The following is a 288358-nucleotide window of genomic DNA, read 5'->3' as shown; positions in this document are numbered from 1 at the left end:
GGAATCTTATGAATTCTCACAGCACTGTGGTGAGGAAGGTTTTCTTTTTCCCTTTTCCCCACTTAACTAACAGGGCACTCAATCAGAGAGCACACAAATGATTTGCCTCAGGGCCTCCGAGAGGAATAATGATAGGTTTGTGGGGTCTCTTATGCAATTATAAGTAAGCTGATGGAAAGAGATTAAGGCTGCAATTTGGAAATGTAAAAGGTTAATACAGGCTAGATGTTTTTGTCCCAAATTTGATTTCTGGGACAGCTGACCAATGCTAGATTCACATTACCTCCAGTTTAGAAATGTCCTTTTTGTCAGGACTGCCTGGAGCTGCTGTCAGACTTTCTCAGCTGCTCTCACCCATCCCAGCTGTTCCTCTGGAGCATCCAGTGAGATGTAGATGATTCTAGTTCTTTCTGGATCTAGACAGGCCACTGTTTGGTTTCAGGAACTGGTGGGATTAAGCTCCTTGTTGCACTATTTCTGAGGGGCTGGCTGTGGGGTTCAGGCCAAATAGCCACAGCAAAAGGTACTGGCCCCCAAATTGGGGAAGGGGGTACTTCTGTTAGCCCCTTTCTGCTGGACTGCATAGGTCCTTGGGAATTGACCATTTACCTCTTCCCAACGAACTGGTTCTCATGGCCTCTGGAGCCAGACTTCCTGGTTTGTGCTCTAGCTCCATTCCTATTAGTTGTGTGACTTTTGACAGCGACTTAACCTGAGTCTCCATTTTCTCATCCGTTACATGGGGATAAAGATCCTTCTTGAGTATAATGGCTAGGTTGGAACTTGATTGCATTTACCCTGTTGCTCAGGGATGTGGTCTCCAACCAGGTGCCGTCTCCTGCTGCTGCAACTGTGGCCATAAGCTTCATTTCAGCAAATTTTCTCCCATTTTCACCCATTCCCCCTTTACTCCTAATGCTTTATCAACAGCAGTGCTTTGAAGAATTGCTTGTTAGTGTTTGTCTTCATGGTGACACTATAAGCTCCCTGAGGTCTGGGCCCATGCCCATCTTCTCAGCTCTGTATTTCCTATGCCAAGCTCAGTGCCTGGCATATGAAAGATCTCACTCAATTCATATTTAGTAAATTGTCCTAATTCTTTGATGGGTGTTGTGGTCAATCCTGACTACTCACATTGTCATCTGTGCATTGGGTACAAATAATACTGTCAGAAGGAGGAAAAAACAACAGTAGTTAAAATTAGAACAATTCAAACTCATATCTAATTGTTACTGAAGTTCATGCAATCACTGAAATTGTATCTCATGGATCCCTCTTGAGGTGGGTACCTAAAGAAAGTGGTAATGACTCCGTGAATTTGTTCTTACTCACCTGAGGGTCCTCAACATCCAAAGATTTAACAATCTAAATAGCAAAGCTTAATCGAGACTTGAAAACCTTGCTCTCTGATCCAGATTCATGGGGCCTCAGTTCAGATCTCTAGGTTTTTTAGAGCAACTGTCTAGAATGGGAACTCTATACTGAGATTGAAAATGACTCTCTCACAGAGTTAGGAAAGACTAATAAAAATGCTGTGTTTAAGGAACAGAGCATAATTTCTGGCACTCGATGAATACTCCACTTCTTCACATTGATGAACGTGCCTTTCACTTAGTGTCATTCCTCATGTTGTATTTATTTGCTTATTCTTTCATTTTGGCTCTGTTATCCAAATTCTACCACTATCTGTGTAAGTTTGGGCAAGTTACTTGATTTCTTTGCCCAATTTCCATATCTGTGACATAGAAATGGTAATGATATCCCCTTTGAGAGTTGTGGAGAGAATTCAATAAGATAACACACATGGCTGAAACATCATAAGCACTTTATAAGAGTTATTAATTAGTAATTGTTATTTTATTGGTTAGGTACTAAGTATAGAGTGTTAAATGTCTCAGAGCACAAGTGTGGACTAAGACTTGAGAGCAGAATTAAGTGGTTTTATGAGTGAGAGTTGACACTCTTTGAGCATTTCCAGTATTCTCAAAAGTTTTACTTGAAGCCTAAAAGAATGCTAGTCCTTAGATAATTTCACATTCAAGTGGATAAAAAAGTGGGGTTGATCTTTGTGGGATGTGGCAAGAGAGATGAAAGCGTGGATGTGTAGGCTGAACCTGGATCATAAAGTTAGGGTTGATGAGAGACGGGGTCAGAACCACGGAGAACTTTAAGAAGGGGTGCGGAGGGGCTCCACACACTGGGAGAAAAGAGTCTTGTGGGATTAGAGGCTGTTGCCCCACTCTTTTCTTCACATTGACATCTGTATTTCCAATAGAGAGTCCTCAATGGAAACAATCTTTTCCTTGAAGGAAATATCTGCTTTTCCTTTGTTCTGGAGATGCTGTAGAACATTGTTCTTCCATCACATAAAACCTTTTATTGGAAGTTTCTCATGATAATTTTTATTTAGAGGTATGTTCAAGGAAAACACCTATCTCTTTTTGCCCTATGGATATTAAAAGATGTACCTTCTGTCTGTATTTTCTATTAATTTCTGGCCCACAGGGAGCTCAGAACACAAATCTCAGCTCAACTGCAGCTAATGGTAAAAACCTCATGATTGTTTTGTTTGCAGTCTCTTTCTCTCCCAAATCTATTAATTCTTTTACCTTTCTTTTATATTCTCTAACTATACTAATTTATATTTTTCTCTAGTCCTGGTTTTAGAATTTATATTTAACAATTTTATTTTGTATTTTTTTTTTTCTGTTAGCATCTTCAGATCTGTCATGGGAAAAGTTGGGCTCTAAAAAATTAGCTAACTGAATAAGCAAACATGTTCCTTCTACAGGAGGAGTTGATGAGAAAAAGAAGCGAGGCAAGGACTCATGGAGAGTATGGCTAGATAAACAACCTCAGCAGGCACGTTATCACGTGCACCAGAACTGTACATGTGATTATTTACAGCAGCTCTCCAAATTACTCTTATCTCTGACTACAGAGTTCTCTTTCACATAACTTGCACCTGTGACTTTTACCAGATGTGACAATTTGCTTGGTTATTCTGATAAAACTTTTGGATTCTTCCTTTGTCTTTTCATTTATTTCCAGTTACTGACCCATTTCCAGCTCCTGGTCCTCATCTTTATAGTCTATATTGAATATATGTTCATTCATCCATCTTCATTTAATTTCCATCATTGATTCCTGGGTTGTTTCCACTTCTGACCCTCATCTGTACCTGCTAATACCACTCTGTCCAACGTTCTAAGGTTGAGCTTCACTCTTGGCCATAATTCTCCGGGCTACATGTTCAAATCCATACCCCCATGGCAGCTTGATGCCTGCTTTAAAGAGGAAACTAGGAAAGGATAGTTATTTAGCTCAAGGGGATGTGCCTGGTCCTTGGGAGTCCTTAAGATCCACTCCAATTCTGAGGTTCTATATTAGAATAGCAAAGAACAGGCAACACGCATTGCCTCAGTGCATCACCCACAGCAAGCACTCAGTGAACATTCATTCTAAAAATAATAAAAGAACACTCCGGGGACTGTTGTGGGTTGGGGGGAGGGGGGAGGGACAGCATTAGGAGATATACCTAATGCTAAATGACGAGTTAATGGGTGCAGCAAACCAATATGGCACATGGATACATATGTAACAAACCTGCACATTGTGCACATGTACCCTAAAACCTAAAGTATAATAATAAAAAAATAAAAAAACAAAAAAATAAAAATAATAAAAGAACTTACAGTTTTAGAATATTTACATTTAAAAAAATGGATCCACATATGTAGTATTTGAAGTTCCAGGTCATGCATGAGAAAGACTGAGTCTCAGATACCTTAACTGATTTACTCAAAGTCAACAGTAGTAGGAAGTGAAGATTCCTTTGCACATGAGCACAGATATTCTGTTTCCAAAGTTCATTCTCCTCACATTGATTACACAGACACATTTGAAGAGAAGTAAGAAAAGAGATATTTTGGAAGGCAGGAGGGTAAACCACTTAGTGTATTCCCTAAAATGTAAGAGAATCTTTAAAATACTGTATAGTTTCTCAAGAATGTGTACTGCATAAATACACCACTTGAAAGGGGGAAAATGTGCATAGTCTGAGGATGAGAAGCCTTGCTTACAGAAAAACATTCTTGCTCTTCTTTAATTATGCCATTACCAAAAAAAGGATAAGTATATATTATTACACTTTTACCAATCCTGACAATTAAGATTTTAATCTGGATGACTACTAGAGCTTGTAATGAGATTGTATCCCCTATTAAAAGAATGATCCAGTAGTGTAATAAAAAACATTTCAGTTCTACTTAGTATGCTACTGGTCTTAGAGGGAAGTGCTAAAGGCATTAACATGCATCCTAAGTGAGGAAGAGCCACAACAGAATGTTTATGGTGCTTGTAAGGTCTAAAGTACTTAGAATTAAAACCTTGTGGGGTTTATTTTGTATATTTTTCTCCAATCCAGTTGTTCCAGATTTGGAAATTTTAATTGTCCTTTTTTCTTTGTTAGTATATTTCTGAAAGAAAGTACTGTAATTTAAAAAAAAAATGAGCAGAACCAGTAGAGAAATGTGCCAGCTTTTGATACATTGAAGGCTATTGGTAAATTCTCTAAGTAACATTACAATGAAAGACATTTTTATTATTACCTTGTATGTTTATTTTAACCCCTTACAGTAAGTGAGATATCTTTTTTGATTTCTTCTGAATCTAAAGATTTTCAGTTGTTTTCAAAATACATTGGTCTAAAAACTTTGCTGATAGTGACCTATTGTCTGCGAGTCGCTTCTCATTTTATGCCTGAATTTTCTTCCTGTACAAGTAGCCACAGGAGGAATTCTTGGGGGGTTGGGGAGCAGATAACAATAGGCCTACTTCAAACTGACTGGCTAAAGAAAAATAGATCAAAAGATCACAGGTGATAATGAAATCTTGGAGTGTAACTACTCTGAGGGACAGCTGTATCTAAAGGCTCTCTTGATCATATCCTTGAGTCTTTCTCTCTTACTCTTACTTTCTACCATCTTAGCTACACCACACACAGAGAGCGCAAGCCTTCCCTAATTGTTTCTGCAAAAATTCTGATGAGGAGCCTCTTTCCATAGTTTAGGTCACATGCTCATCTTGGGGCCATTCTCTGAGACTTTTTCCTGTGCAGGCTGAAGCCACAGGACTACCCTTGGTGCAGGAGAGAAGAGCCTTGATTCTATCTGAATCAAGTAATTGACAGAAGGAGGCTTTGGTTCCCTGAAGAACAATCAGGATGGGGTAACAATCAGGACATTACTAGAAGAAGCAAGCTGAGAGGAGAGCAGTGAAAATCTCTAGACGAGGTTCATGGTAGCTGTCCATTATCTCCCTCGGCGCTGTCTTGATGAGCTTCCACCTCCTGCAGAATGTTAATTTTTGGATAACAATGAGTCTCAGAAAATTATTTCCGCCATTCAGGCAAAATCATTCTGAACTTCTATCTCTTTGTTCCAGTTTAAAGCTTTGGGACCATACAGAACACACCCAGTACTTTTTTTCACATGATAATGTCCTTGATACGTGGAAACAACAGCCTTGCCTCCCTGTAGTCTTTTTTTGTTTGTTCGTTTAATGCCAAACTTCCCTTGTTCCTCAATCCTTTCTCTTATTTGAAGCTAGAGTCATCTTGGATGTCTTTTCCTCTACATTCCCCATCATACTTATCCAGTCACTGAGTTCTCATGATTCTACCTTCTCAACTAGCTCTCAGAACATCTTTTCTTCTCGATTTTCATCACCACTACTTTAGTTTGTGATGTTATCATTTTTCACGGGAACTACTGCAAGGGTTCCCAGTGGCTTTCTTTTACTTTTAGTCTCACTCTCTTATTTCCATTATTTATTCTGCCATTAGAGTTATTTTTTCTAAAACATACCTCTGTAAAGGCACAAAACAGCACTATCAACTCAGAAGCTGCTTCTTTATACTTGGTGCTTGCATAACTCTTAGCTATGCAACAGTCCCACTATTCAATATAGCCGTGTGTCTATTGCCATGCTATTCTATTGCACACTGGCTCCCTCTACTAGAATGTAAGTTTCTAGAGGGAAGTGTCAATGTGGCATCCAACTCCATCTCCACAGCTCCTGGAACATAGGAGTCAACATGTTTACTAACGTTTCTTGAATCACTGTGGAATAGAGTGGACCTGGTCTGTCGGCCTCTCTTCATTCTGGCTGCTCTCCTTTGCACCATTACTCTTGAAATGAGGTTCCCAGAACTGGATCTAGTATACCTGGTGTGTTGTGATGCATACAGCATAAGGTATAAGGATTCTTCCACCTTTTTGGTTTCTTTGCTTTAATGAAAGCAACATGTAGTCAAATTGATGTTTATGTCAGATTCATTATGCAGTTACCTTAACTGAGATAATTCTGTGTTAAACCTAAGGGTTCCTTCCCCCCTCATGTACTGTAACTTTCAGACTTTTTTTGCATAATTGACGTGTAGTTGTTTTAGAGTAGTTTCTAGAGTGCAACAGCCTATTTATTTTATTTTATTTTATTTTATTTTAATTTTTAGGGAAAAGAACTGAGACTGAGAAAGAAAGTATATGTTAATTTTGGAAGTATATTATTTTCCATAGAGGGGTCTTTTGTAATTTTATTTAAGTCTACACTGTGGTTTTCAACTGTGTGTGTTTGAGAGGGGGCAGGGCACTGTTACCCACCTAGGGGACGTTTGGAAATGTCTGGAGACAGTTTTGGTTGTCACAGTCTATGTTTATGGGTGGGTGCTACTGGCATTTAGTGGGCAGAGACCAGGAACGCTGCTAAATATCCTACAGTGCACAAGACACTCCTGAGTAGTTGGGACCACATGTGCATACCACCATGCCTGGCTAACATATATAATATTATATATTTGTGGAGACAGAGTCTCACTGTGTTGCCCAGGCTGGTCTCAATTTCTGGACTCAAGCAATCTTTCTGTCTTGGCCTCCCAAAATGTTAGGATTATATTAGGCATGAGCCACTGCACCTAGCCTCATCCTTCTCTCTTTAACCAAGAGCACATAAATACAGAGTGCTTTACCTTTCCTAAACCTGTCACTATTCACTCTGGATGATTGGCTTCTCAATAAATATTAACCTTCAATTATTGTGTTGAACAAGTTGTATTATTGTGTTGAACAAGCATTGACCAAGGACCCCATTAATATGTGCCATATGCTGCCCATAGATACTCAGTGAGTCAACAAAGAGAACCATATATTTATTCTATTCCCAAGTCGTGCACAAAATGTTATATTATCATTTTGCCAACTATGTCCTGTAATGTTCATCAAACATTCTAGTTCCCTGCACAGAAATAAGGGATTGAGATCTAATATTTTGAAAAATTTGGGGAATATGATGATGTCTAAGGCTTTATATTTTTCCTCAAGGAGTTCACACTTCAGTGGTGGAGACGTGTAAACAGACTAATTTCAACACAGCAAGAATTTCTGTGAAAGCAGTATGCACCAACTCTTACAATAATTCAGCAAAAGGGCATCTAACCCAGCCTGGGGGGTCAGGAAGGATTCTTTTAAGAAGCAATATTTGAACTGAGTCTTGGCAAGGCGAAAAATGGGCAAGAAGATTTGGAGAGAGAAAACTGTATAATCAAAGATGAGGAGAAATGAGATGCTTGTCTTGGCTCCTTACATTAGAACAGAAACTTGGTTCAGAGAAAAGCCATTCCCTGTCTCATCTCTGCCCTGGGGAATTTAATCCTGCTGTAGATGCAGGTACTAAGAGAGCCTACTCCCGTTATTCTCTAAAGGGTCAAAGTTCTCAGGAAAACCTTATTCTATTTTTTTGTCTATCTGATTCAGACAGAAGTTATTAAACACTTCTGGCTTTTTTTTTTTTTTATCAGCCAGACACTCTGCTAGCTATTTCATATCCATGCTCTCCGTGTACTCGCCTAACAAAGCTTTGAGCTGTATCTTGGATTAGAGACAGCTAGGCGTTTTCTGATTTCCACTTCCCACTTCTTTTTTTTTTTTTTTCCTTTGAGACGGAGTCTCACTCTGTCACCCAGGCTGGAGTGCAGTGGTGCAATCTCTGCTCACTGCAAGCTCTGCCTCCCAGGTTCATGCTATTCTCCTGCCTCAGCCTCCTGAGTAGCTGGAACTACAGGCACCTGCCACCAGTCCTGGCTAATTTTTTTGTATTTTTTTTAGTAGAGACGGGGTTTCACTGTGTTAGCCCGGATGGTCTTGATCTCCTGACCTCGTGATCCGCCCTCCTCGGCCTCCCAAAATGCTGGATTACAGGCATGAGCCACTGCGCCCAGCATCCACTCACCACTTCTTATTAGTGATAAAATCCCTTGTGCTGGACACATGGCAGTCCAGAATAACACTACATTTTCCCACCTCCCTTGCAGCTAGATGTGGCCGTATGACTAGCTTCTCCAGTGGGATGTAAGATGAAGTGTTGTGTGGAAACTTCCAGATACTTTCCTTAACAGAGATCTGGTGTAGATGCTTTGCCCCTTTTTCTTTATACATTCGTTCCTGCTGGTTTGAAAGTGGGCATGAAGGCTAGGATTTGAGAAGTCTTTTTAGACTATAGCATGGAGGAAAAACAAGATAGAAGGAACCTAGGCTCTGAAATTTCTGTGGCGCAGAGCTGCTGTGAGTTCTTGACTGTCTACCTTTGGATCTTTTGCAAGTTAGAAAAATAAACGCCTGTCTTGCTTAGTCCTCTGTTACTTTTGGGCTTCTTTTACTTGCAGCTGAATTGATCATATCCATTTTATAGATGAGAAAAATGAAGCTCAGAAAAATTAGATTATCTTTCACTAGTTTCCACAGTAGTAAATGTTTAGAGCATAGGTATTCTGATTTTAAGACAAAGGCTTTTGTCACTCTTCCAGGCTGTTTCACTTGGTGTGATTTTTTTTTTCCTCTCTTGCTTTAATTAAATTATGATTGCCTGTAGCTGGCCCTCAACATAGTTTGACCCAGAAGTCCTTTAATGTTGATCTGATTTAACTCTAATTTTCAGGAAATGGCTCTTGGGGATCTTTACTTCAGAAATTAAGGAGCTGAAAGATTGGTAGGGCAATAGGTAAAGAATGTTCATTAGACACCATGACAGTAAATTTTCCTATCTTCATTTTGTAGTACAATCCATTGTTTATCCAATCATCTTTTAATTAATTAGCAATTAAGCTTTCTAAGGATATGAAGATGCCCATTAATAAAGCTTGGCAAATTGCTCTCATGGTCTGAGGAAAAATGAGTTTTAGTCATCTATTATTTTAAAGTCAAAATAAGTTACCTTTCTTATTATAATTTATTTATTTTAGTCAGGAGTCCTCAATGTGTCAAATACTCTGAACAAAGAACATGTTGTCATCCCAGCTATGTCTTTGTGAGCTTGAGTAACATGCTAATCCTAATTGCTAGTTAAGATGACACCCCAAATAACTGGAGAGTAAAATGAGATATGATTATTTCATCTTGTCTTAGGACAAAATCATATATGCACAGAATAACAAGGACCTAACAGTTAGTTATCCCCAATATCCTCATTTTGGAAAATGCAAAATGAAACAAGCAAAACATACAAAGAAAGAAAACCAAAATGAGTGCCAAATAACTCAACTGGCTATTTGACAACCCAAATTGACCTATATTTTGGTTAAACTGCATAGACATAACTCCATTTTCCACTTTATTGAAACAGGCTTTAAAATGCATCTGTCACAGGCTAACAAAAGCAATGCACTATAACGAATGAGATTAAAGTGTGTTCCTTAAGATGTCGGCAGGTGTCCTTATGCAAATTATGTTGATCATAGTACAGATGTTTCATCCCTTCAACTATCTTTGCTCAGCAATATGGACCCTAATATCACCAATTAGTTTGTGCCAGTTATGATCCAATTCTGGATCATAACTAGATAAGCTAGAGTCTTTGCCACCCTCTTCTCTATCTTCCTGTCCCACAAGCTTTTCTCAGGAACTTGGCTTGTGTGGTTTTCTCCAAATGGAAAAGCTTCCAGCCTCTCCTGATCCCAATCTTACTCTTGTTCTAAGGGTCACTAGTCTCATCTCTGCACAAATATTTGCTCTTTTTGTCAAAACCTTTTGAGAATCCAGAAGGTACTGGATTAATACTTACTGATGAAACAAATGGAAAGTAGGTGGCTGTGTTATTCTAAGCTCATGTTCACTTTCTTGGCTCTAGATATGGCCAAAATGTGTCTATTTTATTGGGCAGAGATTCTGTGTTGGTTTATAATGCCATCGAAACAAACTGAGTAGAAAGTGTGATAAATACCAGCTGATAATATATTAAACAATGGACCGGGCATGGTGGCTCATGCCTGTAATCCTAGCACTTTGGGAGGCCAAGGCGGGTGGACCACGAGGTCAGGAGTTCAAGACGAGCCTGGCCAATATGGTGAAACTCCATCTCTACTAAAGATACAAAAATTAGCCAGGTGTGGTGGCACGCACCTGTAGTCCCAGCAACTAGGGAGGCTGAGGAAGAAGAATCGCTTGAACAGGGGAGGCAGAGATTGCAGCGAGCCGAGATCGCACCATTGCACTCTAGCCTGGGCCACAGAGTGAGACTCCATCTCAAAAAAAAATATATATATACATATATACACATCATATACACATATATACATATATATACATATATACATATGTACATATACATATATACACATATATACACACACACATATATATATACACACATATATATATAACACACATATATATATATAACAGTGGAAAGAAATACTGTGCAAAATGTAGTGGTTAGGGTCTTATTACTATTACTTATTACTTATGTAGTGGTTAGGGTCTTATTATTATTACTTATTATTATTTGGGATTACTGCTGCTCTCTAGGTGACTGCTTAATGCCAAGTCATAGCTGAGATTTCCCAGGTTGATCTTCAAATCCTTGGGATTCCTAAAAACAGAAGGTACTCACCTTCTCTTAGAATGGCAAAATCCAAAGCACCAACAACAGCAAATGCTGATGGAGATGTGGAGCAATACAAACTCTCATGCATTGCCGATGGGGATGCAAAATGGTACAGCCACTTGAAAAGACAATTTGGCAGTTTCTTACGAAACTAAACTGATTCTTACCATGCAATCTAGCTGTTGCACTCCCTGTTATTTACCCAATGAGTTGAAAATTTATGTCTACACAAAAACTTGCACACATATGTGTATAGCGGCTTTATTAAAAATGCCAAACCTTGAAAATAACCAAGATGTTTTTCAACTGGTGAACAGATAAGTCAACTGTGGTATATCCAGACAGTGGACTGTTATTCTACTCTAAAAAGAAATGAGCTATCATGCTATGCAAACACGTGGAAGAATCTTAAATGCATATTACTAGGTGAAAGAAACCAGTCTGAAAAGGCTACATGATGCATAATTTCAACTGTATTACATTCTGGGAAAGGCAAAATATAGAGACAGTAAAAAGTTCAGGGGTTTCCAGGAATTGGGGTAGAGGGATGGATAAATAGCGCACAGAGTTTTCGAGGTAATAAAACGACTCTATTTGATACTATAACGGTGGATATACGCCATTATATGTTTGTTCAAACCCATATAATGTGCAATGCCAAGAATGAACCTTGATGGCAACTATGAAAATGACGTGCCAAGATAGGCCCAACTGTATCAAATGCACCACTCTAGTGGGAAATGTTGGTAATGAGGGAGGCTGTGAATGTGTGGGGGCAGGGGATATGCAGGAGCTCTTTGTACTTTCTGCTCAATTTTCCTGTGAAGATAAACTTTCCCTAAAAAATAAGGTCTATTTTTAAAAAGAGAAAGAATGGACATTTTTGCACCTACAATGTGTCAGGCATTCTGGTGGGCACTTTGATTAAACGATCACATCTATCCATTCAAAAGCTGTGGGCTGGGCGTGGTGGCTCAAGCCTGTAATCCCAGCACTTTGGGAACTTCAGGCAGATGGATCACTTGAGCTCAGGAGTTTGAGATCTGCTTGAGCTCAGGAGTTTGAGATCAGCTTGAGCTCAGGAGTTTGAGATCTGCTTGAGCTCAGGAGTTTGAGATCTGCTTGAGCTCAGGAGTTTGAGATCAGCTTGAGCTCAGGAGTTTGAGATCTGCTTGAGCTCAGGAGTTTGAGATCAGCTTGAGCTCAGGAGTTTGAGATCAGCTTGAGCTCAGGAGTTTGAGATCAGCTTGAGCTCAGGAGTTTGAGATCAGCTTGAGCTCAGGAGTTTGAGATCAGCCTGAGCAATATGGCGAAACCCCATTTCTACCCAAAATACAAAGTCAGCGGGGCGTGGTAGCGCACACCTGTGGTTCCAACTACTCAGGAGACTGACGTAGGAGGATCACTTGAGTCTGGGATGTGGTGGTTGCAGTGAGCCGAGATTTCACCCCTGCACTCCAACCTGGGCAGTGACAGAGCAAGACCCCATCTCAACAACCACAACAACAACGAGCAGCCGATTAGAGAACTCAGGCTCAGAAAGCTTAAGCAGCTTTTCCAAGATCACAGAAGAAATAAGCAACAGGAAAGAGATAAGAATTCACACCTGTCAGGTTCTGAAGTCCTGTTTGTCTTTATTCAACCATGGCACCCCTCAAGCCTACGAAGTTTGGAAAAACATCCCCCAGCCCTCCACTCTTCTCCCTGGCAGCTCCACTCTATGAGCAAGCTGGGCCCATTGTCCATATGACTCATGGACAAAAGCCGGAAACTCTACCTGAGAAGTCCTATAAAAAACAGTCTGGCTTTCTGCCTTCCTCATTACTGCACCTGGGATAATTATACCAGCCCTTTGTCTGTGGAAACCGACATCAAAGGTCCTGATGAAGAGTATCTCTGGTGGGAACTATGATTATCCTTATTTTATGGCTGGAGAAACTGAGGAATGGATTCGTTAAGTGGCTTGCCCAAGGTCAGCTGGTGAGTCAGGGAATTGACTCTGTATCTGTTGGACTCCCATGCTACATGCAAACTCTTGCACCATAATTCTGCTCTTAGCCCCAAATGCCTGCCGTGTTCATTAGACTATTACCATTCCCTGGGTAAAACATCAAGGGATTAAATCCAGCAAACCATAGCATCTGTATCATTCTGAGGTCTGCAGGAAAGACACCTCTATTTCTGGGAACTAGGTCAGCAGTCTTAGTGTTTTGACTGAGTAGGGATCTTGGGAATGAAATTGCACCAGCTGAAGAAACCCTCAGCCACATAATCAGTGGCCACATTCATCCCCCAGCGAAGTTCACTCTGCTGGTCATTGAGGAGCCTCAGTTCATTTTGCCTTTGGCTCACACTTGGGTTTTAAAGTACAGTGGCACATGATGATTCTGTGATTGAGGAGAGTTTGGGATGTAGAGAAGCCACAAGGGATAATGCAGTTTTCTGACCTAGGACAGTGGGGCCGTATTACCCCCTTGCCTGAATGAGTGAAGTGCTGCCAGATTGGTTTCAGGACACTGGAGAAAGAGCCTCCTTGAGATGGAAGCTCAGACCTTGAGTTGAGGGACACAGCCAGCTCTAAACCAAAAACCTTGACTTTTCTGTCTTCCTGCTTCCAATCTGTGGCCACCTGGCAATGAGGGAGCTGTGGAGAGACCACTGATGTAGCCCACACTGGTTAGTCTCTTCGGCTGAGAACAGGAGGAGAAGGAGCAAGAATGGAGGTGGATGAGCACACAGAAGGTACCCAGTACATTACCTAATTTCCTGTGGTCCCACCTATAAGCCCTCCCCAATGTCTACACTCTAAGGAATAATGACAAGAATTCATAGTGGAGTGAATTAGATAGATTTAGACTATGCATGTATCCTTAGACAAATTACTGAGAGTTACTATCTCTGAACCTCAGTCTCCTCCTCTGCAAAATGGGGATAGAAATAAACATCTCATAGGATAGGTGTGAAGTCCATATGAGAAAATATACGTGAAGTGTCCAAGGTGGTGGCTGGCCCATAATAGGTGTTCACAGTTCATTTATTACTTTGCATTTGGCTTACTTACCCACCCCACCCCCTTTTTGCATTATAAGCCATGCTTCAGTGAACGTTTCTGTGCATGGACTTCCCTCTTGTATTGTAGATTTTATTGTATTGTGTACTGGGTTTTATTCTTAAGACAGTTGTAGAATTGGACTCACTAGAAATATAGATTGGCATCTGCCTCATTGTACTGTCCCTCCATTATCCTCTTCCATTTTGTAAGATAAGGATATGGCCTCATCAGAATTAAACATTTTGGTCAGCCTAAGTACAAATCTGACCTTGCTTTGGAAAAGGGTAGATTACAAAAATCTTAGTCTTTGCTCCTTGGATATTGGTTGGTTTTCCATAGGATAAAGGACCCCAACCTGGAATTTTGTTTGGTGGCTCCAGATTTAAGTATATGTGATTGCCCATTTAAATTGGTCTGAGCTTTTATGCTACCTGTTCATTTTTTTCATATAATAAACTATTTGACACTTCCACAGACCCATGGGTCTGTAGGTAGGCATTTTATATGATTATACTTGGAAAGAGCTAAGTTCAATGGTTTGCCCAAAGTAGCACAGTTGCTGAATTATAGTACTTAGTGTAGCACCCATTTCTTCTATTTCCCATGCACTGTGCTATGGCCATCATGTAAAACCGTCAGAAATTATTAACCTATGCTTAATAAATATAGGATTAAATGAGTTTACCCAGTACTAAAAATTCTGGCATAGACCTAACTTCAGGGTGCACATAAATCATCCTATAAACTGGCAATTTTTCCCTCTGAGGACCTGTTGTGTATGGAAGGTACATTTCATTAGGCTCTCTAAAGCCCCATTTATTTAACAGCTTTCTTCCAATTTAATATCTTGCATCTAATGGCCCTGGTGGCATGATGATAGACATCATGGAAATGCAAAGCGATGGGAAGAGGCGGATAAATACACTGGTTTATATGGGATGAATTATGTGTTAGAATTGCCCTTTTCCTATCTGCTTGTGAGTTCATTTCCTCACCTGATTCACCTCTTAAGCGTTATTTCATTTTAAGACCACCTTTTAAGGGGCAGGATGTTTGGATGGCTTGGTGCAGAATGGATTTTGGTAACAGGCTGATTTCTCCAAAATAGCATTTTCCTTTTAGAACACTGTGCTTTGAGGAATCATTATCAACATATAAATTGAAATTCCTAGAGCCTAGGGCAAAGGTGATTAGAGCTTATGTAGAACTCAGTAAAGAAGACATTAAGGTATTAATTCTCAAATAATTGACTCCAATGTGCATAATTATCTGTTCTACTCTCTCCCTTTCCTTGTTCCCAATCAGCCACCCCTCCCCCACTTTCCTCTACCCTTTGCCCCCTACCTTTTTTTTTTTTTTTGAGACGGAGTTTTGCTCTTGTTGCCCAGGCTGTGGTGAAATGGTGTGATCTCAACTCACTGCAACTTCCGCCTCCCAGGTTCAAACTATTCTCCTGCCTCAGGCTCCCGAGTAGCTGGGATTACAGGTGCACGCCACCACGCCTGGCTAATTTTTTGTATTTTTAATAGAGATGGAGTTTCACTATGTTGTCCAGGCTGGTCTCGAACTCCTGACCTCAGGTGATCCACCCGCCTCAGCCTCCCAAAGTGCTGAGATTACAGGCGTGAGCCACCGCGCCTGGCCCCTATTTTTTAAAAAAATATTTATTTATTTATTTATTTGAGATGGAGTCTTGCTCTGTCGCCCAGGCTGGAGTGCAGTGGCGCGATCTAGGCTCACTGCAAGCTCCGCCTCCTGGGTTCGTGCCGTTTTTCTGCCTCAGCCTTCTGAGTAGCTGGGACTACAGGCGCCCGCCACCACACCTCGCTACTTTTTTTTAAAAAAATTTTTATTTTTACTGGAGATGGGGTTTCACTGCGTTAGCCAGGATGGTCTCGATTTCCTGACCTTGTGATCCACCCGCCTTGGCCTCCCAAAGTGCTGGGATTACAGGCATGAGCCACCGCACCTGGCCTGGCCTCCATTTTTATTTGACCAAATTGTAAGCAAATGTAAAACTCTCTATTTTTATTTTATTATTTCTTTATAAGTTTGTCACCTATGTACAATTCCCTAAATGATATAAGGCTTAGTTCTGTCTGGGCTCTATGTGAACAGAATCATACCACATATGTTTTTCTGTGACTTGCTTCTTTCTCCTGCCATTGTGTTTTGAACTTTATCCATATTAATGTGCATAGCTGTATTCATTCCTTTTGACGAGTGAAGCAGTGGTCACCAGAAGTTGTTCATCTGTTCTTGTGCTTGTCTGTAGGGGTTCACCTGCAGGACCTGGATGACACTGTTTGTGGGGGTGTTGGGGTAGAAAAGTCTATGGCAGCTCCAGACCTTGCCTGTTTGCCCCAAGAACTCAGATATTATAATTTTGTGGTATATTCACTGTACATGTTCACGTTTATTGCTCGGTGCCAAAACATTCCACAAATGGCTGTGCCAATGTACTTTCGCACCAGCCACGTGTTATAGTTCTCAATGATCCACAATTTAACTGACACTTGGTGTTGTACACCTTTAAAATTTTTGCCAGTCTGTCATGCATGAAATGGTAACTGTTTGTGGGTTCAATATATATTTCCCTGGTTATCAAAGAGGCTAAGCATTATATGTTTTTGGACCATTTGTGTGTCCTTTTCTGTGCAATGCTTGTTTATAACTTTTTCCCATTCTATTGGGTTGTCTTTTTAAAAACATTTGGTTTGTAGGAAATACTTATAGATGCCAGATACAAAGCCTTTATTGATTATGTTTGAAAAAGTCTTCACTCAGCTCGAGGCTTTTTGCTTCTTTATTGTGTCTTTTGATGAAGAAAATTCTTAACTTCAATATAGTGAAATTTGTCTGTTTTTTCTTTTAAGGTTTGTGTTTTTTTAAAAACATACTTCTACACCCCAAAACCACAAACATATTCTCTCATGTTGCTTGTAATAGCTTTATAATTTGCTCTTTAACCTTCAAATCATTCCACTTGAAATAGATCTTTGGCTGGGATCAAATATCAATGTAATACTTATAAATAATCATTTTTCCAGTGCAATTTATTAAAAAGTTATTTTTCCTGTGATCTGCAATGACTATTTTGTAAATAACAGTTTCCATTTTGGGTATATGTTTGTTCATAGGCACTCTATTTTTTTCCATTTGTCTTTTTGTTAATTTCTGCACCAGCAGAATGGCTTAATCCCTAAATCTCTATAACAGTTATTGATATCCTACTGGGGAAGTCCCATAACTTTGATTTACATCCTCAGGAGCATCTTGGCTATTCTTGAACTTTCGTTCTTTTGTACAAATTTTAGAATCAGTTAAGATATATGAAAACATGCTGTTAAGATTTTTGGTAAATAACATTAAATTTATAGATCAATTTGGGGAAAATTAGCATCTTTAAGATACTGTCTCACTTAGAATATTATATAGCTTACCATTTATTTAGATTTCCTTTAATGTCTTTCCATTAAGTTTTACCATATTATCCATAAATGGCTTACATTTTTTAAATTATCGTGTGTATTATATTTAATAATGCCACCATAAATATATCTCTTTAGAATTATATTTTCTGTCTCCTTTTTACTGAGAAAAATTGATTTATATTTTCTGTCTTTCTGACTCTTTTTGTTTATAAATTCTGACCCAAATTTTAACATTTCCACAATAAAAAAATTTAATTTTAGTATATCATACGTAAACACCAATTACATTTTTTGAGGATGTACAAGTTTTTTGATAAGCCAAGATTTCCATTTTAAAGTCATAAGAATCAATTGAGTCTGATTCTTAAAGATCCATTAAAAATTCTTTCTGGGAAAACTGCAAGAGGTATCTTGTGTAATATTAGGATACCTCATTAAAATATTTGCACAAGTATTGCTTTTTTAAATTAAACTTTTCTTTTGAAATAATTGTAGATTTACATGGGGTTGAGAAATAATACAGAGAGATCCCACGTATTCTCTACTAACTTTCTGCTAATCCTAACATCTCTCAAAACTATAGCACATTATCACAGCCAGGATATCGATACTGATACAATCAAGATAAGAAAATTTTCACCACGGAAGTTTCCCTTATGTTGCTATTGCTGAATAGTATTCCATGGTGTGGATGTACCACAGTTGATTTAACCATTTACCTATTGAAGGACATGTTTTTGGTTATTGTGAATAAAGCTGCTATGAACATTTATGTACAAATTCTTGTAGAACATAAATTTGTATTTCTTTGTGATAAATGACTTTAGTGTTGTATTTTTTATTTTAGCTCTTCTGATGGATGTGTAGTGATATGTCAATGTGGTTTTAATTTGGATTTCTTTGACAGCTAATTATATTGAATATTTTTATGTGTTTATTTGCCATATACAGTACATACACACACACACACACACACACAAACACACACCCTGTTTGGTGAAACATCTCTTCATGTACTTTGTCTATTTTCTAATTGTATTATTTGCATTTAATATTGAGTTTTGAGAGTTCTTTATATATTCTAGATATTGGTTGTTGCTTGGATAGGTGGCTTGTAAATATTTCCTACAACTGTAACTTATCTTTTTAACCCCTTAACAGGGTCTTTCAGAGAGCAAAATTCTTAATTTTAATAAGATCCATTTTTATGAGTGTTTCCTTATATGCACTGTGCTTTGGTATTAATTAAAAAATTTTTTTTCTACCTCTAGATCTTTAAAGTTTTCTCTCTTTTTAAAAAAATTTTATACTTTTACATTCTACATTTAAGTAAATCATCTATATTGTGTTCATCTTTATCAACTGTGAGATTTAAGTCAGGGTTCATGGGATTTATTTTTTTTCATATGGATATTCAATTGCTTTAGCACCATTTCTAGAAAAGGCTATCAGGCCTGGCGTGGTGGCTCACGCCTGTAAACCCAGCACTTTGGGAGGCCGAGGCAGGTGGATCACCAGGTTAGGAGATTGAGACCATCCTGGCTAACATGGTGAAACCCCGTCTCTACTAAAAATACAAAAAATTAGCCGGGCATGGTGGCGAGCGCCTGTAGTCCCAGCTACTCGGGAGGCTGAGGCAGAAGAATGGGGTGAACCCGGGAGGCGGAGCTTGCAGTGAGCTGAGATCATGCCACTGCACTCCAGCCTGGGCGACAGAGCGAGACTCCGTCTCAAAAAAAAAAAAAAAAAAAAAGAAAAGGAAAGGTTCTCCTTTCACCATTGAATTGCCTTTGCACCTTTGTCAAAAATCACTTGGGTGTATTTGCGTGGATCTTTCTGCTTTCTCTATTCTGTTTAATTCATTTATATGTATATACCTGAAACGGTTTGGCTTTGTGTCCCCACCCAAATCTCATCTCGAATTATAATCTCCACATGTTGAGGGAGGAACCTGGTGGTTTCCCCCATGCTGTTCTTGTGATAGTGTGGGAGTTCTCATGAGATCTGATGGTTTGAAAGTGGCAGTTTTCCCTGCACCTCTCTCTCTCCTGCCGCCTTGTGAAGAAGGTGCTTGCTTCTCCTTGCTTTCTGCCATGATGTAAGTTTCCTAAGGCTTCCCCAGCCATGCAGAACTGTGAGTCAATTAATCGTCTTTTATTTATAAATTACCCAGTCTCAGGTAGCATCTCTATAGCAGTGTGAAAATGGACTAATACAATGCCTCTGCCAATATCACAGTCTGGAGTACTCTGGCCATATAGTAAGCCTTGAAATACCACTTCACTATTTTTTTTCCAATATTGTTTTAGCTATATTTCCAAAAAAATCTTGCAGAGATTTTTATAAGAATTGCATTAAAGCTGTGTATCAATCTGAAGAGAATTGACTGAGTCTTTCAATCCATGGACATGCTGTTATTCCATTTATTTAGATGATTTTTAATTTTTAGTCAATATTTTATAGTTTTCACCTACAAGTACTGTGGGGGTTTTGTTAGATTTATGCCTAAGCATTTTATATTTTTAATGAACATAAATTATATTGTATTGTGAATTTTAATGTCCATATGTTTATTGTTGATACATTCAAATACAATTGATTTTCCTTTATCTTATAGCTTACAACCTTACTGAACTAACTTATTAGTTCTAAAAATCTTTTTATATATTTCTCGAGATTATCTGTGCTGATAATCATGTCACTTGCAAATAAAGACAGTTTAATTTCTTCCTTTCAACACATATGCCTTTTTATTTAATTTTCTCCTCTTATTGCACTGGCTAGAACTTCCCTTAACGTTGAATGAAGCTTACGATTGTGTTCTCTGTTTTTTTTTTTTTCTCTCAGATTTTCATGTATCTGTTTTCTTTTTCTGTTCTTCCTGTGGGTTACTTAAACATGGTTTATAATTTCATGTTGACTTACCTATAATATTTTTGATGGTATCTTTTTGTATAGCTTTTTAAAGTAGTTGCTATATATGTTAAATTGTATTTACATAGCTTATAATAGTCTACTGGTATTGAAATTTTACTAGTTCAAGTGAAGTGTAAAAACATTCCTTCCTTTGTATCTTCATTTATAATATGTTGTCTTAAGTATTTTCTCTACATACATTCAGAACCACGTAAGACAATATTTAAAATGCTGCTTCGACTATCAAACATAAATTAGAAAACTCAAAAGGGGAAGCAAAATATATGTACCTGTAATTTTCCTCTTTCTGTTGTTCTTTCTTCCAGATATCCTTGCTGTTTGGAGAAATTCCTTTAGTCACTTTTTTAGGGTAGTTCTGTTGACAAAAATTCTTCTTATTTTTCGTCTGAGAATGTCTTGATTTCCCCCTCATTGCAGGAAAATATTTTTTTTTTTGGTTATATAATTTTGAGTTGACTTTTATTTTCAGCACTTTAAATGTGTTATGTCACTTCTTTCTGGCTTTCATGGTTTCTGATGAGAAATCAGTCATTCATACATTTTTTCTCTATAAAAAGTCATTTTTTCCCACTGTTTTCAATTTTTTTATTTGTCCTTAATTTTCAGAAGTTTGTCTATAATGAACCTTGCCATAGATTTCTTTGGGTTTGTCCAGCTTGTGGTTCGCTGAGCTTTTTGAATCTATAAGCATATATCACGTTCTTTGCAGGGATATGGATGTTGATTTATAATGTAATTGCTTTCTGATTTTGTCATTTTTCTCTTTTTCATGTGTACATTCTTTGTCATTTTTCTAATCCATTAACTGTTGGTTGTTATTCTTTCAACATGAAGATTGAAGTTTATAAATATTACTTTATATCACTTAGCTGTTACCCAATACACTTGGTGACTTACTCTCAGTCATATATTTATAGGTCTTTCTGGGGCTGGCTGATACAAGTTTATACATATAGCTCTGTATCAGTTAGCTATTGCCACAAAATATGCTGTGTAAGGAACTACTACAAAACTCAGTGTCTCATTCTGATTCACACTGATTCACATGTGTGAATTGGCTGGGTTTGGCTGATCTAGGTGGGATTCTGCTATTTGCTTTTTTCCAAATTATAGGTTAAGTTCAGGTCTGTTCCATGTGTCTCTCACCCTTTTTAGACCATAGACTAAGGCATGTTTTTCTAATCATTATGACAGAAGTATAAAAGGCCAAACCCCATTTTATATATATAAACATATTTAAGCCTTTGATCCAATTATATCTGCTCTTATACTGTGTTAGTCTGTTTTTGTATTGCTGTAAAGGAATACCTGAGACGGGGTAAGGTATAAAGAAAAGAGGTTTTATTTTGGCTCACAGTTCTGCTGGCTGTACATGAAACAGGGCCTGCTATGCTTCCGGTGAGGGACTCAGGAAGCTTCCACCCATGGCAGAAGGCAAAGGAGGAGCCAGGGTATCACACAGCAAGAATAGAAGCAAGAGAGAAAGGGGGAAGGTGCCACACTTTTTTAAACAACTGGCTCTTGCGTGCAACACAGAGTGAGAACATGAAGCCATCAAGCCATTCCTGAGGGATTCACCTGAATGACCCAAACACCTCCCACCAGGCTCTGCCTCCAAAATAGAGATCACATTTCCACATGAGACTTGGCAGGGACAAACATCCAAATCATATCATATACTGTTGGTTAAAACAAGTCATCTCAGTGGGTGGGGCACTTATCACACCCATGGTAGAACTGGAAAAAGGGTGAATATTTCTGAACAATAAACCAAACTGTCATAAAATCCAGGCACTGATTTGTTTGCCATCCTATTTTGTTGTTCAGTACCATTTATTTTGCTGTTTCTCTCTCTCTGTCTCTCTTTCACCCCGTGCACACACGGAGGTAAGGCCAGGTGAGCACACAGTGAGAAGGTGGCCCTCTGCAAACCAGGAAGAGTCCCTTCACCAAAGCTTGGTCATACTGGAACCCTGATATCAAATTTCAAGCCTCCAGAATTGCGAGAAATAAACTTCTGTTTTTTAAGTCACTTAGTCTATGATATTCTGCTGTGGCAGCTGGAGCAGACTAGGCACTGATATATTTGGATTTATTTGAAAAATTTGATTATGTGCTTTCCACTTCTCCTGTCTTTTATGTTTCTTTTCTTTTTTTTTTTCTTTCTTGCCTTCATTGTGATTGATTTAGTTTTTTTTCCCATTTTTTTCCGCTCTACTTATTTGGCAATTATATGCTGTGTGACTATCATTTTAGTAGTTACCTACCTATTTTAACACACATATCATATTAACAAAGTTTAAATGTATTCTTTTCTATACCCTTGAACAATATAAAAATACATAATATTTTAACTGATTATTTTTCATCCAAACTCCCTTGCTATTGCTGCCCTATATTTTAATTCTATTGCATCATCCTCTAGTTCCCACAAGTTACCCCTCTTTGTGCATACAATTGCAGATTGAGTATGGTTTTCTCTTAGTTGGTTGATGATATTACTTCACTATCCTAATTCACAATGGTTTGACTTAGGTTTTTGGACTTCATGACGGTGTATAAGTGATATTCATTCCACAGAAAGTGTACTTTCAGCATTCAATAAATTACATAAGACATTCAATACTTTATTATACAATAAGCTTTGTGGTAGATTTTCCTCAACGGTAGACAAATATAAGTGCTCTGAGCATGTTTAAAGTAGGCTATGCTAAGCCGTGGTCTTCAGCAAGTGAGGTGTATTAAATGTTTTTTAACTTAAGATAGAGTTATTGGAACATACTCTCATTATAAGCTAAGAACCATCTGAATGTCCTGGGTTCCCATTTTTTGCTATTTAGAAGTTAGGTAAGAATACAATTTTTATTCTCTCTTAAGCAGCCTTTTTTTATTTACACAAATAACTATGCAAAATTACTACATAATATTTTGTTGAATTTATGTTCTGTCTTTAATCTATTTTTTGATTTGTCCTTGTATCTATCTACATCTATCTAATATTCACTAAATTATGATCATACTGATATTTAATATGATTTATTCACTACTTTTATTTAAAATTATATCAAGAGCAAGCTTCATGTTATTAAATATTTTTCTCTTGCTAAACATTTAGTCTTCTTTCCTCTTCTTCTTTTTCCTTCTTCCTCTCCTCTTTCATCTTCCTTCTTCTCCTTTTATTCTTCTTTTGATACTATATAAATAATAGTGTGACAAACATTTCTATAGATAAATCCTTGTCTATGGCTCTCCTATTTCTATATTGAAGGCTTTTAGGGGTAGAATTATTGAGTCAAAATGCACAGATCATTCAAGGCTTGTAATAGTGCTGAAAAGTGGCTTTCCAGAAAGGCTAGTAAACGTCCATTCTGACTAACTGTGCCTGAATTGCTTCACCTCATGACACCCAAACCATCATAGGATGTTATTAGTTTAAAAATCTTTTACAACTCGATAGTGAATAATGCATTAGTCTGCATTTGTGTTTATACAACTATGTATTGTTTGAACATTGGTTTGCTCAAAGGCTTATTGGTAATTTCAAATTCCTCTTCTCTGAGTTGTTCTTTCAATCATTTGGCAATTGTACTTTTTCAGTTTTGTCAGTCTATGTAAGCTTTCTTTATATTAATACTGCTTTGTCTTATGCAGGTTTATAGACTTAAAATCTGCCTATATCATGTATTAAATTAATTAGCTCAATAATTTAAACATTCAACAAAATTTCCTGAATATCTACTATATGCTAATAAAGGAATCTGTCGAAAATCTTAAATAGTAATTATTTTATTTTATGGATGCCATTTCTTCAAACATTTCTTTTAGTGTATTATGACTTTCATGTTGTAGGATTATTATTTTTGTTTTTAAAGCACATCATACTTTACTAAATAAATGGCCTGGGAACTCATCTTGAGCATTAAGCTATGCATAATTTTAATAATAGGGTATATTGAGTACGCATTAAATACTGTGCTTAGCATTTGGGATATATTACCTATTCATTAGAATATATTACCCATCTTATAGATGAGAAAATGAGGCTTAGGAAAGTTTAGCATGTGCCTAAGGTCACACAGGAGGTATGGCTTGGGACCCAGTTTTAGACCCCCATTTATCTGCCTACGAGACCCATACTTTCCTTTTTGATGACACTACCTCTCAGCAACAGTGAGTCCTTTTTGGGCTTCTGTGCATGTCAAACTGCAACCGGGTCCTGTTCTCTCTTCCATGACACGCTGAAGTTTTAGGAACAAAAATAAAAATTTGTCCTTCTTGGTCAAGTGGTTCCATTAGCAGAGGGTCCCATCAAGAGAGAGAGCTTTGGCACTGTCCCATGTGGGCATCTTTCCCATGGCAATTCTTTTTATATCAATCACTTCCTAGTCCTCTTTTCCTCTAAGGTGGAGAAGGTATCAATGAGGTTTTTGGAGGTGAGAGAACAACACAAACCCTGATCCACTGTGTAAACCCAAATCAAGAAATTATCTTGCTCTTTCCATCCTCTCCTGAATATCTTGATTGTCTGCTCTCTTGCTTGATAAATATTGGCTGTCCAGATTGCATTTGGAGAAGATACAGGCCTGGGAAATGTGAAACATGGCACAGATGCAGGCACGGTTTCTTTTGTAGGCAGATGTCCCAGGGCCAGGGGTCAATTTAGGGGGATTATTCAAGGGTGTTTCATGTGCCATCATTCTTTTCTCTTGTCCAGCTGCTTTTCCCCAATGACTGCTAGGATGATGACTATGAGTGGTAACCTTGACTTGCCTGAAATGGAAAGGTCATTGAAAGCTCTGTCATGACCAGTCTTATGCTCTGCCCCCTCATTCATGCAGGGGAGGAAAAGCTGGAATCTCAACTAACAGTCTGATCAATGGAGACATTTGTGACCCAGTTCTGACCATGTCTTTCCTGGATGCCAAATCCTTCAAAGGCTCACTACTTCCAATGGATAAAGTCCAAGTTCCTTAGCATAGCATAGAAAACCTTTCATTTCCTCCCTCCATCTTTTGCTTCATTTCTGTTTGCATCCACAGTTGGCTTCTAGGTGCCACTCACTTTGCACTACATTAGGCCTTTGCACTACATTAGGCCTTTGCACTACATTAGGCCTTTGCACTTGCTGTACATAGAAAGCAGCTTCATCTCCTTCCTCAGCATCATGATCTTTTCTTCCTTGCTGGGAACCATTCCTATGGACCCTTTTCCTGACAGCCTACTTCTTCCCAAGCTGAGTGGTTTTCTCCCTACTTTGCTTTATGTGTGAACTTGGCACTGACGTTTGCATCCCACCTTTCTTTCTAGTCTATGGGCCTTAATCTCACTCATCTCTGGATTCCCCTGCACACAATAGGCACTAAATACATTTTTTTAATTGAGTAAGTGAATGAATGATGTCAGACCTTTGTAAAATATTTTATTTATTTAATATATTTTTTCTCTATTATCTAACTTTTATGTTCATAATAAGCCCACAGGTGGGATTATTTCCCCCATTTTGGACATTAGAAATTTAAAGACCGCAGTGGCATTGTGACTCTCTAATTTGGCAGACTGGTGACCAGCATACATTTCTTAAGTCTTAGGGAATTGAAGCCAGAACAGAGCTTGGTTGATTAAACATGCCAGTAGTGTTCTTATTGTTCATGTACCACATTGATTAACACTGTTGAGTTCTTTGGTTGGTTTTGAATTGTGCTTATGTAGAGAAAAATTTTAGGCTATTTGCATGGATCCTTATTGCCTGCAGAAAAAGTTCAGACACTTTAGCAAGGCATTCAAAATTCTGGCCCTAATATCTGGCCCAGCTTTATCTTTAGCCACTTAGCAGCCATATTGCAATACTCTTTTACTGTACACTAGGGTGGCAGACCTTTTCTGTTAAGGGCTAGATAGTTAATATTTTGGGTTTTGTGAGCTAGATAATCTTTCTTACAACAACCCTGCAACTATAGTTTGAAAGCAGGCATAGATATTACTTAAATGAATGGGTGTGGCTGTGATTTAACAAAGCTTTATTTATAAAAACAGTATACTGAATTTGGCTCAGGGTCATAGTTTACCAATCTCTGTTATAAATCATTTCTGAAAATATCATGGATTATTTCCTTTTTCCCTTTCCTCAGTTCCCTGTCCTTATCTGTGATTCTCACATCTATCTCCTTTCCTTCCTACCTTTCTTTCATCTTTTTAATGTGTGTTCAACAGGTATCCATCCCTGTGAGTCATCCTTAAATCACTGCACCTCCCCTGTTGCTGGTTCTAGGCATCATACAAAGGGAAACTCCATCAAGGAATCTCATTGTTCGTGGTTTTAGTTTCAAATCTTTTGCCCCGAATCAATCTTCACGCTGTATTCCACCTTGTTTTTAATTTTCTTTCTGATGTCCTGGCTCATTTTTCTTCTATCAGTTTAGCCTCCTTCATCCTTTAGAATTGATGGCTCTTCTCACCTTCACAGTGATGATTCTGAGTTCCCCTTTGTAGGATCAGAGTCAGGCCCCTCTGGCTCTGCTGCCTTGGGCCACCTCAGGTGAATCTCTGCCTAGTTTTATCTGGTGCTGTGATGCCCTAATTTGGTGCCATTTTTTCACCATATTCTAAGTAACCTGTCTGCCTGATTGCCATGGCCTTGCCAGTTGAAATCAAACACTGTGTGCCTGATCCAGTGCCAAATTCCAAGAGGATGGAGGGGTTGACATAATCTGTGTTCTTATTCTGTAGCCCAGTCTAGCAAATAAGTAATACAACTAATTCTAATATCATACAAGAAGGGAGTATCTCTGGGGAGTCCGATTTGAGAGTGATGACTCCAAGATGAAAGGGTATGGTAAAAGATGGTTTCAGTTCCAACATCTGAGTTTTACTTTCTTGTTGAAAAAATTGCTACAGTTCCTGTTGTCTCCTATGCCAATTCCAGCTTCCACCACCTCTCCTTCAATGTCTTCAGTTGCCTCTCATTGGTTTGCTAACCCATTGAATTATACTTCTCAATAGTCTCCAATATAAATTTCTTCCTCAGGTACCTGAGCCATTTTAGTGTTCCCTGAATATAGCATGCCAGTTCCTACCTACATACCCAACACCCAGCATCTTTTGTCACCTCAAAAGGTCGTATAACCAGCCTGAATTTAAAAAACTTTAAATATTTGGCTGGGCGCGGTGGCTCACGCCTGTAATCCCAGCACTTTGGGAGGCCGAGGCTGGTGGATCACGAGGTCAGGAGATTGAGACCATCCTGGCCAACACAGTGAAATCCCGTCTCTACTAAAAAATACAAAAAATTAGCTGGACGTGGTGGTGGCTGCCTGTAGTCCTAGCTACTCGGGTGGCTGAGGCAGGAGAATGGTGTGAACCTGGGAGGCAGAGCTGGCAGTGAGCAGAGATTGTGCCACTGCACTCCAGCCTGGGCGACAGAGCGAGACTCTGTCTCAAAAAAAAAAACGAAAACAAAAACAAAAAATAACTTTACATATTTACTAAACACCATATCTAAAACTTTTTGTCTTGCTCTTGCCACTTACTAAGTCCTCGATAAATACCCATTTCTTCCTGCTCACAACTCTTTTCTTTCTTTCTATCTTTCTAAATCCTAACCACACTCCAAGACGAGCTTAACTTTTTCTTCCTTTGTGAAGATTTCTAGCCAATGTAGCCAACACTGACTTTTCTTCCTAGTCTTAAGAAGCTACTAAACAAAGGCTTAAAGCATAATACATCTAATTCTTGACTATATTCTGTTGCGGATGCTATTTTATTGCTTCCTATTTAGACAGACTTGCTCTGTCCGTGGGTAGCTATGTGATCTTGGAGAAGTTACTTAATTTCTCTGAGCCTCTATGCCTCATTGGTAAAATGAGACTAATAAGTTTTCTCCTACCTAACATAGAGTTCACCTTTCAGTCACTTTTTGTCACATGTTAGAAAATGTGTTATCATGTTCTCACTCATAGGTGGGAATTGAACAATGAGAACACTTGGACACAGGAAGGGAAACATCACACACCGGGGCCTGTTGTGGGATGGGGGGAGGGGGAGGGATCACATTAGGAGATATACCTAATGTAAATGACCAGTTAATGGGTACAGCACACCAACATGGCACATGTATACATATGTAACAAACCTGCACATTGTGCACATGTACCCTAGAACTTAAAGTATAATAAAAAAAAAAAGAAAAGAAAAAGAAAATGTGTTATCTAGTGTGGTTACCTTTTTATTTTTGTCTGTTATCTTTCTTTTTTTTTATTATTATACTTTAGGTTTTAGGGTACATGTGCACAATGTGCAGGTTTGTTACATATGTATCCATGTGCCGTGTTGGTTTGCTGCACCCATTAACTCGTCATTTAGCATTAGGTATATCTCCTAATGCTGTCCCTGCCCCCTCCCCACAACCCACAACAGTCCCCAGAGTGTGATGTTCCCCTTCCTGTGTCCATGAGTTCTCATTGTTCAATTCCCACCTATGAGTGAGAACATGTGGTGTTTGGTTTTTTGTCCTTGTGATAGTTTACTGAGAATGATGTTTTCCAGTTTCATCCATGTCCCTACAAAGGACATGAACTCATCATTTTTTATGGCTGCATAGTATTCCATGGTGTATATGTGCCACATTTTCTTAATCCAGTCTATTGTTGTTGGACATTTGGGTTGGTTCCAAGTCTTTGCTATTGTGAATAGTGCCGCAACAAACATATGTGTGCATGTGTCTTTATAGCAGCATGATTTACAGTCCTTTGGGTATATACCCAGTAATGGGATGGCTGGGTCAAATGGTATTTCTAGTTCTAGATCCCTGAGGAATCGCCACACTGACTTCCAAAATAGTTTACAGTCCCACCAACAGTGTAAAAGTGTTCCTATTTCTCCACATCCTCTCCAGCACCCGTTGTTTCCTGACTTTTTAATGATGGCCATTCTAACTGGTGTGAAATGGTATCTCATGGTGGTTTTCATTTGCATTTCTCTGATGGCCAGTGATGATGAGCATTTTTTCATGTGTTTTTTGGCTGCATAAATGTCTTCTTTTGAAAAGTGTCTGTTCATGTCCTTTGCTCACTTTTTGATGGGGTTGTTTGTTTTTTTCTTGTAAATTTGTTTGAGTTCATTGTAGATTCTGGATATTAGCCCTTTGTCAGATGAGTAGGTTGCAAAAATTTTCTCCCATTCTATAGGTTGCCTGTTCACTCTGATGGTAGTTTCTTTTGCTGTGCAGAAGCTCTTTAGTTTAATTAGATCCCATTTGTCAATTTTGGCTTTTGTTGCCATTGCTTTTGGTGTTTTAGACATGAAGTCCTTGCCCACGCCTATGTCCTGAATGGTATTGCCTAGGCTTTCTTCTAGGGTTTTTATGGTTTTAGGTCTAACCTGTAAGTCTTTAATCCATCTTGAATTAATTTTTGTATAAGGTGTAAGGAAGGGATCCAGTTTCAGCTTTCTACATATGGCTAGCCAGTTTTCCCAGCACCATTTATTAAATAGGGAATCCTTTCGCCATTGCTTGTTTTTGTCAGGTTTGTCAAAGATCAGATAGTTGTAGATATGCGGCATTATTTCTGAGGGCTCTGTTCTGTTCCATTGATCTATGTCTCTGTTGTGGTACCAATACCATGCTGTTTTGGTTACTGTAGCCTTGTAGTATAGTTTGAAGTCAGGTAGCATGATGCCTCCAGCTTTGTTCTTTTGGCTTAGGATTGACTTGGCGATGAGGGCTCTCTTTTGCTTCCATATGAACTTTAAAGTAGTTTTTTCCAATTCTGTGAAGAAAGTCATTGGTAGCTTAATGGGGATGGCATTGAATCTATAAATTACCTTGGGCAGTATGGCCATTTTCACGATATTGATTCTTCCAACCCATGTGCATGGAATGTTCTTCCATTTGTTTGTATCCTCTTTTATTTCATTGAGCAGTGGTTTGTAGTTCTCCTTGAAGAGGTCCTTCACATCCCTTGTAAGTTGGATTCCTAGGTATTTTATTCTCTTTGAAGCAATTGTGAATGGGAGTTCACTCATGATTTGGCTCTCTGTTTGTCTGCGATTGGTGTACAAGAATGCTTGTGATTTTTGTACATTGATTTTGTATCCTGAGACTTTGCTGAAGTTGCTAATCAGCTTAAGGAGATTTTGGGCTGAGACAATGGGGTTTTCTAGATATACAATCATGTCATCTGTAAACAGGGACAATTTGACTTCCTCTTTTCCTAATTGAATACCCTTTATTTCCTTCTCCTGCCTGATTGCCCTGGCCTGAACTTCCAGCACTATGTTGAATAGGAGTGGTGAGAGAGGGCATCCCTGTCTTGTGCCAGTTTTCAGAGGGAATGCTTCCAGTTTTTGCCCATTCAGTATGATATTGGCTGTGGGTTTGTCATAGATAGCTCTTATTATTTCGAGATACGTCCCATCAATACCTAATTTTTGAGAGTTTTTAGCATGAAGCATTGTTGAATTTTGTCAAAGGCCTTTTCTGCATCTATTGAGATAATCATATGGTTTTTGTCTTTGGTTCTGTTTATATGCTGGATTACATTTATTGATTTGCATATGTTGAACCAGCCTTGCATCCCAGGGATGAAGCCCACTTGATCATGGTGTATAAGCTTTTTGATGTGCTGCTGGATTCGGTTTGCCAGTATTTTATTGAGGATTTTTGCATCAATGTTCATCAAGGATATTGGTCTGAAATTCTCTTTTTTGGTTATGTCTCTGCCAGGCTTTGGTATCAGGACGAGGCTGGCCTCATAAAATGTGTTAGGGAGGATTCCCTCTTTTTCTATCAATTGGAATAGTTTCAGAAGAAATGGTACCAGTTCCTCCTTGTACGTCTGGTAGAATTCGGCTGTGAATCCATCAGGTCCTGGACTCTTTTTGGTTGGTAAGCTATCGATTATTGCCACAATTTCAGAACCTGTTATTGGTCTATTCAGAGATTCAACTTCTTCCTGGTTTAGTCTTGGGAGGGTGTATTTGTCGAGGAATTTATCCATTTCTTCTAGATTTTCTAGTTTATTTGCATAGAGGTGTTTGTAGTATTCTCTGATGGTAGATTGTATTTCTGTGGGATCGGTGGTGATAACCCCTTTTTCATTTTTTATTGCATCTATTTGATTCTTCTCTGTTGTCTTCTTTATTAGTCTTGCTAGCAGTCTATCAATTTTGTTGATCTTTTCAAAAAACCAGCTTCTGGATTCATTAATTTTTTGAAGGGTTTTTTGTGTCTCTGTTTCCTTCAGTTCTGCTCTGATTTTAGTTATTTCTTGCCTTCTGCTAGCTTTTGAATGTGTTTGCTCTTGCTTTTCTAGTTCTTTTAATTGTGATGTTAGGGTGTCAATTTTGGATCTTTCCTGCTTTCTCTTGTGGGCATTTAGTGCTATAAATTTCCCTCTACACACTGCTTTGAATGTGTCCCAGAGATTCTGGTATGCTGTGTCTTTGTTCTTGTTGGTTTCAAAGAACATCTTTATTTCTGCCTTCATTTCATTATGTACCCGGTAGTCATTCAGGAGCAGGTTGTTCAGTTTCCATGTAGTTGAGCAGTTTTGAGTGAGTTTCTTAATCCTGAGTTCTAGTTTGATTGCACTGTGGTCTGAGAGACAGTTTGTTATAATTTCTGTTCTTTTACATTTGCTGAGGAGAGCTTTACTTCCAACTATGTGGTCAATTTTGGAATAGGTGTGGTGTGGTGCTGAAAAAAATGTATATTCTGTTGATTTGGGGTGGAGAGTTCTGTAGATGTCTATTAGGTCCACTTTGTGCAGAGCTGAGTTCAATTCCTGGGTATCCTTGTTAACTTTCTGTCTCGTTGATCTGTCTAATGTTGACAGTGGGGTGTTAAAATCTCCCATTATTATTGTGTGGGAGTCTAAGTCTCATTGTAGGTCACTCAGGACTTGCTTTATGAATCTGGGTGCTCCCGTGTTGGGTGCATATATATTTGGGATAGTTAGCTCTTCTTGTTGAATTGATCCCTTTACCATTATGTAATGGCCTTCTTTGTCTCTTTTGATCTTTGTTGTTTTAAAGTCTATTTTATCAGACACTAGGATTGCAAGCCCTGCCTTTTTTTGTTTTCCATTTGCTTGGTAGATCTTCCTCCATCCCTTTATTTTGAGTCTATGTGTGTCTCTGCATGTGAGATGGGTTGCCTGAATACAGCACACGGATGGGTCTTGACTCCTTATCCAGTTTGCCAGTCTGTGTCTTTTAATTGGAGCATTTAGCCCATTTACATTTAAAGTTAATATTGTTATGTGTGAATTTGATCCTGTCATTATGATGTTAGTTGGTTATTCTGCTCATTAGTTGATGCAGTTTCTTCCTAGCCTCTATGGTCTTTACAATTTGGCATGTTTTTGCAGGGGCTGGTACCGGTTTTTCCTTTCCATGTTTAGTGCTTCCTTCAAGAGCTCTTTTAGGGCAGGCCTGGTGGTGACAAAATCACTCAGCACTTGCTTGTCTGTAAAGTATTTTATTTCTCCTTCACTTATGAAGCTTAGTTTGGCTGGGTATGAAATTCTGGTTTGAAAATTCTTTTCTTTAAGAATGTTGAATATCGGCCCCCACTCTCTTCTGGCTTGTAGAGTTTCTGTCGAGAGATCAGCTGTTAGTCTGATGGGCTTCCCTTTGTGGGTAACCCGACCTTTCTCTCTGGCCGCCCTTACCATTTTTTCCTTCATTTCAACTTTGGTGAATCTGACAATTATGGGTCTTGGAGTTGCTTTTCTCGAGGAGTATCTTTGTGGTGTTCTCTGTATTTACTGAATCTGAATGTTGGCCTGCCTTGCTAGATTGGGGAAGTTCTCCTGGATAATATCTTGCAGAGTGTTTTCCAACTTGGTTCCATTCTCCCCGTCATTTTCAGGTACACCAATCAGACGCAGATTTGGTCTTTTCACATAGTCCCAAATTTCTTGGAGGCTTTGTTCGTTTCTTTTTATTCTTTTTTCTCTAAACTTCCCTTCTTGCTTCATTTCATTCATTTCATCTTCCATCACTGATACCCTTTCTTCCAGTTGATCGTATCAGCTCCCGAGGCTTCTGCAATCTTCGTGTAGTTCTCGATACTTGGCTTTCAGCTCCATCAGCTCCTTTAAGCCCTTCTCTCCATTGGTTATTCTAGTTATCCATTCTTCTAATTTTTTTTCAAAGTTTTTAACTTCTTTGCTATTGTTTTGAATTTCCTCCTGTAGCTCAGTGTCGTTTGATCACCTGAAGCCTTCTTCTCTCAACTCATCAAAGTCATCCTCCATCCAGCTTTGTTCCGTTGCTGGTGAGGAACTGCATTCCTTTGGAGGAGGAGAGGTGCTCTGTTTTTTAGAGTTTCCAGGTTTCTGCTCTGTTTTCTCCCTATCTTTGTGGTTTTATCTACTTTTGGTCCTTGATGATGGTGATGTACAGATGGGTTTTTGGTGTGGATGTCCTTCCTGTTTGTTAGTTTTCCTTCTACCAGACAGGACCCTCAGCTGCAGGTCTGTTGGAGTTTGTTAGAGGTCCACTCCAGACCCTGTTTGGCTGAGTGTCAGCAGCGGTGGCTGCAGAACAGTGGATTTTTGTGAGACCACAAATTCAGCTGTCTGATAGTTCCTCTGGAAGTTTTGTCTCAGAGGAGTACCTGGCTGAGTGAGGTGTCAGTCTGTCCCTACTGGGGGGTGCCTCCCATTTAGGCTGTTTGGGGGTCAGGGATCCACTTTGGGAGGCAGTCTGTCCATTCTCAGATTTCCAGCTGCATGCCAGGAGAACCACTACTCTCTTCAAAGCTGTCAGTCAGACAGGGACATTTAAGTCTGCAGAGGTTCCTGCTGAATTTTTGTTTGTCTGTGCCCTGCCCCCAGAGGTGGAGCCTACAGAGGCAGGCAGGCCTCCTTGAGCTGTGGTGTGCTCCACCCAGTTGGAGCTTCCTGGCTGCTTTGTTTACCTAAGCAAGTCTGGGCAATGGCCGGCCCCCTCCCCCAGCCTCGCTGCTGCCTTGCAGTTTGATCTCAGACTGCTGTGCTAGCAATCAGGGAGATTCCGTGGGCATAGGACCCTCCGAGCCAGGTGCGGGATGCAATCTCCTGGTGTGCCGTTTTCCAAGCCCGTTGGAAAAGCGCAGTATTAGGGTGGAACTGACCTGATTTTCCAGGTGCCGTCTGTTACCCCTTTCTTTGACTAGGAAAGGGAACTCCCTGACCCCTTGTGCTTCCCGAGTGAGGCAATGCCTCGCCCTGCTTCGGCTCATGCACAGTGCGCTGCACCCACTGTCCTGCACCCACTGTTTGGCACTCCCTAGTGAGATGAACCCGGTACCTCAAAGGGAAATGCAGAAATCACCCATCTTCTATGCCACTCACACTGGGAGCTGTAGATCGGAGCTGTTCCTATTCGGCCATCTTGGCTCCACCCCCTGTCTGTTATCTTTCTTCTCCCACCAGCATGCAATAATTGACATGAGACTGAAGATCTTGTCTGGTCAGTTCAGTGCTATATCCCTAGTGCCTAGAAGGTGTTATTAAATATTAGTTGAATAAAAGATGGTAAGTCACTTGCAGGTGAGTTTTGGAGATTAACTGAGATGTAGTTAAATGATTGGCCAGTACATGGTCATTGATGAGATTTCAATAAATGTGAATTTCCGTAACACAACCATTGCTGCTTATTTCTGTCACCACCATTGCTACTACTATTGCTACTATTGACTAAGGCAGATGGAACACTCTCCCCTTCTAAGGCAATGATGCTGATAAGAGCAAATCTACCTACAGTGGAAGTAATCTCCTTGGAGCTGCCAGACTCTGAGAGTGAGCTGTGTGGGCCTCTCAGTGAATACAAATATTAATAAACAAATGCAAACACCAATAAATGATGTGATTAAACATCATCTGGAAGGATAAGGAGAGTTAGAGTAGTCATGATTTCATTCAGTTAGTTTCTACCTTCTTACTTCTCTGTTCTTCATTATTCTGAGACCAAATGACCATTTGGATGTAAATTCGAATTGATTGCTCAGCAAATTGGCCAAAAGGTTAGACCCTCCTCTTATCCTACCAGTTGATACCATCTTCTGTTTTTTCCTTCTTGACTTATCACTCTGTAGCAATGAATCAGTGTTGCTAAAAGTACATGTTGCAAATTCCTTTCATGTCCTTATTAATTCATTGTTGACACAATTAATCAACTATTTCCTCCTAGCTTTTTATTGCCTAATCTTGACTTTGTTATTAATATGTAAGGTAGACAAAATACTCCCACTTTCTAAATGAAGAAATAGATACTTGCTGAAGTGTCCATGATTCCAAGGGCACAGAGTGGTGGGGCCAGAATACTTTAAGCTTCAATTCTTGCCTCCTTCCACTTCCTCACAGTTTCCTTCCAACCAGATTTTCCCCTGAGATTTACCATCTCCAGCAAACACTTGTCGAATGCCTACTACATGTCAGACACTCTGATAGGTGCCTGGAGAAAACAAAAAAGAATTAGACATCATGCCTGTCCATTCAACTATCCAGACTGGTTGGAGAGACAGAGAAGAACATAGAGTATGTCAACAGAATGTAACGTGTGCTATATTAATAATGCATACAAAGTGTTACAGTTGCAAAGCAAAAAAGAGTGGCTTCCTGACACTAAAAAACACCTTGGAGAAATTGTCACATATGAACTGACATTAATAGCTAAGTATGGCACATGGATAGAGGTTTTCCAGGTGGAGAAAGTGGGAGTGGCACACCAGGAAGCAGGAAGTGGAATTATAAGCAAGCCCAGGTATATGGTGAGTAATGTACTGAGCGTCTCATATTGGTGGGACATTGAAAAGCAGGAGTTGACACAGAAAGATTGCCCCAGTGAATGGGGACTAGGGCACAGATATGTCACACTAAGGATGTGAACTTTATTTCTAAGGGCCAAGGCAAATGACTTCATTTTGTCTCCCATTTCCATGGTGACTTCCTCATCAAAGGGAAGTCCTCTTGCCAAACTTGTCATGGTGACTGCTACAGTTCACCCTATGGACATGCTTGACACAAGTGGGCCATAATAGCAGGTGTCTACTCTACCACAACATGGAGACCTCCTGCATATGTAGGCAGAATACTGTGTACATACATGTGCCACACACCCAGATATCCTCTGTCACTCAGGAGCTTACCGTCCCAGCGACCTGTGAGTGTAGATGACAAATGGTATGGGCCACGGGGACCTGGGAGCATGACCCCAGAGAGGAGCCAGAATTCTTCAGAACTGCCAACAAAGGGCTGCATATTCTTGATCAATTGTTCTTTGTCTAGTTCATTTACTGAACTTGATAAAATTGACAACCCTCACAGTGCTACTTCCTTCCCCTATCAGGATAGCTGTGTTTTAATCTCAAAGCTGCCTTTGACCTGAGCTCCTGGAAGGAGCACTCTTTGGGGACAGCATTCAACCTGTGTCCTCATTTCCTTTACCCTTGGCTGCACCGTCCTTGAGCTAAGGAGAAATGTTACTGTCTGTGCATGGAAAGGATTTCCTGGCTGCTGTTTGCTTTGGAGCAGATCTGGAGCTTTCTGTGGTTATCTCAGTTTAAGTCTGTCAAATGACATTATTTTATTTTTAATGACAATGTGGTAGTAGAAAGAGCCCTGGAGTAAAAATCAGAAAGAGGGGGCAAGGGGAGAAAATAGAAAAGAAAAAAATCCCGCCCTTGTTTCAGGCCTGCTGCTCTCCTCGCAGGCTGTGTGTTCCAGGTCTCAGGTGACTTGACATCCCTTGCTGGAATTCACTGAAACTGAGCTAGTCCTGATGACACTGGAAATTACAGAATTTTGATGAATGTTAAAGAAGATCAAATAGTGAGAATGACTTCTAAGTTTTAAAGTGTTTTTTACATTTGATCAACTTTCACTGTTTTTAATTTTTATTGAACACAGTTATAAATTATAATGGCTTTTTTCCCCCCTCCAGGAAGTGACTCTCAACTATCCCAGTCTTCATGATATATTCTTTCTCTGAGCTGATGAGAAGATAAAACTTCATATTTTTGAACTTAGACATAATACTTCTTTTGTTATTTCTATATTTATGTATTTCACGCATAGGATGAGGTCCTGGCAGCTATCCGGTATGTCTTTATTTTTCTTTCTGCTTGGCACAGTGCTGAGCACAAAGTAGACACTCTGTATTATCCAGTTAAACTGAATTTCCATTTATATGCTTACTCGAACTAATAGAGAGTATACAGCTCTGAGAAAATTTATTAATTGAGGTCATGTTTATTCTAAGATTATCAACTAACATAATACATTTGTTTAAACTCAGGGATCAGTAGTTTATGTTGGTCATTAATGCATCTCAGTGAGATATGGTTGTTTATAGCACTTTGCAAGAATATGTGAGTTTTCCATTCTAAGGAAACCAAAGGATGATAATCAGCAAAAGGAAGTTCCTCCAGAGCCATGGATGGATGTGTGGCGTAGACTGTGAGTTCTCAGCCTTATCCACCATTGCCTGCGTGCTTCCCAGCTTTCCTGCAGTGAGCAGGGCCATGAGTCTGAGTCTTGACCAGTGAACAGTGTGTGGCCACAGGAAGGGCATGCATCAGGTCCAGCTGGTGATAAACCTCTCGTGTGAGCCCTCTTACATTCTCTTTTTTCTCATTGGCCAATAGAAGCATGAAATCCAGTGAGAGACTCCAAGGAGAACTAAGGGCAAGGGTCAGCAAACTGTTCCAGCACACAGCCAGATAGTAAATGTTGTAGACCTTATGGATGATACAGTCTCTGCATCTGTTGCAATTATTCAACTCTGCTGTTGTAATGTGAAACACGCGTAGATAATACGTAAACAAATGAGCATGACTGTGTCCCAATAAAAAATGTGTTTACAAAGACAGGCAGTGGCTGGATTTGGCCCACAAGCAATGCTGGATTTGGTCCACAGGCAGTAGTTTGCTGACCCCTGACCTAGAGTAGGCCGATGCCACAAGATGCAGGGATTTTGAATCCCTGAGTCACTTCTTTGAAGGCTGCTGGCCAAACACGCAATTGGACCAACATGGGTGAGAAATAAAACTTATTGTTAAGCTGCTGTGATAGTTAGTTGGTTTGTGAAACCAGCTGATATTAAGCATTATGACTAATTGTGGAATATTCTAGAATTTTTTAAAACTCCCTAGTTCAATCAATCATGAATCCTGTCAATTTTGTCTTTAATTTTTTTTTTTTTTTTTTTTTTTTTTTTAAAGACAGAGTCTCACTCTGTTGCCCAAGCTGGAGCATGATGGCATGATCTCGGTCTTGGCTCACTGCAACCTCCGCCTCCCAGGTTCCAGAGATTCTCGTGCCTCAGTCTTTTGAGTAGCTGGGACTACAGGCGCCTGCTACCACGCCCAGCTAATTTTTGTATTTTTAGTAGAGATGGGGTTTCACCATACGGGCCAGGCTGGTTTCGAACTCCTGGCCTCAAATGATCTGCCTGCCTCGGCCTCTCAAAGGGCTGGGATTACAGGTGTGAGTCATTGCACCCAGCCTAAATAGTTTTAATATCTTCTATATCCCTACTCCCACTGCTCAAGTGCAGACCCTTGTCATTTATCATCAATACAACTGCAGCAGCCTCCGGACATCTGTGGCCTCTCGCCAGCCCATCTTCTACACCGTGGACAGGGAAATCGCTGGAGGGATGCTCCACACACAGAGGTGAAGGCTGACTGTCTCTTGAGCCTCAGCTCCATCATCCTGTCCTTTGAAAGATCCCCTGCTTGAGGCCTGATGTCAGGCTGTTTAAAACGCAGCCTCAGAGTCAGAATGTCTGGATTTAAATAGTAACTCTGGCAGGGCGGAGTGCACTTTGGGAGGCTAAGGTGAGAGGATTGCTTGAAGCCAGACATTTGAGACCAGCCTGGGCAACACAGTGAGACCCAATCTCTCTAAAAAAAAAAAAAAAAAAAAAAAGAGAGAAAAATTAAAATATAAATAAATTAAATAAATAAACAGTAACTGCCACATTTAATGGCAATTTGGCTTTGCTTGCATTTGTTCATTTCATTGAGGGTCATGAATCCTTCCTCATCTGCGTGTTGTGGAGATAGCAGGTGACTGTGTTTGTAAAGCAGCTTCTAGCATGGGACTGTCATCTTCCATTGCCCTCTGCTATTGTGATATCCTGCACTTCTTTCTCAGGAGGTGAGAATAGGAGATGATTTTGCTCCCCTGGATACATTTGGCAACGTCTGGGGACACAGTTAATTGTCACCACTATGGGGGTGCTAATCGTATCTAGTGTGCAGAATCCAGAGATCTTGCTAAACATCCTACAATGAACATATCAGTGCCCACTTCCCAACCTCAAAATAATTATCTGACTCCAAACGTCAATATTGCTGAAGATGAGAAACTCTGCTCTAAGTAGACCTATGTGAGATTTTAAAAATTCACTACCCCAGAGGTATTTATTTGCTAGTCATGAAATGTAAAATGTTTCTGAAATTGAGGGTATTTCAGGTGGCCCTGGACTCTCTGGTTTTTCACAGGCCACCCACCTCCTTGGTCATGATAGGTATTGATGGTATCTGCTGGACCCAGAAGGCATTCAAATTTGTTATTTGTTACCCCTAGTGGACTTTCACTTCCCCTAACAGACAGTAATTTACTCAAGGCAGGAACTTTTTCTTTCCAGATTAAAGTGTGTGTAATTGAATGGATAATGACCCCTTGAGAGGCAATTTCCCACCTATGTATGCCAAGATCTATGCTCAGGGTCTACTTCTTTCTCAGTGTTCTTTACTGAACTCGTCCTCCTCTGATGTCCTTTGAATTTAATGTCTGAGCAGCTCAACTGTGATCAATTATGTGCAGGAAACCGCAGAGTTACATATGCCTTATTTACGAACGTCTGCATAGAGGGATGGTGTCAAGCTCTGTTGAGGATCCTAGAGAGGGAAGCGGAGTTTTTAAGGTATCTGGGACCTTCTTTTTGCATCATAAGCCTTCACTGATCCCCTAAGGGCCCATGATGGTCTTCCCATTGTGTTCCTAGGTTCTCTGTGTTTCTTTTTCACCAACTGCCTGATGCTTGATGGGCCTGTGGGAAGATAACTAGAGGGACAAAAAGTTCCCTGGGTTACCTCTTTTTCTTTATGACAGAGGGAAACATCTTTTTGTATTTTCTCAACAGAAAGCATGTGGGCTTACTACTTAATATAGCCCAAATATGGAAAAATGGAAGAATTCCTGGGTCCAGGGGCAGGGGTGTGTAGGAGGAACATACAAGGTCTTCTTGATGGCTGGTCAGGGAAAAAGGTGGAACAAGTACTGGACGTTGCCTGAAATCAGAAGCTAGTGAAGGGGCGGGTGGGTTAATTAGAGGTGGGGGATTGGGAAGTTGCAGGGGAGAGCACAGGAATGGAAAAGAGAATTGTCTTTTTAGAATCTGATTCTTGTCTGTAGTTTTTGTGTCCTCACCAATGCTTTTGGGTATGTTGTAAGGGGTGCAATAAAAAAGTTGCAGGCTGTCACTTTTTCTGTGATGCCTATCCAAATCTCCTATACTTGAAGAAATGGTATCCCATTCTGTGACCACATTGTCCTCTGTTCGTACCTGCAGGGTGACCCTCATCACTTATTTTTTTGTTTTGTTTTGTCTCTGCTTGTTTCCCTCTTTGCACCCACGTCCTCAAGGCAGGCTCCAGGTTGTATGTGATTTGTGCCTTGAGCATCTCCTGGGTTGGCTTATGAGTGGATGTGAGTAGACAGCTGCTCATCCCTATCGCGGGTGGCCAGATCTGCATCCTCAGCTTCCTGCTCTTGACTCCTCCCTCCAATAGCTCCAACAATAGATGAATCCTATTAATTCTACTTCGGCATTGCTCTGCTAATTTATCAGCTCATCTCTACTTGCACTGCCTCTCCCCTGGCCCAGCCTCATTACGAGTCAGCTGCGGGGGGATCAATCTCCTTACAGGGTCTCCCTGCTTTCGGACTTGCTCCCTGCTGGGCCCCCTCCTGCCTATTTCCAGCGGCAGAGCTAAGAGCTTTTTTATTACACAATGCTGTCAACATGGGGAGAATATCCTCATGGTGATGCGTGTGTCAGATACAGTTCGAAGTGCCCAACATACATTCACTCATTGAATAGGCATCACAATTCTAGGTACAGCTGTTTTTATTTCTCTTTCATCTTCTATTTTAGAAGAGAAAACTGAGTTGCAGAGAATTTAAGAGACTTGTCTAGAATCATGGAGTAAATGGTGAAACTAGGATGCAGAATCACTTCTTGAAGGTTTTCTTTATGCTTTGATGATTTAGGGTAGACGGGTCAAGGAGGCACTGCACTTAGTAATGTACTGAAGAACAGCATTTCTGTGATTTTGGGTTCCATTTAAGCTTGAATTTGTTTTATTCATTCATTCAAGAATGCATTAAAAACATATGAATTGATATTGCCAATGTCCTAGGTAATGGGGATAGAGCTTTATACTGTCAAGATCCTTAGTCTTTTATGGGCTTTGCTTTCTTATAGAGGGAAACAGACTGTAAAGAACGATGTACTTCAAAGTTAGGAATAAATATCTTAAGCAATATTTTTTAAAATTTAAATTTAAATTTTTATTTTGGGTTTGGGTGTATATGTGCAAGTTTGTTATATTGGTATATTGCGTGATGCTGAGGTTTTGGGTATGATTGACCCTGTCACCCAGTTACTAAGCATAGTAACCAGTAGGTAGTTTTTCAGCCCTTTCCCCCTCCCTTCCTCCTTCTTAGGAATAAATCTTAAACAGAGAATTGAACTAGATGGACCCTGAAGACTCTATTTGTGGCCAAGAGCTGAAAGCTTATCAAGAACAAACTAAAAGAAGATTGTAAATGAGAATGGGGAGCCTTTTTTAAAAAAAATTATTATACTTTAAGTTCTGGGATACATGTGCAGAGTGTGTAGGTTTGCTACATAGGTATATGTGTGACATGGTGGTTTGCTGCACCCATCAACTCGTCATCTACATTAGGTATTTCTCCTAATGCTATTCCTTCCCTAACCCCCCACCCCCCAACAGGCCCCGGTGTGTGATGTCCCCCTCCCTGTGTCCGTGTGTTCTCATTGCTCAGCTCCCACTTATGAGTAAGAACATGTGGTGTTTGATTTTCTGTTCCTGCGTTAGTTTGCTGAGAATGATGGTTTCCAGCTTCATCCATGTCCCTGCAAAGGACATGAACTCATCCTTTTTTATGGCTGCATAGTATTCCATGATGTATATGTGTCACATTTTCTTTATCCAGTCCATCATGGATGGGCACTTGGGCTGGTTCCAAGTCTTTGTTATAGTGAACAGTGCTGCAAGTTTCATACGTGTGCAAGTGTCTTTACAGTAGAATGATTTATAATCATTTGGGTATATACCCAGTAATGGGATTGCTGGGTCAAATGATATTTCTGGTTCTAGATCCTTGAGGAGTTGCCACACTGTCTTCCACAATGGTTGAACTAATTTACACTCAGGTGGGGAGGCTTTTTGGTGGACAGAGTTGTCAGTGCAAGGGTCCCAAGGTAGGAACAAGCTAGGTAGGTTTGCAAACAGCATGGCTGGAACATAGAAAAGGAGACAAGTAGCTCAAGGGAGTGTCAGGAAGGAAGCTCAAGTCAAACAGCCCTTTGCACGCCAATGTGGAGAGTTCTAAGTTATTTTAAGCAGAGGAGTGATGTGATGGTCTCAATTCTGTTTCTGTAAGCTCACTCTGGCTACCAGTGGAGAATGGAAGAGAGGGCCAAGGGTAGAAGCCAGCAGTGCAGGAGAGAGGTGAGGGAGACTAGGCCTTTGAACAGGAGTAGTGAGAATAGAGATAGAGAGAGGCAGATCTGTATTTTAAAGCCTTGCTGAAAAGAAGTATTGTGCTTAGAAGACTGTAGTTGTACATTAGGGCAAGGAGACAGAAAGTAAGAGTCCAGGGAAATGATGCTCCTCGTTCCATACATTGTTACTCTTGCTGGGCTCACTGAGCTCAAAGAATGGCTGTTTTCTGTTGCAAAGGTTTAGACTATAAAGTACTGGCACTAACTCATGTTAATAGACAACCAGAGACAGAGCCATAAACCAGAGCAGGCCACGTGGAGCAGGAGGGTCCAGATCTTCACTTCAAAATGAGCATCCCCTGATGGACTGATGGGGGCCTGCAACCTTCCGTCACTCAGTAAAATCTCTGCAAGCCATACGAAATGCCTGGCCTGAGCATATCTGTATTCTCCACTCATCCACACTTGGCCCCATCTCTTTATCTTCTTTGGTCCCATAGGAAATGTGTTGGAGATTTCAGAAACATGCTTATTTATAAGTTGCAACAAATTGAGAAGGCTGGCTATGGAGACACAGACAAAGTGACCGCACAAGGAGCTTCTAGGTCTGTTCATCCCTTTAGATTCCAGCTTCACTTGATGAATAACCATGGCTGTGGGTTTCTGCTGCTGTGCACCTGCAAGTCTTGTCTGTCTTGCGATATTCCTGACAATGCCATTTCTCCCAGCCTGTGTTTCTTGAATAATCTGCACTAAAGAAGCATATGGGACTTTGAGCATGTCTGCTGTGCAGCTGTAGGGTTGGGGAAGGCAAGTTCAAGTGTATAATATGGCTTTGGAATATGACTCAGGGCTAAACGTCTGCTCTAATGGTGTGCAGTGGGGTAGCTCACGGCCAAGATCCCCACACCCAAGCTGCTCAGACTCAGTGACCTCCTTATATTAGGACTTGGGTTTTTAAGCTGGACTTTGTGAGTAATTTTATTTTTCATTTTTTCCTGATTATCCATTAACAATTGATCATTGTGGAAAATTTAAAGAATTCAGAAAAAACTGAATGGGGCAGAAAAATGATTTCCTCATTACTCTATTATCCAGAGGCAAACCACTCTGTGTTTTGTATATTTCCTTCTGGGCTTAAATTCTTTTTCTCCCCTATGCGTTTCTTGCTTTTTTATGGAGCTGGGTTTATACCATATGTGCAAATTTGTATCCTACATTTTCCCACCTACCTTTTTCTCAAAATTCCTTTTGCATTGTATTAAACATTCTTGGTGATGCATTTCTTTATTCTCCAAATGTATACAAACAGTAATAACTACTTGGCATTACAGGTACAGTGGTGACCAATCCAAACACCGTCCTTATTCTAAGGGAGTTTTCAGTCTGGCAACAATATGAAAATTCATTTTTATTTATTCTTTCTTTCTTGTTTTTATTTTCAATAAGTCTTTCTTTTATCAGCCATCAGAATGCCACTAAGGATGTATAAATGTGCATTGTAGGAATGTGCCTCAGTGGGTTTATGTAAACTTTTATCTTGGTGTCTTAAAGTTAAGCAGAAACCACTATGCCCTTTTTACAGATGAAGAAATGGCCACAGAAAAGGAATCAGTTTTCATGGTGAAGTATGAGTCGAGATCTCATTTTGAGTCAAACTGTCATTCTTTCTTCAAATAATATTACTTGAGCAACAATCGTGTACAAAATGTTCTGCTAGAGTATATGGACCTAGCCATCAGAATTGCAAAGAACTTGGGCAACTCGTTCTTGCCAAGTGTTGGCTCATAACAATTTAAGCCTTAAGGAGCTTCCAATTTCAAAAACTTCCCCACCTGCAACATCAAAACATTGGCGAGGAGCTCCTCAAGCTTCCTTTAATTTGGAATATCTCTGATTCATACATTCTCCAATTTTCTTCTTACCCCAACCCAGAGTATTGGCTAAGAGCCTGGACTTTGAATTTAGGCCACTTGGATTCAAACCCAGGCACCACTATTTAACTAGCCATGGGGATTTGGGCCATATCACTTTATCTCTGAGCCTGTGTCCTCACCTCTAAAATGGAGATGATAATAATACCTGTCTCCTAGGTTTGTTGTGAAAATTAGAAGCAATAAGACTTGTAAAGTGCTTAGCACACTCTAGCGCATGATAAGCATGCACAAACATGTAAACTCACAAGGGTGTCTGCATTATTCCACCACTGGAGAGTTTAAGAGTCTCCACTTAATGGTTGATGCCACTGAGACTTTACATACTCAAAAGAAGCTGATCCTTCTTCTTTTTAACTTTAAAAAGAAGTATGTATTCTTACTTTAATATATGAGGGAAGTGGAATACAGAGAGATGGCCTAACTGTCTCTGATAGAAACCAGACCTGTTTTAGGCATTATACCGTTTTTGAGGGGTGGAGCAGATTGAGAGTATAAACGTTTGTTTTTTCTTCCCTAATGCATGCATGTCTGGGTAATGTGGAGAACAGAAAGATCCTGTGGTTTACCACATGTTCCCACCAGAAATCCTTGGCTCCAGTGGGCTGAGGAACCAGTGCTGGAAAGGTTGCTGCAGACCAATGCCATCCCAACAAAGCCAGGTTTCAGTGACAGCAATGGACTTGTGATGTCTTGCAGTGGATGGTCTGATCCTATGGTCACCCAGAGACTTCTGCAATCCACTTAGGGATATATTTTAGAAGAGTAACTCAAGGATGTGTCAGCAAGTTAATAGCTGCTGTGATTGTGTGCTTTTACAATTATGAGGGCCATCAGGTACCATTATGGGGGAGAAAGTAAGGGTAAAATTGGCCCCTTTTCCCCATGACCAAAATTACCATCAGGAAAGAGCAGCCTGAGGGCAGTGCTATCAAGAGGGGAGAGCCCCAAGTTGTATGACTGGTGATGATGGCAGGTTGGTGATGCTTCTTACCACATTGCTATCCTAAGCAGCAAGTGGTCCCGCCTCAGATTTGCCTCTACCATCCCTGCCAGGAAACCAGGTGGCAGGAAGAGCCCATGAATTACCTCCCTGGGATGAGCAGAACAGTACTTGTGTATTCTTGCCTTTGTGGTTGCTTACTCTTTCGCAGTTCCAATAAACAGGCCAGTGTCAATGGCCTGCTGGAGAATGCACTTGATTCCTCTGTGTACAGTATCAGAATATGATTTTTAGTTTTAATGGTAAGAAATACGAATAGTCCTATATTCACTCTTTTCCTCATTCCCACAGCTGTGACTGGACTTTTGGCCTCTGATGATCAACATACATCCCACCTCCACCCCACTGATGCTTTTTAACTTTAAGAAGCTCTTCAGTACCACCGGAGTTTTCAGGGGGTAGAGTGGGTCCCTAGAAACTGATCGAGGGCCAATCTGCAGTGAGTTACCCAAGAGTTTAGACTTTCCCTTCGTTTAGGTCTGTTGAGTTTAATCAATATTTATTGTCTGCGCACATCCTTTGTGAACATCCCTCTGCTAGAGTCAGGAAATTAGAGATGAAACACTCATAGTCTATGCCTTAGAGGAGCTCTCCATTGAGCAGTGGAGACGGGAGAAAATGGAGAAGGAGAATGTGCTCTGCTGGACCCAGAGGAGAGACTTGGGGAGCCCTCAGCAGAGGCCCTTAACTCCTTTTTAGAAATAGGGAAAACTTCCTGGAAAAGGAGACGTTTTCATCTAATCATTCATCATGTCATATATTCATTCAATAAACATTTATTGAGCCCTTGCTATATGCCAAGCTCAGCACTACGTTCAAGGGACTCAGGAGCCAATGAGTCAGACGGTGTCCTGCCTTCATGGAGCTTCTATATAATCTTCAGGAAATTCAGAAGGAATTCCAAGGACAAAATAAGTGATGGGATGGAGAAGAGGGAATGACATTTAGATAGAGCAACAAGGACAAAATAATAAAATGCTCTGCTTCACATGTGCATGGAACTAGAGTGACTTTCAGTTAATACTTATGGATTTAAATACCAGTAGTCTCTGACTATAGAAGGTAGGCAAAGGCAGAACCTTCAAACCCTCTAGATGAGGTTAGAGAATTTACTGTTTTACCACAGATATCCCTGTGTTAAAATCTAGCACTTCATTAGTAGGTGGTCAATGAATTCTAGCACTCAGCACCTAGTAGATGGTCAATAAATTTTTGTTGAAACATTAAGTAAATTAATGTTGGGCCAAACTGAACCCTGGTCTTTGGATACGTGATACTTGTTTCAATTCCCATAGAGAGAAAAGGAAAAAAAATATTTAATCATTAATGAATTTCAGAGATGAACACTGAATTAGAGCTGATCTTAGCCACATGGCTGACACCCTCTATTTACATCTTAAGTGCTAAATGCCAGCATAGATTTGCAAATTCTGTGTTGATTTTCATGGCTGATGCAATCGAATGGGGCCGTGAGTAATTTTCAGTTCAGCTGCCCAGCATTTATTTAGTGGTTTAACAAGAATTTATTGACCACACACTAGGTGCTAAGTACTGTTCTGAGATTTCCCCTAGTCCAGACTATTCAGAAAATGGGGAAAAACCCTGTGTATTGGTATCATTCATTCATTTATTTAGCCAATATTTTCAGATCCCAGCTGTGACAGATGCTGTAGTAGATGCTGGGACATGGAGATTAATAAGGTGAGGTCCTGACCCTTGAGGTGCCATCTCTTTGGGAAGCTTCTCTGGACCTCTTATTCTTCCCAACAGAGAAAACCCCAACATCTCTGTGCTTCATGTCTGTAATGAATCTCTCTTGTTCTGTGTCCTTCCCTGAACTCTGGGCTGCTCCAGTGCAGATACTCCATGTTGTTCAACTTTGATTCTTCTGTGGTTTGGTAAAGACTCTGCAACAGCAAACTGAATTCAACTGAGAACTCACAACTTGCTGGGGAAACAGACATGGGATGCAACAATGCATCAGCATCTTTCAGAGTCTGTGGACAGGGCATTGTGGGGTTAAGAGCTTGAATAACTGGGATTACCTGGGCAATGAGTGTTGCAAAAACATCACAGAAGAGACAGCATTTGAGCTGGGCCTCAGAGATGATAAGGATTTTGCTAGGAAGAAAAGAATCCTGTGAAATGGAAGGAAGTTTTTGAAGGAGCACTGGTGTACTTATTGTACTCCTGCAGGGTTCACTCCATCTGTTATCCTATAGGTCTAGGGTATGTGCTCACACTCCAGGATTGTGCTGGAAGTGGCTGACCTGATGTTGAGATTGTTTCTTACTCTTCATTATTTCTGACTGCCCATTTTACAGGTGGGAACCCTGGTTCCCAAAGTGGGAAATACATAGTTGAAGCAGAGGTGGCTGCAAATTCTTGATTTCTATGCTCCTGCCTTTAAACCTAGCTGCTTCTTATTCCCTGTGTTCTCTTGCCAGTTGTAGTCTTGGAGTTTCCTGTAGGCTTGGAGAGGATTTCCTTTTGGATGGTGTTCAGATGGAGCAGACATGTTACTTCCTTATCTGCTGCTGTTGTTGAAGAGTGGCCAGCTGCATCTTTGGGTTTCCAAGATACAGCTGAACAGCCAGAGAAGACCTACTCTCCTCCAATAATAAAGATTGTTCTCTTTTTCAGATTTATTTTAATATGGGACAATCCTAGACTGAGTGAGACCACAGCTTTAGTATATGGTCAAAGAGACTGGGAATGAGGAGGTTAAGGATGGCTGTAACTGAAGGAATTGTGTCCTCTAGCCAGTTATTTATTAGGGTCATGGTTGTCCTCTTCCCAAAGCCATACCTTATATCCCATACACAGCCACACACACACACACAAAAATACTGCATCAGGATTTGGTCCAGGGCTGATCTTGGAAAGTGAATTATATGCAAATAAAAATGCAAATTGAATTATGTAAACAGATATGAAAATGAGACAGTAAGAAATAATTTAGCCTCCTTTCCCTTTATTGTATCACACACACTACACACTAGTATGAGCAAAGTTCTTGGAGTCTTATTAAACTCCAAACAAGAATCTTATTTTCAAATCATTTTTATATAGTCACTGCCCAGTCTTCCCCGCTAGGGGCAGGGCAGTGAGGGAAAGCCCTCACTCACTGAGCACTTACTATTTGCCAGGCCTTGTGGTAGGCAACTTGACAATCGTTATCCAGTTCAACACTCACCACAGCACTGTAAGGAGTGTGCTATTGATACCTGTTTTACAGATGAGGAAACAAAAGCTCAGAGAAGTTAATGGCCATGCCCAAGCTCACTCAGTCTTGAAAGGGCAGAGCTGGAATTTGTATGTGACTTGATTTAAGGCTACATTGATACAAAAAAAAAATCCATTTCTCTTTCTAGTTTTAATTCTGCTTTCACAACGTGAGGATTCGTCTTCTCTCCCTCACTCAAAACTCTTAAGTCTACTGTTGATAGCTTTAGTGGCCTTAACTATTATTGTTCACATCCAGTGGGGAAGATAAATTTGCCCATGGAAGATGACGAGAACTTGTGTCTCGCAGAAGTTCTCACAAATGTCTCACTGACACTGGTTGGTTCATGTGCTCATTGGCTAAAGCTCATGTTTGAGAATGAGGATGGGGACAAGATGACGTTCACACTTGGAAATCAGGATCTCATCAAGAGAAATAGAAGAATTCCTACTGTGCAGGCAACCACAGATGTGTGCAATACGGTGTCCAGAAGATACTGGTTGTGAAAGTAAATTTTGAGAAATAAACCAAAAAAATTAGAGGCTAACAGAACCATTAAGCTTGTACAGTGACACCATATAAATCCTCAATAACATAATTAACCTGATGTAAATAAATTAAACCCCACTTTGCTAAGATATTGGGTTTCTTAGGTTACCAAATGTTTTCTAAACACTTTGAGTCTCACGGTATTACTTTGATGTAGGTTTTATTATTTTCATTTCATATGATAAGGAAAAAAACACTTCAAGATGTAAAGTCAAGAAACAGTGTGGTAGGAACTTGAATTGAGGACTTTATATGCATTTTTTTAGTGGTCTTTTCACTATCACACTCCCAAGTTTGAATACTAGAACCATTTTCCAATCAATGCAGAACCGTTACAACTGGCAGGTAGATTAAAAAATAAGCTGGTGTGAAGCAGTTTACACCGCCCACCCACAATTCCTGAGAATGTCAGGGCATTCGGGGAGTCAGCGTTACGTGACACAGTTCTGGATTCAGAATGCCCTGGGTCCTGGCTCCAACACACATTGGCTGTGTGACTTGGGCAAGTTATTGGATCACTCAGAACTGAGTTTCCTCACCTCATAAAGTGGAAATAGCCCTACCTCATCTATATTTCAAAATGAATAAGTAGACCATTGTAAATAAAGAGCTCAGAACAGTGCCTGGCATATTGTAGACATTCAGAGAAATACAGACATTTGGGATGGATGACTGTCTCAGTTTGCTTGGGACTGAGGAAGTTCCTGGCATGAGGAACTTTCCGTGTTCAAAAAGGGAAGGCCTCAGATAAATTAGAGCTAGGTGTTCACTTTGGGTGACATCAATAATTGTAATTCTGAGAATGAGATGGCTCCGAAAAAGGAATACTCCTATGCTTTGGTTGAATTATTTAGTTTAAACTAAGATATGATAAGTCCAAACACACTAAGATTTCCCATCTAAATGTTAGCTGCTGTACTACTGGGCAGAATGGCTGTCCTCAGAATTGAGTTTGACACATTAGATAAACATAGCCCTGCTGGAGGAGCGTCAATAACTGGAAGGTCATGTGCAGACGTTAAGGGGCTCTGAACTGGGAGCTGGGACTCTAGATGGTCACCAGGCTGCTGCTCTGGGTAAGTCCTGCACCTCTGTTTCCATTTTGGGAAAAGGGGCAGCCTAGATAGCAAAAAACAACATGCATTCCTCTAGTTATTTACAGTTCACAGGTGCCTTTTCTTGCCACTATCTCATGTGACCCTCACTATAATGCAGTGAAGATGATGTCACCCTCAGTATTTGCTGCCCCCAATTTACAGAAGTGGAAAATGAGGCTCAAATGAGACAGAGCATCTTTCTCAAGGCCTCACAGCCAGGAGGTGCCCTCAACAGAACTCAAGCCTAATTCTAGAGCACATCTCTTTTTCATGTCACCTCTCTGCCTAGCTGAACACAGAGGTCCCTTCCTCTTTCATGATCTCATGACACCGAAACTCAAAATTGTGTCCTTTTAGTCTAAGGGGTAAAAGTCAAAGCCTTGAGCTAAAGTTTCTTTGGCTAAACATCTTTTTGGAGCATTATTCGTCATTTCTCTGACCTTTACAGGCACAGGAGAAAATGGGCAAGGGTTTCTTTCTCCATTAGAAGAAAAGAACTTCTATGACCTCTGTGGAATAAGAAAACATGATGGTTTCATGGGCAGTGATTGCTCTGAGCAGAAGTTAGCAGAATAGAAACAGATCATCTAAGTGCAGCCCATGACTTGGGAAAATTTTTAATTTAGCAGAAACCTAATTACTCATTTATATGTGGTACACTTTCTCTCTTTTCTCCAGAACATGTGTGCGTGCACACACACATAAAGCTAATTATGATCCAAAGATTCCTCTGGAAAGGGTAGTTAATTGGTTCTAAGAATACCTCCATCAACAAAAACAGTGACACACTTGTCCCGGGTTCTGAGGAATCAGCAGGAAGCCTTGCCTATGAATTCTCAGTTGCAAAGTAAACCTTTATTTCAGTACAACATGTTTTATGGTGCCATAAAAGAGGAGGAAAGTCAATAGTTCTATCTAATACCAACGGAACCAAGAAAATACTTTACTGATTCTCTACTGTTTAAAGGGCAAAAGAATATGAATAGTTACCCTTAACAAAGTATTTGAAAATCTTAAAGATTTGACTTCAGCTATTGCTCAAGCAATTGAGGCTGCCATATTGAGGTAGATAATGCATGATTACTTCCCCCATGAATGGATAAAACCTAGGAACCAAGACAAAATTTCTTTGCTAGAGAATTTGGAGGTGGCTTGAATCTCTAATTGCATTCAACTATCAAACTATTGAGACTCATTAATTGAACAAATATTTGTTTGTGCAGGGCTGTATTCTGGGGCCTAATGGTTTGGTCTGCAAAGGGAAAGGAGACCAGGGTTAGACAGGAATTTCCGTTAATGAGACTCCAAGCTCGACCCGTGAGAATTGCCTGGCTATATCTTTAATACATACATTTCTTACTCTTGCCACTATCATAGCCCCAACTCAAGATCATTGCTTCCTGAGGCAGCTTCCTGTCTTCAGATCTGCCTTTCATTCTCCCTAAGCATTCAGAGAGACTGTTCCAAAATGAGCATATAGTCTTGACCCTCCTTCTGGCTTGAATCCTTTCCTGATTCCTTATTGTCCTTAGAATAATACACAAGCTTCTCTGCAGCCTGAGCAACATGGTCCCCTGCTTACCCTCCCTGCCTGATATCTTCCCTCCCACACTCACCTCCTTCTGCACTTGATCTCCTTCTTGATCTCCCTTTCGTTTTGGAAACATATTTTCCCCTCTCTTGCTTCCAGGTCTTTGCATGTGCTTCTTCTAAGGAAATGTTCCAGTGTTGCCAGTGCAGGTTATGCATGTATGAACTTGAAGTGGCCAAACAGAAAGATTTGGTGATTGCAGCCATGAACTTGTGATGAGGAACAGGGCAAGTGACACTCTTTGCTTGTCAAATGACTTTAAGCCAATCTTCTCCCCCTTCTTCTTCTATGGTAATTATTGGTTCATATAACTATGTAGGCAGCTGAAGTCGTGCACAGAATAGCTCAAGACCTTCACTAGAGGGACTGTATCATTTTCGGCTTTTGAAGGTGAAAGGAAAATCCATTAATGATCCTCTCAGGACAATAGGTGTAAACTGAGATAATCCAAGGCTGCTCCCACAGGGTGGCAACAATCTCCCCCAGCCACTCGTTGATTACTGTGGCTGGAGTGAGAGGTGCTCTGATTGGCCAGGCCTGAGCCCCATGTCCACCCCTGGAATCACCCCACCTGAATGCCAAAAACTGTGAGTTGGGGCGGGGTGGTTCCTCAAACTGGAAATTAGGTGCTTGTGTCCCATTTGAAGGAAGGGTTGCTGGGTGGTCAACACAATAAAAGTGTACATCCCTTTAGTAGCTGTAGTTTTGGATTGGCAGTGAGGAACAGAAACGGCATAATAACTTTACAAAAGAAAGAGTACATTTTGATGACTTCTGTAAAATGGGAGATTATTTTTTTCCAGATTAAATGCTTTACGGTTACATCAAAAAGCCAGCAACTGTTAACTATAAGGGAAACCCGATGTGGGGTATATGAGAACTCTGTACTGTTGTTGAGATTTTTCTGCAAATATGAAGCTGTTTTAAAATAAGAAAAGTTTACTTACAAAAAGACTAGCTACCAATGTAACACATATCTTATTATAGACAATAAATACTTTCAATTCAAAGTCGTATCACACAGCTTTCAGGTAAACAAAATAAAATTCTGTATTTTTCAGGGGAGAGAGAGAAAGAGAGTGACTTCATCTTTGATGGTGACAATAAGCATATAGCAAACATTTTTGCAGAGGGTAGTGGAAATGGAAAGAACTTTAAAAATTCAATTCAGTTTACCTTGGTTTAAGAAATGCTCTCTTCTTTTTCTGAATGTCTGTGTTTGTCGGAAAAGGAGAAGTAGGGACCCAGGAATTATTCTGTATTTTGGTTTTATTTGTACATACATTTGTTTGTCTCAGCTGTACTGTATCTTGTAGTTATACCACTTAATTATTATACAAACTGATGAAATATGAGTGCAAAAGGAGAGTCGATGAAGTATAAGATAAATGCTCCTCACAGGCTTGATAAAGACAACTTACTAACAAAATTAATGTTGAATTAGGTGTGAGGAAAACAACTGTAAAAGTTCAAGGAAAACATCATAGGAATCTACAGGGGTCTTAGTCAGATTTCGTCCCAAGTGTTTTAAGTTATCATTCTCCTCCAGTGAAAAACCAGGAGTTATGGCTTACACAAGAAACATGATTTGAACATCAACGACCAAACCCATCATCAAAGAGAAGGTCTGAGCCTTAAAATAAAAGATTTGTGATGACATAAACATTTACCTATTTTTCAGCTAGATAGATGTTAACCCATTTCGACAAATTTGTCAATTAAACAACCAATTTTGAATCCATTCATATTGAATAGAAGGGTTTTATTCTATTGATGAATTGTAATAAATAAGAAAAATCTAGTTGTTGACTTTTTTCTAGCTTGCAAAAGCTGTTCTACATGTGATGCGTTTTTCCTGAACACCATTAACTTAAGAACCAGAGTTATTTCTGATAGTACAAAGCAGAGCTTTGGGGAGATGCACAGTTTTGGTTTGGAGGCAATAAATTTCCACAGTTGTTTATCCTTCCTCTATCCTTATTACTGGAGAGTGCGTTATTCTTGCCAAATGAGTCAATTGAAATGAGAAAAATAAATTATTTGAGCTCATTTATATGTCATAGAGGTACGTAACTTCACAAAAATCCCACAGCGTTTATATTTTTAGAAACTTCCTGCCATAGATTTGGTTCTAGATTTGAGCCTTTGTGTCCAAAATTTGTGGATTATTTACACTGCAGATCACTCATTATGGATCCCTCTTAGGCCATTCCCTTGCCCTTATGACTAATAATTGTGCTGACTCTCTTACCACCTCTTTCTTACTATCAATGAGAGGTCCTTAGATAATGGATAATTCTTTGAAGATAGGCCTGAATTTGCTACTGTTTAAATAGTAGCCCCATAATAACATTGTTTCCTGTGTGTATAGTACTTGTTTGGTTTACAAGTGTTTTTACATGCATTTTCTCATTTGAGCGACATAATAAACCTCTTTACATCCTTGTTATAATTGAGAAATCTGAAATTCAAATACTGCAAGTAATTCATTTGATATTCCTTAATTAGTAATTGGTAGACCTGGTATTCAGATTAGGAACTTCTGAATTCAAAGCCAAAGCTCTTTTCTGAAACACCAACACAAACATAAAGTAGATCAGGTTTATTTGTTCCTTTTGGTTTACTCATGTCACAAAAATCTTTTGTTACCTTCTGTGAATGCATTTAACAAAGAGTTTATAGAGCATTAATTATACGCTAGACAATTGGTTAAAATAGATGTACATTGTTATAAAGCAGAAGTCTTATTCTGGGGATGTTTGGGGACGGAGATTGGACCACAAACAACACTCACACGCTGAAGTTCATACTTGAAATTCCCTATGCTTGGTTTTCACATGCATCGCACGTAGCATGCAAAACTCAGGGAAACACAAATATTCATTTTAGCACACTGCCATTGGTTAACTGCACAGTTATCAGTAAGCAATATGATGGTGTGAATATGTGCTCTTAATAATTGCCACCATTTCCCATGGAGTGAGCATGTATTTATTTACTACACTATTACTGAAAAGAAAAGTGTGTGACTTTCTGGTAACTATGTAATTAACTTGTACCTCACAATGTTATTGTAGCTTAAACTGCATCTGGTGACTTCTAAAGAGCTGTTAGGAACAATGCAGACCATGCTTTGTGGTTCTGTCCAAGAGAATGCGTATGTGTTGAGCATATTTGTAGTTGATTATTTTTGAGCCAACTGTTGGTGTCAATTTCAATTTATTGTGGGCTTGTGCCAGAGAATACGTGCTTCAGCAGAAAATATCCCTTGTATCTCTACTTATTTCTTGCACTTTTTTCTACTGACTATATTACTCTCCTCATTCAAATATCTGCTAGATTTGTTCAACAAAGCAACCCCAATGCCTGTCCTTTATATACTTCATAAACTGTGAAGTTTACGATGTAGTTTTATGAATGCGCAGCATAGCCATACTGAAACGGATCTCTTTGCAGGTCTCATTTTTAAGAGCTTTACTTGTCTGAGTGACTGAATACTTTTTGTTAATCTAATTTATATGTTTAATGTAATCTCGCTATCATATAGAACACTGTGAAATAGAAGAGAATTGCTTTATCCCTCTCTCTGCTTCACTAACTCAGTGCATATTAACATCTGGCATATTTTCTTTCAGTCTTTTTTCTTGCATATCTGTGATTTAAAAAATACATGCATAGTAGTAACCACAGTTTGCAGATTTTTTTTTTTTTTTTTTTTTTTTTTAGACTGTGTCTCTGTCACCCAGGCTGGAGTGCAGTGGCATTATCTTGGCTCACTGCAAACTCCACCTCCCAAGTTCAAGCAATTCTCATCTCTCAGCCTCCTGAGTAGCTGGGATTACAGACATGCACCACCATGCCCAGCTAATTATTTGTATTTTTAGTAGAGATGTGGTTTTGCATGTAGTATGCAGAACATTTTATATCATGTTTCTTCCCTTAATATTATGACTTTATTTTTCTGTGCTCCAATATAGTCTTGTAAACATCTTTTGAAATGAAATGGATGGATATTTTTTCCCATTCTTTTGGATAAGTAAAGCTAAAACCTTTGGATATTATGTATAATATAAGCACGAGAAGACATTGAAAGGTGGAGAAAAGAAGGCAACTTGTTGGAAGCCTCAGGACTCAGAGTATGACACGGCAGTGGGATTCCTGCATTTTCTTTTGGTCTCATCTATCCCAGGACTGGTCTCTCGAGGAACTGGCAACATGGAAGTGTCAATGAATGCAAATGAAAAGAGTCCCAAGACAAGATTGCCCACTCCAGCCAGAGGACCAGGAAAGGGCAGCCTAGAAAAAAAAAAAAAAAAAAAAAAAAAAAAACTTTTAGACATCAACTACCAAACAGTAGTTCTACAGTTTTACTATTGTAAAAACAGTAGCCCATTCCACCTCATCAGCCAGGGCTGTGCAGGGAGCTTTGACTTTCACCCTCACCAAGATGTAAGGAGGTGCCCAACCCCCTTGACTGGGTGGCATCAGAAAAGGTAAAGTAGGAACTTGAGAATTTCATCCTCGATGGTCAGCAGGGAGTCCATCTCCCCCACACCCCTCACCTCCCTACCACCATCCACCCCACTACCAGCCAGAGTAGTACTAGCAGAGGCCTGGCAGGGGCTTGAATTCCCACTCCCACCCAGCTGTCATGAGGAATCCTCCCCCTTTCTGAGTCTCAGCAGAGACTGAGTGGAGTATCTGGACATCCACCTTCACCTTATAGTGTCAATGTAGTGTCACTCTTTCCCCTCTGGCTTGATATCAGAGGAAGCCCTCTAAAACAGAGAATTTAAAGAAAATCTAGAGTTTCATAATCCAAATGTCCAGGATTCCATTAAAAAAACACTTATTATACAAGAAACCAGGAAATTTTGAAAAAGAAAATATAATCAAAGAACACCAATACCTTGATGACAGAGATTGTAGAATTGTCTGGCAACGATTTTAAAGCAGCCATTGCAAAAATGCTTCAGTGAGAAATTATGAACGTGTTTGGAAAAAAAGAGAAAAAAGTAGAAAGTATTGGCAAAGAAGATATAAAGAAGAACTCAGTAAAAATTTTAGAGCTGAAAAATACAATAAACTGAAATAAACAACTCATTAGATGGTCTCAATAACAAAATGGAAGGACACAGTAAAAAATATCAGCGAAGCAAAAGATAAAATAATGGACAGTTTTTGAATCTGATTAACAGAAAAAAAATACAGAAGAGAATTGAACAGAGCCTCAGAGACCTTTAGGACTAATACAAAAGACTGAATATTAATATTGTTGAGGTCCCAGAAGAAGAGAAAGAAGTCATATCTGAAATGTCTTTAAATAAATGATTGCTGCATTTCTTAAATTTGACAAAACACATAAACCTACAGATTCAAGATACTGTAAACCTCAAACATGATCAACCCGAGAAATCTCAAATATGATAAGCCCAAAGAAATCCAAAGTACAATAGTACAAGATATAACAGCCAAGACACACCATAGCAAAACATTTAAAAACTAAAGACAAAAATTCTAGAAATCAGTGAATTAGAAACAACATTTTATTTATAGAGAAAAAACTGTACAAATGACAACACACTTCTCATCAGAAACCATGGAGGCCAAAAGAAAATGGCATATTTTTTAAGTGCTGAAAGACAAGAACTATGTCTTTCCAAAATTAGTCTATATCCAGAGAAAATATCCTTCTAGGATGAAGGTGTAATAAAGATATTCTCCGATGAAGTAAAACTAAGAGAATATGTTGCTAGCAAGGGAGGTTCTCAGAAAGAATTCCTCTAAAAAGAAAGTAAATGACAAAAGAAGAAGTCTTGGGTCATCAGGAAGGAAGGAAGAACAATAGAAAGAGTAAAAATACCAGCAAATACTGTAGACTTTCTTCTCTTGAGATTTCTAGATCATATTTGATGATTGAAGAAAAAAATATAACACTGTCTAATGGGGTTAAAAAAGTATATCAAAGCAGGAAATGTCTAAAACGATTACATTATTGTTGGAAGAAAGCAAAAGGAAATAAGCATGGTGGTGTGTAACTGTAAAGGAATAGCATAATAATCTTTGTGGGAGGTAATACTTCTGTATCTTGCAGAAGCACTTACAGAAATCTACACAAGCGATAAAATGACATAGAAGTACACATGCACACACGTGCAAACTTGTGCATGCACCTGCCTGTCCCCCTCGCCACACACTGTACCTCTGTCAATTCCTGATTTTGATATTGTATGATAGTTATATAAGGTGGAACCATAGAAGGAACCTTGGTGAAAGGTATACAAGACCTCTCAGTACTATCTTTCAAATCTATAATTTAGATAATAATTATGCACTGACAATCAATAATTGTATCAAAATAAAATGAATCGTTAATGGATAAACAAATTTTGTTGCATTCATACAGTAGACTATTACCCAATAACAACATGGATAAATCCCATATGCATCATGTTAAGTGAAAAAAAGCATACACAAAAGTTTGTGTACTGTATGATTTCATTTATATAATGACCTAGAAAATGCAAAACCATAGGGAAATAACTATACCAGCAGATTCCCTGGGGCAGGAAGTGAGTATTGACTATTTGAAGGAAATTTTGAGATGATGCAAGTTTTATATATCTTTTCTTAAATTAAAAAATAATTTAGAAATAAAGTCTCATTATGTTGTCCAGGCTGAAGTGCAGTGGCTATTCACAGGCATGATTACAGTGCACTGCAGTCTGGAACTCCCGGGCTCGCGTGCTCCTCCTACCTCACTCTTCCCAGTAGCTGGGACTCCAGGCAAGTGTTACATATCTTGTTGACAATGGTTACATGACCATATACATTTTTAAAAATTGACATTTTTAGAATATATGAAACTCTATGTAAATTATATCTCTACACACCACGTTTAATAAAAACGAAAAGAAAGCATCATGAAATCCTAAACTATATCCACAATAATTATATATGTAGTTTTTTATTTTTTACCATAAGACATTATGTGGTCATAAACACCTATGAGCAAAATAACATTGTTTCCCCAGGATCTTTGTATTACTTCTGTAGACTGCACTCCCAGAAGTTGTATTACAGAGGTGGTTGGAGAAGAGTAGAGGAATAAATTTTAGGCACATTTTTACAGGAATATTTGCATGTGCAAGTATGCAAAATTACTTTCCAGAAGTATTTATATTTTTAGCCAGTTTATAATGCCACTAAAGTTTTGAAAGTACTTCTTTCCCCCACACCCTTGTGGGCAATAGAATTTTGATTGCTACTGTCAGTTGGTTCCACTTGGCTCAGATAACTCTTCCTGATAATTGAAGGGTTTGCATTTATTTGAGACCTTGTAATTATGGCATATAGGATTAGCAGAGCAGAACTGAACCCATGCTATTTACAGTTTACTAAACATCCCCTTGAACATTCACACACATGTATGACAAACTACAAACACTCTTCATTGATAACTATAGTGTCATTCTGGTACTTATCATTAATTTTATTTACCAGAATATTGGTGATGTCCGCAGACAGGAGAATTAGTGAGGTATCTTATTTCAGTTCTGGGTTGAGTCCCCTTCTTTTAATCTTTATTCTTTGTCCTCTGCCTGTCTGTTATTTTCACATTGTCTCCTTGTCCCATTCAATTGTGTCTATCATTCCATTTTACATTTAAATGATCTCTTGATTTTGCTTTGGGTTAATTCTCACTCTGTCATAAATGTGACTTGATCTGTCACAAACTGCCCAAAATACACATTTTAGGATCTTGGGTCTTCATCTACTATCTTTCTATATTTGCAATGATGCCTTTTTCTATTTTCTGTTATTGGATACCTGTGACACTTTACTCCAAAGAGATGTAGCTTTCTCTAATATTTTTATTGCAAAATGTGCCTACTGTAGTAGATGCATTTTGAGGTGCTTTGTCTTTGGTCTGCAATGATGGGCTGTGTTTTATAGTCGCTCCTGGCTTTTGCTCAAATATTAATAATTCTGGGGTAAGCATCTCCCTAAAAGAATTTTCCCCTACTCAGGAGAATCCTTCTGCTTCCTTTTTGCTTCCTCCCTTGCCCTAATACATGAACATGTTTTCACTTGCTTTACCTCATTTAACTTTCAGATTACTCTCAGAAGGAGATTCAAATACTTCCATTTTGCATGTGAGACCGCCAGATGGGAAAGGGTCCACAGAGAAACTCCAACCAGTCTGCATACTGGGAGGAGTGCACACTGGGGTGGAGCCACAGAAGTTCTCACCATTTGCAGTGGGGAAGAGCCTGGCCCTTCCTATTCCTGGGTGGTAGCTGGGATTCAATTGTGAGGCAGGAAGCACATACTAGGAAGACTCTGGCTCTGCTGAGTCCCTGTTCTGCCCCCATTTTTCCTTTTGCTCAATAAATCCCATTATTCTCACCCTTCAAATTGTCTGTGAGCCTAATCTTTCATGGTCTTGTGACAGGGAGCTTGTCTTTAGCTGAACTAAGGAAGAGTCCCACACCACACACACACAATATGATGACAAAGCCCTCCCCACCAGCACTACTACTACTGCCAAGAGCTGTCCTCTAAACAGTGTGACCCAGCTTTGTGGAGAGTTGGCCAGGTGGGCGTCACCTGAGCTCAGGGACAATCTCCTCTGCTCTGGTCTTGCCTCATTCCCATGCTGGATTTGAGCCCAGGTCTCTTGACTTTCTTTCTTTCCTTCCTTCCTTCCTTCCTTCCTTCCTTCCTTCCTCCCTCCCTCCCTCCCTCCCTCCCTCCCTCCCTTCCTTCCTTCCTTCCTTCCTTCCTTCCTTCCTTCCTCTAATGTCTATTGAGCACATATTAAATGCCAGCTTCCTTCTAGGATTTGGAGTTTTTCAACGAAAAAAAAAGTGGATTCCTGCTTTTGTGATATTTGTATTCTAGTGAGTGGACACAGACAGACTACAAAGCATAGAAGTTATAAAGTGGTGAGGGGTGGTTGCTATAGACAAAAAAGTATAAGGGAGTGTAGGGGCTATCAGCAGTTCTGGGGGATGATGGGATTGCAATTTTAAATGCAGAGGTTAAGATAGACCTCATTGAAAAGGTGACATTAGAGCAAAGGCTTGATGTCTATGTGAAGAGCATTCTGGACACATGGAGCAGCTGGTGCAACCGACTGAAGGTGGAGCATGGGTTGATTGTGGCTTAGTGATGAGGGGCAGTGCAGGCAGAGGTGCAAAGAGGCATCAGGGGGGCCTTGTCATGAGAGGCTCTGCAGGTCATGGGTGGACTTAGATCTGGTGCTGTCCCTCTATGTTGTGGTCAGCAAGATGATTTCACCAGCAGCTTATTCAATATGCTTTCTAAGAAAATCATCATTTAACCAGTAAGTGTGGATTCTCCTGGCCAAATCCTAGTGTGCAAATATGCTGGAAACATTCAATCTCGTTTCCAGCAAGGCTTGGGATAATTTAGAAACTGTTCAATCAACTCAGTAAATATGAATTAAACATTTACAGTTGTATTAAATATTCGAAAGATAGGAACCAAAACAGTCTATCAAGTAATTGTACATATTTGTGCATTTACAAAATGCATATTCATGAGAGCTATGTAAATATATATTTAGTCATTTCCTCTTTCATGTGAAGTGCTATGGCTGAACTACAGATGGTAACTTTCTTGCATCTGATTATGAAAATGGCACAGTAAAGCATTCTGACATTGTCCTTAGAAAAAGATCATTGTTTGGCCATTATCATGAGTTCAGTGTTCTTGGAACTGGGGAGAAGAAAGTTCTAGAACATGTCTGTTTTTGTGGCAGGCATCTAGGGAGGAAAGGCAGTTATTTCTAAGATACGTGGCTCTCATACTTTTTCCACCAAGGGTCACAAAAGGGAGGACATGCTGAAGTCCTGTGGGCTCTGTATTCCAGCCACAGTGCCACCCTTTCTTTCTCCATCAGGAAAGCATATTGGGAGGGTAGGGAGTGAGAATAATGACATTTTGGGTTAATATTTAATTCATTCTAATTTATTCGAAAACGTGTCTAACTTCGCATGGTATCTATTAATACTAACATGACTGGCAACCCCTCACAACTGCCTCTGACAACTCTTGTGGGTCCTTCTGCCACATCTAAGGACTCTCCAGATAAGGAGATGGTGAGAGAACACACATTCTAATTTTGTCTTTGTGTGAAGGTCTTATGTGAAAATCTTTCTGGGAATTAGAGTTTTCTAAAGGGATCTCTATTTCCTAAGGTCCTGATACTCTTACTAGCATTTGCCAGTTAATTCTGTCAGACCCAAATGTGTGCAGAGCCTGGCCAATTTATCTCAGACTAGGTCTCTTCCTTAACCCTCCACTATTCCCCAAATATTTACACAGGTGGACTGGGTAGTTAGACTGATATTTGTGTCAGCCTTGAAAACTCAGGATGACTCTCGAAGCTGACTGCACATGAAGTATCGTTGCTTGGATCTCCTCTTTTGGAGACTAAGGGAGCTTGACTGTATGCAAGTTAGCAATAAGGACTGACTACTGGATTAGGTGGACCACGTGGATATCAGCTTGTGGTGGCCTTTTGGGATCTTCTGATCTCACTCAGAGTAGAAGCCTAAGTCCTCACTATGACCTAGGAAGCCCTCTGTGATCTGTGCCTGCAGATCTATGACTTCACCTCTAACTAGTCCCCCTCACTTGCTTAACCTCCTTCCTCAACGGCCTCTCCGCTGGCTCCTTGAACCACCCCAGGCCCTTTGCACCTGCTATTCCCTCTCCTCAGCATGCTCTGCCCCAGACAATTGCAGTGCTAACTTCTTACTTCCTTCAGGTTTCACTCAGAAATGACTTTCTCAGTGGGGTCTCCCATGACCATTCTATTTAAGATTTCAAGTACTTTGCCAGCATTTCACTTCCCCTCCCTTGATCTTTTCTTCCAAGCACTCACTGCCCTCTCGCATACTGTATCTTTTACTTATTTATCTTGTTCAGTTTCTGCCTGCCTCACCACAGTGTACATTTCACAAGGGCAGGGATTTTGTCTGTTTTGTTGACTGCTGTAGCCCTGGCATCTTGAGCAGTGCCAGCACCTGGTAGCATTAAATAAATATTTACTGAATGAATGAGTGGCTTCATGCTTAAAAGCAAGAAGAGAGACCTTCATAGAGAAGTAGGAAAATGAAATGTTGCACAAATAAAGGGCCATGTAATGAGAGAGAGAGAGAGAGCAAGAGAAAGAGGTGAGATGCTGACAGATTTTCCAAAAACATTCCAGTTCCCACTTCCCATCTTTCATGAACCAGGATTTTTACTTCCTATCCATGGGCTATCCCTACAAATTCCATTTTCTTAAGCTACTGTAATTGGGCTTGTCTTTATCACTACCAAAAATCTCTAAGCAAAAAAAAAAAAAAAAAAAAAAAATAGAGTCAGACTAGAAGATGCTAATTGTTTTCTCAATACCCAGTGTGTCTTTGGAGAATGGGGTTCTCATGTAGCCAACAGTTTTGTGGGTTCTCTTCCGTGTTTCCTTTCTTGAATAACTAGGTCACAGACAGCTGGTGTTTCCCATGTGGCAAAGGGAGCACACACAGAAATCCCCACCTCCTCTCTCTTTGCTTTTCAAGCCCTGCTGAATGCCTCCTAATGATTTCATCTGCTCAGAGGTCTGCTGGCTTTTCCACTCTCGTAGAAGCTGGTGGCGCCGGGGGCTGATGCATGCTCTGACTACTGACTTGAAACATGCTTTGATGAATTAGTGCAACTCGGCCAGCCATTTACTTTAAATTTTACCCTTGGTTCTTCCTCTAGCAAACAATTAAGGAGCAGCAGTGGCTTCCTGCAGGGGAGACCAATGCCTTCTGTCCTCTGCGGAAACAGCTTGGCATTCTTCCAATTGATGAATGGCATGGACCAGGAGCACCAGTTATCTTCAGCTTCTAAGCATCCGAATAAATAAACATACAAGTGCATAACATAAAACAAATTCAAATTACAAATGAGAAAACCAATCTAGGTTACCGGCAAGTCCTATGACTTGATGTGGAGGCCTGGAAGTACATCCTTGAACATTGCAATGCAGTGAGCCAAGGAAAGATGAGAGGCCACATGAATAACTGGGCCAGTGACAAGACACATGTCCTCCTCCTTGTGGGGTGAGTAGCCCAGTCCAACCCCAAAAGCTCCTGAGTAAGAGGAAAATGTCTCTTTAACAGTATTAAGGGACAATTTATTATGTGTATCCTTCCAGGGAAGCACAATGTCAGTAAAGGCCCATTGCATTTGCATTATTTCCAGACAACAGCAGCAGCAGAAAGGGACACTGATTTATTTCAGAGCGAGCACAGGTGAATTTAATGTCTGTTGGGACTGAGCCAGGGAGAATTTAACCCGTTCTGAGTCTTTCTAATGCTTTAGGGGGAACCATAGGTTTTTGGAATGGTTCTATTGGCTTCTTTGGTCAAATTCAGTGTCCCCAAGCCTGTGCTTCTCAATCGCTTGGTAATAAAAGCTCTTACAGGGTGGAGGGGAGAGAAAAAAATATGTTTAAAAACAGAAAATCTGGTCTTATGCCCTGGCCATGTTAATTTCTTTCTGTGTGACCTGGGCAAATAATTTAATCTTTTTACGACTCAGTTATCTCTTTTGAAAAATGGGTGTAATAATGCTCCCTGCAGGATTTTAATGAAAATCAACTAAGCAAATGTATTAATGAGTGACTTGTATAATGAATTGTATAAATGACATTGTTTTGGTGTGATATCAATTTGGGATTCCTGGGACACAAACAGAAGTTTAGGTATTATCTTCAGGTATGGTGTCTTGGCTAGCTTAGCTAGCAGAGAGCTTTTTTACCAGAAGAATCATTCAGTGGGAGGTAAAACAGTTACTCTTTGAATTTTGGAATTAGAGTTACGAAATTCAAAAGGTCATGGTAGAAAGTGTCTTGGAGACATCTCTTCCAAGCTTCTGTTTTGGCAGATGGAAAAACTGAGGCTTAGGGAAGCAAAGTAGACTGTAAACATCTTGGAGGATGAGGTCAATCTTAATTATCTTTGGTTGTTGTTTCTTATCAGTATACACCAGAATACCCTGCATCCAGAGAATGCTCAAAAAGTGTTGGTGGAAATGACAGAATTCCATCACCATTAAACACAACTAGTGTTGCGGTTGACAATGGTAGGTTGGAGTATTTTCTCTTCTGATCCAGATTAGATCAGAATTTGATATTGTTTTAATATTAAACCTTGAAAGGAATGCGTTTACTGGTCAACTGAGGCGTCTTGAAAAGGGACATGACCCCTATAAAGCCAGAAACATCCTGGTAAATCCTCTAGTTTCAACTTCTGACAGAAACTCCTTGAAGTCTTAAAGAACAGTTCCTTTTATTAAACCTTCATACAATTTTAACTTACACAGTAGCACACAGTTACAAAATGTTACCCAATACATTACCTTATTTAATTCTCCTAATGATCTGGTGAAGTAGGCATTATTATTTCCATTTCTCAGAGTAAGAAATTGAGGCTCTGAGAGTCTGAGTGATGACCCAAGGATGTATAGGCACTGTCAGGACTGGAACTTGAACCCAGAACTCTTGATTTAAGTGTATTTCATTAACACTACCTTGTAAAGTACCAAGTAGAATAGATATCCCTTGAGCCTGTTTCTTCCTTCCTCCTTTTTCTCTCCCCTTCTTTCCCTTGTTCCTCTCAAGGCACTGAAGCAGGTGAAAAATCAATACAGCAGCTTCTGTCTTTAAAGAGTTTGCAGCCTCCTCAAGAGGGTTTACAGGTAAAAAAGGTAATTCTAAATGCAGAGGATCTTTATTACACACTAACCCTGATTGAACACAGCCCAAAAGCGTTAACTGACCTGCCTGGAAGATGGGAAAGAGAGATAAAACACAGTCCAAGATACAGCTGGTGCTGGAAAAAGAAATCGCTGAAATCCCAAAACACCCCTTTCAAAATATCTAGGCTTTCAAAGCCGTGTCTTTCCTTCTCCCCTCTCTTAGATGTGATGAATGAGAGATGTGTGTGTGTGACACATCCAACTGGAATCTGCAAATCGCTGATCCTTTAAAACCTATTTTTGTAAATACCAATAAAACAAGTCTTGACGCTTGTTCCTGAGTTCAGGGAATTCATTCGACCTGGAGCCCTGGAGGAGGAAAGCTATTCCCTAGGAATTTTTGCCCTTTCAGGTATCTCACCTGAAACTGAAACTCGTCTCTCACTCTTCCCTTTTTCTGCCTTTCTTTGATTCAGAGCCTGTAATCCCTTCTGGTTTTCCTCCTTTGTCTGCCTACACTTTGTCTAAGCAACAGAATAGTTTAGTTTGCCAAATGAATAATACCACAAAGTGTTGAAGTCTGGAAATAATGCCTCATGGGCACTCCATAACTATTTGTTTAATGAATAAATGAATCGGTGAATAAATGAATGAATAATGGCCAAGTTCAAATACTGGCTCTATCATTTACCAGGTGCCCAACTTTAAGACAGATATTTAACCTGTTTGTGCCTCAATTTCTTATCCATCCATATTGTGTATAGGAGATTATAAAAATGAATATACAAGCACACCTTGAGATATTGTGGGTTTGGTTACAGACCACTGCAACAAAGCAAATATTGCCATAAAGCAAGTCACGTGAAGTTTTTGGTTTTCCAGTGCATATAAAAGTTATGTTTACACGCTGTAGTCTACTGTGTGTGAAATAGCATTATGTCTAAAGCATGTACACATCTGATTTTTTTAACTTTTTGAGACTGAGTCTCAGTCTGTCACCCAGGCTGGAGTGCAGTGATGCGATCTCGGCTCACTGCAGCCTCCACCTTCCAGGTTCAAGTGATTATCCTCCCTCGGCCTCCCAAGTAGTTGAGATTACAGAGGTGCATGCCATCACACTCAGCTAATTTTTAAAAACTTTTTTTTTTTTTTTTTTTTTTTAAGTAGAGGTGGGGTCTCACCATTTTGGTCAGGCTGGTCTCAAACTCCTAAACTCAAGTGATCCTCCCGTCTCGGCCTCCCAAAGTGCTGGGATTACAGGTGTGAGCCACCATGCCCATTCTTAAATGTACACATCTTAATTAAAAAAATATTTTATTGCTGGCCGGGCGCGGTGGCTCATCCCTGTAATCCCAGCATTTTGGAAGGCCGAGGCAGGAGGATCACCAGAAGTCAGGAGTTCTAGCCTGGCCAATATGGTGAAACGTTGTCTCTACTAAAAATACAAAAATTAGCCAGGTGTGGTGGTGGGCGCCTGTAGTTCCAGCTATTTGGGAGGCTGAGGCAGGAGAATCACTTGAACACAGGAAGCAGAGGTTGCAGTGAGACGAGATCATGCCACTGCACTCCAGCTTGGGCAACAGAGTGAGACTCCATCTCACACACACACAAAAAAACCTTTATTGCTAAATAATAAACTTGGGCCTTCAGCAAATCATAATCTTTTTTGCTGATGGAGGGTCTTGTCTCAATGTTGATTGCTGCTGACTGATCAGGGTGGTGGTTGCTGAAGGTTGGATAGCTATGACAATTTCCTAAAATAAGACAAGAATGAAATTTAGTGCATTGATTGACTCTTCTTTTTACAAAAGATTTCTCTGTAGCTTGCAATGCTGTTTAACAGCACTTTACCCATAGTATTACAGATCTTTCATAATTGAAGTCAATCTTCTCAAGCCCTACTGCTGCTTTATAAACTAAGTTGATTGTAGTGAATCTTTTGTTGTCATTTCAACAATGCTCACAACATCTTCACTGGGAATGGATCCCATCTCAAGAAACTATTTTTTTTTTTTTTTTTTTTTTTTTTTTTTTTTTTTGAGATGGAGTCTTGCTCTGTCACCCAGGCTGGAGTGCAGTGGCCCGATCTCGGCTCACTGCAAGCTCCGCCTCCCGGGTTCACGCCATTCTCCTGCCTCAGCCTCTCTGAGTAGCTGGGACTACAGGCGCCCGCCACCACGCCCGGCTAATTTTTTTGTATTTTTAGTAGAGACGGGGTTTCATTATGGTCTCGATCTCCTGACCTCATGATCCGCCCGCCTCGGCCTCCCAAAGTGCTGGGATTACAAGCGTGAGCCACCGCGCCCGGCCCTCAAGAAACTATTTTTTATTATTATTATTTTTTTTTTGCTCATAAGAAGCAACTTCTCATCCACTCAAGTTTTATCATGAGGTTGTAACAATTCTGTCACATCTTCAGGCTCCACTTCTAATTCTGATTATCTTGCTGTTTCTACCACATCCACAGTTCTTGCCTCCACTAAAGCTTTCAAAGTCATCAATGAGGGTTAGAATCCACTCCTTTTAAACTCCTATTAATGTTGATATTTTGACTTCTTCCCATGAATCACAAATAGTCTTAATGACCTCTAAAGTGCTGAATTCTTTCCAGAAAGTTTTCAATTTAATTTGCTCAGATTCATCAGAGGACTCACTATCTATGGCAACTGTAGCCTTATAACATGTATTTCTTAAGTTATGAGGTTTGAAAGTCAAATTATTTCTCAATCCATGGGCTATGGAAAGAATGCTGTGTTCACAGGCATAAAATAAAATTAATCTCCTTGTACATCTTCATCAAAACTCTTGGATAACTAAAAGCATTATCAAAACTCTTGGGTAGCTATATTATTGATAGGAACCTTTGATTTTCAGCAGCAGGTCTGAAGCATGGGCTTAAAATATTCAGCAAACCATTCTGTAACCAGATGTGCTGTCATCTAGGCTTTGTTGTTCTATTTACGGAACACATACAGAGTAGATTTAGCATGATTCTAAAGGGCCCTAAGATTTTTAGAATGGTAAATGAGCATTGACTTTAACCTAAAGTCTCCATCTGCATTGGCCCCTAACAAGACAGTTACCCTGTCTTGTGAAGCTTTAAAGCCAGGCACTGACTTCTCCTCCGTAGTTACGAAAGTCCTAGATGGCATCTTCTTACAATGTAAGGCTGTTTGGTCTAAAGTGAAATTCTGTTGCTTAGTGTAGCTACTTTTATCAATTATCGTAACTAGATCTTCTGGATAACTTATCTTAACTAGATCTTCTGGTTAACTTACTGCAGCCTCTCCATCAGCACTTGCTACTTCACCTTTCACTTTTATGTTATGGTGATGGCTTCTTTCCTTAAACTTCATGAACCAGCCTCTGCTAGCTTCAAACTCATTTTCTGCAGCTTCCTCATCTTTCTCAAACTTCACAGAATTGAAGAGAGTTAGGGGCTTGCTCTGAATTAGGCTTTCACTTAAGGGAATGTTGTGGCTAGTTTGATCTTCTATCCAGACTACTAAAACTTTATCCATATCACAAAAAGATTGTTTTGCTTCTTATCATTCATATGTTCACGGGAATAGCACTTTTAGTTTCCTTTAAGAACTTTGCCTTTGCATTCACAACTTGGCTGTTTGGCACAAAAGGCTGAGTTTTTGACATGCCATACTCACTAAGCTTAATAATTTCTAAGTTTTTTTTTTTTTTTTTTTTTTTTTAGACAGAGCCTTGCTCTGTCACACAGGCTGGAGTGCAGTGGTGTGATCTTGGCTCACTGAATCATTTCTAGTTTTTTATTTACAATGAAAGATGTGTGACCCTTCCTCTTACTTGAATACTTAGAGTTCATTGTAAGATTATTAATTCACCTAATTTCAATATTTTTTTCTGACTCAAGGAATAGAAAGCCAGAGGAGAGGGGAGAGATGGGGGACATGGCTGGTTGGAGTGGAACAGTAAGAACACACACATTTACCAGTTTACTGTCTGATATGGGTGCAGTGTGTGGCACCCCAAAACAATTACAATAGTAATATCAAAGATCACTGACCACAGATCACCATAACAGATAGAATAATAACAATAAACTTGAACTTACCAAAGAATTAACAAAATGTGACACAGCAAAATGAAATAAGCCCACACTGTTGGAAAATTGGCACTGATAGATTTCCTAGATGCAGTGTTGCCACAAATCTTCAGTTTGTAAAAAAAATGCAATATCTCTGCAAAGCATAGTAAAGAGAAGTACAATAAAAAGAGATATGTCTGAATTTATGTAATCCATAAAGCACCTGAGATTCATTCTGGTACTGAAAAATGATTGTTTTTATTATTATTGTCAAAGAGACATGTGTGTGACTTGGGAGCCACAGGAGGAATATTCTTGAAGGCTGGGGATGCTTGGGAGAATGGTCTTTTGTTAGCTGTGAGGAGTTTAGGATTTAAATACACATAGGAAAGGATGCAGGAGAGGGCATTTCAGGCAGTAATACTAGGGTAAAGGAGCAAGGTCTGGAATTTTCTGAAGGTAAGAGAGATAGAATGAAAAGCGAGGAGTCAGAAAATGCTGTAGAAAGAGGTGAGGAGATGTGGGGAATGTGGATGGTCAAATGGGTTTGTAAAACTAAATTGTTGATTATGTATTGCATGGCTATTACGTGCTGCTGATACAAAATGTGACACAAACTATGTGCCCAAGAAGGGAGCCTGAGATTCCACATCGTAATAGTGATAAGGATTACAGCAGAGGGATATTTCACATGCTGTTAGCCCAGAGGAAGGAGTATATCATTCACTTAGGCTTCCAGAGGCCTCACAGTGAAGCCCTGCACTCTCCAAGGATTCATTCATTCTCTTTCACTCTCTTGCTAACTAGCTTATTCACTCATTTAACATACATTCTTGAGCACTTGTTTATTTGCTAGGTGTTGATCTGGATGCTAGGGACAAGGCAGACACAATCATTGAGCATACGGTCAGCAGGAGATCGCTCAGTGTTGACAGGGAGAAATCCTGTCCCAGGCAGAGAGAATGACATGACAGAAAACTAAACCAAACCAAACCATGGAGCACTTAGAAGCAAGCATGGGCTTTCCACAGTAGCTCAAGGGGAAAGGCATGGATGGTACGTGGTCCAAGAGTCACCTGGGGGTTGAGGTCGTCATCATGTGTCAGACATGGGAAGGGGATGGAAGATACCAAACAGGAGAGGAGGATGGCCAGATTTATAGTTCAGTATGAGACCACTGGTGGCAGGTGGAGTGGAGTGGTCTGAGTGAGCCCTCAGAGAAATACCACAGGAGAGAGCAACGAGCTCCCCATGGAGGCAAAGGGACAGTTGGAGCTAGAGAGTGAGATGAAAAGATGTTTCTTGAGGCAGAGTTCTCCCCACAGTGAGTCAGGGGTCAAGGAGAAAGCACCAGCTACTTGTTGGAGGGTGGGGAGGGGCAATGAGACCCTAAGTGCAGGAAAAGGGGGCCTGAGGGTGAGGAGGAGGAGGTAAATGTTTCCTTCACAATGGCAGGGACCATAATTGTGGAGGAAAGACAGATGATCCATTTCTGCCAGGTGCCATCCCTAGCAATTCCCCTCTGCAAGGACTCACCCTAGCCCTCTGGGAATAAGGAGTGGGTTTATTGGCATCAGTTCCATGCTTTTGTAGTGGGAAAACTATGATATCTGAGGATGAGTCAATCAGTCCAATCAGGACTGTTTGAAAACAACTTTGATGGAGAAGGCTGGGAAAAAAAACCCATCAAATCCCTAAGAATTCCATGTGTCAAAACAAAACCAACACATCTTGATTCATTGCAGTTCTTGTGAAGCCTCTCCTATCCAGCTAATGACTTCCCATGCCAGGGGAAGCAGCACGAGGAAAAGTCAACACAACAAACTTTGCAAAGTCTCTGCTTTTACTTAAATTTCTTTTCCTCCCAGATTTTCCCATACCCCATTCTGAAGAACACAGGCAGAAATCCCCAACCCCTCCAGCACTTTTCTTTTCTTTTTTTTAATTATTGTACTTTAAGTTTTGGGGTACATGTGTACAATGTGCAGGTTTGTTACATATGTATCCATGTGCCATGTTGGTGTGCTGCACCCATTAGCTCGTCATTTAGCATTAGGTGTATCTCCTAATGCTCTCCCTCCCCCCTCCCCCCACCCCACAACAGTCCCCAGAGTGTGATGTTCCCCTTCCTGTGTCCATGTGTTCTCATTGTTCAATTCCCACCTATGAGTGAGAACATGTGGTGTTTGGTTTTTTGTCCTTGTGATAGTTTACTGAGAATGATGATTTCCAGTTTCATCCATGTCCCTACAAAGGACATGAACTCATCATTTTTTATGGCTGCATAGCATCCCATGGTGTATATGTGCCACATTTTCTTAATCCAGTCTATCATTGTTGGACATTTGAGTTGGTTCCAAGTCTTTGCTATTGTGAATAGTGCCGCAATAAACATACGTGTGCATGTGTCTTTATAGCAGCATGATTTATAGTCCTTTGGGTATGGACTGGCTGGGTCCATACCCAATAAGTAATGGGATGGCTGGGTCAAATGGTATTTCTAGTTCTAGATCCCTGAGAATCACCACACTGACTTCCACAATGGTTGAACTAGTTTACAGTCCCACCAACTGTGTAAAAGTGTTCCTGTTTCTCCATATCCTTTCCAGCACCTGTTGTTTCCTGACTTTTTAATGATGGCCATTCTAACTGGTGTGAGATGGTATCTCATTGTGGTTTTGATTTGCATTTATTTAATGGCCAGTGATGATGAGCATTTTTGCACGTGTTTTTTGGCTGTATAAATGTCTTCTTTTGAGAAGTGTCTGTTCACGTCCTTTGCCCACTTTTTGATGGGGTTGTTTGTTTTTTTCTTGTAAATTTGTTTGAGTTCTTTGTAGATTGTGGATATTAGCCCTTTGTCAGATGAGTAGGTAGCGAAAATTTTCTCCCATTTTGTAGGCTGCCTGTTCACTCTGATGGTAGTTTCTTTTGCTGTGCAGAAGCTCTTTAGTTTAATTAGATCCCATTTGTCAATTTTGGCTTTTGTTGCTGTTGCTCTTGGTGTTTTAGACATGAAGTTCTTGCCCATGCCTATGTCCTGAATGGTAATGCCTAGGTTTTCTTCTAGAGTTTTTATGGTTTTAGGTCTAACATGTAAGTCTTTAATCCATCTTGAATTAATTTTTGTATAAGGTGTAAGGAAGGGATCCAGTTTCAGCTTTCTACATATGGCTAGCCAGTTTTCCCAGCACCATTTATTAAATAGGGAATCCTTTCCCCGTTGCTTGTTTTTGTCAGGTTTGTCAAAGATCAGATAGTTGTAGATATGTGTCGTTATTTCTGAGGGCTCTGTTCTGTTTCATTGATCTATATCTCTGTTTTGGTACCAGTACCATGCTGTTTTGGTTACTGTAGCCTTGTAGTATAGTTTGAAGTCAGGTAGCGTGATGCCTCCAGCTTTGTTCTTTTGGCTTAGGATTGACTTGGTGATGCGAGCTCTTTTTTGGTTCCATATGAACTTTAAAGTAGTTTTTTCCAATTCTGTGAAGAAAGTCATTGGTAGCTTGATGGGGATGGCATTGAATCTATAAATTACCTTGGGCAGTATGGCCATTTTCATGATAAATGGAATGTTCTTCCATTTGTTTGTATCCTCTTTTATTTCATTGAGCAGTGGTTTGTAGTTCTCCTTGAAGAGGGCCTTCACATCCCTTGTAAGTTGGATTCCTAGGTATTTTATTCTCTTTGAAGCAATTGTGAATGGTAGTTCATTCATGATTTGGCTCTCTGTCTGTTATTGGTGTATAAGAATGCTTGTGATTTTTGTACATTGATTTTGTATCCTGAGACTTTGCTGAAGTTGCTTATCAGCTTAAGGAGATTTTGGGCTGAGACAATGGGGATTTCTAGATATACAATCATGTCATCTGCAAACAGGGACAATTTGAGTTCCTCTTTTCCTAACTGAATACCATTTATTTCCTTCTCCTGCCTAATTGCCCTGGCCAGAACTTCCAACACTATGTTGAATAGGAGTAGTGAGAGAGGGCATCCCTGTCTTGTGCCAGTTTTCAAAGGGAATGCTTCCAGTTTTTGCCCATTCAGTATGGTATTGGCTGTGGGTTTGTCATAGATAGCTCTTATTATTTTGAGATAGGTCCCATCAATACCTAATTTATTGAGAGTTTTTAGCATGAAGGGTTGTTGAATTTTGTCAAAGGCCTTTTCTGCATCTATTGAGATAATCATGTGGTTTTTGTCTTTGGTTCTCTTTATATGCTGGATTACATTTATTGATTTGCGTATGTTGAACCAGACTTGCATCCCAGGGATGAAGCCCACTTGATCATGGTGTATAAGCTTTTTGATGTGCTGCTGGATTTGGTTTGCCAGTATTTTATCGAGGATTTTTGCATCAATATTCATCAAGGATATTGGTCTAAAATTCTCTTTTTTGGTTGTGTCTCTGCCTGGCTTTGGTATCAGGATGATGCTGGCCTCATAAAATGAGTTGGAGAGGATTCCCTCTTTTTCTATCGATTGGAATAGTTTCAGAAGGCATGGTACCAGTTCCTCCTTGTACCTCTGGTAGAATTTGGCTGTGAATCCATCAGGTCCTGGACTCTTTTTGGTTGGTAAGCTATTGATTATTGCCACAATTTCAGAACCTATTATTGGTCTATTCAGAGATTCAACTTCTTCCTTGTTTAGTTTTGGGAGGGTGTATGTATCGAGGAATTTATCCATTTCTTCTAGATTTTCTAGTTTATTTGTGTAGAAGTGTTTGTAGTATTCTCTGATGGTAGTTTGTATTTCTGTGGGATCGGTGGTGATATCCCCTTTATCATTTTTTATTGCATCTATTTGATTCTTCTCTCTTTTCTTCTTTATTAGTCTTGCTAGTGGTCTATCAATTTTGTTGATCTTTTCAAAAAACCAGCTCCTGGATTCATTAATTTTTTGAAGGGTTTTTTGTGTCTCTATTTCCTTCAGTTCTGTTCTGATTTTAGTTATTGCTAGCCTTCTGCTAGCTTTTGAATGTGTTTGCTCTTGCTTTTCTAGTTCTTTTAATTGTGATGTTAGGGTGTCAATTTTGGATCTTTCCTGCTTTCTCTTGTGGGCATTTAGTGCTATAAATTTCCCTCTACACACTGCTTTGAATGTGTCCCAGAGATTCTGGTATGTTGTGTCTTTGTTCTCGTTGGTTTCAAAGAACATCTTTATTTCTGCCTTCATTTCATTATGTAACCATAGTCATTCAGGAGGAGGTTGTTCAGTTTCCATGTAGTTGAGCAGTTTTGAGTGAGTTTCTTAATCCTGAGTTCTAGTTTGATTGCACTGTGGTCTAAGAGACACTTTGTTATAATTTCTGTTCTTTTACATTTGCTGAGGAGAGCTTTACTTCCAACTATGTGGTCAATTTTGGAATAGGTGTGGTGTGGTGCTGAAAAAAATGTATATTCTGTTGATTTGGGGTGGAGAGTTCTGTAGATGTCTATTAGGTCCACTTTGTGCAGAGCTGAGTTCAATTCCTGGATATCCTTGTTAACTTTCTGTCTCGTTGATCTGTCTAATGTTGACAGTGGGGTGTTAAAGTCTCCCATTATTATTGTGTGGGAGTTTAAGTCTCTTTGTAGGTCACTCAGGACTTGCTTTATGAATCAGGTGCTCCTGTATTGAGTGCATATATATTTAGGATAGTTAGCTTTTCTTGTTGAATTGATCCCTTTACCATTATGTAATGGCCTTCTTTGTCTCCTTTGATCTTGATTGGTTTAAAGTCTGTTTTATCAGAGACTAGGATTGCAACCCCTGCCTTTTTTTGTTTTCCATTTGCTTGGTAGATCTTCCTCCATCCTTTTATTTTGAGACTATGTGTGTTTCTGCACGTGAGTGGGTTTCCTGAATACAGCACACTGATGGGTCTTGACTCTTTATCCAATTTGCCATTCTGTGTCTTTTAATTGGAGCATTTAGTCCATTTACATTTAAAGTCAATATTGTTATGTGTGAATTTGATCCTGTCATTATGATGTTAGCTGGTTATTTTGCTCGTTAGTTGATGCAGTTTCTTCCTAGCCTCTATGGTCTTTACAATTTGGCATGATTTTGCAGTGGCTGGTACCGGTTGTTCCTTTCCATGTTTAGTGCTTCCTTCAGGAGCTCTTTTAGGGCAGGCCTGGTGGTGACAAAATCACTCAGCATTTGCTTGTCTGTAAAGTATTTTATTTCTCCTTAACTTATGAAGCTTAGTTTGGCTGGATATGAAATTCTGGTTTGAAAATTCTTTTCTTTAAGAATGTTGAATATCGGCCCCCACTCTCTTCTGGCTTGTAGAGTTTCTGCCGAGAGATCCGCTATTAGTCTGATGGGCTTCCCTTTGTAGGTAACCTGACCTTTCTCTCTGGCTGCTCTTACCATTTTTTCCTTCATTTCAACCTTGGTGAATCTGACAATTATGTGTCTTGGAGTTGCTCTTCTTGAGGAGTATCTTTGTGGCGTTCTCTGTATGTCCTGAATCTGAATGTTGGCCTGCCTTGCTAGATTGGGGAAGTTCTCCTGGATAATATCTTGCAGAGTCTTTTCCAACTTGGTTCCATTCTCCCTGTCACTTTCAGGTACACCAATCAGACATAGATTTGGTCTTTTCACATAGTCACATATTTCTTGGAGGCTTTGTTCATTTCTTTTTATTCTTTTTTCTCTAGACTTCCCTTCTCGCTTCATTTCATTCATTTCATCTTCCATCGCTGATACCCTTTCTTCCAGTTGATCGCATCGGCTCCTGAGGCTTCTGCATTCTTCATGTAGTTCTCGAGCCTTGGCTTTCAGCTCCATCAGCTCCTTTAAGCACTTCTCTGTATTGGTTATTCTAGTTATACATTCATCTAATTCTTTTTCAAAGTTTTTAACTTCTTTGCCTTTGGCTTGAATTTCCTCCTGTAGCTTGGAGTAGTTTGATTGTCTCAAGCCTTCTTCTCTCAACTCGTCAAAGTCATTCTCCATCCAGCTTTGTTCCATTGCTGGTGAGGAACTGCGTTCCATTGGAGGAGGAGAGGCGCTCTGCTTTTTAGACTTCCCAGTTTTTCTGCTCTGTTTTTTCCCCATCTTTGTGGTTTTATCTACTTTTGGTCTTTGATGATGGTGATGTACAGATGGGTTTTTGGTGTGGATGTCTTTTCTGTTTGTTAGTTTTCCTTCTACCAGACAGGACCCTCAGCTACAGGTCTGTTGGAATTTGCTAGAAGTCCACTCTGGATGCTGTTTGCCTGGGTGTCAGCACCGGTGGCTGCAGAACAGCAGATTTTCGTGAACCGCGAATGCTGCTGCCTGATCATTCCTCTGGAAGTTTTGTCTCAGAGGAGTAGCCGGCCATGTGAGGTGTCAGTCTGCCCCTACTGGGGGATGCCTCCCATTTAGGCTGCTCAGGGGTCAGGGACCCACTTGAGGAGGCAGTCTGCCTGTTCTCAGATCTCCAGCTGCATGCTGGGAGAACCACTACTCTCTTCAAAGCCGTCAGACCGGGGCATTTAAGTCTGCAGAGGTTACTGCTGTCTTTTTGTTTGTCTGTGCCCTGCCCCCAGAGGTGGAGCCTACAGAGGCAGGCAGGCCTCTTTGAGCTGTGGTGGGCTCCACCCAGTTTGAGCTTCCCGGTTGCTTTGTTTACCTAATCAAGCCTGGGCAATGGCAGGCGCCCCTTCCCCAGCCTCGCTGCCACCTTGCAGTTTAATCTCAGACTGCTGTGCTAGCAATCAGTGAGACTCTGTGGGCATAGGACCCTCTAAGCCAGATGTGGGATATAATCTCCTGGTGTGCCATTTTTTAAGCCCATCAGAAAAGCGCAGTATTAGGGTGGGAGTGACCCGATTTTCCAGGTGCCGTCTGTCACCCCTTTCCTTGACTAGGAAAGGGAACTCCCTGACCCCTTGCACTTCCCAAGTGAGGCAATGCCTCGCCCTGCTTCGGCTTGCGCACGGTGCGCTGCACCCACTGTCCTGCATCCACTGTCTGGCACTCCCTACTGAGATGAACCCGGTACCTCAGATGGAAATGCAGAAATCACCTGTCTTCTGCATTGCTCACGCTGGGAGTTGTAGACTGGAGCTATTCTTATTCGGCCATCTTGGCTCCACCCCTCACATTTTTTTTTTTTCTATCAAGGGGTTCCTGTTGCTTTTTTTCCATAACACCTTTTACATACCTCCCCAATGGCACTTCCTCAATTGAAGTCCCATCTCATCATCATCATCATTATTATTTTTACATAGAGACAAAACTGTTCATTTCCCTTTAGTTGTCCCATCATCTAGTATAGTGTCTGGCATGCAACTCAACAAATGAATGTTTGCTGAACAACTAAATTGTCAGTGGCAGGTAATATGTGTTCTAGAATCTTGTAATACCGGACTTTGCAAAGGAGACTCATGGAGACCAGAAGAAAAGAGAGTTTTAAGCATAGGCACTCCTGTGCACTCCTCATATCACTGCTCACTCTGCGTGCTTAAAAATAATTTGTTTTAGATGAAGCTGCATGTGGTCTCTTGTGGTGGCTCGTAAATTCCAGTTGGCAAAAACAGCTGGGCTAGTTGCCTGAGAACCTCTAGAGACTGTGATTCAGTAGTTTCAGGGTGGGCCCCCGGAATGAAGAAAAAAAATATATATATGCCTTTCTCTTTTCTCTTTCCTTCTCTGTCTCTTTCTCCATCCATCCATCCATCCATCCATCCATCCATCCATCCATCTATCCATCCAAAGGTTTAGGCAACACTGTTAAGAGGGAAAAGTAGTAGAACTGGAATTTGGAGACTTGGCTTAGTAACTTATTTTTTTAAGCTTCAGAGAACCCATCTTGAAAATAGTAACACTTATTTAACTCCCAGGGCTAATCAGGACATATGATTAAATAAGATTTATAAACATGAGAGACACACACACAGTGGATTCTCAGTAAATGTTAGTTTAATCTGAATATACTGACAATAGAAAGTGCAGTAAGACTGAGGTTTCTGGGCTAGTTCATAACTAGGAGGGAAAAATAAAGGATTTGGATGTAGATAGAACGTAATGATTCATTTTTTTTTTTTTTGAGATGGAGTCTTGCTCTGTTGCCCAGACTGGAGTGCAGTGGCATGATCTTGGCTCACTGCAAGCTCCACCTCCCAGGTTCATGCCATTCTCCTGCCTCAGCCTCCCTAGTAGCTGGCACTACAGGCGCCTGCCACCACACCTGGCTAATTTTCTATATTTTTAGTAGAGACGGGGTTTCACCGTGTTAGCCAGGATTTTCTTGATCTCCTGACCTCGTGATCCACCCACCTCGGCCTCCCAAAGTGCTGGGATTATAGGCGTGAGTCACCGCGCCCGGCCAGTGATTCATTTTTAAATTTGTCAGGTTGCAGCAGTGTAGAAAGAGTCACTGCCAGGAGGTCCATGTCCCAAAGACGTGAGGAAATCCTTTGGCAGTTGTCAATCTAACCCAGAAGGTAATAGAATTAACTTCCAGAGAAGTCATGAGCAGACACATTCATAGATCACCGTGTGAGAAACTTTCTTTGCTTGGGGAATGAGAGGGAGACCACTGCTGTAAATGCTGCCAAAGGGCACATCCAAGGTGGGGGTGGGGTAGGAGGCTGGAGGCCCAACTGGACTGGCTTGATGAGAGAGTTAATTAGACTCCTGGGTCCAGAAAGCAGCCCTCCCCTGTTTGTGCCCCCCACGTGGAGCTGCAAGGCTGGGTGTGATCATGTGCTTTATAAGGAACACATATTTTGTAAGATTAAGACAAAACTGATGTGACTCTATCAGCCAAAAACATTTATTGTGTGCTTTTAATGTGCAAATATGAAAGGAACCTGGAGCTTATTAATCTGGTTTGCATGTCCCCTCTTGGCCCCTCTAGCTATTTTGGCCATAGCTCTAACTTCATTGATTAGAAATAATTTGAGATTTTCTTCTCCGTTATCCCAGTTTTTGGTTTTGGTTGTTTTTGTTTTGTTTTGTTTTGTTTTGTTTTGTTTCCCCCAGCACTGAACACTGTGCATAATAGCACATAGTAGACACTAACGATATTGAATCAAAGTCGTGTCAACAGAATTGGACTGTGCCTATTGGCCAGCACTTTTAAATCAGGCTTGTGCATCCTGTTGGTATAGCTCTAGTTTGTTAGGAGTTCGTTTATGCTCCAGAGTCAACGTGAACAGTACCCTGACGTCGCAACTGTTTTGGAAAGGTTGGTAAAGAAAAAAAAGGCAAACAATTTAACTTGATTATTAGGAAATATATAGTAATGTTAAAATGAACCTCCATATATTATAGAGTAGGATGTTAAATTTGCCTGAGTTTTAAGATAAAGCACACAAAGTCAATGTCCTTCCTTTTCTCCTGTGCCTGCCCGAATCTTTGGGTATGCAGCATCCCTTGGAATACATTGACAATCATGCATAGTGAGCTACACGAAGGCAAGAACTGTGTTTTTGTTCCCTGTTGAATCTCTAGCATGAAGAGCACAGTGCCTGGCACATAGAAAGTACTCAACAAGAGAGTGGGTTCTGGATTATTCTCTATATGCTCCATATGCTCCTCTTCTCTGTTCAAATAGAGTGTTGACACCTGGAGGGCATGTCCTAGTTATCTTCGGATCTCTGATGCCTGGTGCATAATAAGTTCTTGCTACATCTTCATCTTGTGCTTCACTGTACGCTTATTGGGCCTAGCATAGTCTTCTGCAAATACCAGGCACTTTCTGCAGTTTTATCAATGATGCTGGCTTTGATGTTATGAATATCTGTGGTCAAATCTTTTCTCTGCTATGTAGCACTTTGAGTACCTTCTTACTGAAGCTTTCTTAGCCTCAGTCTCCCTGTCTATAAAGTGAGGATAACAATTTATACTTCACAGGATGGATACCAAGGACCCGTGATATCTTTAATATGAGACATTTGACACAACACATCTTCAACAAATGCCAGTCGTCTTTTCCCCCTTGTTTCAGTCTCATTTCTAGACAATTACTTCTATGGCTTAGGATAAGATTTGAAAGGGCTAAGTTTTGATTCTAGTTCTCAGCTTTAACCCTGGTTCTGCAGAATAAGGTTGTTGATTTTTCTGATTCTGAGCAAATCTCTTACTGCGTTTGAGGCTTAATGTTTCTATCAGCAAAATGGGTACAATACTTGCAACTACTCTCTACTGGTGATCTGGGAAGAAGAATGAGATAATGTCTGGAAGGAGCCTTGAGCTTCAGAGATGAAAGGTGCTGTATGAATTCAAAGACCAGAAGGTCTCTGCCATTATTCTTCAATGGTTTGTTTGATTCTTTTAGAACAGGAGGCTCTTTGACCGACAAAGTCATCAGCTCTGTCTCCTTCCTAAAAACCCTTTGAAATCATTTGTAAACACCTCTGAGTGGTAATGATTTGCTTTTGCCACTCCCGCCCCTCCTCTGCCTCATTTGTTTGCTCTGAGGTTAAAGGTAATTGCTTTTGGGGTGGGAGGAAAAGTGAAACAATCCCAGGGATAATTGCCCCAAGGTCAGCAAATCTGTGTTCAAGTCCTTACTCAGACTCTCACTAACATTGGGAAAATCACCGACCCTCTCTGGGTCTGAGCTGGAAGCATCAAGATTGGACCAAATAATCTCCAAGCTTCTCCAACCAGCCTTGAGAATGTGGACCAGATGCCTGACAGAAGAGCATATTGCGTGTCAAAGTAGAACTAAAAATGGCGGCTGAGCACAATCGGAGGAAAGAATCTCTTCACTGAAGAGGAGGGTGTTGGTGAGCATGGGTTGAATGGAGATGGAAAATACCATGAGCAATCAGATTAAGCAGGGCCCTGAAATCCAGGCAGAGAAGTTGAGTCTTGGTGCCACTTATCAACTTTCCTTTTACTGGGAGACAATATGGGGCATAGAAAAGAGCCGTATTGTGATTTTGGAGCCATGCAAACCTGGATGACTTTAAAAACCTTTAAATCCTTGCTTTATCACGAATTAGTTATACCTTTGGACACATTATTTCACCATCAGAATTTTACTTTTCTCTACAATGGTGATAAAAATACTCACCTTTTGGGATTGTTATGAGGGTTAATGATGTGGCACATATAAGTAGAGTAGATCTTTATTATTCATGGATTCTATATTTGTGAACTCACCTACTTGTTAAAACATACTTAAATCCCCAAATCAATACTCATGGTGCTTTTACAGTGGTTCTTGGACATGCTTAGAGTGGGTGGCAAAACATCTAAGTCAGCTGACACACATGATCCTAGCTGAGGGTAAACAAGGTGAGCCTCTGCTATCTCATTTCAGCTCTCACATTGTAACAAGTGTCCCTTTCAATCTACTTAGCACCACATTTTCCCCATTTTTATGCTATTTGATGAAGTGTTTTTTTGTTTGTTTTGTTTTGTTTTTGTTTTGTTTTGTTTTTCTTGAGATGGAGACTCACTCTGTTGCCCAGGCTGAAGTACAGTGCTGCAATCTTGTCTCACTGCAACCTCTGTCTCCTAGATTCAAATGATTCTTCTGCCTCAGTCTCCCAAGTAGCTTGAACTACAGGTGTGCACCACCACTCCTGGCTAATTTTTGTTGGTGGTGATTTTTCTGTTTAAAACAGCCCCATTTCAGCATAGTGCTGAAGTGCTGTGTAGTGTTCTTAAGTGCAAGAAGACTGTGAAATGTCTTATGGAAAAGATACACATGTTAGATAAGCCTCATTTAGGCATGAGCTATAATGCTGCTGGCCATGAGTTTAATTTTAATGAATCAACAAAATATATTGAATAAGGTGTCTTTACATAGAAACACACACAAAGCCAGATTATGTACTGCTTGGATGATGAAAGTGTTTTGACCAGAGCTCACGGGAACCTAACCTTCTATTTTACCTAGGAATGTTAGTTCAGTGTTCACTAATTCAGTATCCATGGAAACTTCATAAAACATAACTACTGTGAACAGTGAGAATTGACTGTATCTGAAATATTATTTATAAGTCAGCCTTTGATAGGTTATGCTGCAGTAACAAACATCTTCCAAATTACAGTGTCTTACAATCTAAAAGGTTTATCCTTTATTCATTTTATATGTCCACTGTGTATGTCAACTCTAGATCAGCTCTGGTTTTGCCTCAGGTGCCTTCTCAATACCAGGTCAAAAGTGAAAGATCAACCTCTATCTCGCACATACCAATTTAACACCAAAGGAAAAAAAAAAAGCAGGAGATAAATCAGTACCAGGCAATTGTTTCATGACTTCTGTTCAGACATGCACACATCATATGCCCACTCACATTCTATTGGCCAAAGCAAGGCATGTGATCAATTCATTGTGAAGAAGAACAGATATACCCCCCTCACGGAGGCACTGTAAGCACATGCCAGTGGGTGGGGATGGATAATCCTCTTATAGATATGAAAGAAGGGGAGAGTAAATACTTGGAAAAATACAAATGCAACTTAACACAGTTACCTTTTCTTGGCACTCTTAACTTCTTAGTGTTGGCTTATGATTAGTCAAAGGACATGATGAACAGTTGTCTAAAGAAAGAACATGTGACCAATTTCTCTGAGAGAAGATGTCTTTATATACTGAGTGACAGTTACCATTAGATAGAGCTTGTCTGTATTTACCTGTACATGTTTCTTTGAGTGTGTATTTAAGGAATATATAAAGTTTAGTAAAAAAAACAGTATCAGACAAACTTTCAATAAATGACTTTAAAGGAACCTTTAAGACTAGACTTTTGGCCCAATACCATTGTCTTATAGATAAGGAAATTAGTGCCTAGGAAAGTGAAGTGAAGACATATAAAATATATGTTTACTTGATTACCTGTTTCATGTCAGGGTCAGAACAAGAAACTGTGTCTCATTTGACAAGCCCTTACTAATCCTCGACTATTTTCCAAGCATTGCAGTTGCTGCTAGGATGATAGGGGGTTGGTGAATGTCTAGATCCTTTTACTGAAAGTGTGGTGCTATCATTCATTTATATAGTGGATGGGGAAGGTGGTTTTTAGGATGGAGTTAGAGTGAAGTAGAGATGAATCATGATAGGGCAAAAAGACAAATTGGCTTTGATTCTAGACAGACTCTACTAAGATATTGCTGTGAGACCTTGGACAAATCATGCATACCCCTAGAGCCCCAGTTTCCTCATCTCTAGATATTATCTACCTTAAATAATTGCTATGGAGATTAAAAGTCATGTAAGAAAAGTATCTGGCACATATAAGGCATGAGGTAAGTGGTCGTTGTTACTTTGAATAAGATAGTGACTTTAGACCTTATTGCTTGGGCAATGGGATTCTTACTGTGACACTAACTCTGTACAGACCCATAACTTTTGGGAATTTTCCTAGTTCTGCATGGATAATGTGAAGAATTCTGCACTCAGAATTCTCTCTCCCAGCAAAAGATGAACTGGTGAGCAGAAAAGGCTAACAGGTCAGTCTTCTCCCACAGTGGCAAATACAAGATGAAGGTGGTGCATCTTCCATGGACCGTCTCTCCATTCCCATGGTAGAGCATGTCCTCGCAAGCTGGCATCATAGTTCACTTAAACCAACCTTCAAGCTGGCTCAAGGGCAGTCTGACTTTAAAATCTTTATGCACTTCCTTTCAATCTTTTTCTCTCCCTTTTAATTTGATATGAAAGGAGCACAGGTGGCTTATGATTCCTATTTCCTGTGCTTGCAAAATAGAGACATACGCACACAGGTTGTATTTACAGCTGGGGAAAAACTGGCTGGATGAAGCATTGGCTACTTGATAAGACAGAGGACAAGGTTTCTTCTTTTGCTGTTGTTGAAGACATTATCTTTGAAATACCTTTTCATGCAGTGCACACTAAGGTGTTTTACTATGTTAGTAGCCAAGGTGGTTTTTACCCCAAAATAAGATGATTAGTGTAACCCAGTGAGTGAGGTCTAGGTGAATTGTGAGTCCATCCTTCTTAGATTTCCTATCGACTGTGAACAGTTTTTTTTGCTTGTTATTATGAGACAATGCAAACAGAACCCATTAAGTGGGTTTAGGGGAAAAAAGAGTTTTTTGAAGAATATTAGCGCTTCAGGTCTCCAGGATGGCTGGAGAGTCACATTGGGAGGCTCTATGGAGAAGGATCACATCCATATTATACAATGGGAATGCACCAGTACAGACTCCATCGATGCTATTGAGGACAGAGACCACAGCTCACATTCTGGGCTCAGGATGTCAGAAATCCCACTTCCGGCCATCACTGCCATCTCTAGCCAAAAAATAGTTTGTACCCAGCATTGGCTCTCTCATCTTGCTCACTTCTCAGTGATACTCTCACTCATTGTGGTTGGTGTGGCTGAGGTGGAGCATTACAAAGGAGAATGGGAAAGTGAGTTTCTTGTTTCTACCTTGGGGATGTGAAAGGTTTCTTAGATGAGGGAAGGGTGTTTAAAAAGTTCTGAGCAGTGGGAAAACTCCCAATGTCTACAATAGCTCTTTAATGCTGGATATTATTATATTAAAGGAAATCAGGGAAAGTATAACTGCTGCTTGGATCTGGCTATTGGATATCGACTGTAGACCAGGGCATCTCAACCTCAGCCCTTAGGTAATCTGGGACCAGTTAATTCTTTGTTGTGAGGAGCTGTCCTGTGCATTGTAGAATGGTTGGCAGCATTCCCCACTGGTGCCATTAGCACAACCCCCTTCTTGTGATACCAAGAATGTCTCCGGACATTGACAAAAATGTCTTCTAGAGAGAAGGCAACATGGCCCCTGGTTGAGAACAACTACTGTCAACCATAACACATTTGATGCACTGTCTATATATGAGGGGCATGTGAGTGTGCTGCATTGTGCAAAAAGTATTTTTGGTAAATTTGATCAAATCAGATATTGAAGGGCATTAGAGAATAGGACTGGGGGAGGAGAAGGATTTCTCATTAGTCCTCCACTTGGATGTAAACATCCCAAGTATAGGGATTTATCTGTTTTGTTCACAGCTCAGTTCCCAGTGCCTAGTGCATAACAAGGCTCCATGAATATTTGTTGAATGTATGAACAAATAAAAGAAACCCAAGATTATTTTTATGACTGTCTTAATTCAGATATTTGGTCTTATTATTATATTAGAATTTCAGGTCTATAAGCGTAGCTACCCTACCCCTAAGTTATGTACTGGCCCGAGGTGGCCGCAGTCAGATGTAAGAAGCCCAAATGTCAAAACATCCTGGATATTATACACTCGTTACTCACAAGTTGCTTAATGATAGGTAAACCCTCACTCTGTTTCCACACAAAACACTCATGGTGTCCATCCTGATGCATCCCTTAGCTGAATTTGGACAACCTTGGTTAAGCAGGCTATTTGGCATTCATAGTAGAGTCAAGATTCTCAAGCTGCCTTTCATTGTTCATGTGCAAGCTGAACTGAAATTTTCTGGGGATTTTTGGGGTCTCTTTTACTTGTTGATCAAATATCTATTGAGCCAAATACTGAGAATTCAGTCATGAGCAAGACGGACCAAGTTCCTATCTTCATGGAGCCTATATTCAAATAGTAGATGGCAATGATACTCAAGTAACTGCATAAATAGCATCAGTTTCTGAAAACTATAAAAAAGAACACTAGGATCAGTTGACAGAGAATGGGAATGATGATGAGGGGGCACTGAGGGAGGAAGACTGGCTACAGAAGTCCCAAGAGCAGTGACTGCAACGATGCAGCTCTCAACCTTTGCCTCTGTTTTCTTCCCTGAATGCTGGAGAGTAGGTTGAAGTGTGTGTGTGTGTGTGTGTGTGTGTGTGTGTGTGTGTGTGTAGGAGAAGGAGGAGGAGGAGGGTAGATCAGCACCAACTGACAGGTTTCTGTGGTGCATCAGAGGGGACATGTCTGGGGAGGCACACATCTTTCTCCCGAAAGCCTTCATGAATCTCCCACAGTTCATATCATTTTGAGTTGTGGCACTTAATATTTTTGAATTCCAGATCTCTCAGAGAATCTGAAGTAAGTTACAGAAACAAATGCATCTTAAATATAAAATTTTAGTACAATTTCAGGGTGACTATAATCTCACTGAAGCCTTTCTACTCTGTAGAAAGTAAGTAACAAAGCTTTCTTTGTTCTACCACTAAGAAATTCTAGGGCAATACCAGTAATACTAGACATTTATTAAGGGTTTATGTCTCAGCTACTTAAAGTGCTAACTACTTGACATCTATTGTCCCAGTCAAATCCTACAATGACTCCATGAGGTAGATGTCATCACCAACCCCATTGTATGGAAAAGGAAACTGAGGCACAGAGTGAGTAACAAATTTCCCCCCAAACACAGAAATTTGTCTGTCTGATTTATCTCTCTCACTAGGTGACTTGATAATCTACTAGAGAATGTTTTGGCTGAAGGTTTAGTTCACCTAAAGACTTGGATAGCTCTTAATGCACTATTTTGGGATATTCTGATGGCAAATCTTCAGGATGAAGGTAGTGTCTTCTACCACTGTATTTGCCTCAGCACCTATCCTAGCTACTGATAGCCCCTGAGAGCCCACAGCGTTTGTGTTACTAATTGGCAGACCATGCCTGCATACGATGCTGCTTGTGTTACCCCAAACCAACTGTACAGTGGAAGGGATGATGATGATGATGCCTTCCTGCTTGATAACTGATAATTTTATCGCCGTGGGTTGCAGATTGTGCTTGCAACTGCATGTAATGAGAGGGAATATTTATAGCAATTAAGATACACTAGATAAGGGTGCAGCAAACTTCTTTTGTAAAGAAACGGGTTGTACATATTTTAGGTTTGGATGGCCAAGAGGAAACATTGACAATTTTATTGTATAACTACAGACATTCTTCAACTTATGATGGGGGCTATGTCTTGATAAATTAATTTGAAGTTCAAAATATCATTTTAAGTCAAAAACACACTGAATACACCTAACCTATTGAACATCACAGCTTAGCCTAGCCTACCTTAAGAACACTCAGAATACTTCTATTAGCTTATAGCTAGGGAAAATCATTTAACATAAAGCCTATTTTATAATAAACTTTGAATATCTCAATTTGTTCAATGCTGTACTGAAAGTGAAAAACAGAATAGTTGTATGAGTACTTGAAGTACCGTTTCTACTAAATACATATCACTTTTGTACCATTGTAAAGTCAAAGAATTGTAAGTCAAACCATTGTGAGTCAGGGACTGTATTAAATATATATTTATTTAAAAAAGTAAAAACTTACATCAGTGTAGTGTGGGAAAAGAGAAAAAAAGGTAGAAATTATTTTTAACTCAAGTCATACAATATACAATGTATGTATGTATACACGATGATACACAAGTCAGTGCATAAATAGGATTGGGTTCTGAGAGCTATAAAAACAGAACACTAGGATCAGTAACAGAGAAAGGGAGTGATGATGAGGCGACCCTGAGGAGGAGAAGGCTGGCTACAGAAGTCCTCTCTGTACAATATCTGGGCTGTATTTGGCCCACCAGCCGCACTTTCTTGACTTCTGCTCTGAGCTTAAATCCAGACTTGACATTGGCCTGATGAATAATCTTGGTCAGGTCATTCAGCCTCTCTGTGCCTCAATTTCCTCATGCACAAAATGAAGATCATCATGGCACCTTCTTTGTAGGGTAAAAAATTTAGACAAGTTTCTGGCACTTCATAAAGATTATATCAGATTTGCTTATTATAATTTCTTGATTGTTTGATAAAAGGTACATCCCAAGACACATGAGTGCTCTGGAATGCTTACTTGTATGTGGAGTTTAAGAACTAATGTAATATGACACTGGATGACTTTTTAAGAAATGCCTCTAAATTCAGACAGGAATACACTAACACATACATTTATCTACGCACAAAAGGAAAAATAAATCCAGGAGTAAGTGAGGAACTTGGCAGGAAAATTATTTTATGATAAAATAATCTCTCCAATCAGTTTCCCTCCCTGACTCCTTCCCTGCCCCCAACTCCTTCCATCCCCACCCAGCCCCCCTTGCTTTGAGAACTTTGTGGCAGGGCAGAAGAGATGTGGTGGGGCGGCGGGAGCTATAAGTGGGAATGGCAGTAAGGATAAAGCTAATTGGGCACCTCTTACTTCTCAGAGTTCCACTGGGTGCTTAAATGTATATTATATAATCCCATTTCTCAATTATTGTGCATAGCACCCAGGTGATATGGACTTAATTAAATCCATGTTACAGATGGAGAAGCGGAGACACAAAAACAATTAATAACTTGACTAAAGTCACATAGCCAGTAAGTGGCAAAACTGAGATTCAAATCTAGGCTTGTCTAACTTCAAAGAACGCAAGTCCATGCTTTTTCCAGACCATACTGCTCCTCCCCTGGCAGCATCTGCAGGAGTATATTCAGGGCAGGCACTCATCTCTGGGTGCACTTAAATTACTGGCTCTCTGTAGATACATCATTCACATCAAATTCTGTGTACAGAGCTTTTGATTACTTATAAAACAGACTGTCATAACTATTTCTATTTCAAGTTGCTGTTTTATTGATGTAATTATTATTATTATTATTATTATTATTTTGAGACTGAGTCTTGCTCTGCTGCCCAGGCTAGAGCGCAGTGGCATGATCTCAGCTCACTGCAACCTCTGCCTCCCAGGTTCAAGCTATTCTCCTGCCTCAGCCTCCCAAGTAGCTGGGATTACAGGCACCCACCACCGTGCCTGGCTAACTTTTGTATTTTTAGTAGAGACAAGGTTTCACCATCTTGGCCAGGCTGGTCTCAAACTCCTCACCTCGTGATCCACCTGCCTCAGCCTCCCAAAGTGCTGGGATTACAGGCGTGAGCCACTGCTCCCGGCCTGATGCAATTTTTTTTGATGCCTTCTACAAAACTACTTAGGGCAAACTGCTCTCCTATGAACAAGTCTAAGGCCATGGTGGGAGGGGTTCCATGGCTGTTCCTTTCCCATCCCCACCCCATATACTCAGAGAGCCCTTTCTCTGTTCTTTCTTTTTCTGCTTCATTATCAAACATTCTTCCAGCAGCAATTGAAGGGACAGACAATAGTATGTTTATTGGAACATTTTTCTGAATAATATATATATGCAAAATATATAATGATATATATTATATATGAATTTCTTATATAAGAAAGTCATGCACTTTCTTATATAAGAAAGCTTGGGAAAAATTGCAAAAAATATAAAGAACAAAATATAAATTAATTCTAGTTCCACTATAGAGAAATAACCACTGCTGGATTTTTTTATGACAAGCTTTTTTGATGACCTTAATGTCTTACTTTATGCTCTTAACATAATCTAGGACTTCATGTGTTCATGGGTACTCAAAGAATCACTACTCAGTTAGCCATAGATAATATTAGGAAAAATACAAGCTCTACCTCTGGTCTTCGAATAATGTTAAGTGGAATGTAATTCATAAACCATGGTAAAACTTCCTAAACCTTTGTTTCTATTACTCTCCTACCTTTCCACACCCAAAATCTACACAATAGCTTCTGGATTCTCTAACCTATCCCAAATTATCCTCACCTCTTTGTAAGTCTCCCATAACCCTTTCTTACCCTATTTTAAGCTTCTTTTAAATATAGTAAGGAAGAGTTTCTCTGGCCTTCTTTTTTTCCTCAAATTTTATTTTAGATTCAGGAGGTACATGTGAAGGTTTGTAACCTGGGTATATTGCATGATGCTGAGGTTTGGAGTGCGGCTAATTCCACCATCCAGGTACTGAGCATAGTACTCAATAGTTTTTCAACTCTTTCCCCTCTCTCTCCCTCCATCCCCCATCTAGTAGTCCCCAGTTTCTGACGCTGCCATCTTTATGTCCGTGAGTATCTGGCCTCCTTTTAAATTTGCTTCTTCTTTGCTCATTATCTAGAATTTCCATAATAGAGGAGAATCTGAAACCATACCCAACAAGAAAGAATTTTATCTAAAGTTTTACTACCTTTGCATTCCAGTCTTTCTCTACCCATTCTCCTAATCTTGTCTCATGAAATCATGGCTGCTGAGAATGAGATTTCCTTTGGAGGACAATGAAAAGGAAGGGAGGACAGAAGCTACAAAGAAGGGAGAAAGGAAAAGAGAGCAACTGAAGACAAAAATTACTTTAGAAAGTGTAAGGACATACAAACAGGGCTCGGGTTATATGTTTCACTTTGAATGAATCTCATTTACTGAGGTATCAGGAGCATTTTACTAAGTCTTTGAGAACATGAGTTTTATTGGTGATATCGTATTCTGTTGTGGAAATACACTGTAATGTACTTTCACAATCCTCTTTTATTGGACATTTAGATCTAAATGAATTTTGTGCTAATATGAATATTGTATGATGAATATCTTTGACTATATTTTGTGTGTTGTGTTATAGGCATGTATCTTGAAAATGGCAGAGGGAAGATTTTGCTTTGTTACCCATTTCGATAGTCCTTGCCTTTTGCCAGACATGTTATTGATGTTTTGGTATTGAACTGACATATGTCTTCATTTATTTGTTTTCATTTATTTTTATTTTTTTGAATTTTTAAACTGTTTACTTGAACTGTAGCAAATACACAGAAAAGTGAACAAATCTTAAGTGAACAAGTCACTAAATTATGACAAACTGACCACAACCCAGGTCAAAGAAATAGAACATTGCTAGCATTCCGGGAGCCCCTAATTCACTCATATCACCCCATATCCAGCCCCTCCCCTCTCCTCAAAGGTAACCAAGTTTGCTTGTCTTATTTTTTTTTGGATTCCATATAAATCAAATCATACCTTAGGCATTTTCAAGTGTCTAGTTTCTTTTCTACATCATGTCTTTGAGATTCATCTATATTGTTATATATAGTAGTAGTTTGTTTTCATTATTATGTAGCATTCCACTGTACAAATATACCAAAATTTGTTTATCCATCTACTATTGTTGAACTAGAACTATTGTTGTTACTGGATTGGGGCTATTGTAACTAATACCGCTATAAACTTTTTTGTACATGTCTTTTGGTCCACATGTGCACACATTTCTGAGGATATATACCTAGAACTCCTGGGTCATAGTATTATATTAAATTTCAGTAGATAATACCAAATAGTTTTCTAAAATACTTGTACCAGTTTACACTTTGCCCAGAAGTATGGCAGTTTTCATTGTTCCACCTTCTGGCCCATACTTAGAATTTCTAATCTTTCACATCTAAGTCAATTTTTGGAGTGTGTAATAGTGTTTTTATTTTTCATCCCCTGATTACTAATGAAATTAGCAATGAAACACCTTTTCAAATATTAGTTGGACATTTGGATGAATGTTCTCATTTATGGGCCGCATTTAAGAATAAAGCAAACACAAAATCCTCGGGTATTTTTCTGTGGAGGGGCCCTTAAAAATGGGATGATCATTTATTCCCTATTCTCTGTGACAATATGGGGATATAATTCACTCTATTCCTTCAAGCTACGGACAAAATGGCAGTAGAAAGGAAGAAAGCAGGTACTTGCAAAAGATACATAACAAATTTTCACCACTTGGCAATCCACACTGAGCCTAGAACTTTCTCCTTAATTTGTAAAACCACATGAATTTCAGGAGAGACTACTCTATTTTTGAGTCATTGGTACTTAACAGATAAAGATATGGTGTTATAAGAGTTCAATAAGCTTTACAATCTTTTAAATGCTCTTCACTCAGAAGGAAAGGTGTGTTGAAACTAGTCGGTGGGTTGCAGAAGAGGAGAAGAGAAAGGTGGAGTCAGCGGAAGAGGATGTGGGTTTTTGCCACCCTGAAATTCAGCTGAGATCTGCAGAAAACTCAAGCAGGAAAATTGAAGTTAGGGGGTAATCTTTGAAAGAAACAAACAACCTGGGGTCCTTCAAAATTTAAATATACTCAAGCAGACAAATGGGATAAATCAGGAGAGCAAATGCTGGCCCAATGCCCTAGAGCTTTAAAAAAAACCATGTGGTAGAGCATCTCCATTCCTCCCCCACCCCTGACTCCTTTTCAGTCATAATTTCTTCATTTATTTATTCAACATGTAACTATTGAAGGGAGCTTTGTGCCAGGCTCTATTTTAGGAGCTGGGATTCTGCTCTGAACATATCTGAGAAGGTTCCTCTTCTTGAGGAGCTTTTATTATGATAGAGAAGACAGGTAAATCAGTAAATAAATAAAATCTTTTCAGCAGTTAAAAGTGGATAAACATAATGAAACAGAGTAATAGGCTGAGTGTAGAGTTAGCTAAGGAATAAGTTCTGAGAAGGGGACATCTGGGCTGAGAGGCTGCATGATAGAGCCAACCATTGGAAGACCTGAGTAGAAATAGAATTTCTGGCTGAGAGAAACAGAAGAGAAAATGTTCCGAGAGGGTGTTTTAGTTGTCTATTGTGTAATATGTTACTCCAAAATTGCATGGTTTAAAGCAATATTTTTGTATCTCACAGTTTCTATGGGTCAGGAATCTGGGCCTGGCTTAACTGAGTCTTCTGTCTCAGGGTCTCTCACAAGCTGTAATTAAAGTGTTGGCCAGGGATGTAGTCCTGTTATGGTTGGACTGGGGATAGAAGAGCTTCCAAGCTCACTCACATGATTGATGGTACAATTCAGTTTCTCCCAAGCTGTTAGACTGAGGGCTTCACTTCCCTGTTGGCTGTTGGCTGGAGGCCACTCTTAGTTCCTAGCAAGTAAACCTTCTCATAGGGCAGCTCACAACATGGAAACTTGCTTCATCGGAGTGAGAAAGTGAGAAGGAGAGAGAGAGAGAGAGAGAGAGAGAAAGCCAATAAGATGGAAGTTACAGTCTTTTGCAATCTAATCATGGATGTGACATCCCATCATCTTTGCCATATTCTGTTCTTTAGAGGCAAAGCATTAGGTCCAGCCTACACAAAGGATGTGAATATGGAGAGGTGGGAATCACTGTGGGTGGGGTGGCCCTCTTAGGAGCCTGAGTGCCAAAGAGAGGGGAAGCCTGGAATATCAAAGTCACCGGCAGAAGGTCAGAGAGGCTTGTAGATAAGGGGGTAGTGGTGCAAGAGCAGGTCAAAGAGAAAAATGGGGGCCAGATCATGTAAGGCCTGATTGGCCAAGATAAGACATGATAGAAAGTTACTGGTAGGTTTTGAGAAAAGAAGTAAATACATTTGGTTCAAATTCTGAACAGATCGTTCAGACTGTCACATGCATATAGCAAGTAGGAGGGCCAGGGTAAGGAAGGGAAGAAGCCAGTTAGAGGCTGCTCTGGCTGTTCATTTCAAGATGGTGGTGGCTTGTCTTATGGTGGTGGCCATAAAAAGAGAGTGACAGTGGCCAGGCGCAGTGGCTCAAGCCTGTAATCCCAGCACTTTGGGAGGCCAAGGCGGGCGGATCAGGAGGTCAGGAGATTGAAACCATCCTGGCTAATACGGTGAAACCCCATCTCTACTAAAAATACAAAAAAAGCTGGGCGTGGTGGCAGGCACCTGTAGTTCTAGCTACTCGGGAGGCCGAGGTAGGAGAATGGCGTGAACCTGGGAGGCGGAGCTTGCAGTGAGCCGAGATCGCGCCACTCCACTCCAGCCTGGGTGACAGAGCAAGACTCCATCTCAAAAAAAAAAAAAAAAAAAAAGAGTGACAGAGTGCGATCTCTTTTGGAGGAAGAGTTAGAATTTGCTGGTGGCTTAGATGAGGGTAATGAAGGAAAGCGAAATCAGTTGGTCATTATTTTGATTGCTCTTTATTGTATCCTGTGTTTATTGAAAACCTGAAACCATGTGAGAGCTAGAAGAATCCTTGGGAATTATTTAATACAGTTTCTTCACCATACTGATGGGGAAACTGCAAGCCACTTCATCTTTCTAGTCCTCAGCTTCCAGTTTTGTAATAGGAGAAGCTGGGCTAGATTTTCTGTGAGCATTAAGGAATACTCTCTGAATAAAACCAAAGCTTGAATCTGCACTGACTTCCAGTTTGTGCCTTTGTCCATTTCCTGTATTGAGAAGCTGAGAGGAAGGAAGGGTGGGTGGAGAGGGAGATCAGCCTGTGCAAAGGTGTTGAGTCCAGAGCATGTTTGATGGGTCAAAGGGGCTTTGGGTAGCCAATGAGCTTTTAAAACCACTATGGTACCAAGATTCTGTGGTCCATTTGCTGGTGGAAAACAGCCTGACCATGTGCTTCCTCAGAGTGCTTGGATGTAGAGCAAAGGTCTGCAGAAATATTTAACCAGGTGAACAGATACATTATTAATAGTAATATCTACCTCTTATGGAACACATACTCTGTGCTGGACACTGTATAGCTGGAGAAAATATACATTCATTGTTCAGTTCTTTCTCACTCTTGCAGAGCTACTTCTATACTCCCGTTCTTGTGAAAAGCAGTTACTCAGACCAAGAAACTTGTAGTCCCATTCCTTCTCTCCCACTCACATAGAACTCATCAGCAAACCCTCTTGGCTGGATTTCAAAATAAAACCCAGTTCCTATCATTTCTCCATCTCAGTGGCTACCATTGCAGCCCAAACCACCATCCTCTTTTCCTAGAGAACATTTAACATCTTCCTAACTGGCTCCCACACCTGATCCCTCCGGTCTAACGCAACATAGCAGCTTGAGTGATCCTGGTAAAACTGAAGTCAGATCATGGCACTCCTACGTCAAAAGCCTCCAATTACTCTTAGAGAAAACAACCTAAGTCCTTGTAATGGTAGAGAAAACAACCTAAGTCCTTGTAATGGTCCCATAAAGCATTGCATAATTAGTGCCCCATCCTCGCACTATCAGTTACATCTCTGATCTTCCTCCTACTTCTTTCTCCCTCGCTCACTCCAGTGCAGCCATGTGGCCTCCTTGTTCCTGGAACACAGAGGCACCACCCTCCCAGTGTCTTGCCTCTGGGCCTCTGAACTTGCTGTTTCCTCTTGCCTAGAAAGCTCTTCTTCCAGATACCTACAAAGCTTGCTCTTTCACCGCCCACTCCTCCCTTTATTTTTTGAGACAGGATCTCACTCTGTGGCCAAAGCTGGAGTGCAGTGACACTCAGCTCACTGCAGCCTTGACCTCCTGGACTCAAGTGTTCCTCCCATCCCCACCTTCTGAGTAGCTGGAACTATAGGAGCCCACCACCATACCTAGCTAATTTTTTTGTATTTGTAGAGATGGGGTTTCACCGTGTTGCCCAAGCTGGCCTCCAACACCTTAGCTCAAGTGTTTGGCCTGCCTTGGCCTCTCAAAGTGCGAGGATTACAAGAGTAATCCTCCTCCACTGTGCCTGGCCCCTCACTCCTTTTTGAGGTCTTCACTGCATATTGCTTTCTCAATTGCAGTCTTTCCTTGTCATTCTGATTTGAACTGAACTCCTCCTTCCAATACTCCCTATTCTCTTTCCCTGTTTTATATTTCTTAGTATTTATCACCTTCAAATGCAATATATTTTCTTTTCTGTCTCTCCTAAGTAGAACATAACTCCACAAGGCTTTTGTTTTGTTCATTACTGTATCTCCAGAACTTAGAGCATAGTAGATGCTGAATAAATGCTTGTAGAATGAATGAAGAATCTGCCCTATGAGGCAAGTACTCTTTCCCTCTAGTTATCGCATGTGAACACTGAGATGAAGAAAAAAATTTGCATTTTGCCTGAGGTCACAAAGTTAGAGAATGGCCGAGTTAGGACTTAAACCAGAGTTTGTTAGCTCTCAGAACAGCCACCAGATTTTGTGTGTTCTTGGAGGCATAACAGAATGTGTTAAAGCCATAGCAATGGCTTTAACAGAATGTGAGCCTCAATTTCTTTATTCATAAACATGGAAAGAAATATTTACCCCATGAAATTGTTGTAAGGGTCAAGTGGGACGCTAAGTGTGAAAGTGCACTGTAAGATATTAAATGTTTTCCTTGCATGGAAAATGTCATTATTCCTATTGTGAATACTATAGGACTACATGGGGACCTTGAACTTGGTATGTTCCCAATCAGAAAGCAGCACTGGGTCATAAAAGACACTAGTTGCAGAGACCTGTTGTAGAAGGGCTGGGTAGAAAAAAATAAGAAAATATGGCTTAGAGCAGTTTTGAGCTTGCTGACCCAAGTTGATCAAATTGGAGTTACTGAGCCTCAGTTTCCTCAGTCTTAGAGTGAGGCTCACTCTATCCTGCCACACGACTGTAAAGCCCACTCAGGATCGCATCAAGGAGGTCTGCAGCAGGTGTTTTTCTCTGTCATTACAATTTACACTGTCCTGTCTGTGGGCACATTCAGAAGTAATTTCATGTTTCTCAGCTTTCACTGGGAACCTCAAGCATCTTAAGGAGCAGGCAAGCTGGCGACTCGTGGCAATCTTCTTTACATCCATGTCGCCATTCTTAGGGCCCAGCCTGAAAGTCCAGGGTGGTATCATTTCTCACATCTGAGTGAGTTTTCTCATTTGCAATCATTTCCCAGACAAATCTTTCTGGGAGTACACTTTTTTATTTTTTCTGGAATATAAGCCCATACTGGAATAGACCACTTCCCCCTTAGAGAATCTTTGAAATTTTGAATCTTCCGTAATCCTCTACTAACCTGTAAGCCAGAAAATACCCCTGATACAAACCGCATAAACAAAGGATTTTTAAAAGCCTAAATAAAATGCAATACAAGGAAAGAATTTGCAGCAATAATAGAATGTCTGGTTAATTTTCGAGTATAAGGCAGAGTTGCTTCTCCTGAAAATAGAAATATTTTCCTGAACACCAGAAGATATGAAAAACTCTTGGTAATGCCTGAAGCAGAAAGCCAGTAATGGGATTTGAGTAACTGGCATTCAGTCTTGCTCCTGGGAATGAGGGCATCGTTATGGAGCAGGCTGCCCCAGGCCCCTGCCTGATTGCTCCGTCAGATGCACAAGTCCCCACTGCAGGCCAAGGACACACTTGAGATCCCCGCCTAGTGCACCTCAAGACAGGACAGGTAGAAACAGACTGGAGAGAGAAATCCACTCCACAGCCCAAAGCACCAGATTATGCTCAGATTAAATGAGAAAGGAACAGACGGCGGGCTCCTGACTCCACCCTGTTAGGGAGCATCTTTCCAGGCATTTCAGAAATGCTAATGGGATGGGGATCAGGAAGTGCAGAAGGTAGAAGATGCTTCTCTTAGCCTAGGAGTCACCTGTGGGTTTACATGCCAAGGTTTTTTCGTTTTGCCATTTTCTACAGCCTCACACTGAAGTATTTATTGTGGCACTGAATTTTTAACTTGGCCTTACAAATAAGTTTCTTCCCTCCCTCCCTTTCTTCCTTCCCCCTCTCCCTTCCCCTTTCTCCTGCTTTTCCTTCTTCTCCTCTTCCTCCCCTTTCTTTCCCCCCACTCCTCATCTCTTTCTTTCTCCCTTCTCTTATTATATTTTTATTCTTCAAAACATAGGCTATAATTATACAATATTGAATTGGAAGGGGCACCAGAGATTATCTTGTGCAACATCTCACTTTGCACAAGAAGAACAGATCCAGAGAGTAGTGACTTGCATCTCCTAAATTTTGTCTGATTCTTAATTGGACAGTGGGCTCAGCTAGGAGAAAATTTTATTCCAGTGGAAAACCCTAGGGAGCCCCAGAAGCTGAGTACAAGTTATTTCCTAGAAAGAACCAACAGGATATTAGTTGTTAAGGCACAGAGGGTATCTGAGAATGGGTGGGGGCATGTAAAGACAAGATCTGATCTGGCAGAGCTGGAATAAATCAAGGAGTGAGACCGAGAGCAAAAGAAAAAGGACTCTTAAGAAGTTCCCGGTCTCAAATCTGATAACACTCCATTGTCTCACCTGCCACCACTCTGGACCTTGTCACCATTGCTTTTTTCTGGACCACTGCAGTTACCTGCCTGCTTACTCTCTGTTCCCACACTCTATTGTTCTTTACTGTAGCCATTTATTTATACAGTGTACTATTTCTGTCTGTCTCCGCTATTAGAATGTGAGTTTCAGTATGACAGAAACTTTGTCTTTTTCACTGACAGAACCCCAGTGCCTCGTCACATGCTTGATACATTTTAGAAACTCAGTAACATTTGTTAAGGAGATGAATGAATTTGATGAATTCCCCTGGTTTAAAGGCCTGGGATCAGGAAGCACATCTCGAGGAGGAGACTTCTGTATTAGCCTGTTCTCATGCTGCTAATATGGACAAAGCCGAGACTGGGTAATTTATAAAAAGAAAAAGAGGTTTAATGGACTCACAGTTCCACATGGGAGCTGGGGAGGCATCACAGTCATGGTGGAAGGTGAAAGGCCTGTCTTACATGGCAGAAGGCAAGACAGAATAAGAGCCAAGTGAAAGGGGGAACTCCTTATAAAAATAGCAGATCTCATGAGACTTATTCATTACCATGAAAACAGTATAGGGGAAACTGACCTCAAGATTCAATTATCTCCTACTGGGTCCCTCCCACAACATGTGGGAATTATGAGAACTACAATTCAAGATGAGAGTTGGGTGGGGACACAGCCAAACCATACTGGCTTCTAAGCATGCCGAAGCCACATAGCACACCCTGGCAGTTGCAATGGCCTTAACTGCAGCTCTGCGTTGTCTTCCAGCTCCTCCTCTCTCACCCACAAGTGTGTAGGTGGCAGACTAAGAGGGCCAAGCCAGATAATTAGGGAAATAGGACATTTGAGCCAGAAAGTCAAGGCAGCTTTGGGAGGCTGCGGTGGGCAGATCACGAGGTCAGGAGATCAAGACCGTCCTGGCCATCATGGTGAAACTCTGCCCCTACTAAAAATACAAAAATTAGCTGGATGTGGTGGTGTGTGCCTGTAGTCCCAGCTACTCAGGAGGCTGAGGCGGGAGAATTGCTTAAACCAGGGAATAGGAGAGTTGCAAGTTGCAGTGAGCCAAGATCACGCCACTGCACTCCAGCCTGGTTGACAGAGCGAGACTCCGTCTCAAGCCAAAAAAAAAAAAAAAAAAAAGAAAAGAAAAAGAAAGTCAAGGCAGCAGAGGGGTAAGAAGCCAGTGAGCCTGACACTGATGGTCACAGATGTCACAAGGCTGGGCAAATTTCTAGTCATTCGAGGGCAGTGACTGAGACTCCCATAGCAAATTGAGAAGTGGATCAAGGTTAACAATCAGAAATAGTAACAATAACTAATAATGATAACAAACATTTTTATATTGTCTTACGTTCTTAAAAGCTACAAAGCCTTTCAACATCTGGTACACATTTGGGCCACAGATTACCTCATCCAATTCAAAAGTCACCATGGCAATGCTTCTGCTCAGTGCTTGGACACAGGAATGGGCCTTGCCTTTTAAAACCTCAACCAAAGGTGGGAGATACACACGGTAAAAGATCATTATTCTACGAGAGGCAATCACAATTTTAGAGGAATGCTCAGTTGCTATAGGATCACAGAAAAGATCAGCCTAACCAACTCTGGAGGAAAGAAAGGATCTGGAGCTGGTTTCTGGAGGAGGCAACAAATGAAATGAAGGAAAAGAAGCTTGTAGGGCTGCATGGACCAATATGGTAACCACTGGTCTGTGTGGCTGTTTAAACTGAAAGGAATTAGTATTAACAAAATTTAAAAGTCCATTTCTCAGTCACATTAGCCACATTTCAAATGTTCAATAGTCACATGCAGGTAGTGGCTACTGTATTGAACAGCACAGATATAGAACAGCTGCATCAATGCAGAAAGTTCTATGGGGCAGTGTAGCTGTAGAACTTGGCTTTTCTAAGGTCATTGTCCAGTTAGGAACCTCTTTTGTACAAGTAACAGAATATTTTAACTCAAACTGGATTAAATATTAATCTGAATTTATTGGTGCATGTAACAGAATAGTCCAGAGGTAGTGGGTCCTTTAGATGAGAGTTGGTGAAGAATCTGGTTTCTCTTTATGATTCTCTCACCTTTTCCCTTCTATATATGATTGCTTTCATTTCCATTCTGGCTTTTCTCATGGTAATAAATGGTTGCAGCAGTTCCAGACTTTCTATTTGTATTCCACACCCTCCAAAGGAAAGAGGAATCATTTTCTCTCTCCGTGAATCAAAGTCATGAGCTTCACCCTGCCCCACATGTATATCCTGGAGCTAACCACTGTAGCCAGGGACATACAACCTATTTACTGGCTTAGGACTGAGTTAAGTGCTCAATCACTGGGATCAGGGATACAAAATTATACTGATTTGCTTAATCCAGTTGAGACAGGGCCTGGTCCCAGGGCTGAGAGGGCAGTGCAAACCTCAAGCCTCTGGCTGAAACTCAGTGGGTAGGTGGTGGCAGATGCAGCAGATGCTGCAGTAGCAACCACTAGGTCCACTAGTCACTAAGCAAATTGAATCTTGGCTGGTCCACATCTTTTTGGGCCTCAGTTTCCCATAAGCCATGTAAAGAGGCTAGGTTAGCTTTGGCTTTTGTTGATGGCTTCTTGTGAGTTTTCTTAGCAGGGTCGATACTAGAGTGAGGCAAGTGAGTCTCCCAGGGTGCAAGGTTTAAAGCAGCACTCACTTTCACATTCTCCAAGTGCAGGGTCGGCACCTGAAATGAAGAGCCTCCTTACATTTTGTACCCTGTGCACATTTGCCTTGCCCTAGTTCCTGCCCTGCTTCTCAGGAAATCAATTTGTCAGCAAAGGTGGCTTGGACCCTTCTCTTTGAATTCAAAGAAGAGTTTCCTCTTATCTGAAAGAGCAGTGGTTTCCAGGTTTAAAAATGCACACAGCTTGTTACTAGGCACTGCTACGTGCACCAAGCCAATCCATCTCCCCAATGGTTGTTCTGATGAGTTGGATGATATTACAACACAATAGGAAAACATATTACCCATTACAAATGGCATTGCATTATAAACTATAAATAATTGATAGGCAATGATATAGAATAATAACTTTCCCTCAGAGCTATTTATCTGAGGCCTTAACAATTTCTCTCGGTTGAGTCATAGACTAACCCCAGAATAGCAGGTATAATGATACCACTGTAACAGAGCAGACCTGGAAAAGGGCTTTGGGGATGCAGGGGCTGAGTGGGAGGGGGAAGCTGGTTAGGGCTACCAGTTTTAGCAAATGAAAATACAGGACACACGAATATTGCATGGAGCATACTCATACTAGAAAATTATTTGATGTTTATCTGAAGTTCAAGTTGGACCGTGTGTTCTATACTTCACGTAGCAATCCTCATATATTAGCTTCCTATGGCTTCCATAACAAATTATCGCACACTTGGTGGCTGAAAACAACACAAATTTATTATCATTAAAGTCCTGGAGGTCTGAAGCTGGAAATCAGCTTCACTGGGCTAAGATCAAGGTGTTCACAGGACTGCACTCCTTATGAGACTCTGGAAGAGAATCCATTTTGCTTCTCCAGCTTCTACAGGCCATCTGCATTCCTTGGCTTCTTGCCCATACGCCTACAAATTCTGCTTCCATCCTCACTTCTCCTCTGACTCTGACTCTCCTGCCTCCCTCTTATAGGGGCCCTTGTGATTCCATACGGCCCTCCTGATTCATCCAGGAAAATCTCCCCAACTCAGGGCACTTAATTCAATCACATCTGCAAAGTCACTTTCATGGTGTAAGGTAATAGCCACAGGTTACAGGGGTTAAGATGTGGACATCTTTGGGGGAGCCATTATTCTACCTATCATACCCAGCCTAGGAAGAAATGCCTTGCCCTATGATGTGGCCTCTGAATACCTCCTCCACAAACAGCACTGGATGGCACCTGTGCTGTTGCTCCGCCCCTGAACATTTCTTAAAATAGTTAGTGTTTGATAATCTGCACTCCTGTCTGAAGTGTGATAGTGTGATAGTTTAGTTTCTGGAGCTAGGATCAATCTGGATTGGAATTCTGACCCTTCCTCTTCCTCCCTGTGAAAACCTGGTAAATTGCCTCCTTTGTTTCTTTGTATGTGGGGTATGAATAACAATACTATCTCCTTTCCCTGAATTATTGTGAGGTTGAGAGGTATTTAGTGAAAGCATGTAGCAGGCACTGTGCAAACACACAGGGGCCAGGATGCCAATGGTGCCAGTTGATGGGAGGCTGAGGCTGGTCATAAGCATGGTTTGGTTAGACCCTTTCTTTTTGGAAAAAAAGGCAAAGGTACAAAGTTATGGAGATGGCAGATTGCTCTCAAGGTGCCCACCTGATGATTCATGCTAGGAATTTATGCAACTTTCTGTAACCCAGAGCAGGATATCTCAACCTCTGCACTATGGACATTTAGGGCTGGATAATTCTTTGTTGTGGGAACAGCTTTTCTTTTCAGACTCCATGTCTTCTCTCTGGCTCTGATATCCCCAGTGTGATAGGTCAATAATCGCAATGTCATCCCTTTGTCTCCAAATGCCCCTGAAAGTGGCCATTTTGCTGTCAGTCGTTTACATCTTAGTGTAAATGAAGAGTCTGAGACTAGGATTTGATAGAACAGAAGAGAGCAAGGAGAGGTTTTGTAGGTAAAGATTGGGGAAGCAGCAACTTCACATCCCATCTTTACAATTTTCCTAACTTCTGACCCTGTTTTTGCACTTGTTCATAGAAAACTGTGCTGTTCAATTTTCAAATTATAGAGATTTATGAACACTCTAGACCCAATGAAAGGATTTCTTTGAATCAAGAGGTAGAATTACAAGTCTCCATTTTCCCTTTTATAAGCATTTATTTCACCTCTAATGAATTCACCATCAGCTTGCCCAGGTACTGATCCCTTTTGAAGGGCAGCATTGGGCCATCTTGGAGGTGGTCATGAAGCTCTCAGGCAGGGTGGACCTGGAACTCCCACTGGCATGGTGGTTGGGAGAAATGAGTATTGTTTTTCTGTTCTCCATTAACCAGATGTGTGGCCTTGGGCAAGTCTCTTTCCTATCTTGGGCCTCCTTTCCCACATCTCTACAGTGAAGGAGCTCAGTTAGATTGTGTCTGATGTTTGCTGTAGGCCTAAAGTCTTATGAATCTGGAACTCATCCATGATGGTGTTGAGGTTCCATTCTGCATTGGAAATAAAATATCTCTTAAAGGCTGGGTGTGGTGGCTCATGCCTGTGATTCCAGCACTTTGGGAGGCTGAGGCAGGTGGATCACGAGACCAGGAGTTCGAGACCAGCCTGGCCAACATGACAAAACCTCATATCTTCTAAAAATACAAAAATTAGCTGGGCATGGTGGTGCATGCTTGTAATCACAGCTATTAGGGAGGATGAGACAGGAGAATCACCTGAACCCAGGAGGCAGAGGTTGCAGTGAGGCGAGATCGCCACGGCACTCCAGCCTGGGTGACAGAGTGTGACTCTGTCTCTAAATAAATAAATAAGAAAAAGACCACAGTAAAATAGTTCTTAAGTTCTTCTCAACAGTGTGGGAGAGTTAGAGACAACTGCTGTTGGCTAAAGTGAGAATCAGTATTTCCCTTTCCTCTATGGGAAAACCTCACAGATTCAACCCCTTATCAGCCATTCATGATATATGACAATTACATAGCCTGGAAAGCTGAACGGTGACTTCCTAATTGTTTCAGGTAACACAATGATCATGACACAGTAAACTTCTCTTTTCCCTCATTTGGCTTTTACTTTACGTTCAATAATGCAGATGATGTGCAAACTCTAAGATAGGTATATCTTTCCTAAGGTACCCCTTATCTAGCAGCAAGAGAGTAAAATCCACCAAGACAGTAAAATCTAGCAGCAAGTATGTGTGTGTTTGTGTGTGTGTGTAACACTAATGAGCATTAAGTAAGAAGTTTTAGCACAGTGACTTGATAGAAGTGGTTAGAGAATGAATTCAACAGATAGTTATAGTTACATATGTGGACATATAGATACCTATATCTTGTCAGATTTCATAGACTCTGCTGGAGAAGAATTCCCCCATATCTGATTTAGATGATACTTAAATGAGACTCTAGATTTATAGGTTAAAGTCGATGCTAGATGAATTAAGATTTTTGGAATTATTGGGATAGAATGAATACATTTCGTTGTGTGCTTCAAATGCAGTGGTGGGACAGGCATAGGATACATATTCCCATTCCAAAAGGAAAAAAAAGGAAACAAGAAAGTAGTAGTAGGTCCCACTCCCATTCAAAACCCAACAAGGCAAATAACACTCAAATCTGGAGGACTGAAAATAATTTTATATGACTCCATTCCTGACTTCTTGACACACTGGGATATGGGTTGGTCCCCGCAAGACTCTGGGCAGCCTCATCCCTGTGGCTTTGCTAGGCGCAGCTTATGCTGCAGCTTCCACAGGTTGGAGTCACATACCTGTTATTCTTGCAGGCTGGCATTGCATGCTGGTGGCTCTACAGGCTGGGGGTCTCAGAAGTGGCCCTGCCCCCATGGCTCCACTAAGCATTCCCTAGTAGGGGCTATCTGTGGTTGCCCTGCCACTGTGACAGTTCTCCGCCTAGGCCCCAAGGCTCTTGTAAGCATCCTTTTAAGTCGAGGAGGAGGTAGCCATGCCTGCTTAGCTCATGCACTCTGAGCATTTGCTCAGTTGGCACCATATGGATGCTGCCATGGTTTACCTCATGCTCTCTGGACTAGCGATTTGAACCACTCCTGGGTGCACTTGAGGAGCTACAGCTGGGACAGACAAAGAGTGTTGGGACAGAATGAGTGGAGCAGAAGCCTGAGGCAGTCCTGGGTGGTGAAGCCTCAAGGTACCACCTATGAAATTGTTCTGCCTCAGGGCCCTGGCACTCTGGGCCTGTGATGAGAGTGGCAGCTTCCAAGATCTTTGAAATGACTTTGGTGTCATTCTTCCATTGTCTTGATGGAATAGCATCTGGCTTCTTTCTAGGTATACTAATTTATTTGTCAAATAGTCACTTGACCATACCCTTAGGATTATTCTGTCCAAAACAGTATCCTTCCATTCTTTACAAGAAAATAGCTGGGCTGAGAATTGTCCAACTCTTTTAAGTTCTGCTTCCCTTTTGATTATAAGCTCTGTCTTTAAGTTGTTTCTTCCTTCTCATCTTTTCCTATAAACAGTCATGCAGCACTCTTAACACTTTGTTTACAGATTTCTTCTGCCAAATATCCTAGTATATCACTTATAACTTCTGCCTTTCACAAAACATTAGAACATGGGCACCATTTGCCAAGTTCTTTGCCAACTTATAACAAGGATGACGTTTCCTCCAGTTTCCAATGCCTTGTTCTTCATTTCCACCTAAGACCTCATCAAGATGGCCTCCACTGTCTGTATCTCTATGAACATTCTGTTTACAACCACTCAGTCTCTAGGAGAATTTAGGTTCTTTCTGCAGCTGTTTTCATTTGAGTCCTCACCAGAATTACTTTAATACTCTGTTAACGAAAATACAGGCTATTTCTTTAGTCTGATTCTCCAAACTCTTCCAGTCTCTACACATTACCCAATTTCAAGCCACTTCCACATTTTTCAGGTATTTGTTATAGGAACACCCCACTTCTTGGTTCCAATTTCTGTCTTAGTTATCTGTGCTGCTATAATAAAATATCAGAGACTGGATAATTTATAAACAGTACACATTTATTGTCCACAGTTATATGGTCTGGGAAGTCCAAGATTAGAGCACCAGTATATTCTGTGTATTCTGTGTCTGGTGAAAGCTACTCTCTCCTTCTAAGACAGAGCTTTGTTACTGTGCCCTCATTGCAGTGGAAGGGGACAAAAAAGGATGAACTCTGTGTACTCACATAAGAGAAGAGGTAGGACAGAAGGGCCTAGCTAGTTCCCTCTGGTCTTTTTATAAGGTTGCTAATCTCATCTGTGAGGGCAGAGTCCTCATGGCCTAATCACACTCAAAAGGCCTCACATTTTACTAGTGTTATATAAGTTTCAAAATGAATTTTGGAGGGGCACATACATTAAACCATAGCACTTTATATCAGGCACTACATTATATACTAAAGATAAGATTGTGTATGAAGCTTAGACTCTTCTCTCAAGGAGCTCATAACCAATCATGGGCTATAAATAAATTAGCTAACAATCTTAATATCATGATAAGCATTATATTGAGGAAGCTTTGGAAACTATTGAAATGAACTTTTTGGCATCTTATGAAGCTCTTGTGAGGTAACCATGAAGCAGAGAGCTGAAGGATGATTAGAGTTAGGTAAATGGTAAATGGGTAGATGAGGTAAAAATCAGTTAGTCTAGGTTATGCTATGCTGTGTAACAAACAGCTCTCAGAACTTGAGATCATAATAAGATTTATTTCTTCCTTATTCCATGTCTATTATGGGCAATTTGGGAGAGTGTTACTTTATGTTTCTTCACTCCGGGACTCAGGCTGACAGGGCCGCTACCATTTAGAAAGTGACAAGAGGAAGAGAGAATGAAACAAAAGTAAGCACTGGCTCTCAGCTTCTACCTGAAGAGACAAACATTGCTTTCACTTACATTTCACTGGCCAAATCAAGCCCATGGCAACAATTGAGTTCAAAAGCATAAGGAGGTATCTGGAAGGAAGAGAATCAGACAATTTCTGATGAGCCTCACTGACTACCTTCAGGGCAAAAATGAATAGAGGCACTCCAGATCAGAGATCTGCATTGGAAACTCCTTGAGAACCAGAAGGGTATGCTGTATTTTTGTAATTGTGAGGAGCACAGAAAGACCGAAGCCCAAATAAACTTCCTTTATTCAATATTAATTAACATACTTGTTAATTATTAATAAATTTAACTTAATGGTCAGACGCGGTGGCTCACGCCTGTAATCCCAGCACTTTGGGAGGCCAAGGCAGGCAGAGAGACCATCCTGGCTAACACGGTGAAACCCCGTTTCTACTAAAAATACAAAAAATTAGCCAGGCGTGGTGGCAGGTGCCTGTAGTCCCAGCTACTGGGGAGGCTGAGGCAGGAGAATGGCTTGAACTGGGGAGGCGGAGCTTGCAGAGAGCCGAGATTGAGCCACTGCACTCCATAATGGGTGACAGAGCAAGACTCCATCTCAAAAAAAAAAAAAATAAAAATAAATAAATAAAATAAATAAATTTAACTTAATTATTCTGAGCATTCAGTTATACAGTCTGTCATCTCCATCTCACCAATACCTAGCACTATGCTTGCCAAATAATTGTTGCAACCAAATTACTGAAACTAAACCATTGTCGATGACATCTGAGCCCCCAAACTGAGGTCTTGCCTTATTATGGTGAGGCCAAAATTTTCACACAGGCCTTTTTTCCATCCCAATGCTTACCCAAGTCAGGGAAAAAGGCATTTACTTTCTTGGCCAGTCAGGGTGGTGGAACATTATTATTTATTTAAAACCCATTACCTACAAACCTTTTGCATGGAACCAATTAAGAAATCTTTTAAAGAAAAAGATAATATTATACTTGGTGTAACATAGTTTTTGAGGGCCTTTTTAATGTGTTAGAAAGCCCCACAGGTCTTGACAATTTTTTTCATGTCTCCCTTTTAAAAGCAAGGCTGCTGCCAGGGAATTTGGACTCTGGTGGTAAGTGCTGGTTGTGGTTTTCCTCAGAATAAAATTATGGGCATGTTGAAGGTGGGGTGAGGCAGAGAGTGGAAACTCGCAGGGAATGTGGGCTCTTATGTCGGTTAAGGTGTCAAATTTTACATGTCTGGGTTTTGTTTCCACCAGGCTCCACTCTCTGAAATCACCATTCTGTTATATATGCTTACTGGAAGGGCTGGCTCTGTTTCAAAGAAATCTCTCTGAAATGGGGACATCAGAATGTAAAAGTCGATGAGATAGTGCAAGGGCCAGTTTTAGATGGAGGCAGCAAAGGTGCTATAATTTGAAAGGGCAGTATGAAAAACAACCTTTCCTGAGATTCAACAACCTGGAGTTAGAGCCCCAGAAAACAGTGGTGAGCATTTGGTCGACCACTGTATCATGCTGGGATTTCTCTAGCCTTTGCTTTCTCAGTAGCAGGCTGGATTCTATAACCTTTCAGGCTGTAAACTGTCTTTTGCACATATTAGAGTTAGGATGATTAGAGTTAGGTAAATGGGTAGATGAGGTAAAAATCAGTTAGTCTAGGTTATGCTATGCTGTGTAACAAACAGCTCTCAGAACTTGAGATCATAATAAGATTTATTTCTTCCTTATTCCATATCTATTATGGGCAATTTGGGAGAGTGTTACTTTATGTTTCTTCTGCAGCATATAATCTGTCCTGAGTCTAGGATCCCTCTCCTGGATATATTAGTATCACCATTCTTACACTGGAGATTCATTCCTGTGGATTATGCTCTCGATTTTCTTTGTATTTTTGGAGACAGAGTCTCACTGTTGTCGCCCAGGGTGGAGTGCAATGGCATGATCTCAGCTCACTGCAACCTCCGCCTTCCGGGTTCCAGCAATTCTGGCTCAGCCTCCCGAGTAGCTGAGATTATAGGTGCCCGCCACCTTGCCTGGCTAATTTGTGTATTTTTAGTTCTTGCTTTTAGAGAGAGCAGAATGTATTTCTAGCCTTTCCACAGCAGAGCTCCATGAAAAGATGTTTAACTCTGACTGGAGGGGAATAGAGAGTGTGGTCAAGCACATGTGCACACACAGCCTGTGACTGGCCAACTGCTCCTTGGGTTTCCAGAATTTTTAAAACATCTGCCAAAATGCAGGTGTCATCCCATTCCTCCCTGTCTTTCTAGCTCTTTTAAGCATATTTTCTATCATGAACAGGACTCTGTACCAAAGGCAGGAGATACAATGCAACTCGTTCCCACCTATTCAGAAGCCTACAGCTAGAAGAGATGAGAATGTGCAATGACTAGAACAACATAGTGATATCGTGATAGCATTTTTCAGTTCTGCATTATACTATGAAATATTGCATAAAACTATGCAATAGTACTATTATTTGAGTTCTGCAACTACTATGCAATATTGCATAGTATTTTTAAGTTCTGGAGCCTGCCTGTGTTCAGAATCCAGCTCTCCCGTTTGTTAGCTGTCAGACCTGGGGCAAGATACTATGACTTATTTTTGTCATCTGTAAAATGAGGAAACTAATATTACCTGACTCGGAGGCAAGATACTATGACTTATTTTTGTCATCTGTAAAGTGAGGAAACTAATATTACCTGACACAGGGCCCTTAATAAATACTAGTATACCCTCAATAAAAAAACAGTGTGCCTTCAATAAATATTAGTTAACATTTATTTTTAATTTCAACTTTTATTTTAGATACAGGGGATACATGTGCAGATTTGTTACATGGGAATGTTGCATGATGCTGGGGTTTGGGGTGTAGATTCCATCACCCAGGTAGTGAGTGTGGTACCCAATAGGTAGTTTTTCAACCCATGCTCCCTCCTTCACTACCCCTGCTAGTGTCTATACTATCTATTATTCCCATATTTGTGTCTATGTGTGCTCAATGTTTACCTCCCACTTATAAGTGAGAACATGTGGTATTTGGTTTTCTGTTCCTACATTAATTCGCTTAGGTGTATGGCCTCCAACTGCATCCATGTTGCTGCAAAGGGCATGATTTCATTCTTTTTTATGACAACATAATATTCCGTTGTGTGTGTATGTACCACATTTTCTTCATCCACGCTACCATTGATGGCCACCTGGGTGGATTCCACGTCTTTGCTATTGTGAGTAGCACAGGGATAAACATAAAAGTGCATGTGTCTTTTTGGTAGAATAATTTATTTTTCTTTGGGTGTATATGCAGTAATGCAATTGCTGGATCAAATGGCAGCTCTATTTCAAGTTCTTTGGGAAATCTCCAGACTGCCTTCCATAATAGCTGGACTAATTTACATTCCCACCAAAAGTGTATAAGCATTCACTTTTCTCCACAGCCTCACCAGCACCTGTTATTTTTTGACTTTTTAATAATAGCCATTCTGCCTGGTGAGAGATGGTATTTTATTGTGGTTTTGATTTGCATTTCCTCAATTAATGATGTTGAGAATTTTTTTCATGTTTGTTGGCTGCTTGTACGTCTTCTTTTGAGAACTGTCTGTTCATGTCCTTTGCCTATGTTTTAATGGGGTTGTTTTTTGCTTGTTGATTTGTTTAAGTTTCCTATAGATTCCGGATATTAGTCCTTTGTTGGATGCATAGTTTCTGAATATGTTCTCCTACCCTGTAGGTTGTGTATTTACTCTATTAATAATTTCTTTTGCTGTGCAGAAACTCTTTAGTTTAATTAGGTCCCACTTGTCTATTTTTGTTTTTGTTGCAATTGATTTTGGGACTTAGTCAAAAATTCTTTGCCAAGGCTGATGTCAAGAAGAGTATTTTCCAAGTTGTCTTCTAGAATTTCTATAGTTTGAGGTCTTACATTTAAATCTTTGATCCATTTTGTATATGGTAAAAGGTGGGGTTCCAGCTTCAATCTTCTGCATATGGCTAGCTAGTTATCCCAGCACCATTTATTAAATAGTGAGTCCTTTCTGAATTGCTTGTTTTTGTCAGCTTTGTCAAAGATAAGATAGTTGTAGGTATGCAGCCTTACTTCTGGGCTCTCTGTTCTGTTCTATTGGTCTATGTGTCCATTTTTGTACCAGTAGCATGCTGTTTGGGTTACCATAACCCTGTAGTATAGTTTAAATGTTGGGTAATGTGGTGCCTCTGGCTTTGTTCTTTTTGCTTAGGATTGCCTTGGCTAGGGTCTTTTTTGGTTTCATATAGAAACCAGATTTTAGAATAGCTTTTTCTAGCTCTGTGAAGAATGATGTTGGTAGTTTGATGGAAATAGCACTGAATCTGTAAATTGCTTTGGGCAGTATGGCCATTTTTACAATATTGATTCTTCCAATTCATGATCATGGAATGGTTTTCCATTTATTTGTGTCATCTCTGATTTTTTTAAGCAGCATTTTGCAGTTCTCCTTGTGGAGATCTTTCACTTTCTTTGTTAGCTGTGTTTTCAGGTATTTCATCCTTTTCGTGGCTATGATAAGTGGGATTGTGTTTTTGATTTTACTCTCAGTCTGGATATTGTTGGTGTATAGAAATGCTACTGGTTTTTGTACATTGATTTTGTAAACTGAAACATCATTAAAATTGTTTGTTAAAATTCTAGGAGCCTTTTGGCAGAGTGTTTAGAATTTTCTAGGTATAGAATCACATCATCAGTAAAAACGGATAGTTTGATTTTTTTTTATTTGATTGCCTTTTATTTCTTTCTCCTGATCGATTGCTCTGGATAGGACTTCCAGTACTATGTTGAATAGGAGTGGTTAGAGTGGACATTCTTGTCTTGTTTCTGTTCTCAAGGGGAATCCTTCCAGCCTTTGCCCATTTAATATGATACTGCCTGTGGATTTGTCATAGATGGCTCTTATTATTTTGAGGTATATTTTTTGATGCCTAGTCTGTTGAGGGTTTTTATCATGAAATATGTTAAATTTTATTGAAAGCTTTTTCTGTGTCAATTGAGATGATCATATGTTTTTTGCTTTTTAATTCTATTTACGTGGTGAATCATATTTATTGGTTTGTGTATGTTGAATCACCTTTGCATTCCAGGAATAAAGACTACTTGATTATGGTGTATTAACTTTTTGATGTGTTGCTGGATTTGGTTAGCTAATATTTTGTTGAGGATTTTTGCATCTATGTTCATGAGGAATATTGGCCTGAAGTTTTCTTTTTTCGTTGTGTCTTTGCCAGATTTTTGTATCAGGCTGATGCTGGCTTCACAGAATGAGTTAGGGAATAGTCCCCCCTCCTCAATTTTCTGGAATAATTTCAGTAGAATCAGTATCAGTTCTTTGTACGCATGGTAGAATTCAGCTGTGAATCTACCTGGTCCAGAGCTTTTTTTGTTGTTGTTGTTAGGTTCTTTATTATGGATTCAATTTCCGAAGTTGATATTAGTCTATTCAGGGTTTTAATCTCTTCTGGATTCAATCTTGGGAGATTGTGTGCTTCCAGGAATTTATCTGTTTCTTTTAGATTTTCTAATTTGTGTGCATAGAGTTGTTCATAAGTTCATAAGTCCCTGAGGATCTTTTGCATATCTGTGGGATCAGCTGTAATATCATTTATTGTTTCTGATTGTGCTCATTAGGATATTCTCTTTCATTTTTTTTTGTTAATTTAGCTAGCAGTCTATGTTTTCAAAGAATAAACTCTTGCTTTCATTGATTTTTTGTATGGATTTTTGCATCTCAACTTCCTTAAGTTCTCTAATTTAATTATTTTCTTCTATTTCATTTTAATTATTTATTTTCCTTGGAATTAGTTTGTTCTTCTTCTTTTTTTTTCTTCTAATTCCTCTAGGTGCAAAGTTAGATTTTTAATTTGAGACCTTTTTAACTTTTCGATGAAGGCATTCAGGGTTATAAACTTTCTCTTATCACTGCTTTGGATGAAAACAGTAATAGTAAAAGACTTCAACATCCCACTGACAGTATTAGACAGATTATCAAGGCAGAAAACTAACAAAGAAACTCTAGATTTAAACTCAATACTTGACCAATTGGACCTCATAGACATCTACACAGCACTTCACCCAACAATGACAGAATATTCATTCTTCTCATCTGCACAAAAAATGTATTCTAAAGTCCATTACATGCTCGATCATAAAGCAGGTCTCAATAAATTCAAAAATTGAAATAATATCAAGCACACTCTGGGATCACAGTGCAATAATAATAGTAATCAATATCAGGAAGAGCTCTTAAAACTACACAAATACGTTAAAATTAAACATTTGACTCCTGAATAATTCCTGGACTAACATCAAAATTAAGGCAAACATAAAATTTGAAATTAATGAAAATACACAACTTACCAAACTCCCTGTGAAGCAGCCAAAGCCTTTTACATATTAATTCATTTATTTCTCCTGATAGTCTCTGAGTTGGTACTAGTATTATTTCTTATTTTATAGATTATAACACTAAGGCACAGAGCAGTTAAGTAACTTCCCTTAGATCACACAGTCAGTAGCTGAAAGCTTTGGGATATGACTCTAGGCAGTCAGGCTGTAGAACCTGTGCCCTTCATCTCCTGCTCTGATAAATGGCTACTGCTACAGCTAATACACATATTATGGTATTTGAATTTCATATCTCTAGAGAGTAGTTACTATAAGCCCTGCTTTCAATAATGGAGACATTGAAACTCAGAGAGGCTAAGTTACTAGGTCTATGACTCATGGTAAACAGCAAGATCAATGAGTTTTCCACTGTCTCTCAATTTCATGGACAACCCTATCAAATGAGGCAGAGTATGTTAAATGTCCTAAGTTTTTATTTTATAGAATTAAGCTAAATATAAACCCTAGGACCAGGAACAAGAATATGTAATACTTATCACCTCGTGGTGCTTTATATGAAGGCAGGGACCTGGAATATTCATAGTTACCTGATGCAAAAATCTAGAACCCTGGGGCCCATGCCATACCCAGAGAATCAGAACCTCTGAGGTCAGGCTTAGAAATCTGTGGCTGACAAGATTCTCACTTGTTTTTTGATGTGTAGCCAATTTGAAAACCACAGTAACAGCAGAGCCGAATGCAGATTGCTGAGTGGCATTTCTCCACGAAGTGCCCCAGAATGCTGTTGTGGGAGAAGCTTGGACAAGAGTCCCCAACTCTGATTTCAATTACTGACTCTGTCTCTCAGGACTTGTTGACAATAAGCAACCCACTCAACTTCACTCAGCTACATTTTCTTCATCTGCCTTCGCAAGGAACATAAGTGTTAACACATGTAAAAGCCTAAGTACAAAAGCTGATGCACAAAATGCAAGTTTTCTTTCCCTACGAAATTGTTCTGAAAGGACTTTTTCAATTATAGAGGACTATGCAGAAAGAATAGAACGATTTACTCTGTACAGTCCTACGCACTCAACACCTGACTTTTGTGTTGAAACATTTAATTTCTTGTGGGCACATCGGAAATCATCATGGTTTCTAAACGCTCAAGTTTCTTGTTGATGCTAACCCTAATGTATTTCCAGTAGTCTCTGAAGCTAGTTGTCTGAAACTTAATTATCTATACATAAAGTTTGTTTCTAGAACACCCAGGCCCTCAATTTCACCTTCTTAAGTCTGAAATCAACAGGTGGTGGATTGCCTCCCAAAATACGCCAAAAAGAAAAGGGAAGCACAAATTAGTTCCTTTGCGCTATGTCGAGTGAAGCAAAAACCCCATGTCTGTGTGTTCATCATTTACTGCGCATCTTTTTCAGCCTAAAGAGGCTAATCTGGTAAGCTCTAGTGGGTGGTGTTACACTTCCAGCAAAGAAGAGATTTGGATGCCTTGAAATACATGGACAATGTCATAAGGTTACCCAGGCTGGAGAAATAACCCCATTAGCTATAAATGGCAATTTATGCTGCCATAAGTCCTCTCACAGACTACATCGTAAGGAGCTCAATTATTTTCTGATTCCTGCAAAAATGGCTTCTCATAGAGAGAAAATAAAAATAAAATGGTTTCCAATCATGATTTGGCTCCCCTGTGACTTGGCTTCCGAGAAGGAAACTCACCAACTCAGACCAACCTAAACCTTTTGTCTTCTTCCCCCCACTGAAAATTAATAAACTGACACTCTGGTATATCTCCTAGCTGCATAGGCACGTTGGTTAGCCTGAGTCAGGCTGAACTCTGAGCATTGAAAAGATGATTTTCTTTCCAAACATCCTCTCTTAAATGATGTTAAGGTCTTTGGCTCACAGTCTCTCACTCAAGTGATTTCAGCCCTGAGCAGTTTGCATTCTGATGCCTGTTGGGGATACAGAAGCAGAGCAAGGCACCATCCCTGTCTTCAAGGGGTTTGCAGTATTGCTGGGAAACAAGCAATCAGATAAATCTCAGAATCATACAAGATGAGACATGATCAGAGGCTCAATGGAACACATTTAAATGGGGTTGGAGAGGTAAATTGGAGCCTAGGAATGGGGTTCATGTAGAAGTGTGGTAGTCAGAGGGAGAAGTCATTGTCTTCTGCAGTCTAGATGTTTCCTGTTGGATTGGCCCAAGTGGGATAGGTAGGCAGGGAGCAGAGAGGATAGCCTGCCATGCCAAGAAATGGCCTGGGCAGAGATTCTAGACCACTTTGGAACCTCCATCATGGAGGTTCTGATCATTGAATCCATGGACTCAAGCAGAAGGTCATGTCCTCCCCACTCCCAGAGATAAGAGGGGAGGTAACATGCCTGCAAAATAAGTGGTCTCCAGGCCGAGTGCGGTGGCTCACACCTGTAATCCCTGCACTTTGGGAGGCCGAGGCAGGTGGATCACCTGACGTCAGAAGTTCAAGACCAGGCTGGCCAAATGATGAAACCCCATCTCTACTAAAAATACAGAAAATTAGCCAGACCTGTGGGCAGGCGCCTGTATTCCCAGCTACTTGGGAGGCTGAGGCAGGAAAATCACTTGAACCTGGGAGGCGGAGGTTGCAGTGAGCCGAGATTGTGCCACTGCAATCCAGCCTGAGTGACAAGAGCAAAACTCCGTCTAAAAAAACAAAAAAGTCTCGAATCTGAATATGTCAGTAAATCTTTCCATATTGGCCAGATTCTCAAAAATACTGCTTCTCTACTCTAGCCCAGTATCACCTTCCCTTAGGAGCCTGGGGAGCAGTTCTCCTAAATTATACACAGGGATATGCTCTGTACTTTTCCACTCACAATTAAATAAATATTTGAATAATTACTGGTTTAATGACTGTCTCTCCTACCAGTCAGCTTCATTAAATAAAAAGTACTTAGCATGGTGCTTGCATCCTAGTAAAGACTCAATAAATGTTGTCTCTTTGTGCTACTTGAGTTTCATGAGAGCAAAGCCTATTTCTGTCTAGTCATCAGTGTATTCCCAGTGCTAAGCAAGATGCCTGGCACAAGAGAGTCTCAGTAACATATTTATTCAATGAATGAACTCTTGGTTCCACCACCCCATTCCCATCTCACTGCCACAAAACTACTTTTCTTATAGCTTTCCCCAATTCAGTAAATGATAATCCTAATCTAGGAATTTTTCAGGTCAAAAAACTTACTGTCAGCCTTGACTCCTTTCTTTCACATCCAAGCCTATTCCAACAACAACTGCAACCAACTCTGTCCTCAAAATTTACCCTTAAATGATGTCTTATCATCAATTCTCTTATGGCCACTCTAGACCAAGCAACCATGGCTTCCCAGTTGATCTGTCACTGGAATCTCCTGATGCATCCCTTGCTTCTGCACTTGGCCTTCTAGTCTCTTCACAGATTAGCCGGAGTGATTCCTTTCTAACAGAATTCAGAGTATGACACTCCTCTGTCCACATATCTCCAATGACTTCCCTTCTTCCTGAGAGGAAAACTAAAAATTCCTTAATCTTATCCACAAAGTCCCAGGTGAGTGACCTCAGCTGATCCTCTGGCCTTCTCTCACTATCCTTCTCTAGTCTCTTGGCCTCCTCACTGTCCACAGCAGGCCAGGGAGCTTCCGCCCTTCAGCCTTTGACCTTGCTATTCTCCACCTGGAAGCCTCCTTCCCAGACATCCACAGAGCTGGCTGCATCTACAGTTGGCATAGCGTGGGTGTGAAGGAAGGAGTCGAGGCTGACAGTGAGGTTTTTGACCTGGAAAACTCCTAGAGTGGAATTATCATTTACCGAGCTTGGGAAGGCTATAGGAGAAATAGTTTGGTGGCAGTGTGTGGAGAGGAACCAAGACATGTGGTTTCTCCCTCTTTTCTTTCAGGTCTCCCTTCCATGCCACCCTCTCAGAGCCTTGCCCTGATGACCTTACGTAAATGGATGCCTTGGCCTCTCTAGTCCTCCTCATCTCTTTACTATGTTTTATTGTCCCTCATAGCTCTTATTGACACTTGTCACAATACACATCTATATATTTATTGTCCATCTTCCACTCTAAACATAGATGGGACTTTGACAATTTTGTTTAGTATTTACATATCCAACACCTAGATTAAGACCAGACAGTTAGTAGGCAGGAGGTATTTGTTGAATGCATACATGCATGAATGAGTGAGTATACACACATACACACATACACCACACACACCTACACACACCTCTATGTGTATACTTTCTAAAATCACTTGCTCTGTTCCAGGCACCATTGTAGGTGTAAACCTTTTACCAGCATGATGTTTATTAATTACAACAATCCAGTAAAGTAGGCACTATTATCTCCATTTTACAGAGGAGAACAAGAGGCTCACTGGATAGGCAGCCAGTATCCCAGAGCTGGAAAGTGAAGAGACTGAGAGTCCAACTCAGTTTGAATGACTCCAGGGACGTTGACTTTCACTACACCAGAATGCCTTGTCCAGGCCCATAGACCTACTGACAACATATACAACTGCCTTGAGGTTTCTGGAGGGGGGTTTCAGAGAGTGATGTTGAAATAACAGGCTTGTGTGTCAGTCACGGGGAGTTAGGATAGAGCAGTATTTACTGTCGACAAGTCAAAACGGCTTACCCTGGGTGACTAAACTGAACGCCTTCAGATTTTCCCTTTAGGAGGAAAAGGGAAACAGAGCAGAGCATGCGGAAAAAAGTGAAAGGTTCCTCTGGCAGGTCGCCAGGCTTTCCTGTCAGGGCACTTCTGACATGCCCCTTGCAGGACTTATTACTCATAGAGGGGAAGATGAGTCTCATGGCACATTGTTTTGGGACATTTCCAAGGGAGGAGCTGGGGGAGGAGGGGACAGACTCAGCAATGGGTGGACCCAAAGTTAGCTTTGAGAATCCAGATTTCTAATCACAGCTATCTTGGGAGGTTACAAGGCAACTGACTCTTCACTAGGAATCAATTACATTGACTCACTAGGTTGGGATTTGACATCTTCTTGCTACCCTCAAGTTCTCAGAAATAAATGGGGTGGGGATTGAGGTTCTGGGAATGGCAAGATTCTGAGCCCTGGATGATGGCTAAATGGAAGATCTGCTTGGGGTAGAATTCCAATATCAACAGTTGATAAAATTCTGAGCTGTGGTAAATGGCAGAATTCCACACCTTAGTGAAGAGTAATATTCCATTATCACAGGCCATTGAGGACCCAGGCATGGAGGGTAAAATCTGGCAAAATGTGATGTGTAGAAGAATGGCAGGTGTCCTTGAAATCTGCCTAGACTCTTTCTTCCCCCTTCCAGAATGGCAGGTGTCCTTGAAATCTGCCTGGCCTGTTTCTTCCCCCTTCCAGCTTGGTTCAGAAAGTTTTCTTAGGCCTGAGGACTAGAGATTTGCAAACTCCTGGATGCTGGCTCTGCAAGTAGAGCTATTTATGACTCCCAGGGAGGATCATGCATTCCTTCAACAAACCTACACAGTTTGGGTGCAGCAGACATTTTTGTTTGCCTACCAATAGTCATGCTGAAGTTGGTTTTTCCCTTACCTGACTCTAATTATGTATGTTGAATGAGCCAGATGCATGCTTGCCTGCCTCCTTTGCAGCAGGGCAGCTATGTGAGCCAGCTCTGCCGAGGGAGATTTAAGGGGACTCCTGGTTATCTAGGATAGATTTATCTTCCTTCCTAAAAGGAGAGATACATGGCAAGTGCTCTCTCTCTCTCTCTCTCTGTTCTTCTCTCTCTCCTCCTGCTACACCACTCGCTCCATCTTGATTGCCTTGTGTTTCTTGCCTTTAAATGCAGTTATGTCAAATCGTGATACCTAAAGATAGGGATGCCAACCTGAGCCCATGAGGGAAAGACTGAGAGAAGGTGAGAGACATCAATCTAATGCTTTGAGGTCACAAGCTATTCTATCAGCTTTAGAGCCCCCACTTCCAGACGTCTTGCTAAATGTACATGTCTTTCCAGCAGCTTTAAGTCATTGGTCTGATTTATCTTACTTTTGGCATTTTCCTCCTCAGAAGCATCCTCATCTTCCATGTGAGGATTATTCAGAATATTTCTGAATGTGCAAGTTTCTACTGGGAACTGGTACGGTTACAGGTTAGTGAATTTCCAGTCTGTAAATACTGAGTGGCTGGGAATCAACTCTCCAAGGGCCCATGTTAGGAAAGTATCATGTGTCTCAGACACAGACACAAACAAGGTTAGGAAGCATTGCAATTGGTCATCTGTTGGGTTCAATACAATTGGCAATATTTTTGTGTGGGGACTGTGCTTTATTCATTTCTGTATCCACAGGCCCTGAAACATTAATATGCATTCAGGAAATATTTACTAGTAGAAACTGGGCTGAGTACAGGAAGCTTTGATTTCTAGTTCTGGCTTTATTGTTAACATACTCTGTGACCTTGGTCAAGGCATATTATTCTTCTGGGCTCTAATTTCCTTCTCCAGGGTGGATTGAGAGTTTTGAATTAAATTTTCCCTGTTCTATGACTACAACCAATGGGCAATGGAGCTGGAATTAAGAGCCTCAAGCTTAGAGGCAGATGGTCATCTGCTCTGGACAGGTCCACATACTTTATTCTTTAAGCCATGTAGAATATTAGAAGTCAAATTGAGCAAAAGATGAATCAATGCATTATAAGACACAAAATGAAAATATGAGAGCATAATGAATCTTCTTGAGAGTGTGACTCTTGCTCAAGAGCCTTACAGGGTAAACCCCCAAGAAAAAAGTGGCAAATTTGGCAAATGAGGAAACTGAGGCATGATTAACTTGTTCAGTGTCACACAAATAGCAAATAAAAGGCCAAGATTCAACTACATGCACAAAGTTGAATCTTGTTTGTGCCCACATAGTCTGCAGCCTACAGATGCTGCTGCAATTAATGTTGTATGGCATGTATTTTTTTTCTCATTTTCTTTGGTTCAGAAGTTGCTGCAATTTTCTTCTTTTATTATGTGTTTTGGCCAAACTCACATGTGTGCTTATATATGTGTATGTGGTATATACAGTGTATGTGTGCTGGGTACTTGATAGTTGCATTTGGTGGAGTACTTATTCTGTGTGTAGGGTGCAAAAGAAAGAAAGAGTCCTTTAACTCTTTTAAAGTATTAATACTTAAATCAAACTTGTCTTCATTTTGTTGACAAGTTCTTGTTTTTATGGGAATAAATGCAGTGGAATTAACCACATTTCTGGTATAGAATGCGTATGCCATCTGAGATCAGATTGCAATGACTCCTATTAAGCAGGAAAGATTATGGGAGAGGTAGGAATTGAACTTGGTTAGTGGGACTTGGAGAATATTCTGGAAGAGAAGGTCTTATTCAAGAATACTTCTTAAATAAAAAGATTTAAGAATTATTGAGTAAAGCTATGGACTGTTTTCCCAGAAAAGGCATTAGGGTCAAGACCCCTGAAGTTCAATCTTGGCTTTTCTACTTTCTGGTTGTGTGACCCTGGATAAAGAAATTAAGTCTTAGTTTTTACATTTGTCAAATTAAATATCTCCTAGAGCTGTTTTGAAAACATTTAATTAGTGCATGAAATGTGTTTAGATGAGTGCCTGGTATATAAGTAAACAGTCAGCCAATGTTAGCTATTAGTATTTTAGAGAGTTTTGAAGTTTGTGCTTGACTTGATGTCTATCTTTTCATAGTTAAATAGCTATTGAGATTTCTCACTTAGTCATTGCTATTGACTCTAAGTTAAAAAATCAGTTGATACTAAATGGCAGCAGCTATGCAGATAGTGGTGGTGGGTTTGGGAGTGAATCTTTATTTCTGATATTTCAAGATGGTTCATGAATATCTTGCTTAAATCCTAGCCAGGCAATATATCAGGGAACTCTGTAGATTTCTTCTTCCACGCTAGACCTTTACTGGAAGAATGCAGAAAATTAAACTTAAAGAATAAGCTTTTATACCTTCTAGACCAGGAGACTATGGAACATACAATAGAAGAACTCACCCAAGAAAACCGGGATCAAAGGCAAAATGTGTGGTAGAAGCAATGAATGCCAAAGACATGTTCTTATTTGTTACTATCTGGACCTCCTAGAAACTGAGCTTGTCATCCTAATTCCTGACACTGGCACTCCTTTCTTAAACTCTTCAATGGTTTCCTCTTTAGACTTATAGGATAGATGCCTGTGTCTGAGGAACAGCATAAAAACCATCTATGATTGGAACCTGCAAATGTCTCTAACTGCATCCCTGTGCTCCCTTCCACCCTCCACTTCCCTGGTGGGTGGGATGTGTGTGGTTTGTTGTCACGCTGTTCCAGCTCTCTGTGCTTTTGCTAATGCTGTTTCCACTGCCTGACTGCTTCTCCCAACCTCTTTGGCTTTTATTCATCTTTCAAGTCTTAGCTAGGTGTCATTTCCTCCAAAAAGCCTTCCTGAGTCCACATTTGGCTTCATTGTCCTTTTCTTTATTCCCAGAATAACTTGTGGGCTTTCTCTCTCAGCATGATCACCTGCTTGTACATCAGTTTTTCTTTGCAGCCTGGGACTCCTTGAGGATAGGGCAGAAGTCCTCATCAAATATCTGTTGACTAGACGTATTACCAGAGCAGCCCTTTGGAAGTATCCAGCTGAGCCAGTGGCATGTTTTCCACCACTAGGGCAGAACATCTTTCCCAGTTGCTTCCATTTCAGCTGTTGCCAATCCTTTCACTAGTGCCAAGGCTGAAAACCTGGGAGCCATCCTGATTCTTCACTTTCCTTCACAGCCATGCCATAGCCATCAGCAGGTCCTGAGAACTCCACTTTCAAGTGCATCCTTAATCTGACCACTTTCACCACCTCTGAGTCTACCTTTGTGGTCCAAGTCATTTCTGATTTCTCAATTTATCTCTCTGCTTCTACTCTTGTCAATTCTCCTCCCCACCACCACACACACACAAAGAGCCTATTCTGCATGTAGCAAATAGGGTGATCCTTGTAACAAAACAAAACAGATGATCACCCACCTACCTCCATAGCTTTACGTTACCCTTCAAACACAATTCAAACTCTTGATATCCTGGCCTACAAACTCCACAGGCCATGAAAATCCCTCTGGCCACCTTTTACCTCACGTTCAATGTTGCCATTGCAGCCACATGGACTCATGGTGTTCTCGAATTTCCTGAAACCATCCCGATCTCAAGGCCTTTGCACAGGTTGCACTCTCTACCTAGATTGCTCATCAATCAGGGCTCTGAGGCTTAGGGGCACCTTTTCTGACCACTTCTCTAAAATAGCATGCCACTTGCTCATCTCAGAGCACTTTCTAAAATAGCACCTGAATTTGATTTCCTTTACCCCACTTATTGCCAGCAGTAATTACCTTTTTATAAAAAATTTGATGATGTGTGCACTATCTGTCTACCCCAGGTAAGATCCTTGATGGCAGGAACAGAAGTTTCTTCACTGCTATGGACACATGGTCTTACACTCAGTGAATGACTAGATCAATGGAGTAATATCTATGATAATCCTATGGAGCTTGAAATTCTCTTTCCTCCACATTCTTATATTTGGATATTATAATGATGAGAAACAGTGCTGTAGAGTCGATCAGCAGGCTGAGAGCTTATGATATTTTACTTCTTGATGTAGGATTCAAATATATTGTTTTTAAATCTTGAAATAACATTTGTGTCAGCCCATTTTTATGTGAGTTCCCCAGGTTACTCAGGGAAAATTTACCTTCATGGGACTTGTTCTTTCTCCACATTTCTGGATCATTGGAAATGCTCATGAGGTGGAAAAAAGGCAAAGTCAACAGGTCAATACTTATTGAGTAGTGAATCTGCAGATTTACATAGCAATGCAAAAAGTCCCACTGTGTCTGTGTTCTCAGAGTATGTACTAACACTATAAAACTCACAGGCAGTAGAGAGAAATCCACAGAGATGTGAGTGGAAAGAGAGAGAGCTACAGTTTGAATACAGTGGAGATGTCGGTTCTAAATTTAGTGGATAAAGAAAACAGGGCATATAATCAAAATGACCCTTGGAATTTCTAACTGGGACTGTAAATCATCATGGAATGCATATTTTTGTTCACATAATCCTTTTACAGTGATATTTACTATTAAATATATATATGGTTATTTTTATATAAATAACAAGTGATATAAAAATCAATGTCCTTAAATGCTAGACTTATGTGCAGTCACTTACATATTACTTTATCGGTAATATAAGTAAAGTAAGTGTTTACTGTGATAGGTGGAGGCAGCAGCAGTCCCTGTTTCCCATCTTACACTTTTTCAGAATAGATACTCCCTTGGTAGAATCATGGGCTGACACTATCACATTATAAAATTTTCTCTGGTTCTGTCTCTTCCCCTCCGGAAGACACATGGATGATTCTTATTACTTAATGCACACATTAAATAACTGTATACACCATGAACTGGAGGCCTTGTGTTTTGAGTGAAAGGCTTTGGATTTGAGTTTGTGTTTCCAAACACACTTCTGAGGTAGAAATTGTCAAGAGCTTTCCCAAACTCTTTTTTTAATCCTCCTGAGCTCACCATCTCTGGGAATCTCTTGCAATTGGACAGCCATGCAATTGAGCTTCAGCCAATGAAACATGAATAGAGGGCATGAAACACAACCTGCCATGTTCAAGCCTCCATACTCTTTCCCTCTTCCAGCTTTGTGCGATGAACATGGTCACCTTGAAAGATGTGTTGAATATGGCAGAGCCAGAAAATGCAAGGAGCTTCTTCTCTGGATCACCACTTGAAGAAGAGCCACTTGCTACTCAGGAACCCTGTTTTGGACTGACGTAAGTAAAAAAAAACTTAATGTATCTTTACTTAAAATCACTGAGATATGGGGCTTTATTTGTTACAGAAACAAGCATTGCTTTAACTAATGCACTATTTGTATGACCTTGCACAAGCTACTTAACCTTTCCGTGACTTAGTCATTGTTCCTCCCATCGTGGGGCCCTTCCCAACATAACCAGCTCAAACATTTAAAAGAGGTGATTGAGGAAAGTTCCATGAAGAGACTATTTACAAAGATGTGGGCAGAACTAAGGGAAACTCACAAGGGAGGGTGAAGCATCCCAGGGTTAGTGGCAGCAGAGACCCATTTTCACTCTAAGCCTAGGACTCGGGGCACAGGGAGGAAGTATTTACTGAAGTCTGGGGAGATGCTAGAGCTGTAAGAAAGAGCTTTCTGAAGGGAGCTGCAACTTTCAAAGGAAGGTTGCAGCCAATTTAAGACCTGACAGGAAGGAATTTAAAGTAATAAAAAGTCAGATGTCATTCTCCTACCTTCCGATCTTCCTGCTAATAGGTCTCATTGACTAAACCCAATTAGGAGCCAGAAGGCAAGGAGCTCATTTACGTAGTTTATACAAGTCATCTTCCTAGGGTGTGGGCCAGGTATAGAAGGGTAGAGAAATGGCAAACAAGGGACAAACAAGGAATTTCAAGCACAGTTTTTTAACCTACAAATTGCAATTCTTAGCCTCTACTTTATGGAGGCTGCTTGGAGCTATGGGCCTCGATATACAAAACATCTAATAAGGAAATCAGAAGAAAAGGAGTTCCACATAAAATATAGCTTTTAATATTCCTCTTTGCCATCTGCTATGAAACCACTGTCCATTGATTTTTTTTTAACTTTTTTCCATTGATTATTTTTTGTGTTTGTGTGTTGGTTTGTTTTAATTTCCCAGCTAACTGTTAATGCCAGGAGTTAAATGCCAGAATGAATTTAACTCTGGTGCTTCCTGGAGACTGGCATCTTTATTTCTCCATGATTTGTGTTTGTCCATAGGTGGGGCTTGAGAAAATATCTAGTTTCAGAGTCCTTGGAAGATTCTTCCTTCTTAGCTTCAGTCACTCATTGTTATTTTCAGGGTCATGTTGCCAGGAACTTCTCCCTGCTGCAGACAACAGCCATGTCTAAACCCCTCTGCTTTCTGCCTGCCTGAGTTTCGCTACTTCATATTTTATGCCTGCTTTGGGGTTTGTATTGGATAGCATTAACTTATCATGAATGGGAGGAGTGGGTCTTTCCCAGTGAGTGATGAGAGACTGGCATCCTTGTGAGGCAGGCTTGGTGTAATAAAGAGGATCCAGGGTTCCAATCCCTCCTCTGCCTTTTACTTACAGTGTGACCTTGAGAAATTACTTCTCTGTCTTTGAGACTTAGATTCCTCATCTACAACATGGAAGGCTCACTGTGCCTGTCTTCCTGGGTAGATGTGGGGAGACAATGAAATACATATGCATAGAAGTCCAGGCATTTCCCTTCACACATGGCAGGCATTCAGAAAATCTTACAGAAAAATAAAAAATTTCTAAGGTCCAATGGAGATCCTGACCTTTTGATTATACTAGAGCTAAAGATGAAGCTGATAAAGTGCCCCAGGTCCAAAAAAGTTCAGTCCTCCTAGGCAATAAAGTGTCCTTCTTATTCTAATTGATGCCCTTTTTATTTTAAGTGTGACTGAAACATTTTTCTAGGGTAAATTGAGTTCACAGATGTCAAGTCTATTCCCTGTGATTCCTCAGTGGTAAGACGGGAGGAGAAAAAAAAAATGACATTGAAACATACCTTTCGCATAGAGCAATGTAAAAAACACACATCCAAAGATGCAAATGCCAAGAACAGAAGAGCCTCAATTTCTGGGAATCCTTTGGCTGGATTCTGTTACTTTTTCTATTTTTCCATGTGCGACATACGGCACCCTCCTTTTTCTGAGTATTTCTGGAATAACTTGTCATTTGGGGAGTCTGGGATCCAGAATTACTTGGGTTAGAGCAGAACAGTCACGAGTCTAAACTCCAGCCCTCCCTTTTACTTTGGGGAGTTACTTGACAAATCTTCTGCATCTATGGAATAAACATCATAGTCACTTATCTCAGAGTTTGCTTAAAGATTAGAAAAATAATATAAATGAAGTCCTTAATAGACGGGCTTAAGAAAGAATGTTCACTAGTGGTATCAGTTATTGTTGGAAAGGCACAATTATCACATCATTTTCGATCCAGGAAAAAGTCTAAGGCAATGTAATCCATTGCTTTCACTTGATGTCTAAAGAAACTGAAGCTTAGGAAGGGGATTTAGGACTAATCAAAGGCCACCCCATTAGTTTGAAGAACCCAGGTTTCTTGATCTCCACTGGGATTTCCTAGCCATAGAAACACCTTTTTATATAAAAGTGTCACCAATGAGCAAATAGCAGAAAGCCAAGCCATGAATAAATTTATGACAGTCTTCTAACTTAGATGCCATCTGCAGAAAACTGGAAATTTGGGCAAGTCTCCTAACTACCACTGGTATGCCTAATCATTAATCCCCGTTGGGTTTCAGAATGCCCTGGAGATTTTGTTGTCATTTGATTCATCAATCGGAAAATGAATCTCAGTTTTTGGCGATGCAGTTTCATAGCAAATTTGGAAAGATGCGATTATTATCCTCTATTTCATGTCCTTCCAAGGAGCTGGTCCAGGGTAAATAGGTGCACATCTTTGAATCAAGAGTCATAAATAGGTGCATTGTTACTGAGTGGACTTAAGTTCCTAATGTTCACTATGAACAATGACTCTAATGTGAAATCTTAATGCATTTAATGTAGATATGATGTTCTTTTAAAAATGAATTATCAGTGCCCGGCGTGGTGGTTCACGCCTATAATCCCAATACTTTGGGAGGCCAAGGCAGGCAGATCACCTGAGGTCAAGAGTTCGAGACCAGCCTGACCAACATGGTGAAACCCCATCTCTACTAAAAATACAAAAATTAGCCAGGCATAGTGGCGGGCGCCTGTAATCCCAGCTACTCAGGAGGCTGAGGCAGGAGAATTACTTGAACCTGGGAGGCAGAGGTTGCAGTGAGCCGAGATCACACTACTGCACTCCAGCCTGAGCTACAAAGGAAGACACTGCCTCAAAAAAAGACAAAAAACTTATCCAGGCCAGGTGCAATGGCTCATGCCTGTAATCCCAGTACTTTGGGAGGCCCAGGCAGGAGGATCACTTGAGCTCAGGAGTTTGAGAACAGCATAGACAGTATGGCAAAACCCCATCTCTACCCAAAATACAAAAATTAGCCAGTCTCATAACCTGGTCTCAAATAAGTAAATAAATAAAATTTTAAAAAATTAAATTAAAAAATGAATTATCTGTATCACGGGGAACGGTTAATGCTCACATTTTTGTGGAATATGTGAGGGAATGGTGAGGGCTTGGGAGTATGCCTTTAGTGGTCAAAAGAGGTTCTGTATCAGGACAAATAGGATGCCTTGAAGAAAAACTACAGCTACCATCAAGTAGCACTCTAAGAAAAGGTAAAAATGAGGAAAAAAACAAGTATTTATTGAATACCTACTATGTGCCACACATTTTACCACACTTAAAAAATTATTACTCAAGTATGTTACTTTTCATTGAAAGCTCTGTGACCGTATGGCTCTGTGTGTCATATTCTCACTAGTAATGAACACAGTGCCTGAAGCATCATTAAATGTTTGTTGAATGAATGTGTTAGGAACTCTTCAAAAGTAATCTCTTTAAATCATAGTCACCTGTGAATTGGCAATTATTATCTTCACTTTGTAGATAAGAACACCAAGATTTGGAAATGTTGAATAATGTGTCCATTGTGTCAGTGGCCAATCTGAAATTCCAGTGTAGGCACCATGATTCCTGAGTCCATTCTGCTTCCGCCACACCATCCTGCTAGATTCTTCATGGGAGTCATCTACTTGTGTTCTGTGTTATGGAATGGTGTGTCCTTTCTGATTCTCATTTCCTGCAGATTTTGGGGAAATGGTTCTACCATTGACAACCAAAGGCAAAATGGGCTGCAACCAAAGAAACTCCCTTACCTAATTCTTTATAGTTGGTGGCAAGTGTGGTGTAGAGAGGGGAAAGAGCACTCTATGAAGATTTAATAGTGCAAATTCTACCCTCCTGACAACCCCTTTCTTCAGCACTGGATGGGTGTATTTGTTGTTTATCATTGTGTAATAGATCACCTCAAAACTTAATAGCTTAAGAACAACTAACACATTAGCTCACAGTTTTGTAAAACAGCAGTTGTGATGTGGCTTAACTGGTTATTCTGGATCAGGGTATTTCATGAGGTTGTGGTCAAGATGAGAGCAGGGGATGTTGTCATCTGGGAGCCTAACAGGGGCTGGAGGATCCACTTACCAAAATGGCTCACTTACTTGGCTGTTGGCAAAGGCCCCAGTTTCTTGTTGGCTGATGGTAGGAAGCCTCAGTTGCTCACCACGTGGGTCTTTCCATAAAGCTGCTTGAGTATCCTCACGACATGTCAGCTGGATTCCCCCAGAGAGAATGATCGAAGAAAGAGAGAGCAGGGAAGAAGCCACTGCGTTCTTTATGACCTAGTTTCTGAAATCGCACACTTTTACTTGTGCCATATTTTATTCATTAGAAGTGAGTCACATTCTGTAGGAGGGTAATTAGCCTTCACCATTTGGCAGGAGAAGTATCAAATAATTGGTGGGCATATTGTAAAGCTATCATAATGGTTCTGGTAGGCCATGTTTTTGCCTCTGCCACTCAAATATTGGATGTCTGTGTCTTACAGGGATTGTGAAAAGAGAAGGGGCTTTAGAATAAGAGAGGCAAATGTTTAAACATTGAGTAAGTTTTTAATGTCCTTAACCCTTGTTTCTCAACCATAAAATGAGAATGATCATATCAAATCTTCACAGTTTTGCAGGATGGGTTGCAGGTAATAAAGTCCTAGTGCAATGTCTGGCACAAGGTTAAGTGTCTAAGCAGTGGGCTCCTTTCTGTTACATAATGTGGCAACCCTCTTCTCCCCTCTCTACCTCTCAAATATGTGTCTGAGTCAGAACACCAAAGTCACAGCCGCACAGGCACAAAACAATTCCTGATTCTATTCCGTTTCCATCATGCTATGCTGCCAGTTTCTCCATGGGGCCATCTTTACTTCTGTAGTAAGGAATATTAGATTCCAGAATTGGGATATGAGTTAGAAAGGGAACTTAAATGTTCTCCTTCAGTCTTGCTCAAATTCTCACACTTATTTGCCGTTCTTGAGTGTTTCCAATAAGAGAGATATGACTTTACCTCTAGATTCTCCCACTTGTTATCCTGCCAACCTTGAGTCCCCTTTCTCAGGGTAATAACTTGCTGCTCAATTCTGTTGTGAGGTTTAAGTCAAGTAAGATGTGTGTAATTTTCTCACTAAACAGTAGCTATTATTTATTGTTTATCATTTTATCATTAACTTCTGTTCCTTTAGACCTGACTAAAATATTTCTAGTGTCATCTGAAAATATTGTATTATCCTGGGTGTTGTGTGTGTGTGTGTATGTACCACCTTTTTTTAAGAAGCACAAAATGTGTTTGACCAGTTACTTAGATTATTTATTTCTCACAAAATGAACTAAAGTCCACATTGTCTCATTTAGCAGAAAAGTGAAATAGAGTTAATAGGTTGGCCTAAGCCTCACAGCTGGTAGTATAGCTACCTAGATTTTAACCATGAAAATCGTTTGAGATGATGCTCTGCTTTATTTAATCTGTTCAGACAATGGCATTGTGGTCTCATGGGGAGACAGGCTAGATTTTGTGACCTGAACGTCTACTTGTTTGACTATGTGGTACAACTAAAAATTGTGAATCCGCTAAATAAGTCTTTGTGTTTAATTTAGTTCAGTGCAATAATAATTTCTAGGGATATTACAGGCCAGGCACTGGGATAGATAATGAGGTACAGCTAGGTGAAGGGGGCAGGATGGAAATGCTGAGGTACAGAAGGGTCATAAAGCCCATTGTAATGTTCCATTTTTGTCTCTAGATAATGACAAGCAGACAGTAACACACTGGTAGCAAACATTGAAGACTGGTGGCCCAGGGGCTCTGATGCTGATGAAATTCCTGACGAAATTGAGTTTAGTAATTACACAGTTGACCTGCTTGAAAGAAAGATATCACAGTACAACAATTTCCTTGGTTCTGCCATTTCATTTATCACTATTGTTTGTCTTTGTTGTCAGTATTAACATCAATTATTAATCTTAATGCTCATTTTCCTTCCTAGCCTTCTTTCCTGTCTGACATGTGGAATCTCTTGCTATTAAATTGAGAGGCAGGTGGAAACATTAGTCCTTCTTACGTCATTGGTCATTGTTTCTTCTGAACCAAGAGTTTTCTTCAGTGGGGGCAGGACAATTGGAAAAATCCATTCCAAGTGGCATAAAGACTGGTTTCTTTGCTCTGTACAAAGTATCCCAGTATCACTTAAGTAGCTATTTCTCTGAGGTTGGACCTCAACTAGAACCATGACTGTGGGATGCAGAGAAACTGGCAAATAGGTTAAATCTAAAGCAGGTAGAAATCACAACACTTGGGATGGCAAAAACAGCTAGCTGCCTCCCAAGATCTGCTCCCCCTTTCTGTCTCAGTAACCTAACCTCATTTTATATAAGATAGCAGGCCATCCAGCTAAAAGACTGTATTTACTAGTCTTCCATGGCCCTAAGTTGTGGCCAATGAGAATTAGCCAAAATACAATGTGAAACTTTTGGGAAGGCTGTTTAAAGGAAGCTGAGTTAACAGGAACCATTAATGATCCACTTAATTATTCTTCCCCTAGGTAGTCATATTTTGATAGGATGGCAAATAAACAAAATTTTAAGTAATTAGTTTCTCTCTTTCCAAGGGATCTAAGGCAGAGACTACTTCCAAACAGAGGCACAAATCACCAAGAGATAACTAGCATTGCCCCAGTAAATTGATAGAATTTCAGCCACATCAAAGCTTTGTGATGTCTGAACCTATGTGTTCTAATCATAGGCATGTAAGTTATTTCCAAGGAGTTGTACATTGTTGAAATGGACTAATGAATTTCCCCTAACATCTTCAAGGAATAATAAAGGAGCGGACAAAGCATGGATCTAGAAATTAGTTAAGACTGAGTATGATTGTTCCAACAGTTTCTACCTATACTATCTCACCTTAACCATCTCAGTCCATTTTCTCATAGGAAAATGCAGTAATGTCTCTACTTCATGGTTCTACTGTGAGAAATATGGGGTGATATATTTTAAGTATTGGAATAGTACCTGGCACATCAGACACCCATAATTCCTCATCTTATTTGGTTAACGAAAGGCTACAGCCCCAGGAATCTGGGGTTCCTTTTATAGATGCTTTCAGTTTGAAGATTCTATTATCATAGGGTTTTCTTGTCCAGAAGAGAAAGAACTTTAATGAAAAAATTTAAAAAGGAAAGAAATGAGGGTAGGGCTGGCATATTGCACAACTCCATGGGATGCCATTTACATTGTATTGATGCAAACAGCTGCCTTGGAATTGGACAGTGTGCACCCTATATAACTGTATGCAGTGACCCTGTTTGGAAGCTACCTCTTAAAATGTTCTTAATAATAATGTCTGTTATCTATTAAAATAAGACAAGGTTTGTCACCATGGGTTTCGTCTTTTGTTGTCTTTAGTTGAGGTTGGACTTCTCAAGGCTTCTTAAGACCCTCACTTTCCCTACTCTGTGACATACACTTAGTACTTTCCCTTTGTTAATTTTTGCTTTCTTTTTTTTGCACATGCTACTCCCTTCTTCTGGAATTCTGGAATTCTATCCTAATTTGGATTTCTCATGTATCTCTCCTTTTTTTTTTTTTTTTTTTTTTTTAAGAATCAGCTCAAATGTTGCTCTTCTGGTTGTCTTCCCTGCCAGCTCTAGGTAATATTAAGTGTTCCCTCTCTGTACCGTCATGATGGTGTGGCCGTATCTTTGCCATTGCCCTTGTTTTAAAACTCAGGGTCCTCAGCCTGTTCTAAGAGGCTCAGTACAGTGATTATTTCTTCAGTTGTGTCTCTAGTCACTTTCCTCCCATGCTCCACCCAGAGTCAATACACTCTGTTCATATTGACTTTGGGCTTAATTTGAGCCAGGAAGAGAACTTCTTGCCATGGACTGGGGCCTATTTCTGGAGAAGAGCATGTGTAATCCTGCTCGTGGGTATATAGTATGAACACCCCATCTTAGCCATGTTATATGCTTCATGTTTTAAAACCTCTAGACTTGTGATATCAAGTCACCACACGAGGCTATTTAAATTTAAATTAATTAAAATTGAATGCAAATTTAAAATTCAGTTCCTCAGTTGCACTAGCCACATTTCAAGTGCTCAGTAGTCACGTGTTGCTGCTAGTTACCATATTAGAAAACACAGACATAGTAAATTTCCATCAGTGCAGAAAGTCCTTTTTTTGAAACAGTCTTGCTCTGTCACGGAGGCTGAAGTGCAGTGGCACGATCTCTTTTCACTACAACCTCTGCCTCACAGGCTCAAGCAATTCTTATCCCTCAGCTTCCCGAGTAGATAGGACTACAGGAGTGTGCCACTGTGCCCAGCTAATTTTCGTATGTTTAGTAGAGACGAGGTTTCATCACATTGGCCAGGCTGGTCTCGAACACCTGGCCTCAAGTGATCTGCCTGCCTCAGCCTCCCAGAGTTCTGGGATTACAGGTGTGAACTACTGTACTCAGTGCAGAAAGTTCTACTAGACAGTGCTGCACTGGGCTTTTCAAATTTTTGAGAGAAAAGGTACCTTTTTGCTCTTGTTACTCAAAATGTTGTCCGAGGACCAGCAGCAGCTCTATCCACTGGTTGCTTTTATAAAACTGCAGAATCTCACACCTACTAAGTCAGAACTACTGAGTCAGAACCTGCATTGTAACAAGATCCTCAGATGATTTGCACCTGAAGGATTCACGTTCTTGAAAGTCATGCATTACTACCTTAGGGATCACTAATTTCAGCTACCTCTCTCATTTTCAAGGTTTTCAACTATGCCTGCAAATTGAAAGCTCCTGAAGGGCCTTAAAAACTGTGGATATTTGGTTTTGCCCTCAGAGTTTGTGATATAATTGGTTTGATGCATAGTTTTGGTACTGGGAGCTTGAAAATCTTCCCAGGTGATTCTGATGTGCAGCCAGGCTTGAGAACCACTGCTTTAGAAACAAGACAGAAAGGCTAAGAGAAGGAAAGTGATGGATATAGGTCACTAATAATAGCCTCCCTTATTTCCTAACTCAGAGTCTAGTGCTCATTCTGTGACACCATACAGTCTCACCCTCAGTGGCCTGAATTCTAGAGAAGCACTCTGAACTGATCAATTTTTTTTCCCCAACTTTCTCCACTTGAAGCAATCACTCTGATATCCCCTAGTGGAGCTAACACAGGGACTGCATTGTAATTGCTTGTTAATGTCAAACTGGTAACTGATGGATTTGCCATCTGCAGAAGCCTGCCTTTAATGGCCAATGCTGGGTGTACAGGGCTTGAAACTCTCCTGGTGGAGATCAATACTCTATTATGGAAGCAATCGGCTGGCAGACACCACAGAGGCCTCACCTTTTGCCTTCAGGTGCCCTGGCTCTGCGAAGAATTCCAGTCAGAGTTGCGAAGGCTGTGGGTGAGGGAGCCACTAATGAGTCCAGCAGAGCCCCACAGTGCCACTTTGGCAAGTCTGCCTGCAGGGGGACAGCAGCACTGGCCAGTGCCCTGCACATTAAGAAGGCCCGCAGGCCAGGCATGGTGCATCGTAGGGACAGGATGCACCACGTCCCTATGATGTCCAGTCAGTTACATCTTCCACTGCAGTCAGCCTCAAATGTGCCCTATAAGAAACTGCTGGAAAAGCAAAAGAAAAGAGAATTCACAGATACTATCCATTCCCTCTGCCCACCCTCCTTTTCTCTCTCTGAATTGTTCTCACTGCAGGTAAAGTGGAGCAGAGGGCAGAAAATCAGCATTTATAACAATGATAATAACCAGTAGCCTATATTTATTGACAGCATAGAATGTTCCCGGAAGTTGGCTAAGTTCTTTCGTTCATTTTACTACTTAATTCTCACAACAACACTGTATGTTGGAGGTGGATTTTACCAAGGAGGAAACCCAGGCTCAGAGAAGTTATATGACTTGTTCAAGGTCACACATCTAACAAGTGATAGAGCTAGAATTTGAGCTACATCTGTCACTCAGCAAAGCCCATGCTCTTTACAACCATGTAGTTCAGTTTCCCAAAACACATGCATAAGGCTCTCAGGGCATTAGTCATGTGGAGACGAAAACTGCTGGAAGGACAGCATTTTAATCACTATGCATGTTTCACTATAGCATTTCCTGTTCTATTTTTAAATGTTAGGATCCAATTTATAAACATGCATTGCACCAATTTTATAGATGCCACTTGATGGCTTTTCTCTTGCAGGTATATATATATATATATATATATATATCCATGCAACCACAACTGAGTCAAAAATATAAAGCATTTCCACCATCCCGGAAGTGTCCTCAATGGTCCTTCCAACTCAGTCTCCACATCAAGAGATAACTAATATAATTTCTATCAACAGAGATTAGTTTGCTTGGTCTTGAATTTCATGTAAATTGAATTATACAGTATATATCTGTGTCTGGTTTCATTGGCTTAATTTATTTTTAAGATTTACCCATATTGCAGCATGCCTGAGTAATTTATTCCCTTTTATTGTTGTATACTACTCATTATATGGATACATCACCGTTTACTTTCCACTCTCCTGGTGATGAGCATCTGGGTTGGTTCTCCATTACAATCAACTGCTCCCTCCCTTCAGGGTAACCTTGGCCAAAGCTCTCAGAGTTCCTTTCTCTACCTGGCTCTCTGACCCCAGGTTCCAGTGAATATTCTCTCCAGTTGTCCCTTCTAGCCTTGAGGTATAAATCTATAATGAACCCTGGGGTACTGCAATATTCTTAAGGTCTCCTGAGGTCCTGTTCACTTGGTAAATTGTGTCTTTTCTTTCCTTTTTCTGTAAATTCCCATTAGGCAGGACAAGATTTTTATCTGATATGGTGTTACCAAGTCTCCAAATCCTAACACTCCTCACCTCTTCTTTCCATTCAGTTGCTAGCAAAGTATCTTGCAGAAGGGAGGGTTACAAAAATGTTGGCTGATAGATAGACTTGCTGAATGAGACACTAGCGTCTTGTTAAAGTAACTGAAACTAAAGCTGATGAGTTTCCTACAAGTAGCTCCTCAGAGAAATCATTGTTTTTAATTTATTTCTCCCAAGGCAAGCTAAGAAGCAGACCTAGGCCATTGGCATTCATGGCACGGAACCCAGGAACAAGTTTTCACTGAGCTTTGTGAACTAAGATGGGCAAAGAGATTGCTGTTTCCTCATCTGGAAAATGAGTATAATACTACCTGGCCAGCCCCCATCCACAGATGTGTTGTAGAGTAGTGGATGTTAAAGCAAAATTCCCCTTAAATCATAGAGGATCTTTGTCATTCATTAGGATTATAAACAAAATTCTGAAATCTGCTATTACAGTTGAATTAACCCAAACACGTTCTTTGAGATTCTCACTGCATATGTCTACCATCACATCAGCCTGAGAACTGCTGCTGAATAGGTGCAGCTCTTGGCACAACCCAGTGCACATTAACTAGGATGTTATAGAATGTAAGGGCTCTCAGGAAAGCATTTGAGCTGTGTATCTTCCATTCGGTTCTCTGATGCCATTTCCACTCTCCTCTACCTTGCTCTATTCCCCAGGAGACTGACCTGTATCGACTAAATCAACAGGTTCCCATGTCTCTGGTATCTACTTGGGTTCAGACAAGGGTGAGCACTAACAGAAGACCGAAGGGAGTAGGTGAGTGGAGTTGGAAAGATGGCTCACATGCTCCCTCCCTGCAGGGTAACCTTGACCAAAGCTCTCGGCTCCTTTCTCCACTGGGCCCTCTTTGACTCCAGGTTTCAGTAAATACTCTATCCACTTTCCCCTTCTAGCCTTGATGTATAAATCTATAATGAACCCTGGGGTACTGCAATATTCTTAAGGTTTCCTGGGGTCCTGTTCACTCTTGGTAAATAGTGCCTTTTCTTTTCCCTTTCTTTCCCTTCCCCTTCCTCTTCCCCTTCCTTCCCCTTCACCCTTTCCCCCTTCCTTTCCCTTCCCTTCCTTCCCCTTCCTCCTTTCCCCTTCCTCCTTTCCCCCTCCCCTCGCTTCCCCTCCCCTCCCCTCCCCTTCCCTTCCCTTCCCTTCCCTTCTGTTGCTTCTTTCATCTCACTCTGTTGCCCAGGCTAGAGTGCAGTGGTTCCCTTCAAAGTGCCCTAATTTGGGTGTGCTCCTATTGCCTGCTAAGAGTCTGACTGACACAGCAATCTGTCCAGCTTTCCAAAGCCCTGTGTCCAAACATATCCAGTGATAATCTCCCTCTCCATCATTTTTCTTTCTTATTACCTAGGAGAATCCTATGGAATTTATGAGGAATCCTGAGATTTATGCTTTTTTTTTTTTCTATACACCAACTCCAACGCTTTTGAACCCAGTTTTTTTTTCTTTTTTTCTAGATGTTTGAATGCTACACACATAAGACAACTGTTTCTATTTTACTAAAATGCAAAATAAAAGCTGACCATGGAACTGTCCCAAGCTTCTGTTTAGAGATGGCCCACCTAGGTTAGGGATGAAGTCTGTACAAAGTACTCGTCCCGGGTGAGTTGGAATTTAAAACCTTGGCCTCAGGATTGTAACCTTGGTGCTCCAGGATTAGATTAGGCTTTTCTGAGTGGAATGCTACCATTTCAACCATTCTAAGGAGTCAACGTTCTTATGTGATTAACTACAGAAATGACTTTCAAGAGCTGGTATGATCAGTCTAACCCTCTTGTTTAATGACCAAATCACTTTTACTATTTAATTCTGTTCTTCTGGGGGTGATTTAAATGATAAAATATCTTAAGAAGGAAATCTTATTGAACAAATATTATTTTGACAAAACATTTGTCACAAATAGATGAGTTTATCCTGGCTTCTTAGGGAAAGGAGGCTTGGAATATATTTAATTGTGTTAAGATAAGCTATTTTGCTTCTTTTCCCTTTCTACTCTATTCACATTTGTAAATTTGGTCCCCAAACCATGCAGCTTTTGCATTCAAAGTGTACATATTTTACTCTCCTTTTTCCTCCTTTTGCTAGTGGCCTAGGTCAGGATCCTATCATCTCTCATTCTGATCTATAGAAAAACTTTTTAATTAATCTCTCAGCAACCACTGTCTCCCTCCTCTAATTCATCTTCCATAATGTCACCAAGTATTCTTCTAAACCATAGAAACACTTATGCCACACACCTTTTCTGAAATTGGCATTCTAGAGTTTATAATAAGTCCCTATAATCCTCGAGGCCCCTGTCCCTGGAATGCTGCTGTCCTAGAAAGAATCCCAGCATTTTTCAGTCATTAAATAGAGGGTGCATCTTTATCCTGCAACATCTTATTTTAGGATAGAAGACAACATCCCCAGCATAGTGGGGTAAGAAATAGTGACATGATGCAATGGTCCTATTCATGGGGTTATGCAGGAGGCAATGATGCCTAATGGTACTCATGAAATGTTCTCAGAGTTATTTTGCAATTAGGGTAGATGTCACTCAAGGCTGGATCTGCACAGGGAAAGCCTAATCCAAATAAATATTTCATGGGGTGAGGATATTGCCACATAATATCCCTATTTTATGGAAAATATTATTCCTGCATTTCATCGATGAGGAAACTGATGTAAAGAGAGGGTAAATAATTCATGGCTTTGTGGTCACCCAACCGCTAATGATCTCAAATGAACTTAGATTTTCACAAGATGGACACAAAGGCGTGAGAGGCAGAGAACTGCTCTTTGGTTCCATTCCCTGCTTGCCTTAGATCTGCTGCTTGATTTCCATTCCATCTGGCTAGTGCCTATTTTCATGTCAGTTTTATAATGTGTGGATTCTTGGCCCAGCTTAAGAACTGTTGAGCTGTATGCATGCTGGGCTGGCAGATCCAGGAAGGAGGAACTCTACTCAGATATTTACCCTCCAACTTTGTGCACAGGCACAGATGCTTGTGGAATGTGGATGGGAAATTCCTGATGGAGACATCCGTGCTGGCTTGAGCCATCCAGTTAGAACCAACATTTGAAGCCACCTGAAGTTCAAAAAGTTCAGACAAAGCTGGTTTATAGAAATCAGAGATAACATAATTTTTTCCTAGTCAAAGAAAGGGAAACATTTTCTGAATAACTTCCTGCTCTTATATGGCTTCTTCATTCACCATGTATTGAATGCCTAATGAATGTCCAGCTGAGTTCTGGGGCATGAAGATAAAAATGTCTGTTTTCATGTCACTGAGGAACTTACTAGCAGTCTAGTGAAAAGGACACAAATGATTGCAATACGGTGTGATTAGCACTATAATTGGTGGGCATATAAGATTTTCTGGAGAACACAGGAAGCAGGAAGGAGGGGAAGTAGAGTAGCAATTCTTGAGTGGTACTGAGTAGCAATGCTGTGCTGTTATTATACATGTTCTTGTTTAATCTTCCATCACTGCTGGAGAGACAGTATAATTTTCCCTTGATTCTCAGAAAAGTAAAGCAATCTTCCCAGGGTCCCAAACCTAGGATTAAAGGCTCTTACTAAAGTTGCATCTGCAGGGTTCTAAGGCAGTGGTTCTCTTTACCCGGCCTTGCTGGAGGGCAGCGATCGTGTTCTTCACATGTAGGCTGTGTGCTGAAGGGAGACTTGGAATGTACCAGCCTGAGAGGAATGAAGGACATTCCAGGAAGCACGAGTCTAAGCCTTGAGAAGTCAAAGAGTCCAGGGATCATGGGATCATTTAAAAATGACCAGCCCTTCTTTATGTCTAAAGAGAGAGTCAGAAAGAAGGTGTGATAGAGGCAACTAGCAATACAGGTGGTGTCAGCTTTTTATATGACATAATGTCGTTTTTGTGCTAGAAAACAGGCTATCAATTTGGAATTTTCATTTGTTTGCTTTGTGTTAGCAATTTACTTTTTAGATTTTCCTCCTAACATTTAACAAACTGAAGTATATAATGAATGCCCACAGGCCAATGGGAGCAAGAGAGGCAATAAAAGAGGAGAAGGCACCCCAGATTTGGATTCAGAGACTAGCCTTGTTTCTTTGATCCACCATTTAAACGTACATAAACTTTAGGCTGTTATTTGACTCCTTTGAGGTTTACTGTCCTCACTTGTGCAGTGGTGGCAATTTTTTTAGTCTTACTAATCAAGCCTCGGTATCAAACACCATCATAGATACGGGCTCGTCATGTGAACTCTAATGTGTTGGGCAAACACTAGTTTCTCAGCTTTGGGCATAATAGTAGCATATAGAATCAAAGGAGCACTCTTCTCCTTGATTGGATTTCCACCAGAAAAAGAATAAAAATTGCTTTTATGTCTCATCCTTGTTTTTTCTGCAACGGCTTTGCCAAAGTTTTTCTTCTGTTCCTCAGGCCAGTTGTAAATGGCCTTGTGCATCCTTTGAAAGACCAGGCCAGGGAAGCCAAACTGTTCCTGATGTCATAGAATCATTTGAAATAGAGAGACAGATATGAACTTGTATGTGCCTCTCCTGTCCTGTGAAGAAGGTATGAGTATCCCTGGTTCATAGATAAGGGAACTGAGACTCAGCGATGAAGTCATGTATCTGAGATCACATGGTGAGCAAGTCCTAGAGCCAGAGGTGAGCCTGGGTCTCCTGGGTTCCAATGCCTGTGTTCTTTCCACTCTTTTCTGTTGCCTGCAGCAAAAAAGCTCCTTTGAGCAAATCAATAGGGCTGTCAGCTAAGTTCAAGCCAGGGTTGAGGCGGAAGTCAACACAGGGCTATGAATGTTCTGGCTAAGACTTTGTGGAGGCTTTTACCAGCCAATCTTCAGAATAAAACCCCCACCCAGAGCCAGATGAGATCAACCTGGGCTGTAATGAACTAACAACTTCCACAGTGAGAATGCCTCTCTTGTTGGCTCCAGTAGACAGCAGGAGAGCAAGTCAGAAATGAGGAACGAGAAAGCCACTGAGAGAAGATTTTGCTACTTGGACCATTTCCTGGAATATTACTGTCAAATAAGTAAAAGCCTGATAACGTTTCAGGTGCGTGTGTGTATACAGTTTTAGAGGAAGTCTTATTAAAGAACATCAGATTCGAGACTCATACAAGAAATGCCTTCCGTTTGGCGAGACCATACTTGCAGCCGGGGGGTGCATTCACTGTTGGAGGTGTCTGCAGGTAGCGCACCTGTCCAGTGGGAATGCTCTGTCAAGATGCACTAGTGTCATCTGGGCTGATCTTGCCCACGGCTCTCTTCCCAGAGTAGAACAGGGGAAGCTGAACACCTGCAGGATATCTTGGGAATGACATTCAAAAAGCTACAGCTGTCCCAGCTGAGCCAGGAGCCTGGCAAGCACTTGGAGCACACATTATTTATGTCAGCAATCTCTGTCAGCGCCACATCTGGGGATAAAGGATCAAACCCCAACAAATTTAATTAAGGCTCATCACGTAGATGAAATTGAGATGCTAGACTAGGCAATTTGTAATGGTTAGAAAATGCCCTTCCAAGCTTCATCTAATGCATTGGCTTTTTGGCATCTCCTAGAGAAAGCTCTCACCAGATACACCCCAGAGAGATGACACCTTTTAGAAGTTCAGGGACCACATAAAGGTTGGTGATGGATGTTTTCCTCAGGGGTGATTATGGCTCTTTAGTCTAATAGCTCTCCTATTCATACCATATTAAGGGCTTAATATGAACTGAAATGGTGCTGCTGGTAGCTTTAAAAGCTGACGTAAACTTAAGGGCTCTTTAGAAAACATAATATCCATGGGAAAATAGATGGCATAAAACCATAAACAAAACACAGCTCACCAATGCATTGCTATAGGCCAAACTGGTATTACAGCCTGCTGGGAAAGGGGGCTCATTCCTTGTACATTCGTACATTTTGGGGGTAGGTCAGGAATCAGGAGACACAGAATACCTTCTTGTTGGGACTTGCTGGTAGAACTTACGTAGGGCATGCCAAACCCTTCCCTTATTAACTATTTGACTCTTCCTACAGGCCCAAACATATTACCTGGGCAGTTGAGAAACGAGAACAGTTGTGGGACAAAGAACACATTGTTAAATTGCAGAGTTGCAGTTATTGCCTGGAGGGCCAGGTTAAAGGAAACTGAACTGTGGGGTTGGCTGGCACTGTCTGTATACACAGCCGAGTCTAAGGCCCCAATCCTGAGAAACTTGCTGGGTTCCTGCCCTTTGATTCAGAGAAAGCAGCTTTCCAGCTGGGGCCGACTCCCTCCCCCACATAAAATAAAATAAAGTCAATAGCACATAAAAATTCTTTGTACTTTTCTCAGTGCCTTTCATCTGCTGAGCTCAAAGGACGATGAGGGTATTAACTCTGGTTACACCTCTTAGTGGTAGGAGGAGAGTTTATTCGTCCCTCTGTTTTATGGATAGGGAGCTGAGATACGGAGAGGTTAAGCAATTTGACCAGGGTCGCGCAATTGGTCAGAGGTGGAGCTGGAAAGGAAATCAGGTTTTCTAATTCCCAGTCTAGTGCCCCCTGCAGGCTCTATGGAGCGATGCAGCTGCTAAAAAATGCTGGAGGGCTGTGGAAGTGGAATCACGCAATAAGAGCAGGAAAAGAAGCTTGTAATCATTTGGACGACGCCTTCATTTCCCAGATGCAGAGAATGAGGCTGGGAAAGTTGATGGTGATTTTTCCAAATTCAAATAGGTAGTTAATTACAGAGAAGAGTCTAGAATTTTGGCTCTTGACTTCCAGTCCAAGGTGGTTTCCTCTTAGCTCCTGGGGAGTCTCTGTTGATACCTCCCTCTTGGTGTCTATACCAGTTTTGCAAACTTTAGCATACCTAGCAGTTTAATTGGTGTTCAAGAAATGTCTGATGATCATTTGGTAGTCTCATACTAGCTTTCTTCTCTGAATTTGTATTCATTTTTTGGCAATCAGGTCAAGACCCAGAACATCCAGGAAAGTCCACCTGATCACCTCAGAATTGCTAGGGCCTCTATTATTTGAATCCCAAATTTGGCCCTGGAATTAGGGATTATTTCCTACTATAAGTCTTCTCTGTCCCTCCTCTTTACCATTCAACCCGGCAGGCTATGTTTCTATAACCCTTTGTACCTAACTCTGTTCCAGCATAAGAAACATTTGGCTATAATCTTTGATGTACTTTTATCTCCTCTCCACAAGGCCCTTTATATAAGTTGAATCATATAACATTAAAACAATGCTGAGTTGCAAATTTAAACACTTTCTTTTAACAAATGAAGGAAAAGAGGGGTGAAATAATTTTTCCAAGGTTTCATTGCTAGTGAATCACATAGGAGGCAAGCCTTTTAAACTGAAATTTTGTGCTGTCTTTTTTGAGGGCATAAAGCATTTTTCCCACAGCTCTCTCTTCTTCACAGGAACTAGAACGATGGTGATCACTTATGACGTTGTGGTTGGTTTGAAAGGAAGTGGCTCAAAACCCATCCTCTGCCACTATTGGTGATGAACCGTAATTTTTGTTGTATCTGCCTTCTGTGTCCACACATGTGGGTGAATGTGTGTGTTCCATACCTCCACAAATCCTTTCATCTAGTCAAATATATCTTTAAATTTCTGCTTTTATTGCAAACTATATATAAAGTACATAAGACAGTGATTATACTTTGGAAGATTTTTCTAACTGCCCCTTTCCCCATGAGATTCTAACATGCGCTCCAAATTCTTTTCTAGTTGAGGATCACTGGGAAGAGTTGTATTACTTCAAGTAACTCTAACTGATATAACAAATAAATTCCACATACATAAAGGCTCACACTTATCAGAAATTTCTTTCTTGTTCAATTTAACGGTTCTGAAGATGGCCGAACATGTTGTTGGGTGATTCTGCTCCATGTGCTCATTGAGGGACCTAGGCTGACAGAACTAAGTCATCCTTAACATCTGCTTCTAAGATTGCTATGGTGATTTTAATCTCAGCTAGCCAAAAGGGCAAAGGGGCTTGAAGAAGCAGGTGTTGGAGATTCCAGGGCCAGACCTGGAAGTCACCTGTCTCAAAAGTCACATCACTGTATTTTAACTCCAAGGAGATTGGGAAATATAATTCAGGTATGTACCCAGGAAGAGAAGCATAAATTTGTTCAGAGCTCAGATCACTGATATCATCTCATTATAATGCCTATGTTGGTAGCAACCTTTTCGTTCATTCACTTTTTCATTCAGTCAATTTTTTTTACTAATGAACTTGGCTATTAATTGAGAGGTTATTGTGTGTTAGGCATGATAGTTATGAAACAGGAGGAAGCAGACAAAGTACTTGCCTTCAGGGAGCTCATGGACATATACAAAAACAGTCATAATTCAAATACTTACATAAATCAATGTACACTTACATTTCTGCAGGTGCTGGTTTTGAAAGAGAGGCATATGGTGTGATGAGACCTTATAACATGCTTGTGACTTAGCCTGGGTGAGTCAGGGGTGATTTTCCTGAAGATGTTTTCTGAACAGAAATCTGAAGAAGAAATAGGAGTTAACCAATCGGTTGAAGGGTGAGAGCCAGGAAAAAAAATTCATTGCCAGTTCCAAATAAAATTGTGTCTAACATGCAAGACAATTTCTGTTCTGAGAAGGGGGTTTAGGGATGCTACAGACACATAATTTAATTTAGTCCGGTGATCATTTAGTCTTGAATGACACCAACTGCCTGTCTTCACTCAACTAGTGGCTTTGGCAGTGACCAGGGATGAGGTCGTCCAGATGTGGACAATCCACCTGAGTTAAGAGTGGATGAGCAATCAATCTACCTGACCAACTACCTGAGCATGATGTCAATAGACCTTCTTTGGTTCAGAGGAGTTCCTGCTTTGGCGACAGCAATAATGCTCAGCTGAGAATTGTTAGGAATCTCTGGTGTACTGAAGGTTAATCAGATATGTTGTTGCCTGGCCTCAGGCTGTTCTGCTACCTGAATCAATAGAGAAAGTCTTCAGTTTGCTCTTCTTGTGTGTGTGTTTTTGCCATGGTGCTCTGGTTGTGTCAATATTCACTATACTACGTTGTGTTATAGCATGTCAGGACAATATCCTACAATAACAGGGTACAGGAAGCCTGGCACAATACAAGGGAAAAGTAAGCATGAGAAAAAGAGGAAGATGCACAAAGTCATTTATTTGCAAGATAATGAGCAGGTTAGATATTTTTATTTTTGGAAGCTGCTTGTTTCCCAGGGCTAACACCCTGCAGGTAGCACAGCCCCATGTACGGTTTAAAATGAGGTGTGATCCTATCATGACTATAACTTGATATATATGTTTTAACGGCATATCCTGCCAAGAAGGATATTAATGAGCTATTGCACCATTTGTTCTGCTGTTGCTTATACACAAATGCTGAGTCCAAATGAGATTCCTTGGGGGTTTGAGATTAAGGCTGGAAAAGAATTACTCGCATAAGCTGATTTTGTGGAACGCGTTCTGTGATGGGAGTAACAAAGTTTATTTAAAAAGTGCAGTTGGTCAGACTACCGTTTCTACAGATAGATTTAGTCTAAACTAGTGAAATATTGATAACTCATTTAATTTTCCTGGCTTTCATCTCTCTATCTATGAATTGAGAGCGTGTGAGACTTTTGAAGTCTGCTGACCAAAAACAGACGAGGAGCCCCTTTCTAACTGTTGAGTGTGCATAGATGTTTTGAAGGTGCTGGTCAGGCAGGGTGAGAGCCAAAGACCTGCCCTTGGCTTCTGAAATCTTGGCTTTTAGCTGTCCCCTTCCCTTGGTGGTAGACCTAGAATTTTTTCTCCTCAGAAGCTCTTTTCTAGGCAAGACATGAAATCAGAACCCCCCCAGTTTTACTCACTTGTAATTTGTTTACACTCACTCTAAACAAAGCAATAATATCCATGAAAGAATAGGTTTGAAAGGCTAGAAACTTAGTACTAACACACATTAAAGTATGCAATTATTACAATTTGAAATATCCTTCTGCACACTATGGTCAAATGCCTCCTGGGGCATGGTGGCCACTCTGTGGGAAACACTGTGCTAAAGGAATCAGCAAAAATGTGTCTGGAATAGTGAAAGTGATTCCTTTTCATAGTTGTAAATATATTCCAGTGGAACATTTGACAACTGAAGTAACTCCATGGCCTCAATTCACTTCTTCTTTCTTTCTTTCATCCCTCCTTCTTTTTCTTGCTTTCTTTCCTTTTTCTGGGCTTTCTTCTCTCTGTCCTCCCCTTTTCACTGATTTCCTTGTAGTTGCCAAGAACAATGCCACATTTATAGTCACGATAGACCTTGAGATTACTTTCTTGTCTGCTTCTTGAGGGCAGGGACCATATGATATCACATTTATCATCACCATAGACTTTCAGGTTAGTTTCTTGTCTGCTTCTTAAGGGCAGGGATTATGCTTGAGCTATGTGGTATCCTCAGAAGCTGCCACAATGCCTAGCCCAGGGAAGGACTTCAGAAAGGCTATGCTAGGTGCATAGACACTGTCCCTGAAGTCACAGCACTCTGGACTTGGTAGAAGAAACGGACTGTAAACCAGAAGTGGCAAATGCTGGGATCTGGGCATGCACAGGCTCCAGTGGTGAGACAAATCAGTGAGGAGTGGTCTTTGGTGCCTTTATGAAGGAGACTCGAGCTCCATCATGAAGAATGAACAGGTGAAAGAGAAGGACGTTCAAGGTAAGAAATAGCAGGAAAGCCTGAAAGGGAAAGACGAGTTTAAGGGTTATGAAAAACTTGGTTTGGAAGGTGAAGGCAGGACAGGGTAGAAAATAAGAACAACAACAACAACAACAATAATAGCAAATACTTTAGCATAGTTGGCACTTACAGTGTGCCACTTACTATTTATTTTAAGCACTTCATAAGTACCACCTTCCTGAATCCTCACAACCACCTTGTGAGGCTGAGTATTATGAGGATCCCTATTTCATGAGTGAAGGATGGAAATGATACCAGGTTGCCCAGGTAGAATGGCAAAGCTGGTGGGTTCATAGAAGCACCCTGACTTCAGATTCTGTCTTCTTGAGGACTGTGTTTCCTGGATCAGAAAACAAGAGTGGAAAGATAAAAAAAAGGTGATGTGTACAGAGAACTAAATATCTAATGGCACATTTGCAGAGACTGGGGTGTAGGTTAGTGGTGATAGTAAAATTTCATGATGGGAAAGGTGTCATTGGGTAGGTAGCCACTCACCTTGCTCACTCCTCAGAATAGCTTGGAATGGCAAAGTGGCTTTTTTGCCAGGTGGTGGAGGAAGGTGTCAATCAGCAAACATTCACAGGCACTTCCTATGTGCCAATCAGTGAGTTAAGTATACAGAAATGTATATAATGCTCTCCTGCCTTTGAGGTTGATACAATCTTTGCCTTAGAAAGGAAACAGACAAGCAGGCAGTGATTTCTCAAAGTGATACAAGTCATGGTCCTTCCATAAAACCATGGTGGGTGGGGATAGAGAAGACAGAACCTGCTTGGAACATGTGTGTGCACGTGTGCGTGTGTCTTAGGCAAAGCTTCACAGAGGACACACCAAGGAAGCTCAATCTGGAAAGATGAATGAGAGTTTGATAGAAGAGGAATAGAAGCATTTCTGGCAAAGAGAACGTTGTGAGAAGGCAGTGTTGTAAGAGGGCAGGAAGTGTTTGGGAAAGAGAAGTTTAGTTTGGCTGTGTGTCCAGAATGATGGTTGGCACATAGTGGATGCTTCATGGTTTTGAATGAATGAATGAAAAGATAAATGAATGACATCAGTGGTGGAGGAGGTTAAGGGGGATTATTGATGAAGGTCGCGGTAGGCATGGCCATAGAGGGTGGTCTTTATCTTGTAGGCAATGGGAGCCCATTGTGTTTTCTGAACAAAGGAAAAATATAATCAAATTTATGGATTAGAAAAGTCATTGTTGCAGCTGTTTTGAGAGTGGAATTGAAGTGGTGAACTTTGCAGTGGTCTAAGTAAAAGAGGCAGTGGGGATCAATAGGAGGGAAAAGGTTTGAAACACACTTGTGGGGAAGAATTTAAAGGAGAGCAGGGAAGACAGAGGGTGAGGGAGGGGTGGAAGTCACAAGCATTGGTTGTAAGTCATGGCCCAAAGCATTCGACACTTGACCCAGTGTCTTACATACGGACCCATGGGAAACAAAGTCTTCCACTGGGCTTATTCTGTGTCATGTGTCACCACTTATCTATCAAACAGGAAGCCTTAATTGGAGATGAAGATTTAGAAAAGGGGCAAAGTCAGTATTGACAAAATACCAAGAAATTGGCAGCATATGTGTGTGTATGTGTGTGCATGTGTGTGTTTCAGGTTGGAACACTTAAGAAATGTATTTTGGCAGAAGTGGAGGAACAAGGAGTCTGGGGAAATAAAGCTCTTTTTTACCAGAACTTACTCAGTGCTGGAGTTCATTTATAGGAAAGTGAAGTTCCTATGGAGAGAACAGGGGCCTCTTTCTCAGAGGTCTTGCTCCATCCAGCTTGCTGGGTTTTGGCAGTAGGTGGGGAAGGGCTAATACTGGGAAGGGGAGCGTTTGTGGGATCAGAGGCTTCACTGTCGATTAAACGTGGTCCATTGCTCTCATATTTTTACTATCCCCATGTGTCCTTCCCTTCAAACTGGCAGCTACAAGCAGCAAAAGGAAATTGGAGCCCGTGTGATTTTTGCCTCACTGGTTTGAGCTTTGACTTTATTTATGCCTTTAATTTTCCATTTAGCAGATAATTGTTGCTTTGCATTCTGTTTCACGAAATGTCCTGGAATTGAAATGAGATTCTGCCCTTGGATATGCATCTCTGATTCCTGTTGACAAGTCCCCATGATATCATCCTTTAAGCTGAGCTCTTTTCAAAGCAGATCAAGCTTCCACACATGGAGTTTCTCTCTCTCCTTTCTTTTCCATTGAAGGGCTCCTTTGGAGCCCCTGCAAATGGTTCACCAGTCCCTTCCAGTCTTGATCCTTTAACACCTGGCTAAATCTTCAAGCAGTCAGCCACGAGGAAGACTTCTACAGGAGAAGAAATGTGGGCTTTGGGTTGGCCACCTTGCTCTGCCACTTGAGTGTGAAGTGACATTGGGAAATTACTTAACCATTATGGCCTCTGTAAAACGGCAATAAAAAGCAACTTATTCCGAAGATCATTGCAATTATTTAAAATATGAGGCCTAAATAATGAAAACATGCCTAGAATCTCATGTACAGTTAGTAAATATTAATTATTGTCAATTTTATAACTTTTTTATTTACAAGGGCTTCAGACAAAGGAGAGGGCATTGGGGGCTTGGTATTTTCATGAAAGATTTCTTGGAGGTTGCTTTTCTGCAAATATTGAATTAAAATAAGACTTCTTCAGAGAAGAGAAACTTCATTTAGATCTTGAAGGATGAAAAGATTTGGCTGGACAGAGATGACTCCTTGGCTTGGACTGACATATCGAAGGCTCTGCCTGGCCACTGGGTGCTGAGAGGTGTCAGTTGTATGTCTGTTCTCCTGTGGAAAATAATTTCTGCTGCCATTGCTATGCAGCTTATGGTGTTCTTCTGAGTGAGGCTCGCAGGATTAAGGCTACACTTCCATCTTTACCTACACCGCCTCCTTCGTCTCTCATCACATATCTTCTCTTGATATGTGTCTCCCCATCTTCTCTCAGTGGGCCCAAACACTAAATTCTTGGGCCTTAAAATGTGGATATGAATTGTGTAGCTCATTTTTGCCATCCCTTAGTGTTGCCGAATGTTTTTTGTTTTTTTGTTTTTAGAGACGGAGTCTCACTGTCACTCAGGCTGGAGTGCACTGGTACGATCTTGGCTCACTGCAACCTCTGCCTCCTGGGTTCAAGTGATTCTCCTGCCTCAGCCTCCCAAGTAGCTGGGATTACAGGCGTGCGCCACCATGCTCAGCTAATTTTTGTATTTTTACTAGAGACAGGGTTTCACCCTGTTGGCCAGGCTGGCCTCGAACTCCTGACCTCAGGTGATTCACCCTCCTCGGCCTCCCCAAGTGCTGGGATTACAGGCGTGAGCCACTGCGCCCAGGCTGAATGGTTTTTAAATTGTTCCCTCCCTCTCTCCTTTCCTCATTTCCTATATCCCTTCTTCCTTCCTTCCCTTTCATCCTTTCTGGTATGATGGTCGTTTGAATACAATGACCACAACTGGCTTTAAATTCCAACTCTGCCACTTATAAACCACAAGCAAAATTTTCATATGTCCAAACATCTGTTGCCTTCTCTGTAAAATCAGAAAAATAATTATATACGTAGGAATCTCAGGATGATTAAATGTACTAATATATGTCAGGGCATCCTTCAGCACTTCTGACCTAGAATAAAAGCTCAATAAATGCCTTTTTTAGTTACTATTCAACAAGCATTTGTTTGATGAAAAAATATAGATGTATATTTTAGACACACATATATACACATATTCATACAGACATTATACAAATACATATAAATATAATTAGAAGAGTGCAGAAGACAATTTGGAGTAGCTGAGACCATTGAGGTCCCCAGGCAAGAAGCTCCAGAGAACAGAACCTCCACGGGTTTGCTCATCCTGTGCCCTCCCCTGGAATGACATTTCTACTGATACTATTTCTTTTAAAAATGCTATAGATCCTACAGGGCCTCAGTTAGCCTTACCGCATTGCCTAAGCCTTTCCTCCTGCCCCTCCTTCTCACCACAGTGCCCAGTACAGTGCCTGCAAGCAACAGAAATCTAATACAGATTCCCACAACTGCATACATTGAGACAAAAATAAATTCAAACTCTGCCACTTATAAACTAGTTGTCAAATTGTAGAAAACTTTATTCCATCACGTCAGTTAAAAGGCCAACAGGAACCACATCTCCAGTATTTGCTAGTGGAACTCAGTCGATGCTGCCCCACTCTGTACTAGGACTGTGATGGTTCAGCTGAAAGAACAATCAAAGAGACCTTATAAGAAAGTGGTGAGATGAGTTCAAAATCAACAATAGGGAAAAACCCACATTTTGTGTGAATTAATTTATAATCATAAATAAGATATATTCCATACGTAGGAAATAGTCCCTTTTCTGCTTTGTTCACTGCTGTAGCCTTTGTGGACCGCGCAGCCTTCAGCACTCAATGGGCTGTAATAAATACTAGGAAACGAGTGAATGAAGGAATGAATGGGTAACTGAAGGAAAATAAGCTGGCTTAAACTGCTACAATTTATTGAGTGCTTATTTGCATGCCAGAAACTTAACATACATTATTTAACCTGAAAACCATTATGGTAGACTCTGTTATTATTTTCATTTTTCCCAATGAGGAAATTAAAGTTTAGAGAGAAGTTTGATCCCTATGCCAAGGCCACACAACCAGATCTGGTGGTTTTATCCATCAGAATACACAATTAAATGCCTTATTTTAATCTCACCAAATGGTAAAATAAAAAATTAAAACTTTAACATCGTAATTTAGTCTGAAACTGATTAAAATCTCCAGTGGTTCCTCAATCAGGTGGGGTATGGTTTCATATTCCACAGGGCTCTGCCTCAGTTTCTCCATTTGTAAAGTGGAAATGATGAAGCCTGGGAGGTTATGAGATTTAATTAGGGCAATGGTTATAAAGATGCTTTGAAGTTAGAAAGTGCTTATTAATATCAGGGCTCAAGACCGTGTTTCCAAATAGGATATTCTTGTCTTTAAAGCCAATTGCCTGGGATGAGCCTCAAAGGCCCCCCAGAAGGAACAGTAGGAAACATTAGCCTTGGATGCCTAATTCAGCCCATATGGTTTTGCAGCAATTCCATAAGTAAAGAGGAGACTGAATGATCCCATCTCTTTAACGTTCAAGTGTGGGAACATTAAGAGTTTGCTCCTTAATGATTATAACATTCAGGAATGTTGGCACCTTTTCTTCCTGACTTCACGTTATGAAACTCGGGGAGTGTTGAGTAACAGGATGTACGTTCATGCCATTTTCAGTTTCTTTGGGGGTTCATTTTGGGAAACCTTCCTTCAAGCAAGAGCTTCAGTGGTTAGACACGGAACAGCCCTTTAACCTCAGGGCTATTGCCTCCAATGTGGTGTAAAGGTCCTAGTTTGTGGAGTAACAGTTGGATCCTGTTCCTCATCAGTTAGGAGTCATTGTTTGCAAATATGTTCCCCGATGGAAAAGGATTAGATCCTGGACAGTAGAGAACATTATGTTCATATTGCAAAATCTTGGTACAATCTAGTCTTGGGCTGATGGGAGATTTGATGAAGCATTCTTCTTCTTGGCCGAGAATGTCATCGTAGGGCTCAGTACACTGCCATATCCGGTCCCTTTCCCCTGACACACTCCCATGCACACTGCAAGGCAAAAATTAAATAAATCTTTTTGGTTCTGTTGGAGTTGCCCCAGGGCTATGGGAGGACCACAGGACTCAGATCAGAGAACTGATTTTTGCCTTGCTAATGTGTTACTTGAACAGGTTGTTTTAAATCTGCAGTCTAAATTTTCTTATCTGATTTGGCAACCATAATATGTGATACTTTTTGTCACCCAGGGTTTTCATAATTATCAAATGAGTCTATATGTCTGCTTCTATCTGTCTACTGATCAATAAAGAAATGGGAGGCAGTCTAGCATGATGGCTATGATGTGGATTTAAATGCTGTGTGGACTTGAGAAAGTTACTTAACCTTTATAAGCCTCAGTTTCTTCCTCTGAAAAAGAGAGATAAAAATGACAGTACCTGTCTCAGAATGTTGCAAAAATTAAATGAGATGATCTATGTTGAAGGACATAGCACAAAACTTGGCACATGATAAGCTTTTGATAAATATTAGCTATGGTCATTATCCTCATTGTTAGGAGAATGATTTTAAAAATTATAAGATTCTATACATACAGAAAGTATTATTATTGTTTAAATTTGCTCTCTGTCTGGGTAAAAAGCAATTCTGAGGCTTACCAATTGTTCCTTGGAAAAATGAATTATTCACCAGGTTATTGGCTTCAACACATTTCATCCTCAGCAGGAACAAGAGAAGTGCAAAATCTGCTGGCTGCAGCTGTGGCCCACTTACAGGGGTGCACTTGAGGAAACAGCTCAGTGAGAACCTGATTGCAATTGTTTCTTGTGAGGTCAATGTCTTTTGCAGATTAGGATCAATGTTGAAAAGATGCCTGGAAAGTGACTCTTCACATATTGAAAGCTCTCTTCTTACTTTTTCTTTATAAATGTACAAATATGTTCATCCAGAAACTGAGATATAAAACACACTGGGAAACATAACCAATAGTTCCAGTCACTGCTTCAATGGGAAAATAGTAAGTGTGCTAATAAGATAAACCAAAATTGCAAAATAGCTAGGTTTTCCTTTGCAATGTAGTATCTTATACCTAGAAGAAGTAATGCATGCCAACAGAACATCAGAGCCACCTAGGTGGATCTTTAACATATATGCAGGGATCTGTTCTCACTCATAGGTGGGAATTGAACAATGAGCACACTTGGACACAGGAAGGGAACATCACACACAGGGGCCTGTTGTGGGGAGCGGGGAGGGGGGAAGGGGGAGGGATAGCATTAGGAGATATCACTAATGTAAATGACGAGTTAATGGGTGCAGCACACCAACATGGCACATGTATACATATGTAACAAACCTGCACTTTATGCACATGTACTCTAGAACTTAAGGTATAATAAAAAAAAACATGTATGCAGGGGTCCAGCTATGCCCCTTAAGCTTCTGATTTGTACGTCTGGGGTGAAGTGCAGGGTGTTCTGTGCTTTTGTTTGTTGTCACTCCATGTGTGATGCTTACGTGAGAAACACTGAAAGGGAAGACAGTAGCATCCTAACTGAACAGAACCCAATCACTAATTTAATAGTTCAACTCTTAATATTTTGCCTTGACTATATCTTCATTTGATTGTGCAGATCTTGTTTTCTAGCTCTTAATTTTAAAACTGACTTTTTCTTTCTGTATCAGCCTATCTATCTGCACTAAAGAGAAGGAAATTTGGTTGTGGAAAGGGAACAGGTGGCAGGAGCATAGCAACGGAAAAAACAGAGAACTGTGATTAGAATACACAGACTACTTTAAAGAAAGTGAAACAAGATTGTATTTTTGGAACCAAAAAGAGGCAAGGAATTCTGAAGAGTGAGTTTTCCGATAATGAATATGCAGCTACTGAATTATGAAAGCTGGAGTTACGAAAGTCTGTTACTTTACTCAGTTGTGATTAGTAAGATCTGATCTGCTTAAAATAAAACACATAGATGCATATTCCCAAAGTGGTTTCAATAAAAAGAACAGAAGAATCAAAATCTATAAATGTGATTTCCGTGCAGAAGCCAGTGGGCTGTCTGTTTACAAGTATGGTAGACAGTTTCCAAGATGGCTTCACCAACACTGCTCACTTCAAGAGGTGGAGTCTTAAATCTAGGCTGACAGTAGTGATTGTTTAGTAGAATGTGGCAGAAATGATGTCCTGGGACTTTCAAGGCTAGGTCATAACAAATCTTACAGTGTCTGCCTGAATCTCTTAGAACACTCACTTCTGGGAAGCCTCGGAACCTACCTGCCATGCCAGGAGAAAGTGACATGGAGATGCCATGTGTAGTTTTTCTGGTTGACAGTCCCAGATGAACAGCTGAACTCTGCCACAACAGCCACATGAATGAGCCATTTTGAATGTTTCTGTTCAACCTAGCCCTTGGATGACTGTAGCCATGCCAGCATTCCAGCCAATACCATGTGGACCCAAAGAATCGCCCAGTGAACTTCTGGAATTATGAGACAGAATCAACTACTTTTCTAAGCTATGACGTTTTGGGCTGGTTGTTAATGCAGCTATAGATTACTTAAAGAACCTGCTCACTATCCTATATTTGCAAGTAATGGGGAGATATTAAATTGGTTGATTTTGCATATTTATCTCTGTCCACACAACCAGCCAGCCAGCCACTCTTCCACCCACCATCCTATCTATTCAACTATTTCTTAAGAACTTATTGTACATCTACCATGAAAAGGGCAATGGGAGACACAAGTTTATTCTTTCATATTACTTAGAATTTACTATTGCCAGATATTGATCAAAGAGTTGTGGACACACAGGTAAATGAGTTGAAATCAAAGGAATAAGACAGATATGGTACCTGTTCACACTCCAATGGGGGGAAGATGAAAAGCACAAATATATTTAAGTAAATAAATGGTATCATTTAAAAGAGTGCTACAGAGGAAATAAAATATGGTTATGGGATAAAGATTTCCTGAGGTACCAGCTAAGTGTGCTGGTTGTACAAAGGATTGCTGAAGAAAGGTTCTCTAAGAAGTGACCTTTGAATGGCAAAAAAGACAGCTGGGTAAAGAACTGCGTACAGGATGCACTTTTTAAAAAGAATAAACAGAACAGAGGTCCCGAAAAGGGAATAAGCTTGGTATGGAGGAGGAACAGAAAAAATGCGAGAGAGGAAAGAATGGAGAAGTAAAAGGGAATAAGAGCATGGAGAAATACAATTCAGAATATACCGTGGAGAGCTTGTTCAATATTAAGCAAGAGAGAAACATGATTTGAATGTGTTTCCAGAAGATCACTCTTGTGGCTGGATGGAGAATGAACTGTCAAGGAGAAAGAGGTGAAGCAGGGAGATGGCTAGGAGGCTCTTGCAGAGGTCCAGGAGAAATTTGGTGGTAACATGCACCAGCTGGTAGCAGTGGAGGTTGCCAAAAATGATGCTACTCAGAATGTATCTTGGAGGCAGAATCAATAGTACTTGCTGATGGCTGGGCAACTGAGTGAATAGTACTATTATTAAAGGAGATTGAGTAGATTGGAGAGAAGCAAATGTGAAGTGGAGGTGGGAAAGTTCCGCTCTGGCCTTAATTTAAGATCACTAGGCATGCTAATGAAGGCATTCAGTAAACAGCTGGAAACACAAGCCTGATAATCAAGGGAGAGTTCTCAACTAGAGTAGTCAGCATACGGATTTTATTTAAAGCCATGGATGTGTTTCCCCAGAGAGAGTGCAGAGTGCATATAAGCCAAGCACATTACTACATTTAAAAGTTGTGAACAAGAGAAGGACCCAGCCAAGGAGATTCTGAAGGAGTAGCCAGGCAGGCAAAAGCAGAACTAGGAGAATGTGTGGTCACAGAGCCAGATGAAAAAAATGTTTCAGAAAGAGAGGTGCGCACAATTGTCAAATAAGGCTTAGAAGTCAGTAAACTGGGGCCCATTGGATTGGGCCAGATGGAGGATGTTGATGAGCTTCACAAAAGTAGTTTTACTGATGTGGTGGAGACAAAATCTGATAAAAGCAGGTTAAAGAGAGAAAGAGAGGTGAAGAGTTGGAAACAGCATAGTCAACCCTCAATAAATTTGTCTGTAAAGAGAAAAAACTAAGGCAGTTGTTGGAGGGGGGCATGAGGTTAAGGAAGTGTTTTTTTTTCTTTTAAGATAGAAGGATATATTTATATATCAGTATATTTATATTTTAATTAGAATGATCTAACAAGAGGGAAAAATCGCTGATTTAACAGATAGGTAAAAATTATGTAACACAAAATTAGAAAAGTTAGAAGTCTATTTTGAAACTTTTGAAAATTTCGCTTAGATTTAAAGGGGCTTTATTGATCTTATCTGTAGTAGGAGATACTGATTTTTTTCCCCTGCCTTTCCAACATTGAGACGTATGCACCTATATGTATAGTAATAAGAGGGAGGAACGATTGATAGGAGATCTATGAGATCATTCGAAATGCAAAACCTTTGAGTATATAAGAGAGGATGCAGTACCTGGCTTAGATAGGAGCGGTAACTGTTCATATATACTAACAGGTAAGGATTGTTTCTGCCTTTCTCACTGCAGATCTAAAGGGCTCCATTCAGCCTGGGCCAATTATAATGCCCTATACTCTGGGCTTTTCTGATTTGTCTAGGGATGAGCACATGGCCTAAACCAGGCCAATCAGCATCTCTCTCTGTGGCTTCAAATAGGAGCTGAAGGAGGAGATGTGTTCATCTCTACCTTAGAATGTGCTTCTAGATCAGCCTCTGGCATGGTCTGTGTTGCACGGAAGATGCCTATCTCAATAGAAGGTGATGAAGTCAGTACCTCAATAGAAGCATAGTTGAGAGATGAAAGGACAGAAAGCCCTGAGAGGTTTTTTGCTCTGGCAGAAACCCATCATACAGCTTAGACCCATCTCTCCACATTCCGTGTTTTAGAGGAACTGTTAAGTTCCTGCCTTTTTGCATAAACAAATTCTAGTTGGGTTTCTATTGTTTGAAACTTAAAGAATCTTGAGTAACAGCCCAGCCCATGAAGGAAAAACTCCTGGCACATGTAGAAACAGCCATCCTTCCCAACCTAATGGTGATCATTACTTCTGCAGGGAATGCCTTAAGTATGTGAGAGTCACTATTTCTACTGACAAGCTTACTGGGATAGCCCAATCTGGCTTTTCTTTTAGATTCGATTTAAAGCTGTTATCTGTATCTGATATTTGGATTTGGATTAGGAAATCCTATCTGAAAACCATCACCAACCACAAGGCTGTGGCTAAGAGGAGACAGCAGCATCAGCATTGGATAAGTGTCGCAAAGGAAAATTAGCCGCTCTCTCCCCCTTGATATTTTATTCACGTTCAGTACTGGACAGAGAAGGTGGAAACTAGTAGTCTAAACTGGTTTGGGAAAGTAGAAATTCCTTGACTTGGTGTTTTAGTCATTTTGGGATGACATATCAAATTACCATCAACTGTGTGACTTAAACAATAAACTTTTTTTGTGTGACGGAGTCTGCTCTGTTGCCCAGGCTGGAGTGCAGTGGCGCGATCTCGGCTCACTGCAAGGTCTGCCTCCCGGGTTCATGCCATTCTCCTGCCTTGGCCTCCCCAGTAGCTGGGACTACAGGCGCCCACCACCACGCCTGGCTATTTTTTGTATTTTTAGTAGAGGCGGGGTTTCACCGTGTTAGCCAGGACAGTCTCGATCTCCTGACCTCGTGATCCGCCTGCCTCGGCCTCCCAAAGTGCTGGATTACAGGCGTGAGCCACCGCGCCCAGAAAACAATAAACTTTTATTTGTCACAGTTATGGAGGCTGATAATCCAAGATCAGGGTACCAGCACGAGCAGTTCTGGTAAGGGACCCTTTCAGGTTGCAGATTGATGGCTTCTCACTGTCTTTGCAGGGTGGAGAGCTAGACAGCGCTCATGGGACCTCTCCTTTAAGGGCATTAATCCCACTCATGAGGGCTCCAGCCTCATGACCCAATCATCTTCCAAAGGCCTCATCTCCTAACACCATCACTTTGAAGATTAGGATTCAACACATGAATTTTAGGGGGACACAAACCCTTAGTCTATAACACTTAGCCTGAATGCCTGAGTATGTGTGCGTTTGTTTCTCTAAGTCAGGTGTGAGTGTAGGTCCTAAAATCACACCCAGGGTCATTGAAGAGGCGTCCTGAGGGAACAAGCTGCCTGGGGATCAGGGTGATGCCAGCCAGCCTTCACCTTAGTGCTCATAGTAAGCTCTCATTTCACTCTGGCCTAATCAATACAAGAAAAAAATGTTCTTCTTTTTACCACCCTTATGGTTAGGAAAATTAAGAGTAACTTTTTAACAGAAAATGGGATTGGGTACTTATTTTTAAAGGGTAGTGGCCCGGCGCGGTGGCTCACGCTTGTAATCCCAGCACTTTGGGAGGCCGAGGCGGGCGGATCACGAGGTCAGGAGATCGAGACCACGGTGAAACCCCGTCTCTACTGAAAATACAACAAAATTAGCCAGGCGTGGTGGCGGGTGCCTGTAGTCCCAGCTACTCGGAGAGGCTGAAGCAGGAGAATGGCGTGAACCCGGGAGGCGGAGCTTGCAGTGAGCTGAGATCTCGCCACTGCACACCAGCCTGGGTGACAGAGGGAGACTCCGTCTCAAAAAAAGTAAAAAAAATAAAAAAAAAGGGTAGTATGGCTGGCACTTTTCTGGAGTAGCCAGCTGTCAGAGGGACCATCGTAGGGCAGCCCAGCCAGGAACCTTGGGATCATCTTCTAAAATCAAGTCATCAGGTCCTGGTCTCCTCTAGTCTTCTTAGATCAGACTCTGACCTGGCCCAAATCTGATCTCTCAGCACTGTTCATCCTTGGCATCCTGGAAAATCTGTATTGTATCTTTGTATCTTTCTTTTTTTGAGATGGAGTCTCGCTCTGTTCCCCAGGCTGGAGTGCAGTGACACGATCTCGGCTCACTGCAAGCTCCGCCTCCTGGGTTCAAGTGATTCTCCTGCCTCAGCCTCCCGAGTAGCTCGGACTACAGGCACATGCCACCATGCCCGCTAATTTCTTGTATTTTTAGTAGAGATGGGTTTTCACCATGTTAGCCAGGATGGTCTCAATCTCCTGACCTCGTGATCCACCCGCCTCGGCCTCCCAAAGCTGTTTTCCACCATGTGGTGCATTTGCTTTGAAAATCACCTTGCGGTTCCCCTCCTGCCCAGTTCCCTGTGAACTTTATCTGGCTGACTTCTGGTCACTTTTTGTTATTTCCCCTAATGTCTCACCTCTGCCACCAATTCTTCTTTCCTGTCTCGGCCTTGGCTTTGTACTTTTCTCTAGGTTTTGATGAAACTTCTTCATGTTTTAATATGATCATTTGCTTATAGAGTTGTCTTCATATGTTTCCCTTTAGGGCTTGATGAGGAGAAACTAAGGAAAAATGGACTTTTTCTGAATAGTTTGTGTTGCATGTGCCTAGACTTGGGCGGCGGGGGGGGCACTAATGTCAGCCTATTGGGTGATTACCTTTCTGAAAATGAAACAGTGAGGTACACTTCTGCGGATAAGAGCAGAGACTCATGTATATTCCAATTTGAAGTCATCCTGGGAGTAGGTGAGTCCTAGAGTGGCAAGTGAGGACTTGGGAAGTGAGTGTGATTCTGGACTCTGAGAAAAATGCCTTCTTTTATAGGTATTGGGTGCAAGGAGGGATCATAGTTTGGCTGCATTTAAATGCAATGGATTTAACTAGAGAGATTTCAGTGGGAAGAGCATGCTATGTCTGGCCCCATGGAGAGAAGCTAGGAGTGCAATGACAAGCCAGCCTAGCGCTGGCCAGGGAAGGCCAGAGCAGGGATCATGGTTATCGTGTTGTTAGTGTCCCTGAGCCTTTAAAAAAAACTTCAGAAACAATTACATTTGTTTCTCTCTTCTGCTGTGTGGAGTGAAAGAGGAAGACATGGTGCATGCCTGGTATGAAGCAAGGAAGGAGTGAGCTGAGGAATCCTCCAAGGCCAGACAGGGCAGTAGCAGCAGTGGCCACCAGTGGAAAGCTTGGAGTCTGTGCCCAGTGGAGCAGTTGTCTCTCAAGGATCCCCAGTAGCAACCCAGAGGCAGGAGGAGACAAATATGAGCATTCTGTTCTTTCACATATACAAGACAGCCCTGGAAATTTTAATTTCTGCAGTTAAGTGGTTGGGAGTCTGTTCCGCCATGATTTGGGTTACTCGATTATGGTTTCATTTTATTGATTTAAATCAGTGGCTCTTAACTGGGGGTGTCTTGGAGTATCTCCCCAGGGGGCATTTGGCCATGTCTGGAGACATTTTTGGGTGAGGGTGGGGATGTTACTGGCATCTATTGGCTAGAGGCTGCTAAACACCTGCAAAGTGCAGGAAAGTGCCCCCGCCCCTAACAAAGAATGATCTAGTGCAAATGCCAATAATACTGACAAATAGTTCCTGACTTAAAAGAAACTGAACAAAGACAGCATTGGAATCAAAGCAGTTCCAGTTCCCTTCCATCCACCTACTCTTATGACTGCCTAACTCCCTCTCTGCAATCTCTCACGGGCTGCAGGAGAAGCAGATTTCTCAGTTTCTGCAGGAACGCAGCTTCTTCATGGCAGAGCTGAATATAGAACCTGCCAAGGAGAGATGCAACCTTGTTTACATTCTTGTTGGCAGCTAATGAAGAAGTTGCTGTGTACTCGAGCTATTATCTAAACCAAAAATAACACATGAAAATGATTAATTTCATCTAAAAATAAGCAGGCGCTATGCTATGTCAGCCATGTTAATCAGGCTCTGAGCTGATTGTACTGCAGCATTGGAGTGGAACTTGGGAACAAAGGGAGAAACAAATTTGAGCTCATAGTAATCATCTCCTACAGCTTGTTCTTTTCTTCCCTCTGTTTCTTCTCTTTTCTCTTCCTACTTTGTTATTTTTCCTTCTCTTTTTTTCTCCACATTTTCCTTGTTCTCTGTAGTTTCTTCCTCCCCTCTTCTTCCCCCTTCTTTTAAAAACACTCCCCTCTCTTATTTCATTATTACCAGTATTATCCTCAGACTGCAGTGGATCTATCCCCATTGCTTACAGCACAACTTCCTACAGCAGTACCTGTCTCTACATGTAGCACATAATATATTGTTAGGGGGTGAGTAAATGATCATTAATTGTTAAGGATCGAAATTATTTTAATGTTTTAATTAAAAATTACTGCATATAATCTATTATTGCATGAATATTGGTGCCTAATTAGGATAAGACCAAAGGTAGGTATTTAAGCCAGAAAAACATTTCAGTTTTTAAAAAATTATACTGGCTTACATTAGGAAAGGTTATATGCAGTTGCTGAAAATTGACCATTTTGACTTACAAAAATGATAACTTCATATGATTTCACCTAATAGAATAAAACTCATGTTTCTTAGCATATTCAAAGTTGTTTACAATCTGGCCCCACTTTATCTTCCAATTCTGAATTTACAATTTTCCCCTAGATAAAATCTAGGCTTTGGTAGATCACTGAATATTTATCAAATACCAGTTGTAAACTAGGAACTGGAGTAGGTCCTAGTGATGCAGATATGATTGAGATCAACAGTCTCCTCGAGGGGCTTACTGTCAACAGGAGGAGACAGGCGCATGGTTTCAGGCAAAACATATTAAGTATTAAGATGTGGTTTTCACTGCGATGTGGTTTTTATTGCTACTTAGAGATATCTGGGATAGTGTCATGGAGATTTTTGGTCATCACAATGATAAGGAATATCATTGATATTTAGGGAGTGAAAGTTAAGAATACTTAACTTTCTACAATGCATAAAACAATCCTATTCAATTAGTCAATGAAGAACCAACCCACCCTACTGCCAGTGGCAGCCCCATAAGAGAAACTAATGGGGGTTATTACTGGGAGCAAAGAGGAACAACGCAAAGCGGTATCTTGCTAAATTTGGGAGTTCAGAAAAGTCTTCTTGGAGGAGGTAGCATCTGAACTGAGCCTTGAAGGACAAGAATGATTGGGTTTGTGAAAGTGGGAAAGGCCTTCTAGGAAGAGGAAAAAACAAGTTAATTCAGGAGTCCTCATCAACTTAGTCTCTTCTTGGTTTCTCACTTGGCTCCTGATGTGTGATAACTTTGTATGCATCTCCCTGTCTCTAAGGGAGATTTCATCTCTGTCTGCAGAAATCGTTCCCATCCTTCAATAAGTGGCTCATGTCCTATTTCCTTTATAAAATCCCCTTATTGACTCAATTGAAGGTAATTTCTTCCTAGGCCTTTTGACCTCAACAGTGCTCATTGCCTTCATACTTTTATTTCCTTCCCTCCTTGGTTGTAACATTTTGAAAGGAGAAAGATGTTACCCTTTTTTTGCATGTGGTAAATGACATCTAACAAATAGTATTTTATGTGTCTTACAATATCTTATATTAGCAATACTTTGTGTTTTTTTAAAGATTAAGAATGTGTTTATCAAATTTGCTCCTCAGAATGGCTCAATTAGGCAGTTTCACAGGTAACTTAATCCTATCATGTAGGTCAATAATTTTCAGCTGGGGACAATTTTCCCTTCCGGGGGACATTTGGTAGTATCTGGGGACAGTTTTTATTATCATGTGGGAAAGATGCTATTGGTATCTAGTGTATAAGGGCCAGAAATGCTACTAAATCTTCTACAATACAAAGGACACCTTCCTACAATGAAGAATTATCTGACCTGAAATATCAACAGTGCTGAGGTTGAGAAACATTGATGTAAGTTAAGAAATGCAAGTGACTGGGGGGTGGAGCCAAGATGGCCGAATAGGAACAGGTCCGGTCTACAGCTCCCAGCCTGAGCGACACAGAAGACGGGAGATTGCTGCATTTCTGTTTGAGGTACCGGTTTCATCTCGCTAGGGAGTGCCAAACAGTGGGTGCAGGACAGTCAGTGAAGCGCACTGTGCGCGTGCCGAAGCAGGGCGAGGCATTGCCTCACTCGGGAAGTGCAAGGGGTCAGGGAGTTCCCTTTCCTAGTCAAGGAAAGGGGTAACAGACGGCACCTGGAATATCGGGTCAGTCCCACCCTAATACTGCGCTTTTCCAACGGGCCTGGAAAATGGCACACTAGGAGATTGTGTCCCGCACCTGGCTTGGAGGGTCCTATGCCCACGGAGTCTCACTGATTGCTAGCACAGCAGTCTGAGATCAAGCTGCAAGGTGGCAGCGAGGCTGGGGGAGGGGCGCCTGCCATTGCCCAGGCTTGCTTAGGTAAACAAAGCAGCCAGGAAGCTCGAACTGGGTGGAGCCCACCACAGCTCAAGGAGGCCTGCCTGCCTCTGTAGGCTCCACCTCTGGGGGCAGGGCACAGACAAACAAAAAGTCAGCAGGAACCTCCGCAGACTTAAATGTCCCTGTCTGACTGACAGCTTTGAAGAGAGTAGTGGTTCTCCCAGCACGCAGCTGGAGATCTGAGAATGGACAAACTGCCTCCTAAAGTGGGTCCCTCACCCCTGAGAAGCCTAACTGGGAGGCACCCCCCCAGTAGGGACAGACTGACACCTCACTCGGCCGGGTACTCCTCTGAGACAAAACTTCCAGAGGAACTATCAGACAGCTGAATTTGTGGTCTCACGAAAATCCGCTGTTCTGCAGCCACCATTGCTGACACCCAGCCAAACAGGGTCTGGAGTGGACCTCTAGTAAACTCCAACAGACCTGCAGCTGAGGGTCCTGTCTGGTAGAAGGAAAACTAACAAACAGAAAGGACATCCACACCAAAAACCCATCTGTACATCACCATCATCAAAGACCAAAAGTAGATAAAACCACAAAGATGGGGAAAAAACAGAGCAGAAAAACTGGAAACTCTATAAAGCAGAGCACGTCTCCTCCTCCAAAGGAATGCAGTTCCTCACCAGCAACGGAACAAAGCTGGATGGAGGATGACTTTGACGAGTTGAGAGAAGAAGGCTTCAGACGATCAAACTACTCTGAGCTACGGGAGGAAATTCAAAACAATAGCAAAGAAGTTAAAAACTTTGAAAAAAAAATTAGAAGAATGGATAACTAGAATAACCAATGGAGAGAAGGGCTTAAAGACCTGATGGAGCTGAAAGCCAAGTATCGAGAACTACGCGAAGATTGCAGAAGCCTCAGTAGCAGATGCGATCAACTGGAAGAAAGGGTATCGCTGATGGAAGATGAAATGAATGAAATGAAGCGAGAAGGGAAGTTTAGAGAAAAAAGAATAAAAAGAAATGAACAAAGCCTCCAAGAAATTTGGGACTTTGTGAAAAGACCAAACCTATGTCTGATTGGTGTACCTGAAAATGACGGGGAGAATGGAACCAAGTTGGAAAACACTCTGCAAGATATTATCCAGGAGAACTTCCCCAATCTAGCAAGGCAAGCCAACATTCAGATTCAGGACATACAGAGAACGCCACAAAGATACTCCTCGAGAAGAGCAACTCCAAGACACATAATTGTCAGATTCACCAAAGTTGAAATGAAGGAAAAAATGTTAAGGGCAGCCAGAGAGAAAGGTCGGGTTACCCACAAAGGGAAGCCCGTCAGACTAACAGCTGATCTCTTGGCAGAAACTCTACAAGCCAGAAGAGAGTGGGGGCTGATATTCAACATTCTCAAAGAAAAGAATTTTCAACCCAGAATTTCATATCCAGCCAAACTAAGCTTCATAAGTGAAGGAGAAATAAAATACTTTACAGACAAGCAAACGCTGAGTGATATTGTTACCACCAGGCCTGCCCTAAAAGAGCTCCTGAAGGAAGCACTAAACATGGAAAGGAACAACCGGTACCAGCCACTGCAAAAACATGCCAAATTGTAAAGACCATCGAGGCTTGGAAGAAACTGCATCAACTAACCAGCAAAATAACCAACTAACATCATAATGACAGGAGCAGATTCACACATAACAATATTAACGTTAAATGTCAATGGGCTAAATGCTCCAATTAAAAGACACAGACTGGCAAACTGGATAAGGAGTCAGGACCCATCAGTGTGCTGTATTCAGGAAACACATCTCACATGCAGAGACACACATAGACTCAAAATAAAGGGATGGAGGAAGATCTATCAAGCAAATGGAAATAAAAAAAGGCAGGGGTTGCAATCCTAGTCTCTGATAAAATAGACTTTAAACCAACAAAGATCAAAAGAGACAAAGAAGGCCATTACATAATGGTAAAGGGATCAATTCAAAGAAGAGCTAACTATTCTAAATATATATGCACCCAACACAGGAGCACCCAGATTCATAAAGCAAGTCCTGAGTGACCTACAAAGGGACTTAAACTCCCACACAATAATAATGGGAGATTTTAACACCCCACTGTCAACATTAGACAGATCAACGAGACAGAAAGTTAACAAGGATATCCAAGAATTGAACTCAGCTCTGCACAAAGTGGACCTAATAGATATCTACAGAACTCTCCACCCCAAATCAACAGAATATACATTTTTTTCAGCACCACACCACACCTATTCCAAAATTGGCCACATAGTTGGAAGTAAAGCTCTCCTCAGCAAATGTAAAAGAACAGAAATTATAACAAACTGTCTCTCAGAACACAGTGCAATCAAACTAGAACTCAGGATTAAGAAACTCACTCAAAACTGCTCAACTACATGGAAACTGAACAACCTTCTCCTGAATGACTATTGGGTACATAATGAAATGAAGGCAGAAATAAAGATGTTATTTGAAACCAACGAGAACAAAGACACAACATACCAGAATCTCTGGGACACGTTCAAAGCAGTGTGTAGAGGGAAATTTATAGCACTAAATGCCCACAAGAGAAAGCAGGAAAGATCCACAATTGACACCCTAACATCACAATTAAAAGAACTAGAAAAGCAAGAGCAAACACATTCAAAAGCTAGCAGAAGGCTAGAAATAACTAAAATCAGAGCAGAACTGAAGGCAATAGAGACACAAAAAACCCTTCAAAAAATTAATGAATCCAGGAGCTGGTTTTTTGAAAAGATCAACAAAATTGATAGACCACTAGCAAGACTAATAAAGAAGAAAAGAGAGAAGAATCAAATAGATGCAATAAAAAATGAAAAAGGGGATATCACCACCGATCCCACAGAAATACAATCTACCATCAGAGAATACTACAAACACCTCTATGCAAATAAACTAGAAAATCTAGAAGAAATGGATAAATTCCTTGACAAATACACCCTCCCAAGACTCAACCAGGAAGAAGTTGAATCTCTGAATAGACCAATAACAGGTTCTGAAATTGTGGCAATAATCAATAGCTTACCAACCAAAAAGAGTCCAGGACCTGATGGATTCACAGCCGAATTCTACCAGAGGTACAAGGAGGAACTGGTACCACTCCTTCTGAAACTATTTCAATCGATAGAAAAAGAGGGAATCCTCCCTAACACATTTTATGAAGCCAGCATCGTCCTGATACCAAAGCCTGGCAGAGACATAACCAAAAAAGAGAATCTCAGACCAATATCCTTGATGAACATTGACGCAAAAATCCTCAATAAAATACTGGCAAACCGAATCCAGCAGCACATCAAAAAGCTTATCCACCATAATCAAGTGGGCTTCATCCCTGGGATGCAAGGCTGGTTCAACATATGCAAATCAATAAATGTAATCCAGCATATAAACAGAACCAAAGACAAAAAACACATGATTATCTCAATAGATGCAGAAAAGGCCTTTGACAAAATTCAGCAACCCTTCATGCTAAAAACTCTCAATAAATTAGGTACTGATGGGACGTATCTCAAAATAATAAGAGCTATCTATGACAAACCCACAGCCAATATCATACTGAATGGGCAAAAACTGGAAGCATTCCCTCTGAAAACTGGCACAAGACAGGGATGCCCTCTCTCACCACTCCTATTCAACATAGTGCTGGAAGTTCTGGCCAGAGCAATCAGGCAGGAGAAGGAAATAAAGGGTATTCAATTAGGAAAAGAGGAAGTCAAATTGTCCCTGTTTGCAGATGACATGATTGTATATCTAGAAAACCCCATTGTCTCAGCCCAAAATCTCCGTAAGCTGATTAGCAACTTCAGCAAAGTCTCAGGATACAAAATCAATGTACAAAAATCACAAGCATTCTTGTACACCAATCACAGACAAACAGAGAGCCAAATCATGAGTGAACTCCCATTCACAATTGCTTCAAAGAGAATAAAATACCTAGGAATCCAACTTACAAGGGATGTGAAGGACCTCTTCAAGGAGAACTACAAGCCACTGCTCAATGAAATAAAAGAGGATACAAACAAATGGAAGAACATTCCATGCTCATGGGTTGGAAGAATCAATATCGTGAAAATGGCCATACTGCCCAAGGTAATTTATAGATTCAAAGCCATCCCCATCAAGCTACCAATGACTTTCTTCACAGAATTGGAAAAAACTACTTTAAAGTTCATATGGAACCAAAAAAGAGCCCACATCGCCAAGTCAATCCTAAACCAAAAGAACAAAGCTGGAGGCATCATGCTACCTGACTTCAAACTATACTACAAGGCTACAGTAACCAAAACAGCATGGTACTGGTACCACAACAGAGACATAGATCAATGGAACAGAACAGAGCCCTCAGAAATAATGCCGCATATCTACAACTATCTGATCTTTGACAAACCTGACAAAAACAAGCAATGGGGAAAGGATTCCCTATTTAATAAATGGTGCTGGGAAAACTGGCTAGCCATATGTAGAAAGCTGAAACTGGATCCCTTCCTTACACCTTATACAAAAATTAATTCAAGATGGATTAAAGACTTAAATGTTAGACCTAAAACCATTAAAATCCTACAAGAAAACCTAGGCAATACCATTCAGGACATAGGCGTGGGCAAGGACTTCATGTCTAAAACACCAAAAGCAATGGCAACAAAAGACAAAATTGACAAATGGGATCTAATTAAACTAAAGAGCTTCTGCACAGCAAAAGAAACTACCATCAGAGTGAACAGGCAACCTACAGAATGGGAGAACATTTTTGCAACCTACTCATCTGACAAAGGGCTATTATCCAGAATCTACAATGAACTCAAACAAATTTACAAGAAAAAGCAAACAACCCCATCAAAAAGTGGGCAAAGGACATGAACAGACACTTCTCAAAAGAAGACATGTATGCAGCCAAAAAACACATGAAAAAATGCTCATCATCACTGGCCATCAGAGAAATGCAAATCAAAACCACAGTGAGATACCATCTTACACCAGTTAGAATGGCCATCATTAAAAAATCAGGAAACAACAGGTACTGGAGAGGATATGGAGAAATAGGAACACTTTTACACAGTTGGTGGGACGGTAAACTAGTTCAACCATTGTGGAAGTCAGTGTGGCGATTCCTCAGGGATCTAGAACTAGAAATACCATTTGACCCAGCCATCCCATTACTGGGTATATACCCAAAGGACTATAAATCATGCTGCTATAAAGACACATGCACACGTATGTTTATTGTGGCACTATTCACAATAGCAAAGAGTTAGAACCAACCCAAATGTCCAACAATGATAGACTGGATTAAGAAAATGTGGCACATATACACCATGGAATACTATCCACCCATAAAAAATGATGAGTTCATGTCCTTTGTAGGGACATGGATGAAACTGGAAAACATCATTCTCAGTAAACTATCGCAAGGACAAAGAACCAAACACCGCATGTTCTCACTCATAGGTGGGAATTGAACAATGAGAACTCATGGACACAGGAAGGGGAACATCACACTCCGGGGACTGTTGTGGGGTTGGGGGAGGGGAGAGGGACAGCATTAGGAGATATACCTAATGCTAAATGACGAGTTAATGGGTGCAGGAAATCAACATGGCACATGGATACATATGTAACAAATCTGCACATTGTGCACATGTACCCTAAAACCTAAAGTATAATAATAAAAAAAAAATAAAAATAATAAAAAAAGAAATGCAAGTGACTTACTGAAGGCCATACAGCAAATTGATGGCAGATCAACCAGAACTTAGGACATCAGGACAGTGAAGAACGGAACAAAGGATGCACTACAGCGCCAGGTAATCTGGCTTCCAGTTTGTTCTGCTTACCAGAAAGTTCCTGGCTTTCATCTCACATTTCTGCTTTGTCCTCCATTGCTCCTTCTTGTCATAGTTTGAATCTCCAATTGCCCAGCTGCTTTATTTTGTGTATGTTCTTTAACCTATTTCCTTTAACCTCTTAAGCCTGAGTTTCTCTCTCTACTCATAACTTAATAAGATTGGCATCATAGAATAGTTGATAAAATACCTGTAAAGGCATACATGGAAAGGTGGAGGTGATGTTTACCATTATCACACTATGCGCTGGGCTCAGTTCTATGCAAGTTATAGGTATTAAGTCACTTACCCCTCATGATAGCCCTGTGAGGGAGGAACTATTATTAGTCCCATTTTATAGATAAGACAACTGAGCCACAGGGAGGTTAAGTAACTTAAAGGATCACCGCTAGTTAGGTAGTGTAACTGAGATTAGAACTCTGAATCCAGGTGCTTCCTCACTCACTATACATATCATACACTACATATTACTATCTGGGCACCACATTCGCCTTCCTACGGTTCCCCCATTTTACTCCTGTCCTCCCACTATTAAATGCTTACATGCTGCTGTGGGGAGAAGGTGTCTGGCTCAGAACCCACACTTCTGCTTTGTGTACCCTCCTTTGGGCCTAAGCTGGGTATCCAGTTGCTAGGTTATTTCTACTTGGTCTCTGTATCAGTAAGACCCAAGTTGTGACCAGCAGCAACAATCCAAAAGATAAGCAAGGAAAAGCAACTGGCTCAGACTCACTCAGCTGACCACAGAGGCTTTCAGGGTATACTTGTCTCCTAGCTGGGGCATCTGTAAACCGTACTACAAACTAGATGGCTTAAAACAACAGAAATCGTATTGCTTCACAGTTCCGGAGACTGAAAGTCTAGAATCAGGCACTCAACAGGGTCATACTCCTTCTGAAACCTATAGGGAAATCCTTCTTTGACCCTTCTTAGCTTCTGGTAATGGCCAGCAATCTTGGACGTTCCTTGGCTTTTAGATGCATCACTCCATCTGTGCCTCTCTTTCACAGGACACTCCCTTTGTACGTCTCTCCATCTGTGTCTTCATGTGGTGCTCTCCCTGTGTGTGTCTCTGTGTGCGCTCCTCTTCCTATAAGGATACCAGTTGTATTGCGTTAGGGGCCCACACCAATCCAACCTCACTAAACTAATTACATCTGCAATGACCTTATTTCCAAATAAGGTCACATTCTAAAGTATTGGGGGTTAAGATTTCAACATATCTTTTGGGAGGGGAGGGCGGGGGTGGGAGATACAGTTCAACCCATAACTCCAGGCAAACATCTTTCTGTCTTTATCAATCTCAAGGAAGCTGGGCTCTGCTCAGGGCTTGGCCACGTCTGAGCCTCATTCTCTCTTCCTTAGGCTCTCTTTGGAGGATAGATACTTCCTTTGCAGCTCCTTAATCTTCAAGGAAATGAGGTATCGCATGTCCTTGTCAGAATCCCTGCTATTTCATACGTTAGTTGATCCAAATAAATGAGCTCTTGAATAAATACCATCTGGCCCTGCTGAGTCACTTTCTCAGTGGCCCTGTCTCTGCCTCCCATCAGAAGCATCCATCTCTATCGATGTCACGATTACCAGATTTCATGGGTAGAGCACATCTTCCTTCCCTCTTGGATCCCTGCATCACGGTCCTGAGAGGTACCCACCGTGGGTTGTGACCCAGCTCTCTCAAATGTAATGCTGCTTCTCAGTATCCCTAAAAGTAATGTTATAAAGAAGACTCATTCTTCTTTTCTCATCTTCTTTTATTAAAATATATGCTTATAAGTAAAACAAAGCCTTTTACTTATTACAACAACTTTCGTGAAAGCTAAAATAGAAAAAAATATTCACCCATATTCTCCCCATGGCTAATAGAAAAGAACTGTCAGAAACTTCCTATGTCATTTTTATTAAGATGCATGCATATTTTTACATTAACTGCAGTATATATACAATGTTCTCTGTTCTACCTTTCTACTTTCATATTATTTTTAAAGGAATTTATATGTTACAACATGGTCATTTTAATGACCATATTTCCTTTGGGTTAGTTTACCATAATTTAATACATCAAAATGTATTATCAAATATTTAGAGTTTGGGGACTTTTTGTTACTTTAAATAACACACTGTAAATATCTTGCAATGAATTTGTTTGTACAAGTTTTTTGTTGTTGTTGTTGTTGTTGTTTTTAATTTATGCCTTTAGAAGAATGCAGGAGAATTCCTTTGTCAAAGGGCATGATTATATTGGCTCTTTATTTATTTTACAAATTTGGTCTCTGAAATGATTTTTCCAATGTGTGTGTGTTTCTTTTTCCCTACAGTCTTACTAATGCTGAGCTTTGTAATCTTAAATTTTCTGTAAAACTATTTTAGTGGGTAGAAAAAGATACTTTAATAGCCTTAATTTGCCTGTCTTTGGTTAGCAGTGAGAACAAACACCTTTACACTGCATCTTATTGTCTAACACTCTGATGCATGTAAAAACTATTGGCCTCTGCTTCCTCAGACCTAGGTTACCTCAGGCAATGAACCTTTTGCTAGCAATCCACACCTTCAACAAGAATAAGCAACGTGTCTCCCAGACTCCTCTTCACATATCTGCCCTTCTAGCGAGCTATTTAGGAGCTCAAGTAGCTGTGGGTGGTGGAGTTGTCTATGCACTTCAGCTTCGTTCTTTCTGTAACCCAGGCTTTTATTGGACCACAGGGACAGGAAAGAACAGCTCATATCATTAGCAGATGCTTCATTGGCTGGGGGATAAGAGCAGGGAGGTAATCACTCAAACTCTTTCTGCAATGCTGACTACAGGATGTTATTAGAAAGAGCAGATAGGGTATGGATGGTTTGAATCTGGAAGCTGAAACCCTAATGTTGTGTCCCCAAAATACACTAGCATCAAAAGCAGACCTGTGGATCCCAGTAAACTATATTCTGAATACCAACATATAATGAAGTTTTGCTGGAAAGCAGAAGGAATAAAAAGAGAAGGAAGATGTGAAGGAGGGATTTAGGTATCTATTGGACCCTTGGCTATACCAGGGGTTGGCAGGCATTTCCATAAAGGTCACATAGTAAATATTTTAGGTTGCAGGCCACATGGTCTGTCACAACTACCCAGCTCTGCAACAGTAGCACAAAAGCAGCCAGAGATGATACTTAAATAAATGGGTGTGGCTGTGTTCTAAACTTTATTTATGGACACCAAGATTTGAATTTCATCTACTTTTTGATGTGTGACAAAATATTATTTTATCTTTTGATTTTTCTGTTGACCATTTGAAAATGCAAAAGCCATTTCTGGCTCACAGGTCATATAAATAAAAGCAGTGGGCTAGATTGGGTTTAGGAGATGAAGTTTGCTGACCTCTAGGCTTAACTATCAAAGAAAAAAGAATGGTGTTATAAAGTGGCTTTCAATCTTCTTTTAGCAGAGACATTTATAAAATCCTACATATAAAGTAGATGAAAGTGTCTCTGCTGTGGTTGAGCAGAGGAGAGCCTGGACGCTGTGTCCTAGCCTCTTTCTTCCCCTTTCTCTGCTCCTTCCCACACCTAAGGCAGCTTCTGGATTATCTCTGCTGTGGAACACAGGCTGACCTAGAAATCCTGAGATGGGAGTTTAGTTGTTCCTCTGCTACCCTGAGCACCTTGCATGGGACAGGTTCTCATTAAGCTCATTAACCCAATTAGTGGATGGAGGGCTGTCCAACAGTCTTTGAGATCTTGGGCTGGTTTCTTTAGCTCACTGGTTTCAGTTTCTTCTTCAAAAATCAAGCTGGAGATGAAGACAGAAGGATGGAATGATCTCTGAAGTCTCTTCCAGCTTTTTCAAGATTCCAGGTTGCATATTCTCCAAGACTGGAAAGGTTCTGGCTCATTATATTTGACAAATATAAGGCATAGTCTTGGCTTCACTCAACTAATTGGTACTTTTTTTTCTCAAACTCTTGCTCCTGAGTTGATTAAATATAATTGAAACTCATACAATAAAAAATGTGGGTGTGATAATGGGAGTGCATTGAAGCTACATTATCTAGACTTTCTGATTGCACTAATTAAAAAGCATGAAAGGTTTCTTCAACTGGAAGATCAGTTTCTTGAAGTTAGAAATGATGTATTTTTCCATGCCTGTAGTCCCAGCTACTTGGGAGGCTGAGTCAGGAGAATGGCGTGAACCCCGGGGGGCAGAGCCTGTAGTGAGCAGAGATCACATCACTGCGCTCCAGCCTGGGCGACAGCGAGACTCCGTCTCAAAAAAAAAAAAAAGAAAAAAGAAAAACAAATGATGTATTTTTCCTTATTTATATGGCTGATAAGACTCTGAGCATAGTAGATGCTTTAAAAATGTTTTTGATGAGAAGACATTTATGCTGCCAGCAAACATATGAAAAAAAGCTCATCATCACTGGTCATTAGAGAAATGCAAATCAAAACCACAATGCAATACCATCTCACACCAGTTAGAATGGCAATCATTAAAAAGTCAGGAAACAGCAGATGCTGGAGAGGATGTGGAGAAATAGGAACGCTTTTACACTGTTGGTGGGAGTGCAAATTAGTTCAACCATTATGGAAGACAGCGTGGCGATTTCTCAAGGATCTAGAACCAGAAATACCATTTCACCCAACAATCCCATTACTGGGTATATACCCAAAGGATTATAAATCATTCTACTTTAAAGACACATTCACACGTATGTTTCTTGCAGCACTGTCCACAATAGCAAAGACTTGGAACCAACCCAAATGCCCATCAATGATAGACTGGATAAAGAAAATGTGGTACATATACACCATGGAATACTATGCAGCCATAAAAAAGGATGAGTTCATTGTCCTTTGCAGGGACATGGATGAAGCTCGAAACCATCATTCTCCGCAAACTAACACAGGAACAGAAAACCAAACACTGCATGTTCTCACTCATAAGGGGGAGTTTAACAATGATAACACATGGACACAGGGAGGGGAACATCACACACTGGGGCCTGTTGTTGGGTGGGGGGCAAGGGGAGGGATAGCATTAGCAGAAATACCTAATGCTGATGATGGGTTGATGGGTGCAGCAAACCACCATGGCACGTGTATACCTATGTAACAAACCTGCACATTCTGCACATGTATCCCAGAACTTAAAGTATAATAAAAGAAGTTTTTGATGTTAATGTTAATAATAACAGCTACCCCTCCTGCTCCTTGCTGGCTCTTCTACCAGCCCTCTTTCTCTTCTTCAAATATACCAAGCTAATTTCTACCTTAGAGCCTTTGCTTTTCCTCTGCCTGGAATTCTCTACTTCTAAGTCATACAGTTGGCTATCTCTGTTCATTTAGATTTTGGTTTTCATAGCATCTCCCCAAAAAGGTTTTCCCTAGACACCCTACATAAAAGGGGCATCTCTATTCTCTATGACTACCCCATGTGATAGCCAGAATTCATTGTCTTACACTCATGTAGTCCCATCTTTCACTGAACTAGGGTTGGTTTGTTTTACCACCTGCACATGGCAGAAGCTATAACTTCTAAGATTAGGTTATAAATGACTGTGACTTCCATCTTGGGTGTTCACTGTCTCTTTTGGGTTACTTGCTGTGGGAAAAGCCAGCTACCATGTTTTGGGCACATTAGTCCATCTGATGGAGAGGTCCATGTGGGACGGACTTGAAGTTTCTGGTAACCACCAGTGGAAAATTGAGCCCTATTAACAACCACCAGTGTAAGTTTGGGAGAGGTTCCTTTCCCAGTTGAGCTTTCAGATGAGGCTGCAGCCCTTTCCAACAGCTTGAGTACAACCTTGAGAAAGATCTTCAGCCAGAACCATCCATCAAAGCCACTCCTGATTTCTAACTTACAGAAACAATGCTATAATAAATATTTATTGTTTTGAACTAAGTTTTGGGGTTGTTTATTGCACAATAGATAATTAGTATACTCTGAATTTTTTTTGTATTGCTTTATATTTTTCTGAAATTTCCTTATTGACTGATGTAGTGAGTGGGGAAGGGGAATCATAAATAAGTAATTTGCCACACATATTACAAGCACAATGAGAGAATTATATTTGAGTTAATATAGACCAGTGGTTCTCAAAGGGTGATCCCTGGGCCAGCAGCGTCAACATCACTGAAAATGTAATAGAAATGGAAATTCCTGGGCTTCATGCTAGACCTACTAAGTCAGTAACTGGGAATGAGGCCCAAAAACCTGCATTTTAACAAGTTCTTCAAGTTATTCTGACGTACACTAACATTTGAGAGCTACTGGTATAGCATTATGAGAGCATGAAGGAGGGCTAAGACTGAAAAGTGGGGCCTCAAGAATGACTTCCTGGAGGAGGTCACAAATGAGCCAAGTATGTAAAGATTATTTAATTCTAAGCCCCTAAGATGAGTATAATATCAGTAGAATTATAGAAGTAAAGAAAATTTTGTTTCATAAAAAAATTACAAAGGTGACTCTCTTCACCAGTACAACAGGAAGTCTTCCTAGTAGGGTAGATAACTATGTAGGTGAGAGTTTTCCAAGAGGAAGGAAGGGAGAAGGTAATTTCGGCAGCAGGAAAGAAACTTTGTGAGAGAAAGCCAAAAAGAAAGGATCCTGCAGTGACTACACTAAAGGGTCATTAAGCTGTGGGTAGCAGCAGGTGATGAAGCTGAAAATGTAGGTTGGAATTAAATTGCTCCAAGCTGGGCTAAGGATTCGGTGTGTGGACAACAAGAGAAGCATAGAATTCCCTGAATTCTAACATTCTGAGAGCAGATGGCAGGATGGCATGTATCTCTGAAATGGCAGGGAGGCACCTGTAACAGGAGGCCATCAAGGTGAGTGGAAGGAAAGGTAGCTGTCCCCTTCCCCTTCATTGGCTGCACTGCCTCTGGGGCTGGAGGCCTCCTTTGTCTGCTGAGATGACAGGCTTTTCCAGTCCTTCAGGCAGAAATTGCTGGCAGGTTTGATCACAAAGGGCAGGTTGTTCTTGGGACTAAGAAAGACAAAGAGAGCTTTTCCTTGTAGCCAGGAGGCAAATCTTGCTTCTCACACCAAGACTATATTTGCCCTTCTGTCTCTCCCAGGCGCTCCTTCTCCAACAGAAAACCCTACCTGCCACTCTCCCTGCAGTCATTTGACTAGAGTAGGACCAGGTGTATTTCATGTCACTTGCCTTTTGAGTTAGTGATCTGGAAGTGACTTCCCGTAGTATGATTAATATGGTTTGCCCTTCTTTGAAGCCACTGGGACTGTGTTGTGTCCAGAGCAAAGAGACTGGAATAACCAAACTGTATTTGCAGCCTGAGGTACTAGGGGTGGCTTAAAGCTGGTTCATTAAACAGGGATTTGTCTTTCACATATAGATCTACAAGGCTGTGTTCCTAAGGAGGTAGGTGGCTACTTTGTGGAGATGCTTTGCATCCTGGGACGTAAGCCACACACTTATTAAAAGACACTAAGTACTTGTTGAAAGAAAAACAGACTGACTAACAATAAACGAATAGATGAATGCTGAGGTTAAAAGAATTTGGACTTTGAAACCAGACAAAACTGGGTTCAAATTCCAGCTCTTGTCATTTATATAGGTCATATTGGTCAAGTTATTTTGCTTTCAGAGTGTCTATTTTCTTATCTGTATAATGCTGCTATTTGAAAGATTTTTAAGAAGAACAATCAGGCATATAAATGTACTCAGCATGATACATAGGACTCTGTTGGCACCTCCAAAATGATGAGTTTCTTATAAATTAGTGGTTTTTAATTATGGCTGAATATTAGAGTCAACTGGGGAGCTTTTAAACCCCCTCACACCTGTTTCCAGCCCTAGACCAGCTGAATCAGAATGTCTGAGTGTAGAGACTGAGGATGAGTATTTTTCATAAACTGCCCGGGGTGATTTGGATGCACGAGAAGGTTGAGCATCACTGCTGTCGTTGGCAACTATAAAAGGTGATTGGCAACCCTGGCTGAAAATTAGAATCACCTCTGGAGCTTCTAAAATACTAAAGCCTGGGTCCTGTCCCTCAGAGAGTATGCCTGAAATTGCTCTGGAATAGTGATGTCAGTATCAGAATCATTTAAAAGCTTCCTATATACAAAGCCTTCCAGTATATGTAAAAGATCTTCCTTCTTACCCATCCACCCACTTACCATACTAACTTATTTTGTGACTATATATTAGAAATATTATTTAAAAATCAGGAGTAATTGATTTTTCATTTAAGTGTTCACTACACTATTTTTACTTATATTAATACTTTATTCACATATATTGTATTATAATTAGTTGTTTACAAATCTAATTCCTATTAAAAGTGTGAGCACATTGAGATACGGAATGTAATTTTTGTCTTTCAAGAATCTGGCACAGGACTTGGATGAGTAAGTACATATTATTATTTGTGAAACACCTGAGTTCATACATGGACTTCCCACAATGGTAAAGTTGACTTTATCCATGTGTATAGTAGGAGTTGCAAAAACTTATACAAGGATTTAATTTTGAAAAGAGAAATTAATCTGTTAGGACTTAGGGTTGCAAATGCAAAAAAAATTGACCCACTTAGCTTTAGGAAAAAATATATTTGTTTGAGTAATCATATATAAACATAAATAACTGTAAACTATGAACACACAGAAAAAGATAGTACAGAAGTAGTGTTAAGATATAGCATTATTCCAAGATTTAAATAATGTTACGATTGCCCAGTCTCTCTGTCTTTCATTTGCTAGTCTAAGGTAATCACCTTCTCAGACAAATTGCCCTCCTTATGGTAGAAAGACAGCTGCTGAGGAACCAGATTTTATATTCTCTTGAGGAACCAGATTTTATATTCTCTCGGGTTTAGGTAAGCAGAAAGAGAGTTTCCCAGAAGTCTAAGCAAAAGTCTCATACTATTACTCTAGCTCTGATTGGAACAGATATCTACCCTTAAATCGAGCATTAGGGTCAGGAAGAATAAATACTGTGAGTAGCTTTGGCCTACGGTGATACTTCAATCAAGGCACATGGGCTGAGGCTGTTGGGAAAGGTGGTTTTCTGGAAAACAATCAGAGCATGGTTATCTGAAGAAGAACTGCTGGATGCTGGTAGCAAAACATGACAGATACTCTAATCAGAACCTATTCAGGCAATTCACTTAAATATGTTTTAAATACAAAATTTAATAGCTCTTATATATATTAGACATATTTTTATATATTTTATTATATATATTTTTATATTAGAAAAGAGATTTTCTCATACACTATGGATAAATATTCTTCCTTGTACATTTAGATATATCATGCCATTATGAGATATTGCTGCTGCTGTTAATGATAGAGAATAGTATTACTTCCAGATTCTTCCTAATCACTGTTTGGCTTTGAGAGAATCCAGAGACACCGTGTAATTCTAATTTCCACATGGTAAACATGCAAGAGATTAATTCATCCATCCATTCTTCCACCCATCCATCCACCTATCTATCATCCAACAAACATTAACATCCACCCATTTAACAAAACTACGTGTTTTAGGTTCTCAGATTTCTGAGACAAGACAAAAATTCCTCCCTGCAAGGAGCTCTGAGTCTTGAAAGGATGGATATTCGTGAATTCACTGTAAAACAGCATGGTAAATGCTTTGCTCAAAGAATGAGCAAAATGCTGCAAAAGCACAGCACAAGTGGAGGCCTTGGTGCCCAGAACAATAAGGCAATTTGATTTCCAGGAGAAGAGAAGCTCAGTCCACAGGTATAGATTCTATTCTCTGGGGCTTCTTACAATCTCCCAGTCTATGGCTCAGTTTCCTAGGAAGAGACCCCTAGGCTTCCTTTATCCCACTTGCTTTGGTGCATCTCTGCAAAGCCCAACAATCTGAGCAAGTTAGGGAGAACGCTAGCATGAAGGAAGTGCTCTTAAAGAAATTAAGTGGCAAACAAGAAATTTGTGCCTCAAACAGATCTCTGACTAGGTCATGCTATAAATGTTGTGTTCCAGGGGTGCACCTGAAAGGAATTATGATATACCTGGACCACATGCACAATAAAATGTAACAGGAGGTGGAACAGCCTTTTTTGTTGGCATACCCACTCGTGGTATGATTTTAGAAGACAAGAAAGACTCACTTTTCAAAGTCGCTATCAACTGTTTCCTTAATGCTTTGATGTGTTCACAGACATGCCTGGAATATATAGTGCTTTCAGCTGCCATCAGTCATCTCTCTCTCAGTGTGGCTGACCGTGCTATCACAGGTAAATTTGGGAAGGGAGAAATATTTCCATCCTACTCCATTGACATCTATTTAGTGTCTTCTAGGTGTTGAACCGTTGCTAGCATTGGAGAAATAGAGACGAATAAGACAGAAGTGTGTTTTCAAGAGATTTTCAGTTTATGGGGAAATGGCAGCAAACAGTCACAGCACAGGATGTTAAGAGAGAGACAACACAGCATCATTGTGGGAGGAGCATTTCATCCACCACAGAGCTAGCCTCCTGAAAATAATGGGGGAACCCAGTTTTCTATAGATATTGGCATCTCTCCTAGAAGTTTGCTGAGGGTAAGCCTAAGCTGGGAGCCTGAGCTAATTGCCATATTTTGTGATTTTCTTAGGTGATTTTGTTCTTTCAGATGTTTTATTCATGGAAGTAATTTTTTCATAGCTAATCCTGAAGATGACATAATGGTAACATAACTGAAGATTAGTATATTCCAAGTTTCAACTAATAAAGTTAAAATTGAGTAGATATTAGGTATCAGCATAGAAAAAAATTCACAGAAGATACCTGAAACCCAGTTTTATTAATTTTAAAAAACTCTATCCCATGCAGAATATAAAATGGTCAGAAGCCAACAGACAGAAGATTATTTGGGGATAATTTCTTGGAGGAGCTGATGACAGGCTTTGACTCCTTCTCTCAGGATGTGTCTGGGGATGTCTGTCCCTCACTTCAAGCCAAGTGAGAGAGGTGCTTCTGTGAGACCATTCAGAGAGCATAACGTGTGTATCTAGGATTTGGGAGTGAGTAGTGGATTGATGTCTGACTCCCTTCAGGGGACTCTACTGAGCAAAAGGGAAAGACTGGGGAGCTGCTTGGTGGCCACATGAGAAAGAGGTGACTCCTTCTCCTGGCACGCAGCAAATGCATGGAGTGAATAGGATGTGTGAGTGTCCTCTGGACCAGATGTGGGCACACAGGAGAGAGAGAGAGCTAGCCTCAAGCTCCTTTGCCTTCTACCCATGGGACTCCCTGGGTGTGTGCGTCAAGGGACGTGTTGGGTAGGTAGAGAACTTTATCTATGGGCCTGGGTGAATCCGTGTTCTGTATAACTGAGGTTGCAGTAGGTGAGCTTAACAAAGGCATGTAGCTCATTTTGTAGATGAGTTCAGCAAAAACATTTAGCTCATTCTGAGGCTGGCCTACTGAAAAGTGTTTAGTCTATAGGGTTCATCTATTAGGCCCAGAGAGAGCAGAGCTGATTCACAGCAGTACAACAAATAAGAAAGTAAGGACTTTCCTATTTCCCTTACCTCTTTTTCTCTCCTCTTCCACCCTGATCTGAATGAAAATGAGGATCAGAAACAGTAATTAGTCAGTGGAGAAAGTCACACGTGAGAACGTGAGATGTGATTCTTCCCCAAGGTGGACTACCTGCCTACCACAGGCTCTAGTAGTTGGGGTGGACCAGGGGAAAGGAAGGTCTTATCCTTAAATATAGATAGGGGTTTTCGTTCATGTATTAAACTGAATATTTTGATTTATGATTGGAGATTAGGCATTCAAGACTTATAAAAGTGATCCAAAAAGCCTTGGAACAACCTGAATTTTCACCCAGTGGCAGGGGAAAGATTATCCTCGTTAGTAGGTTTAAAAGGACAGTCGGGGACAAAAAAAAAATAAAACTAGTTGTATGACTAAGCCCTATGAGTTATGTGTGTTCAGAGTTCTCATTACACATATGCCCTCATCCATTAAAAGAGGACCCATAAGAGACGAACTAAAGTTACACCGGGCTAACACCCACATAAGTAATGAATGGTAGCCGGGAGTCCATCTGGACTAAATTAGTCAAAGTGTGGGTCTGGGCATTGGAGCAGGAAGTGATTCTGAGAGCTCCCTCATGAGGCAGCTGTCCAGAGGAGGAACTCTTGGGGTTAACCAGGTTATCTCGACTCCATTAAAAGCCAGCTTAGGTCTCTCTTGCCTGAAGGGTTTTCTCTGACAAGAGGAGATTCATAATTCATGCTGCTAGCTCTCATCATGCCTGTCACGCTTTGTGTTGGACACGAATTTCCTGTCTCCTTCCAAATTTGTGTGTGCCAATTAGTACAGAAAGAGGGGGCTGCTATCCCTAGGGTAGAAGCTCTCAAATTTTAGGACTCATCAAAATAATCTGGGGTTCTTTTTAAAACAGAGTCTGGCATTCTTCTCCCACCATAAGATTCTGTTTCAGGAAGTCTGCAGTGGAGCCTTAGAATCTGTAGTAGTAGCAAGGCCCAGGCATTTATGAACCAAGTGGCCTGACGACTATACTTTGAAAATAACTGCTCTGGAGTTTATATTCTGAATGAGTGTATTCCAATAAAACTTTATTTGCAAAAACCAGTGGCCATAGATTACTGCCTCTGGTATAGAGCATTATAATTTATAGAACACTTTTCAACATCCTACTCTGTTGGCTCTGGAGGAATAAGATTTCCAAGGAAGTGAAGGACTCGTTATAGGTCACCAGCAATCAGGTGACACTACTGAAAACCCTGCCCAAGTCCACTACTTACAAATGCAGTCTTCCTTTATCTACAATTCCAGCTACCACCAAAGTCAGGGTATTGTAAAGGTTTTTAAAATAGTTTCTTGTATATGGCAGCCATATTGATAGATGTGGGCTGGCTTCACTGTGCAGTCTTTAATAAACAAGAAAGCCTATTTTTCCTTATTTGCTAGATACTTACTATTTACTGTCATAAAAAGTTATAGCGTCAGGAGTACGCTCAAGGAAGGGCCTCAAATCATTCTTTTCTGTGTATGTGTTTGTGTCTTCAGAACCTAAAATAGGAATCTCAGCCTCAAAATCCCCACAGGGCCAAGACAGTGAACATTAAAAGATGAAGTAATAGAGTGGTAGCAATTGGGACAAACTTAGGAGTACACGCCCATTTCCACCAGCCACCCAAGTCAGGACAACAATTGCCCTGCAGAAATTCTGGCCCAGTGCTGCCAAATAATGATTTTTCTGAGATACTAGAAATCTAGATTTTCGTGTGAAATATCCTGATTTTAAATATTAGCAATTTCCTTCCAATTTTAACAAAAGGCTGGTGCAGATCAACTGCGTAGAACACACAGACCAAGTCTGAGGGTTATATTCCACTTACATATCACCAGTTTATGATCTCTAACCTAGCACATAGTAGGTGCTTTATAAGTGTTGGTGAGAGGTATTGTGTTTCATTTTATAGATGGGGAATTTCCATGTTATAGAAATTCTGCGATCGTCTATAACATGGGTCAGTGCTCCTTCTGTTAAGCAAAACCCAGCTCCTAGGTGCTCCAGCAATCTCTTCCTCCCTGCTCTCTTTCATTAGAAAACTATTGACACATGTTTTCTCAATCAATTACTGTAATCAGTCAGCTGCAACATTTACAGGTCACGAGAGCACATCAGCAACTGTCAGTAGGTCAGACAATCATGATTCCCATTTGTCAAATGTGCAGTCTTTCCCCATTACATATGCATCTCCATCCAAAGTGCAGAACCTCATAAATAAATGGCTGTTGCAACACCCTTTAAGAAACTGGCCGGGAGAGATGAGATCATGATGGAAGTGGATCCAATTGAAAACCCCATGGCCACTCAGCCACTTAAAACAGTGCTCTGTGATATAATAATTAACATAGAACACTGGAATTTTGTAGCACCGACTGAGCCATCTGTCTTTAACACAGAAGAGTAATATCTGACATTTATTTTTATTTACTTTTTTACTGCTCCAAAATGTGGTGGTCTCTAAACACCTAGAAGCCTGAGATGAACTGTTTCTGTTTGTTTTCTCAGGCTGTAGCAGTGAAGGGGAGCAGGAGAGCGGAGGTCTGCCTTTTTTTTTATTTCACATGTGAGAAGCCTCAAGTCTGTATTCCTTGTTGAGTGACAGCATTTCCGGGGAAACCATATGGCAATTATTAAACATTTATATAATGCCATCTGTATACTCAGTGCCTCATGAATCATAAATGAGACAAGAGCCCTTCTCAGCAAGCTAAGGACTTGCGTAAAAACTAAGCAGAGAAAGTGGAAGAAGTGCAAGGGAGTGGAGCCTGTCAAGTGGAATGGTGCAAGTAAATGAGAAAGGAAGTGATGGGACCTCAGAGGAAACCTGAAAACACCAGGGACTGAGTGTCTGTGGCTTTAGCAGAGACAGAGAAGCAGTAACAGAAAAATCAATAATAATAATCGAAATAATGATAATAATAGTAATAGGAGCAACTTTTTTTTTATCCACTTGCTGTCCACTGGGTAAAAAATAAAGTGCTTAATATTCAGTTTTACTTTATGCTATCACCATATAAAGTAGGGATTACTGCTGCATTTTGTTGATGGAAAAACTGAGCTCGACAAGGTGATGTGACTTGCCCAACACCAAGCACTAGTAAGTGGCAGAGATGGAATTCAGGTCTACATGTGTCAGGTCTTAGGTAGCTTTCGGTGAGTGTTGAGGGTCATGAAGAAATGGTATTTGTCTTAATTCTTTTTGCCACTTTGCTGACTTGACTGCTATGGCTATTAAACAAGTGAGAGAAGGCCCTTACTTTGATGTCTTCTTCTCTCTGAAGCTTGTGAGATTCACCTTTCCTCGCTTTATATCTGGTTATTGTCTAGCATAACAATGAAAATACTGTTAATACAAATTATAAAAGTAATAATGACAGCTATTATTTAGAGTGCTTACTATGCACTAGAAATTATTGTATTTTCTATTGTTTAATCTTCATGACAATTCTGTGTAGTGGGGCTATTTATCCCTACATGATATCCGGGAAAACTAGAACTCAGAGGGAATAAAGTAACTTGTTAAAGGATTTGAACTTAGGTTTGCTCCACACTAAACACTGGGCTATAGGGTTGTTGAGACAGAAGGAAGTTTAGGAGTCAAATAAGCCAATCCCTTGCAATATAAAGATCCCAGAGAGAATAAGGAATTTGTGAATGACTTCAAGGTAGAAAGGAGAAGAAGCCAAACTGGACCGTGGGTCAGTGGACTCCTCTCCAGGTACTTTTTTTTCCCCTACTAACATGTATCATGTTGATTACCTGCTTCAGTTCTGTTACTTTTTGGGAAAGCAAATCAGAGGCCAAAAGCGATCATGTCATTGGAATAAACACATAGGCAAACAAAAAACACGAGGAGCAAAGAATGATATTAGTATCAAGACTTTTGAAACTACCTGATTAAAAATACTTGATTTGGACTTTAAAACTACATCAGATCATCTTTACAACTGAGCTAGTGCAGGTGGTTCTAACAGTAGTCATTAGGATGAGCAAATGAATGATTGGACAGAAAGGGACAATAACTGGTGATTAAGTGGTAGCAGATAGACACAGACCTAGGTCTGGTTCACTCAGTGCATTTTTTCAAGGGAGAAAGTCATCAGTCTTGGAGATTTCCCCCACTCAATATGAGTATCTCTAATTTATTACATACATATCTTAGGCTGGGCTTTTAAAGCAATATTATTTTTTATTTATAGGGGAATTTAAATATGGCATTTTTCAAAGTGTAAACTTCAGATCTAACCTATCAGCTGGAGTCATAAATCACAGCTTCTTCATTTCCAAATCATTAGGGAGACTGAAAGCTTAAAGTATTTAATTTATCCAAACCACATGGGGTAGTTTATCATTGTGCATGATGTACCATTTTTTTTTAATTTCATTGCTGACTAGTAAAATTTTGAACAAATCATGCTGAGTTTTGGGGGGTATATGAAAGCAATGCAAACCTTTTAAATCTCCAAGGAGTATGTAATATGAATATCTGTATGAAAAATGTGTAGAAATGGAAGTTAACATAATACTTAGGATAGCTCCCTGACATTACAGGGTACCTCATATTAGAACCCATTCTGCATGAAATAAGTTAGATTTTTTAAAGTGAGAAAAATGTGGTGGTTTGATGAATAGAAATGGATAAAATGAATGAATGAGATAGATGCAAAATAGACTAGTCCCTTCTTGGTAAGACAACACATTTTTTTCCCTATTTATAGGTTTCTCTCTATAAATAAAGTAAACCCTCTGTACTTGCCTTGAAAAATTGTCTTACATTCACAAGAAAATATTTCAGATTATTTGATGAGTAAGTCTTTTTTTTTACTTTACTCAAAATCTCAACTGGCCTCAAGTTCATGACTGGAGTAGTGAGGTTACTTATCTCTTTTGAAAGTAGTGGGCATTCCTTAGAATACCAAAGATTTAATATATTAACAATACCAAAACCCAGGATTTGAGCCCAGATCTGTTTTAGCTCCAAAGCTCACAAGCTGAGGCAATCTCAGCACCATCCAATGCTCTGCCTTTTAGAGAACAACAGATAGCTCTAGGAAAGAGTAAGCTGATGAGAACATAATCTTCTTCTCAGCTTAAAATAGGCTTGTCTCCCAAGTGCGGCTCTACATTTACCCATTGTTTCTATTTGTGCATTGAAGCCTTCATTTATCTCTGCACTCCCATGTTCATTGAAGCATTATTCACAATAGCGAAGATATGGGAACAACACAAATGCCCATCAACAGATGAATGGATAAAGAAAACGTAGTATATATACAAAATGGAATGTTGTTTAGTCTTAAAAAGAAAAAAATCCTGCCATTTGTGCCAACACGGATGAACCTGGGAGACATTATGCTAAGTGACGTAAGCCAGGCACAGAAGAGCAAATACTACAAGATTCCACTTTTATGACATATCCATAATGGTCAAAATCATAGAAGTAGGGACCACAGTAGTGGTTGCCAAGGAGTGAGAAGATGGAGAGTTGTTGGTCAATAAGTATAAAGTTTCAGTTATGCTAGATTAATAAATTCTAGAGGTCTTCTATACAACATATTATCTACTGTTAATAATATGGTACTGTGCACCAGAAAATTTAAGAGGGTAGATCTCATGTTACACGTTCTTACTGCCCACACAACAAAACTGGAAGGTAATGGGCAAGTCCATTACCTTAATTGTGCTGATGGTTTTTGCGTATATCCAAACTCATCAAATTGTAATAAATATCACTCATTAAATATGTGCAGGTCTTTGTATATCAATTATACTTCAATAAAGCTTTTATTTATTTATTCTTTTTTTTAAAGCAGTTCTAAAGTCCCTGAAATGAGCTTGGTGCTATGCTAGGTGATGGACATTTCATTCTAGTCCTACATATGTTAAAAAAATTTAGACAAAATTAAGTTAACAAAGTTTATTTGAGCATGAATCAGGCAGAACTCCCCTTGGAAAAGGTTCAGAGAACTCTGCTTCAGCAGCATGAGCAGCGGGCTTCTGTAGAGTGAACATGAAAGCAAAGAAATTGCTTGATTGGTTACAGATAGGCCTTTTGCCTTGTTTAGGTACAATCTGGTGGGAAGTCTCTAGTTGGAGGTTAGTTGGTGATTTCAGATTGGCTAAACTTAAGTTCTGTTTTTTCAGTTGTAATCCCCAATATTGGAGGTGGGGCCTGATAGGAAATAATTGGATCATAGGGGTGGATCCTTCTTCAATAGTTTAGTACCATCCTCTCTTGGTACTGTAGAATGAATTCGTTCTCATGAGATCTGGTTGCATAGAAGTTTGTGGCACCTCCCCCTTCTCTCTCTCTTCCTCCTGCTCCAACCATGTAAGATGTGCCTGCTTCCCCTTTGCCTTCTGCCATTATTATCAGTTTCCTGAGGCCTTCCCAGAAGCCACTATGCTTCCTGTACAACCTGCAGAACTGTGAGCCAATGAAACCACTTGTCTTTATAAATTACCCAGTCTCAGGTATTTCTTTATAGCAATGCAAGAATGGACTAATACAGAACCCAAAACACTGGAGCCATCTCAGCCTAATGGTCTTCCAATTAAATGTCTTTTAACAGTTTTAAGACTCAAATTTGGCATGGACTGGACCTGAAGTAACTGCCCTAGTTTATTCTACAACTTTAGATGACTCTAAATCCTTCTTATGCAAAAATTTCTACTTATATCCATCACTTTTTAAACTGTGGAGTCATGAAACATTTCTGAGCCTCAATTTCCTTATCTGCAAAATGGAGGTAATAATATAATACCTGCTTTTCTAACTTAGAAAGATTAGGTGAGATAGCGTGATGCAAAATACAAGTACAAGGAATGACAATAGTACTAACTATTGGGCTTAGAGTTAACGACTAACATTAAGCACTACATGATATAAACAATTTACATGTTCCATTTCACATAATCTTCATTAAAGTCTAAAGAGAGAGAGAGATAATACTATTCTTTCTTCTCTATAGATGAATGAACTGAGTCTTTAGAGAGGTTAATAACTTGCCCAAGATCATCGACTATTGAACACCAACACTGCATAAAATTACACTTATTGTAGTGAAGGCTGAGAGAACCCTGAAGACTGTAAGGTGACTGTTGACTTGGCACCCAGCTATGACATGCTGGAGGATGCTCATATCTGTGGACTATTTTAGCCTTGGCTACATAGTCCCACACCTCAGATCTGACATATCCGATTGAAAACATTTTCAATGAGCCACACATGGCAGCCAACGCTTCCATTTCAGAGAGGAAATGAGAACACTCACATTTAATAGGCAAGGCTATGCTAAAACCTTTATATATTTTGCCTTATTTTGGCCTCATAACAATGCTATGTGGTAGTTGCTATTATCTACCTTTATAGGTCTAAAAATGGAAGTGGGAAGAGATTATTTACTTATAATCTGCTTTTATGTATAAAAATTCAATAACATGAATATACATGTTCACTTAATAAAAGTTGAAAGAAAATATGAATACAAACATAAAAAGTCAGAATCATGGAAAATAGGGATGCTGAGAAGATAAAAAAACAGAGGATAAGTTGGGAATGATGCAGATGTAACCACCTGACAGGTTCTGCTTGCCCATTGCACAGACAAAACCAATTCACTGAGACTTGGTGGTTGCAGTAGAGAAAGAGTTTAATTAATGCAAGGCTGGGCAAGTGGAGGGACTAGAGTTATTACTCAAATCAATGTCCCCGAGAACTCAGAGGCTGGGAGTTTTATGGATAATTTGGTGGGCAGGGGCCTAGGGATTGGGTGCTGCTAACTGGTTAAGGACAAAATCATAGGAGTGTGGAAAACGGTCCTTGTGCACTACTGAGTCTGCCTCAAGGAGGGGGCCACAGGACTACTTAAGTCATGAGTCATGGGTCTGAATGGGGTCATTTGGTTACCAGAATCCAAAAGTCGGAAAAACATCTCAAAAGAACAATCTTAGGTTCTACAAGAACAATGTTATCTACAGAAGCAATTGGGGAAGTTGCAAATCTTGTGACCTCTGGCCACACGACTCCTGAGCAGGATTAATAGAAACTATGCCTATTCTGAATCTTAGCAGAATTCAGGTTCCTCTCATAATTCTAATTTCATGGCCTTTTATTCATTTTTGGTTCCTGAACAAGGAGGGGGTTAGTTTTAGGGAAGAACTATTATTATCCTTGTTTCCAAGTTAAACTATAAACTAAATTGCTCCCATGGTTAGCTTGTCCTATGCCCAGGAACGAGTGAGAACAACTAGCCTGTTAGGCTAGAAGTAAAATGGAGTCAGCCATGTTAGATTTCTTTCACTGCCGTAATCTTTGCAAAGGTGGTTTCACAGATATCATTTTTTGTATTTAAATTTAGCCCCAGACAAACCAGTGAGCTTCATGATAGAACTAAAAGGAAATACAATCAGTTACACAATTTGTCTCATCCCTACAAGGGGAAAAAACATATATGTCAGTATGTCAGGATCAGCAAAGCTTTTCTGAGAGACAAGATGGTTATTTGTACAAAGCCACAGATTTAGAAGGAGGTGGTGATACTAGCTTTAGGACTCGGGTCTTGCTGTCTTCCATCCCCATGCCCTTGCTTTATGGAAAGCTGTTTCCTACTCTGTCTAGCTTGGGGAAAGAGTGTGTTTGCTCTGGTTTCTGTTGATATGGTTTTGCCTTCAGCACTCACCTTGCTTCAGTATAATTAAAGTGTTTTGTCATAGGTAAAAAGAAAAGATGTTAAATTTTAATTCCCTATGTGCATAATGTGGGCAGGTTTATTTATTTTCCCCTGCAGCTAACACAGGCACATGGAGGGATAGGACCAAAGGATAGAAAAGGGGAAAGGATGAGGAGGAGGCCCTTCTTAGTGGATACCTTTATAAACAAATTAAGCCAATGAGTAGAGATGACAAGGACAGTGGATTCCATAAAGTCCATCAGGAAAAGAAAGAGAAGGAAGGAAACAAAATGAAAATGAAGCAGAAGCATCTCCTGTGGCTCAAGCACTACCCTTTGACAGAGGAAGGCTGTAAGCAAGGAGGCATCTAGATATAGATTCCAAATGAGGATAACTGCCCCACCATGGGCCTAGGGAGGGGCTCAGAACTTTGCCCTATTGTCCTTCATTAGCTTGACTGCAAGACCCCTAATTCTTTCCTCAACACAACTCTTCCCCATCCCCAACAGCGAATCCTGGACATCTTACTACCACTCTGTGTCCAGGAAAGAATGAACTATGTAGTTGGACACATCTGATTCCGGTCCCAACTGTATTATTTTAGCCTTGTGAACATGCTCAAATCATTCCCTGCCTTTGGGTCTCAATTTTCTCTCTTGTAATGTGGACATAACAACCCCTTGGCTTCTGAAAAAGGCCAATCTGCTCACTAAAATGAAAGACTTTAGGAAACTGCAAAAGGTGATGCAGTGAAATATAAAGAGATGGAATTTTCTTCAGGATTTCTGCTTCTATAAGAACATTGTGGAACAGAAGTGACCCTCATTATGTTCACGTAGACTAAACAAAAAATAAAACAAAACAAGACAAGCAAATGCTAATTTGAATGAGCTAGCCAGTCAATAAATATACAGTGATGAACACAGAAGACTTTACTCCCAACGAATGCTCTGACCATACTTTCAAGTGGATTGAGCTTCATGCTAGATTTCCTACAGACTTCATTGTTATATCCCAGGAAATCACTTACTTTGAGATAGCTACTGGGATTCCCATTCTACAGGTTAAGAAAATGAGAATTGATGAGACATTTTGAGGCCAGTAAATGACAGAGCCAGGCTTAATCTTGATCCACACTCTAGGACTCCAAATCTTGTCCAAGAAGTCATTTGGAGATCCAACAAGCACTGGCCAACAAGCTTCCCTAAACAGGGCTTGAGCTCTGGAAGGAGTTAATGCCCAGACTGTATAATGATATAATTATTAGAAAAGAGATGGACTGAACAAGATAGGATTTGAAAATGTTTAAATGTCTGCAAATGTGTTCCAGGAGGAATGGAGAAAAGTATGCAAGGCCTAGAGCCTGAAGTTGACATGGATATCTTCCTACTTGGGATGTGGCTACTGTTAGCATAGTGGCAAGAAATGAAGGGAAACAAGAATAATACCTAGATTTTCTATCAAGATTCTATATGTTTCAAAGTAATTTTACGTATGTTATCTCATTCAAATTTGCCCCTTACTCCACACACCCCTCCAATGCCCTACTTTAGTCCTTTTATCTCCCAGTGGAGTTCCTTTCATAGCTCAACTTCCTATCTTCTCTGGGATACTGAGAGTGATCTTTGGAAAGGCAGATCTGACCATGACACTCTTCAAACAAATTCCTTTGATGACTGTCCGTTACTTTTGGGAGAATAAGAGTTCAAATTCTTCTCATGCGATCCAAGGACCCATCACCCCCTTCCTGCCTCAGCTCTTACACGCTCCCATCACAGCCTCAGTGTTGTTTCTACTCTGCTGAGCTGCTTGCCTTTCCCTGACATTCTGAACAATTTTACTCTTCTGGGCTCTTGCTGTTTCCTGTGCCTCCACCCACTCCTCTTCTGCTTTTTCTATAAAATTTCCTTCTTCATGGAGCAGCCCTGTTGTCAGCCAATAACACTCTTTCAGTTAGAATCAGTCACTGCCCCCTCTGTGTGGCCACTGCACTTTGTTGGCAATATTTGCATTTTAATTTGGAGTATGGCCTGATTGGTTTTGTACAGAGTGAGCATGGTATGTGTCTTTCTAGCTCAGGAGCATCCTTGAGGTCAGACTCTGTCTTTTTCATCTTTGTGTCCTTACCACTTAGCATGGCATCTTAGCACAGCAAAGACAGAACACATGTTTGTGGAAGTGAATGTGAATCAATTGTCATAGCATCACCAAATCCATCATGCTCTAGTGTAGAAAATAAAAACCACACTAGTTGTCTTAATGGAAAATTTAATAGAGAACTGGCTAAATACAAGAGGAATGAAAAGGTAACAAAAAAAGTGAAGTTACTGCAGGAAGCAGTTATTAACCTTACAAATATAAGACATTGGGATTATCAGATTCAAGACATTGGAAAAGAGACCCTATGAAGATGGGATCCCCACTGGTGAAGAGAAGGTGCTGCCCCACCAGTTGGCACTGGTACCTCTCCAGGGGCATGTTGAGGCTGGTCTGAGAGTGGAAAAAAGCAGAAAACTTGAATCATCTGTTGCCACTAGATGAAGACTGTTCCAGGATGACACTTACAGGAATAGCAAACAGTGCAGCAAGAACAAGTTCTTCCTTTTTTTTTTTTTTTTTAATTGGGATGGGGTCTCACTCTGTCACCCAAGCTGGAGTACAGTCGCATGACATCAGCTCACTGCAACCTCTGCCTCCCAGGTTCAAGCAATTCTCCTGCCTCAGCCTCCAGAACAGCTGGGATTACAGGCATCTGTCACCATGCCCGGCTAATTTTGTATTTTTAGTAGAGACGGGGTTTTGCCATGTTGGCCAGGCTGGTCTCGAACTCCTGACCTCAGGTTATTCACCCACCTCATGCTGGGATTGCAGGTATGAGCCACAGTGCCCGGCCAAAAACAAGTTATTTTTCATTCTGGACTCTTGCCTTCCAGTTTGGCAGAACAGAACAGGAGGGCAAGCAGCTCAGGACTAGGGCAGTTTTCAAAGTCCAAGCAGGGTATAGGAGGGTGGGTTTGGAGCTGAGAAACAATAGCTTAGTAACTGGTGTAATCCCTGTGAGGTGGGAAGGTGAGATTATTACTGACTACATGTGGAGAAACTCATTTGTAAGTGGCTCAGTGGGTGTTCCTAGTTACGCAGTAATTCAGTGGCAGGGCTGGTCTCCAACCTTCCTGCTGCAAGAAAGATCCACACCTGACCCGGCTGATTGTAAATCATTGAGAGCAAGGACAGGATCTGATTCATCTCTGGACTCAGGGAGATATTCATCATTCACAACTGGTAATCATGCTCTCCAACCAACCAAGATGGAAGCCTCCTAGAACATTCTGGTGCACACCAACTGAGAAGCAGCTCTGCCTGTCTTCCCGAGCACCTGAAACACAGTTGACACTCGGCAAATGCTTGTTGAATGGAATTAAATTTCATATCAAGAGAGTGTGACTGATTAAGAAAGAATACCTCAAGAAAATTACTACCGACAAAAATATTTTTGTAGTTCCCTATTTCTCCCTTTACGTTAATATAAATTTAATATTATTTATTGAGTACCTACTATATGCCATGCTGTATGCCAGAAGCTCAATATATTCCATGTAATTAAAGGTTGAAAATGAAAATTTTACAAATTCATTATCTTTGGGCTCCTTTTCACAGTGGATGGATCCAGAAAGGACTTGTGAATGAATGAAGTGAAGCTTTGATGACTGGAGGTCATGGATTTCTCATTTAAGAAGTGGCATCCTATGCCAGATGGTTTCCTTCCTCTGCCCTTGCATGTGTTTTTTTTTTTTTTTTTCCTCTCTCAGGAAGGGCACCACCATTCTCTTGTGTTTGGCACATTCCAGTTTAGTGCTCACAGCTCTATTATGGCATCCACTACCCTGTAAAGTCCTCTTTCACCCTCTATCAACTACTCTCACTCATCTCTCCTTTTTGTGATATTTTTAAACTGTGCATGTCCATCAACACCCATAAGAAAATGTGGCATCTTATCAGCATAAAGAGCTATCTTTCCCAGGAGACTAAGAATTCCTCAAGGGAAGAAGATCTCCTCCTCCTTGTCCTGCTCCTCCTGCTCCTCTTCCTCCTGCTCCTCCTCCTCCTTCTTCTTTCTTCTTCTCTCCTTCTCAAGAAGGAATGATAATTCCAGTGCCTTTCGCTGACACATTCTAGATGCTTTCTGTCAACGGAGGGATGCTCACTTCAGCTCCTGGACCCGAGGTGCCATCTGCATTCCTGCCCATGGAGATCTTTCATCACTGGATATCTAACTGCTGCTTGTCTGGCCTCTCAGGCAGACATCATGCCCCATTCATTTTTTGCATACCTCTGTAGTACTTACACATCTATCGCATCTTTCATCTCATATCCTCATGACATTCCCTTTCTGTTTGTTATCATTACACCCAGAATGGCTCTTTGAGGTCTCACAGTCATTTTCTTCAAGGTGGAGAAACTGTGGACCAGGAGAAATTTTGGGTCTTCTCAATCAGTCATAGAAGGCTGAAAATGCAATTAGCCATTCTCAGGACAAATAGAATCTCTGAAAGGCATCAAAGGAAGCTCCTTCCTGCGTTTTCCTTTCCTTGTCCTTCTTTTTTTACCCTATCTTCTCTCCCTCCCCACTCATAGATATATAAAACTGGAAAGAATTAAGAAATCCTGTCACCTAAAACTAATATTTGACAGATGAGGATAGAGAAGATGGGCAGATTGGGGTTCTAAGTCCTTGATTGTCTTCTTTAAAATGATACCACTGTGACCCCTTGTGACTTTTACTTGTGTGGATACAGTTAGGCCCTGCCACCACTTCCGTTTATCTTATTTCCTGAACTGGCTGCTTGGCCTTGTCTTGGAGAGGCAACATGTCCACTGGTAACTCCTTCCATCTCACTGCACATGCCACCACTCACTGCTTGTTTATCAAGAGGTAGAAGAATTTTACTAAAAATTGTGGTTTAAAAATGAAGCAAAATAAAACCTTGATTACAGAGACATATTCAGACACTTGGATTTGTCACTAGGAGTAGCCAATTAGCATTATGTGCTAATTCCATGACATCATGCATATGTGACATTGATAAAGAGACACTGATATTGGGTGTCTACAGTATGCCAGGTAATTTATGTATAATTAAGTTAAAAGGCAGATATAATTCCCAGTGTATAGATGAGGCAATTCCAGCTGAGTAAGTTTGAGGGTTCTAATGTAAGGGCTAGGCGTTTGGGCTCTGGAGTCATAAAGACATATTAGTACCTCCCCATCTGAGCTATGCTACCTCCTCACTGTGCAACTGTACGCAACTCATCCTTTTTGTGCCTCACTTTCCTTGTCTGAAAATGTAGATGAATAACGCTTTCCAGATCAAGTTGTTTTGAGGATTAAATCGAAAAATTAATGTAAGAAGGTTTAGCACTGTGCCTAGCACATGCTAAATCCTTCTTAAAAGTGATAATTGCCCCAGATCATGGAGCTGCTAAGTGTGATGCAGAGGACTTTGAGACAGGCAGAGTTTTGTTTCTACCCTTGCTTCTGCCATCTTGCCTGCAGTGTTGGGTTGGCATGAAAATTATAGATAATTTGAATAAAAAACCTAGCATAATAACTGCCCTGGAATAAATGGAAACTCCATTCTTGCAGTTGGCTTGGGGTAAAAAAAAAAAAAAAAAAAAAGAAAAAAAAAGAAAAATTGGAGTCATTTTTGACCTTTCTCTCTCATACCTGCCTGATACCATCAGCAGATTCTGTGGCTCTGCCTTCAAAATAAGTCTATGATTGGATCATTTCTCACCGCCTCTGCTGCTGTCACTGCCTTGTTTGGATTACTACAGTGGCCTTCTACCTGATTCCCCTTGCTCCACCCTCCCCAACTTTCAGCCTAGTTTCCACCTAGCAGCTACAGTCAGACTGGAGAATGTGAGTTAGATCAGTAACTCTGCATCCTCCCACAGCAGCTTTGCAATTTGCTCAAAGTAGAAGCTGAAAACCTAACAAAGGCTTACAAAGCCTCTGTGAGCTGCAAACCACACCCAACCCCAGCTTCAGCTGTCACTGTTTGCCACTTTTATTGGCTTTTTTTTTGTTCATCAAACACCAGAATACCTTAAACATTTGCATTTGCTGTTGCAATGCTCACGCCTCAGATATTGACGTGACTGATTCCTCTTGTCTCTTGAATTTCTTCTCAAAGTTGCCCCCTATTGATGATGCCTCCCTATTTAAAGTTATACCTGGTTTCCATCGCCATTGCCACCGCAACCATGCTGAGCTCTCTTTCCCACTTTCTTTGCTCTATGTTGCGCCTACCGTGAGCTGACCCCTTGAGTGTATGAATAATGACTTGATGGTTTCTACTACTTATTGTCAAAATATTCTAGTATCTAATTCTGAGTTGTTTGGCTGTGAGACTGAATATTCTACTTAATTTTTCCTTGGCAGTGAAATATGGACAATGATACATACTTATAAGTTTCTGCATGCTTGCACTTGGTCACTTGTTTTTTGAGAAGTAATAAAACACCATTTCCAAACAGTCTGAACAGAGTGGCTGGCATACACCAGGAGTCAATTAATAGTAATTGTTTTTCATTTGATTAAATGAATTCCATGGCTGGGCACGGTAGCTCACACCTGTAATCCTAGCACTCTGGGAGGCCGAGGCAGGCAGATCACAAGGTCAAGAGTTGGAGACCAGCATGACTAACATAGTGAAACCCCTGTCTCTACTAAAAATACAAAAAAAAAAAAAAAAAAATTAGCCGGGCATAGCAGTGTATGCCTGTAATCCCAGCTACTCAGCAGGCTGAGGCAGGAGAATCGCCTGAACCAGGAGGCGGGGGTTTTAGTGAGCCCAGCTGAGATCCTGCCATTGCACTCCAGACCAGGCAACAGTGTAAGACTCCGTCTCAAAAAAAGAAAAGAAAAGAAAAGAAAAATAAGTGAATTCCATTCAATTTGGCTTGACAATGATTTATTGGGTTATACTTTAAAATTAAAATAATAGAGTTTCCCTTTTAAAAGGCATACCAATTATAAATACAGAATTAGTTGTGAAAATGAATATTTACTCAGAATAAGATATCACAAGTTGCACAATGAACTAAAATTAACAAATATAATTAATGTCAGAAAAATCTACATAGTAATATTTTAATTAATTACTTTTAAACACAATTGAATAAAACTTTTTTCCTACTTTTTTGGGCTGTCTGTCTTTTCAAAGATCTCCCTGCCAGATGACAGTGGTGTCTCAATATCATTTTCTTTACAGGGAATCAGAAGTTAACTCAGTCTTTCCTCTAGCATGGTTGACTGGAATTTGTGTTTATTATTGATAGTCGGGATGCATAAAACATATTACCTCACCCACAGGCAGTCATGCTATTTGTTGTACTGCTAGAGATGTGTGCCCTATAAATATTGGACTGCTGATACGTTCTATTTTGTGATTGCACTCAAAGAAGAAAATAATGCATGATGTGTTTATAATTGTATCTGCTGCACAGTCTGCACATCCTGTGAGAAAAGTTGCTCTGCATCGACTGGGCATCCTGACTTTCTTACTGCTTTCACTGTTGTCCCTGTCCCACTTTACCAAATCAAGCCTTGTCTCTTACACACAGAGTCATACTACAAAGGGTTGTGCTGAGATGTGAAAACTTCAGAGGGACTATTTGAAATATTGTTTAAAAAAGATTCATCTAATCAAGATGCCATAATGTCCTCTCTCTCCACCCCCATATGTAACAAAGAGGTGTCTTTCTAATGAAATTTATTTTTTAAGTTAAAATATTTATAAAATGGATAATCTCTTTAGCTCAATTGTCTGTTCACGTTAATTGCATTAACATTTATATATGTATGAAGAAAAAATTTAAACTCATAAAACTTTATGATCACAGAAAATTGAATATACACACATATCTATGTGCATAATTATATGTATAGTATGTGTATAATTTTGTTGTAGAGATGTGTGTTGGAGTAATCAATGAAAAACCCTAAAGTGTGGAAAATATGTCAATATAATATTCTCTGGAGAAAGAAAGTGGGAACATGTTTGCTAGGAAAAAAGGAAGGCGATACAATTTCAACTGTTGGAAAAGAGTTCATACCTGTATAGAAAAACAAATTAAATGGATAATAACTATATCAAATTGCCATCACATTTAAAATCATTTAGATATTTTTAAGAGTGATATAAATATTGAGATTTGCAAAACGCAAGAAATGACATCCTTTGCAACTCTAGTGAAAAATGCTAGATGTCAACCTAAAAATGTGCAAGGATAAATAATTTTTAAAATTTTTGCATCAGGATATATCACTGTCTAATTAATAATGATCCACAAAGTTACCCATGTCCTAATTCCTGGAACCTATAAATATGTTAGGGTCCATGCCAGAGAGGCATTAAAGTTGCAGATGGAATTAATGTTGCTAATCAGTTGAACATGAGATGAGGTTGTGTGCTTGGATTAGCCAGTTGGGTCCAATGTAATCACAAAGCCTCTTAAAAGTAGAAGAGGGAAGCAGAATAAGGAGAACCAGAGAGCTGCGACCTGACAATGACTTCATCGGATGTTTTTGGCTTTGAAGCTAGAGAGACCATGAGCCAAGGAATGTGGGTGTCCTCTAGAAGTTGCCAAGACAAGGAAATAAATTCTCCCTTAAAGCCTCCAAGAACGAAAGCAGTTCTGCTGACTCCTTGATTTTAGCCCAGTGAGACCCCTTTGGGGCTTCTAATTTCCAGAACTAAAAGAAAATTATTTTTTCCCGTTTTAGGCCAGTAAAATTTTTAATAATTCACTACAGCAGCAATAGGAAAGTAATATGTACATATATTAACTGACATTACTTTACTACCATTTTTCAAAGAGAAAAAACAGACCTCTTTGTTACCTTTTCAAGTAATCAAAATACTGAATTGAAAAGTAGTAAAGGAACACTTATTCATCTCAAGTCCATGTATATAGCAGTCTGAACATTTTAGAATAATGGTTCTCAAACTTTAGTGGGCACCAGAATCACCCAGAGGGCTTATAAACACAGATTGCTATATACTTCACCCACAGTGTTTCTGATTCAGTGGGTCTCGGGTGGGGACCAGGACTTTGCCTTTCTAACAACTCCCTGGGTGCTGCTGCTGCTGTGGGCCTGAGGACAACACTTGGAGGACCACTGACCAAGAAGACTGAAAGAGAGAAGAGGCTTCTGAGAAGTCAAACCTGTGTTAGAAATTTTATACATTAATATGTGTATGATTTATTCACAGAAATGTCTCTTTAGCCCCTACTTAGAGCCCATTTACTCTGTTTCGAATAATACAACACAATTTTACTACCAATTTTTTCTGGCTTATATCAGACTATAATAATAAATGACAAACAGGAGGCACTGGCATTTGCTAGACATAAGCAAATTTGCAACAATAATGAAGGAAATCAGGCTGCCTGTGAGGCAGAAGAATGAGAAACCATATGAACTTAAAATATTCATATGGCATATGAATATATGAAGTTAACAAACATACAAAGTTGAAATATTTAAGTATCTGCTTCCTTGTAGTGAATTGGTGATTAATCACCAATACTTGTTTTGCTCTGAAATTGCAATGTCCAATAGAAAAGCCACTAGTCACATGTGGCTATTAAGCACTCAAAACATGCCTGATATGAAGTGAGATGTTCTGTACATATAAAATGCAGATGGAACTTTGAAGACTAAATATAAAAAAAAGTAAAATACCTTAACAATTTTTAAATATTGAATACATGTTGAAAGGATTAAATTTAGGATATATTGAATTAAAATACAGTATTAAACTTGATTACACTTGTTTCTTTTACTCTTTTAAAGAGATGGCTTCCAGAATATTTGGACTATTCTGAATAACAGTGACTGAATGGGACACTGGTATTTTGTTCAAGACTTTTGAGTTTCTTGAGAGCCGAATGGATTTGTTTCCTCAGACTGCCCCAGACCCTTTCGCAGTGCATGGTCTATGGGTAGTATTTGTTTTATATGTGTTGAAAGAATAAATGAATAAGTGAATGGATTAAAGAAAAATGTTTGTGGAGGTCTCACACCATCTGATTTCAAACTATACCACAAAGCTGTAGTAATTAAGACAGGATGGTATTGGCAAAAGAGTAGAAACATGGACCAATGAAATAGAATAGAATATTCAGAAATGAGCCCACACATACATGGTCAATTGATTTTTGACAAAGGTTCCAAGAGTGCACAATGAGAAAATGATAGTTTCTTCAATAAATGGTGCTAGAAAAAACAAATTTCTACATGCAGAAAAATGAAAGTTGACCCTTTTTTCACACCACTTATAAAAAATTAACTTGAATTAGATTAAAGACTTAAATTTAAGACCAGAAACTCTAAAACTACTATAAGAACACATAGGAAAAAACTAGAAGACATTAGTCTAGCAAAAATACACAAAATATTACATCAAATTAAAGGACTTCTGCACCTTAAAGCAAACAATTACTGGCATGCATAGACAACCCACAGAATGGGAGAAAATATTTGTAAACCATATATCCAAAAAGGGGCTGACACCAAAAATATGGAAGGAGCTCACTTAACAAAAAACCCAATTAAAAAATGGGATCTGAATAGACATTTGTTAAAAGATGACAAACAGCCACAAATATATTTTCAGAAAAATTCTCAATATTGTTAATCGTATAGGAAAGACAAATTAAAACCATAACAAGATATCACTCAACACTTGTCAGAGTGGCTTATATAAAAAAAACAAAGATGTCCTTGCCCACGCCTATGTCCTGAATGGTATTGCCTAGGTTTTCTTCTAGGGTTTTTATGGTTTTAGGTCTAACATGTAAGTCTTTAATCCATCTTGAATTAATTTTTGTATAAGGTGTAAGGAAGAGATCCAGTTTCAGCTTTCTATGTATGGCTAGCCAGTTTTCCCAGTACCATTTATTAAATAGGGAATCCTTTCCCCATTTCTTGTTTTTGTCAGGTTTGTCAAAGATCAGATAGTTGTAGATATGCGGCATTATTTCTGAGGGCTCTGTTCTGTTCCATTGATCTATGTCTCTGTTGTGGTACCAGTACCATGCTGTTTTGATTACTGTAGCCTTGTAGTATAGTTTGAAGTCAGGTAGCATGATGCCTCCAGCTTTGTTCTTTTGGCTTAGGATTGACTTGGTGATGCGGGCTCTTTTTTGGTTCCATATGAACTTTAAAGTAGTTTTTTCCAATTCTGTGAAGAAAGTCATTGGTAGCTTGATGGGGATGGCATTGAATCTATAAATTACCTTGGGCAGTAAGGCCATTTTCACGATATTGGTTCTTCCAACCCATGAGCATGGAATGTTCTTCCATTTGTTTGTATCCTCTTTTATTTCATTGAGCAGTGGTTTGTAGTTCTCCTTGAAGAGGTCCTTCACATCCCTTGTAAGTTGGATTCCTAGGTGTTTTATTCTCTTTGAAGCAATTGTGAATGGTAGTTCACTCATGATTTGGCTCTCTGTTTGTCTGTGATTGGTGTACAAGAATGCTTGTGATTTTTGTACGTTGATTTTGTATCCTGAGACTTTGCTGAAGTTGCTAATCAGCTTAAGGAGATTTTGGGCTGAGACAATGGGGTTTTCTAGATATACAATCATGTCATCTGCAAACAGGGACGATTTGACTTCCTCTTTTCCTAATTGAATGCCCTTTATTTCCTTCTCCTGCCTGATTGCCCTGGCCAGAACTTCCAGCACTATGTTGAATAGGAGTGGTGAGAGAGGGCATCCCTGTCTTGTGCCAGTTTTCAAAGGGAATGCTTCCAGTTTTTCTAAAACACCAAAAGCAATGGCAACAAAGTCAAAATTGACAAATGGGATCTAATTAAACTAAAGAGCTTCTGCACAGCAAAAGAAACTACCATCAGAGTGAACAGGCAACCTACAGAATGAGAGAAAATTTTTGCAACCTACTCATCTGACAAAGGGCTAATATCCAGAATCTATAATGAACTCAAACAAATTTACAAGAAAAAAACAAACAACCCCATCAAAAAGTGGGCGCATGACATGAACAGACACTTCTCAAAAGAAGACATTTATGCAGCCAAAAAACACATGAAAAGATGCTCATCATCACTGGCCATCAGAGAAATGCAAATCAAAACCACAATGAGATACCATCTCACACCAGTTAGAATGGCCGTCATTCAAAAGTCAGGAAACAACAGGTGCTGGAGAGGATGTGGAGAAATAGGAACACTTTTACACTGTTGGTGGGACTGTAAACTAGTTCAACCATTGTGGAAGTCAGTGTGGCGATTCCTCAGGGATCTAGAACTAGAAATACCATTTGACCCAGCCATCCCATTCCTGGGTATATACCCAAAGGACTATAAATCATGCTGCTATAAAGACACATGCACATGTATGTTTATTGTAGCACTATTCACAATAGCAAAGAGTTGGAACCAACCCAAATGTCCAACAACGATAGACTGGATTAAGAAAAGGTGGCATATGTAACAAACCTGCACATTGTGCACATGTACCCTAAAACCCTAAAGTATAATAAAAAAATAAAAAAAAAAAAAAAAAAAAAAAAAAGAAAAGGTGGCACATATACACCGTGGAATACTATGCAGCCATAAAAAATGATGAGTTCATGTCCTTTGTAGGGACATGGATGAAACTGGAAAACATCATTCTCAGTAAACTATCGCAAGGACAAAAAACCAAATGCCGCATGTTCTCACTCATAGGTGGGAATTGAACAATGAGAACTCATGGACACAGGAAGGGGAACATCACACTCGGGGGACAGTTGTGGGGTGGGGGGAGGGGGGAGGGACAGCATTAGGAGATATACCTAATGCTAAATGACAAGTTGATGGGTGCAGCAAACCAACATGGCACATGGATACATATGTAACAGACCTGCACATTGTGCACGTGTACCCTAAAACCTAATGTATAATAATAAAATTTAAAAAAAAAGAAAAGAAAAAGAAATTCACAGTGATACAACTTCCTACTCATATATATATATTTTTTAAAAGTCATTATTAAAATAAAAAAACTGGTAAAGAGAAAAAAAAAAAACAAAGATAACAAGTGTTGGTAAGGATGGGGAGAAAAGGGAAACTTTGTACACTTTTGGTGAGATGTAAATTAGTACAGCCATTATAAAATCCAGTATGGAGCTTCCTCAGAAAAATGAAAAATAGAATTACCACGTGATCCAGCAATGCTACTTCTGGGAATTAACCCATAACATTTGAAATCAGTTTGTCAAAGAGATGTCTGCACCTCTATATTCATTTAACACTATTCACAAGAGTCAAGTTATGGAATCAAGCTAAGTGTTCATCAATGGATGAATGGATACAGAAAATGTGGTATATATACACAGTGGAATACTATTCAGCCTTAAAAAAGAAAATTCTGTCATCTGGACAACACGGATGGTACTGAAGAACATGATGTTAGGTAGAATAAGTCAGGCACAGAAAGACAAATACCACATCTTCTCACTTAAATGTAGAATCTAAAACAAACTCATAGAAACAGAGTAGAATGCTGGTTACAGAGGCTGGGGGAATGGAGAATTAATGATGAAAGGGTATAAAATCTGTGAGACTCGAATGATGTGATTTATTCTTTTTTGAGTTCTATTGGACCGTGTGTTGAACATAGTTAATAATAGAGAATTGTACATTTCAAATTTGCTAAGAGTACATTTCAAATGTTCTCACTACAAAAAATGTTAAGTATTTGAGGTAATGAAAATATTAATTAGCTTGATATAGTTATTCCACGTTATACTCATAAATTATAACATCATGTTGTACCCCACAAATTTATACAATTATAAATTGTCAATTCATGATAAAACAGTATGAAGTAATCTGTTTAAGAAAGTAAGAGACTTCTTGCAGAAATATTTCCCACAAAAAATGGATAGGATTTTAAAGCTCATTCTTTAAGGGTTAAAGTAAGCTTCAGTCTTCTGAAAAATACACGAATATGAAGTGTTTCATTCTCTAACAATTCAGGTTGGATGATCTACTACTGTCTTTAGATTTAAAATGACTTTCCCTCCAAACAACACATAAATATTTAAAAAACAATTGTGGTGTAAGTTAGTAGCGCGTGAATCATTTATTGAATGAACATGAATTTGACATGCTTATCATACTTGAATTAAGAAGTGGTAAAATATGAAATAAAAAGTCCTAGGCTTAAGAGTCCTAAACTTAAAACTCAGAAGATTTGAAATAGAGTCTTAAATCTCAACCCCAAGTTATGCAAGTCTCACCTTATGCAAATTGTATTTTAGATGCATTGTTGCACAAGGTACACACTATAATTTTAGGTGTGTAGAACATTTTTGCTCTATGTGTGGAAGTACAAAATGGCCTTATGTCCAGGTGCAAACTAGAAACAAGAATCCAAGTGGGTGGAGGGAGGAAGGGTAGACATCCTTTGTGTTTGTTCTGTTCCCATGAAGATTCTTGCTGCTTTAGGTTGCATTAGTTATTCAGTATTATTTCTGGGTAAGTCCCTTCTTTTAACATTACAGTTAATGCTGGAAAGCAACCAGGTGATAGCAAGAAAACAAGGAAATAGTTTAACTTATAATTGACTATGTAAATAAGAATGCAATATGAAGAAAGTCAACACATTTCTTTCATTGCACTTCAACAGTGAAAAATATTTTGAATACAATATGAAAAAGACATGTTAAAGTGTCTGCCACTGCTTTGTCTACTCACTACATGTGGCCATTAAAATTTAAATCAGGATTAATTAACATTGAGTGAAATTAAAAATTCAGTTCTTTAGTCATGTGAACTACATTTCAAGGCTCAATGGCTGCATGTGGCTAATGGCTACTGTGTTGGACCATGTGTAGAACATTTTCATCATCACAGACAGTTCCGTTGGAAAATGATGCTTTCGGCAATTAATTCTCCTAACTTGTCTGAGCTTGGTCTCCTTATGTAGAAAAAAGGAAGAATAATAGTCAGACCTTAGTTACATCACAAGATTTCTGTGAGAGTCAAATGTTCATAAAAGTACTATGCACGTGGTACATGAAGGTGGATTATTATCATTATCTCAATTGAGGAAAGAGGTTTGGAAGTGAGAACTGGTGGTAGACATATGGTTGGGTGTTCACTCCAAATAAAGCATAGAACTTTCTGTGATGCATCCCTGAATACTTCTATGTCCCTGAATATTGCTGTATCCTGAATACTGTTATATCCTGAATACTGGTTTGGCAGAACAGCTCTTGCGTTTCATCTTACACCTTCTTGGTCTACATGTTCTACTCTAGCCATTGCTAAAATAACCAGTTACCATGCAGGTCAAACCAACAGCATCTAGCCTTGGCTGCACCCTATAAGTCTTGCTTTCTGCCCTGGGCCTTTTATGACATGGCTAATATGCAGTACTTAAAGGAAACTGCTCAGTCATTCTGATGCATATTGCAACTCAGAGTACAGAAGAGGTAGCGCCTTCTGGGATAACCCTTGACCAGTGAAGGTGAAGTGGTGGATAAATACTCCCCTCTTCTATCCCCTAGGTAGCAATTCTACAGAACATTCTACAAGGCTTCTCAGAGGGTCTGTAAGTGGGACTGAGCCCCAGATGCTCACAGTGGTGTTAGCTCCATAGTGCACCTGTCCATTCCCTGTTTCATTCTCCACAACTCCCACCCCCCATTTCTTGAAGTTACTTCTCCAAAATAAACTCTCTGAAAGTCTGTATCCCAGGTCTTACTTTTTAGGGGGAATTTAGGTTAAGACAAGGTCTTGGGATGATTTCCTGCTTTTAGTCCACAATTTTTTTCAAAGTCATTTGAGATTTGGGATTTAAACAGGTTGCTTTAGTATTGCCCACGGCCTTGGGCTCAATGACACATTACTCACGTCAATTAGCGAGGCAATTTTTACTGCATCTACAAAGTGAAAGAAGAGTGTAAAGATGTAAAAGTCACATATACAAAGTTCTCCATCTCCGTTACAACCCAAATTCCCTACTATGATATTAAAGTCAGCACGTTTTCTGTGAAGTGATTAATGTGTGCCCAGAACTGTTCTACTCAGTATAACATAATCAGTATGATATGATAGGAATAGATTTATTTCTCATCCCCAAATAGCTTATAAGCAATATAAGAATGTACACTTTGATGTCAGATGATCTGGGTTTCTGATTATTATTTATCTCAAAACCACAGTTGTTTCCTTCATATTGGTTTGTATTTTATAACGACTTATTTACGAATTAGACTGTAAGCTCAATGAGGGTAAGAACTGTGTCCTGTCACTGAACACTTTATCCTCTATCCCAGGATAGTACCTGGCACACAGAAGGTGCTCAGTAAATTATTTTTGATTTAATGAATGACTGTTAATACTTATTGAGTTTTAACTTTGTGCTAGGCCAGGGGTTGGCAGTCAGTCGGCCAAATCCATCCCATAGCCTATTTTCGTAAATCAAATTTTATGGAAACTTCGCCATCCTTGTCCTTGGCCACATTGTCTATGGCTTCTGTTTAGCTACAATGGCAGAGTTGAGCAGCTGTGACAGAAACTATATAATTCACACAGCCAAAAACATTTACCATCTGGCCCTTTACAGAATCACTTACCTATACCTGTGTTGGGCTATAGATTTCTATGAAAACTAAATTTTCTGTATGAGCTGTAACATGAAAAATGTCTGTGTCAAACCCCTACTGAATAGAAGCCATTATTCTAGAATACTGCACATCAAGGCACAGAGAATATTGTCTGTGTATAGAGTCTGAAGGTGTGAAGGAGAGAGAGCTAACAGCCTTTTCAACACTGCCTGGAACAGGGACCTGGTCAAGCCTACTCTTCCTCTTGCTGTAGTGTCTTCATGGCCTTAGCAGCAGATAGGAGGAATCACTTTTATTTCTCCCCCAAACTCCCTACTCAGAATATCTCCATTCTGCTTTCTTTTGATGAGATTCACAGTTACCAATTTATCAAAAGAGTAAATTTACGTGTCTATTTTTTTTATTGTATCTACATCCCTAGATTCCAAGATAGTGCTTCTCCATTATAAATGTTTACGGAATTCATGAACTTTTCCCATATTATAGATGAGGAAACTGAGGTTCAGTCAAAAGACATAGTCTTGTTTGTTGCAGATACCGAAGCTATGGTCCCTTCATACAGGTAATGAATAGTGGAGATAGATTCAAATGTGGGTCTACTTGGCTCAACGGCTGGGTTTTCTGTCCTGCAACCTGCCACCTGGTAGCTGTGCGCTTGGGCCAGGTCCTTCAGCACTCTAGGGCTTACTTTGCTCATCCATAAAATGGGCAGAGAGTTGGGAATTAACTGGATGATTGCTAAATTCATTTCTTAACTGTGGAAGGTACTAAAACAATACGAGCTGTTGTTTGTAGCCATAAACTGAAAAGACCGGTTTTGTTTAGCTGAGGTGAGAAAACGTTTTCAAAAATAGGGAAAAACATGAAGGAATATTATAGTGGCTGAGCAATGTAATCAAATAAGTTACTGTTTTATATAGCTTCAGGCCCCATGCCACAACTAGGTCAAAAATCACTTGAGTAAGACTCAAAGGTCAAGTTGACCAGAAAATAAAAATCAAATGGACCAAGTGGCAGAGACAAAGCCCACTTTGCTTTCAAACTAATACCCTCTATTCGAGCTGGAAAGGGCTTATCTCAATTGCTTAATCCCATGACAACACTTTGCACGGGTTCTCCTTGGTTTTCCCAGTGCCGTAAATCTTGTTTCTCTTTAACCCATGCTAATTTATTTTGTTTTTTTATCAGTATTTTTAAATTGCAATTATAAAAATCATTTTCTTCCTCTCTTCCCTTTACTTTTAAAGGCATGCTCCTTAAAATCTTCTACACTCAGGTCTCCTTACCTGTGACCTGCCATCTCATCAGCTTTTTTGTCAAAGCCTCAGTGTGGCTTCAGAGCACAGGGCTTATTTTTACTTTTATGTCCTGACTTGCCCTGGGCCGCCTGAGTCATTCAGAAAAGGTGGCCCAGGGACATGAAGACCATTTCTTTTCCTTAATTCCCATAATTAATTGCTTTTTAATTAGGGGCAATGACTCTTTGGCAAATGACCCTGCCAAATACTTGCTTACTCCCCTTGTGGCTATTCAGCTTCGGCCACTGAAACCACACGGTTAGTTGCAGATGTAGTGTGATGAGCTATTTTGGGAATATTGAGCCAGATCCTGATCTTGCCAGGCTACAGAGGGTTGGTTATTCATGAACTATGGGGGCTTTTTAAATATGCAATGGTTGTTGTGCTTGAAAACTTGGAAGATATTTAAACAAAATATCTTTTCAACAGTTTTTCAATGAATATTTACTGCATTTACCATTTTAAGTGTCAGGACATGAAGATAAGGCAGACAGATTATGCTTCTGCCTTCACAGGCATTCTAGTGCAGACAGACAGAAAATGTACAAGAAACCAGTAGTATACATATGCACAAACAAATACACAAGTGATTGTTGATAAGTGCTCTAAAAGAAATAGAATGTGATGATGAGGTACACAGCGGTGTGATGCTGAAGATAAGAAGCCAAGCAAGTCATCTCTGAAAAGGAAACATTTGAGCAGAGGTTTGAGTGATAAGAAAGAGCCAAGCATATGAGAAACTGGCTGAGTAGGAGTGGGGGTGTCCAGGTAGATGGGCTAATAACTACATAAACTCTCAGATGAGAAGGAGCTTGGTAGGTTTGGGAACACAACCGAGCCCAGTGTGGCAAGTTGGGTGAGCATGGAGGATAGTAATTCAAGTTCAAATGAGAGAGGTACAAAGGGGCTGGATAATGTTGACATTGCTGTGTAAAGAGTACAGGCACCAACTGTGTGCTGGGAACCTTGCTGGGTACTGGGGGTGTAAAGACCAATAAAATATGTTTATGGACCAGATAAATTGCCCTGAGGGCCTTACCTTATTGCATATTGCCAGTTGTCAGCGTATGTCAGCAATGGCAAGCTCCTCAGGTCTCAGTGTATTCAGGTAAAGCTCCCTCCCCAACCCAGGACTTCTATCACTGATGCTCCTGGACTGCTGGGACTTATCACATAACCATTACACTTCTCATCCCTCCCTCCTTAGTCACCATCAGAGGTCAAGTCTCCCATCTAATCTCTTATCAATGGACCTGCCTGCAGGCTTCCCAAATATGACTCTATCCGCATCTCTTTCTGCTCTTCTAAACCCCTGTTCCCCACCCCTGGAATTCACAGTGAATCAAATCTGAATCTATCCCCATCTTTCTCTGCCCACTGGAATTCACAATAAGACATGAATAAACCCCCCTATGTTCCACAGTTTCTTGGTCCTATCACCTCCTTGATGTAAATGAAGACTTTCTGTTCCCTGATAAAGCAGCTTCCCCTGTGACTGGTGACTGTTTCCTCTCTCACACCTCAGATAACTTGAGGCCTGGGGGTGAGGAGGCTACCTCCTTTCTCTCTGTTGTCTTTCCCTACTCCAAAAATCCTAGCATCTTTGAAGCCCATCATTAGACTTTATTACCCAAAAAACTTGGCATAGAGGAAAGTGTTGACTTTAGTTACATATTTTATTATTTTATTTTTGTTTTTTAGAGCAGTAGAGGAAATTCATGGTCAAGGTCATACACCCTGGAATCAGATTGCCTAGGTTGGATTCAGTCTCTGCCATTTACTAGTTATGACAGTAAAAAAGGTTAATTAATACTTTGGGACCCAGGTTATTCGTCTTTAGAATGAGGATAGGGTAGAGGTGAAAATTAAATGAGGTAATACACATGAAGTACATTGAATGGTGTTTGGTATATTTTAAGTGCCATATAAATGTCTGTAATTATTTTGTTGTTATTAACTGACTGATAACTTGAATGTCTGGCTTACTTCTTCCTCTTCTCCTCTCTGTCCGATATCATTCTTGGCAAATTCAGCATTCATGAAGGTGGAATCTCTATGACTCTGGCCCAGTAGCTCTTTGGCCTAGTAGCTGCAACCATTTCTTCCTCCACCCACCTCTGCCACCTACTCACATAGTCGTGCCCTAGGATTTGTCATCTCTAGCAATTGCATCACCTTCAAAATCTTGATTTCAGTACATTCCACTTGCATATAGTACTCTTCTGTCCTGGTAGTTTATTCACTCCGGCATCTTCCCTCTGGAGACTGACATCATTATCTCAAATCTACTCACCCTTCTACAGCTTTGTCTCTATGTATGTTTCCCTTCTCATCTTCCCTTCTCTCACCTTCTAGCTTATAGTTTATGGCCCATGATTAAGATCAACGCCTTGAAAAACCACTTATCTCTCTTTCCTTTCTCTCCTTTTGCCATTCTTGACTAGATAAATACTGGATAAATCCAAACAATCACTTAGTCTGAGCTTGCTCCTGAGAAGTTGAAATATCACAATATTACTCCCAGTACTCACTTTGCATGTGCACTTGGTTACCAGATAATCTAACTCAGATAACAGTTAATCTAACATTTCTATAGCAGATTTACTTTTCCATTTTCTGAGATAATCATTGCGTATCTTCTCTCTCTTTAAGTCTCCAGGACCTCTCCCCATGAGCTGATATTTTATTTTCATACTTTACTGAAAAATTAGATGAAATCAACATTATCTTCAATTCCCTCCACTGATTCTATGCCCTAGCTCCATCTGTACATTCCTTCCCATGATAATTGAAGATCTGTCTCTACTCCTCTCTAAGACAAGCCAGTTCTTGCTCTTTGGATCTCATTCTTCGCTTTAAAATACCTCATTCTTACAACTATTCCCCTTTTCCCCAGCATTGTCAACATTTTTCTCTCTATGGGATCAATTTCATCAGCACTCAAACATGTTTTAGTATCCTTGTTCTTACCAGAGAAATAAGGACCTTGACTTGAGCCCAGGTCACCATGCTGGACACCTTCTCTTGGCTCCTCTGGATCCACTCTGACCTTTCTCCACCTTGGACACTGTGTCAATAGTTTCCATGCACTCAGGTTTAAGGTTGAATTTGCTAAATAAGCACCTCCTGCAGGAGATTGGAGGAAGAGAGGAGAATAGCATCAGAATATTTACTTCCCTAGAAACTGCACTCAAAGCACAGAGTTACAGTGCCATCTCTTAAGGTTGCCCGTGTCCTGCACATATCTTCATACACAGTACTTTAATGAATAAACCTTCCCAGAATTATCTTAATTTGACTATGCCTTCTAACTTTTACTAGAATCCTGCCTGGTAAGGTCATCTTCTAGCTACAGCTCAAATTCTCTGCTATAACAATCTCTTGGTTTTTCTTATATTTTTCTGGCTGCTCCTTCTCAATGCCCATACTGGCTCTTCCCAAATTGAATAGATGTCTATATGTCAAAGTATCCCAAGGCTTTGTCCTAATCCCTTTCTTTTCTCTGTCCCATTTTACCTTATGATCTCATGTAGTTCACAGCTTGAGATACATTCTATATGTACTAGTGACTTTCAGATTTACATCTCCAGCAAAAACTCATATTCTAAGTTAAATACATTCACGTAACTACCCAGTAGATATCTTCACTTGGAATCTAAAGGACATATCACATTTCACACGGCCACAATAATGACAATGATCCCAACCCCTGAAGTCTTTCAAAGGAATCTCCCTTTCCACAGACTTCTCTGCCTAATATGAGTACCACAATATACCCTGCTTCCCAGGCAAAAAACCTAAAAACCTTGATTTGTCTCATTTCTTATAACCCACATTCAATCCATCAATAAATCTTATCAATTACATCTCCAATAGATCCCAAATCCAACCACTTTTCACCATCTCACTGCTGTGACAGTCCAAGACACTGTCTCTCCTTGCCTAAGCTTCTGAAATAGCTTCATATCTGGATTGCCCGAACTCACTTTTAATAGTCCAGTCTTTACCTTGCAGTCACAGTAAGTTTTCTAAAGTGTAAGCTATCCCCCTCCTTTAAATCTGCCAGAGCTCTCACTGCTCCCAAAATAAAATCCAGACTTATGATCATGATCTGTGTGACCTGACATGACTTGACCTCGACTGCTGACTTCGATGTCCTCACTCTCTCTTCTGTCCCTGCTCATTCACCATTGTCCATAAACACTGAACTTTCTTTTGTCCCTTGAACATTTCAAACTCATTCCTATCCCTGGGCTTTGCTCATGATATTGTCCGCTTGGAATAGCTCCCCTCATTTCTGCCTGGCTCACTTCTTCTCTGAACTAAAATAGTGTCCTCTTCCTGGTTACTCTCAGAAATATCACCCTATATTATCCTCTCAATTGCATTTATCATTGCTTAAAATTATTTATTTATCTCTGTATATGTTCATTATCTATCTCTCCTCATAGCTGAGAAGATAGTTGCTCCACAATATCCCACCTTTAGAGTTGCGCATGGCACATGATATGTGCTTAATAAATATTTGTGGAATAAATAGATGAATGAAAAACACAAAAATGAATTAAAATTGTGATAAGTACTGTGAATTAAGCAAAAGGTGTCATGGAAGCTATAACAGTGGGGACTTGCGTAAGACTGGGTAGTCACTGAAGGACTTTCTGAAGAAGTGACATTTAAGCTGAGACCTGAAAGGTGAGTTAGAGTAAGTGCAATGTGGGGGAAGAACTGTCCAGGCCAGGGAAGCACCATGTTTAGGTGATCTGAGGCCATGAAGAACTTGGTGCATTAGAGAAATGAAGGAGGCCGGTATGGATTAAGTGGAGAGCATGGCATGAGATGAGTTTGAAGGCCAGTAGAAATCACTTATAGAAGTGTGGTAAATGCTGATGTACAGTCATGCACAAAGGAGGCAATGCCCGGGGAAGGTAAGCTGCTGGAGCTGGAGGAATGGAATTCAAGAAAGTCTTTACAGAAGCAGCAATATTGAGGCTGAGAAGTCACCAGAAGGATGGGAATGGAGGAGTGAGAGGAGTACATCAGGCAGGCACACGCAATGGCAGACAAGTATACAACAAGCTGCATATTCTGGGAACCACAGGTATGGTGTGTCCAGAAAGGCACAGCTAAGAGGAACACTCAAGTGACTCTCTTGCTTGTCTTTATATCTCTAGCCCACTCTAGGCAGTTAATCAATATTGGTTCATTGAACCAGGAAAAAAGGAAATACAGGAGACGAATCTGGAGAACTAGGTAGGAGCCAAGCCACAAGCATCCTTATGTCTTTACTAAGGGTATGAAATTTTATTCAATGAAAATAAAACATAACAAAATGTCTTATGATAGAACTGACATGATGAGATGGAAAACCTAGTCAATCTCATATTTTCTCAGTTTTAAAGAGTAGCCCACTTATTGATTAATTTAGTAAGAAATTTATCATTCATCTACTTGATTCAGTGCTGCACACACTCACAATTTGCTCAATATAATTTTATTGTGAATCTTAAGCCTTGTGGTAATTTTCCAGAATACATTAGGTTCTTTATTCTAGGATTGGGATGTGGAGTTCAATCCTAAGCAAAGTTTTCTATTGGGACAATTGCAAATTTAAAACGATTAGCTTTAAATAGAACACTGTTTCTTATCATGGATTATTTTGGTTCTTAAATGTCTGTCAAAGTGATAATAGGAGACTTGAGCTATTTTAAATATTTCAAAAGTCCAACACATTTATCAACGATTAGGTTGCACATACTAATTAAATTTCAAGGTTCTTTAGCATTAGCTAAAATTACACTAATTTCAATGTGCGGCCACATTGATGAGCATGAATGACAGTCTTAAGTGATGATAGCCTCTTTGCTGAGCAGTGTCCCTGTGTAAAGATCCATAACTCTCCAATCATCTTTGGAGGACCTGAGATCAATTTGCATGAAATAGTAATCATTAGACATTTCTGGGAAAGAACTCATCCTGAGGAAAATTTCAGTCAAGTAGCTCAAGTTCAGGCCAATGGCAATGAAGGACTGTTGAAGGGAAGGTAGGATTTATAACACAAAACTATCTGGGTGGTCTTAGAACTTAGTCACTGAGAGCCAGGGCTTTGGAATGTTACATATCTTCACTTCAATCCTAGCTTACCAATTCTTTCTGGGTAACTTTGGACATTGGCCCAATCCTGTAGAGCCTCGGTTTTCTCATTTGTGAGGTGGGAATCATCATGGGTACTACATAAGTTTGTATTAGGGAGAGGAGCTATGCATGAAAACTATTGCTCTAAGTTCTCCATAAAGAAAAAAGTGGCTATGTTCTGTCCTACTCTGTCCAGGCCTTCTCAGGCCTTCAACCATTGCCCATGCCCACAGCCCAGTCATCATCATCCACTTAGTTGCAATGTGACTCCACATGTGTCCTGGCCAATTCGGTAACCTCTACACAATGCAGCAAGATGGCACTGGCAGTACGGGACCTAGATCCTGGGTGTTGGAGCCAGGCAACATGGCTTGCCAAAGGCAATGTACAGTAGGCAGAATTTGAAGACAACTGCTAATAACCTATACCCTGTTATTATCCCCTCCTGTTGAGTGTGAAATGACCTGTTAATATGATGATATGTGGCAAAAGGGATTTTATAGAGGTAATTGGGGGCCCTAATCAGTTGAGTTCATTGAAAGGGAGATTATGCAGGTGGGCCTGACCCAATTACATGAGCTCTTTAAATCTGGATCTATAGATTAGAGACAAATGAAGTCAGAGACTCAAAGCATAAGAGATATTCAACATGATAGAGACTCTCCACTGCTGGCTAAGACAGAGGGAGCCATGTGACAACGAATAGAGTATATTTTAGTGGCCAAGAATGGCAGCTTCAGATGGCAGCCAGCAAGGAAATTGGAGCCTCTGTCCTACAGCAACAAGGAACTGAATTCTGCCAACAAACTAAATGAGCTGGGGAAAGGATCCCTCGTTCCAGATGAGATGAGCTTGAGTTTGGTAAACATTATGATTTCGAGCTTGTGAGTCCCTAAACACAGAGCCTAGCTAGGCCATGCTCAGACTTCTGACTCATGTAAACTGTAAACTAACAAATAGGTGTAATTTTAAACTGCTAACTTTGTGTGAGTCTGTCTTAGAGTAATAAAAAACAAGTACAGAATAATTACCTACATGGAGTTCCTGGGTAGTTAGGAGCATGAGAGAATCTCACTGGGGCTTTCTGGCACCTGGAACGCCTTCCCTATGGACTAGCAGAATAATTCCTATTCAAGCAAGTCTCTCCAAAGCAATGGAGATCATGAAAAACTGAACTCATTGACAATCCCCCAATCTGCTTAGTTGTGTTAGACTTTGTTAAATATGCATTGATTATGCATATCAAATATATATCAGTCATGCAGCAGACAGATACAAAACTTACACTGGGTAACAGAGGAGAGTTTTATAAATGGATTCTATGCAAAGGTTTGGAGACATAAACATGGGAGTGTGCATACTCCAAAGGTTAGCAATAGCAGTGAACTGTCATGTCAGTACTCCTAGGGAACAATCTCCTGTTTTCTAGATCTCTTTCCCAGCTGACTTACTTTGATGGTATATGATTCCCAACAGCTTTCTGAGTAAGGCTGTCTGATAGACAACAGTTTTGGGAAACTTGAGTGTCTAAAAATGTCTTTGTTATCTCCTCACACATTGGACTAAGGGTATAGGATTTTAGGTTGGAAACCATTTTTGCTCAGGTGTTTGAAAATATTATTCTGTTGTCTTCTAGTTTTTGATGTTGCTATTAAGCCCAATGTCATTGTAACTTTTCATGCTTTAAAGGCAATTTTTTATTCTATTGCATCATTTAGTATCTTTTTATTCTTGGAGTTTTAAATTTTGTCATGATGCCCCATGATGTGGGTCTTTCTTCTTTCATGATGTAGGAAACTTGTTAAATCCCTTTAGTCTAGAAGCCCATATATCTTGGTTCTGTGCATATTTTTAAAAAATTCCTAATTTCCTCCCATCTAATCTCTCTGTCATTTTTTTTCCTGGAACTAATATTTGTTAGATATTAGACCCCCAGAGGATTGTCTAATTTTCTGACCTTTCTCCAGTATTTTCTATCTCACCAACTTTTATTTTTTCAAATTTCTAAAGAGTTCTTCAACTTAGTATTCCAATTATCCTCCCTTTTTCTTGACACTTTAATATTTGCTTTCCCAACAATTCCAAGGATATTTTTATTTTGTAAATGCTTACTTTGTTCTCTGTTTTATATATTCAAGATTTTCCTCAATTACTTTATGATTTTTGGCACTCCACTAATAACTAGAATGGAGCACTGGAAAGTTAATTAGAGGTGCTGTGTATGTGATTGGGGCTGTCAACTGGTTGACCTCACTGTAGAGTGATGAGAAGAGGATCTGCCATTTTATTGTGATAGTATCTGCATGTTTGTCTTCCTCCTGAGATGGATAGTCTCCATGGAGAAGAATTCTCCAGTGTCACAGTTGGAGAATAGAGACCTGAATGACAGTGTTAGGGAAAAATCATAAATAGAACTTTTCAAAATGTATATTTTGACTTAATTTTTACATTTTTGATATATCTTCTTGTATCCACCCTCAGATAGTCCTAGTGTCTCCATGTTCTGGTCTTCTCTAATAGAGGCTCTGTAGATAGTAAGTGTTGGGGAAGAAGTAGTTATTTGGCTATTAGGACTAGACAGTGAATCTGCGGTTCTAACTCCTCCTTACACATATTGTCAATCAACCCTCTCATTTTTTTCCCCTTTCAAATACACTGGATGCCAATGAGCCATTATCTTTTCTGGGTCTTCTGATGTTAATGAGCTTTTGACATCCCTAACATGGACTTAGTTTTCAGCTCGCTCTGCTCTGGTCATTTGGCTACCTCTATCCTTTTGTTTCCCATAGTTAACAATTTAGTTGACTTCTCACAACTGATGTCATTACCTTTCCAGTCCTCTTTGTTCTTGTAAGTTTATATCATTTCTTCATTCCTTTACAATCATTTTATTGGTTTGCATAAAAGAACGGAGTAAAAGCATAGATTCAAGCCACCATGTCTAACTGGGCATTTTCTGTGCTACTATTCTTATGAGAATTATCTCACTCGATCCTCACTGCAGCTCTAGGAGCCAGATGCTGTTATTGCCACCTTCTTAAAGGTAAAGAAACACAGATATTAGGCCTATTGCCAGCATCACTCTGCAGGTAGGCGAAGGGGCTGGGATTCAACCTGGGCTCTTTTGACTTTATTCAGGACCTGCATTTTTTATCTTTTGGCAATATATCCTTTTAAACATCTACTATTTGAATTTGTAGGAGTCTTATATTATTTTCCTAGAGTTACATTTGTGTTCCATATTTCTGCCACATTCTTTAAGGGAACCTTATTTACATTTCAGTGATTTGCTATCTTTTCCTTGGCTATAGATCATACTGCTTATTAATTTGACACATGTTCAAGCTATCTGAGATGAATATTTATATTTATTTTATGTATATTTACTCCTGGGAGGTACCCTTTCCTAGAGTCTATGCCTGGCATCTATATCTTCAACTAAGAAGAAATTGTATTTAAGGACATGTGCATGGAGAGTGTCACTGGATTTGGAGTCAGTAGGCTCTCACTTTAGTCCTGCATCTACCAGCTGCTTGCTGTATGGTATTAGAAATTCATACAAACTCTGAGTTTTAGCTTTCTTGTCTGAACAGTGGATTAATTATTCCCATCCTTCTTGCCATTACAGGATAGCCAAAAACAAATTTTAAAAACCAAGAGAATATTCTGTAATTCTAAGACAGTCTTCACTAAGCTTCATTCATTTACAGTCATCCAAAATTTGACCACATCCACGTGTCACTTTCACTGTTATTTAGTATTTAGTAAATATACTTTTATTAAGTCAATTTACTTCTTTTTTGCTTAAATACATTTATTTATAAAGGGAAATTAATGGAAAGAAAAAAAAAAACCAGGAGCAAACTATAGAAACGATCATGGCCCAAGAGAGAAAGTGTTGCTCATGGATGTGTTCAGGAAGAGCAGACAGGAATGGATCCTGGGCTTGGGGACCAGTTCTTCATTGTGTTGGCTCAAGAAATTGGCATGAAATGAGTGGAATGAGTAAGGGAGAGGTAGCTCCAAGGCAGCAGGTTGACCCACTGAAAGAAGTGAACTCCAATCTGAGAAGGAAGGTTGGAGTAGAATGGGATGGAGGCTTTTGACTGAGTGGTAGGATGGGGCACTGAAGCTAGAAAGAGGCTGTGACTGAAAAACTAGAGCCAGGGGTTTCAAGAAACATTTCGTTTAAGGACATCACATAAGGGTCAAGCTGAAAAACCGGGAGAGCTTGAAGAGATATAAAGCTGCTTTGGGGATGAGGGGATGCTCGGAAAGTTAGGGATGATTAATAGGATTTAGGAAATGGAAACTGCCGTGTGGATGGAGTCATGGCATTACTGCAGCAGAGTAAGCCAGCAATTTGGAAGTGACAGATCTTTCAGGAAACATGGTAATGGAATATGTGTCTTCCTCATTTTAAGTTTTATAGCATTTCTTCCTGGGATTACACTCTGAGAGCAGGAATGCCCATCAGCAAGGGATAGGAAAAGTCAAGATATCAGTCTTGGGTGAAATAGTCAATATATCCCACCTAAAATTATTTTGCATATTGTATAATACTACGTGTATATATACCATATTTGGGAAAATTCTGCTTTAAAGCATTCCACAAATATATGGAATTACTTACAATTAGCTCTTGGAACAAACTTTATTATCCTTACAATTCTCCTGCATTCTTCCCTGGTAACTATATCCTGGTGTCTAGGAACTGAAAGTGATCCCATGGGCACAGTTGGCTATGTGTTTATATGGCGTCTGGGGAGCTGTTGGAGGATTGGGCGTGGTAAAATTATAAACTTATTGAAGTTCAAATTTAGAACACCTTTTAACATCTGGCAAATATAAACCATCTCCCTTTTGAATTTGTGTTTGGGCCTTTCTCAAAGAACTAAAAGTTCTTGCTCTAACAATCTTGGCTTAGATAGGAGATGGTCTGAAGTAAATGCGGTAGAAACAGTTACATCATAAACTATTCCAAGACCTGTCCTAAAATGGGAAATCTAGGAGATAGCTCAGTGCTCCATCTTGCTGGATTCCCACACTGGAAAGCCAAGGACAAGGAGGATTAAGTATTCTAAGCATTATCTTGGGATTGGGGTTTCATGCTTGGGAGGCCCGCGCCTGAAGTTCTGCCTAAGAACAGACAGATAGCAGCAGCTCAAAGCCTGATCTATACAACTTTAGCTAGAGCAGGGTCATTTAAAAGGATAGTGGTCATTGCTAATTTTAAGCATTTGCATAAACAGGAGGAAACAATAAGGAAATTGTTTAAGAAGGAAAAAAACATCCTATAGCCCTCCCCTCCATTTCTCCCTCCCTTCCTTCCTTTCCTGCGAATGACTGCTTGTTCAATACCAAACTAACCATTGTGCTTTTGAGAATCCATGATTACTGCTTGGGCTGGAAGGCAGTAAGATTTTGAGGCTAGAGGGGAGGTCAGAAGTCATCTAATTCAGTCCTCTCACTTTGAAATAAGAAACTTACAGCCCAGTGAAGTGAAATGATGATCCCAAGGTCACCCAATTGGTTAGTAGCAGAATCAGGCCTAGGTCAGTATTCCCTGCTTCCATCTGTTGTAAATCCTCTTGGACAGGCTTTGTGGCAAGCTACCAGCAAAGCTTATTGGAAAGCATTTAAGAACGTTAGAGCGTCTGCAGATGTGATTTTAAAGGTTATTTATTTGTTTTACTGCAGATCATGACTTCCCCTCCATCCCTCTTCTTGTTTCAGGGCCAGATTCTGCCCTTTGATGTTCTTTGTGGCATTCTCGTTGTCTTTGGCCCGAATCTGAAGCAGGGCTTGACCCAAAGCTACTGGTGCCTTTGTTTGCTCCCAGAGGACTTCCCCTCCTCCCAGGAGACTCAGAAAAATCAGTTGTCTTAGAAATACTTTCTACACAAGATGCATCCTGCTGTGTCTGTGTCATTGAATCTTTGAGCTGGAAGAGACCTCTGAGGTCATCAGTCCAACCCCTGACCCAGTTCAGGCATGTCTTCCAAAAATTCCCTGGCATGTGGTCACATAGTCTTGTGGCTGGAAGGTACCTCGGAGACCAAAGAATATCTTGATTTCTTTTTGTAGGTAAAGAAGCTCAGATTCAAAGGTGAAATGATTCATCTCCATGCAGGTGGCAGAGATAAAATTGTAATTCATGTTTCTGACCCTGAGTCTGTAGCACTGTCCACTGTTCCATCCAACTTCTGATTATTCTTCTAACAATTGTCCAGTGAATTATCCCTGTATTTATTTGTTAATTATAATTAATTTACTAAGCCCTTATTTTACCCTGTACTAATAGTTAAGGAAAATAGACATTTAACTAGTTAAAAAGACCACACAAGAATGGTCTTCATTCCCTAAAACAATCGGGGTTTTTTTTTAGGTTCTTTTGGATTGTTTGTTTTGTTTGTTTGTTTTTTGAGATGGAGTCTCACTCTGTCGCCCAGGCTGGAGTGCAGTGGCACAATCTCAGCTCACTGAAACCTCCACCTCCCAGGTTCAAGCGATTCTTCTGCCTCAGCCTCCCAAGTAGCTGGGACTACAGGCACACAACACCACGCCTGGCTAATTTTTCTTTTTTTAGTAAGACAGGGTTTCACCATCTTGGCCAGGCTGGTCTCAAACTCCTGACCTCATGGTCCACCTGCCTCGGCCTCCCAAAGTGCTGGGATTACAAGTGTGAACCACCGTGCCTGGCCCTTTTGGTTTTTTCTTAATGCTGCTGTAACAAGTTATGAAAAATTTGGTTTAAGCCAAGACATATTTATTGTCTTAGTTCTGGAGGTCAGATGCCTGATGTTGCTGGGCTAAACTCAGGCTGTTGGCAGAGTTGTTTTCCTTTTGGAGGCTCTAGGGAGAATCTGTTTCCTTGCCTTTTCCAGCTTCCAGAGACCGCAACATTCCTGTTCATGGTGTGGCACCTGCCTCCATCTTCAAAGTGCATTACTCTAACTCTGCTTCCATCATTTCTGACTCTCTCTCACCTACTTCTTTGCTTTATAAGGTGCTTGTGATTACACTTAGCCCATCTTAATAATCCAGAAAAATCTCCCTATTTCATGATCCCTAATATAATCATATCTGTAAAATCCATTTTGCCATGTAAGCTGACACGTTCACAGGTTCTTGGAATTTGGACCTGGATGACTTTGGAGGAGCATTATTCTGCCTACCACAGCGACTGTTGACAAAGCAGTCCAGTGCTGTCACTGGCGTATTAAGATATAAAGTCGTTGCAGAAAACAGATGCTTGAACCAAGTTGTGAGGGATGTGAAGCGTTCACTAGCCAGGGCAGATAAAATAGAGAATGATGAGTAGAAAGAAGAGCATGTTCAGAGCTGCCCAGATATGACAGTGAGCACATGGCACTTTTGGGGAATGCTGAGTACTCAGGATGACTAGGAAAGACTATTATCCTATTAAAAATGCATTCTTAGAGTCTCAACAAGTTTCACACATAAGGCAGTTAAGATAAGAGATGTAAAGAGATATCCACCTAACTCAAGGTAATATTGTAAATGGCACATTCATAAGGATTGAAAGAGGAGGAGTATAATGAGAGACGGAGGTTTGTATCTTAAGTCTGCTGTTGAGGGACAAGAATAATCAGAAAGGGTCAAGTGGTGTGAACTGCCCAAAATAGAAAGTCTGGAGAGGCCTCGAGGGTAAGAAATATTTATTTTTAAAAAAGAAGAGTGAGACAGCACACATAATCTTTTGCGGGGAGGAGGGGGCTTAACTATGTGATATCACATATGGGAAACATTCATTGTTGTCAATCAAATGCTAGAAGCTGCTGAATTTAGGTCCAATGGTGACTCTCAAACTTCATCTCTGCACAGTAGCTTATTTGAAAATTTACTTGGGGTTGTCTTTGGCTATACTTCATCATCATGATCTGTTCCAAGTTTACAGAAGAGAGAATAAACAAATTTAAAATATATATTTTTTCAGTTTGGAGGTTTTCCCTCATACTTTTTTTTGCACCTTCTTCAACTTTCTTTCTAGCAAGTACATATCCAAATGAATGAATGGTAATAAATATAAAAATACAGATTTTATGCTAGGTCTTGAGATGTGAAGAACTGCAATATGTATAAGAGAGTCCTATTTCTGACTATACTATGAATAGATGGGCCCATAGTTCATAATTCCCACGTGCTCTATTACCACAATTTGGATGGCAATTACATTTTTATCAGCAAGCAGTTATTGATACGAATTATGTCTCAGGTTGTCTTATAAGCTCAAGGGATAGAGGAACATATAAAATATTGCATTCTCAATGGATAGTTTTGTATCTTAGACCTACGACCTAGAGATGACCTAGGCAACATTAATTTTTTCGGCACCCTCCAATTCACTCCCAAGTAATTTACTTGCATCCTTTAGCTGCTTGAATCCTCTTTACCCAAATTTTGTACGAAAGGAACCAGGAAGAGTAGCAAGCTCATGGCAGGAGCTCAATCAATGGGTTTGGAACAAATAATGAGGACATTAAAGTAAAAATCTGGAGGTAAATTGCCTGTGCTCACAGAGCTATTAATTGGCAGTGCTGAACTTGAACCCATATCTATCCATTTTCAAAGCCCTTTCTATTTGCACACCAAAAAGCTGCTGATGACTGATAAAAATAATGACTAATATTTACTAAATTTTTGCTATATGTCAGACACTATTCTAACTGTTTCATATGCATTAACTCAATGCTTCATTTGAATAAAAAAACTTACAAAAACGTCACCGAAAGAAAATCTTTTGTGATAGATGTTGTTGGTATCCCCACTTTTCATGTCAAGTAACAAAGACTGAAAAGTTATGGAATTTTCTTAGCATTATCAACTATGAAAACTATATAGAGAAAATTGAATACAGGCAGGCTTATTCAAGGACCCATATTATTATCTAGAGTGAACCTGGTTTACAGAACAAAGATTATAGAAAATTTAGGGAGTGAGGGCACAGGCAGCTAGAGGTATGGAGAATGATGACTGTAGAAAATTTCAGATAAAGGTATATTAACAGACACGACCTACCTAAATTCTCTCTTCCAGTAGTTTAAAGTCATGTTCAGTAGAGTCTTAGCTAACTTGCGGTATATCTCAGGCCCACTGTAGAGTCTGAGGGTACATCAGTTAGACTTATACTTACAGTGGTTCTCCTTGTATCTGTTTTATATTCTAGGCTTCTCTATATGGTTTAATTTGAATAACGGTTTTATAGTACTAAAAGTCAGAAAAGTCACTCTCCTACTTATAATATCTGGGTGTAGTCATCAAAGCTTCCTCTAATATGTCTGCTGGTGGGAAATTAATTACACAGTGATATGGCTTATTTTAGTTTCTGATATATCTATATATTAGATCTTTGCTTTATAATCCAAACCGGATCTGCCTGTAAACACATATTTCAAAAGCAAATAACATCTTTTGATGGCCTAGAATTTGGCCTATCTTGGTAAATTTGCCATGCACATTGAAAAGAATGTGTATTCTGCTGTTGCTGGGTGGATTGCTCTGTAAGGGTCAATTGGGTCAACTTGGCTGATGGTGTTGTTTAGCTTTTCTGTATGTTTATTGACTTTCTTAATATTTGTTCTATCAATTACTGAGAGACAAGTGTTGAAGACTTCAACTTTAGTTGTAGATTTGTCTATTTCTCCTTTCAGTTCTATCATACATTTGAAAGCTCTATTGTTAGATGATTAAACATTTAGGATTGTTGTGTCTTCTTGGGGAATAAACCCCTTTATGTAATGGCCCTCTTTATCCCTGGCAATATTCCCTATTTTGAAGCCTACTTAGTCTGATGCAGTATTGTTACTTAAATTTTTAAAATTAGTGTGTGAATGTTATATCTTTTCCCATGCTTCTACTTTAAACCTTAGTATGTCTTTCTATCTGAAGACATGGAAAACATAACATTGCATCTTGCTTTTTTATCCAGTCTGATAATCTCCATCTTTTAATACACCTATGTGTGTTTTGATTATGGTTACTCTAATTATTTGATATACTTTGATTAATATCTGCTATTTTGCTAGCTATTTTCTATTTGCTCCATCTTTATTTTTTTCTTACTTTCCACTTTCTTTCAAATTGAGTATTAATAATCCCATGGTATCTCCACTTTGGCTTATGTATTTATATCTCTTTTAAAAAATGCTTTCAGTGGTAGCCGTAGGGTTTATAGTATGCATCTTTGGCTAATCAGCATCTATATCTTCAAATACAAACAGGGCATGATGGCTTACATCTATAATCCCAGCTCTTCGGGAGGCTGAAATAGGAGGATTTTTTGAGGCCAGCAATTTCAGACCAGCCTGCGCAACACAGTGAGAACTCATCTCTAAAAGTAACTAACTAAATAAAAACTAGCCAGATGTGGTAGCACATGCCTCCAGTCCCAGCTACCTGGGAGGCTGAGGTGGGAGGATTACTTGAGCCTAGGAGTTCAAGGCTGCAGTGAGCTATGATCATGCCACTGCACTCTCTGAGCGAGCAACAGAATGAGATTCTGTTTCAAATAAAAAGAAAAAGAAATAAAATGATACCACTTCAGGTGTAGTTTAAGTACCTTAAATGAGAGTGACTCCTGGTTCCCTCCTCCCAACATTTGTGCTACTGTCAGTCATTTTACTTTGATACATGCTATACAAAGAATATACATATTGCTATTATTTTACTGTAGATTTTTGAATAATCTTTTCGAATAATTAAAAATAATTTTTAAAGGTTTTATATGTACTTTTTTATATGCCATTTTTAGGAGTTTTCATTTCTTTTCATAGACCCAAATTTCTGTCTGGTTAATTCCTTCTGCCCAGAGAACTTCCTTTGTACTGCAGGCATGCTGGCAATAAATTCTGTCAGTTCTTGTTTGACTAAAAAAGTTTTATGATTCCTTCACTAAAAAATTTTTCTTTTCACCATGGATAGAATTTTACTTTACAGTATTTTTTTTTTTCTTCCTCTCGAGACTTTAAAGATGTTACTCCATTATCTTCTGGCTTATATAGCTTCTGACAAAAGTCTTTGTTTTTATTGATGTAATATGTCTTTTTTTTTTTTAGTTTTGCTGCCTTAAAGATTTTATTTCTGCCTTGGTTCTACAGCAGTTCAAATATGATATATATAGTGGTCTGTGTGTGTGTGTGTGTGTGTTTATCCTGTTTCATATTCTCTGGGCTTTCTGGATATGTGATTTAATGTCTTTCATTAATTTTAGAAAATTTTCAGCTATTATCTCTTCAAAGATTTCTTTTGTCCCATTCTGTCTCTTCTCTGGAATTCCAAAGACATGTACTGAATGTTAAATAGTTTGATATTTTGAATAGCTCTTGGATGACCTATTATTATTTCCACTACTCTTGCTCTGTTTGTATGTTGTATTTCAGATTGTATAATTTCTAATTACCTACCTTCAAGTTCTCTAATTTTTTTTTCAGTTGCATCAAATCTACTGATGAGCCCATCAAAGGCATGCTTCATCTCCATTAGAGTTTTATTCATTTCTAACATTTGCAATTAATTCTTTCTTAAAATTTTGATCTCTTTGCTAAATTCATTCACCTGATCATGCAACTTATGTATCTTTTTCACTAGAGTCTTCAACATCTTAATCAGTTGTTTTGAATTCCCTGACATTTTCAACATTTATTTCATTTCTGAGTCTGGTTCCATTGATTGCGCTGTCCTTGACAATATGTTTTATTTCTTTGTGTCTTATTTTTTGTATACCTCATAATATTTTTATATGACAAGACTGATATATGTAATTTTTATGAATCAGTTGGGTAGACTGTGAATTTTGCCAGGATTTTGGGGGAAGATAGTCTTTGGTTTGAGTCATTTAAGTCAGAAATTAAGCTCAGTTTGAGATTTGTTACTGATATGCTTATGGTATTTGGCCATTCTTGCATTGCTATAAAGAAATACATGAGGTTGGGGAATTTATTTTATAAAAAGAAGTTTAATTGGCTCACTGTTCTGCAGGTTTTATAGGAAGCAAGTTGCTGGTGTCTGTTTCTGGTGAGGTCACAGGAAGCATACAATTATGGCAGATGATGACAGGGAGCCAATATGTCACATAGTGAGAGTGAGAGCAAGAGAAAGAGTGGAGGGCAATACCACACTCTTTTAAACAACCAGATCTCATGTGAACTCACTCATTATGAAGGGAATGGCACTAAGCCATTCATGAGGGATCTGCCCCCATGATTCAGAAACCTCCCACCAGATTCCACCTCCAAAACTGGGGATTAGATTTCAACATTAGATTTGGAGGGGACAAACATCCAAACCATATCATTCTCCCTCTGGCCCCCAAATCTCATGTACTTCTCACATTGCAAAATACAATCATCTTTTCCCAAGGTCCTCCAAAGTCTTAGCTCTTTCCAACATCAAGTCCTAAGTCTCATCTGAGACTTATATCCTTCCACCTATGAGCCTGTAAAATCAAAATAAATTATTTACTTCCAAGATACAATGGACATACAGGCACTGATTAAACATTTCCATTTTAAAAGGGAGTCAAATTGGCCAAAATAAAGGGGCTACAGGCTCCACACAAGTCTTAAATCCAGCAGGGCTGTCATTAAATCTTAAAGTTTCAAGATAATCGCCTTTGATTCTTTGCCCTGAATCTTGGAATGAGGGGTGGGCTCCTAAGGCCTTGGGCAGCCCCACTCCTGTGGCCTCCCTGGGCGAAGCCCATGTTGCTGCTTTCATGGGTTGTAGTTGAATGCCTGTGGCTTTTCCAGGCTCAGAATGTAAGCTGCTAGTGGATCTATCATTTTAGGGGCTGTAAGGTAGAGGCCCCATTCCCACAGCTTCGCTAAGCAGTGTCTCAGTGAGGACTCTGTGTGAAGGCTCCAATCCCACATCTTCCCTTGGCACTACCCTAGCAGAGGCTCTCTGTGGGGGCTTTGCTCCTGCACAGGCTTCGCCTGGCCACCCATGCTTTCTCATGTATCCTCTGAAATCTAGGTAGAAGTTGCCAAGCTTCTTTTACTTTTGTGTGCTAAATACCTGCAGGCTTAATACAACATGGAAGCCACCAAGGCTTACAGAATGTGCTTTCCAGAGCTGTGACCTGAACTGTACCTGGAGCCTTTTGAGTGAGGCTGGAACTGGAGTGGCCTGGATGCAGAGAGCAGTGTCCTAAGGCTGTGCAGGTCAGTGAGGACCTGGGTCTGGCCCATGAAATCATTCTTTCCTCCTTGGTCTCTGAGCCTGTGATGAGAGGGGTTGCCTTGAAGATCTCCAAAATGCCTTTCAGGCCTTTCCTTATTGTCTTGGCTATTAGCATTTGGCTCCCTTTTAATCATGCTGATCTCTCCAGCAAGTGGGCACTCCGCTGCCTGCTTAGATTCTTCCCCTGAAAATGAGCTTTTCTTTTCTACCACATTGCAAAGCTACATATTTTCCAAAGTTTTATACTTCGCTTTCTTTTTAAATATAAATCCCAGCTTTAAGTCATTTTTTTGCTCCTGCATCTGAGTATAAGCTGTTAGAAGCAGTCGGGTCACATCTTAAATGTTTTGCTGCTTAGAAATTTCTTCTCCCACATATCCTAAGTCATCACTCTTAAGTTCAGGCTTCCAAATATCTCTACAGCATAAACACAATGCAGCCAAGTTCTTTGCTAAGGCATAACAAGGGTGACCTTTCCCCCAGTTCTCAATAAGTTCCTCATTGCCATCTGAGACTTCATCAGCCTGAACCTCACTGTCCATATCACTTTCAGCATTTTGGTCTCAATCATTTAACCAGCCTCTAAGAAGTTTCAAACATTTCCTCATCTTCCTACTTTCTTCTGCACTCTTCAAACTCTTCTTATCCCGGGCCTATTACCCAGTTCCAAAGTTGCTCCCACATTTCAGGTATCTTTATAGCAATGCCCCACTCCTCAGTACCAATTTTCTGTATTAGTCCATTCTTACATTGCTGTAAAGAATACCTGAGGCTAGGTTATTTTTTTTTTTTTTTTTTTGGTGGCAGGCACCTGTAATCTCAGCTACTCAGGAGGCTGAGGCAGGAGAAATGCTTGAAGCCAGGAGGCAGAGGTTGCAGTGAGTCGAGATCGTACTGCAGCCTGAGCAACAAAGTGAGACTCTGTCTCAAAAAAAAAGAAAAAAAAGTTTAATTGACTCATGATTCTTCAGGCTTTACAGAAAGCATTATGCTGACATCTGCTTCTGGTGAAGCCTCAGGGAGCTTACAGTCATGGCAGAAGGTGACAGGGAGCCAGCACGTCACATGACAAGAGCAGGACCAAGAGAGAGAGGGAGGAGGTGCCACACCCTTTTAAACAATCAGATTTTGTGTGAACTCACTCATCACCAAGGGGACAGTGCTAAGCCATTTATGAGGGATCCGTCCCCATGATTCAAACATCTCCTACATGCCTCACCTCCAACACTGGGGATTACATTTCCAAAAGATATTTAGAGGGGAGAAATATCCAAACTATATAATTTACCTTTCCTGCACAATAAGATTTAAGTTCTGGAGGAAACTTGTGTTTAGACTGGAGACTCATATGCAAGATGATGTTCCTCAGGATCTGCTCCACTATCAGGTTTAGGTCTTTTCTTTTCTCTGATGCTGTAAGATGATTTTTTCACATGCTCTTGTCCTCTCATAGCAGGAACCTGCTGTTGACTGAGGAGAGGAGCAGAGTGTTTTCTGTTGTTTGGATTGAGGCTCAGTTTCAGATAGGAATTGTGTTCCTGAATACCCTGATAGTGGTGCCTTCTCCATGATACTGCCCTTTCCTAAACTGCAAGAGACCTGTTTATCTGAGCTCAGCATGTATTGTTGCTTTTCTTTCAGAGATAGAGAGTCTATTTTTATTTCTTCTCCCCAGATGCAGTGGATCTTCACCACTGTCCCAAGGCCAAGATTGTTTATTGCCTTTTTCTTACGAGCTTAAGCTATGTGCTCTATAGAGGAGGTAGGGTGAAGAATCTATGGCTTTATTCCAATCCTACACAGGCAGCTATTTTTCTCTTTGAAATATGAGCCATGAGTAAATTTTTCTTGGATTCTTACCCTGCCTCCAATCATTCTTGTGAACACCTGATGAAATCTGTAGTCTATTGAGAAGAGCCAGTGAATAGTGTGAACTCCCATTTCTCTGTGGCTTCCAGGGATTCCATAATCTTATGTTAACCCATACTCAGCCTTTACCAATTTTTAAAACATTAGTTGAATTATCATCAACAGCTTGTATGGTTACTAGTGGCGTCTATCCTAAGAAAACATGTGTTCATGTCCTGGCTCTTCCTGAAGGCATTTTTCTTATTTTTTATTTAGGATCAGTTTGTTGTCTTGCGACCTCAGTTCTCTGATTAGTTTAAAAAATAAATAAATAAAAATAAAAAGCTGTGAATTTGCAGATTCTTTAGCATTATTTTCTAGTACCTCTAGGAGTGCTACTCTTTCCTGCTTTCTACATCCTAAGTAGAAGCCAAAAGTCTTTCACAGTTTTTTTTTCATAATTATTGAGGTATAATTGATAAACAAATATTGTATATATTTAAGGTGCATAGCTTGATGTCTTGATACACATATACATTTTGAAATAATCACTATAATCAAGGTAATTAATACATCCACCATCTCATCAACATGAGATAACTATTTACCATTTTCTGTTCTCTCTTTTTTTTTCTGGTGGTAAAAACAGTTATCTATCCTCTTAGCAATTTGCATAGCATTCTTTATGATGGAGTCACAGACACTAAATGGAAGGTTTCCATTGAGCTTTCTTTCTATCATTCAAGGAATTTAATTTAATAAACACTTTTGGCCATGTAAGACCCCCAGATCTTGCCTTCAGGCAGCTCATAGTCTGCTAGGAGGAACAAATACAGCAACAGATAATTTTTGAATAGCAAGTAAGTGCTAAAATAAAGGTAATCTGTGCTAACAAATAAAGGGGATAAATGGATCACTGCTTGGGTAAAAAACACTTAGATTTTCTAGGGGAGATGACACTTGCATTAGTTCTCAAAACAAAAATATTTTACCAGCCTGGAAAGCAGGGTAGAACCTTCTAAAAAGAAGAAACATCGTATTTTGAGTTGTGGATTTAGCATAATTTGTCTGAACAAATTTATATGGGTAGAATAATATTATGCTCCACTCACAGACCCTGTTGTTAACAATTTGGTGTAAGGACATTCAAACTTTTCCCCCTGGCATATATATTTACTTATTTGTGTAAAATGAAATAATATAGTGTATTCTGAAAGATCTGATAACTGCTTAATAATACAATGATGCTGAATAATTCACATTTTCTCTTGTTTAACATTTCATTTATTTTTATTTATTTTGCTTTTGTAAATGATTGTTATAAATGTATTTTAGGTGCGGTATATATTTTTTTCATTCCTTTTGGATTATTTTATTGGATATATTCATATAAAGGAGTTTCTGAATTAAAGACTACTGGCATTTCCAAGACTTTGGTACATGCTACCAAACTGCTTTTCAAAGTGGTAACTCCAATATTTGCCTTCTCAGTAGTTTATGAAAGTGCCCATCTCATCACATACTCACAGGAATACTGTATTTGTATTAAAGAAACTTGGCTAATTTGGTGGCTAAAAATGGCATTTTATTAACATTTAGAAGTTTGTATTATTTGAATATAAGTAGGTCTCACAACTTGAAATATTTCTATTAACCATTTTGCTTCCTCTTTTGTAAATCCTCCTTTTATGCCCTTTGCCCATTTATATATTGGAAACTCTGGTTTTTGGTTTCTCTTTGAGAGTTGTAGGTTATTGTATTATATTTATTGACTCTAAATATTATGAAATCTTCCTTTTAAAACCTAGAGCAGGAGCGCCTAAATCTGACTGCTCAAAAGTGCCTTTTGAGCTCTAAAAATTTATACATTCTTGGGCCCGACCTGATTCAGTAGTTCTAGTGCAAAGCTCAGGAATCTGCATAAAAATTTCAGAGAATTCTGATATGTTAGCTCAGTTGAGGAACCCCTGCTCTTGTCTCCCATAGTCCAGTTACCCTGTTTTGTTGTCATATTTAGCCTCATAGGGTGTGCGCTTCACCTGAGAGTAAGCTGGTGAAGGCTGTGTTGCAGAGGATGAGCCTGGAGAACACTGGCTTTTCAGTTGGCTGGTGTTTAAATTCCAACTTTGGTGCTTGCTAAGAGGTGGGACTAGGGCATCTTGGCCGTTTCGTTTTCCTCATCTTTAAATGGGGAGAATAATATTTTCTATAATTACCACTTTACTACTAAATCAAGGCTACCAGTTACTATATTTTTGTAATGGTTCTAGGATAAGATAGTAAGGGTCTGAAAGAGAAGGAAAGAACAGAGCCATTAGATGAAAGAATGGGAAGGTTATGCTCTCCTTTCCTCACTCTTATTAAGTGCTGACTGTGGCAGGTATTATGAGAAGCAGTAACACTATATTATCTCATTTATTCTTTATATCAGCCCTGAGACAGGTTCTATGCCCATTTCCAATGAAGAAACTGACATAACAGGGAGAATGAAGTTATCATTTACCAATACAAGGAAGACTCTAGAAAAATCAGGTTTGGGGATGAAGATCAGAAGCTCCATTTTGTGCATGTTAAGTTCGAGATATATGTTCATCATCAAATGGAGATATTAAAGAAGACAGTTGCATTATGACTGTAGAGTTTAAGGGAGAGGTCTGGGCTAAAAGTATAAATTTTGAAGTCATCAGCACATTGGTGTTAGTAAATACAATGGGAAGAATGAACTCTCAGCACAAGCACCAAGTGAGTACAGGTGGAAAAGAGGAGTGGGGCCAAGACCTGAGCTGTGGTCTTGGTGCTGAGAGATCAGGAAGACTGGGAGCAACTGGCGAAGAAGATTGATAAGAATTGGTGAGCGAGGAAGGAGGAAATTTAGGAGAGGGTGGCATCCTGGAAGCCAAGTGAAGAAAGAATACCTACTTGATAAGTATTTTGAAATGAATTAATGATGTATCTAGGCAAAATCCAAATTCAGATCTCTTTGACCCAGGAGACTATACATTCTTTTTTATTATTATTATTTTTCGAGATGGATTTTCACTCTTGTTGCCCAAGCTGGAGTGCAATGGTGCAATCTCAGCTCACTGCAACCTCTGCCTCCCGGGTTCAAGTGATTCCCCTGCCTCAGCCTCCCATGTAGCTGGGATTACAGGTGCTACAGGCACGTGCCACCACGCCCAGCTAATTTTTTGTATTTTTAGTAGAAACAGGGTTTCATCATGTTAGCCAGGCTAATCTCGAACTCCTGACCTCAGGTGATCTACCTGCCTCGGCCTCCCAAAGTGCTAGGATTACAGGTGTGAGCCACCATTCCCAGGCTGTATCTACTATTTATTGTCCCAAGGGCTGACAAACTGTTTTTTAGAAGATACAGATAATTAATACTGTAGACTTTGTGAGCCAACAGGCAAAATTGAGGCTATCACTCAGTGCTTGTATAAGCATTTAAAATGTATTCACTAGACTAGCCTAAAAATAAAATAAAATAAAATAAAATAAAATAAAATAAAATAAAATGTAGCCACTTCAAAATTTAAAAATTATTCTTAGCTCAAGAGCCATAAAACAAAACAAAACAAAAAACCAGGCTGCTGGCCTATGGCTGCAGTTTGCCTCTCTCTTCCCTACATATTATTCACTTTGATTCTGGAAATATTTATTACTAAAATGATAATACTCAAGTATCATCATCTTAATCAGCTATCTCAGTCTCACATAAAATTCCACAATAACCCAAATGGACTCATTTCACCAGTAGCATAATTTAACTTTTTTTCTTATGTAAAGGTGGCCTGTATCTAATCCAGCAATTTTATTTCTCCCAAGACACTATTTCTTGTTCCATTTTGCTTAGCTACATAGTTGGCAAAGAAATGGAGCGTGGAAGCAAGCACAGAATTTGCATGAGCGTATTTGTCATAGGCTGTGGCCCCTAAAGTGAGTTTCTAACCTGACAGTGTGACAGAGAGAAAGGGTATTTCCCTCTCCTCTTGTTTTCTTTCTGAATGTCATCCGCAGAAACCTCAACTAAGTCACATTTATTCTCCCCAGGGTCATACCAAGGGGTGTCATTATGATTCATTCCTCCAGCATATGAACTCTGCCCACAGAAGCAGTTTTTAGAAAGATAAAGTTCAAACTTAGTACTATTGACTTCTATTTTTCTTAACTTGATTTCTATCAAAAACCAGTTCAGTGACCTAAAGTCATTTACTCTCCTCTTCTGCAGTGCCTTCTGTCTATGATTTCCACATCCCTCCCCAATCCCCTGAATCCGAAAACTGAGGAATATACTCACACATAGAGCTTCCAAGATCCCTGGGCCATTTTTGTTTCCTCAATGCTACTCTCCCCTAAACTGTTCCACAAGGACAAATAGACTCATTGGGAAAACAGTAACTGCACACATTTCTCATTCACCTCTCAGGACACGTGTATTTGCAGATATTTCCAATCAATCATGAAGTGATTGCTGCGAGAAATTCTCCCAAAGGTCAACCTGCCTTCTTGAAATTGCTTCTATTTAGAAAAACAGTTTAATTGTCATAACCAATGACCTTTGCTGAGTGGTCTCTCTAGACGGAAAGTGATCAAAGGGTGTTAAACTTTTGGGCTCAGGTAACAGGACATCCTCCCTACCCATCTAATTCAGTCTTGGCTCCTTATGTAGCTGTATTGAATCTGTTCTTGCCCTACAATTGGGAATGCGGTGCTCTTTCTCCCTTCCCTCTGTGCTGTTGGCTGGGGCTGCCAAATACTGCACAAGCTTCTTCTTCTTTCAGAAAACTCATCTTTTCTTTCTTTCTGTATCGAGAGTGTTTCTTTTGCCCAGACTCCCTATGGCCAACTCAAATGAAGTTTGCTATTTATCCTGAGGCCTATCTGGCTTCAGTAAAATGCTTTGTAAACTATGAGATTTGTAAATTTGTAATTTCTCTTCCTCAGGACCCAGGACAATGCCAGCCACAAGTTAGATAATCAGCGAAGGTGTCTTACATTACGCTAAGGAGATGGCTTATTATTGGTATCTGACTGGCAGATTTGAAAGGGGCAAGTAAAAAGTGAGAAGGCCAATTTATTACCCAGGGAAATCCTGGATAATAGACTGTGATCCCCTGTGGGCAGAAAATAAATGTTTGTTGACCCAATAATGATGAGCACGGAGCTGGTGCAGTGGTTGTGGGAGTAAAGCAGAAAGAGCCGTCTCTGAGAAATGGAGTGGAGAAAGAAATGTCAAGCAGGGAGCTGACCTGAATGGAGCAAGAAGTCAAAGCAAATTACAGGCTACGAATCTGAAGACTGGCAACCACAGAATTTGTTAGAAAGAGAATCATCTGAGAGTCAAGAGATATGGGTTCTGTGCTTGCTTCCTTCTCTTCTGTAATACCAGGCAAGCTACTTAATCCTCTTAGCCTCAGCTTTCCCATATTTAAAATAGATGGAACAATACACTGCACAGCTATTGCAAGAATTATTATTATTATTATTATTTTCTATTAATAACTCCTTTCAGTGCCCAACTCAAGAGCTGACACATATGAAAATTCCTAGCAAATAGGCAAACTATGCTGGGTAAGATACATTTGCTGGTAGGAGAAAGGAGCCATCTCCAGGACTGTGAAATCACAAGGCATTTGTAAGACTTGCCCTGATGGGACCCAAGGGCTAATAGCATGTACAAAAGAGCATTGTCTTTTCAAATCTGCTTGTAATCCTTGCAGAGACTCATATGTCACTTTAAAGGGTTAACAGGAAACTAGATGTCATCTTGTCAGCCTTCCTGATCTCTTCCAGCTGAAAGTCTTCTAATTCTGCTCGGAGCACTCACCCCACCCCCATCTGTACTTTGCTGGTAGTACATTTCCCTGTCCACCTCAGACCTTGGATATTTAATGCACTTGGCTTATCTATCTCTCTAGAAGGTAGGCAAGTTGGAAGCAAGAGTCATGGCTGGGTTACCAATAAATCCCACAGAGTTCTGCCAACATGTCTTATGCTGGCAGAAGTTCGTGACATGCTTGTTGAGTAGCTGGGTGGATGGATGGAAAGATGGAGGGATAGACGTGCCACTAGACTTGTTCAGTACTGTCTAGAATCTCAAGGTGTTGGCAGAGAGCCTGCCCCATAGTGGACAATCAACAGGCACCAGCTCACTGAATGGGCACAAAGATGTCCCTTCCATTTTGTTCTCACTGATCTCTGTGTCCTAGCACAGACCTGGAACTTAGAAAACTCTTGTACAAGAGTTGTTGACTGACTTACTCACTGCATTTCTGAACCACAAGAAACCAACCAGCACAGAAAGAGATGCCAGCAAGATGGTTTCACTTAACGCATTCCTCTCCAAAAGAGATTGCCACCATGGTCAGTATACACCCTATACTTTTCCCTGAACCTCCCCTCCAGTCTCCCGTCCGGAGCAGAAGTAGGCAAACCACAGCCCATGGGCCAAATCCCGTCCACTGCCCCCTGCTTTTGTAAACAAAATTTAACCTGGAGCAAGTCTGAAGTGTGATTATTCAGTTTTATGAGGAGGCCCTATTTCTAATTTTGCTTCACTCGAAGCTGTCATCCAAACATTTCAATTTGACCTTGTTCCACCAACACCCCATTGGCCCTCCAGTGCTCCCACTCTCTCCACATCTCCATGTGGTGGTTTCAAATCTCTGCCCACACTTCCCTAGCTTCCTACCCCTGCAATAAGAGTTGGACTTTGCTTCATCTCACTCCCGAAATCCCTGTTGCCTCTGTGACCTTGCCAAATCTCCTCTTTCAGAAATGTACCTCATCCTGCCTCCTTTCACCTGGCTCAAATGAGTCTCCTCCAGGAAACCTTTTTGATGCCGGTATCCCTCTCCTGTGTCCCAATCACCTGCCATGCATTTACCATCGCTACCTGTCTAGTTTGCAGGCAGGGCATGGTGGCAGAAGCTAGCCTTCTTTCGGGACACTCACATTGGCCATCCCCCCTGCCAAGAACACCTGCCCTTCCAGCTTCTCTTCCCTAGCCCACTCTTATTCCTGAAAGTCTCATTTGAAACGTTATTGCCTCAGCAAAGCCATTCCTGAAGCCCCTGCCTATACTCCAAGGTCAAGGCCTATGTCTTCACAGCCCTTTTTCAAGGAATTTATTCCAATAAAACTAGATGGCTTATGGTGTGATTATTTACTAACGTCTTCCTACCCATTAAACAGACAGCTTCATCAAGGCAAGTCAGCCATCTGTCCTATAGACCAAGTGCTTCCTCAGACTTGGTCTACACCAGTAGATAGTTTTCTAGTGAATGAATAGAGTTAACGTCACTGTAAATTACATCAATCAAGTTGGAGCCAGGTGTGGTAGCTCGCGCCTGTAATCCCAGCACTTTGGGAGGCTGAGGCAGGCAGATCACCTGAGGTCAGGAGTTCAAGAGCAGCCTGGCCAACATGGCAAAACTCCATCTATATTAAACATACAAAAATTAGCCAGGTGTGGTGGTGGCATGTGCCTGTAGTCCCAGCTACTCAGGAGGCTGAGGCAAGAGAATTGCTTGAACCCAGGAGGTGGAGGTTGCAGTGAGCCGAGATTGCACCACCGCACTCCAGCCTGGGCAACAGAGCAAGACTCTGTCTCAAAATAATAATAATATTAATAATTAATAATAGTAATAATAATAAAGTTGGGAATGGGTCAGTTAACAAAAGACAACAAGATAGAAACCATCATCTCCACCAGTTAGCCACACAGGGTGGATGTGTGCATTAGGCTTTTCTCTGAGAATAGGATTTTGTCCTATCCAAGAAAAATGACAAACACCCATGAAGAGGGTTTTATTTTTTCTTGGGGGAAATGAAAGTATTAGTTTTTCTAATCAAGAGTAAGTCACTTGTCCCCACTTCCCCTGCAAACAACAAAAAAGAACCCATGATATTTGTTGAGAACCAGCTTACAGCCTAATCCCGGCCCTGGAAGCATGCCATTCTCTAATAGATACAATTAAGTTAAAAGACTGGTGTTGGTCACATGGTTTCAGACAATGGCCCTATATTTAGAAGTTTTGTCCCAAATATAATCAGATTCCAAAGGCCTATGAGGATTTATTTATTTATGAAAATAAGGACCCAGTGCCTTCTGAAATAAGCCCTTTTGGTGCAGCAGCCGTGTGCACTGGGGCAGATTTACTCTGAAAAATAACAAGGCTTCTCTGACCCAGGAAAGTCACAGCCTGAAATGCTTATTTTTGAAGCAGCATTTATTTTCTGCTGGTTTAGAACATGTTCCCCTTAGGAATAACCTCCTGGCTGCCCCAGAAATGCTGATATGCGGATTGTGTAATGTCAGCTCTCCCGTGCGCCCTATCTGTGCCTCCTTCCTCGCAGCAGGGAGGCGTTCAGTCCGCCCCTGCCCATTCCCTGCCTTGCTCTTTTCTAAGAACTGGAAATTATTCCTGAGATGAGAGGAATAAAACATACGTAGGACATATCCAGTCTATTTCTGAAGCAGAACGTGGAGAAAACCTAGCGAAGAGATTACAAAAAAAGATAAAACAATAGAAGTTTTTTTCCTAGTCCTCACTCCCAACCTCGTCCTGCCCAAGTTGATGTCTGCTAAGGGCTCCTCTCATCAGCCCTACTTCTTGGACTGCTTTCAGGATCAGGAGAGAGAGGAGCTTCATAATATTTTTTGTTGACTTTTTAGGCAAGGATAGGTAAGAAGGGCCCCATTCACAGGACCACTGCTCAGACCGGATAGCAGGTGACGCCTGGGTGGGAAGGAAAAAAGTCCTAGAACATTTCAGTCCTCATGATCCTCTCATCTGCCCTTCTGATCAGAACATGACTCCTGATTGATTTTGAGGAAAGTTCCAATACCTCTGGCTGTCTGCATCCTTCCCTTTTCTCACAGAGTGTGCTCAAGTGTGTCTGGTCATATGGTTTCTGATTTATACCCAACTCTCCTAGTTCCTCTTTCTCTGGTGGAGGCCTTCAAAACCTGGGGAAATGACACATGCCTCCTTCAATGAGCAGTTGTCATCAACCATCAACCATCCGTTAGCTCTGAGCTGAGCAGCTTACATGTGTTAGGCTGGGGAAATGGGGGCATCGAAAGAGCAAGGCAGGACTTTGCGTTCATTCTAACCATACACATATTCTCCAAGCAGCACAGGGCAAGTCAGAAGACGTGGGTCCAAGATCTGGGCAACTTGGGCTCGTGACTTCACTTCTATATGACTTAGTTTTCCCATCTGTAAAATGGACTAAGCACCTCTCACTTGTTATTTTACGGGGCTGATGTGGGAATCAAATGGGATGATGGGTGCAGAGGCCTTTGTAAACTCTGCCTCTCTCTGTAATGCAAGCTGCTATGGGTAGATGGCAGGCGAGTGGAGTCAACAAGGTTTTCATCTCAACCCTTGCTGCACACGCAGCTCTGGGGAAAAATGATGCCCTGGAATCATCTCCGGAGTTGAGGGTAGGGCCTGTTATGGGGCTTTTTAGTTTTTAAGGCTCCTAAGGTGATGTTGGTGGGCAGTAGGATTTGGAAACTGCTAATAAACCAAAAAGTTACAGATGTTAAGAGAAAGCAGAACTTGTGGATTAGGGTGAGCAGGCAGGAAAAGCCTTGAAGGAAAAGATGGGAATCTGAGAAGTAGAAGGGACCCAGGCCAAGGGGAGATGGTAAAGAGAATGGAGTGAAGACAAGGGAAAAGGAGAAAGGGGAATGAAGGATAAAGGGGGAGCTAGTACATCAATTAATCACAAAATGGGTAGCACCTGGTCTGGCGGAGGCTGCACCTCTTCCACAAAGCCTGGTGACTCCAAGTTTCTCTTATTGGAAGCTTCATGTCACCTTGTGCCACTCTGTCTCCCCATTGCCATATTGTTTTATAATTGCTTGTGTGTGTATCTGTCTCCCTCAATGGATCACGGGTTCTTTGAGGGCACAAATTATTTCTTTCACCACTGAATCCTCAGCACCTAGCAAGGTTCCTGGCATAGACCAAGAGCTTAATACATGATGTCTAAATGACAGGTATTGAGCATCTGGTAAGGACTTATCTTAGGTCTGACTCTGCCACTAATTTACTGGGATGTCTACAACCCACTATTTTGCCTCTTTGGGTTTCCAGGTGCCCCCCCTCCCCCGAAATCATGAAATGTGAGGACTCTAGGAATTCAAGTACGTAGGTAGCACTGTGTCTAGAAAAAAATATTCAGCGAGGTATCAGGCTCAAATCATTAGAACACATTAATTTAGGTCAGTGCTTCCCAAGCTTTAATGTGCCTACTAAGGTACGTGGAGACTTTGTGAAAATGCAGATTCTAATTCAGTAGGCCTGGAGTGGGTCTTGAGATGCCACATTTCACACAGGCTCCCAGATGATGTCAATGTGGCCTGTCAGCAGAGCTCACCTGAGTAGCATGTGTCAATAGTACTTACTTCCAGGTAAGACCAATGCTGCTGGATTTTGACTCTCACTTGGAGTAGCAGGTAGTTAGGCTGCATTCGTATGATAACAAAATGATCTGCTGAAAATGTCCCACTCCAGACCCTGAAATAATGATTTTTTTTTTTTAATTCTTGGCAGAGATACTTTGTTGGCTAGAATTACAGGATATAGATCAACCAAATCTGGGCTCAAATCCTGTTCCCATCATTTCTTAATTATATGATTTTAGGCAAGTAACCTCAAAATCTTAGCCTCAGTGTCCTATTCTGTCAAATGGGTTCACAAAACTTATCTCAAGAAGTATAACTCATAAGGCATGATAATTTATATGAGGAGGTAGGTAATGCAATTAGCATACGGTGGGTCCTTAGTACATGCTAATTCTCTTCTTACTGACTTAGCAACACAGGAAGTAAAGAGATTTCAGGAACTATAGGTTTCTTCCTCTTTTCACATCGAGAAAGGAACCTTAAGTAGTATAGGAAATGCAGTACGTTTCACTTCCTTTCTTTAGGGAACATAAAACCCCCAGGTGTGTCTTAGTACAGGATCAGTAAGAGAGAAATAGTAAAAGTGAAAAGTTCTCAGAGGGAGCTGACTCACCACTCCTCAGGGAGAGGTAACCACCCTGTGAGGCTTTGTGAGGAAGGTGGTCTGGGCAGCTTGGGGGAAATATGAAGGAAAAGACAAAGACACAGGAACTCCCCGGCTCACAGCAAAAGCCTTCTTTCTTCAACACTCCATTTTCAACACTGAACTCTGACTCTTGTTGGACTTATCTTTAGATACATTCTATTTATTTGATTAGGGTAGAGGAATCAGAACTACTTCGTATCCTGGCCTTCTGAGAGGTCTGGTATGAGCACAGGTATTGTTATCTGACTTGATCTTTACTGTGGTCCCTTTCAGTAACCTCCATAATAATTTCTTAGGTTCCTCAATAACAAGCTCTAAGGGCCATTCCTGGGGTGATTTTCAGTGACTTCCCATCAGAATAGTTGTAATCAGCCTTTGTCAATCTTCCACTGTCCCTTTTGCACCTGTCTTCCAATTTCCAGGCACCCATTAGGCCCAAGCTCACCGTAGGCTGTTCTAATGACATCTCTTTGGGACCTCAATCAATAGCTCCCTGGTCAGGTGTGTGCATGCTTTGTATTTAGCTCTCCTGTACTCTACATTTGCTAATCCTAGCCAGGAGTTAAGAAAACAATCTGATTACAGATGTAATCCTGTGACCATCTGCTTGATTTATCACTCCCAGAAAGAATTTGAATTTTGAAAAAGGAGCTTCTTAAAGTAAATGAGTCTTTAATTTTGTGGGTTAGTACAATAACTGCTCATTTTATATATATTGAGGGAATTTAAAAACATGCAAATGTGCAGGCCTCAAAATTTTGCATTTTAAAGGCCTCCATTAAGCTTTGAGCATCTGTAGTTTAAAAAACTTTCCAGGTGATTCTGATGTACAGCCAGAGTTGCAAACTCCTGGCAATTGGTCGATTATGTATGGGACATTAGAACACATTTTATTTTTTTATTTTTTATTTTTGTCTATTCTTGACCTAAACATCCGTCAATTATCCATTGCTGTGTAATAACACACCCTAAAACTTAATGGATTAAACAGAAAATTACAATGCTTCTCCTAATTCTGTAGGTTGCCTTGGCTCAGCACACAGCTCTTCTCTGTGTAGTAGTATCAACTGAGTCACTCCTTTAGCTGTATCCAGCTGATGTCTGGGCTGGGATGGAAGATCTGAGAAGACTTCGTTCACATGGCCAGCGCCTCATTCTCTTCCATGTGGCCCCTCCATGTGGCTGGTTTGTTTTTTTTTCACAGCATGGTTGTCTCAGGTTAATCAGATTTCTTAGATGGTGGCTGGCTTTAAGAATGAAAGCAGAAACTGCCAGACTTCTTAAAGGATAAACCTGGAACTGGCATAGCATCATTTCTGTTATATTTTACTCACCAAGCCAAGTCAAATGTCCACTCCAGGTTTAAGAGAATAAGAAGCAGATTATAAATTTTGGTGGGCAGAGTATCATGTGCATAGAGGAAAATAATCAATTCATGGCATCATCTTTGGAGACTATTTACTGTAACATCTTCCCATCAATTTGCCAAATAATACGAACTTGCAGCATAACACCTTACCTCTGAAGAATGTCAATCCTCATGATATAGGAGTTAAGAAGAAATTACTTGGGCAGATAGTGAGGCTACAGGAGTCCTTGGTAAAGTTTTCCTTTTAATGAAAAGCAGCCCCCAAATCATTTTCTTTTCTAACAAAGAGCAGCCTGTATAATTAAGCTGCAGACATCGATAAGCAAGCTGGAAGCTTGGACGGGTGAATGCCAGCAGTTGTGCCGACAGGAAAAGGCTACCTGGGACTAGGCATGTTCAAAATAGTGGCTCCATCTTCCCTTCTCTTTGCCTAACCATGTGTACAGTAAGGAGCAGACAATATGGCCCCTGCCAGGCAAAGACTCCATTTACATAATAATATTAGGGTGGGGCAACCAGCCTTTCCCTCTGCACTATGTAAACATCACACCTGGTCGAACCAATCTGTGAGTCTTACGTAAATCAGACACTACCTCCTTAAGCCTGCCTATAAATTCTGGTGCAGTCCACCAAGGGGTGTTTTTTTTCCCTTTTGGGAGCTCCTCTCTCTCACTAGGGAGAGAACTGGTCTCCTTTCTCTTTCTTTTGCCTATTAAACCTCTGCTCCTAAACTCACTCCTCGTGTGGTCTGTGTCCTTAATCTTCTTGGCACAAGATGATGAACCCTGGGTATTTACCCCAGATAATGATGCTGCTTCACTTACACCAAACAAAAAAAGCACCAAATGTCCATATGGACCATCTAAGCATTCAAGACCATCAATGATTCTCTTAAAAAAGATTTGAGGACTCATGGGTTTCCTCCCTCTCTAATATTGCTGTAGATGTGGCTCAATTGATCAGTTCTAACTAGAGGAACCTCAGGCAATCACTCCACATACGTTTTTTCAGTTTCCAAAACCTAAGGGAGTTTTGTGGGAGGAGAGCATAACCAAATGGAACATGGGCCTTGAGCCTAACAGAAACGGTTTAGACTCTTCGATCTGCCAGCTGTGAGAGACCTTCGGTAAGCTGATTCTCTGAGCCTCTGTTTCGTCTTCAGAAAAGTGAACATGACATCTTCTCTCAGGCTGTTTGTGAAAACTCATCTTCTCTCAGGTGTTTGTAGATGCCGCCTGAACTGTTTAGCAAATGTTGTACCTTTTGCTACTAACATCTCTCTTTTGTAAAAGACATAACTTTGTAGAAGTATTTAAACATACAGGAAAAAGAAAGCACTTCACAAACACTTCTGGGAGAAAGAGGAGAGAGAGAGAAAGCTTTGTGTATATTTAATGAGTAAAAGCATATCATTTAAAATGTGAAAGTTAATATGTTGAGTGAGTCACCCAAAATGAATTCTCTGATATTGATAAGCATTGAATGTAGTTTAGTTAGTTTTCCAGAACAATGATTCTACCTTCCTTGGAAAATAGCTTCTAGGAAGTTTAGTGAGGAAGCCTTGAGAAGGCATCAGCACTCTAAGCCAGGTGGGCTGTAGAGTTAGAATCTGAAGCAACCGGTAGAGAGAAAAAAAGAAGAATGGATTACAAAAGATGGGCAAGGTGCCTGGAATTTCACACCTACATCATCTCCTTTGTGGTAAAGGGGAAATCCCAGGATCCATAGCTACCCCTGATATACTAGTATATCCTTGACCTATTGGAGCAAAATTATAGAGAACAATGACTGCATTATTTCACAAGACACCCTTTGATCCAGTTTAGAACACTAGTTTTCCATTCTTCTGTCTAGAATGATGCTATTATATTTCTAACTGAGATTCTTTCAAATCCATAGCCTGGTAGTTAATAGGAAAGAAGAATCTCAATGATATGAGGCCCCTGAATAGAAATTAAGAAGCCTTTTCCCAATCCCAAGATTTTATTCTTGGGACTAAGAGATAGTTAGCTTAAGGACTGCAAGGTAGATAAGTAAAATAGGTTATTTTTCTCATTGTATATTTTTACAACTCTACATACAGGCATTATTACTTCTATTACTTCTATTTTATGGATGGAGAAACTGAGACTTAGAGAGTTGGTCAATCAGGTAAGGAAAAAATTCAAAACCTAAAGCATCTAATCAGTGTCTTATTATGTAACAGCAAGATGAACAATTCAGAAATGCAAGATAAAACAGTTTCACCTGTCTCAGAATATGATTGAAAAACTTGACAGATATTTCCAAAAGATATACTTGAGTAATTTAAATAAGCTTGCTTTTGTATATGTAAGGAACTACACAGAGAGGATATTAACTCTTCTCTTACATCTAAGTAACAATTTTTAAAATGCAGTATTTGATCACAATAAAAAAATAACTTTAAAAACTACCCTGGGCCAAAAGCAGTGGCTCACACCTGTAATCTCAGTACTCTGGGAGCACGCCTGTAATCTCAGCATTTTTAGGGAGGCCAAAGTGGGAGAATTACTTGAGGCCAGGGGTTTGAAACCAGCCTGGGAAACACAGTGAGACCCCCATCTCTCCAAAAACTTTAAAAGTTAGCTAGATGTGGTGGCATGCATCTGTAGTCCTAGTTACTGGGGAGGTTGAGGTGGGAGGATCACATGAGCCCAGGAGTTTGAGGCTACAGTGAGCTATGATTGCACCACTGCACTCCAGCCCAGGTGACAGAGCAAGACCCTGTCTCTAAAAATAATAATGATTTTTCCCCAAATACAGATTTTTTAAGTTGCCCTTTTCTGACTATAATTCAGTAAATTTAGGAATCTAGGGCCATAGTTCATATGCCCTACAAATAGAAAAGCAAAGTAAATAGAATTTTTAAAAGTTTAACTACTGGGAAAGTATGAGTATGGAATGTTCTTTAATATAAGCCTGAGAGCCAAGAAAAAAATAAAAATAGAAATGAAATCCTATCTAGGAATCAGTGAAAAGATGATTACTTGTTGTCAAAACCTATTAGAAATAATCTGTTATTATAGAAAAATGTATAGCCTAAATGCCTTTATTATTTTATCATTGAAAATAAATAATTTTTGTTAAGAATCTAGGGAAAAATACAAAGTAAATCATGAGGGAATACATGGGAATCGACAATGCAAAAGATGAAATTTGTGATATAGAAAACAACATAGTAAAAAGGATAAAGAGGAGCAAAATCTGGTTCTCTGAAAAGACCAATGAACAAAATTAACCTTGGTAAGCCTGCTGCAGGAAAAACCAGGGTTCAATTCACTTGCTCCAGGGCACATAGGAGAACATCTGTTATTGATTGATTGATTGATTGACAGTTTTACTCTGTCACCCCAGGCTGGAGTGCAGTGGTGTGATCTCAGCTCACTGCAACCTCTGCCTGCCAGGTTTAAACAATTCTTGTGCCTCAGCCTCCTGAGTAGCTGGGATTACAGGTGGGTGCCACCAAGCCCAGCTAATTTTTGTATTATTAGTAGAGAGAGTGTTTTGCCATGTTGGCCAGGCTGGTCTCGAACTCCTGACCTCAAGTGATCTGTCTGTCTTGGCCTCCCAAAGTGCTGGGATTACAGGTGTGAGCCACTGCCTTAAATCTGTCATTTAAACCCTGCCCATCTGTACGCAGAGCCCTGTCTAATACATCATATGCATACTATGACAGAAATAAAAAATATAAGAGCATTAATAAACTGACTTGAAGATAGTCAATAAAGGTTTTTCAACATATCCAAGATGCATGGGCAATAAAGAGCTGGAAAGACTTGTATTCTTCCTCCTTTCGCTTTTCTGATCACAAGTGGTTGATTCTTGGTTCACACTGAGGATTCACGTGTGAGCTATGGCTAGGTCGTAATGACATTTTTCCACTTTCAGAACATTTCTGTAAGTTTTCCATCAATCTCAAGTATAGAAGATTCAGAGAAAGATGAGGAGACCAAAACTAAGAGGAGCAAAATGACGGGTCCAAGAGAAGAAACCAGAATTGGACCCAAGGGGCTTTGTTGAACTTGGTTTATGTATCAGACATGGTTTTCTATAGTCCATGGGGTATGTTTTTTTTTGTTATCCTCGTTCTTCCCAACAATGATGCTAAGGCACAGAGACGTTCAGCCACCTGCCCAGGGTCACACAGCCAGTGATCTGCCTGACTCTGCAGCCCATGCTTGCAAACACTCTACTGAAGCATTTCCTAATACCTGCTGGAGCATTTGGGCTCTCCTGATGTGCTCCCCTCCACCTCTCTGCCTCCCATGATGTGCCCTCACATTTCCTTGCTGGCCCAAGAGCTGTGAAACACATTAGGAACTAATAGTTTAGGAGGGGCATGGGCTTGTGGAAAGAAAACACCACAGTCCCCTTCCTCAGCTGTACTGTTCTTTCCTTCAGCTGATATTTCTCAGGTTATATAAATGGAATGTTATACAAATGTTTCCGCCATGAGTTTCCTTTCAAAAGATGAATAAAAGAATGAGGCATTTTGTTTTCCTTTGTTCCCTGGTAGCACCTATGTTAAGAATTTGTGCTTAAAACATGACTCACTAATTCTTGGAGCAGAGCACAAGGAAGTATACAGACCTAATAGCCCTGTGAGATGTAGGCTTGATCTTGTGTGGGAAAGAATCCATTGGAACCACGTAGATGAAGTTACATTCAAAAACAATCCTCCCCGCCCTTACCCCTTCCCCAACAGCTCCCAACATGACTGCGTTGTTTAAGTAGCCCATTGCTTTCTTGTATGACTGTCAAATATTTCAGGCAAGTGATATCTAGTTCTTCTATAAGTGGGTGCATGCCGAATTGTTAAGGTTTATAATTATTAACTGAATCATTGCTTTGTTGTTCGATAGGCAGTTTAGATTTTGGAATGGTTATTTACAGAACAAAGGCAGGAGGGAAATGGTTTAAATACAGTACAGGGTAAATAAGTTGAAAAGTACCTAATTTTTGTGGATTTAAATACAGTAAGCTTTCAGCTAAACTCATTGCATTTTAATTCCTTCAGTCTATGTATGTTACGGGCAGAAAATATCCTCTCTGTTGGAATGGTGAGATCCAATTCTCAGTGCACAGAAAGACATTTTTGGAACCTGCTTTCTAGAAAGTGACCTGTGTGGGCAATCCCTACTTCACCACCCCCTTCAGCTCCAGTAATTTGATTGCCCAGAATATTCTCATTATAATTCACTGGCACATGGGAGCTGCAGAAATATCAGTGAGTCAGCGTACTGGCTGTTGGGGATCCACAAGCAGGATACTTAGGTGCTCAGGACGTTTTCTTTGGAAGGATCCCTTCTAAAGAATGTCTTTTCTTTGCATGAGACAATGAGAAACGGGAAATCACTCTGGGTGTGACTATTTATCCCTCTTCTTTCATATTCATTGCTCAATTCCTTCAAAAACCTAAGTCCCGGAGCGAAGAGGCATTTAGGTAGTCAGCTAGAAGGACTCTCCAGAGGCTGATAAAATTTCTCCCAGTAGCCTCTGCTATTTATTCATCAGATCCCAAAGCTATCAGAGAAAATCTGCTATTTTCTCCTGCTAACTGTTGCATAGACTGGCAGTCAGGGTTACCACCACGTTTTCCTTCATTATCAAAATGATATTTCTCCTAGATAACTTAGTGCTCTTTTCTCTGATTTAGGACTCAATAATACCAACCTCACCAACATCAGTAGGACTACCTCTATCATCAGTATCATCATCACCACCCTCAGTAACATTCCCACCAAAAACTACCATCGTGGCTCCTAACCAGCACCACTTCCACAGACGCTGCCATCATTGCTACCTTCCTTTAATTCAGCAGTTATTTACTGAGCAGTTATTTACTCAGTTATGCACTGAAGATATCCAAGCACTGTGCTAGTGAAACCAGCCCAATTGCTCCATAGAAATAATGTTTATGGGTTTTTTGAATAAATATAGAAATTTACTCTCCTGATCTTAAAATTTGAAACTTCTATTTGCCCCATCTGAATTCTCTTCTCAGGAGACTGACCCTCAGGCAAGGGACTGAAACTCACCAGATCACCACATCCAGATAATGAGAGTTCCGACCCCTCATTCATCATGATTGCTTCCTTACCACTCCCAAATTCCTTCCTGCTTGTAGCTACGTTCCTTCTCTGCTATATAAACCCCCGATTTTAGTCAGGCAGGTTGGAGATTCATCTCCTGTCTCCCTCGCTGCAGCATCCAGATAAAGCCTTCTTACCTGACACCTCTCATCTCAGGGCCTAGCTCTCCATGCAGCAAGCAACAGGACCAAGACCAAAGCCCTGGCATTTTGGTAACATTAGGCCCTAAGAATATCAAGAATATAATACCAGGATTTTTGCCTTGAAGGACAATACCACAGGAACTTAGAAACTTATATAAATGGCAATTATAAAAATGCGGAGAGGTATATGCCATAGGAGGTATATAAATACATGATCCGCTCACCTCAGCCTCCCAAAGTGCTGGGATTACAGGCATGAGACACCGCGCCTGGCCACATTTCCACTCTGATCATCTTCCTCTTCCTCTCTCTTTCTTTCTTTTTCTTTTCTTCTTCTCCTCCTTTTCCTCCTTCTCCTTCATTGGGCTGATTGTGTCTAATGTCAAAATAAATGGATGATGTAACCTTGGCCTTCTTTCAAATATGACAAAGTTGTTCTTTATTTTAATATGTAAAACTAGATAATCAGTTGCAAATTACAAACACCAGACAGAATTTGGCTAAACAGAAAAACTCAGAACACTTAATAATCCCCCCTTTTTTTTTTTATTGCAGGGATCGGGGAAATGTGAGAGAAAAAAAATAGAGGGGGAGATAGAAATAATCTTCATTGCAAAATATAATTTTAAAATGTTTATCATGAAGAATAAGCAATGCTAATTTTCTTTTACATTTTAAGAAATGAGCTTTTAGAAGCAGGGTCATTTCCCACTTCTTTAAGTACAGAGTTACTGTACATTCTTACTTGCTCCTGGACTTCTAATGTGATATCATCATTTCCTCATATTACCACCATTGCAATAATGTTCTTTTGCCCACACCTTGCCAACTCTACACATTCAACTATAACAAGATACATAAAAGGATCATATGCTTGAAATATTCCTTAAACCTGTCTAGCACCATCAAACTGCAATGATATATTCTTGTCCAAAAGTCTTTTAAATTCAGGTAGAAGAGAGAGGTAAGATTTTCTTATGATTTTTCTAGTGAACCTAGCCCTACTTTGATGAAGAGTGTTCTAGTTATCTATTACTATATTCAAATTATTTTTAAAACTCAGTGACTTAAAAAGTAACCATTTCAAGATATCTCTTTTGTGTGCATAAACATTTTAAGATGGATCTAGAATTAATTTCTTTTTCCTTTTCACCTTAACTACGGTGGCCACAGATGCTCTACTGGGTGCATCTAGAATTTAGGTAGAGCTTGGCTGCTTTCTTCTTGTGTTCCAAGGAACATCAAGCAAGGTAACTCAATGGTACTCAGCTTGCAGGTGGGCTGATCTGAGGGTTCCAAGGTGGCTTCACTCACATATCTGGTGCCTTTTTCATAATGGATAGCACAGCTGAAGGCTGGTCAAGCATTTATTTCATCTTGTATCTACTCTACATGGCTGGCATGGACTTTTTGACAGCATGAATTCCAGTGGCTGGGATTCGAAAGTGTTCCAAGAAAAATCATTCATTCCAAGAAACCCAGAACAAAGAGAACATATATTCTAAGAAACCCAGGAAGAAGTTTTAAGGCTTCTGGTGACCTAGTCTTGGAAATCTCAGAATGTCACTTCGGCTGCATTCTGTTGATCAATCATGTCCCCAAGACCAACCCAGGTTTAAAAAAAAAGGTTCAGACTCTTTTATGGGAGGTTACATGTGGTAATTTAATACATTTATATAATTTGTAAAGATCAAATCAGTATACTTAGGATGTCCATCACCTTAAATATTTGTCCTTTCTTTGTGCTAGATATACAGACTGCCCCTCTTGATGAAAGAAATAGCAAGGGATCTGTGGCCATCTTTAATATATTATAGAAGGAATAGCAAGAACAAAGTTGAGAAATGAGGAAAAAAAGATGCATTCTTGTCAGAGAACTGAGTCATAAAGTTGGGATGGATTATCGAGTTCATGGGAGTTAAATCTAGAAAGGTAAAAGAAGAGGCTTAAGAGACAAGATTGAGAACTCTGTACTTAAAGAAGTGGGAAATGGGAGAATTGATAAAAGGATGTGAGTGATCAGATCAGAGAAGACGTGGGTATTGGTGAGGGGGTTGCCGAATGGTGGGGATGGGGAATGGGTTGGAGGTAGGAGACACTGTAAGTAAGTAGAAAAGCCCACCGAAGGAGAGGCAACTGGAAAAGTCTTGGGGAAAACTTGCCCAGGTCCAAACCATATGTTGTTGAGGCAAGAAAGGAACAGATAGAGAATTTCCAAGATGTATATATCATTATCATCTATAGTGTTGGTCATTATGAGACACTCTCCTAGTGGCATGCAGAGTGTAGGAGGATAGGTGGTAAATGAATGAAACTCTGACTTACAATGGCTTGCAAATATTAATAACAGGGAATGTATTGGCTCATGTAAATTAAAAGTCCAATGTTGCATCCAACTTTAAACATTTGACTCAGTTGAATAATGCCACTAGGATTATCTCTTGTCTCTGACTCCTCTGTGTGGTGACATTATTCCTTAGCTATTTCTTCTAATGTTGACAAAATATCTGAAATAAGTATAAACCTCACATCTTCACACCATCAAATCCTGTGTAAAAGAGTATTCTTCTCTCTCTTAGAAACTCTAGCAGATGATTCTTTGTGTTTAATTGGCTAAGATTGGGTTTTAGAATTCAGTTCAGTGTAACCTTTCTCTCCCATCAGTTGCTCTATGCCTTAAGTTTTACAAGGGCAGGCATCAATGTGGGTTTACCAGAGCTGCCTATGACAAGAAGAGTATGTCCCTCTAACTCTGGGACTCAGTATTGGGAAGCCTGTGGCATATTTTATTTTCTGAAGATGGTTCCAACAATACCACCCATCTCACAGACTCTTTAGAACCTTATCATTCTTCCATCAAGTAATGGAGTCTCTTTCTCGACTTTCACTGGCTGAGGGCAAACAAGAAAAAGAAAAATAATAATAAATAAATAAATAAATGTAGTCTTTTTTCCCTAACCTTGAATCTAGGCAGTAGAGTATGTGACAATTTTCATCTATAGAGTATGGCAAAAGTGATAATATTGTTACTTCCAAGACTACGGCATAAAAATGGTATGCACATCCTCCTTATTCTCTTGGAATGTTTGCTCTTGTAATATTGCTCCAGGTTGCAAGAAAGCTCAAGTAGCCCACGGAGAGGATGCAAGGCTTCCAGCTGATCCCCTCAGCTAGGCTCAGTAGCAGCCAGAACTAGCCTACCAACAAACCTGCTGATCATGTGCATAAGCCACCTTGAACATCGATCCTCCTGCCTGATGGAGCCATCCCAGCTGATGCCACATGAAGCAGACACAAGCTGTCCCTACTAAGCTCTGCCCAAGTTGGATATTCATGAGTGAAATAAATGACTGTTGCTAAGTAATTAATTTTTGGGTGGCTGTTATGTAGCAGTAGATAATTGGAACAAAGCTTATTGATATAATATATCTATATCACATCCTCCAATCCATTTTTTTAAGTAATAAAGTTGATGTTTGTTTCGATTTTCAGTTGCAGCTTTAAATATTTTGTCTTAATTAGTCAATTTTTTCCAAACTCAAAATGGGTTTTTGTAAGAGTAGTAGTAGGGTCCTGGAATAATGGCAATTCTCTTTCACTGGAGAAAGCTTTGTAGAGAAAACAAAAGAAATTTTACAAGTACTCAACTGGTGAAAACTGTCATAAACCTTGAAGGTATTTTTAAATTCAACATTCATTTATCAATTGATAAATGAATTCATCATTCATTTATCCATTCATCCATACATACATCCATTTCTAGATCCTCTCATAAGAGGAAATCTAGGAATAAGCCTGATCAATGAAAGTTTCATGGGAAAGAGGAAGGAGGAAGAAATTATTTTATTTTTAGAGTTTTGGGAGTTATGGGTTATGGACTTGCACTGGAGAAGATGGGTGAGAAAGTTCAAGGTTTCTAAAATGGGAAAGTAGACCTGGAGAAAATGTTGCAACCAAGATTATAAGGCCAATTACCAGGTCCAATTACCAGAAAATAATTTTTAAAGCAGGAATATTAGGTCATATCAGTACCTGAAAGAGTGATTGAGGCTAATTTGTTCATTCATGTAACAATAATTTATTATGTGCTACTAAGTACCATCACTATATTATAAACTAAGGGTTCAGTAGTGGATAAGAGAAACTAATTCCCTGGCCTAATGAAACTTGCATTCAATGGGGAAAGCAAGGAACATATATGTAAATTAGCAAAAGTTAATATCATTCAAAGAGTGCTAAGAGCTCTGAAGATAGTAAAGCAGGGTGACTGATAAAACAGGACTAAGCAGGCAACATTAAGAGGTGATCAGGGAAAAAACCTCTGAAGAAAACACATTTGATGTGGAATCCAAATGGCAAGTAGAATGAAGAAGGTAAATAATTCATACAAGAGCATATCTCTTCCACAGCAAGTGCAAAGACCCTGGGCAAATGCCATAGTTGAGCTAGCACCTACCACTGGATTCAAGTGATGGGTGAGTGATACAGATTCAAGGGCCAAAAGGGCAGACAAAACCAGTTGAATTAGTCACTTATTCGTCCACCCATTGATCCATCTACTGATCAATCTACTGATCCATTTATCCATCCATCCATCCATCCCTCCATCCATCCATCCATCCATCTATTCAACATACATGTTGGGTGCCCTTTACATACCAGGACTTGTACTGGGCATGGGAACTGCAGAGATGAAAAGATGAACAATCTCTGTACTTGAGGGACTCATCTCACTCTATGAGATAAACTGACATGTGACTGAAAACTCACTATATTGGTAATGAAACTAAAATACAGAGCTTACTGATTTAACCTGATACCACCCAAGTGGTTAGCGGTTAGTGGCAGGGATTCAGCATTTTATTTTCCTTCCCTACAGGGAAAACCATTATGTATGACCTATTTTTTCAAACTCTCTTCCTCAGTGGGGGCAACAATTAGAGTTTATCTATTGCTAGTGCTTACCATTTTAGGCTCCTTTAATTAGAGTGTTTTAAATTAGTGTTATTTTAATTTTACTTATCTCCTGAGACATTATAGAGGATAAATAGCAAATGAAATAATGTACATGAAAACACATTGTAACCCATAAACCGTCATACAGATGTGTGTTATATATAGTTTTATATTTGAAGATATAGCTTTATGCATTAGTACTGCTTCCTCCTCAGGGATGCCTCCAAAAGAATTCAGAGTAAAACAGACTTGTGGATTGATGCTTTAAAGATATTTTATATTTTCTTTAAAAACAAAATTGGTTCACAGTAGGTGCTTAATAAATATTTGTTCAAAGAATGCGTAAGACGCACTATTCAGAGACATAGATTCAGCGTAGTAGGTCTCCCTGTGGCTAATTACTGTGCAAAAGATGTCAATTTGTGAGTGCAAATTCATCTTAATGAAATTCTCTGATTTAATTTAAGCATTGGTAGAGAGAATTACTATTATCCTCCTTGGGAATGAAAAGCATATAGCTCAGGGAAGGAAGATCACATTTTTAGGAGAACTATCTGGGGGCAGATTACCCAAAGTGTTAATTATTATAATTATTATTGTTAAGTTGGTTTTAAAGTCCTATATGATGTAATATCATGTTCTCATTTTGTTTCTCCAGCTGAGCTGATGATCCTTTAAATAAAAAACTACAACCACCTGTCTTAATCTAGAGACTACTCAGTGGTTGATTTTTCAGGATTGGAACCAGGCTGTCTGGGTTCAATTACAGGCATAGTCTCTTAGACTTTGAGTTTGTTTCTTAATTGCTCTGTCCCTAAATTTTCTTTCTTTCTTTTTTTCTTTATTATTATTTTTTTTTGGTAAAACAGGAATTATAAGTAGTATATGCCTCATAAAATTGCTGGAAGAATTAAATGAATTAATTTATGTAGTGTACTTAGAAGAGCATTTATGTTAGCTAGTATGCATCTACTTACTTTGACCTCCCATTGGATTATAAAAGCTGGAGAACAAAGGCTCTGTCTTATTTTGCTGATGTTTTCTTCAGTGCTGGGACTAGGGTGAGGTGAGCGAAGCACCTGACTGGCTGCAAAATTCAGTGAGAGTGTAGGGGAAGCAAAAAACATAAACAACCAAGATAAATAATATTTTAGTGCAGTGCTTTTAAAAATCGAAATTAGTGGCCGGGCACGGTGGCTTATGCCTGTAATCCCAGCACTTTGGGAAGCCGAGGTGGGCGGATCACAAGGTCAGGAGATCGTGACCATCCTGGCTAACACGGTGAAACCCCGTCTCTACTGAAAATACAAAAATTAGCCGGGCGTGGTGGTAGATGCCTGCAGTCCCAGCTACTCAGGAGGCTGAGGCAGGAGAATGGGCCTGAACCCAGGAGGTGGAACTTGCAGTGAGCCCAGATGGCACCACTGTACTCCAGCCTGGGTGACAGAGAAAGACTCCATCTCAAAAAAAAAAAAAAAAAAAAATTGAAATTAGTGCAAACATTCCATTGTGAACATAATATTTTAAATAAGACTGGATTTGTATTAATCATTATATAAGACCATTTCATTTGGTCAAGAGAAATTGTTAAACATAGCAATTTCCCCAGATGAAAACGAGATAAGCAAGAAGTTGATTTTGAATATGTTGGTGAGTTTTCTCATCAACAAAACAGGAAATTAAAATTAAAATAAGTTTATTTTGGGTATAAATAAAATATTTAATCTTAAAATAATGTATTGAATTTTAGTACACCTACTTTTAGACTTCAATATTCTTCAATGATTTTAATGTTCTTAAAAAAATTACAAACATAATAATACACCAGATGAATGGCCAATAAGTATATGAAAAATACTCAATTTCTATCATCATGAGGGAAAAGCAATAAAACCACAATGAGATATTACTGCAAACCTGTTAGGACAGCTATTAAAAAGACAAATCATGAAAAGTGTTGGTGAGGAGGTGGAGAAACAAACACTTGTACATTGCCGGGGAGAATGTAAATTAGCATAGAAAGTTTGGAAAATGGGAGTTTCCTAAAAAAAAAAAAGTACTAAAAATAAAATGACCATATAATCCACAATCCCATTTATGGGTGTGTATTCAAAAGAATTGAAATCAATATTCAAAAGAATTGAAATCAGTATGTCAAAGACACATCTGCACTCCCATGTTAATTTCAACATTTTTCACACTAGCCAAGTTATGGAAGCAATCTAATCTATCAACAAATTAATGGATTTTTAAAAATATGGTATACATATACAATGGTATACTATACGGTCTTTAAAAATAAGGAAGTTCTAATATTTGTGACAGCATGGATGGAACTGGAGAACATTATACTAAGGGAAATAAGCCAGGCACAGGAACACAAATATTATATGCTCTCACTTATATGTGGAATCTGAAAAAGTCAGTCTCCTGGAAACAGAGAATAGGCAGGTGGTTACCAAAGGCTGGGGCAAAGGGGAAAGGATGGGGAAAAGGAAGATGTTGTTAATTGAAGGGTACAAAGTTTTATTTATTGGAGAAATAAATATTATTTCTTGGAGAAAAGATTTTAATAATCTATTGCACTGCATGATGACCGCAGTTAATAACAATGTATTGTATGTTTCAAAATTACTAAAAAAGATTTTTAACATTCTCACAACCAAAAATGATAAATTATTGAGGTGATGGATATGTTGATTTAATCTTTCGATAATGTATACATAGATCAAAACATCACATTGTATCCCATAAATATACATGATTTATAAATTAAAAATAAAATAATAAAATTAAATCTTTATATTAAAACATATATAGGCCAGGCGCGGTGGCTAGTGCCTGTAATCCCAGCACTTTGGGAGGCCAAGTCAGGCGGATCACAAGGTCAGCAGTTTGAGACAAGCCTGCCCAACATAGCGAAACCCTGTCTCTACTAAAAATACAAAAAAATTAACCAGTCGTGGTGGTGGGCACCTGTAATCCCAGCTACTAGGGAGGCTGAGGCAGGAAAATCACTTGAATCCAGGAGGCGGAGGTGGCAGTGAACCTAGATTGTGCCACTGCACTCCAGCCTGAGCGACAAGAGTAAAACTCCGTCTCAAAAAAAAAAAAAAATGTATATAGGGGCACATATTTTTTCCTGATCCTCATACTCCAACATTGTTTGGCATTACTCTGATATTCCTGGATTCTTGCACAGGTTCTAGTGCATACAGGGTGTTCAATTCGTATTTGTGAAAGGACTTGCGAGCTCTATGAGGACAGGGCAATAATATATCTGTCTTTTGAATCTCCTCTCTTCAGCACCTAGTACAGTAGAGAATGTACTAGTACGATAGAAAATATACTCCTAGTACCCAGAGGAAGATAAACAAATGTTAGTTGAATGTTTGTTGAATGAAAAAAATTACCTTAACTCCAGCTTAATTCAAACCTTAATTCATATCATGCTATTGAATTTTGTAGTATACTGAGATGTTCACTGTGGATTACAGAAGTCTGCTTTATGAAGTCCTAACCATTGACTTGGGCATTATAATCCTTCTCTTCCACTTGAGATACCGTAAAGAGACTAAGAACAAGAGTTAGCAAGTAGGGAATTCCCCACATAAATCTCTGTGTCTTTTGCTTGCAAAATTACTAAACTAATAGCTTCCAAAAGTTTCTCACCACAATTTTTATGAGCTATTTTTTAGGTTGAGGCTACAGTGCAGCCATCACTGCACTCTCCCTGGGCAACAGAGCCTGGGTGACAGAGCAGACCCTGTCTCAAAAAAAAAAAAAAAAAAAAAAGATATATTTTGTACATTATGATATGGTACATACATACACATGTATGTATATTTACATATGATTAAAACAAAAGTGTCATCAAATACTAGTATGTAATATGCATTCTATACTTAAATTTTTTTAACAAATTATTAAAAATGCATTTGTGATGACTTCAGAGTAGCTTAATGAACTACAAAGTCTATGTCCCAGAGTTTGCAAAACATTTCACTAGACTTTAAGTTTTTTAGAGCAAACCATTTCATCTCTGTTTATGCACCTAATATGGCCATTGGTTCAGGGAAGGTGTTTAATGAGTCATTTAGGCTGTAGGCTTTGATGCAAAGGATAAGCCACTAGTTTGAGTCCTAGCTTTGTCGCTAACCAGCTGTATAAATTTGGGCAAGTGAGTTAACTGCCATGAGTCTCTTTCTCTCCGTTTCCAATAATAATGATGACAACAACAATAATCATAACGAAAATTGGTTGAAGGGTTACAATGCACCTGCATCATTGGGATGATTGAAACTTGACACAGGTGCTGTGGGGACCAAATGGGATCAGCGTATAAAGCACCTGCCATGAATGAGAAACTTAGTCATTGCTGAGGCAATTTTCCCCTTCACGGGTCTTCTAAGCCATGACTTTCTACTGGGAATCAGAAGCATGTTGCTTGCTCCTTTGGGTATTTGGCACGCGTTGAACTGGGAAGAGCCCAGTGCTTTGAAGAGCACTGTGAGAGTGCACCACAACCTGCATTCTCAAATACCCATCTTCTAGCCTTCCTTCTGGCCCCTTTGCAACTCTTTGGTCTGCTTTTGTGGTAGTTGGGTCCAGCTGGCCTCCATCCACATTCCAGTCTTTCTGAGAACAGTGGCAGCATTGTTGATGTCTGATACCCACAGGACAAAGAGCTCATGTCCTCAGGCTACCTGTGGCATTTCTGTCCCAGGACATTGTACTGTTCTCCTCATTGGTCTCATCAACACATGGGACCAGAGAGGAGAGAGGGCTGGGCAAAATGCACTATGAATGTAAACCACAGGGGACAGATGAATTGTTTGAATGTCTATTCTGATTGGGTTGTCTATAAAGGAAGAAGCATTTATGCTTGTTTTTAACAAGGTTCTTGCCTTTCCCAGCTGCACTGGCTCACCTTGTTCACATTGACTCAATAATGTCACAGTCTTAGCATCTGAGAAGTCATCCATTGCTTTGGAAAAAACTTGCAATAATATCAGTTCTAATACCAATGCCTTCTAAACGTGTCTCTCACCCTACAACTGTACATAATTACATTCATTGAAAATATACCATATTTTATTTGCTTGACATAGACCATTTCAAATCTTTGTAAGAACAAAGTGTAAAGTGAATTAACATGCCTAGTTTGCAAATTTAAAAATATATATATATTTATTAAGAAAAGTTGAATGTCCTTCAAATCATCCAGCTCATATTTATGGAATTTAAATCAGAGCTTAAGTCTGTCTGATTCCGGGGCCAAGTTCTGTTTTCTTCCTACAGCACCTGTTCACAAACAGGTGATGTTTGATTATTAATGTTCTCATTAATAATCATAGTTCACATTAAATTTACTGAATGTCTTCTGTCTGGCTCTGTTGTAAACACTTCACATGTACTACTGGTATCACTTATTGCCTACAACTCTATGAGAAAGGCATCTTATTATCCCATTTTTTCAGATGATCACACTGAGGTACAGCTACACTTGGCAAGATTGGGTGCTGCTGTAAGTACAGGATCTGGATTTGAATCCAGGCAGTCTGTGTCGTTGACCACTAACCTGTGTTGTTTCATGTTCCCTTTTTTTTGGATCTCATACTACCTGTGAAAGACAGCAAACATTATCAGTGCTTTACAAGTGAGGGCACTGAAGGAATTTACTTGCTCCATATTACAGAGCTTCTAAGTGGAAGAGGGATTGAATCCGGGTCTCTTGGCTCCTGGTTCAGGGCTTGCTTCATTAGATCAGAGTATGTCATTGAAGACGCTCCTTACCTGCCCTGTGCTTGGCACCTGGGTATGCCGAGAAGGTGCATAACATTGATGAGCTTTAGGACTTGGATGGGTCACGTAGCTTGGATTCAAATGGAATCTTCCTCTCCTGCTGGTGTGCTTTGCTGGTTCCTTTCACTCTGTTGTCACATCCTGGCTCCCTGCCCTGCCTTGGCCTTCAGCGTGTGCCTGGTTCTTCCTCCTGCCTCCTTGCTGCCCATCAAGGCTCCTTGGGGACTTCCTATATTCAAGGTATCTTTTCAGTATAGCAATAATTTGTCATCTGACTTTCTTTTGGCTAATTGGAGATCTCGTCTCTAATTAAATTGCTGGCCGTAGCCTAGTAGGAAAAAATTGGGAATATCTCAACCAGCACTTTTCAAAATTTCCACTCTCTACTTTCTGCATACAATGCATGAAAGACACAAGAGAATGCCTGCCTATATCCTCTTGTATGTATCTTATGGCCCTTCCGAATAGAATAACATATGGATAGATTCATAATAAACACCAACAGAGGCAAGAAAAGAGGAGGAGGTAAGTAACCTTTACTGCATGCCACTTGTGTGATGGGAATTTTAATGTATACTATCTCATTTATTCAAACAACTCTTTGAGATAGGAACAGTTATGCTTACCCTCATGTTTAAAGGGGAGAAAACTAAAGCTCAGAAATAGAAAGTAAATTCAGCTAGAACTGGTAGAACAGGGACCCATATCTAAGACTATATCACATTAAAAACCAATGCTTTCATCATAAAATTGCTGTTTCTTGTAGTTCAATATGTTAAGGGTATTTACCATATACATGTGTATCACAAAAGCACTTCTTTCCTAAGGTTTAATTGAAATGATTTTTCTACCCTTTGAGTTTGCATAAAGCTCGCAGAATTATTTTTCCTAATTATATTATACATACTTGTTCACAGAATGACTGTATTTCTTATTTTGGCAACAGTCTCAATTTCTGATAATTTAATTCTTTTCAAATACGTATACCTAAAACTGATGAATTTGTATTGCACCATAGAACATTAATTTAAAGAAATTCATAAATTAACAAAATCCCCTGTTGAATTGTTCAGATTGGTATTGGATTTGGAAACAAGTTACACATAGCTATATACATGAGCACACATATATTAAATGCTGTGATTCTATCACATGTCTGCATGTAACTAAGCAATAATTGCAAAGTCTGTCTGTTTTAAATGACATCAAATGGTATTCAGCACACTAATCATTAAGAAGTGTCAAGATGTGAAATGTGCTTCGTGTTTCCAAAGTAAGTAAAGGGCTGTTTTGAACTTAATATGTGGTGCATGCACTACCTTCTCTTCTAATTTGTTTATAATCAGTGGAGAAAATCTAATATGTAAAGCTTTGGCTCCGTGCACCCTTTTCCTTCCCCATGTTCTGTATTCCATCTCAGTTCTGTTCACACTATCCAGGACCTCCCTCCACAAATATTTTCTCAGGTTGGCCTCAGATAACCTCATTGCTGACTCAGATTTTTGGATATGTACATTATATGTTAAGAATGAACCTCTTGTTCCAAGACCTTTAAGCCCTATATTTAAAAGAATAAGTAAATAATAGCCATTTAGAATGAGTTTTTTAAATTACAAAAGGAATTCTCACTGGTTTTCTAGTTCTGATCATCTAAACTGAAAGTGACATCCACGATATCATCTAGAATCCTGTGAAAAGTCTAATTTCAAGAGTGAATACCTATAAGTATCTATTATATGCCAGGCAGTATGTTCTAAGCTGCGCAGTTCCATTTTACCTATGGAGGCAACAAAGATCATATGCTTTCTACATGTATTGCATCATACTAGGTGCTCTGGAGTATTAGAAAACTACAGAAAAAATATTATTTCATCTGAAAAAACTTTTCAGTTAGTTACTTGAGGGAGAAGAGATTTAACATAGATTAAAAAGTGATCGTCAACTACTGGGAAATTCTGCCAGAAGGGAAATTTAAATTGGCTCTTCATAGAGAGAAGGTTGGAGAGGAAACTCAAAGGTAAGTTGAATGTGGCTGGTGTGAAAGAGAATGACCAGCTGAAACACAAGGCCACTGAGAACTGTCGAGAGATGGTTTTACATAGATTTTATGACACCAGGATCTTCTCAAACCAGAATGGGTAAGTGGAAATAGTACAGGCTTTAGAAACAAACCAGTTTAAACTCTTGCTCTGCTACTCAATATCTAATAACAGCATCAGGTAAATTATTTAACCTCTTTAAACCTGAAGTGCCTAATATGTAAAATGGAGATAATAAGATTGTCTACACCACCTTATTATTGTAAGAGATTAAATGACACAGTCTGTTACAAATTGGTATGTCAATTTGTCTGCTCATAATTGTCAGATTATTTTGGCAAACAATGGCTGTGACATTAACAGGCAGGTGGGGTTGTGAATTTGCTCCCCAACAATCTTACTTGAGGAAGGGATTTTTTGATGAGAGCAAGTCTCAGAAAGAATTCTGCCACTTGTACAAACATTTATTATCAAATAGGTCCTAAATAGTCATGCAGCCTATTCCCAGAAACTTGGTGATTTCTCCCTCTCTATCCTTTTAGTTGTTTCCATAAGCACCTTGCATGTAATCCTTACTCTGAGGTACATACAGGTTCATGAAATTATCCAGTAAGATAAGATGGGCCTGGCACAGTGGCTTACGCCTGTAATCCCAGCACTTTGGGAGGCCGAGGTGGGAGGATCACGAGGTCAGGAGTTCGAGACCAGCCCGGCCAATATGGTGAAACCCCATCTCTACTAAAAATACAAAAAAATTAGCCGGGAGTGGTGGCGGGTGTCTGTAGTCCCAGCTACTCGGGAGGCTGAGGCGAAAGAATGGCGTGAACACGGGAGGTGGAGTTTGCAGTGAGCTGAGATCGTGTCACTGCACTCCAGCCTGGGGGACAGAGCGAGACTCCATCTCAAAAAAAAAAAAAAAAAAAAAAAAGATAAGACGACAGAGACCTCCATTAACTGGAGGAGAAAGATGATCAAATAGAATTCTAGACCTGGTTATGCCAAAGATGTTAGGCTACTGGGCTTGTCAATGTCATTTGCTTTATTCATGAAAGAGTAGACTTGTCTTATAATGTTTCTTGTCAACTACACATCTTGAATATCATTTATTTCACCAAGGAATTATTGCTGGCATCCTTATGCTAATCAGCAAACCCTCTGATGTAGATATGGATAGTGCTACTAAGCACTCTCACTGTTCTATCTAGAGTGTGGACTCCTAGATATACCCCTGCAAATATGAACTAATCACACTATGCTGTGATTTCCTGATCTCTGTTTCTGCCCCAAAATATGAGCTCCAGGAAGGCTTTTAAAATGTGTTTTATATACCACTGCATTCAAAATACCAAAAGCAATGCCAGTCACATAATTGGTGCTCAATAAATATTAGACAAGTGAATGAACAAATTAGTAAATGAAGAAATGTATCACCCTCAGGGTTTAAATTCAGGCTAATATAATGCATTTATATGCATGTATTACTAATATATATTAGAGTAAGTTACAAGTAATATAGCATGCAAAGCATCTGACATATTGTATACATTGCTTTTCCCTCCTAATACAAACTCATTAAGTATCTCATTCTTCTCTGCAACTTCTAAAACAGAGGCTTGAACAAATTAGACATCAGTTATATTAAATTAGGATAAATGCATAGTTTTATGCATTCATTTTCCTCATAAGTAAATTGGAGATAATACTTCCCATTCTATCTACCTTATTGGACTTTTGTGATATTCAGAACACAATGAATGTGACAAAAATGTATAAAGTGCTATAAGACAATATTTGTAAAATATAAACTATGAAATATGTACATCAGAACTATCTGAATTACTTTGAAAATATTGAGTCCCGGGACTCTCCTCAAGATTTTCTAATTCATAGCATGACAAATATACCTGAAAATTTGCCTTTTAATAAAATCTCCAGATAATTCTTTTTTGCTTTTTAAATTTTTTAAATATTTTATTTTTATGTTCCTTTTTTTGGTCCCTGAGTACTTCATAAACATTTTTTTTTTTTTTGAGACAGAGTCTCGCTCTGTCACTCAGGCTAGTGTGCAACGGCGCAATCACGGCTCACTGCAACATCTGCCCCCAGGGTTCTAGCGATTCTCCTACCTCAGCCTCCTGAGTAGCTGAGATTAGAGGTGCCCACCACCACGCCTGGCTAATTTTTTTGTATTTTTAGTAGAGACGGGATTTTGCCACATTGTCCAGGCTGGTGTTGAACTCCTCCTGACCTCAGGTGATCCACCTGCCTCGGCCTCCTAAAGTGCTAGGATTACAGGCATGAGCCACCACACCCAGCCACATAATTTTTTAAATTGCCCTAAAAGATAAAAAGGGAGATGGTAGTGGTGTTTGCAATGAGGATGATGACAAGGTGAACCACAACAATGACTAGAAGAGGAGCTCCATGAGGCAAAGGAAGGACAAGCACTTTTTGCTTAACATTGTAACCTTGGCACCTGTTCTATAATCAGTGCTCAATAAATGGCTTTTGAATGAATAATTTGATGGTGATGATGCTGTCTTTTAAACTCTCTTTGTGACACCCAACACAGTGAAGGTGACTTGTTCCTTGAGACAACAGATGCAGGTCAAGCATATGAATTTCTGTCTGTCTTGCCAAAAGGAAGAGGATTTCCTTCTTGTGTTTTCTTCCTCTTCCATTTGAACAATGTCCACAAATTAGGAGAAGGTATATAAACACATAGATTGTGTTTGCACACCCAGCTCTGGGTTGATAATGGCCACATTTCCTGCCTTATGAAACTGTCAGAATCTCTGTTGTCAAAGTTCTCTTTGTTCCCCAAGTACAATTCATTAACCTTCCCCAGAGCTGAGAAGGATGCCCAGGGGCCTCGCCCTATATTGTTGGCCTTTGGCTGTCTCCTTCCAATCATTTCCCACAGTAGTTCAGAAAAGGCAAGGAGGAGTTCCTTGGATATTTTACATAAAGTTGATGGCTTGAAGAGGCGGCTAATTGCCTAAAGACAGGCTCTATTATTTTTACCAACACAAAAAGAGATCAAGTGATCCAGGAAGCTCTTATCCTGGTTTATAACATAGGCAAGAAACAGTTACAAGCTTGTTGATTATTACAAAAATATGATCCCCCCCACCATCTCAACACACACACACGTATGCATATATGTTACTGTGTGTCAACTTCCAGTATGGAGCAGCTGGGAGTTCCTCGGGCTTGGCTTTAGGTAAATGTTCCAACTCATTACCCAAATGAAAGGCCCGTGAAGCCACCTGCTCTCTTGTGTTAAGCCTTCCCCAGCAGACAGCACTGGACTAGAGGGCAGAGGGGTGATTGGGAACAAAAGGAATAAATTCTGGGTCCTGAAGGGGCAATGGACCTCTTGATTGTTATTACCATCTGCCATCCCCACTGTTTTCCTGTTAGATCAACTTCTTTCCATATCTCTATCTAGGCAAACTGGCAAGTCAATATGGTTCAAATGAGAGAAGAAAGCATACAAAACACCACCCAAATTGAAGTCCTCACCATTTGATTGTTTATAATTTTCCAGGCTTTCCTGCAAGGAGTTGTTAGCAGGACCCTGGCCTTATCTTTTAGGGAGTTTGGTAATCTCGGCTCAATCTCACAATTGATGGAAGTCCAAAGTTCTTCCTTGGTTTTTATTTATTTCTAGGGGCTATATATACCCTCTCATGATTACCTTCTGCCTGAATCTTCTCTCTGTTTTATCCTAAATCAAAGTGGTTCTAAAAATAAGCTTCAATGAAACTTTCCATAAAAAACACACTCATGTTGAGATCATATAAATTTAGAACTAATTATTGAAGATTAGAAAGTCCCAGGGAAGTTCATATTACAGAATTTCTTGCACTTTGCCATTCATCTCCTCTTTTCTGTTCTTAGCCAGTCTTTGCTGCCTTTTACCTCACTCCAGGACTGAGCCTGGTGGCACCAAACTTCTTTCCCCAGAATATACAGAAACAACCCAGCTTTCCACAGGCCCTGCCACCTTGCAATCCTGTGGATGTTCAGAGCAGAAAAACTCTAGTGTGCGTACCTCCTTGGAAGGCTGCTTTGGTCATCAGTTATAACATTATCTTCATCGTTATGATTTCTTTGCTTTCTAACCCTTATAATAATACTGAACGTAAGATGAAGAAACATGACCAGAGAGGTGGAGCTAGCTGTCCCAGGTCATGTTACTGATAAGTGGTGGAACTGGGATTTAAATTTGTGTTTCTCTGATTCTGAAGCCCATGTTCTTTCTATTCTGCCATATCACATGCAGGCACAAGGTTGAGGAGGAAGCCTGAGAGATTATGAGAAAAGCTTTACTGAAGGTAAAATCTACGGTTCCCGTTAATGGCAGGACCCAAAACCATTATATAATATGTCCTGCAATGCAAGCTGATCTCTGTAAGGAGGAGACATCTGCCTGAGACAGCTCTGTCCCTCCCCCTATGCCTTAGTCTCTTATTGCTGTAGCCAATAACCACAAACTTAGTGGCTTAAAATAACAAAAGTTTATTATCTCACAGTTCAGAAGGCCAGACTCCCAAAATGGATTTCACTGGGTTAAGATGTTGTTTAAAAATTGGTATGTTTCTTAAAATAAAAAAGAATTATACTTAGTCTAATATATATATATATATATATATACACATATATATACATGTGGAGAATAATTTTATTTTTTCATTTAATTATCAATTGCCATCATATTCCACAAACATTTATTGAACATTGACTACACATTGATCATTGTGTTTAGCGCAAAGGTACAAAGAAGACATTACCTCTGTCCTCAAGAATCTCATAAACTAGCATGAAAAATTTTATTACAAGAATATGAACAAAGTGCTATGGCCAGGTGAAGTGGCTCATACCTGTAATCCCAGCACTTTGAGAGGCTGAGGCAGGCAGGTCACCTGAGGTTGGGAGTCTAAGACCAGCCTGACCAACATGGAGAAAACCCGTCTCTACTAAAAATACAAAATTAGCCAGGCATGGTGGCACATGCTTGTAATCCCAGCTACTCAGGAGGCTGAGGCAGGAGAATAGCTTGAATCTGGGAGGCAGAGGTTGTGTTGAGCTGAGATCGCACCATTGCACTCCAGCCAGGGCAACAAGAGTGAAGCTCTGTCTCAAAAAAAAAAAAAAAAAAAAAAAAAACCACCTTTTAATAGAGCTGTGTGTGAATGCCGGGTATATGAGTGTATAACAGTGCTGTGTGTTTGCAATTTTGGCACTGGCTGCCTTTCTCTATTATACTTTCATGTAGCAATTGTTCATTAATTGCCAGCCACTTGTACTGGCTCTGGAGATAAAACAGTGAGCAAAATAAACAAGGTCCTTGCCTTCATGTTTCTTACTTTCAAATCAGAGCATAGTAGCAAGCCAGAAAGCAAACAAGAAAGATAATCACGGACCAGCACTATGAAGGGCCTCTGAGAGGTGGACAACATTAGACTGAGTGATTAGGGGAAGTTTCTCTTTATTTCAATTAAACAGAAGCCTAAAGGAGGACAAAATTTAAGAAGTCTTTTCTAGGGACTTTGCTGAAGAGGATATTTGGGGATGACAGTAATCTTCCTGCAGAGGGTCATAAGAATGAACACAGCCATCCTCTGGGACCACAAAATTCCCTGAGTTGTGCTTCCCTTTCTGGGACAGATAAAAAGCAAAATAATAATCACATGCTTTTACTATCTACTCTCCTAGCCTCTCATGAGCCAGGGGAATGATGTACAACTTTGGATCATTAACAGTGTATTCATTTTCTACTGCTGCATAATAATAAATAACCACAAACATAGTGGTTTAAAGCAACAGCAATTTATTATCTCGTAGTTCTGTAGGTCAGGAGTCCAGGCAGATCTACCCAGGTTCTCTGCCTACTGTGCCACAAGGATGAAATGAAGGTATCACCTGGGATGTTGTCTCCTCTCAAGCTAAGAGTCCCTTGTAGCTCTCATAGCTGTTGGAAGAATTCAGTTCCTTGAGGCTGTAGGAATGAGGTTCCCATTTTGTGGCTCACTGCAAGCCAGGGACTATTCTCAGTTTCTGGAGACTACTTCAGTTCCTTGCCATGCAGCTTCCTCTAAGTGCAGCTTCTCACATTTCAAATCTATTTAACTCCAGGAAGGGCCCAGTCCCTTATAAAACTCACTGATTGTGTCAAGCCCACCTTGATAATCACTGTTTTGGTTAACACAAAGTCAACTGATTAGTAACCTAACTATGAGAGTAATAACCCATCACATGAAAGATTCTACCTGTGTTCTTGGGGAAGAGGTTATAAAGGCTCTGAACAAGAGGGACAGAGATCTTGGGGGACATCTTAGAATTCTGCCCACCACAAGCAGTGAATATCCAGGCTGACCTGGGAGACCAGCCTCACATTTATCTGGCTGGTGAGATCAGGTTTCTCTGTATTAGCTTTCCTCGAGGTGAAGCCATTCATGGCACAAACTGCCTAATTATGTCAGTTTCACTAGACTTAACATGTTAATAAAGACTAATGCTGAGGGTTTACCATATGCCAGAAATCATCTTAAGAGTTTTAAACCAATCTAATCTTTACAACAGTCCTTTAAAATACTATACATATTTTCATTTTACAGTTGAGAAAACTAAGGAAGTCATCCGAAAAAAAGATGAGTAATTTGTCAGAAGTCACATATATGCAGGAGCAGGTTGGAATTCAAACAGTTTCCTCTCAGCATGCTGTCGTGTGATAGTAGATCCCTCAGTTTCCCTCTCTGGGTCTAAGAAAAGCTGCATGACCTCAAATTTTACTAAAACCCACCCAAGCTGGCATTTCTAATAAACCTTGACTCTGATAACTAGTAAATAATGCTTTCACTGACCTAAGATAGTCCAAACAAAATGAAAAGGTTTGAGTAACTAAATTGCTCACTCTCTATATGGGGGAAAGAGAACTTCCTCAGATTCTTATGAATGAATCATTATATTTTTGTGTACCAATTCCCAGTCTCTTAAGTGTTTCTCAAATACCTCAGTGACTATGCCACAAACCATAAATGAAGTTTTTAAAACTCTCCTTTACTCAAAATTTTCAGATGAAAGAAAAAATAATATAAAAAGGGCTCGTATGGGTCACCAAGAATAGTACAAAATAATTATTTTTTAATTATTCATCTGTAACCAAAATTCATAATTGTTTCTCTTTTTAACCAGAATTTATGAGTTATTGTTTGGTAGATGATGTCCAGGTGGAGAGTGTCCAGGTTCCTAGCACCTTGAACAAAGAATTGGACAAAATGCATAAACAAAGCAAGGAAAGAATGAAGCAATAAAAGCAGAGATTGATTGAAAAGGGAAACACACTCCACAGGGTAGGAGTGGCCCAAGCAAGAGGCTCAAGGGCCCAATTACAGAGTTTTCTGAGGTTTACTCTCTAGAGGTGTCCCATTGGTGTCCCATTGGTTACTTTGTGTACCCCCTATGTAAATGAAGTAATGGCCCATAATCAGTCTGATTGGTTGAGGTAGGGAACCAATCAGAGCCCGAAGCAAAGTTACAAAGTTACACCATAACCAAACGTCTGATTGGTTGTGAAAAGTGACCAATCAGAGGCTAAACTGAAGTCACAAAGTTATACTCCTACACCAAGGAAGACTTGGCCCACAGCCAGCCTGATTGGTTGTGGGAAGGGACCAATCGGAGGTACTTTTAGTTTTTCATCTGCCACACAGAAAACTGGGGGTTGCAAAGGGAGTAGCCTCTGGTCCTTTTGTTACTTGGGCATGGAAAGTTGAGGTTTTCCTTTTGATTTAGTTCTAGGAAGTAAGTTTGAATCAGCCTGAGGTTGCCTGCCTTCAGACCCTATTCTCCTGCCTCATTATTACAAGTACTACTTCCATTCCATCAACCAGAAGGATAAAAACGTTTTTATATTGAGTACCAAGATTTCAATCAGACACATTTCTATAAAACACTTCTTAAACTTTGGAAAGGGGTCATGTAATGACGGATCTTTAGATAAGAGACACAATAAAATAATGCTCTTTGAAATTTCAGTTTAAAATCTGTTCATCTAACTACTAAATTGTTTTTCTTTTTTATTCACTGGAAAAAAAGAATGAAGACAATGTGGTTTGTGGATTTAGCACCTCTCTGAAGATAACTTTATTTAAACTGAGAATAAATGACTCATTTATTGATTATATATTCATACACATTTTCTACTTTCCCTTCTCTTTGACCAGTTATGTAAATTTGATTAGTCTTCTGACCTCTGTGGATCATGATGTTTTACAAGTTGACCATCGCAAAATGGTCTACCATGTGCCTTTTATATTGTGTCCCAAATTTTGATCTGTCTGTTGAATTTCTTTTATTTTGCCATAAGGGTATACCCTGCAAGAGTGATGTCTGTCAGAGAGAAAGTTGAGGTTACAGGGTAATGCATCATAGTGTAAAGCTGTGTACAGTTGAAATAACAGGTAAAATGAATGGCATAGTATAAAACCAGCCCCTCCCTAGGAAAAGTGTATTTTTAATAGAACATACCAGAAATTTCTGTGGCAAGTTTAGAAGTTTATAAGCATGGTCAAAGTAGCAAACAGTACTTTAATGCAATTTTTAAGCATGATCAACTATCTATAGGGCAATAACTGTTAATACTTTTTATAGACATTGTGGAACATGTTTATACTACATAAGTGATTATATTGTAATTACTGATGGCTTATTTCATGTTATTTTGAATCCTGCATAATTGGGATTTCTCTAATTTTTAAGCAGCAACCCTTCATCCTGTCCAATTTTCTGAAATCTGCTTTTTAAAAAACAAACTTGTACCCATGTTTGTATTCCTTCACGTGTATTGTCAATATTTTAATATTCGCTTTGAATCATGGTTTGGCCATTTGTAAAATAAAAGCATTGAACTAGATAGTAAAGTTCATCTGCACCACATTTTAGAAATTGAAAGTACATTGTGGGTGAGACTCTAAGTTTCTTACCATCACCTTAACTGGGAGAACCTGGTTTTATCTATTTCTTATTATGGGGTTTTGGATTCTTTAAAAATGCTTTCGTTTGCAACTAACAGAAAATCCCACTCAAACTGGGTGAAGCATAAAAGATAATCTATGTATTTACTTAACTAAGAAGGCCAGAAGCAACTGGCTTAGGAAACAGCTTGATCCAGCAGGTTAACTATATTTACATTAGAGGCTCATTTCTTTATATTTCTCATGGATCTGCCTTCTGTGCTGGCTTTGGCCTCAGGCTAGAACTGCTAATGGTAGCAGCCATGGCTCCTGGCAGTTCCAGCCTTCACATCCTCATCATCTCAACCAGTGAAGCTATTCTAGTCCAGTAGTCCCAGGCAATTCTTTGAGGATCAATCCGATTGAATCAGCAGAGATCACTTGCCTACCCTAAAGCAATCATGGTCCCAGAGAAATACAACCTGATGCATGGCTTAAACCAATTACTGACCCAAATTAGAGCTGGGTTGGGGTCAATCCTACATACTAGATGTGAAAAGGGTAGTTTCTCAAATAAAATTTAGGTTTTATTTGAGAAAAAATACCAAGGAATACATGCCTACCTATGCTACATTGAAAATACTGTCTGAAAAAAGATTTTCCTTACTAAAGACAAGTTTGGAAGCTCTAGAGAAGACCATCCCTAAGCTTTTCCAACTCTACTTTTCTGATTCAGTGCTTGCATCTGAAAATAGGTCTGCAGGTTCCAAATATAGGATTAGCTGCTAAAACCCACTTGATTGTCGTGGTGATAGGAATGGCATCAGCTAATCTCCCAGCAGGCAATCAACAAATACATACAGGTAGCTTCTCTGAATAAGGGTATAATAAAAAGAGTCTGGTTGGAGAGTCAGGTGAGCTACCTTTAAGAAGTATTGCAAATTCACTATCTTCTTTCAAGGCCCCATGTCTTTTCTTGATGTTGTTCCTTTAATCTGAAAAGCTTTCTTCTCCTTCATCCTCAAAGCCAAGTTCAGAAGTCATCCCCTGTGATAGACCACCATCCATCAACTAGAATTACAACTTCTTTTTAAAGTTCCTAGTATAATACCAAGATCAGCCCTTAACACTGATAGTGTCTTTGGTCTTCCGCTTTCCCACTGGGACAAATTTTTAACCCTTAATTTCTACATTTGTAAAATGGGGATAATAATGCTTCTTTAGAGTGACTGTAAGAATACAAGAGTAAAAGCACTGGAAATCCTTCATAAATATTTGGCATTCTAACTATCTCACACATGCAAATTCTATCCCTATAAGAAGGTTAAAATGAAACAAGTTTGTAACATGAGCAAGGGTGAGGTCTTGACTCAGCATTTGAACTAGACACATACATAACTGTTCCTGAAGAAACAAATTCCTGAATACTTCAATATGCCACAGTTGAGCCATGTCACTATCACTAACCACCTGGGATTAGCACTGCCTTGCAGATATATTCCAGCATTCCCCGTGCCTGTTTAGTGCCTGCGACACATCTGCGTTTCTCATGTGGAGTATGTTCTTTGAAATATGGGTTCCCACTGAGAGGAAAAACATCTTCCCTTTGTTGGATGTGCAGAAGCAGGATTTGGATGGCTGTCCCCTAAGGATATACTAGAAGGATCCTTGCATTGGTGACAACGTTATGGCAACGTTAGATGTTACTGTTATTCCAGGACCCTAAATGAGTAGGTTTTTCTTTTCCTTTTCTTATCTTTCAAAACATCTCTTATTTTTCCAGATTTTGGTGAGTTACTTAATCCTAGTTCTTCAGTTTTCTCACCTGTATAGGGAAAATAAATTCTGGTCTCCATTTTATTTCCCCATTAAGAGATGATAACACATGAGGTAATAGAAGATTTGTGTTTTGAAATACTTGGAAGCAAAATTGAAAATAAATCTATGATTTTACCTTAGCATATGGCATAATTCATATGCCTAAGCAGCACGTATATTCCAAATATATTTAAACCTTTCTCTATAAAACACCCAACCCTCATAGGGACCACATTAAATCATTTCAGGCTTCTTTGACTAGGATCACAATTTGACACAGTAAAAAATGAAAAACAAATGTAAAATGAGGAAAAAGTAAACAACAAAAAATAAGAACAAAACATCTTTTTCTTTGCTTTTTTCCACTTTTTACAATCAAGGCAGAAGCTGCTGATTTGAAGAATGTTTATGTAAAATTTTGAATGCTGCCTCTGATAGTCTCCTGTGGTGGATCCCCTCCAACTATAGAACATTCAGCAGTTTTGGTTCCCTGATGATACAAGTTCCAACTTGTTGACTGAGAGGCCTTATTTGGACCTGTTTCAGGCAGATTGCTTCTTCCCATCTCCCATGGTACCCAAGTAGAAACAAAGGAAAATGACTGTGCTTATAGGCAGTTTTACGAATGAGATTTAAAGTTGATGAACTCTCTCTTTTCCTGCTTGGTTGAGAATGCCAGGATGCTAAGCTCGGAAAGCCTTGCTTCTTAGGAATGAGCCCTATTTGGGTCCGTTCTGCTTAAACAAGGAAGAAAAGGTTAGAACCAAGATGTAAAGAGGGCAGGGTTTAAATCATTCCTCTGTCTGGGTTTTTTTTTTTTTTTTTTTTTCTAGCTGTATGACCAAGCATGGCTGTATCTCAGTTTTCTCATTTGTGGGAAGGGGATAATCATACAGAACTACTGGGTGTCTGTTTGAAATTCCAATAATATTATTATTAAAAGTGTGTGTTTATAGTATGCACTCAATAATCATTGGCTTCTGTCCTTGTTTTCTTCCCTATTCTAGGTTTATTCTCTTGATGGGAAGGGAAATGATCAATCACAGTTAAGTGAATAGCAGCCTGACTCTAATATAATTTTACAAGTGCAGAGCCAATGCTAGATGAAATTGAGGAGGCATTGACGTTGTTTTTGAACTGACCACATCATTCCTCTCTTCTATGTGCTCCTGGTGGTGTCTGTTCTGCTCTTTCCCTGGGGCACCTAGACCTTTCGTGTCCTTTTTCTTCTACTTAACATCTTTGTCTCCAGAAAATATGCGAGAAACTCATTCCAAACTAAAGTGTGAAAGACTGTGTAAGGTTTCATATACATGTGTATATACATATGGATAAAAATGTAATTCAAATTAATGAACTATTTACTATGGAACATTGACCACAACCAGGTCAATGTTTGATTTCCCCATTCGCATATCTTATTTATTCAGCAAATATGCACAGAGCTCCTTCTCAGTGCCAGGCTGAGGGGGGTGGAGTACATGAGTGAGATATGGCCACTGTCCTCAAGGGTCTCCCAGTCTTATGGGGCACAGCTGTATAAATATAAATAATAATAGTAAAAATAGAGCACTTAGTATGTGGCAGGGACTATTCTATGTGCTTTATATATATTAATTCATTTACTGTTTGCCACAGCCCTATGAGTTGGTTACTATGATCGCTTATGGTTTAGAGTAAAGAAACTCTAACCAGAAAAGTTAAATGTCCTACTTAAGGTTAGACAGCTAGTTAATGTGGTTTAGTTCCCGAGTTATTGCTTATTACCTCTATGCCTTGCTGTCTCGCTGTACACAAGACAGTGTGATAGTGACTTCTAGGAGTCTATTGTTAGGAAGTAATCATTGATGCAGACAAAGACTACAGATAGTAAATTTGATAAAGCAAAGGGAAGAGGAAAAATTATAAAAATCAATCAGTAGTAGAATGCTCAAATTAATTATGATACATCTATATGAGGAAATATTCATAACAATTAAAAGAAATAAGGCTATCACTCCAAACTTCAGTGAAAAAAGAAAGTATAAAATATGGTTTATATGGATCCGTTTAATTTTTTTAAAGTATGTATAATATATAAATATCTCTGTATTTTAAAAGTGTTTGTTGGCCAGGCGCAGTGGCTCACACCTATAATCCCAGCATTTTGGGAGGCCGAGGTGGGCAGATCATGAGGTGAGGAAATAAAGACCATCCTGGCCAACATGGTGAAACCCCGTCTCTACTAAAAATATAAAAATTAGCTGGGCATGGTGGCGCATGCCTGTAATCCCAGCTACTCAGGAGGCGAAGGCAGGAGAATCACTTGAACCAGGGAGTCAGAAGTTACAGTGAGTTGAGATCGCGCCACCGCACTCCAGCCTGGGCAACAGAGTGAGACTTCATCTCGAAAAAAAAAAAAAGTGTTTGTTGTACAGTAGGCACTTAATAATTATTGGCTTTTTTCCTTGTCAGATTCATATCAACACATGTACAACACACTCTCTGCCCTGGAGGAGTGTCTAGTTTAGGCAGAAGCTAGATATTTTTATAATTGAGCTTCAGGCAACATTAGAGGGTTGTTTACAGGACAGTGGTGACCAAGGGATTTGGGCTTTGCTGGGAGCGGTGGGGATGGATCAAGGAAACATTCACAGAGTAAGACAGCCTTGCTGTTTCCATCTGGAACTTCTTCTTCAAAGGACAAACTGATTTTCTCTGTTTATGTTTGTCTCTCTAAGAAGGAACCAGGGAATGTCAAAGAACATCTGTCTTTTTCTAAACCTCCAGTGACCTTGCAGCAAGTCTCTTTGACTCCTACTTCCATGATGCCAGCTGAGAGGTCCAATCTGTTTTAAACCTTTCTCAGTGTCCACTGAGATGTGTCATTTGAATCCAGGGGCTCCTGTAGTCTCTGGGATGGTAAGAGAGCTGAAGCTCAAATCCTGGCTGCTGACCTGAAACTTTGTGTAGCTGGGATGCTCTCCAGAGTTGCTGCTGGGTGTCTGACCCTGTCATACAAGACACCCTGCAACTAGTGCTTGCCAATGAGTGAGAAAGAGTCAGCACTCCCGTTGACTGCATGCTGACTGTGCACCAGGTATTGTCCCTGCATTTTTCTCCTCTCTTTATAATAATTACGTGATGTTGGTTTTATTATCTACAGTTTGAAGGTGGAAAAGGTCTAACTCAGCACAGGTGATGGTCGTGCCAGCTGAGATCTTACAGACATTTATCACTAGAGCGCCTAATTTCATTCTTGGCGCATAGAGGGGACTCACTAGTTGTATTTTTGATTCTCACCGATTCTAAGTGGCAGGTTTGAGACTGGAATCTAGGTGTACACAATCCCCAAAACTCTTCTTTTTCTGCTGTGGCAAGCTGCTCCTCAGCCTGGATTCCCACCTGCCACAGTGTTCTTTTTTGAGGGTATTTTTCCTCCCTGGCAGCTCTTACTTTTTAAAAGATAGGTTCATCCACTCCGGCCACCTCTGTAATGATCAGTAATTCGTGGTTGTTTCTAGATCAAAGAGTTGGGGAGCGTGCCTGGGTGGAGTGTGGGAACCCTCTGGATGTTTGCTGGAACACTGCTCCACACTGTGTACCTGGCAGGGTAACCTTTCATCCTTTCTGAGCCTTCCTTAGAAGCCTATCAAACAACTCCAGGCCTTTTCCTTGTCCCTTTTATCGCCCTCGGGAGCAAAGTTGGGACTTGTGCAACTGCAGGGCTCTTTTCTGTGGGAACAATAATCTCATTTCAATATGTGTGGGTGGGTAGATTATACGTTATGGGCTTGGAGCTCATTTGTAGGACTAGGGAGGGACTGGGTTAAATAGTTGTCTGATTAACAAGCTGCTGTGTTTTTATGGTCTGGAAAGAAAAGGTTTCGGGAAGGATTATCAGTTCAGATTGGGAATGATTCACCCAAAAGTATTCAATAGTTTGGGTGGTAGGTGTGGGGTGTGGCAAAGAACTTACCCCCCTACCTCCAGGAAAAGAATAGTATGTAATATACTTGGAAAAGTTTAATCTCTCTTTTTTAAAAAGTCCTTTCTTTCCTTAGGGAAAATTCTCTAAAATTATGGAGAGAATTTGTCATATAATAAATATTGCTTTGTGTTCTCTCTGGGCATGGTATTAGCAATATATGTTAGATGGAGCAGGGATTTGGGAATCAGTTGTCAATATAGGTGATTTTGAGCATCAGATCATTGCTCTGGATTCTACTTATCTTGCTCTAAGGGCATGTTTTACCAGATAATCTTTCAGGTTTCTTACAGGTGCATTCATTCACTGAATGCTGATTGAACACATCTTACAACTGAACAAACTGATGCTGGTGTTGGGCTCTAGGGTCTATCAACATGGCTCTTGTTCCCTGCCTGAATTCAGAACCAATTAAGAGAAAGACACTGAAGTGAGACAGATGGGTATCAGAATATCACCACCACTATAGATAAACACTATTGTGGGTTTACAGCTAAAGGAAACAGCAGTGATGGCTTTCTTAACATCAAATCTCAAAATAAAACAAATTTATTCGTCCAATCTCAAGCATTGCTAGGTCATTACAGGGTTTCCCCACCCTTGTATTGATGGGGGAATTCTTCTCCAGCAAAGCTTGAAGCATGAAGGAGAAGAGCACAGTCTATGCTGTCTACTCTCAGGTACACTTTCAAAGAATGAAAGAAAGGGAGAGGCTGTACCAACAAGCTTAAATCCTTCTTCCAAAGGCACCCAGTAACGAAGTCACTTTTTCTCTCAATAGAAGGTAAGTGCAGAGAGGCCTTAGGGTTTAGAGTAAATTCCTCTTGATATGGTTTGGATTTGTGTCCCCACCCAAATCTCATGTCAAATTGTAATCCCCAGTGCTGGAGGAGGGGCCTGGTAGGAGGTGATTGGATCATCAGGGTGGATTTTCCTCTTGCTGTTATCGTGATAGTGAGTTCTCATGAGATCTGGTTATTTAAAAATGTGTAGAAGCTCCCCCTTTGCCCTCTTCCTCCTGCTCTAGCCATGTAGGACATGTTTTGCTTCCCCTTTGCTTACGGCCATGATTGTAAGTTTCCTGAGGCCTCCCCAGTCATGATTCCTGTATAGCCTGCAGAGCTGTGAACCAATTAAACCTATTTTCTTTATAAAATTCCTGATCTCAGGTAGTTCTTTATAGCAATTCAAGAATGGACTAATATACCTCCTTATGCAAACCAGAAAAGATAGGGATAAATGTTGTGGTATAGCCAGTAGAGACTCTCCCAACAGCCATTGCTTACCTATACTTCTCAGCCTCCTTATTGCTAGATTGAAGCCATGTGAATAAAGCAGGCCAGTGGACTTGAGTGGAAACAATGCATGCCAGCTGATTAATTACAACCCTCTTCTGTCCCTCTTAGTCTCTGCCTTGCTGACCCTGGAGGTCGTATGTTCTAGATGGCATGACTATAAGAAAAAGGAGAATGTCCAACCTGAAATAGACTTTAAGTGGCAAATCCATCTGTGGTTAGAAGCAGCTCTTTTCTCTTCAGCAGGAGTATCCTTGTCTGGTTCCAGATCTTAGGGCTGTAGCCATGAGTTTTCATCCTTGCAATGCAGCTGACATTGCCACTCTCACCAACTTTCTCTTGGCCCACAAACAACTTAAGTTGGGTTTTTCATGGCTTATAATGAAACCCCATCGTCTCAGCCCAAAATCTCCTTAAGCTGATTAGCAACTTCAGCAAAGTCTCAGGATACAAAATCAATGTACAAATATCACAAGCATTCTTGTACACCAATAACAGACAGAGAGCCAAATCATGAGTGAACTCCCATTCACAATTGCTTCAAAGAGAATAAAATACCTAGGAATCCAACTTACAAGGGATGTAAAGGACCTCTTCAAGGAGAACTACAAACCACTGCTCAATGAAATAAAAGAGGACACAAACAAATGGAAGAACATTCCATGCTCATGGGTAGGAAGAATCAATATCATGAAAATGGCCATACTGCCCAAGGTAATTTATAGATTCAATGCCATCCCCATCAAGATACCAATGACTTTCTTCACAGAATTGGAAAAAACTACTTTAAAGTTCATATGGAACCAAAAAAGAGCCTGCATCGCCAAGTCAATCCTAAGCCAAAAGAACAAAGCTGGAGGCATCAACCTACCTGACTTCAAACTATACTACAAGGCTACAGTAACCAAAACAGCATGGTACTGGTACCACAACAGAGACATAGATCAATGGAACAGAACAGAGCCCTCAGAAATGATGCCGCATGTCTACAACTATCTGATCTTTGACAAACCTGACAAAAACAAGCAATGGGGAAAGGATCCCCTATTTAATAAATGGTGCTGGGAAAACTGGCTAGCCATATGTAGAAAGCTGAAACTGGATCCCTTCCTTACACCTTATACAAAAATTAATTCAAGATGGATTAAAGACTTAAATGTTAGACCTAAAACCATTAAAATCCTACAAGAAAACCTAGGCAATACCATTCAGGACATAGGCATGGGCAAGGACTTCATGTCTAAAACACCAAAAGCAATGGCAACAAAAGCCAAAATTGACAAATGGGATCTAATTAAACTAAAGAGCTTCTGCACAGCAAAAGAAACTACCATCAGAGTGAACAGGCAACCTACAGAATGGGAGAAAATTTTTGCAACCTACTCATCTGACAAAGGGCTAATATCCAGAATCTACAATGAACTCAAACATATTTACAAGAAAAAAAACAAACAACCCCATCAAAAAGTGGGCAAAGGACATGAACAGCCACTTCTCAAAAGAAGACATTTATGCAGCCAAAAAACACATGAAGAAATGCTCATCATCACTGGCCATCAGAGAAATGCAAATCAAAACCACAGTGAGATACCATCTCACACCAGTTAGAATGGCCATCATTAAAAAATCAGGAAACAACAGGTGCTGGAGAGGATGTGGAGAAATAGGAACACTTTTACACTGTTGGTGGGACTGTAAACTAGTTCAACCATTGTGGAAGTCAGTGTGGCGATTCCTCAGGGATCTCGAACTGGAAATACCATTTGACCCAGCCATCCCATTACTGGGTATATACCCAAAGGACTATAAATCATGCTGCTATAAAGACACATGCACACTTATGTTTATTGTAGCACTATTCACAATAGCAAAGAGTTGGAACCAACCCAAATGTCCAACAACGATAGACTGGATTAAGAAAATGTGGCACATATACACCATGGAATACTATGCAGCCATAAAAATGGATGAGTTCATATCCTTTGTAGGGACATGGATGAAACTGGAAAACATCATTCTCAGTAAACTATCGCAAGAACAAAAAACCAAACACCGCATGTTCTCACTCATAGGTGGGAATTGAACAATGAGAACTCATGGACACAGGAAGGGGAACATCACACCCCGGGGACTGTTGTGGGGTTGGGGGAGGGGGGAGGGACAGCATTAGGAGATATACCTAATGTTAAATGACGAGTTAATGGGTGCAGGAAATCAACGTGGCACATGGATACATATGTAACAAACCTGCACATTGTGCACATGTACCCTAAAACCTAAAGTATAATAATAAAAAAAAAGTTAATTGATATATAGGCTAAAATTCATATTGAAAAAGGAAAGATACCAATGGACCATGTGTTGACTATTTTGCTGATCTAAAGCCTCTTCACTGTTTTCTCCGAAAATCTGGGTTGTTTACAGTGGTTCTAATATTTGCCTGAGGAAAAAGCTCATGTTTAAATCATTTTACCTTCCTTAGAGGAAAACATTTATTGAGAATAAAGGAAAACTGCTTCTATTTAATCAAAACGTTTTACTCAAGATACAAAATGGGAAAAACTGTAGCATTGCAAAAAAGGAACATAAAAGTCATTTAAAACCAGGCAGTATAAAAACTCATAATTATATTAACAGAATGAAGAATAAAAAGCATTTGATCATCTCATTAGATGCAGAAAAAGCATTCGACAAAGTTCTACATTATTTCATGATAATAATTCTCATCAAATTAGGTATAGAAGAAATGTACCATAACACAATAAAGGTCATATATTAGAAGCCAACAGCTAACATTATACTCAATGGTGAAAAGCTGAAATCCTTTTCCCTAAGATCTGGAACCAGACAAGGATGCCCACTCTTGCCACTTCTAATTAGTGTAATATGGGAAGGCGTTGCCAGAGCAATTAGGCAAAAATAAATACATAAACAAATAAAAATAAAAGGCATCCAAATAGTAAAAGAAAAAGTAAAATTGTCAATGTTTGCTGATGACATAATCTTATACATATAAAACTCTATAGACATTACCAAAAAAAACTATTAGAACTAATAAATGAATACACTAAAGTTGCAGGATGCAAAAATCTCACACAAAAATTGATAGCAATAGCATTTCTTTTTTTTTCGAGATGGAGTCTCGCTCTGTTGCCCAGGCTGGAGTGCATTGGTGCGATCTCAGCTCACCAAAACTTCCGCCTCCTGGGTTCAAGCGATTCTGCTACCTCAGCCTCCCAAGAAGGTGGGACTACAGGCACGCACCACCATGCCCAACAAATTTTTGTATTTTTAGTAGAGATGGGGATTCACTATGCTGGCCAGGCTGGTCTCGAGCTCCTGACCTCATGATCTGCCCTCCTCGGCCTCCCAAAGTGTTGGATTACAGGTGTGAGCCACCATGCCCCACAAAAAATTGATAGCATTTCTATGTACTAACAATGAGCTATCTGAAAAAGAAATGAACAATCTTATTTACAATAGCTACAAAAATATAGAAATACTTAGAAATAAATTTAATCAAGGAGATGAAAGGCCTGTACCCCCAAAAGTATATATTAATAAAAAAAAGAAAACATAAATGAAAATATAGCTCATGTTTATGGATTGGAAAAATTCATAATATTAAAATGCCCATATTACCCAAATTAGTCTATAGTGTCAATGCAATCCTTATCAAAATCCCAACATGTTTTTTCATAGAAATATAAAAAACAATTCTAAAATTCATATGGAACCTCAAAATACTCTGAATAGCCAAGGCAATATTGAGCAAAAAGTAAAAAGCTGGAGATATCACACTACCTGACTTCAAATTATACTAAAAAACTGTAGTAATTAAAACAGCATGGTATTGGCAGAAAACATGGACATATCAACCAACAGAACAAAGAGCCCATAAATGGACCCATGCACATATGGTTAACCAATTTTAAACAAAGGTACCAAAAATATGCAATGGAAAGAGAAAAAATCTCTTTGATAAACGTTCTTGGGAAATGGTATTGGGAAAACTGGATTTCCAAATGCAGAAGAATAAAATTGGATCCTTATCTCACAACAGGTACAAAAATCAACTCATAAGCATCACAGATTTTAATGTAATACCAGAAACTCTAAAACTGCTAGAAGAAAAACTATATGACATCAATCTGGGCAATGATTTTTTTGGACTAGACTTCAAAAGTGCAGGCAACAACAACAAAAATGGACAAATGGGATTACATAAAATTAAAAATCTGCACAAAAACAAAACAAAATAAAACAAAAAACAAAGCAATTACCAGTGTATAGAGACAACCTACGGACTGGGAGAAAATATTTGCAAGCCATACATCTGATAAGAGATTAATATATCCAAAATATATAATGAGTTCAAAAAACTCAATAGCAAGAAAAAAATTTTAAATGGGTAAGGGATGTGAATAGATATTTCTCAACAAAAGACATACAAATGGTGAACAGACATATGAAAAAATGCCCAGCATGACTAATTATTAGGGAAATGCAAATTAAAACCACAATGAGATATCATCTGTCAGAAAGGCTTTTATCAAAAAGTCAGAAGATAACAAGTGTTGACAAAGATGTGGATAAAAGGAAACCTTTACATGCTTTTGATGGGAATGCCAATTAGTACAGCCATTATAAAAACCAGTATGGAGGTTTCCCAAAAAAAAAACAAAAAAATAGAATTACCACATGATTCAGCAATCCCTCTTCTGGGTCTTTACCCAAAAGATTTGAAATGTTTATTATAGAGATGTCTGCACTCTGATGTTCACTGCAGCATTATTCACGATAGAAAGGTATGGAATCCACCTAAGCATTCGTCAACATATAAATGGATAAAGCAGATGTGATATAAACACACAATGACATACTATTCAGTCTTTAAAAAGAAAGAAATTCTGTTACTTGCAATAACATAGATGGACTTGGAGAACATTATGCTAAGTAAAATAAATCAGGCACGGGAAGAAATACTGCACATTCTCACTTACAATGTGGAATTTACAACAATCAAACTCATAGAAATAGAAAATAGAACAGTGATTACAGAGGCTAGGGTGAGGGGAATGGGGAGATGATCAAATGGTATAAAATGACAGGAGGAATATATTCTTTCCTGTTTTAGAATTCTATTGCATGTTGTGGTAAACATAATTAATAATAAAGCATTGTACATTTCAAGATGGCTAAGAGTAAATTTCAAATGTTCTCACCATAGAAAAGTATTTGAGGTGATGAATATGTTAACTAGCTTGATTGTGTTCATAAACTATAACATTATTTTATAATTTTTTTCATTCTTTCTTTCTTGAGACAGGGTCTCTTTCTCTCTGTCACCCAGGCTGGAGTGCAGTGGCAAAATCTCAGCTCACTGCAACTGCCACCTCCTGGGCTCAAGTGATCCTCCCACCTCAGCCTCCTGTGTAGCTGGGATCACAGGTGTGCACCACCAGGCCCAGTATTTTCAGTAGAGACAAGGTTTTGCCATGTTGCCCAGGCTGATCTTGAATTCCTGAGCTCAAGTGATCCACCCACCTTGGCCTCCTAAAGTGCTGGGATTACAGGCATAAGCCACCACACCTGGCCAACATCACTTTTTACTTCATACATTTATATAAATTGTCAATTTACAATTAAAAAACAGCAATAAAAAATCTAGTTGAAAGTTCTTTACTCAGTAGAAACTTATATAAATGTAAACTGCTTGACTCTTTAAGTAAACTTAGTTTAGTTAACATGCATAGCTGTTATCTGTCTCTCCCTGGACAATGCATTTTTCTTGGGGTGTAGTTCTAATTCTAGCTATCCCAAAGGCGATGAAACACTTCAAAATTGGTAAGTAGGTCAAGTTTGCCTTAGGTGGTCCTCAGATTCCTGTCAATACCATTTCATTCTTTCCTCATTTTGGGAGAAGGGAAGGAGAGAAGGAAGGAGGGAAGGAAGGAGAGAAGGAAGGAAGGAAGGAAGGAAGGAAGGAAGGAAGGAAGGAAGGAAGGAAGGAAGGAAGGAAGGAAATAATCAAATGCATTATTAAAATCTGATTGTCAGTGCAAACTTATGAGGTAAATGTTTTCGCTTCAAGTCTATAAATGGAAACTGAGGCTCAGAAAGAGTGATCATTACGACTAATCTTTATTCAGTGTTTTGTGTATCATAGGTAGTTTTCTAAGCACCTAATATGAATTAGTCCATTTAATTCTCACAACAACCCCATGAAGTAAACAACATTATTCTCACTTCATGGAGGAGAAAACAGCCACCCCAGGAGGTAAAATAACTTATTCAAGCTTACATAACTTGTGTCAGAGTCAGGATTAAAACCTAAATGGTCTTGCTCGCAAGTCTATACCCATAACTATTAAGCTGGCTTGCCCCTATAGGCCAAGGGACCTGTGCAGGTTGAATTATTCGTGGTTTCAAAGCTTGTTAGTATTTGTTATGGTCACGTTTCTTTAACATAGACAACATAACTCAATGCAGCTATTTTCAGCAGAAAGAGTTCTATTAAAGGTGGTAGATAGCTACCACAACGATAAAATGGCTTTTATGATGTACTGACTAAAATCTCAGGAAAGATTCCCAGAGCCACACCTTGGAACTAACACATCCAGAGGGCAGCTGCCCCTACCATAATCAGGGTTCTATGAGCCAGGAGCTGCCACCCCAACTGGGGACTATAGAACCAGGCTGCAGCTGCATTAGTCTGCAACAGCTGAAAAAATTCTTTGCATCCTGCCTCCCTTTCCATGAATATCATTGACCCCTCAAAATGTATCTCCCAGAACTTGTCTGATGAGCAGTGCCTGTGTCACCTGTCGGCCCTGATGTAAAAAGGGAAAATGGATTCTATGTTGGAGTGGAGAGACTCACACTGTAGGGAACTACCACAATGTGGAGAGGGTGTTCACATAGGCTAAATGGCAGATGTCCATCACAGTTGCAGAACTGAAATTTGAGCCCAGATCTAGCCAACTCCAGGGTCCCTGCTCTATTCAATGCTGCCTTCTATGTCCTTTGTCCCAGAGGACCCAGAGCTCACCAGGATCTCTGGATAGATGGTACCTCACCTGCGGTATTCAGGATTCCAAAAGGGATAGCTGCTTCTAGACCCATGCTCATTATCTAGAAGGGCATGTCACACCCAAATGCCGGGCACCATTTCTTCCTGAAGAACTGAAATGGATTCTTAAGGTGGAAACCTGAAGATGCCCTTGCCCACTCTCTCTGAAGCATAGGGCTGACCCCAAAACTCAGTAACTTGTTTTCTCTGCTCTTGAGCTTCTCATTTTCTTTTAAACTGAGAGCTCCATGAATGAAAAACTTGTGTTTTCTATATTTCCAGCTCCTAGGACTGGGCCAGGTACATTAAAGTGCTCAAATAAATTTCTTCTGACTAAATGGAGGGGAAGAAGGATGTATGGGTGGTGGAAGGGTTCCCATGATTCTAAGTGGCTTCCCTGGGAGGGACATGTTTAGTCAGATTTAAGAGATAGTTTATTTATGGAAAGATAGGGTGCAAAATATAACTCAGGATACCATGTCTCACTCCAAAATCAGCCATAAACCTCCCACTGCCATATCTACTTTACACTCCACAGTCACCCTCAATCCCTCTCTCCACCATTTCACACTTCATCATAAACACAAATCCTCCTCTGATACAACCAATTCACATTCCACATTAAGCAAAAATTGTCCTTCCTTACAATCACTACATGTTCTGCAGTAAATCCAATCATCCGACCCAACAGCCATTTTACAGTCCACAGCAAACCTCTTCACTTCCCGTGGGAAGCCCTAACTTCCTCCCCCACAGTAATTCACCTTTCCACACGAGGCCCAACGCTTCCCTCCCCTGTAACCGCTTCACACCCCATAGTAAAATTCTCACGCCTACAGCCACTTCACACTTGCTAGCAATCCTCCATGATCCCTGCCCACACCACCTCATGTTCCAAGAAGAACCCCATCCTCCCTCCAACAAGTGCTTCACACATCACACTAAACCTGAATCCTCCCTCACCAGAAACCCTGACCTTTCAGATTAAACCCTACCCTCCCACCACAAAGCCCCTTACTGCTCTACAGCAATCTCCAACCCCCCACCCAACAACCATGTCACGCTCCACAGGAAAGCCCTCCCACCTCCACTGCACTTCACACTCCCTGGAAGGTACCAATTCTTCCCCCACAGCCACCTGCTTCAAGCCCATGGAAAGCTTCAGTCATCTCTCCACAAAACCAGGTTATATCTGAAATCAAGTACTACTCATCCCTCTCAACAACCACTTCACACGCCACAATACACCCCAATTCACCAAGCCTCAGATGCCTAGACTCTACAGGACAGCCGCGGCTCTTTTACCTTCGCATTAATCACCTGTCTTTCTACTCTACACATGCTGCACACGCCACAGGAATCCTCAAACCTCCTCTCCCACACGGCTTCATGCCCCACAATAAACTGTAGTCCCCCTACCCTCACACCTGCTTCTTACTCCACAGGACCCCCATCCTCAAGCCTGCTTCACACTCCCCAGTCATTTTCACTCCTTCCTCCCCCAAATGCTTCAGACTCCACAGTCAATGCTCTCCCCTCTCCCAGCCCTTTTGCAGTTCACGTGAATCCCCAGTCCTTCCTCTCTACAAACAATTCACATTCCCAGGTAAACCCCAGTCCACTCACCTTCGTAATCCCTTTCTCATTCTAGAGTAAATCCTCATTCTGTAAGCTAACATCCACTTTTAACCCCTTAGTTCTTTGCAGTTCTTCTACCCCTACTTCTTCTACCCCTACAAGCCACTCCGCAATAAACCCCTATCCATGCTCCCTAAATGACTACACTCCACAGCAAATCCTAATCCTCTCGTGCCCACAGCCCGATCACATGCCAGAGTAATGCCGATCCTCAAATACGACACATCTTCACACACCGTGATAAACTCCAATCCTCCAATCAACAGCCACTTCTTACTCCTTCGTAATCCCCAGTAATCTCCCCTACAACCGCTTCACACAGTGATTCCAATGCTCCCTCCCTATAAATATCTCATTCCACACAAAATCTTTGTTATCTCTCCACATAACCACTTCACATGTCACGAGAAGCCCCATTCCTTCAATTTCCCTAAATTCTCCATAGGATTTTGATAATTGAAAAAATATTTCATAATCACATTGTAGAGAGATGTTAATAAAATTTAAGTCTACCATCCCAATGGCCTGTTCTAAGGATTTACAGTGAAAGAAGTGTCACCTTTTCTGCATAAGGATATACTTTGCCACGCTATTCATACTGCTGAAAACTGGATGAATATAAGTGTACACTTAAAAATAATGTCTAAATAACGGTTATAGCTATAACAAATCTAGTGTGTAAACATGGACTGTTTTCATACTATATTCAGAGAAGAAAACAATAAATTTAGAAATGGTAACTCTGCACTGATTAAAGCTCAAATGTCATGTGTGTTTGTGGTCACAGGGAGAAAGGACATAGGCAGATGGAAGCAGTATTTTTAGGAGGTGTTGAAATTATGAATGAGTTATACATGTATATATTTGTATATAGTGCCTTGGCACTGCTTCTGTAATATGAAATAGACTTTTCTGAGAAAAGCCAGCGGACTCCTTCGGTCCTCCTTTATTTAGAATCCATTCCCTCACTGAGAACTTGGGAGTACCAGGTACATTGCATAATATGCATCATCTTCCTGGATCTTCCCAGCAACCCTGGAAGGTAAGTCCCATTAGAGGCTTAGAAAGGTTGAGTAAGCTATATGACCCAAGTCTAATGCAGGCTAGGTAGTGACTTTAAGTTTTTTGTCCCAAATTTATCTCTTTTACTTTCATCAGATTTTGATGTTTTCATTGGAGATAGACAAAGGAGATGACAGGCAATTGCCTGCCAGTCTCTCTAGCCCTGAGTGAAATAAAGCAGCCTTGCTTGCTCTGTGCATTTTCCTGTCTGTGAGGCCAATGGTTTTGCCTGTCTTATTCACTACTATAGTCCGAGGGCCTATCGTAGAAGGTGTTCAAGAAATATTTTTTAGTAGATCTTTTTGCCTTTGGAATGAAATCCCTCTCCTTACGAATACATCTTCTTCCCAAACTCCATCCTCTCTGCCTGGCTACATGGTCAACAGTCTATGAAATAGCTGAAAGAGGTAGAGAGGTGTCTGTAGATGAGATAAAATATTAGCTGTGTAAGTATTTAGAAGACTCTGAAGTGCTCTTTAAAAATATAAAGTAGGTAGGGCATGGTGGCTCACATCTGTAATCCCAGCACTTTGGGAGGCCAAGGTGAGAGGATTGCTTGAGCCCAGGAGTTCAAGGCCAGCCTTGGCAATATAGCGAGACTCCCATCTCTAAAAAAAAAAAAAAAAAAAAAAAAAATTTTTAAAGTTAGCCAGAGATGGTGGTGTGTGCCAGTAGTCCCAGAACGCAGGAGGAATGTGGAGGGAGAAACACTTAAAGCCCAAGACTTTGAGGCTACAGTGAGCCGTGATTGTACCACTGCACTCCAGTCTGGGCAGCAGAGCAAGCAAGACCCTATCTCACAAAAAAAGAGAAAAGAATAAAAAAAGTAAGGCATGATTTTATTTTCTTCAGGCCAAATAAAAGCATGTGTAGAAAATCGAGTTCACTATCTTTCCGGAAGAATGTGTCTACCAACTAATTTATTGAGGATCAATTTTGTGTTAAGAGATTTCCGATGCTCTTTTATTTAACCTAATACCTTCAAGTGTAATTTCTACTGCACTGATACCCCGCAAGAAGAGTATCAGTGACTTTTTCAAGTAGTAAATGACAGAAACCTATTTCAAACAGGTTTTGGGAAAAAGGGGAAATATAATTGCCAATTAAAGATATGCTGGATTGTGCATCAGGCTTTCAGAACCACCCTCCCCCGCCACCACCACCCTCTCTCTCTCTCTCTCTCTCTCTCTCTGTGCAAGAAGCAGAGTAAAAGTGAATTTAATAATGGCCATTAGTAAAGGTAAATAGGTTCACATCCTCTGTTTAAGGGTATAATCTATGCTAGAAAGATTTTTAAAGTGGCAAAATAATTTTAACTTTTAAATTAAAATTTTAATTTTAATTTTTAAAATAAATTTCTAAACAGGAAATATTCTCTAATAATGTTGGTTACACGAGCCACTTGCAGTAGGAGGTTTGCAGTATTTTGACATATGTGACATCCAACACTCAGGACAGTCCTGAATTAGAGACCTCAGTAATTGCTGGCAACAGACAGGATTTACTTCTATAAATAACCCAATTTTAGTAACCCTTGAAGAATTCTCATAATAGGTTAACACAAAGTAGTGCAAAAACTCAAGTCCATGGAACTGAAAATCACTTGCACATAAGAAGCAAAGGGACAGCTTGAATATCTGAACAAATGCACAGACCGTCACTCCTCCTTCATATCACACTTTGAGAACTAAAGCAAAGGTACTGTGGAGTTGGGAGCAGTGAGGTCATGAGCAGTTCCCAATATTTTTAAAAGCCCAAGGAAATAACTCATTAATTTGTTAATACTGGTTTGTGTTTGTTTTTGTTTTCATGTTGAGACAGTCTCGCTTTGTCAACTAGGCTGGAGTATAGTGGTATGATCCCCGCTCCCTGCAGCCTCTGCCTTCCAGGTTCAAGTGATTCTCCTGCCTCAGCCTCCCAAGAAGCTGGCATTACAGGCCTGTGCCACCACACCCAGCTAATTTTTATATTTTTAATAGAGACGGCGTTTCACCATGTTGGTGAGGCTGGTCTCGAACTCCTGACTCCAAGTGATCCACTCACCTCATCCTCCCAAAGTGCTGGGATTACAGGGGTGAGCCACCACACCCAGCTTAATTTGTTAATACTCTATAAACTATCTAAAATGTTAAATAAACTGTGCTTCAAGTTGGATTTACTTTCTGATTCCTGTTGATCAGAAGTTTTTATTTGTGACTTGTGTATCTTTGATCAATAGAAAACTGATACAAGGAATTAAGGACTCATGAAAATGGTGATCATTTATTTTTGGACCAGATTCTTTCCAAACATTGGATCCTTGGGCGAAAGCAACAAAAGAGACATTCCTCGTACTAAAAAGGCCGGATACCAGTACTCCCATCAGACTCCCTATTTTAATAGCAAGCCTAGGGAGGTGAGTTCCTTCTTAAGGCTTACACTGGGTAAGTCCGGTGCCCAACCAGCCCATAAGCACAGCAAGGACGGGCTT

The 288358-nt window shown here is 40.0% G+C and overlaps 1 long non-coding RNA gene across 1 annotated transcript; it reads left to right on the top strand.

Annotated features, from left to right (window-relative positions):
• Positions 1 to 63210: 63210 nt before the first annotated feature.
• On the top strand, positions 63211 to 250770 carry LOC101176139. Its single transcript, XR_001115920.2, has 6 exons — positions 63211 to 63711; positions 64283 to 64626; positions 65548 to 65650; positions 66189 to 66274; positions 124629 to 124762; positions 250386 to 250770. It is a non-coding gene; the product is annotated as an uncharacterized LOC101176139 (long non-coding RNA).
• Positions 250771 to 288358: the final 37588 nt, after the last annotated feature.

This window comes from Nomascus leucogenys, chromosome 16, assembly GCF_006542625.1.
Source record: "Nomascus leucogenys isolate Asia chromosome 16, Asia_NLE_v1, whole genome shotgun sequence".
In the NCBI taxonomy this organism is placed as follows: Eukaryota; Metazoa; Chordata; class Mammalia; order Primates; family Hylobatidae; genus Nomascus; species Nomascus leucogenys.
This window is presented reverse-complemented; position numbering and strand designations above follow the sequence as displayed.